At 37.4% G+C, this 238069-nt stretch overlaps 7 protein-coding genes and 1 long non-coding RNA gene across 18 annotated transcripts; 4 read left to right on the forward strand and 4 right to left on the reverse strand.

Moving 5' to 3' along the window:
• Nucleotides 1-2183: 2183 nt before the first annotated feature.
• Nucleotides 2184-19702, reverse strand: EIF2S3 (eukaryotic translation initiation factor 2 subunit gamma). The gene is made up of 12 exons (XM_007438700.3): nucleotides 19548-19702; nucleotides 16961-17024; nucleotides 15509-15636; nucleotides 15268-15389; nucleotides 14289-14383; nucleotides 12869-13027; nucleotides 10477-10611; nucleotides 9357-9451; nucleotides 7322-7466; nucleotides 6178-6347; nucleotides 5870-6042; nucleotides 2184-4415 (listed from the first exon to the last, which is right to left on the reverse strand). Exons 1-12 carry the CDS (start codon nucleotides 19614-19616, stop codon nucleotides 4352-4354), a joined length of 1419 nt encoding a protein of 472 aa, XP_007438762.1. The 5' UTR covers nucleotides 19617-19702; the 3' UTR covers nucleotides 2184-4351.
• A 97-nt stretch (nucleotides 19703-19799) lies between these two features.
• On the forward strand, nucleotides 19800-54397 carry KLHL15 (kelch like family member 15). 4 transcript variants are annotated; one of them, XM_088144821.1, is made up of 5 exons: nucleotides 19800-20041; nucleotides 23406-23530; nucleotides 23749-23806; nucleotides 40128-40839; nucleotides 47149-54397. In XM_088144821.1, exons 4-5 carry the CDS (start codon nucleotides 40135-40137, stop codon nucleotides 48256-48258), a joined length of 1815 nt encoding a protein of 604 aa, XP_088000947.1. In that variant the 5' UTR covers nucleotides 19800-20041; nucleotides 23406-23530; nucleotides 23749-23806; nucleotides 40128-40134; the 3' UTR covers nucleotides 48259-54397. The 4 variants fall into 4 exon arrangements, with proteins under 4 accessions (XP_088000947.1, XP_088000949.1, XP_088000948.1 ...); XM_088144823.1 differs by having other exon boundaries at nucleotides 19800-23465; XM_088144822.1 differs by lacking the exon at nucleotides 23749-23806 and having other exon boundaries at nucleotides 19800-23530.
• On the reverse strand, nucleotides 54397-79397 carry CUNHXorf58 (chromosome unknown CXorf58 homolog). Its single transcript, XM_088144829.1, has 8 exons — nucleotides 79272-79397; nucleotides 71299-71398; nucleotides 68391-68485; nucleotides 67537-67648; nucleotides 66026-66157; nucleotides 62239-62468; nucleotides 58766-58910; nucleotides 54397-55710 (listed from the first exon to the last, which is right to left on the reverse strand). Exons 1-8 carry the CDS (start codon nucleotides 79331-79333, stop codon nucleotides 55564-55566), a joined length of 1023 nt encoding a protein of 340 aa, XP_088000955.1. The 5' UTR covers nucleotides 79334-79397; the 3' UTR covers nucleotides 54397-55563.
• A 58-nt stretch (nucleotides 79398-79455) lies between these two features.
• Nucleotides 79456-113938, forward strand: APOO (apolipoprotein O). 3 transcript variants are annotated; one of them, XM_007436648.3, is made up of 9 exons: nucleotides 79456-79570; nucleotides 89299-89409; nucleotides 89649-89768; nucleotides 95156-95210; nucleotides 98689-98784; nucleotides 99863-99954; nucleotides 101565-101672; nucleotides 105377-105460; nucleotides 113585-113938. In XM_007436648.3, the coding sequence occupies exons 1-8, from the start codon at nucleotides 79562-79564 to the stop codon at nucleotides 105431-105433; spliced, it is 648 nt and encodes a 215-aa protein (XP_007436710.1). In that variant the 5' UTR covers nucleotides 79456-79561; the 3' UTR covers nucleotides 105434-105460; nucleotides 113585-113938. The 3 variants fall into 3 exon arrangements, with proteins under 3 accessions (XP_007436710.1, XP_007436709.1, XP_025027961.1); XM_007436647.3 differs by having other exon boundaries at nucleotides 113638-113938; XM_025172193.2 differs by lacking the exon at nucleotides 113585-113938 and adding an exon at nucleotides 109439-110315.
• Nucleotides 113939-119397: 5459 nt separating this feature from the next.
• Nucleotides 119398-130059, reverse strand: SAT1 (spermidine/spermine N1-acetyltransferase 1). Of its 2 annotated transcripts, none has more exons than XM_088144831.1 (6): nucleotides 129923-130059; nucleotides 123417-123468; nucleotides 123244-123327; nucleotides 121574-121675; nucleotides 121445-121485; nucleotides 119398-119923 (listed from the first exon to the last, which is right to left on the reverse strand). In XM_088144831.1, exons 1-6 carry the CDS (start codon nucleotides 129980-129982, stop codon nucleotides 119753-119755), a joined length of 510 nt encoding a protein of 169 aa, XP_088000957.1. In that variant the 5' UTR covers nucleotides 129983-130059; the 3' UTR covers nucleotides 119398-119752. The 2 variants fall into 2 exon arrangements, with proteins under 2 accessions (XP_088000957.1, XP_007436711.1); XM_007436649.4 differs by lacking the exon at nucleotides 129923-130059 and adding an exon at nucleotides 125175-125776.
• A 27-nt stretch (nucleotides 130060-130086) lies between these two features.
• Nucleotides 130087-164160, forward strand: ACOT9 (acyl-CoA thioesterase 9). 5 transcript variants are annotated; one of them, XM_088144825.1, is made up of 16 exons: nucleotides 130087-130226; nucleotides 133217-133308; nucleotides 133828-133854; nucleotides 135177-135222; nucleotides 136002-136172; nucleotides 136269-136306; nucleotides 138930-139013; nucleotides 139641-139744; nucleotides 140206-140279; nucleotides 142492-142559; nucleotides 142793-142904; nucleotides 143464-143554; nucleotides 145243-145328; nucleotides 148887-148974; nucleotides 149677-149827; nucleotides 163466-164158. In XM_088144825.1, exons 1-16 carry the CDS (start codon nucleotides 130213-130215, stop codon nucleotides 163540-163542), a joined length of 1323 nt encoding a protein of 440 aa, XP_088000951.1. In that variant the 5' UTR covers nucleotides 130087-130212; the 3' UTR covers nucleotides 163543-164158. The 5 variants fall into 5 exon arrangements, with proteins under 5 accessions (XP_088000951.1, XP_007436713.1, XP_088000953.1 ...); XM_007436651.4 differs by lacking the exon at nucleotides 163466-164158 and adding an exon at nucleotides 150301-151652; XM_088144827.1 differs by lacking the exon at nucleotides 136002-136172 and having other exon boundaries at nucleotides 163466-164160.
• Nucleotides 162094-168930, reverse strand: PRDX4 (peroxiredoxin 4). Its single transcript, XM_007436654.4, has 7 exons — nucleotides 168520-168930; nucleotides 166240-166357; nucleotides 165491-165607; nucleotides 164972-165094; nucleotides 164450-164580; nucleotides 163354-163388; nucleotides 162094-162211 (listed from the first exon to the last, which is right to left on the reverse strand). Exons 1-7 carry the CDS (start codon nucleotides 168809-168811, stop codon nucleotides 162161-162163), a joined length of 867 nt encoding a protein of 288 aa, XP_007436716.1. The 5' UTR covers nucleotides 168812-168930; the 3' UTR covers nucleotides 162094-162160.
• Nucleotides 168931-169050: 120 nt separating this feature from the next.
• On the forward strand, nucleotides 169051-231322 carry LOC148215149 (uncharacterized). Its single transcript, XR_015796821.1, has 4 exons — nucleotides 169051-169180; nucleotides 227814-228007; nucleotides 229292-229436; nucleotides 231221-231322. It is a non-coding gene; the product is annotated as an uncharacterized LOC148215149 (long non-coding RNA).
• Nucleotides 231323-238069: the final 6747 nt, after the last annotated feature.

Raw genomic sequence — 238069 nt, forward strand, 5'->3', positions numbered from 1 at the left:
GTTGCTGGTATTTTGGCCCATTCCTCCATGCAGATCTCCTCTAGAGCAGTGATGTTTTGGGGCTGTCGCTGGGCAACACAGACTTTCAACTCCCTCCAAAGGTTTTCCATGGGGTTGAGATCTGGAGACTGGCTAGGCCACTCCAGGACCTTGAAATGCTTCTTACGAAGCCACTCCTTCGTTGCCCGGGCGGTGTGTTTGGGATCATTGTCATGCTGAAAGACCCAGCCACGTTTCATCTTCAGTGCCCTTGCTGATGGAAGGAGGTGTTCACTCAAAATCTCACGATACATGGCCCCATTCATTCTTTCCTTTACACAGATCAGTCGTCCTGGTCCCTTTGCAGACAAACAGCCCCAAAGCATGATGTTTCCACCCCCATGCTTCACAGTAGGTATGGTGTTCTTTGGATGCAACTCAGCATTCTCTCTCCTCCAAACACGACGAGTTGAGTTTAGACCAAAACATTCTACTTTGGTTTCATCTGACCATATGACATTCTCCCAATCCTCTTCTGGATCATCCAAATGCTCTCTAGCAAACTTCAGACGGGCCCAGACATGTACTGGCTAAAGCAGGGGGACACATCTGGCACTGCAGGATTTGAGTCCCTGGCGGCGTAGTGTGTTACTGATGGTAGCCTTTGTTACTTTGGTCCCAGCTCTCTGCAGGTCATTCACTAGGTCCCCCCCATGTGGTTCTGGAATTTTTGCTCACCATTCTTGTGATCATTTTGACCCCACAGGGTGAGATCTTGCATGGAGCCCCAGATCGAGGGAGATTATCAGTGGTCTTGTATGTCTTCCATTTTCTAATTATTGCTCCCACAGTTGATTTCTTCACACCAAGCTGCTTGCCTATTGCAGATTCAGTCTTCCCAGCCTGGTGCAGGTCTACAATTTTGTTTCTGGTGTCCTTCAACAGCTCTTTGGTCTTGGCCATAGTGGAATTTGGAGTGTGACTGAGGTTGTGGACAGGTGTCTTTTATACTGATGACAAGGTCAAACAGGTGCCATTACTGCAGGTAACGAGTGGAGGACAGAGGAGCCTCTTAAAGAAGTAGTTACAGGTCTGTGAGAGCCAGACATCTTGCTTGTTTGTAGGTGACCAAATACTTATTTTCCACCATGATTTCCAAATAAATTCTTTAAAAATCAGACAATGTGATTTTCTGGATTTCCCCCCCCATTTTGTCTCTCATAGTTGAGGTATACCTATGATGAAAATTACAGGCCTCTCTCATCTTTTTAAGTGGGAGAACTTGCATAATTGGTGGCTGACTAAATACTTTTTTGCCCCACTGTAAGTCTACTGAAAAAAATTACTTAAAATTTTTGCCTTTTATAATTCAGTAACTCCCCCCCCCAAAGGGTGGCGTTGAAAAATTTTCCGCTCCTTAGGGGGGCGGCAGCTTAAAAAAGGTTGAGAATCAGTGATCTAGTGTATACCCTCCCATGTGTGTCAGGGCTGAGATTACCTGAAAAGGCCCATGGTTGCCCTGGAGGCCATGTATTCACAAGTTTCACCAGGCTTCCCTCCCAGAGCATTTTGGGAGTTCTAACACCAGCCCTGAGATGACCATCAGGAGTTTGAGAAGGGTCACTGTCATGCAGCTAAGAATTCAGTATGCCAGCAGTAACGCCAGCCTAACTGAACAGTCCAATTAGAAGCACTCCCAACTGGTTACCTCTAGGGCAGTGCTTACAACCACTGCTTTTCCCCAGCCAAGCTGGTGTGCCTGATACAGGACCCAAAAGCAGAGTGGGCAAATTACTGACAAGGATATATTTCTGCTGTTGTCGAACCTGATCCCAGTAATACATGCTAGGTCAGCATGCTCATTCACTACCATACCAAAGATGGATGTAATCTTTGGTGTACTAACTGCCTATATAGAGGGCTCTATATACAGATCTCCCATCTGTCCACTGTGATTATTTTGCACAGCATTTTGTCAGTAAAGTTGCTTAGATTTACTGTAGTCTTGACTCCAAATAGGCAGAGTCCTTGGTAGAAAAAGCTTTTGATAATTTGCAATGGCAATTCTTGCTGGCAGTTTTAAATAAAATGAAGCCTGGAAGAGTTTCAAGCTTGGGTTAAAAACATATATCAACAGCAAAAAGCAAAGACTATGACTAATAGAACACTCTCTATAGTTTTTCAAATCAGTAAAGGAACAAGAGAAGGATATCCACTCTCTCCTTTATTATTCATCATTGTGTTAGAAATACTGGCAAAAAAAAGTCCAAGGTGATAAATAGCAAGTCTCATAAATTTGCAGAGAGGAATATAAGCTTAAATGTTATGCAGATGATGTAGCATTAACACAGGACCACAAAAGGCAATAAAACAGTTAATGAAAACAATAGTTTTGGAGAATACTCTGAATATAAAATCAACATTAAAAAACTAAAAATAATTACAAGATTTTTAATGCAAGGAGAAATAAATCTGCAAGAAGAATATAGTGTAGCTGTCAGCTCATTCAGTGAAATACTTTGGTTTGCACCTGACAGGTAACCGAGAAATATACCAAAATATCTATGTGAAATTATGGCAAGAGAAGAGACCTTGAAAAGTGGAGGAACTTAATCTTGGTTAGGATCAATTGTGATCATCAACATGGATGTACTACTCAAGATAAACTGTTTCAAATGATGCCAATCAGAATTTCAGAGAAATCATTTTCCTCAATAAATAAATGAAGAAATATAATGTTTTTGATTCATTTGTTTAATTGGGTTCTCTTTATCTAGTTTTAGGACGTGTGGAGAACAGATCACATTTTAGGTCATATTTATGCAGAAATATTGAAAATTCAAAAGGATTCTACAGTAACTCAGGTTCTCATTGCCACCCAAGTGGACTTTTACAATGTGCTTTACACGGGGTTGTCCTTAAAGTTTACTTGGAAACTGCAAATAGTCCATAATGCAGCTCCCAGTTCACTGGCTCTTGGCGCTGGGGTTATGTAATACTGATTCTGTGAGACCTGCATTGATTGCTGATTGGTTTCCTGGTACAATTTAACATGCTTGTTTTGACCTATACAGTCCTTCATGGCTTAGTACCTGTATATGCAGGACTACCTGCTCCAACCAGAACTGACCTGACCCAGAAAATCCTTTAGGGAGAAATTATTTTTGTTCCACGCTTCCGAGAAGTTGGCAGGGGGGGCAAAGCTAGAAGACACTTTTCCTTGCTGGAACCAATATTTTGGAATAACTCCTGATGGAAATCAGGCTGGTTTCTCCTTATTGACCATCAGGAAGATGTTGAAAACCAGTTATTTCAGAGGGCATTCATCTAGTTTAAGAAATGTGCCATCTTTTATTGCTTTGTTTATTTGTTATTGTTTTATTTCTGGAGTTTTATGATGTTATCTTTTAGCCATATCATGGATGTTTTGAACTGTTATATACTACCAAAACTGCTAAGAGTAATTAGTGGGGTATATGTCTATTTAATTAACTGAAATACTCAAGATCTATTAGCAATATCACAGGATACTAAGTAGCTAAATGTCATGAATGACTGCTAGAAATAGTATTGCATCGTAATTACATTAAACTTTAGATCTACTGTATAACTAAACCTATGTTCATTCTTCATTTCTCAATTTACAATTCTATTATATGGCATTTCTATACAGTGATTTCAGCCCTTTCCAAATTGGATTAAAATAGTAATTAATTTCCTTTTTTGAATATTGACCATTAAGGTAGCAAATATTTTATTTTGGCTGCACAATTGGAATTGTATTTCAAAATTCTCTTTTTGGGGGGGCTTTTAGTTTTTAAAAAACATCTCTGACAGATAAGTAGGAACAGTGGCCATCTAACTGTAAACATAACAATGTTCAATGATATGTAGAATGGTATTTGCTGAAAGGTCAAAGTATGGCATACAATGAGAAAGGAAACTGATCTTCCAAGAAAAGTTTATTTTTTTAATTTGTTTCACTGACAAACATTTTGGCTTTTTGTTACTCAATGACCTATAAGAGTTAAATGAAAAAATAAGCAATTTTAAAAATTTCAAATCAGATTATGGGGTCTTGAGTTACATTGTTTAAAATCAAATAGCCAGCCCCACATAGTCTCTGAAAAACTGACATAAATTAAACACAAAACAAGTTTAGTTTTGGTAAAATACTGGATAATTAGATCCATCTTTGCCAATTTGTTTATATATTTATTGCAGATACTGACAAGACTTTTATGAGAGGTTTGATTTTCAGTACAATGTGGACATTATCTGTGCAACAGCTTCCACACTGAAAATGCATTCCAACTGTATGGAAACACAAATCATTCTTTCAAATTGAAGAACTGTTTTGTTTTTTTTGCTTTCAATCATCATCCACAGTAGGCTTGATTGTCACTCCTCTTCTAATCTGTCCCCATCCAATTAAACTGCAAAACAAGAAAAGCAGATTAGAATTACTTAGAGGCATTTAAAATAAATCAGAATAAAAGAAGATCCTCTAAGTACAATATATAAGATAATTTTATTTGAATTCCTAATTGTTTTCAAACTGATTACTTTGTTAATAAGTATCACTTCATGAACATCACATGTAGGAACAAGGGAAACTCCAGGTTTATGCAGGCCCCTCTCTGAGGCCCTTGGATAAAAAAATGTTTCCTCAGAGTGAGAGGCAGGAAGCCATCCTTCAGCGTTAGAGAGTTACCTGAGCAACGTAGTTTGGTTCAGGTGGCAAGGACTTTTTTTCCCAACTCTTGACATTAACCTGCCAAACTGGGAAATCCGACTCCAAGTTCCCCACCTCTCTATAACTGTAGGTAGTGGAGAAATTAATTCTGCTTTATAGTTTGTGATCTTTTTCTTCTCTAATTCTAAAGTTGACACCTAATTCAGTTACTTGATCTCAGTTTAGTACAGAATATAAACCAAACTATTTTCACTCCCAGACTTGTTGACTTTCTTTTCCAATTGCAGTCTTTTGGATTCTGTTGATTTTTGTTGGAGGAGTAGTGGGGGGGAGGGGGGGAGAGAAGAGTCTGCAATGGAAATGACCTGAAAGAATCCCAGTGTAGTCGAGAACATCCCACAAGTTTTCCCATTAAGTAAGGAATGTGGGTGATTACGAAGTAGAGGGTATTTTAATATCCTAACTCTGAAGGATAAAGTAAAAATATCAAACTTCTCTTTCTCTACCACTATACAGAAACAAAATTTGCAAGCGGTAAGAAACTTATATTGGAATCACGCTTGCAGTTTATTCCTTCTCCTTTATAGAACTTAACACAGCAGGTACTAGGTATACTTATGTGTTCTTGGACTTCCTAAAACACAAACTCCTGATAGTTATGATTCTATCTTAGAATTTTTAGAATTTTCACCATTATATATACAAATTGCAAACTCTAAATGGTGGTTCTTATGTTACTAAAATAATACCATTTATGTATAAGAGGAGGCATCAGGGAACACAAAAGTTTGCAAAAATACAAAAATTATTTGAAAAAAATATGGAGGAAATTCCTCTCAATGAAGTAATGAAGATGCAGCATCATTATCATCATCTACAGAATGACAATTGTCAGGATGGAGGCAGAAATGGAAAACTATTGGGTAGACTGGAAAGGAATATACTACTTATCAGCATGTCAAAACATTGTATTCCGTGTGCTCTGAAACATTTTGTTACAGGACCAACTTAATTACTTATTAATAATTAGTGTTATTAATTATCATGGATTGCATCCAGCAGATTACATACTAACTTTACATTATCTGCCATTTGTGCTTTATTACTTCAATAATTTGTGTTTAGTTTAAAGTATATTCATGATGATAATCCATTATATACTATTTCAGCATGTTTTATTTCAAATCATCTTACCGCCAGTGTTTCTCAACTCTTCGACTAAGGGCAATTTTTTCTCCTACTTCAGTGCATACAGGATTAGTTAGCACTATTTTCCCCAGATCAGCTTTCACTGCACTGACCCGTCCTCCAGTTGAAAGAGATCCTATGTTTACCATTAGGACTTCATTTTTGGATAATTTTTGCACCTACAGCAAGTAGTAAAGAATTTCAAATACATATGTAACTTGTATCATTTTAAATTTGTAAGCATCCCTTTTAAAATACAAGAAATTAACAGAATTTAAATGCCCCGTAATTTCATCAGAAATAGTTTAACTAACCTTAGCAGCTTTCTTGTCCCCTTCAGTACGGACACCCAGTAGTCGTCTCAACAAGAAGTAGGAAATTTCAAGTTCTGTGAATATTTCAGGTAGTGCTCCAACTGCACCTAGAACTTGCCCTACCATTCGATCAGCTCGGCACAAAGTCGGGTCAATCTTGGTACCAACACCTAATAACAAAATACTTATTTGAAAAAAACTACAAGTATCCAATTATTAAGTTACATTTAAGTCAGCAGACAGCATTCAGTGCTTTTAGAATATTATTTATTTATTTACTTAAATTTATTACTTGCCCAACTCCAATGGATTATTTTCTTTTTCTTGGATCTTATAAGAATAGCTTGGTAATCCTAATGAATCTGCCAAAAATATATGCTGAACCATCAGCCTCCTGGACTCTTCCTTTTTTAGTAATTGTTTTGTACAGGTTTTAGGTTTTATGTAATTATATTTTTATTTATTGTTTTAATGAGTTGGTATTAGGGGGAGATGGGTGGGGATAAATTTAATAAATAAAATAAATAAATGCTGCTGTTTAGGCCACATATATGATTAACTCTTCCAAAGTTTCTTTGATCAGCTTTATAACTTTATATTATTTGTACTACTCTATAAATATGTATTAATATAGAACAGTATAACACTTGTTGAATTCTAGATGATTTGAAAGACTAAGTTGTTCAAAACACATTCTCTCAGGGGAAAAAGTGAAAGCTGGTAAGGACACAGCTGACAGTAAAACAGCATCACTGCCAGGAACATAGCCTCCTTAAATCATCTACGTAGCAAAACAAACAAAAGTGTTGTAACAGTGGTAGTTTCCTTTCCCCTTCATCCAAGAGCCACTGGGGAATGAGCTAAAATTAAAAAAAGAGACTTACATTTTCCTCTCTTGTTGACAGTTCTTCATTCTATTTACCACCTCATGCTGCGCATGCATGCAAATATATACATACATACATACATACATATATATATTGCATATATACTATAAGCACCACTTTGAAAATTGTTTCAGAAAGTATAGACATGTTTATAGCTGTTCCATAAAAAAGATGTTGCTGGAACTGCATATTCATAGGCACAGTCTTATTTTGGTATCTTCCATGATCTCTTAAGCATAAATGCAAAACAAACATACCAATAAGGCCTCCTGGTACAGCATATTGCAGATCATTATGTTCTGCAAACAGAGATACAATTTTGGAGAAGATAGGCTTGCACATAAGTTTTCCTTCACTATCCTTTGAGACAATGCCAGGCCTCACCTCAAGTTCCTGGCCAACCTAGTAATAAAAGGTATAAGAAAGGAAGGTTATTACATATCAATTTCTATACAGTGCATTAGTAATAGCTTTTATTTACAGAACATAACTAAAATATATCTTATAATAGAAAGCAATGCATTTTCATGAATGTTAGCATTTAGCTCTGAAACACACAAAAAGGATGTGTGAGGCATTGTTCCTTAGTTGTATCAAGATAAATTTTACATCTATAATATCACAAAATGATACCTGATGTTTTAGCATTATTTAAGAGTAAAATTTCAATTATTCTATAACTGCTTGTTTGGTTATATATCAAGTTTGTCACCACCCATCTCATTAAAAAACTACTCTGGGTGGTTTACAGAGAAAATAAAATTAATTAAAAATACAATATAAAAGTCTTTGAATAAATAATAAATATATTCCAAGAATTGATGGTGATTGGCGTGTAGCTCAGGGAGCATCATCAGGGTGCCAGCCACCCCCAGGATTGATTAAAACTCTTATTGCCCCACCTAAGCTGGCAGAGATAGGTCTTTAATCCCTTCTGGAAAGCTGGGAGAGTAGGGGCCCACTGGGGGGAGAATATTCCAGAGACCGGGGGCAACGGCAGAGAAGGCTCTCCTCCTAGGCCCCGCCAGCTGACATTCTCTCGCTGACGGGGTCTGTAACATGCTCTTTCTGCCTGACCGGGTGGGATGGGTTGATGTGATGGGGTCCCTCAGGTAGCCTGGACCTATGCCATGTAGGCTATAAAGGCAATAACTTTATGCCTATGTCTGTATGCTTTAGCCATGGATTATACAGGTCCATGTAGAACACTGATCTTCTCATTGATGGTAGCCTTTTCTCCTGAAAAGGACTCCTTTGCTGCCCATGGTTCTGAATGGTCAATGGAAAGGGTCTATCTTGGCAGGTAGTCATTCTTCTATGAGGAGAAAGTGTACAGACAGGATGCCCATGACTATAACTTCTCTAATCCCTGGAGAAATCATCTGATAGGTCCAGGGACACTAGTGTACAGGGTGTACTGAAAAATAATTCACCGACAATAGTCATTGAAGAGTGCAACTTGAATGTAACTTGTGTTCTGGAACTAGACAGAACTGAACCTGGGAGGGATTTAACCCCTACTCTTACTTTTAGTCTCAATTCTTATCCTATCTTCCAGAGCAATTGGAACAAGTACCCAATCTAGAATACAAACCTGCACTATAGGAAAATTGCATTTAATTTGAATTTATTTATATTTAGCACAAGTATCAGTCTTTTTTTAAGAAGTAAAAGTTAAATCACCTATTTGTAATCTCTGAGGTATAACACAATTAAATACAAGCTTTTGTTGCCAACTGTAAAATCTTCTTTCTCTATTTGTTTTAAACAAAACAAAGATTAGAAATATTAAATTAGGAAAATTAAATAATCATCCAGAGACACGCATGACTAGTTTCAGAAGCAGTGGGAATGCTTGTATTTCCCCAATCATCAGCCTATATGACAAACATCATGGAAATGAAGGAGTTATTATCAGTAGTTTAGAGTATGGTGAGGGATCATCATTCCAAAGAAAAAGCCAAGCATTCCATAGATCACATCAAAGACCTTGGAAAAAATCTCACTTATTCCATTCTTGGGCTACTATCATAAACACAAAGTCATACTAAACACACAGTATTACATCTAAAACTACTTGAGCGGACTTTGATTCATCCAACAGGACTTCTTTTTACTCTCTTCCCCTTCATGTTCCCCAAATAGGTTCTGGAGAGTCCCCCAAATTCCAGAAGGAAGAATATAATCTGCTGACAGATCTATTCAATCAGCAAGTAAATCACTACAGCATACAACTCTATCCTTAATATAAATAATAACAGCTTGATAATCAGCACTGGAAAGAGACATTACCTTTAATACACCTTTTAGAATACTACCACCAGCTACACCTCCCTTCAAGTCATCAACTTCACATCCAGGCTTGTTAACATCAAAAGATCTAATAACTGAAAAGGATATACTCTATTAGGTTTAGCTTAATGTTGATGCAATAAAATCTTAAGCATGTTACTACCATAATATATTTATTAATTGATCAAACTCTGAATATAATGCTTTATCAAGCCATGGATTTGGTGTACAGTATTGCTCCATATCTTTTTTTTTTTTTGGAAGATAAGACTATTTGGATTAGAAAAAAATCTATACATAAAGAATGTCTAGAAATGTGTGTGACAGCTTCCCCAAAACAGTTTCTTGATAGATCTGTACTGCATGCAGTAGATATGGCATTATCACAAACCCTTGAAACAAACATTGTGTGTCTAGACAGCTTACCCACTTATAAAAATATGCCTGACAACGCTGAATTCAGAAACAGGTTACTATTTGTAGTAGCACAAAGTAATATCAGATTTATTTCTTTTGAACAGAAACTTTCAAAACACATTATTTTACGAACTGGAATTTCAAAACAGTTTGTGGGAGCCACCTATTCAGTTTTCTTGAATAACGACCTTATGAATATGAGCCAAACTGCTCTGTGATTTGAGAAATAACTCTATATGGATAACAGAGTTTCACTTGTAAACTGCTAAAAATGCTGCAGCCCTAAAATCAATAAATATTGCCCCTATGAAATCAGTGTGATTCAATTTAATTTCTCATAACTATGCTTACCATTAAATAAGAAAGCACAGAAAGTTACATCGCTATGAAGTTATAAAATCTGTTACATAAATACACACCATTTTAATGTGTTTTAACTTATTTAAATATATGTCCCACTGGGTTCTAATCACACAATATATCACTTTCACTTAGAATTAATGATACATAACACTAAGTTGAATTTAAGCTAAATTTTTATCATACCAAAATATTTCTTATAATGTCTATGTATCAAAGATGCTGTGTTAACAATAGTAACAATGAGTATGGTAAATGCATATTTATCACATCATTTAACCAAGTTCCTGCATCAGGATATGGTGTTCTATGTAGAAGCAAACAGTGATTTAAATAGACATACCAATAAGCCTTGGTTCTGATGTGAAGTCCCTTAAAGGCACTGGAATTTTCTTTACAATGTATTCACAAACAACTTCAATGTTGTATTTTAGCTGTGCTGAGATTGGAATAATTGGAGCTCCTTCTGCAACTGTACCTATTTCAGAAGACAGTTATATATTATAATACTTGTTAAGCTCTATTTATTACAATTAATATATTAGGAACTCCAGCATAAAAACTTTTTTTTTTGCTTTATAATCTACAGAACAATACATACTATTCTTGGACAAGAAAAAAAAAATACAGATTCACTTACAGAATGGTTTGCTAAAAAAAGTCGGCTCAGGAGAAATAATCATAATTTGCAATACAGGTAGTCTCTGGGTTAAGAATGCCCAGGTTACAGACGACCCATAGTTAAGAACAGAGCCTACTGTAGCAAAATTCAAGTTAAATACACAATGGTTCAAGTTCATTACACAATACCATTTATACAGTATTATACAATAATACTGTTCCAGTTTACGTAGAAATTCGACTCAAGGACAGACCTTGGGAACAGAACTCATTGTTAAACGGGACTACCTGTAGATCAATTCTACCTCTAGAAAATTGATACTTGAGAATGAATGCCCAAGATTCAGTGTCCAAAGAGATTTGATTTGTGTGCTTCAAAGAGCTCTTCATGCCATAATCAGGGATAAGAAAGAATTTGTAATGGAGAAATGCTTCCTTCAGTTGAAGCATCAATTTATTTTCAGTTCATCCTTTCTTCAATTTGAAGTAGTAGTTGAAATTAGCCAATACCCCCCAAATTCCTTCTCTGAGTAATTGGCAAGAGGGAGATTTTCTAATGATAAAAATGGCTTTTCTGGCTTCTCCTTGACTAAAAGTAACTGAGCATTTTCAGGATTATTTACTGCTGGGAAGCATTTGCATATTTCTCTACTTCCTGAATTGAAGAATTTTATGTAAGAAAAAAACAAAGACTGGCATGAAAAGGATTAAAAGGATAAAAACTCATCCTCATCTTATTTTTCTCACCAATGTTTGAAAATCCTTACCAAAAATAAATAAATAAATAAATAAAAGCCAGGAATCAAATGGGATGTCTGAGACAGGTTACGGTTCTTTACTCATTTTTTTGTTACAATTAGACTGCAAGAGTATTTAGTACAAAAATTGAGTCTATAATTTTGCTTGAGAACAGATAAGCAAAGGACAGTAACAACGTACAACATTTTCTTTGAGATAAGCACTCTACAATGACTTGAAATTAGTTGGGTAAATATTTACTTTCAGTATCATTGAGATTTCTGTTTTGGTAAAAGATACTATGAACAGATACAGGTTATTAAAAACAGAAAATCTAGTAAATCTTCAAAATTTCAGATAGGACTATGTTGTAGAATGTACCAACACCAGTTACAGATTCTATGTAGACAGCACTGTTGCAACCAAATTGAATTGCCTGTCTCTATCCCTCATGTATTTGTTGGCTTGATGTTTAAATGTCCCACTGCAGATTAAAAGTGACTGGATTAATCAGAGCTAATGCTCAACCAAACTATCAGAAGTACTACAGAGACTGCTTTGTATGTGCATTTGTGCGAAGCGAACCCTTGCTGAACCCATTACCTATTCTTCTAGATTTCTTGTATCTCATCAGCCTGTCAAAAAATTTTCAGTGTTAACTCTAAAAACTATTACAGCATGATGTAGAATTAAGAAATTGTAACTTTGATTAATACTTATGCTAAAGAAATAATTCTTAATAATCCATACTTAGCCTGGGATTCCTGACAGAGGAAGAGTGTCAAAGTTCTCTCTTTTAGTTTTAGGCACCAGCAACTGTGCCAAGCAACAAGACCTCATCATTTCTATCAGATGTGGAACTTCCTCCATAAATCCCTCAAGAAAGAGAGAGCTTCAGAAGATGGAATGGCGTAGGATAGTTGGCTATGAAGAACACAGCTGAATCATGCAAGGCTACTTGAAAGTAATCTGAGGTACCCCAGGCTGATAAAGACCAACTGTGCTTAATGTAAGATCTTTTACAGAGTGATTTTGGCAAGGATAAGTCACTGGTGCAATCTTGATATATGGCTTGACTCCCTCCTTGTTAGTCCTTGTCAAGGACTAAGTCCTTGTTATAAAGAAATTCCTGGCATTTGACTCCCCCCCCCCCCCAATTTCCCCATTTGTTTAACCCTTAGTCACTGTTTGTTTGCTTTTGGAGTTCTGATCTTGGGTTAAATTTACTAAAATTAGTTAATAAACTTACAAAATTAGCTTGACAGATTTGATAATATGGCAATAATTCTGAAAATGAGCTGTTGTTTGTGAGGCCAGGCAAAGAGTTGGCTTGCAGTAAACAAGAGAAACTTCTTGATTTTGATCTGGAAACTCACCTTGCACAAATGCTAGAATTTGTTCATACTGTTCTTTGGCTTGGCTCTCTTTTACCAAATCAATTTTATTCTGTAAAATTAGAATGTGTTTCAGTTTCATAATTTCAATAGCAGCTAAGTGTTCTGAGGTCTGCGGCTGAGGACATGATTCATTGCCAGCTGGAACAACAGAAAAACAAGTAATATTTACAGCAGAATATAGGAGACTGATCACCATCTTAATGAAAGGCTAAAATGCAGGATGCTAATCCTCCTGTAAACTAAAGTTAGTTGGGAATAATTGAAATACCTGAGTGAAACTTTACATGCGAATTTCATGTAATGAGTAAATATAAAGTTTACCTTATAATAAAGATTACAGTTAATCAAATTTTGTTTACAATCATGTGAAGTTTGTCACACTAATTGCTTACAGTATTTTATTATTAAACATGGTGCTATATTTTTGTGCTATCTTGTTATGACTAACCATTGATATTCTGCATAAATATTATGTAATCCAGGAAATGCATCCTTATAGCAATATGAATAGACACTAGCACAACTGTATTCTGTAAACCTCTGTATTTCACACTAATGTACATGTGTATATGTGTGACAAAAAAAGAGAGAATGTGTTGGATGTGAGGCTGACTAAATATGTTCACTGTAAACTAGTCAATGCAGTATCTAAAAAAAGAGCAGGTAAAGGATTTTTATCTCACACTGCTCTAAATTTCACTTTCCTCCTTTCCCAAGCAGAGATGAAAGGAAGTCTGCTTATGTCAGCCATCAATTTTATATCTATTATAGAACTCAGCAGAGCAGAAGCTATCAAACCTTATTCCAGAAAACTGAGAAGAGAACAAGTAATCAGCATGCACAGACTCCAGAAGCATGTACTTTTTAATGTTTTTATGGATTATGAGGGGTGAAGCTCTCCATGATCTTAATGCATACTTCTGGCACCATTCTCTTTGCCTTTTCTTGTTCAAGAATGACAGCTTAATTGGAAGATAGGTATGGATGGAAAAGGCGATGATCCTATTTTTCCAGCAGAGAAAGTAGCACATAAGGTTTTGAAGCAAGTTAATATATTACTAAATTCAGTCAGGCAATAAGGTTTGAGGATTATACAGCAGTGCTTAAATCTTTTTAATCATTGTTAGGAAAAATGATGAGGATGAAAAGAGAATTATTTGGCTTTCTCTACTGGTGGTCGCCCCTTTCTCTGCCCTCTTTGTCCCAATAGGTACTTGCCACTACCTTTTAGAAACGTATATAGTTACATCTACCAACAAAGTCCCTCCAGAGTGTTGCCTATTCCAGCATAATATACTATAATGTACCTTGCAAGGGCAATATTAACAGTAAAATTCCTTAGCCATAAATATGCCATGGGTCTATACCAATATCAAGCTCCTACACTACTAATAATTACCTATTAGCAGTAGAGCTGCATCCATGACAGCTGCTCCATTCAACATAGTAGCCATCAAAATGTCATGGCCAGGACAATCCACAAAAGAGACATGTCTGTCATATAAGGAAAGAAAAAAATAACCATAAATAGTATTCTTTACAAAAGAATATTAGTTAAAATAATTAGATGTAAAAATGTAAAAACACGAATTTTGACATATTACAGCAAATGTGAAAAAAGATCTCAGATTTAAAACTGATCCATTCTTCCAGTTGTGCAATCATATATTAAGTTTTAATTATTAATTTCATTCTGATTTTAAATATCATACTGCACTAAGATAATAGCGTATATTTTACATACACATACACACACACAGAGTCTGTCTCTCTCTCTCTCTCTTATTTTCCTATGCTATGTATTAACATATTTTATGGGTTTAAATAAAAACAGATTTGTATTCTCCCTAGGGAACATATAGATAATGCATTAAAAAAAATTAATAGAATGTGTTATGTTTGAAATATTAGCATTAATGAACTGAGATGTGTAACAGAATTACAAATAAACAAAGCACAGCAGAATTTATGGAAATGCTCAGTTAAGATTATCAGCATTCTGTTTCCATGTCTAATCACTGAAAACAACTAATACTGGACTGAAATTCAAAAAGGCTATCATCTTTTTTCAATGCATTGATTTCTTCAATACTTGCTTCCAGCACTCAAATTTCAACCGCTTGCTGTTTACCAAGGATACAGGAATGCCAAAGAGTAAACAAAAATGGCAGACCCTATTTTTCTTTACTGCCTTTCATAAAAGTTTCTATAGGCGGTCTTGAGCAAATTCCTAGCCAAGTTGCTGCCATATAGCAATCCAACATATAGCTGAGCCCTTAGTGGTGTCATGAAAATCAGTGTTTAACTGTACCTACTTACATATATTCTTCACACACAAAATACATAAAAAACAAATCACATTGAACTAGACTTGTCACCTGACTAGTTTAAAATTCCCTTTGGTTCCAGAAATATCTGTAGGGAATTCATCAGGTGTACTGCTCCCACAGGATCGGTAACATTCTGGTCGGGAACAATTTGGATCATCAAGCTTGTAAATCTGCAGAGAAAAGACAATATAAAGATTAAGTTCACTAGTGATTGGTAGAGTTTAAAGAAAGCAATATGTTGGCTCAAATAAAACCTGATAATTTGATTAGATGTACAGTAGTGACAAACCTTAGCATTGGCATAGCCGAGCTTGATAGTGATATTTCTTTCCAGTTCATTTTTGAATCTGACTGTGTGAACTCCAGAAATAGCTTTTACTACTGTTGATTTTCCATGAGCTACATGGCCAATTGTACCTAGATTTTAAAAACAAAAGTTGTCAATTTCATAAAAATTCTCTTACGGAATGAATGAATTTTATAATTATCAACATCCATCTTAAATGTTTAGTTCACTATGTTATCCCCAAGTATTTATGAAAAACTCAATTAATTTTTCTTGTAATGGACAACAGAATTAGAACCACACAGAACAGTATTTCAAAATCCAGATTATGTTCTCTATGCACCAAGCATTTCCTTTCTATGTTAACTGAGATGCTAGCCAAATTAACTAATTTAACCCCCCACCAAAAAATGTATTACTTCACTGTCCTCCAAGTCTAGCTGTAGCAGTATTAACATAAAATATTATACAGAGCAGATTTTATATTAGAACTGCAATTAGGAACAAGGCCAAAAGGATGATATATCATTTCATACACTAATCCAGTAATTCTGAAACTAGTCTTACTATATTACATGCATTCATGGAAAAATATTTCAGTGAGCAACCTAAACTGATGGCCTGGTTTAATACTGGTGGCAACATATTTATTTACAATTAACCCCCTTCTAAGTATACTTAAGGCAACATCAGTTCTATAATAAGACGATCTTTTGAATCCTAGCCTTACTGCCTTTACAACAACCATATTCCATATAACTGTATTGTTTTCAGTGTAGCAAGGTTAACTGGAACAGGGCATGGGATGAGATGAACTTCATAAGCAAGATGAACTTGGCTTCTTTCTCTCTCTCTCTTTCTCTCTCTCTCTCTCTCACACACACACACAAGCATGAACACATTAGGACTAAGACATTGAACAAAGAAGTTCAAAGAAAGAACCAGAGTGGTATAGAAAAGATAAGAACGAAATGAAGGCTGCCCACTGAAAATATAATTCAGGAATCAAATTCTCTATGCAATGATAACCCTTATGGGGGAAAAAAAAACTTATTTAAGACTCACAAATTAAAACGAATTCAGACTACTTAGGTGGTGAATTAAAGAAACTAAACAAAGTCGAGCCATAAAGCACATACATCCCAAGAAAAGGAAGTTCAAAAGTGTTATGTAAAACATCTACCAACAGATATATGTATCACATTTACTCTGTTTAACATTGATTAAAACAATGGCAGGATTATGATTTGTGATTCAATTAAACAATACATAGGACACACTCAGAGCCACATGTACTTATGTCTTATAGGCTCACACTTTGGGTTAAACTTTAAACTAAAATAAGAAAACATACTTTACAGTACTTTCTAAGAGCTCCTACTGAAGCATTGCATGGTGAGTAGCATGCAATTAATACTGATCAGTTCCTTCTAGTTATAATTTGCTGTATCTTACCTATATTAATTGTAGCTTGTCTACTGATGACTTCTGGTGACAGAGGTGTTAACTTAGTAACATCCTGCAGAGAACAGATTATTAGTCAATTCCAGAACATTAAAGATCCCAAAAAGCAGATAAGACCTTTTTGTTTTCATAATATAGAAAAGGGAAGAGAAATCTTAAGTCCAGGTTTTGCTGTGCAAGTAAAATTAGACTTTAGGTACCTGCTCAACTAAGAATTATATACATAGCTTAAGGTTATATTTTGCAACTAAATAAAACTGAATTTTAATACAGTAGTGTCCCCCCCCTTCAATGCTTTTAGAGTGATATTTTTAAACATGAAGTCTGAAATAATGTTTAAGAAGCATTTATATCAATTAACTATTTACTAGCTGCTCATATCATAAAACATCCACAAGTCGTCCTTGCATAACAACCACAATGGGGACCGGAAAATTCATTGTTAAGCGGGATGGTTGGTAAGCGAGTCATGCCTGATTTTACAACCTTTTTTGTAGTGGTCATTAAGCAAATCATGCAGTTCCCCATTGATTTTGCTTGCCGAAAGCCAACTGGGAAGGTGAAAAACGGCAATCACATGACCCTGGGACACTGCAACCATCATAAGTGCGAGCTGGTTGCCAAGCGCCCGGATCATGATCACATGACTGTGGGGGGTGCTGCAACAGTTGTAAGTGCGAGAACCAGTTGTAAGTCCCTTTGTTCAGCACCACTGTAACTTTGAACAGTCACTAAATGAATGGTTGTTAAGTGAGGACTACCTGTAATTAGCTATAAAGCTTGCCCACAATAAAAAGTGCTTAAGTTGGTGTCCTGTGATTTAAAGTTTAAATTAATTCATCAAAAGATTGTTTTTCGTATCTATTAGACACCATCCAGAATGTTTAATTAAGGATGGACTAATGATGGACTATTTTGGCATTGCAAGAAATTTATGCAATACATTGACAGAATTATTGAGGAAACTCTTTTTTAAATATACTGTACGTATATCGTATATCGGGAAAAAATACAAAGTGCTTAATGTATTTTTTAATATTTGTCCTGATAAGTTCCTTATGTAGAATTAATATAGTCCTATTTTTCAAGTAAGAGAAGTAATGTGAAAAATGTCCAAAGTTATTTGATAAAAATATTAAATTACTTATAATAAGATCACAACTACAGTTGCAAAGCAACAAATATACTACATTGCCAAACATGCAGTGTAATTGAGTAGTATATTCTTTCCTTGTAAGGACTCCAAACAATTTTAGATGCAACAAATATCTAAATATATCAACATCACACTATGCAATGAAAGCCACAATTTTGTTTTACTTTTATACAAAACCAATGCCAGCTTGCTTCTCTTAGTAAAACAACTGGAATCTGAATATTAGGCACATTTTTGCATCACAATGGCAACAGCTCTTGTAAGTAATTAAGAGAGAATTCTCTTCAGATTAGCTCAGAGACTGAAGTAAAACACATGCCTTACACCATGCCTTATGATAATGTATTTGATTTAGCATGTGAACCTTAAGACTTCACTTATGTGAATCCAATCAATTGTAACCTATTTGATGAACTACAAATAAACTGTGACTAGTTACAGTGTGAAAATCCTGTCACAATGAGGCTGGTTTGGCTTTAACTTAGCATATTGTTTGAATTGAATCACTATGATTTGTAAGTCACAGCTTATGGCAGGGGCAGGCAAACCTTCTTTGAGGGGAGGGGGACCATGGACAGAATGATGATACAAAGTATTTAGGGCAACAGAATATATCTGATCAGGGCTAGGGATTTTCAATTTCTCCTGGTCTCTGGATGATTTTTTTTTTAAAAAACTGTTCTATTATTTTAGTATTTTAAAATGCTAAACTATTCATATATTTCCCAATTCAAATGGCAACATACCATGTTGGTGATTTTTTTGTAATCATCATCAGTGGTGTTGGGGGCCACAACTACTCTACCTGAATGCCAGGTGTGGCTTGGGAATGAACACTAACCATTCTAAGTTTTATGGTATGACTTTTTATACAAACTTGACCAAACGTGCCTTGTTAAGTAAAACATAGCTTAGTATGCTATGGGAACTCAGCTTCTCTCTGTTCTACCCTGTATTGATTGCACTACAAAAAGGAGTGGAAAGAGAGGGAAATATCCCCTGTGAACACGACTATATAACATCGAAATTCAGTTATCGATAGAGATCAGGCTTCTTTCGCTGGAACAAGCTGATAAAGGCAGGATGTCACTGCCTCATTATGGCTTTGCACTTACGCACTAAATAAAATAAAGGTGTTTTATGTAGGGGAAAAAAAAGCGTGAGAACATTTGGGAGATTTCCTTTCCATCACCTTCCCACCGAACCGTTTCATAAAGCCTTTCCTTACTAATCTAACTACCCTTTAATAGGAACAAAAAAGCAGCAGCAGCAGCAGCAGCCAGGCAAAGCGAGGCAGATTTTCGGAACTCCCGACCACCACCCAGACCTTCGATTCCCGGGCAGAGAATAGCGCAAGGCAACCTCTTGGGACACTACACCGCTCAGCCGATGCAGCCTTCCCACTCCGAATTCCCTTCTCACCAAAGTAGTCAGGTCTTGCCGGGAAAGGTGCGGCTGCCCCAGTGTCACTCCGGCTTCATCCCCCGCCATCTTGCTTGAAAGGAAGTTAGGAGCCCGAGGAGCCTGCCTGATCTTCCACTACAAGAGCCAGCAATTTCACTGGCACGCAGTTTACTCCCAGGTGATGCTGCAAAATATCTAGGAACAGAATTACATCCCGTCGCCTTGTTTTGTCCAAGGAGGGACTTGGAAAGAAATCGCAGTTGGCTCAGGCAGGGAGAAGGGCAGCTCACGAAAGACCCCGGGCCTGGCTGATGCAACCGGCGCTTGTGAGGAAAGGCGCGACAGTGGCAAAGCGCGTTCTCTTCGGGCGGCTGCGAAGTGGGTGGTGCCAACGGCCGTGAGTTTATGACCGAACCGGAAGCATCGTTGCTTAGGGATGTCTCGTTAGAGCTATAATTTTTCCTAATGTCATTCTATTGCAGTGGTACTAAATATATACATAAAGAGACTCAGTAAGTTGGAGAAATTGTGCTACCATACCCTTGATAGGATTTTCCTCAGAATTCATTGGTATTGGGTGCCTGCTGCTAATTTGGACCGGCCGTTTTAACTTGGTGTGTGATCCTTAATCATTATTCTAAACCTGTATTAGCTTAACCATACTTTATAAAACGCAGCTTGGTTTGTGCAGCATACTAAGCTATAAACTATAGTTTCCCAACCACAATGGTTTCATAAAAATACGCATGTGTACATGCGCTATCCTCTGCTCCCTGATCCTATGCATTTCTTATTTTCATTTCACAGAAACAGGAAATAAAATAAATTGCTAATACCCCCAAGCCATATATTTTAATTAGATTTTCGTTTCCAACAGCTAACTAACCAACTCTGAACTTTTGTGACAAGATGAAGCTCCCTTATTTAAAAAAAATGACATTTTCCTATATTAAAAATTCCTTTGAGAGCTGTGTCAACCATTTTACAACCACACACTTCCATAAAGTTTCTATGGTTATAGGGTGCAACAGCAACTAAAGGGGAGGTGGGTCATGGGAACAGGAGGTGATAGTTTCTAAACAAAATGTAAACTTTTTAGGCTGCAGGATCTGGGATTTACTGTAAGGATACTTCCATATTGCCACCATTTCCACTGCACTGAAACAATAAAATTCCCCTCATCAATCTTTTCCATTTATATGGAAGCCTGAAAAATGATCTGATGGCTTTAAGAGGTGATGCACTTGGCTTCTGCATTTTTCAACAGTTCCAAATAATTTTTGGCATGCATAGTTCTATTATTAGAGGTTTGGTGCTACTTTTCAAATGGGAGAGAGTCCTTGGGTGGGACTGCCTTGGGTAAATTCAAAGTGTTTGACACTTCATCTGAGGAGCTCAGAACAACTTAATATACGTATTCTGGGCCCCTGTATAAAGCAAGGCCCAGAATATATTAAGCTGTTCTGAGCTCTTCAGATGAACTGTGGTACAAACCTAACACAGAAAGAAATGTTATCGCAAGCATGGTTTTACTGAGTCAAATAGTAACAAAGTATGTATAATACTGGGAATCAATTAAGATTTGAATCTTCTGTGCTATCATTTTCTATTGTTTTTACTTGTTTTAGATATTGTACACTACCCAGAGTAGTTTTTGAATTGGGTGACTTTACAAATCTAACAAAATAAATAAATGGGAAAAATTAAAAACTGAATATAGAGTTTAGGGTTCAGATACCAAACCTAATTCCATGCTTAAGTGTGTACTTTGAACTCCATTAATAGAATTCAGAAATTGATTTAAAGAGAGTCATGATGCACATGGGATGGGATTCTAATGCCATAAATGTTGAATGATTACATACATGGCAGTCTAGACTGAGATTTCATGTGCAAGACTAGAACAGAAGTACTTTAACACTGGTATGATTAACTCTGTAGGAGAAATTTGTCCTTTATGAGATTGCTTAATAATGGAAACCAGAATACCCATCAACAGAAACACAAATTGCATTAATTTCAGTAGAGGACTGCAGTAGCATACCTAAAAAGGGATGGGAATGCAACCTCCTTATATAGGCTTATGCAATTCAAAGTATACATGTAATCCATGAGGTCAGAGGTACTGAGGTAATGAAGATGGGACTACAAAGACAATGGTGTTATTAAAAATACAGATACTGTATGTTAGAATAGCCATTACTGTTAAATTTGTTATTTGTAAGTGTTATCTCCCTTGGCCTTGTTTCTGGGGTTTTTGTCAACTTCAAATATCACTCCTTGTTATCAACATTCCTTTGCCTTCTAAGCATTTTTATGGTTGTACTGGCATTTTTACTGCTTTTCTCAGAGGCCCAGGAAAAGTTATAGAGGAGATGGGGAGTGATTTGCTTAGCCTAACTCATACCATTTCCCCCTTCATATATTCCCAGCCATTATGCAAGGGGAAATGAATAAAACAACTGAATAGTATCATGTATGCAACTAAGTAGCACTGATATTAAACACCTTAGTATAAGTTCACATTGTGATGCGCTAAAATGAATAGTTAGGTTATGGTCCAGTGTTTTACAGATACAACCTATTTATTGTAAAACAGTTTGGTTAATTCAGTAAATCACGGTTTAATAAGCATGAGTTAAGGTACTGTAAACACACAATTGCAATGTCTCTGATTATGGTCACTGACCAATATTGCATATATAACATTCTCTTGTACTTTATATTAATTAACCTGAGAAAACAACCATTGCCTATTTTGTTCTTACCAGAAAAAAAGAATTGACATTATTATTTTACCTGCCCAGAAGTGGGCAATCTTCTGGATGTTGTTGGATTCTAATGCCCATAATTTTTGCCAGCTACACCCTACATTCTATTTAAGACTGTACCTGAAAGCCCAGTATCAGCCATTTGATTTTCCTCTCTGCCTCTTTGTTTTACTATCTAGCCTCATTAAACCTATTTTGTGTCCCTGTGTTGACTAATAAAGGTATTACCTCAGTTGTTTTTGGAATGAATCTGTATTAATAACCTTAAGGCCATAGCTACGCCATAGACTTAGCATTTTAGTATTTAGTATTTAATCTTTCTCTGCAGGAAGTAATTGCTGGCAAGGTGAGCTGTGAAGTTGTGATAGCATGTTAATATCTAGAAAGAGTAAATAAAAATTTAGGCAGACATCAGCTGTTATACAGTCAATCATCCTTTCAGTCTGTCTTGTTTCATATAATTGTTATGAGGAAAAATTATGTGGAAGATTGTGTTTTCCTGAGCATTTATTACAAATGTAGTAAATAAAATGTGTATCTCCTTCCAACATTAAACACTTTCATCAAACCAGAGTTTCCAGAAATATATTCCCTAAATATAAAGGACATGTGATGATTTAAGTATAAAGTTTATATAGTGATAACGTGTCCACCGAATCAGCGTAAGTCGAGGTAGACTTGACTACGTGGTGATATCCTTTACAGAACTGTTAAATTTACTTCTTGAAGTATATGTACATCCCATGAAAAAAGCAATGTCCGTTGAGGCAAATTTTGTAAACTCCCAAAGAGCTAAAGCCAGGGACGTCCCAGCAGCGAAGAAGAGGCCGAGTGAGGAACGCGGCGATTAATGTAAACCCCAAGGGGAGGAGATTCAGAGGCCAGGGGCGCCGGGCGAGGTGGGGCTAAGTGTTGCGTGCGCGGTTGGCGGCTTTTGTGAGGCAGCGGCGGCAGCGAATAGGGCGGCTCCGTAAGGGGTGGCTGATATGCGTGAAATGGGAAGGTGGCGACACTGGGAAATTGCGACGCCCTCAGCAGCAGTAGCGACTTCGTATTCATGGAGATTTTTCCTTCTTCTTCTCTGTATTTCTCTGCCTTTCCTAAGGTGGTGGTGGTGGTGGTGGCGGTGGCGGCGGCAACAGCAGCGGCAACAGCGGAAGTGACGGTCAGTGTGGGGTGCTTGTCGTTGGGGGAAGATGCCGACTGTGGCTGTGCTAGGCAGACCAGAAGGTAAACAACTGTGACAGGGAAGGGAGAGGCAGGGATTCTGGGAGGGGGACGAAGCAGGGCCCGGCGAAAGCCGGTGCCCGGACGTTGCCGCCGAAAGAGGCTTTTCTCACGAACGCGTTGACGAAGAGGAAGCCTAGGCGCGACACCTCAGTTGCCATGTCCATCTACTTCAGCCCCACTGTGAGACTCTCCTTCTCCTCTGTCTTTATGTTCCCCAGAGACCGCCCCTCTTCTTAGGGTCAGCGGGAAGAACTGTGTCTTCAGAGCTGCTGAGAGGTAGGTGAAGCTGGGAGCGGGGTGTTCTTCTCCCTCATTGCTCTCCCTTCTCCTGGCCTCCTCTTTGCTGCTCTTCTAGTCTTACTTGGGTTATACTTTTCCCTTGGATCCTTCTCAGCTAAAGCTTTCCTACTTCTTCTCACCCTTTTGCTACCATGTTTGGCCCAAAATGAGCGCATGAACTAGGCCTTTTTACTTCTCTCCTAATTCCTAATTTTGAAGGGGCAAACGTTTCATTTTAAGACGGCAGCACTATCTTCGCTGAGATTTCTGACAGAAAAAGGCTGGAATGATTTCCTGGTTATATGATGCTACTATCCCACATTGGGGGAGGGAGCTGTTTTTTTGGCTATCCTTCTTGCTAACAGAGAGCGTAGGTAATGACTTTAGGCATTTGTATAGTATCTTTTCCTTTCAGATATCTTTATTTTGTTGTTGTGGCATTTATTTTCTCTCTTTTAATTATTCAGCAAAATGATAAACAAGGTGGGAAAGAAGGTTGGAATATGGGCTGGCCTTGTGTATCTGTGTGAATGTATTAGTGATGGTTCCAGAGAACTCCAGTCTACTATATCTAAAATATCTTTTCTATTTTCTCTATCCATATTTTAATCCTGAGTGATATGAACTATTTGGCTTTAATTTCAGTTCAGTTTCAGTCTCGTCTCCCTCACCAGCAATATTTGGAAAATGTCTGAAAATTTCTGTTAGTGTGAATTATTTGACAGTACTTTAATCCAGTATTGACAGTACATTAATCCAGCATTCAAGCAATTGGCATTATGCTAATTAGCTTTGAACTCTTGACATATTTGAGCTGCAGTAATATGTAACTTTCTTTGAGCTTACTTAACCTGCAATCCATTTAAACAGGGAAAAAGGAAACATAACTTATTTTGAGGTGATGCATGCATATGCATAATACTGTTCTGTTTTGTTTGTGTGTGTGTGTGTGTGTGTGTGTGTGTGTGAGAGAGCAAAGAGCACTATATTTTTGGCAGTCCTGTTTATTTTTGTAACACTTTATATTAAAAATAGTTTAATGGAGTATTTTTAAAATAAGCAGGTTCCTGTTTTGTTGCTTATTAATCTGATTAATCAATTAAATGCTTGTTTGTAGGACAAGACAAGAATAAAAGCTGACATCAATGCATCAATTTTTAAGAGGATCAAAATATGCTATAGGGTTAGTCCAGAGTTGGCTTTTTCAATTAGTCTAAATGACTGCTTCAGCTAATTTTATAAGGAAAATTATAAAAGTAGAAGAACTAAGTGTTGGCCTTAAGTATATTAAGGTTATGGAGTAATATGAATGATTTTTCCCATGACATCACTTCATCCATAATCATTAGTGCTTCTGATATGGATTGCAGTGTGTATTTCCGTACAGGAATAATTTCTAGAACAGGCTGTTTTACATTCACAATTAATTGGTTCTAGGCAGGAATCCTGAACATATAGGAAAAATAATTCATTGCAGTTTCTATATTATATACATTTTTATTTCCTGGTGATAGAGGTAGAAAGTTTTGTTGTTGTTGTTGTTGTTCCTTATTGTTCCTAGACATAAACAGTCTGGTAAGTTGTATGTTGTTATGAGCCATCTGTGATTAATAGAACATATTCACATTTTACCCTGCAGTAAGTATAATTGGCTTAGAGAATATTGCAAGCTGACGTCCATACGTTTGGAGAAAGCCCAGGTTGGGGAAGGCTGTACTAGTTCCTGGATATCAGCATAGCCTTATTCTGTTTTTTTTTTTTAAACCACAGGGTGGATATAGATATATTATATCTACATGTTACTGATTTCAGAAAATCAGTATGTTGTAACACTAGAAATTAGGCAAAACTTGGGCTAAGTATGAAAACAACAGGGATTTGGAAGAGTGTCCTTGTGATTTTCAGTTCATATACTGTACTTGTAGACAAACTGGATAGCTAGCTTGTTGTGGGAATTGAAATGTGATAAAAATACTTGAAAAATGTGTCTAGTTGGGAGTATTTGATGGACCTGAGTGGACATATGACTATTTCACATGAATATTTTCTTTAACTAGAAAAATGTATTGTCTAGTCATATGCCCTAAAATGGATAGATATTTTAAGAAGTGGAGGAAACCTATTGCAACATTAGTAGTGTGTAGCTTGGAGTTATACAACAATATTATGGCTTTCTCTTTTTTGTATATATGGTCCATAGTTTATACTACTTACAACAGAGTTAAGGGACTTGGAGCCTTCTAGCTTTTGCTAGGTTGTATTCTGAGCTTGAAAGGGCCATTTTTAGTATTTTAGTTTTCTTTGTTTTGAATGTGGAATGATTAGTCCCAATCTCCCACATTTGGTGTTTTATACAGACAAAGGCTACAAAATGTGTTTGTATGTTTATTATGGATTTTTTAAACAATGCTTATTTTATAATAAGTTGGATGGTAAATAGTACTCATCGTAGACTTTTTGGCCTCAAGATAAAACATGAGTGAGCAAGGAGTTGTTTCAAATGACCATTGGTCTCTGTGGTGGAACATTCAAGGGATGTCAGGTTTTGTTTGGTGAGAAGCCAACCCAATCAAATATTCTGCTATAACATTTCAAATGGGGCTGGTTATACTAACCCCTATAAACTATAAATCCTAGCTTTCCTCACCACTAGCTGTGCTGCTGTGTCTCATGGGAGTTGCTGGTTTCTGCCTTTGATTTACAAAATGGATTATGTACCTGTATGAAGATTCTCAGTAGCAACTACTGCCAGAGTGTGCTCAAGTCAGTGTAAAGAATCTGTGAAGGACTGTACTGCAACTTGTTTTGATTTGCATTTTACTGTTTTCAAATGTAGTGGCTGACACTAGATAGAATCTTTTTGTGTCTCCCACTCCATTCTCTTATTTAAATGTTGGTAACTTAATTCTGTATCCTCTAAAATACTTTAAAGGAATGTCCTATATCCTGTCTGACTACTCAGGGTGGAATAATGTGAAATAAATGCTGGAACTGCATTTGGGATATTTGTTTCAACTCTTCTCACCTTGGTCTATACAGAGTTAAAATAAATCTAGAGAGATTTTTTTTTAAAAAAACTTTCTATGAGAAAATGGAAATTGTAAGAGTTAAGTAAACAGTATATGAAAGTATGAACCATAGTTCTTTTTAAAAAATTGCAATAAACCAAACTGAAATAAAATGACTTTAGTGTAATTTAGAAATTTGCTATGTTTGACAGAACAGTTTCTTGATTATCATGAAAAAATGCATGAAAACATTTACTAACAGTTTGTTGGTTACTTTACAGATCTTATAACACATTTTCATGCCAATTAATAGGACAATCTTTGTGGCTTATAAATATTTTTGTACTATTCAGCTCGACTGACTTCTGAGGGTTTACAATAAAAATTAAAAACATCATCAACAATCTATAAAAAATACAGAAGAAAGAATAGGCATCACTGTCCAATGTAAGAAACATTCCATCCCACAATGATCAACTTCTGAATGTCTTTTCAAATAGCATAGTTTTACTGTCTTGCAGAGGATCAAGAGGGAGAGTATCAGGCATACCTCTAGGGGCAAGGTGGTCCATAGTGTGGGCCCATGTTCCTTTAATTTCTCACAGGAATTAACCTTAAACATCCCTTCCCTATATGCATTCATGAGCTGGGCAGATTCTGTTCAGAGGAAAGAGCATATGAAGTATCCTGAAGCCAAACCTTATAGAGCTTTATAGATCAAAACCAGCATTTTGAATTGCACTTGGAAGGTTAGCGTTAGCTAGTTCAGTGATCAGAAAATAGATATTATCCTCACATAATGGCTCTTGCTGGCTAGAATCCTGGTTACCACATTTTTCTCGGTTTCAGCTTCTGAATTATTTTCAGAGGCAGCATCAAGTAAAGTACATTGCAGTAATTTAAACATGTGGTAATGAGGGCATGCTGCCAGGGCCTTCTGACCTGGGTAAGGGTGCAACTGGCATGCCAGCTTCAGCTGGGCAAAGGCCTCCCTGCTAGTGGCTTCCAGTCTGCTATTTGAACTGGAGACATGAGCCTAAGAGGATTCCAAGTTAGGAATCTGTTCATTCAGTGGGAGGATGATCCAATCCAAAGCTAATGGTGGGACCATATTTGAGGCAGGTGTTTTTTGGCAAACAGCAACTTCATCTTGCTGGGATTTAGTTTGAACTTGTGTCTATCATCCAGACCCTCATAGCCTTCAGACAACACGTTAGAATTTCCACAGCAACCCTGGCTCAACCTGGGGTGGTGATGTATATATATCATCAGCATACTGAAAATACCTTATCCCCAAACAGATGCATGATCTCTCCCAGCAGCTTCATATATGTGTTGAAGAGCAACGGGGGCCTTAAGTGTTGGAGGCCCTGTTTATTAATAGTGATATTACTGTGACATATCTCAACTGATGTTACTTGCACTTCAGTTCACTTTTTGAAACACTTTTTTCCTCAACTGTTAATTACAGTTGAATGACTGATAAAAAATATTGTATAAAACTTTCCTGAAAAATTAAACTTATTGGTATGTTGTGAAGTTCTTTTCTTTAAAAGTTTATGCATTTTAGTATTTTAGTTACATAGAAATGTTCGGTGTGTGAAGCAAAAGCAGATTTATTCTCTAATTATGTGGTCATACTGGCTTTTAGCTTGCTTTACTTAGCTGGAGTAAGATAGTAACAAGGTGAAACTTTGCTGTGAAGTTAGCCTGGGGAGCACACTGTTCAGTGAAATGTGTTTACAAAGGGAAGTAAAACAATTTTGATTTTGATTTTTGATCCTGACTTTTCAGGATTCTAGCCATCTAGGTTCTAGGATATTCAATTCACTCTGAGCTTTCTGTTTTGTTTTGTTTTTTATTGCATGCATTTTCTGTTTTTTTCTCTTGTCCAAGATATGGTGGCATTGAATATTGTGTTGTAAATAACATCCTCCCCATGGTCAAGTGAGGAGAAAGAGGCTTGGGCTTGAGAGACAAATAAATTATTTCAGTCACTGGCCAGCATATAGTTTGGGTCTGAAAAGGCATCTACCCCAAGAGTTGCAACCCACCTGTCCCATTCTTTTTTTTTTTCTTTTTTTCAAGGTTCACATTTATCTGTATGCATGAATTTTATCTTTTATATAAAAAATAAACTCCCTCACATTATAATTGCTGTAGATTATTCATTGGGTGTCAAATTGGTCTTGAAATCTCATCTTGAAATGTCATACATGTCGGGCAGAGTGATAATCACAAACACTCCTGTTTGTGCAGAGCACAGCAAAAACTCCAGGAAAATATTAGCCATAAAAGCAAACACAATGCAATGTCCATTTCTTGCTTCCCAAAGAAATCCAGTCAGAAAATATATACTAACTGATGTTTATTGATAAAAATGCAAAATTCCATAAAATGCAAATATCATACAAAATATAAAGAAAAACACATCTTCTCATTTAATGTAGTATCCAAGACTTATTAGCAACACAAGCTTAACAAAATCTCTAGCTACAAACTCTTAGAGAAGAGGTACACTACTTGGTAATTTGTTACAACTACGTAGCCCATAAACCCTACATAGTGGCTACACTAAAACAACTAACAACTACTCAGAGAGGCTGCACATTTTCCTCTCCTTGTATTATAGCTCTATGCCACCCCCACTGGGTAACTAGCATACACATGCCAAAAGGTGGCAGTAAATAGCACAATACACAACACACAATAACAGGTGTTTTTCACATGATCGCTGTAGTCAAAATAATATTTGTTATTGTTGTAAAGATAATGGGATGAATCCTTTCCCATGAGAATGAAAATCCTGACACCCCTCTCAGCCCATTTTCGACACAACAATACACGTTACAAAAATAATACAATTGATTATAACAATATAGAATCAGTTACATTTTTTCAAATCCAAGTCTGGTTAACATTGTTTCATGTTGTACAATAGACAATGATTTGGTAAATACATCTGCAAGATTTGCTTCAGATACACAATACACAAGATCAGTGACATTTTCTAACATAGCTTGTCTTACATTTTTGTACTTTACATCCACATACTTAGTACGAGCTTTTAAGTTTTCTGTTTTAGCTAACCCTATACAGGCCTGGGAATCTTCATGTACTGTATAAGGCAATGACACTTTAATGCCTAAATCAGTGAATAATTGATGAAACCATCTTAACTCACAAATTGTTTCTGACAAAGCTGCGAATACAGCTTCTGCAGTAGACAAGGCAATTGATGTTTGTTTCTTTGCTTTCCATGCAATTGTGGATTCACCAAATGTACAAACAAACCCAGTTATTGACTTTCTGTCACCTTCTTCTGCAAATGAACTATCAACAAAAATTACAGGCTTTTCAGGCCCTTTGGCTGACATTTTGGGACAAAAATCTACTGTACCTTTTAAATATCTCATTACCCTTTGTAATCCTTGCCAATCATGCTCAGTTGGTTTAGCCACTTTACGGCTCAAAACTCCAACAGCATAGGATAAATCAGGACGTGTCCATTGGGCTAGGTGAAGGATTGAACCTATCACAGAATGGTACACTTCAGGTTTTTCACACAACTTTTCACATGTCTCATTTTTTAAAAAATCACATGTCATTGGGGTCTTTACAGGTTTTGCATCTGACATCCCCATCTGTGCTAACAACTGTTCTATCTTTTTCTTCTGGCTCAGATTTCTCCATTTTCAGTTCTATGCACTTCAATACCAAGGTAGTATCTTAACATACCCAAATCCTTCATTTTAAAATATTTCTCCATTTGCTTTGCAAATTCTTTTACCAAGTTTAAAGAACCAGTGACAAGACAAAAATCATCAACATAAGTGATAAGGACTGTATAATTTTCTCCAGTTCCTCTGGTGTACACACATGAATCAGCTAATGATTTCTTGAAACCAATTTCTAACAAAGCTTTATCTAAACATTGATGCCAACATCTCCCAGCTTGTTTCAATCCATACAGTGCTTTACGCAACCTGTAAACTTTCTGGGAATCTCCACATGAATATCCTGGCGCTTGTTTCATGTAAACAACTTCAGGAAGATCAGCATTTAAATAAGCTGTATCCACATCAAAATGATGAACAACCATGTTTCTTTGTGCAGGTAAGGCCAACATTACATGCAATGATTCAGGCCTAACTGTGGGTGCATATGTCAGGTTATAATTCACAAACTGCTCTTGTGAATAACCCTGTGCCACCAACCTAGCTTTATACTGCACAGTATCATCAGGTAAAAGCTTCTTTCTAAATACCCATCTGGAACCTATGGCTTTCATAGCCATATGATTTACCTATGATACAGGTAAATCAACAATTTAGGGGTTCAGGTGGAACCGCTTTTGTTATACGGGTTGACCTACGTGGAATCTCAAAGACGCTTTGTTCCTGTTTTTCACTTTTCTCTGTTGCCTGTGCCTTTAACTGCTCAGCTTCAGCTACAGCCAGCAACTCCTCCGCTGCCGCTTCTTGTTTTATCTGCGGAGAGGGGGGTGCATTGGCTGCTTGCTCTCTAGCTAAGTCTGTGTATGAAGGCAAAATGACTTCTGAATTTGCATGCAGCCTTTGCCAATTCGACAGCTCTTCAAAATTACAACTTCTGGAAATAACTACTCTTCCATTTCCTACTGAAAATCTATATCCTTTAGATTCTCCTGCATATCCAACAAATCTAAGACGCCGTGTTTTTGGTTGGTTTTTCCTCCTTTGAGCCTGAGGAATCTGTACGTAGGCAAATGTTCCAAACGTACGCAAGTGCTTTAAGGAAGGATATCTCCCATACAGCAAAAAATAAGGAACTTCATTCACAGCTGAATTCCAGTGTCTATTTGTGAGAAACACTGCTGTTAACATTGCTTCACCCCAGAAATGGGATGGCACATTAGCATCCTGCAGTAGGCTATCTTTAAAAACCTTCAGAACGCCAACCTTGCACTCAGCTACGCCATTTTCTGCAGACACACCAACATTTGTTAATCTGTGGAAAATGCCTTTTCTACGTAGCCAGTTTTGAAACTCATTGCTTACAAACTCACCCCCTCTGTCCGTTTGCAAACTCCCTACTTTGTGCCCATGTTTTCTCTCAACAAAAGCCACAAACTCTTTGAAACAAGAGAAAGCTTCAGATTTCTGTTTAAGCAAATAACAAAACGTGAAACGTGTTTTATCATCCACTAACACAAACATAAATCTTGCTCCACCTTCACTTAAAGGAAACGGACCAGCCAGATCTGCATGCACAAGATCAAATGGTTTTTTTAGCAATTCTGCTACTTTTCCTAGCAATAGGTGCAGATTTTATCTTAGATTGCTTACACACAGTACAATCAAGATATTTTGCACACTTCTTGAATCTCAAATCTGGATATACTTTTGCCATTTTTGACAAACATTTCCATCCTGGATGTCCAAGCACTCTGTGATAATAATGTATGCAATCATCATGCAAAGACACATTGCCAGTGCCACTTCCAATTAACACATCTTGTTTAGGAAGCATTTCATACAATTGATTAACCAATTCCCCTCTAGCACATTCAATCCCCTCTTTACTTACATAGCACTCAGAACCTTGGAATACAACAGTATAGCCAAGTTTAGTTAATACAGGGACACTGAGAAGAGAATAATCAAGTGTAGGCACACAAAATACATCAGAAACCACTTCCCCCAAACAAGGAATGAACACGTTACCTTGCATGGTTACTTTAGCTACAGAACCATCAGCCAAGTTAACTTGTTGGATTTTAGGCTTGCATTTGGTCAGTAACAACTGCTCATTGTTTACAATGATTTCACTACAAGCAGAGTCCAACAACCACTTATCAGTACAATGTTTGTTTCTGTTAGACATCAAGGCAGACACCATTCTAGTGCTTGCTTGCTTTTTAACAAATTGTCCTTTTCCACGACGAGGAGCCTTTCTGGAACTCTCAGTAGGCTGATTTTTCATAGGACAGTCTTTTAGAAGATGTTTGGCAGACTGACAACGAAAGCATTTCCTCACCATGCACGCAGTCTCTGTGCCAGTAGAAGAGCGCTGCTTTACGTTATCAAGCCTCTTCTTTGATGGTAATTGTAAATCCCTTGAACTCTGAATCTCTTGCAATCTGTTTGTCAGGTAATCAACAGTAAGATCTGCAGATGATAAAACATTCACAGCTTCTACAAGCATATCAAACGAATCATCCAGACTCGAAAGTATTATACATGCTTTTTGATTCTCGGGAAGCTGCATATTCCGATCTGCCAACTCAGCAAACAAAGTTTTCATCTTGTTCAGATGCTCAATCACATTAGCACCTTGCTCCAATTTAAGGTTATACAACTGCTTTGACAAACTTACGATGGCAGCTGAAGTCTGTCTTGCATAGATTTCATGCAATGCCACCCAGCATCCATTAGCAGTCTCCAAATTACGAACATGCACTAGTTCTGAAGACTCAAGTCCCAATATAAGATTACCATATGCTTGGTCAAGCAAAACTCTCTCGGCATCTGTAGGAGCTGCTGGCGCAGGATTGTTTACAACTTGCCAGAGCCCTTCTTTCATGAAGAAAGATTTCATCTTTATACTCCATGTCTGGTAGTTCTTTGAATTCAATCTTTCAAACGGAAAACTCACCGTTGTCGTTGCCATGTTGCACACTTTATAACAGGCACTTGACACAGAAAGAATCCAAACTTCAAACAAAACGTTGACCAGATGCTCACAAGCAGGGTGATAAATCCATAAATCTCCCGTCACTTAGGAATTTCAGTCCTGGCTTCCAGCACCGGCATCCACGGCAAAACAAGCCTGGAATTTCACGCCTGGGCTAGCACACACCTGGGACCACAGTCCTGGGACTAGCACTCCTGGAACCATAATGCTGGAACAATACTCCACACCTGGGCCGGCACAGCACCACTGGCCATAACCTGGGCCCATAACCTGTCGGGCAGAGTGATAATCACAAACACTCCTGTTTGTGCAGAGCGCAGCAAAAACTCTAGGAAAATATTAACCATAAAAGCAAACACAATGCAATGTCCATTTCTTGCTTCCCAAAGAAATCCAGTCAGAAAATATATACTAACTGGTGTTTATTGATAAAAATGCAAAATTCCATAAAATGCAAATATCATACAAAATATAAAGAAAAACACATCTTCTCATTTAATGTAGCATCCAAGACTTATTAGCAACACAAGCTTAACAAAATCTCTAGCTACAAACTCTTAGAGAAGAGGTACACTACTTGGTAATTTGTTACAACTACGTAGCCCATAAACCCTACATAGTGGCTAACACTAAAACAACTAACAACTACTCAGGCTGCACATTTTCCTCTCCTTGTATTATAGCTCTATGCCACCCCCACTGGGTAACTAGGTACACATGCCAAAAGGTGGCAGTAAATAGCACAATACACAACACACAATAACAGGTATTTTTCACATGATCGCTGTAGTCAAAATATTATTTGTTATTGTTGTAAAGATAATGGGATGAATCCTTTCCCATGAGAATGAAAATCCTGACAATACAATACATTTTAACTATGGTATTAATAAGAGTTGTACACATAAACTAAAGAAAGCTGTTTGCTTTTTTGCCTAAAGGAGGAATTGGGTCTCCTTATGAATATTCCATGTTATGAACCTTCACCTTCAATCTGGGGTAGTTCTGTAAATATATATTTTAGCATCTTACTGACTTTGTATTTGAACAAGATCCTACAGTGCAAGCTTCTATTTGTCCTTTCAAAAGTAAGATTCAGAAATAATTCATGGGGTGCCCAGTACCAGAACGTAAGTTTGTGACTATTAACTCTCAGTATCGTCACAAGAATTTATTTACATGATTTATATCTCATACTTTCAAAATATGATTCTGTTATTGACTTAACAAGGAAAATAAACTATACTGAAAATACTAAGAAAAAATAAAGATAAGTTTAAAATAACAGCAATCTAATTAGACTAAAACCATGCAACTTAAAATTTCAAAAATAGTTCTTAAATATATATTTTTTAAAATTCAGTTTATTATGCCAGGTATTTAAGAAATGTCCTTATGGGGTCATAGAAGAGGGCATTTTGAAATCAGGTCCTTGGAGAGATGCCCCAAATTATTACTGTACTGATCTATTTGAAAGTACAGGAAGAGGAGAAGAATTAAAAGACAACTGATTTAAAAATCTTTAAACTTGTGTTGTGACTTTGCATGCTGCTTATCTATAAATGTTATATTAGGAAATCTATCATTTGGACTTTGCTGATCTCTGTACAAATTGTAAGCAAATTCTTCATATTTTAAAGGGAATAAAGGGAAAGCAACAATGACCTTAGCTGTAATTTGTCCCATTTCCAAACTATGTTTAAAAGATTGGGGATTAGCAACATACAGGTAGTCCTTGAGTTATGACCATTTATTCAGTGACTGTTCAAAGTCATGATAGTGCTGAACAAAGGGACTTATGACTGGTCTTTGAAGTTCTGGTTGTTGCAGCCCTCCTGCGGTCATGTGAACAAAATTCAGGTGCCTGGCAACCAGCTCGCACATGTAACTAGTTACAGCTGCAGCACCCCACAGTCCCATGGTCGCCATTTGCAACCTTCCCTGCTGGCTTCCCCCAAGCAAAATCAATGGGAAGCTAGCAAGGAAGATTGCAAATTGCTGGGGTAAATCTCCCTCCGGCCTTCCTTCACTCACACCACCACACCCTCCTTCCCCCCTTCGCTCACACCCCATGCCCTCTTTCCCTGGTCTCCCTGTGCTTGCAAACATGCATGCACCCCATGCCCTTTTCTACAACCAGCGATTGCATGCATGCATCCCGTACCCTCTATGCACAGCCTCCCTGCAATCAGACACATGCATGCACGTACCCTGTACCCTCTTTCTCCAGTCTCCCTGCGATCACATGCACCCCGTGCCCTCATTCCCTGGTCTTTCTGAGTTTCCTTTGCACCAAGCATCCTCTCCCTTGACTTGCACGTGGCCAGCGCTGGGCCTCCCAGGGCTTCTGCCACCCCCCTGTGGCACCCCCATGCTCCTTACCAGCATTCCCTCCGCTTCCCACTTAATGACCCACACATCTTGGGTTACATCCCAACAATTGGGACTGCCTGGATTGCCTTCACTAAGCAATATAGTCACGTGACATCATGCTTTATGACTGCATTGCTTAGTGATGGCAATCCTGGTCCCAATTGCAGTTGTAACTCGAGGACTACATGTAATTGCTTATTTCACATTGCTGAATCTTCCCTAGAATGAGCATTCTATTAATTGGAGTAGAGATGCAATTGTCTAATTCTTTATCCCTTTTAGCAGTTGAAAAACTGTGGATTTAATCTGATATCAGTATTTTATAAGACTAGATTTGGTTGTTGTTGGTTTTTGTGCTATATTAATAGTTTCTCATCCTCTCTGCTACCTTATGACTGATGTTGTTAAACTTTACACAAGTTTAGGATGATCTTAAATCAATATGAATGTATTTGTATGATACAATGTCTCTAAAAAAGCTCAAATGAAAGAAAGAAAAATGTAGGAGTGCAAGAGTATATGCAGTGCAAGCTGAAATATGACTACATTTATTCTGTTCTATGTATATGAAATTAACTAGTTGCTCAGAGGAATGGTTTTTGAGGACGTGCTAATAACTTCTAAAATACTTTCAAACTTGTCTGTCTTTAACATTCAGGCAGTCCTTGCTTAACAACCGTTCGCTTAACAACGGTTTGAAGTTACAATGGCCTTGGAAAGGATGCTTTACAGCCCATAAAGGACTTCTGGCTATCATAAAACGTCGCCCCCTTGCTGCAGTCACATGGCTGCATTTCAGGTGCTTGGCGACCAGCTCACTTTTATTCCTGAAGGTGTACTCCTGAAGATGTTCCTTCAGCCCAACCAGGGGTTTCCCCTCCATTTCTGTCCCAATTGTGGTTGTTAGGCAAGGACTACCTGTAGTCTTCTACCTTTATCACTAAAATATCTCCATGCAGTCATGAGCCACTTACTTTGAAATGGCTGACAGCCACTTTTAAGATAAAATTCATAATCCTTTTTTGGATTAACTCATTTGTTTAGTCATACCTATGTTCCTCATTTGTGCAAATATAGGTAGTCCTCACTTAACCACATTTGGGACCAGCAACTCTATCACTAAGTGACACAGTCATTAAATAAGATCATGTGACTGCAATGGGCTTACGACCTCACTTCTGCCATGGTCATTAAGTGAGACATCACATGACCATGATTTGCAAGGCATTTTGTTGTTACTTGTCCTAGCCAATGAAATGGGCTTAAATTTCATTAACCACAATTCAAATACAATTAGGTGTCTGACTTATCTGTTATTTTTATAACGTGGTGTCCCTGTGTAACATATTGTCCCTGATGCAGAATCAATGCACTTGCTGTTGCTTATAATTGGTATTTGGCAGAAGATTCAGTACTGATTGATTAATCATCCCAAATTAGTTTGTGGTGCTTTTTAAGGGACTGTTACACCAGACATTTTATCATCTTTGTAGCACATGTCTGAATTTCTTCCAGGATAACAACATCCTTTATAAGCTATGGTACCCAAACCCCAAACTGTTATTCCATGAAACATTGTACATCTGTGCAGTTTGAAAGTGGTATTCATGTTAATACCTTAAATATAAAAAAAGTATTGATAATTCATGTGTTGTCTGTTAGAAACTATGAGTGTGCCATGTACTGGATTTATTTCTATTCCAATTTCCAAGGCAAATCAGTAGCTTACTTCCTTGGATTGACTGGATGGATTTGAATCTGCTCCAATCTAAGTTTTTTATGGGCCCTCCATGAAGTTATAATTTTGATTTATTTCACTGGGTCTCAGGGATACTGCAACAGATGGAAACACAGCAACTACAGTGGAAAAGAGAAAATGATCTAACTCTCATTTTTTACATAAACAGTAAGGAACTTCTGTGTTCTTTTGCATAAAACACTGTGATGAGGAAGCAGTAATACTGGATTTAATTTTTGATTTGACAGTAGAGCTATCAAAGTGACTCTTATGATCATTATTGGCCTTAATCACCTGACTCCTGGAGGGTGGAGAGATACCTTTATTTATCATTCATTCTATCATAATACCTAACCCTCATCCAATCTCCCATCTTCATGTGTGATGGTCTTTTCTGAGTTGCTTCAGCTGGCACAGTAATAACTTTATTTTATAGAAAATATCAATGTTCTCATCTGTTATACAGTATATCTGATGCAACTCCCAAGAATCAACACCGGCTTGGGAAAAAAAGTTATAATTGTTTATCAAGTCTTATTTCTTTTATATGAATCCTTTCCATTTATCCATCTACAATTTGGAATGATTCAATTTCACTGAAGTTATTGTAGTTGAAATTTGCATCACTTTCTGTCCCCAAAAGACAATGTTACAGGGACTTCTAAAATGAGATTTTAAAGTAATGTTACTTGAAAAGCTTTGCATTAATTTCAGTGAAATTTGGCATGACTTGACAAAGCTCTAGCTTGCTTTCATAATCCATCCGAGTATTCTGTAAAAGCAAGCCAAAAACACACTTGTTTGTTATCCTAATTTATCATGGGAAAAATATAGATATGATTTTCTAAATATTGCTCCAGTTGTAGGAATTGAGTCAGATGACATTACATCCTGAGCAATCTATGTTAGACTGCATATTCCTTGAAGCACTTTGGATGTAGTATTGTGTATTTCACTTGGTTCTATCTTGTGCTTTTGATTTAACACTCTGCATGTAATGTGTGTCATGTTTACCACTGTTAATGCATCAGTTACTTAAGCTTTGTTCATTATTAATTTGAATAACAGCCCTTTCATGATGATGATGATGATGATGATTTGTAGTACTCTGTTATCTATAATTAATTTTTGACGGCTGCTGTTTATCCTGAAATATTAATTACCTGTGTAAAAAGGCTGTATAAACCTTTATTTTATGGTAGTTTCACTTAGCATTTTTCAAACATTTTTCAGAAATGTTTGGGATTTGTTCAAAAAGATAGATATATTGTTACATTTTTGTATATTGGACAAGTAATTCTATTTCGCTAAAGAATATAAATAATGCTGATATTTAGGCTTACTTACAAAAGCCACAAAACTTCTAATTACTTTACATTCTTTTTGGTGTTACTAAATCTACTTTGTGTTTTACTACATTCTTGTTATAGACCAAGCTATTTGCCTATAAATCAAAAGTATGTACTGAACCATTTTCTGATTTTCAAAATGTCAGCCTTGTCAAATATTTAGTTAGTTAAAATATGCTATTAAAAACAATAGATGTTTTTGAGAATAGATTCAGACTGTGTCAAGTATATTTTAAAATATTATTTATTTAAAATATAATACTTTATTTAAAATTAAAATTAAAAATATTTTAATTTCTTGATGTTCATATTAGACCAAATTGATATACTGATGAAAATATATTGGGAATAATGAAAAGGTGTATTTGTAGTGCTGTAAGTTCAGCATTTCTTGTTTTCATGTGAAATGATGCCTATTTCGCTACTGAGTGACAGGTTAAAGATAAGTAAACAGGAAAGGGTAACTAAGAAGCTGAATATCTTACAGCTTACTGTATGACTTGGTACAATATTGTAAGTGAGGCAGGAGTTGTCTCTTCTGGGCTTTTAGATAACTTTGCTTATGGAACAGAGAGCCAGTTTGGTGTAGTGGTTTAAGACACTAGGCTAAAAACCAAGCGACTGTGATTTCTGGTCCTTCCTTAGACACAAAGCCAGCTGGCTGACATTAGGTCACTCCCTCCCGCTGAGCCCTAGGAAGAAGGCAATGGCAAACTACTTCCAAAACTCTTGTCAAGAAAACTACTTGGACTTATCTAGGCAGTTACCAGAAGTCAAGAATGGCTCAAAAACATTAAAAAAAAATCCTATTAAATGTAGCGTCTTCTGTCCTAAGATCCCTTCATTTGCAAATAAGGCTGCTCTTTGTTCAAGTTTAATATTTCTTAGTTTAAACCTAGGTCATGTCCATGAAACGGGATTATAGTTAATGCACATAGTGTAAAAGTTGGGGATAAAGAGTTTAAAAGTTAATATTTAAACAAATCTTTCTCCAACTGATTGTTATGACAACTTCACTTTTGATAAAGCAAGATTTTCTATACTGACTGTTGCTGAATAAAATGACAATATTATTCAATATTAGAAAATGAAACAATAGATTAAATATTAAGGTGTTTCTAAGCTTCAGGAATTTTATGAAATTCTAAAGTTTTCTTTATTTACATTTTTTCCAGGTGATTCATGGCAGGGGACGTGGAAGGATTTAGTTCCTCCATCCATGACACCAGTGTCTCAGCTGGGTTCAGAACACTGTATGAGGAGGGATTATTGCTTGATGTCACTCTTGTTATTGAGGATCACCAATTTCAAGCTCATAAAGCACTTCTTGCCACCCAAAGTGATTACTTCAGGATTATGTTTACTGCTGATATGAGAGAACGAGATCAAGACAAAATCCACTTAAAAGGACTGACAGCAACAGGCTTCCACCATGTTCTCCAGTTCATGTATTATGGAACTATTGAACTGAGTATGAGCACTGTTCATGAGATCCTGCAGGCTGCCATGTATGTTCAACTTATTGAAGTGGTGAAGTTCTGCTGCTCCTTTCTTTTAGCAAAAATATGTTTGGAAAACTGTGCAGAAATTATGAGACTTTTAGATGACTTTGGTGTAAACATCGAAGGAGTAAGAGAAAAGCTGGATTCCTTTTTGTTAGAAAATTTTGTGCCTCTCATGGCCAGACCTGATTTTTTGTCCTATCTCAGTTTTGAAAAGCTTATGACTTATTTGGATAATGATCATCTGAGCAGATTCCCAGAGATAGAACTCTACGAGGCTGTTCAGGCTTGGCTGCGGCATGATAGAAGACGCTGGAGGCATACCGACACCATCATTCAGAACATCAGGTTTTGTTTGATGACACCATCCAGTGTTTTTGAAAAGGTTGGTGCATTTGAAAGCAGTAGATAGTATTCATGTGCTTAGGACAGCATGCTATTCATAGGTAAAATTCCCAAAATTAGTTGAAGGGGAAATATAAGACAGTGTTTTAGAAAGTGGAATCTTGAAATCATGTCTGAAATGAGTGCCATTTAATTTTAAAAGCAAAGTTCCCCAGTTGCAATCTATAAGGATTTACAATCAGAAAACAGGTAGGTCTACAACTTTTTTGATCAATGAAAGTGAAAACCATTCAGTAATGAAAAGTCTACAGGACTGTGTTTATGATAATCAGTGAAATCTATGGTTTGCATATACTGATGTGTATTAATATGGCACAATTGTGAAAATCTTATATGTTGAAAAATAAAATACAATGTAAGGGTTTTAGCTTCCTTCTAAAAAATTTAGCTTCCTTCTAAAAAGTTCAAAAATGTAAGAGTGTGCTAGAGAATGAAACTCAGCATTTATCTTTAGATGTTGAACCTGATTTATTGATTTGATATATATCCCATTTGTACAGGAGCTCAAGGTGACATACAGTACATAGTGCTCCCTTCTTGTCCTTATTTTTTTGGTTCCAACAGTATCAGTGCAGGATCTAAACTGTAATTTTAAAAAATTAGGGGTCTTCATTAAGAAATTTAAAAAGATGATATGCTCAATAACTGCAGGTGAACTCTGAGATCAGCTCTTCATGCTTGTATGTTTAGGGAATCTGGTACTCTTTATTCTGATTCTGTAGAAAGAGATATGAGGTCCTAAGTTTTAGTTCTATTTTCTGTTTCTTCATAGGAATATATGGGAGGCTCTGTTTGCTTGGGATATAACATAAATTGTTTGCTTGGGATATAAATTGTGGTTCCTCTTCCAAGATTGCTCTTCTCCAGTGGCAGAACAGTGGGGATTGTGGTAGATGTGCACTAGGTTGAGGCTGTGGTAGATGTGCACTAGGTTAGGGCTAGTACAGATCTTTGGAGGATATGGTTGTTGGAGTGTAAGAAATAGCTTGAATCAATTAGGAACTAGTTTATTGACCAGGTTTACTAGTTAAAGAGAGGAGGCTTTAAATTATGACTTTAGGAATTTAGCACAGTTTGACTCTAGAAAGGCTCTTTAAATTGGAAAGGTCAGGACTGACAATATTAAAGAAAAATAAACAGGGTATGAATAAGGGATGAAGCAACAGAGAAAGTAAGTGATACGTAATATTGCTTAAACAAATTAAATACAAAACAAAGTTAAATTAGGCCAACTATAAGTGTTTCCTTTTTATGTAGCTAAAGGATGGGTCTTCTCTGGTTACTTGTGTATCAGAAGTATGCATAGCCTGTAAGAGATGTATCATCCTGCTTGGATAGGATGCCTATCTTCCCCCTACCCCTAAATCTGATTATATAAATAACAGTCCTTCTATAATTTCCAAATAAAAATTATTGGTATGATAGTGTAAAATTGGAAAACAAATCTCAAGATATAGCTTATGTACCGCTGCATTATATAGAATTGGATTTTTTGACAGCCTCAACATCAATGGTTGGCTGGAAAATCTTGTCCAGGAATGGGTGAATATTTGGTGACTAGAATGTAATATGATTAATCTAATTTAAAAAAGTATAGATGTGGAGAAACTATGGCTTTTTAGATGTTGCTGACCTAATAGAACTCCAGAAGTATTAGCATGCCTGAACTGTTGAAAGAGATGCTGGGAGTTATAGGCTAGCATATTTGGAGAGTTGTAAGTTTCCATATTCTTGTAATAGATTTTAAGAAAGCAAACTCTTCTCAAGTATATCTTCTCTCTATGCATAATCTGTGTTATTTTATAGACAAAGCTTTAATTAATACATAGTACTTCTGAAATATGTTTATGTAATCCAGTATAAATTCTGCACTTGCTATTCAACTGCTACTAATACACAAATATAATTTGTAAAATTGAAGTTATCTGCAAACTATAATAGTGTCATGTCAGGTAAAGATGTTATGTCAACTGCACAGTTTTCTTTTAATATCTATAGAATTATTATGCCTGTTAAAAATATACAACATGCTAAAATCCATGTATATTTTGATAAAGTGTTAGGTGAAACTTAATTGATGTGGTTGACATTAAAGGCACATTTTAGAGCAAAGGGAGTCTTTATTACTGTATATTGTATTTTCATGTTAAGGTACTTTATATATATTTCTAAAATCAGATTTTATAACGATCTTTATTACCATATTTTGTATGTTCACGTTAAGGTACTATCTATCTATCTATCTATCTATCTATCTATATCTATTAGATATATAGATATATATAAATATAAAATGAGATTATCTGCTTTGAGCTAAAAGTGAAATGACTACATCCTAAGAGATCAAGCTAAGTAACCAATAGTATTGCAAGTATATTTTCCAACATTTAACCATAATGCTATATATTGAATTAAAAAAAAAATAAATATTTAAAAATAAATATTCTGATTGTTGTGTACTGTAATCATTGGTTACAAATATTTGAATTAATGAAACTTTAATTTGTTTTCCTTGTATGATTTTTATTGCTTCATTTACTTTTAGATATTTATATCTGTTTTTTCATCCTTTTGTCTCCAGGTTTAGTTTTTGTTTTTTTTTAGTGTATGCATTTGTAGTCTGTCTGTCTGTCTGTCTGTCTGTGTCTGTCTGTCTGTCTGTCTGTCTATCTATCTGTCTATCTTCATATAAGTTCATATATCTCATCTATTAATAAGGCTAACATATATATATATATATATATATATATATATATATATGTTATATATATATATAAAAATTTGTCACCGCCCATCTCATTAGCTTCCAAAAGAAGGAGGACATTTTTTACCCGAAAGCTCTGAGAACTTATCAATTTAAAGTACTGTACTTTTATTGCTGTCACTCATCTATCTGCAGTGTAGACTTAGTTTCATTTGTACAGGTAGTACTCGCTTAACAATTGCCCTGTTTAGCAACTATTCAAAGTTATAATAGTGCTGAAAAAGTAACTTTACAGCTGGTCCTCTCACTTATGACCATTGCAGCATCCCCGCGATCATGTGATCGAGATTCAGGCACTTTGCAACCAGTGGGTGTTTACAAATGTGGCAATGTACCATGGTCATGTGATTGCCACCTGCACACTTCACAGCAGGCTTCTGACAAGCAGAGTCAATGGAGAAGCCAGCAGTAAAATTGCAAGTTGCAGTCATGTGATGTCTCACTTAATGACCCCAGGTGGTTTGCTTAATGACTGTGGCAGAAGTGAGGTCGTAAGCCCATCGTGGTCATGTGATGTCTCGCTTAATGACCACGTTGCTTAGTGACCGAGTTGCGGCTCCCAATTACCATAGTTAAGTGTGGACTACCTGTAACTTTTGTCTGGAGACTCTGCCCATTTTTTCTCAAAATGCTTTGCTCTAGCATCATCTCTTTTGTCCTGTGAATTGTTAAGTAAATGTAAAAGGTATCTTGGTATGCATGTTTTGAGTGGGGTGGTGAAAGAGAGGAATAGGGTGATGCTCAAGCTAACAGCTGATAGCATTGAGATCCAGGATGGCAATAAAGGACTCTTAAACAAATAGTGACAAAGAAATTAAAAGTTCCAGAAGTATTTAGACCTGCATTGGCAGAATAGAGAAGAAAGTGTTTCCTTTTTATGAAATGGTTACTGTTAAAAAAGGAACTTGGTATGGATCAAACAACACTGTATTAAGGACATATTATATAAACTGATCTTTGGTTTGCGTCTCTGTTCAGATTTCATTTTTAAGAATATAATAGGTGGTCTAGTTGAAGCAAGAACCATGTTGTACACAAATCACTTTATTGTAGTGATTCAAAGTTTAATTGGTGTAAACGATTTATGAAATAAATTTAATTAATTAGTAAATAATCATTCTCATGGTGAAGACAAGTAATAGGGATGTAATTTAACAACACATTATTTTTGAGGCTATCTTGAAGGTGGAACTTTAGAAATAAAAGTGTTAAAACTAAACTTTCCTTGTAACAATAGCTTTTCAAGTTAAGTTTCATAAATATCAAATAGGTGTTTATTTCAAGATCACTTTTATTTAATGTAATTTACAAGAAGACACATTTAAAAATCTAAAAATCTAAAAATACATTTCTAGGTTGGTGGCCTTGGCATGTTGTTAGATAAGAAGAAACGAGACAAGGAAGAAATGCGTGTTATATTAAAACAATTCATGTAGAGTGAAAATGAGACATTACAATTCTCATTCATGTAATTGATAATAGAGACTTTCCCTATTATTAGCTAAAGAAATATTTAATTTTAAAAGTATAAGTAGTCCTCACTTAATGATGGGACCAGCAACTCCATCACTAAGCGACACAGTTGTAAAGCACAACATCATGTGACCATGTTGATTTACAGCAGTTGTGGTAGTTCCAGTTGCCATTGTTAGACAAATCCCATGTAGTCACAGTGTCCCATGGTCATGTGATTGCCATTTGCAACCTCCTGACAGCTTCCCTGTTGACTTTGTTTGTCGGAGGCTGGCAGTGAAGGTCTCAAATGGCTATTACATGACCATGTGACACTGCAATGTAATTGCAAACCAGTTGTCAAGTGCCTGCAATCACATGATCGCAAGGACGCTGTGACAACCGCAACTACAAGGAACAGTCATAAGTCCCCTTGTTCAGCACCATCATAACTTCAAATGGTTGCTCAATGAGTGGTCACTGAACAAGGACTACCTATGGATATGTTCTAAAAAAGTGTATAAACTCAGAGTGGGTTCCCTAAAATTGTTACTGTTTTCTTGTTAGCTTTAATTTGTGAAATAAAATCACGTAAGTCCTGCTACATATAACTGAATGATGATCAACCTTGCATTGTTACTGTGACTGGCATTCTTGTACAATTAAGGAAGATTTGAAAGGTGTTAAATGCATAAACAGAACATATAAATGCAGATGGATTATCATTAAAGCAACCATGGCTATTTACATCTTCTGATTCAAATTCTGAATTTTGCAGGGCCCTAATTAGCTGTGTTGTCAAGTCAGAAGTAATATAATGCAACTGGAGAACTTGCCTCAGTATTAGACTAGACAAGTTTAATATTTTTTAAAAAGCAGAGCTTTGGGGAATTCAGTATCATGTTAGGGAATTCACTATTGGTGATGCTGTGCATGTATGTTGACTACATGAATTAGTCAGCTAGTGGAATACAAGTTTGTATTTGGCTGATATGGTAATCTTTTGTACTTTAGGGTCTGATAACTTTATACTGTAATGAAGCTTATTTGTGAATTTGAAGTTTGAAAGGGATGTTTCAGGGGACCAGACAATTTAAATGGTTCCTTCTGTTGGATGTTTTTATGGCCTTGGAGAAATATACATCAAAATGTGGGGAAAGGGATTTAGTTATTTATTAAAAGTATATTTTTGTTGAAAAGGATCAGAACTGGTTTACAAATCTGGTAAAATAAATCATTAAAAGATAAATGTTAGATGGAGTTATATGGTAGAAGGAGTCAATGATGAAGAAGGCCAATCTAAAAATGTTAATTTTTTTTAAAGATACCTAAACAAATCAGTGTTGGGATCTGTCATACTGAAGAGGAGAAAAAATGTTGTTCAGTGTAGCCACAGCCATCAGAATTGTACAACTCTGAGTAATTCTGTTGAAGAGCAGCAGAGAGGAAGTGACACTGGTTGATCAGATTATTTAACAAGATCTGCTGGGTTTTTAGGATTTCAGATAATAAATCTTATTTGAAGTATTTGTTTCATGGTTTCCCTTAATTGGGGAAATTAGGCCAACTTATTTCTGAACAACTTTTCTATAATGTTCTCCTTGGTTAGTATGCTACATACAAAGTGATATATAGCTTGGGGCCTGCGTGTCCTAGGGACCACTTTTCCCCAACCATTTCTGCCCTTTGTCCCCAATGGGCCAGGAGTTATGGTGGGAAGGGTCCCAGCATGGGATATTCTTTGCACAGCTCCATTTCTTTGAAATAGCTTGCCTCCTGAGGCAAGGATAGCCCTCATCCTCATGGATTTCTGGAAGCAAGAGAAAACATGGCTGTTCCTGAAGTCCTCGGGGAATAATTATAACCAGCAGTGGTATATTCAGTAAGTTTAACTTACTATTTTTAGCACTAATTTGAGATTTAATTGGATTACTATTTAAATTATTATATTGACTTATATTGCATTTTATGAGTAAGTTCTTAAACCTAGTATCTAGGATACCTAGAGTCTGCCTAGTTTCAGGTGGTAGATACATCTTGAAAATAAATACACATATTTTGCTCTATCCTTAGGTGAAAACTTCAGAATTTTATCGTTATTCCCGACAGTTACGGCATGAAGTGGAGCAGGCTATGAATTACTTCCACAGTGTGCATCAACAGCCTTTGATGGAAATGAAATCAAATCGCATTCGTTCTGCCAAACCCCAGACTGCAGTATTTAGAGGAATGATAGGACACAGTATGGTAAATAGCAAAATCCTCCTCCTGCACAAGCCAAGGGTCTGGTGGGAGTTAGAAGGCCCACAAGTACCTTTAAGACCAGACTGCCTTGCTATTGTTAATAACTTTGTATTCTTATTGGGTGGGGAAGAGTTGGGGCCAGATGGTGAATTTCATGCTTCCTCCAAGGTGTTCCGATATGATCCAAGGCAAAACTCTTGGTTGCGAATGGCAGATATGTCTGTACCACGGTCAGAATTTGCTGTTGGTGTTATTGGAAGATATATCTATGCAGTAGCTGGAAGGACAAGAGATGAGACATTTTATTCAACTGAACGATATGATATTACAGAAGATAAGTGGGAGTTTGTAGATCCTTATCCAGTCAATAAATATGGACATGAAGGAACTGTTCTTGGTAGCAAGTTGTACATCACTGGTGGAATAACGTCGTCTTCTACATCCAAGCAGGTGTGTGTGTTTGATCCCAGTAAAGAAGGGACTGTGGAACAGCGAACAAGGAGGACTCAAGTAGTGACTAATTGTTGGGAAAACAAGTGCAAAATGAATTATGCAAGATGTTTTCACAAGATGCTTTCTTATAATGGCAAACTTTATGTTTTTGGAGGTGTCTGTGTAATCCTGAGAGCCTCATTTGAGTCTCAAGGCTGCCCTTCTACAGAGGTTTATGATCCAGATATTGATCAATGGACAATTTTGGCTTCTATGCCAATTGGTAGAAGTGGCCATGGTGTGGCTGTTCTGGACAAACAGATAATGGTTCTTGGAGGCCTTTGTTACAATGGTCACTACAGTGATTCAATTCTTACTTTTGATCCTGAAGATAATAAATGGAAAGAAGATGAATATCCAAGAATGCCCTGCAAACTTGATGGTTTACAAGTTTGTAGCCTACATTTTCCTGAGTATGTACTGGAACATGTTAGACGTTGTAGTTAAAACAAAAGACTCAAGAAGAAAGTATTTATAATTCATGAGAAAAGCGGAGTAGGGGAAAGAAAGCAGATTAAATTTCATTGTCCTGTGTAATATACATCTTAATAAAGAGAAAAAAGTGTACAGGAATGCATCTACAAAGTTTATTAGGAATGCCAATAACTGCAGTTTCATATTGATTAATTTTTTTACATATTATCGTATGATCTGAGAGAGGGGAAAATAAAAGTTGTTCTTCCATTTTATGTGTTGTAAACCCATATAATAGACACACACGGACACATTTCTCTATAAGCAAAAACTTTATGGTTCAGAACTTACTGGTACATACTGTTTTTGAAAGACGGTTTAAAAGCAAATGTATTGTGAATTTTAATTTTTTAAGCAGGTTAAAATTTCAGCACCCTTACTAGAACAGATGTTCTCTTCTAATACAGCAGTGAAATGGGCCTTTTGTTTTATGTACATTTGTTCTTTTGATACTTCTTTTTCACTTTTATGCCCCCTTGAACAAATTTGACACATCACATTTTGATATTGGTCACAATTTAAAATAGTTTTCTATTTTTTATATGATTTTCCTTAATTTTATGCAATAGTTCCAGTCAGTCTGCCGAAAAATAAGTTTCTAAAAATAACAATTTTTTACAAAAATTCTAGACTGCCTTTGTTTTAATTGTTTGTGAATAAAATTTATGTATACAAACGTGAATACGCTATGGTCAAGATAAAATGCATATTTTTATGTGCAGCTAAAAGTCTATTTTTACTAGTACACAGATATCAGCCATATCTGTAGAATTTTAGCTGTAATGGTATCCTTTCATATGTACATTCATTGGATAACTGTCAGCTTCATTCCCATTAATGTAATATGTGTTTGGTATATGCTGATTGATGCAGTAACATTTGAACTCCTTTTAATGCAAATAAGGAAGAAAGTGAACCTACTTGTATGTGTGTACTTTTTTAAGATACATCAGTTTATCTTCTTAGTGCTTTGCCCCTGAAATACCTAACAGAAATGTGTATAATAATCACAAAATCTGCTCTCTCTGAGCAGATAATTTTATCCAGGTATTATCAGCTGCTGGCAAAACAAGTTCCTTGCACTGATTAAGCTACTGTCTTTAAAAGCAGAGATTTGACTGACCCAGCATTATTTCAGCAAACTGGAAAATACTACTGGCTTCTCTATTCTTAAATAGGATGGCTGGCAGGGGCTGGGACCCTGTATCCCTTGAAATTTTGTTGAACCACAACACCCAACCTCAGTCAGCATGGCCAGTAGTTGTAGTTCAGCAATATTTGGAGTTCCCCACCTCTGGCTAATAGCATGTTGTTAAAAGCACTTTCTAAATGTGTAGATACAGTCTGAAAATGAGTGATATCACTGAATCTGAACAGAAATCTGAATTGATATTGAACTTTCACTATTTCTTTTAAAGTAATGTGGAAATGTGAAAAATAATACTTGACAATTTGAAACTTGCTGACTCTGGGCAGACTGCTGAGATGGTTTCATGAGACACAATTGCTCATGTAAAAGAGAGAGATATAAACTGCACAATTTTATTTCAGCATTTCTCATTGGAAATCTCTGTAGAACAAGTATATGCTATATTCTGGGAGTTTAAAATCATGCATGTGATAAGTTCCCAATTTGTATTGTGTTAAACAGTAACATATTTGACTGAAGTAAATGAGGCTCTAATGTTTATATAATTGTACCCTTTCCAGACTCTTCTCTCTGAAATATAAATTCATGGGGCAATATTACTTTGTGATTATCTCAAAGATCATGAGTATAATTACCCCAATAATAATATGCTATATTTACCGAGGTCATATTATATTAAAATGAAAGCTAGACCAAATTTTTCCATTAGTTTCTTGCGCACAGCCAATATTTGAATGTTCATAAATTGCATATGTTTTTGAAAAAACCATCATACTAGCACAAATTCAAATGCATGTTAAACCAAAAGTGATGCTATTGTTCTGTGTAACTTATGTTTACTTCTGCAGAAGTATATTTTTAATGTAAACATTGGATAGTTACTAACCTTCCTAAGATGCAAACAAAGCTAAATTCTGTAATTGGCAACTTCATAAGACAAAACACAATTTGTGTGCCAGGGAAAATGTAGTGGCAGAGACCAACAGAAGCATATTCTGTTCTGCTCTAAGACAAAACAACCCTGCCGAGAATAGGTCTGAAGCTACAGTACTGTGCAAAAGTTTTAGGCAGGTGTGAAAAAATGCTGTAAAGTAAGAATGCTTTCAAAAATATATATTGTAATTGTTTATGCTTATCAATTTACAAAATGCAAAGTGAGCGAACAGAAGAAAAATCTAAATCAAATTAATATTTGGTGTGACTACCCTTTGGCTTCAAACCAGCATCAATTCTTACACTTGTACACTTGCACAAAGTAAGGGATCTTGTAGGATTAGAGTCAAGTGTATGATTAACTAATTATACCAAGCAGGTGCTAACCATCAATTTCATATGCAGGTTGAAACACAGTCATTAACTGAAACAAACAGCTGTGTGGGAGGCTTAAACCTGCATGAGGAACAGCCAAACTCTGCTACTAAGGTGAGGTTGTGGAAGACAGTTTCATGTCACAGATCATACACCATGGCAAGCCTGAGCACAGCAACAAGACACAAGGTAGTTAGACTGCATCACCAAGGTCTCTCCCAGGCAAAAATTTCAAAGTAGACTGGGGTTTAAAGATGTGCTGTTCAAGCTCTTTTGAAGAAGCACAAAGAAACGGGCAACTTTGAGGACTGTAGGCGCAGTGGTCAGCCAAGGAAACTTAATGCAGCAGATGAAAGACACATCATGCTTACTTCCCTTTGACATCGGAAGATGCCCAGCAATGTCATCAGCACAGAACCGGCAGAAACCAGTGGGACCCAGGTACACCCATCTACTGTCCGGAGAAGTCTGGCCAAAAGTCTTCATGGAAGAATTGCGGCCAAAAAGCCATACCTCTAACATGGAAACAAGGCTATGCGACTCAACTATGTATGAAAACAGGAACTGGGTTGCAGAAAAATGTCAGCAGGTGCTCTGGACTGGAGTCAAAATTTGAAATATTTGGCTGTAGCAGGAGGCAGTTTGTTTGCCGAAGGGCTGGAGAGCAGTACAATAATGAGTGTCTGCAGGCAACAGTGAAGCCTGGTGGAGGTTCCTTGCAAGTTTGGGGCTGCATTTCTGCAAATGGAGTTGGAGATTTGGTCAGGATCAATGGTGTCCTCAATGCTGAGAAATACAGGCAGATACTTATCTGACAACAACCCCAAACACACAGCCAATGTCAGTAAGAACTATCTTCAGCGTCAAGAAGAACAAGGAGTCCTGGAAGTGATGGTTTGGCCCCCATAGAGCCCTGATCTCAACATCATTGAGTCTGTCTGGGATTACATGAAGAGACAGAAGGATTTGAGGCAGCCTACATCCACAGGAGATCTGTGGTTGGTTCTCCAAGACATTTGGAATAGCCTACTGCTTAATTCCTTCAAAAACTCTGTGCAAGTGTACCTAGAAGAATTGATGCTGTTTTGAAGGCAAAGGGTGGTCACACCAAATATTGATTTGATTTGGATTTCTCTTCTGTTCGCTCACTTTGCATTTTGTAAATTGATAAACATAAGCAATTACAATATATATTCTTGAAAGCATTCTTATTTTACAGCATTTTTTCACACCTGCCTAAAACTTTTGCACAGTACTGTATATCAGTTGGTATATACCATCAGTAGTTCCTGAATGAATAAAATAATTCTGCTCAGCAGCATATTAATCTTAAGTGTGTGTGTGTTCATTCTCCCATTTTGCTATAAACCCATTCATTTCTATACAGGTAGCCCCCAGGTTAAGAACACCAGGTTTAAGAATGACCCATAGTTAAGAACAGCCTATTGTAGCAAAATTTTAGTTAAATACACAATGATTCAAATTATTTACACAATGCTACTTATACAGTATTATACAATAATGCTGTTCCAGCTTACATACAAATTCGACTTAAGGACAGACCTTGGGAACAGAACTTGTTCTTAAACTGGGGGCTACCTGTATTGGTATATGGAGGGAGGAAAGTGTAAATGCAGTTTAATGCACAGCATATTTCAAGATATAAATGTTTTTATAAAATATGCCAAAATGTGTCTACATGTGCAAAGCTGATAAATTAAAGGCATATTTACTCTAGGAGCACTTTTAAAACAATCCTTCATTTCCATATCTGAAACAAAATAATTTACATACTATGTAGCCTGATCAATACCTAAATCATCTTGGGTATCATATAGAAGAGTTTAAAAAAGAATTTATCACTGAGGGAATAGTAAAGTTATGAAATACATTGATATATGTTTGAATTTATGAATTTTCTCATAATAAGTTATTTGAAAAGTTACATTAAATGTAAGGCAGTGAAACCAGTTATTTAAGATTCTGTGGTGCTTGTGATTTTAATCACTATTTCTTATTCCACTGTAATACAAGAGCCTGGTTCTATGCACATTTAATGGGAAGTTAGCTCAAATGAGTTTACAGTCCTTGGGCTGATACATAAGTTAGCCTACATAGGATGTCAGCCTTATGTTGTTCAATCCTGCTCTTATGTACACTGGATAAAAAAAACAATGTCCGTCTTAAAGTGAATTTTGCTGTTCTTGTTTCTTTGATTAAAAGGCAAACACTTTCTGCTTATAAATGTCAGATGTTTTCTAACCTATTATCTTCCTTTAGTTGATGATACTATTCTAAACTCTACATTCTTGAAATTCTTATTCATATGAACGTAACTTAAAGATACAAGAGAAAAGAATGTAAGAATGTAGCAGATACATCAAATTACTCACTCTTTTGGTATTAAGAATTACAGTCTTTGGCATTTCTCCATCCATGTCAGTCTTACAACTATAATTTATTGGTTCCTGTGCTCTCCTAAAAAGCTCACTATTTGGTTAAAGGCATTTTCATTTGCACTGGTAATTAAAATGCCAACTTTAGTGCCAAAATGGAAGTGGAAAAAAACATGAAAACGATTTTTAGAGGATTTAGGCATAATGCACTAGACTAAGGCCTGTGCCACTTGGGAGGCTACATACATTAGGTATAAGAAAATAACACTTGGGAGTGTTAGAAGGAAAAAAAAAAAGACTCTTAGGGACAAATGGCTCTCCAGAAACCCTAGTATCTTGCAGCAATTAACTAATGTTTACATGTGCTTTATAAATTATTTTTTAAAACATCTTACTCTAGAAAGCCTGTTCTCTTATGACATGTTCATGTTGATGCAAATTAATTGTGAATAATATTTCTCATACTATCCTAGTGGAGGAAAATAATACAACTAGAATGAGAAGGATACCACTTGAAAAAAAAAGGCACCAAATAAAAACTTAGAGCATGATTTGTATGTCCATTTCTTATGCCAGGTTAGTGAGTTCTAGAAGAAAAGTGATTTGGTCACACTTAAAACCATAAAAATCACTAGGCTAACCTCATAGAGCTCCATCACTGCTAGTTTTTTATTTATGTCATGGAGTAGTTGAATGTGAAAATTCTGTATTTTCTTATCACATAAGTTATTGATGTTCTGAAGACTTTTATTCTTTAATTCCATTTCTGAAGTGAGAATGTTTGTACATGATTCAACAATATCACTCCTACTGTGGGTATAAACAAGGAAAGGAAATAAGGGCCAATATTTGAAAACAAAATTTGCTTAAAGTTCTACAACCAGAAAACATTTTTCCTGTTTTGTGGCATCATAGTAATTGCAAGGTTTATACAGCTATTGTAAAAAGACAATACATTTGAATGATCAGGAGTAATTATTCTGAATTACATTAATATGTCTTAATTAGGATTAAATTTCAGATATAAGTTTTATAACTAGAATTTCAAATACTATGCCAAACAAATTTTGAGAATCTAGTAATAACAAGTTAGGAGCTGCTGTTGCAGGGTTATTATTTATGCATAATCCAATGTTGCTTTGGAACATATCTGAAAAATGTTTGCATGTTAATTTGAAGTTACCTTTGAATTGTGCTACAGTAAATTGGAATACTTTGCTCAAATAACTGTGCAGTTCTAATAATTTTCCTGAAGCAGTTGTGAAACTACAAACTTTTAAATTTTTTCAAAAGCATTTTTTTCCTTTCTACTTCTTTGCAAATGTTAATCTTACTCATCCTGTGAATGCATTATGTTCAGTCATGCATATATATTCTGTTTTTAAGCAAGGTGTAAAAATTGTATATAAATAAGAATGTAAATAAAATATTTTTAATTTTCATTATAGCTTTTCCATTCTTTTCGTTCTTTTGCCATTATTATGCCTAAAGCTTCACATTCTTAAAGTCATATATATTGGCTTACTTGTGAAAGTATTCAGTAGTTAAATGCTGAGCTGAAATGCAAATATAATAGTTTGGGCCAGTTATAAATTTTGACAATCTAATGAAATTTGAATACGTTAGAGCCCTAATAACTTTGATGGGAGAAAATAAGCGGGCTATACTTTCTCTTTGAAAGCAATATTTAAAAGAGCTTAGTTTTGGCTACCTATTGTCCACTGATATACTAAAACTAATTTACTATGGCTGTGCAAAGCATTTAAAAGAATTGTTTCATAATTTGTATTAGAGACATTTTATTTTGCAAAATTTTTATAGCACCCTTATTGACTGAAGGAATTACCTCTCTTCAAAGCATTATACTAGTGACAACCTTTGCAAGGCCCATGTGACTTTTTTGAAAGCTGCTCCCAGATATCTTACATAAGCACGCACAGCCTTTATGTTTTTCTGGTAGACTAAGCAGAAGGGTTGCTGTGCATGCATGCAGAAACAACTGGAAGCCACTTTTGAAGCAGCTGTGTAAGTCTTGTGAAAGACTTGGTAATTTCAGTACTTCAAAGGTGCTTCTTTTACTAATGCGTACTGTGAAGCACCTCTTCAGTTACCCTTAATATTTATTGGCCTCTTTCTATTATTTCCCATCTAAATGTCTCAAGTTACTACTTGTAAGGATGCACATGCTGGTTGGCTACACCATTTTATTCTCATATAATATCACATCTTTCTATCAACAATAACTTGCTTTGTTAGGAATTTCATGAAGCCAGAGAACTGTGCATATTCATCCTCTGCCTCGATTGTGTCTGCAACACACACACGAAGAGCAAAAAACTATATGGGGAAGAACAATTTCAACTCTTGCTGCAACCATATGATTTAAATGGAGAAAGCTTGAAGGAAAAATAAATTTATCACTGATTAATCTTCCCAAATATCTTCAGTTTGGAGCGATCTGGACCAGTCATAAAGCATTACTGCTTCTTGCTCCCAGTCTTCATTAGCAAATAGACTTCGGGGGCTTGGATCTCCAATGAAATGATCACTCAAAGAAGGACTACTTAGGTCCTGAACAGCAAAATATAAAAACAGCAAAAATATAATTTGAAAGTTAATCCAGTGTTATACATTTTAATCAAAATTCTTGTTTTGCACAGGTATTTAATACAAATGCAGCTATCTACCTTGAGGATTCAACAGAATCTAATGAAATTGCAGTTTTTCAAGCTTTTGATCAAAATTAAGCACATTTCTTCCCTCCAGAATTAAACATGCTTTGAACAATATATCCTTTAGAAAGGCAGTTGTCTTGGATATAGGATTCGCACGGCCACTACAGCTGTGGATTTAGATTCTTAATCTCCAAACAAAGTATTAGATTGAAGGGTGTTTTTCTTTTTAGTAAGTACAAAACAACTAGAAAGGGTAAGCATGCAAAGAATGTCTTTGGCCTTCTTTCCAACTCCTTTAACCAGCAGTGGTCACATACGCATCTTTTTCTATGTAACAAAACATGTTGCATGTGTGTTTGTGTGTGTACTTCTGCTTTCCCCTTGTGTTACAGCTGTTGTGCTTGTATGTATGCACTGGGAAGCACAGGGTGAGTTTCATATGTTTTGATCTGGCTCACATGATCAGAAGAAGACGGGCGAAGGCCGGCTTAAAATGGAACTGTGAGCAATATTCTGAACCACTGCCCAACTTTTACCACAAGCAGCTCCTCTTATCCCATGACTGCAAATTGTCTTCAGATGCCTTTGAAGAGATTTTGTCAAAGGCTTTTTGAAAATTCAAAGATAGAATGTCATCCAGATGCCTGCTGACACTTTCAAAAAATTAGATTGGTGAGACAGGATTTTCTTTTGCAAAACCATGCTGATTTTCTTTCAGCAAGACTTATTTGCCTATGTACTAGGTTTTTCTTAGATTACTAGTTGTATTAATTTGGATGGAGCAGATGTTCAGGTCACCAGCCTATAATTTCTTGGATCTTCCTTTAGACTGTTTTTAAAAATTGGTATCAGCTTGGCTATTTTTCAGTTCTTTGTAATGCAGATTCCTATTACCAAATATGTAATGTTCTCCACATATGTACTACTTCTTGGGGTGTATTTCCTTTGGAATCTGCAAAATCCTTTACTTTTTACATTTTTTATTTAAAACTCAATTTAAAAATAAGAAAGGCTGCAAGCAAATCGCTAGTTTCCTGCATTGTTATTATTTCCAATAATGCCTTTGGACCCAAAATGGGTCCCATAAACTTTCTTAGAAAATAAAAATAACAGGTGGCTGCAGCTCAAACAATTTTATTTGAAATTGTGACCACCATCCCGGGAAAATGACTTTTGGATTTGGGCGGTATCCTAGGTAGGGGCTAGAGGGGATAGAATATGGCATAAACATTTCCTTTGTAGCTGGTTATGTTCTCTAAAGATAGCCAGTGTGCTTTCAAAATTCCAGATATGCCCGCTAGTCCAAATTATTGAGGCCCCCTTGCCTGTCTATATCATTGTGAATATCTGCAAGTGTGATGGACTGGAATGGAGGAAGGGGGGTGAAAACGGTGCTCTCGTCTCCAGAGCAATGCTCTGGAGATAAGCAGAGAAAGCTGGCACATCCCTAAACATTCCAGAAGATAGTAGAGACTTGTCCCTGGGAACTACTGGTCAGTCTGAGAAGATTGATGTCAGGCCTAGCCCAAGGAACTCCCGGAGACCGTGCAGGTTCAATCAGCAAGGTTTATTAGCTAGCGCTTATTTACAGAATCTTCTCAGACTGACCAGTAGTTCCCAGGGCCAAGTCTCTACTATCTTCTGGAATGTTTAGGGATGCGCCAGCTTTCTCCACTTATCTCCAGAGCGTTGCTCTGGAGACGAGAGCACCGTTTTCACCCCCCTTCCTCCATTCCAGTCCATCACAGCAAGTCAGGTTCCGGGAGACTGGATCCTGAATGCTTTTCAGTATATCAATTCATTTATTTTATATCCCAGTCTCACAATCTTGTATATCTCTTTCATTTATATCCTGCATGACAGGACAAAAGAAACTATTGAACTTAGGAAAACTGCATATTTCAAAGTTATAATAAATGAAGCTGTGTTTGCCAAGAAAGGAGAAGAGAATGTGTGGACATGTTGATGTTACTGAAACAATAAAACATGGTCTATCAACTTAACATTTTATCTGAACCAGGCCTATATAAAACAGTCTAATTATCAAGTAATCAATCCCACTGAAGTCAGAGTGATTTCCTTTCAAGTAAAGACCATGATTATAGACTGAAAGGTTAGTTTTTAAACCTCTGAGACAAGATGAGCTATAAGAAATCTTTGGACAAGTTACATACTTCACTGGACTGATTCTGGAAGGTGGGAACTATTTTCTAATACAGGTAGTCTTCAACTTATGACCACAATTGGGACCAAAACTTCCATTGCTAGGCAATGTGGTTGTTAAGCGAGTCGCACACAATTTTACAACCTTTTTTGCTGCAATTGTTAATTGAATCATCATGATTGTTAAGCAAATCCAGCTTCCCCCATTGACTTTGCTTGTCAGAAGCTGCCTGGGAAGGTTGCAAATGGCGATTGTGTGACCCCAGGACGCTGCAATCGTCATAAATACACGCTGGTTGCCAAATGCCTGAATCTTGATCACATGACTGTGGGGACGCTGCAACAGTTGTAAGTGCAAGGACCAGTTGTAAGTCACTTTTTCCAGCTCCGGTGTAACTTCAAATGGTCATTAAATGAATGGTCATAAGTCGAGGACTACCTATAACTAGATCCATAATATGCTCCCAACCATGTTATCACAAAATTCATTGATCAACAAAGTACCACTTTTAAAAATAATTTTTATCAGGTTGGATAATTACAGGAAAAAAATTAGACATAGTAGCTGTTCTGTTCTTTTTTTTTATTTTGATGTGGATAGCATACTTGTATATACATATACAAGTAAGCTATATCCTACTGTTTGAAAGCTCTACTTAAAAAATACAGTTTTCGAAAACCCAGTACTTGACTAAGCCCCTTTAAAACATATTGGTAGACTTAAAGCAATAAGATCTAGCAGTGCTTCTTTGAATACCAAATATTGAGTGTTCCTTATCCTTGCTCACCTCTTCTTCTTTCACAGCTCTGTAAACTTCCTTCATTTTTGCAATCTTCTGCCTAGCTTGATAAGAGCGGCGTTTTGATGTTCTCTGGGCTACCTTTTGTTCTCGTCTTGATAGGGAGGTAGTTATGAGACCAGGTGACAGAGACCTAGAAAAAAACCTATGTTTTGAACACTATTTTCACAGATCCTACAGTGCCAATGGCACAGTGGATGTGAAATGTCATTATAGAAATATGAAAGTAAATGCTGTGAAAACGATTATTTTTGTGCTCTGAAGCTTGAGTGTATGTAGCAACAGTCATTGGCTTCAAAATGGTGGGCATGGCCAGGTGACTGAAACCCCACCCCTTTTTATGTACATGCAGTGCACATAAAAAGGGTGTGGCCTCGATCACAAAGTTGCACCAACCATTTTGAAGCAATGTCACTGCAGACACTCCTGGAAGGTCATGTTGCTGACCTAATTTTTTCTCCCTAGTGAGGAACTTGAGTGCAAATGTATATTGCTATTGCTGTCTCCTCTCTCACTTTGGTAAGCAGTCACTAAGTGAATTCTATACATCTTCTCAGAAGTAGACATGTTACAACTTACTAATAATATCAAAGACACTATTTTTTCCCAAATGATTACCCATGAATTGGAGAATCATACATTTGATGAAAATAAAGAAATGGGCAAGAAGTGCAAATATTTCTGGATACTTGAAAACTGTGGATGTCTTTAAAAATAAATAAGTTCTGAAGATAAGTTACTGTTTAGGAGGCCTTGGTTATTTATTTATTTAAGATTATACAGACATTCAATTTGCAAATATGCAACTTTGGGCAGTGTACAACCATAAAACATCACAATGTCAAAAAAAAAACCCACGAATCCAATAATGAAAACAAGTAACACAATTGGAACATACAGTATATTCAACCTCCCCGGATGAAGCCATCTAACATCCTGGTCCCAAAGCCTGAAAGAACATCTAGGTCTTCAAAGCCTTCTTAAAGGCTAACAGGATTGGGGCCAGTTTGAATCTTAAAGGGGAGATCATTCCATAGGGCAGGTGCCACAAATGAAAAGGAATGTATCCTAGGTCCTGTCAGAATGCATTGCTTTAGGGTTAGGGAGCTGTAGCCCACCCACTCTGTTGGAGTGCTTGGGATGCATGCCATTAAGAGCTTTATAGGTGATGACCGGTACCTTGAATTGCACTTAGAAGCCTACTGGGAGCCAAGACAGCTTGCAAAGCAAAGGTGTTACATGGGTGTAGTAAGGTGTATCCATAACCCCCTGCACTGTTAGTTTCTGGACCAGTTGGAGCTTCCAGATTGTCTTCAAGGGTAGCCCCATGCAATAATCCAATTGAGAAGTAACTACAGCATTAGTGACATTGAGCAGGGTATCCCAGTCCAGGAATGGTTGCACTAGATGCAGTTGTGCAAAGGATTTCCTGGCCACAGCTTCCACCTACTCATTGAATGTAAGCTATGAGCCCAAGAGAACCCCCAATACTATGGTTGATGGTATTGAAAACTGCTGAGAGGTCAAGGAGGGCCAGGATGGATGCATTACTCCATCCTCTGCTTTCCATAGGCAATCAACAAGTGTGACCAATGCTGTTTCATGCTATGTCCTTGTCTGAATCGAGACTGAAAGGGGGGTTCTTTGCCTGCTGAATGCATATCTTTTTTCATAATAAACAGTTTCTCTCTTTTTTCTTCCCTGTCTAGGATTGGTTTCAGCTGTAGTTGGCAACTCTCACTTGAAAAAGTGGGTAACCTGCATATTATACAAAATTTCTGTATTTACATTTTTTCCTAACTACTTTTCATTTGATAAAGGGGAGTATCTTAAATTTAGGATCATCTTCCTTTTGGATAAATACAATACTATGATTAAAACAATTTTCTGCTTTAACTTTATGTCTGTGCATGAGCTATGGTTGAAATCTGGAAGGTTTCTGGAAAAACATTCTAGAAAAAGTCTAGTCCCCAGACCTGGTATTTCCTGGTGATCTTCCATTCAAATACTAACCAAGCCTGAGTCTCTTTAGCTTGAAATCAACCAGTCCACCTTAATATTTATAGTATAATATTGTAATTAAAATAATGGGCAAATGTAGGACACTGACCATTCCTACAGCAACCTTTAAAATTGTATTGCCTTCCCTTTGTAGTACTAAGAAGACATCAAGATGGCATTAAGATTGTGCTACTAAACCAGCCTTTACCTCTTCTCACCTGTCATAAACAACCATGACCCCTAGCTGAACCAACACCAAATTCCATCTCAGAATCTCAAATAGCATATAGAAAGCTTGCATATAAAACTCATAAACCACAAGCTTCTCTGGAAAAAGATTCAAGTCCTATGAGGAAGTGCGTTAATTATTTTAGATGAGAACATTTGTATAACTGCACTCAATAACAATTAACATTTTACAAAACTGAGACGAGGAAGTCACTTGGATAAGGCAAAATGGACAACATATTCAAAATATAATGGGATGAGATGACTGGCAGCTCATATAGAAAGAACAATGCAATTGGAAACATGAATGATCTTTAACACTTGTTAGGCATTGCATCAATATTCACCAATAAAGTAACAGGGCCACGTTTAGGGCTTATTGCATTGAGTATTTGTAAACACCAAGAAGCCTCATTACTACCACCTGCATATTGTCCATTTCCGTATGAAAGACAATGCTGCAACCTTGGAATTATATATGATTATTTATTAGTAAACCTTTCCCAGTATTTTAAGTGTAATGACATTCTGTACCAAGACTTCCAGGTTCAATTCAAGGTGCTGGTAGTTACCTTTAAGGCTTAGGGCTGGGATACTTATAAGACTGTCTCTCCCTGGTTACATCTACCCATCCTGTTAAATCTGGCAAAAGAGGCATGCTCCAGGTCCTGTCCATCAGGGAGTATCAATGGGTGGGACCCAGGAAGAGAGTCTTTTCTGTTGTGGCCCTTGCCTTCTGGAACATTACCCCTCTGGAGACTTATCCTGCTGGCCTTTTGTAAGGCCTTGAAAACCTAGTTTTGTTGTCAAGCCTGAAGCCCTGGAGGTGAGGAAGCCTGCTGTATGGTTATATTAATTGTTGCTGCTGGTTGTTTTTTTTTCTCAGTTGCTATTTTTGTTATTTATAATTCTGTTATTTACAATTTCATTATATTGTTTTTATCCTGTTTTTAAGTATTATTAGCCACCCAAGTAATGTATTTGAGATGGACAGTCATATAAATTTAATAAATACATACATACATATATACATACATACATACACACATACCCTTGCACATTTTAGTGGGTTTAGGTTTAAGAAATTACAGTGTTTGGGATTATAGTTACAAATAAGAACTCTTCTTCTCTTGGCATTAATTCTTATCTGTCTTTAAACAAATAAAAATAAAAGGGAAGAAAGACATTCCAAAGAATGTTAACAATCAAATATGGCAACAATTAGCATTTACCTAATTTGACAAACAGCAAAGATTTGAGCACGACATGTTTCTTCATTCTGTGGTTTCAGCAACAGAAATGGAAGTTCCGCTCTAAGTCTAGCAGACAGCTTCCCAGACTCTGCATAATCCATGATGTCATACAATATCATTGCTCTAGGAAGATTTTCCAAAGTCAGCCTTCTCCAACAATTATGTCTGCCACCATAATATGCTGGAGTTTCATCCATATGACTGGCATACTAGAAAGTCATAAAGAAACAACATTTATTAGATGTTAATTATAATACAATTAAACTTGGGTAGCTTAATTATATTTATTTATTTATTAAATTTATATGGCCGCCCATCTTATTTGCATGTGACTCTGAGTTATTTGCATGTGACTCTCCATTAAAAACAATTAAAAATTAAAAACTACATTTAAATACAGTAATAAAAAGGCAGAGGAAAGTGGACTCTAAAAATATAACCATTTAATGGGCTCCATACTTCCTTGGAATCCCCAAGCCTTATGGCACATTTAAGTTTTAAGGGCCTTCCAGGAGGCCAGAAGGGTTGGGGCCAATCTCACTTTGGGGGGATGATATTCCAGAGGGTGGGTACAACAGCAGAAAAGGCTCTTTCTGAATCCTGCTAAATGAAGCTCCTTAGCTGATGGGACCAATAACATGCCCCTTCTGCTGGACCTGATGGGATGAATAGATGTAACTGGGGGGAGAGGTGGTCTCTCAAATAACCTGGCCCCATGCACCTTGAACTGGACCTGGAAGCAAACTGGCAGCCAATGCAGCTTGCAGAACAAAGGTGTGACATATGCAGTTCTTGGAGCACACATAACTGCCCATGCTGCTTCAACCAGATACTCTTCAAGGGCAGTCCCATGTAGAGAGTACATTACAGTAATCCATTTGGGAGGTGACTAGGGCATGAGTGACTGAGAGTAGGAACTTCCAATCCAGGAATGGGTACAACTGGGGCACAACATGAAGCTGTGCAAAGGACCTCCTGGCTACGACTGCCACCTGCTCTTTGAGCAGGAGTCATGAGTCCAGAAGGACCCTCAGATGTGCACTGGGTCTGTTTGGGATAGTGCAACCCCATCCAGCACCAAAGATGGTAAATCCCTGGATAAAGAAATTCCCAAAACCCAAAGCCACTCAGTCTTGTCAAGGTTCAGTTGAAGCCTGTTGTTCCCCATCCAGTTCCCCCCAGCCTCCAGGCACCGAGAGAGGACATCAACAGCATCACTTAGCTCATTTAGTGGAGATGTATAATTGGGTATCATCAGCATATTGATGGTACCTTGCCCCATGGTGACGGAGGATCTCATCCAGTGGCTTCATGTAGATGTTAAAAGTACCGAGCCCTGCAGCACCCCACATAGTAGAGGCCACGGGCTGGACCTCTTGCTCCCGATCAACACCGACTAGAACGAGCCTCAGAGGAAGAAAGTGAACCAGTGCAATACTGTGCCGCCCACTCCCAGCCCCTGAAGCCAGCCTAGAAATATACCATGCTTGATGGTATTGAAAGCCACTGAGAGGTCAAATAGAACAAGGATGAAAGCCACTGAGAGATCAAATAGCACAAGGATGAATGCACCACTCACATCCCACTCCTGCCAGAGGTCATCCAAATGCCAATGCCATTTCTGTCCCATATCCTGGCCTGAATCCTGATTGGAAGGGATCCAGATAATCCATTTCATCCAGGATCCTCTGAAGCTATTTTGCAACCACCTTCTCTACAACCTTCCCTGAGAAAGGAAGCATGATCCAATCCAAGGCCATAGCTGCCCTCTCATTCCAAGTGGTGACTAAGGCCTCAGTTGGACTGCGCAGCAGACCATCAGGCTCAGCCCCTAACTCCCTCTGGAACCCTTCTGGGTCCATTAATCACTGGAGGTAGACTGATCTAATAACCTGAATTTGTATATAAATTGGAACTCGTACTTATGAACGGGCTGCCTATTACTAAAAATGGTGGACAGTGTTCTCCTTCCTTAAGGAAACGAACCGCTAAAGCCATGCAATGTTTTCATGAACTGCTGAAAACCGCTGAAAACAGTCTGTATATTAAAAATGCACGGCTTCAATGGTTCATGAAAACATTGCACAGCTTCAGCAGGTCATCGGCTCAAGGAAGGAGAATTTCTCCTGGTTCTCAGCCAGCAACAAGATGTCTTTTATATACAGAAGTACATACACATTTATATCACCAACCATCACACCTCTAATCTCACCAGAGGTATTCTTTATATATTAATCTATGAATACATTAAGCAACAAAGGGATCACTATACATCCTCATTTTCTCTAATCCATGCTGAACAGGTGCTAAACATTCCCTTTATTCACATATAGGCTTAACTTTTATCATACATTGCTTATAATACATCCAGCAAACAAGTTTCTATCCCACTATGTAAAATGTTCCACAATTCTAGCCTAGTCATTTTATGATACACTTTCTCTAAATTAATGAATGTACAATAAAAACATTCATTGTCAAGAGATAAGTCCATAAATATTGACCTTCATTGCTTTCATCATGGTTTTAGTCAGCTGAGTATTTCACATAATGCTTTCTATTAAAATAAAGAAAGAGTAGGCTGTTACCCAAGCTGCATGCAAGATTTTCTGCTAATGGTAGAGACAAAACTGGTCATTTTTGGCTCCCTTTCTAACTAGCAAGATAGTCAATTACGGATTACACTGCAGATATGCTGTTTAAATTCATACCTGGCTTAACAACCATATTAAAAGAATGCTCATCAGAAGTTCAGTTGTAAGTTCCAGGCCTGCAGGCAGGTAAGTGGGGGAGGAAGTGAAGGAGGGTGCAGGGGCAGGGCAGGTACATGAGAGGCATGGAATGGGCCAGGGAGGGGGCACAAGGGTCCAAGGGTGTGTGTGTGAGAGGCGCCGAGGGTCAGGGAGAGTCAGGGAGGATGCGCAAGGATGTGAGGGGGTTGCAAAGCACTGCGCAGGTCGTAGATGGTAAGGGAGGGTGTGTGGGGGGGGCGAGAGGTGGCATGCAGGTTGAGGAGGGTGCAAGGGGGTGCATGAGAGGTGCTGTGAGCGTCAGGGATGGTGCACAGGAGTACATGAGTGGCTAGCACAGCAAGAGCTCAGAGGGACTGGAGGAGGGTGCACAGGTGCTTACTTGTGACCTTCCCTGCCAGCTTCCCCATTGACTTTCTGGAGAAGCTAGCAGGGAAGGTTACAAATGGTAATCATGTGATCACAGGGCACTTGGCAACCAGTTGTAAGTGTGAACAGGTTGCCCAGCACTGAGGTTGTGATCACGTGATTGCAGGGATGCTGGGACAGCCGGAACTCCAAGGACCAGTCGTAACCACCATTGGAATGGTCGCTGACTGGTCGCAAATCGAGGACTACATATAATGAGATGGGTGGGGAATATGTCAGCCATTTTCAAATCTCTGAAGTTGTCAAACAGAATATCAGCACCTGTTTTCTATGGTATTGTCCTAGAATGTAAGATATGAAATGATGATTGTAAGTCACAGAAAAGTAGACTTTGATTTAATATTAGGAAAAAGCTTTTTAACAATAAAAGCAGTTTAACAGTGGAACCATTTATCCCAAATGGTAGGGGGTCCCTTCAACAGAAGCATTCAAGCAGAACTGGTCAACCATGTATTGGAGATGCTTTAATTTGGATTCTGAACTGAGAGTTGGATTGGACTTGGTTGCCTGAATGGACCTTTACTACTCTATGATTTTTTTTTCAAATATATAATCCCATGAGATAGATAAATCTAAGCACTGCTTACTTGTATGTAATCTCTTATTGTAGCAATATCCATTTCATCTGTTATTCCGTGCCTTTTATACTGAAGTTCATCTTGAAGAATCTGATTATAATACGTCCGATATCCCATTAATTTGCAAGCATCAACAGCTGCCTAGCAAATATTATAAAATATAAATAAGTGATAATATATTCTCTAAGGATGAGGTCAGATGGTTAATGGGAAATTTCCTTATTCCTAAAATAAAAGTGCATCTCTTCTTCCCTCACAAATCTATTCCAACATCTTATTCAGCACATCATGGGGAGGCCAATATGTTGAAAGCTTGATAACCCAATATTCTCTCCCATACCATTTTGAAGGAGAGCACTGGGTGAAGTATTGTGATCCAGCCCTTATATGCCCATTTATCTGCTTGTAGAAACCTTTCTTTGTGTTGTTTTCATGCTATGGAATGAAATCCCTTGGAAGTTATATTCAACTTGTACTTCTCTGCCTTTAGAATAGCAACCAAGACGTGTCTCTTTCACCACATTTTAATTATTAATTAATTTTACAGTCAGGTTTACATTTTTAAAATTTTGTGTTCCATATTTTAATTACTATTATTGATGACTAAACAATATTTTACTGAACTACTGAGTAGAAAAGCAGGATATAAATCAAATAAATATATAGTTTGGGGAAGAAATGTATGATTTTTAACTGTGTTATCATCAAAGTTTATATTACTGAGGTAGTTATTTACTAAGTAATATCTTAGATATTTAATAGTACTACTACTATAGTCGGGCCACCATATTTGAGGGATCTGTATTCATGAACATGTTTTTGTGGTGGCAGTTGTGAAATTTATCATATTAACCTTGTTCTACATAGGGGCCAGAGGCCATGCCCCTGCTGCCATTTCCTCCTCCTCCACCTCATGGCTCGCTCTTGCCAGTGCAAGGTGGGGGACTTGCTGAACTGCCTGCACTGAGGTGGCTAGTGAAGCCATTGCCAAAATTGCTGCTGGAGGAAGTGGAGAGAGCTCTCTCCCTCTCTCTTGCAAACTGGATGAACATATTTCTTTCTGGGACCCCAGGCTGCATGATTTTGGGTAGCAGGCCACATCCAAAATGTTTAGGCATACATAAAAAACATCTGGGGCTATTTGGGCAAAAGTACAGATTTTTGCAGAATTTCACAGTGTTGACAGTGTTGACGTTTAACCCCTGAGAATTCAGAGACCCAGCTGTATTCATAAAATAATTGTTTCTTTAAAAAAAACTGAAAGTATCTTGCTAATTTTTCACACTCAAGAACCACACTCAAGAACCACCTATTAAAAAGAGTTTTAACAGATATATTAAAAGGTAAAGGTAAAGACATCCTCAAGTCATATTCAATTTAAATATTAAATAATAATGTTTCAATCTGCAATTTATGACAAGTTACATGTCTACCCCAGCTGAAATAATACATGATACAGTTATTAAACATTAAAAAATGTTTGGGTAAATAGAAAATTAGCAAAATGAACAGTAGATTACCTTACTTGCTGATGTTATTACTCTTTTCCCACTGATGTATTGGTTGCTTTTGGTTCCTGATTTATAAAATATTTTAAACACAATAAAAGGGGGAAAATCAGACCCAGCAAATCTGAAGGGAGAAAATAGAAAAATTGAGTATCTATTTTTATGAGAATGTATTTTTTATGTTCTGCCTTAGAAGTCATAACTCATTTAAGTATTTCTTATTCCAGTGATATGATTGACAACTGTTTTAAACATTCTTCTGTGGCTGCAATTTAAGGCAACCAGAAGAACAACATTTCTTGCTTCATCTTTCCTATCAGCGAGTGATCGGTTTAGTCAGGTCAATATTTGTTTGGCTGGACTATATGAATGTATTAAATGCTATAGACAGAGGTATAATTTTAGGAAATAGGATCTAATTTCCATGTTCAGCAGAAATCATTGGATAGAATCTATACCACTTCCGACTCTCCATTTTTAATTTGAATACTCTCCATTTGTAATTTGAATACTCTCCTGTGGCATAAATAAATACTTTCTGAAAACAGATTAAGGAGCAAAGTATTAATCTCTTTTCCCCCACATCTCTTATCTTGCTATTAGTCTGGATTCTACATTTCTCCTTAACTAAAATCTGTTCCATGGACTATTTGAACAATATGGTAAACAAAACCACAATTGGCTTAATAGCATAGAACATAGTGGCTGTCTCCCTAATGCTATGTTTGACTCTGCTGCCTGTAAAATATGAACAGTGCTTAAAGTGCAGTGATTCCAGTGGAAATTCTGTGTATACAATAACATTGTCAAATTAACCAAAAGTAATCATATACATGGAACCAAGGGAAATAAATGCACTAATTTACCTGAATCGGACTTTATATTGAATAGTAGGTTCTTTAAGAAGTTCAGCCTCCAAAGGACTCACTCTTTTTAAAATGTCATAGCTGATACAATACTCCTGAAAGAAATACAATATTTGCCCAATCGATTTGCAACATAACTATCATTAGCATTCTATTTACAAAGAACAAACAGAAATGTTATGATCATGGTGTATCCAAATTGAGACTACTAAGAAAAAACAGAGAAATACCAATGTTTAAAATATCTCAAGATTAAGAAATAGCAATTTTTAGGGAAAAATTTGAACAAACAAATAGCCCAATGAGGACTCAGTATACTCAGTATTTATGCAATTTTGAGTGTCACTGGGATGAGGAAGTGGGAAAGAGAGGGGTATGGAAAACCCTGAAAGAAAGCATAGTTATATTGCTAATTGGAGGAAATACTGAATAGCATGATCCATACTACTATATTACAGCCCTAGTTTTCCTATTTTTCATTCAGAAAAAGAACATCAGCTTTTCAGTAAATTTTAATTAGAAAGTTGAAATATTAGATCACTAGATCTAAGACTACCAAATCATCCCATCTTTAGGCAAAATAACAGTAATTGTAGTATTATGAGATAAAGCCATTCAACTCTAAAATAAACTTTGCAATATATAATTTGTAATTATTACAAATGTAGGGCAGAGATAGGCAACTTTTGGAGGCCAGGGCTGCACTGTTTTCAGTGGAACAAGAGTCATGGTGAGATAATGATGCAAAAAAGGCAGAAATATATTACATATATAAGAAAGACTGAGGCTTTAAAAAAAATCTGGGTTTTGGGGTGTTTTATTTTTTATACTATGTAAAAATTAATTTAGAATATATACTATAATTTAAATGCTTCCTGCTGAAAATGTTGGGAAACATGATAATTGGTTTCTTACTGCCAATAAATGAACAGCTGACTGGTGGGCACAAATAATTATTTTCCCATTACTAATGGCAGCAACCCTCCCAAAATTTGTAGTGGTTGCTGAGAGTAGAGAGGGATGAAACTGTGGTATATGCAGAGGAATGCAGCTGGTGTCACTATCAGAGCCAAAAAACCCAGCCAATATACTGAATATGTACATATACAGGTCACAAGTCTATATCCCCGTAGAGCTTATGATCTTGCAAAGCTGCAATACTGTACTCTATTGCATTTTGAATGGTCGCAGTTAAGGCTCAGATATGGATGTGCTTTAATTACTGAAATAAACTTATCCTTTTGTTTGTTGCCTCTGGTTCTGCAAGGTAGATTTCATTCTACATTTTTGAAATCCTTTGAGGTCTGTTGGAAGCCTTTAACTTAGCTTGAGTATCTCTTTTCTATCAGCTGTTTAGGAGGGGAGGTTTTGAAAAATTCCCATCCCAGAATGGCATGGCCTTTATGGATCTGAAGCAATTGAGAGTTGATCATGTGCTCTTACATGTCTTCTAAATGGAGAAATCTGGAAAAATCATTTATCTTCAGTTTAAACCAAAGGCTCAGGGACTGTAGAAAAGCACCAGGTTCTCTTTTTGGGTTTCAGATCAGGACAATAAAATTATTAGAAGGATCACTAGAGTTTTGCTACTAAGATTATCTTTCATTCTCATTATGTTTGAATTACCCAATGGGAATAACTTCTAATTTTCTTCCTGATGTGATGCTATTTTTTTCTCATGCTCCTATTTGTATCTTAATCTTTCAATTTGTCTTTGACTGTAACTGTGAATGAATAACTGCAATTACAACAAAACGTTTTTCCTTATTTTAACTGACACAGTCAATGCAGAACAGAAAAAAATGAAACCCTGTATTTTATTATGTTAAAGCAGCACTGTTTAATTCATTAAATACATATCGTTTTGTAACCCACTGAAAAAGATAAATTGCCAAGTGTTCTTATCTATTCTAAAACTTATACTCACTGATCAGAACAGTGGGAAAGAAAAACAAATTTCATTTTTACTAATTGTGCTGTTAACTGTTTCTGTGTTTTTTTCTTATCTCTTTACAGTAAAAGTGCTAAATATTTTTAAAAACAAAATGACAGTTGAATATTCAATAAGAAAACCAAATATAAGTTTTCTTTCTTTCCACAATAACATAGATGGATATTAATTTTACCTCAATATAGCATTGCACTAAATACTAGGTTCCATCACACTTCCCCTAAACAATGAACCTTCAAAATTTTAATTTTCCAGACAGACAACACTGCAGTCTGGAACCTAACGGGAAGATTCAGACTTTCATGTGACTGGGATCCTTCAGTAGGACCAGGGAAAGTGGTAGTATACTTGGCTGGCACAAAAAATTGAGGATCCACTTTGAAAAAAAAAACCATGGCATTTAACTGAGAAATAAGAGTGCTGAGTAAAAGCTTATTTAGATATCAGGCACTATTTGCCAAAATGAATTTTTTTCTGACCTGATGGCTAATTGTGCTAGAGTCTGGATATGTTTTCAAGAACTCTGGTTTTTAGAATACCAGCTTTGAACACCAGTGCTGGAACAATGCCGTGTCCTTCATTCCTTCAATATGTGTGGACCTCTGCCTCTTGACCCCTGAATTTGTCCTTGAATGCTGTTTCTGATTGATGTTTTATGATTGTTTAGAAACTTTTGTCTGATGTCTGACCTGGCTTTCAGTTTGGTTGTTCAGCAGCCTCTTGATATAGCTTGCCACTGATGGTAGTTCTGCTGCTTCTACAACTTTGATATTCTGAAGCAAGACAGAATCTTTTATGACTGGTTATACAACAGAAATCTTTATGTTGGGTGAACACAGCTAATATGTCTGCACATAGGGGATCTACCTTAAAACAGGGGGAGTGGAAAGAAAAAGAAGTTAAGATGGAAACAATAAGGCTACATTTAGTCAGGCATCACTGTGTACAAGACCATACCGCTGCACGAACTGTATGTTTCAGAAGTTTAAATAGTCTTTTTGTCATGTGCATCCACCATATCTTCTGAATTTTTTTAACTGCTTGCTCTCTTTGAGCCCTGGTGGGAAAAAGTAAATGTTACCAGATTTCAGTACACTGTAAGATGTCTAAACATTAAAATACTGGGAAATTATTTGAACGGACAACTTAAAAAAACCAGATATTTCTAGACTGCAGTTATTAGTAACAAGCCAAACATTGCTATATTGTTCAATTATTCAGACACCTTAGATGAGAAATCAGAGGTGTATATCCCAACTTCAGTAATATTCAGAACAAATCCAGATTGAGATCAAAGTGGTTTGAGATGAAGTGGGATGCCCCAAGACATTGGACCAGCCTCAGATAGGATCTCTTGTCTCCATATATTATTTTTATCCTTCCTTTAACTGGAACATCGGGAAAGTGGAAAGGTATAGCTTTGTGACTGACACATCTAGACTGTCCAGTCATGACACTTTTCAGAAAAACACTGAAATATAACTCTTTTAGGAATTTTATATTCTCTTGAGAGGTTTAGTAACTGTAATGCTTAGTTTGTGGCATTGATCTTTGTGTGACTTCCTTTATTCCATTTATATTCCACATCAGTCCTTTCCCAATATTTATCGAATTCTTTGTATCATATTTTCCCATTTGTTCTTTTTGATGTTTTTGTCTTGACATAGTTTGTATTGATTAGTCAGATGGTCAGTCAGGTACTTTATCTCACCCTATTACAATCCTAATTGCATATGATTTGTAATGATAATCTTCTACATTTTCAATAAAGGGGAAAATAGTGTCCATATAGAAAGATAAGTAGGAATAGTGGGGATAATTTATCAATTAAAAGGTATATTTATGATTTCTTGGAATTGATGTATAGGATGTGAGATTTCACTGAAAGAAGAGACACATGGAGACATCCAATTGCCAGATCATGCTATTAAATTCTCTCAGTATTACAAAAACAGGCCTCCTGTTTCTCCCTTATAATCCTTTTCTTTCATATTATAATCTATCCACAACTGCTGTCAAATTATTCAGCTTTCCTGATCACCTGGGTGTTAATGCATGTCTCCACTTACCTCTTCTCGCCATTATTTCCTACTATACATTCCTTGATATATGGACTAGTTATGCCAGTTCTTTGTAAAGCAAGTGTACAACTTTGTATTCCTCCATGCAATGTCACATCCCTTGCATCAGTTCCAAGAAACCATAAAACCCCTTTAATTAATAAATTATCCCCAATGTTCCTATTTACCTTTCTCCATGAACATTATTTTTCATCTTTATTTAAAATGTAGAAAAATGTAATAAATACATTTATTACAAATGTATTTATTTATTACTCAATTCAAATGAATATAGTGTTAAAAATGTAAACAGAAGACTCTCTACATATTTTAGCTGCCTTGGGATAACGCTCTACTATGCAGATTTCTGATTTTTTACCACATTAAGCATGGTATTCCAAAACATTTTTGTATCATCATCATCATCATCATCATCATCCAAATAGCAAGTCAATTTCCATGCTGGAAAGACAGTATTGATTTTTATTTGTAGGCAGGTGAAGGGGAGGAAGGGGGGGGGATTTTCTTAGCCTGGCTCTCGCTATCTCGCCTCTGTATTTTCCTTGCGCTAAGAAGAACTGCCTGAAGGACATGTACACAGAAGACCTTGAGGGGGGAGAGCGCAGGGAAAAGGTCTTGAGGGTAAAGGGGTGTGAGAAATGCTAAAAAGTAATAGTTATTAGTGACAAAAAGGTAGCTTTTACTTGACCAACATTAACAAGGAAACTTCAATTGTTTCATAAAGAGGTCAGATAGAAAAAAATTTTAAAGGAGAAAAGGGGGGGGCTTTCTGGGAAGGAGCATAATGTAACCTAAACAGACAAAGAAATAATTTTTTTTCTGCTGTGTGAGCACATTTAAGACAGGTTGCAACAAAAGCAGGAGGTAGCTGGAACAGAAAGGTCTTCCTTCTAAAATAAAGAAGCCTCTTCTTCTTCTATGTGAGTTAATGTAGGTTGACGCTAGCTAGAGATAAGGGATGAATAGAACGCTGTATTAGAACTCACTAAAAATATCTAAATGAAGTTTTTATCAACTAACCAAAGCCTTCAGCTGAAGAGTAGAACTGAGCATGAGCACTAAACTAATGAATATTAAATTACATGTCTTGCATATGTAATACTGGACAAGAATGTAAGCCTGACCAATAACAAAACAATATAGTGATTGAGCGACGGGATAGAAATGTATAAATTATGCTGAGATCTGTAGGTGGGTGTGGCTTCCTACTTTGATGCTGAGGAGTCCACCAGCCTTTGCAAATGCTTGAAATAAAATTTCACTGCTGATCAACCCAGAAAAAGTTTGTTATGCCTTGTTTTGTACAATTGGGGGCTCGTCCGGGATAACCAATTGGCATCTGGTGCCCTGGGGACGCACTCTAGTGGAGGAAGGCGCGCCCTGCTAAACTTTAGCAGTCCTTTAGTGGAGTTTGGCCTCAGACCCAGTGCCCATGAGGACCTGAGGCTGCAAAATAGAGGTTGGTGAAGCAGTAAAAATAAAGAGGGGGACCTGCGTGAGGCGTCAGTTCGTCCTTTGGGTCAAGCATGGGCCGGTGAGGTGTCAGTCTGTGGCCCAGGAAAAAGTAGACCAAGCAATTTCGTGCATGAACCCAGGTAAGAAACGAGCCAAAGGGGGTTCAAAGTACTGCCTGGGCGGTCTGGTGGTTGGGTAGGCCTTGTGTGAGTCTAGGGACCTATGTGAAGCGCACGAGACGTACTTAGGAACTGATAGAGTTCCAAAGATAGTGCGAACTGAATGTGTGTTCAAACTTGCATTTCCGGATTCCCGCAAGGGGACCGGCCAGGTGCGAACGAAGCGAAGTGATGGATTGCTGATGGTCTCTGTAGTCTAGATACGAGGGTTTACGTCTTTAAATTTTTTTGTGAGAAAAAGGCTAACGTGGGTTAGGAGACGTAATTTGCAGAAGCTCTCTTGCCAGGTCAGTCTAAAAGGCCAGCGTGTGCTGGGAGACTGGCAGGGAAAGACAGTTTTGTCCTTGTGTCTAGATATTATACAGAGAGGGAAGACAGGGCTCGAAAACACTGCCTCATGGACGCAGTGCGACTAAAAAGGCTGTTAAACCAATCACTATGGGAGGAGGAAGCTCAAGTAAAGAGAAATGCATTAAAAAGATTCAGAAAAATCCTAGGTTAAAAATCAATCCTAACAGTCCACTAGGCAGAACAGCAGCCATTAGAGCATGGGACAGAGAACATCCGAATAATGCAATAGGGGACCAGAAATTTCCCCTGAATAAACCAGATTGGGACAACAATAATCCCCTCCACCGAAATTTTATGGAAGATTTGAGAAGTATGATAGTAAAAGGAATTAAGGAGGCAGTGCCAAAATCCGTATACATTATTGGGGAAAATCCCACCTGACCATACCTGGTTTAGTGTGGTAGATCTAAAAGATGCATTTTGGGCTTGCCCCTTGCATGAGGATTCCCGTCCCCTTTTTGCCTTTGAGTGGGAAAATCCTCATACAGGGAGGAAACAACAATATCAATGGACTGTTTTACCACAAGGATTTACAGAATCACCGAATTTATTTGGGCAAGTGCTTGAACAAGTACTAGAGGAATTAATTCTACCTAAACAAGTTACTTTAATCCAGTATGTGGATGACTTATTAGTACCAGGAAAAAAAGCAAGATGAAGTGAGGCAGGCTACAAACCAATTGTTAGATTTTCTTGGTGAAAAAGGACTAAGAGTATCTAAAGGAAAATTGCAGTATGTGGAAAGGGAAGTTAAATACTTGGGACACTTGATCAGTGAGGGAAAAAGGAAAATCTCGCCCAGCAGAATTGAAGGAATCGCAACTCAGCCCATACCTAAGGCAAAGAAAGAGTGAGGAGGTTTCTGGGCTTGGTAGGATATTGTAGATTATGGATTGACAATTATGCTGTTCTGACCAAGGAATTGTATTCTAAGCTGTTAGAGGAGGAACCTTGGATTTTAGAGTGGCAGAAAAACAAATTGGAAAACTTTGAAACTTTGAAAAGAACTCTCAGTCAAGCTCCAGTGTTGAACTTACCTAATCTGGAAAAGCCATTTCACTTGTATGTAAACACTGAGAATGGCATTGCTCAAGGGGTATTGACTCAGAAGTGGGCAGGGCAAAGAAAACCTGTAGCCTTTTTATCCAAAATAATGGACCCTGTAATCAGAGGTTGGCCTGTCTGTGTGCAAGCTGTAGCAGCAACTGCAATATTGGTGCAGGAAAGCAGGAAACTAACTTTTGGGGGAGCATTGATAGTCAGCACCCCACACCAAGTGAGGGCTATCTTGTACCAAAAAGCAGGACGATGGCTCATGGATTCCAGGGTTCTTAAGTATGAGACCATTTTAATGGAAAAGCCTGATTTAATTTTAACAACAGATCCCAATTTAAACCCTGCACAGTTCTTAGCCAATGAAAGGGGAGAACAAGGAGATCTTGAGCATTACTGTATGGATGTAATAGACTTGCAAACTAAAATACGTCCTGATTTACTAGAAACAGCCTTAGAAGGAGAACATATTTTTATAGACGGGTCCTCCAGGGTCTTAGAAGGAAGGAAACAGAATGGATATGCAGTGATCGATGGTACGAAGAAAGTGGTGCTGGAGGCAGGGAGTTTACCAAAACATTGGTCAGCCCAGACTTGTGAACTGTATGCACTAAAACAGGCGTTTTGCTTGCTGGAAGGGAAAATAGGGACAGTGTACACCGACTCCAAGTACGCATTCGGAGTTGTGCATATGTTTGGAAAGATCTGGGTGGAGAGGGGGTTAATGACCAGCAAAGGAAAAGGATTGGTGCATGAGAACTTGGTAAAAGAAGTTTTGCAAGCTCTTATGTTACCAGCGGAGATAGCAGTGGTTCATGTCGCTGGTCACCAGAAAGAAGGGAGCTTTAAAGCAGTGGGAAATAACTTGGCAGTTGTAGAGGCAAAAGAAGCAGGAGCTGAAGGGGGAAAAGAAATTATGTATCTTGCCCCAACCCTACCAGAAATTGGGGAACAGATGCCGGTGTTTGGGGAAAGAGAAAAAGAGGAATTGAAGGTAGGAGCGGAGGAGGATGAGTTGGGGAAGTGGATGTTGCCAGACGGGAGACAGATGTTGAATAAAACCTTAACCAGGGAAATACTGAACACTTTACACGACAGCAGTCATTGGGGACTTCAAGCTTTAGTAGATCTTTTTCTGAAAAAGTATAGGTGTTTAGGGATTTATACAATAGCCAAGCAAGTAACTGAAAAATGCATGATTTGTAAGAAGGTAAATCGACAAGCCTTACGACAAAAAGCACAAGGGGGGCGATCCCCCGCCTTGAGACCATTTCAATGTATTCAAGTAGATTATACCGAGTTGCCACCTAGTGGCCGAATGAAGTATTTATTAGTTTTTGTAGATCATTTAACTGGATGGATTGAAGCATTTCCTACAACAACAGCTACTGCAGGGATGGTGATAAAAATTATTCTAGAACAGATAATACCTAGATATGGAATAGTCTCAAAGGTAGATAGTGATTCCGGGAGCCATTTTACTGTAAAGGTGTTACAGGGAGTAATGCAAGCCTTGAACACCACATGGGAACACCACACACCCTGGCACCCGCCTTCTTCTGGGAGGGTAGAGAGGGCTAATGGCATGCTAAAAGAGGCTCTGAGCAAACTGATGTTAGAATTGCAGTTACCATGGACAAAGTGCTTGCCTCTAGCCCTACTGAGACTTAGAACAAAACCCCGAAGGGACATTGGATTATCACCATACGAAATGATGTTTGGTATTCCATATATGGGGACAAACTGGGAAGAAAATGCTATGGAACTAAAAGATAAAGTCATAAGAAAGTATGTGCTTGATCTGTCCAGATCACTTTCTTTTCTTAGAAAAAAGGTCTGTTGGCGCAAAATCCACCACTCGAATTTGCAGTTCACCGGTTCCAGCCTGGAGATTGGGTCCTGATAAAAAGTTGGAAAGAGGAAAAACTCCAACCGCAGTGGGAAGGACCTTATCAGGTTCTCCTAACCAGAGAGACTGCAGTCCGAACAAAAGAAAAAGGGTGGACCCCTTATACAAGAGTCAAGGGACCAGTGGATGGAGCAAAAGAGTGGATTTGTGAAGTTACCAACGAACCCCTCAAACTCAAGTTGCGGAAACAATCAAATTTGAAAATACACCCAGTGGACTCATAACTGGATTATATTTGAACTATTATATTTGGATATTTGGACTATTATATTTGGACTACCACTACTCATAATTGGATTATATTTGGACTATTATATTTGGACTACCACTACTCATAACTGGATTATATTTGGACTACTACTACTCATAACTGGATTACTAAACAGTGGATATAGTGGATTGGATTACATCTGGATTATTACAGAAAGGAGTGGATATTAATACTATTCCCTGAAAGAAGAACTTCAACTGTGGAACTTACTAACTCAAGACTTCACACCCTTCCTGATGTGCTGGTTTTGTGAGTGCAAATGTTGGTGTAGGGGGAGGTTGGAGTAAATGGGGAACTGTACTCATAATGGGAATACTGGGAATAATATTAATACCCTGTTTTATACCACTACTTATGAAAATAATTACATACACTGTTGAAAGAATGCAATTAGCCATAGTCCCAAGAGAAACACCAGAAGGAAATAGACTCATGATGGTAAGAATAGTAAAAAGGGAAACAGAAAACCTTAACCTAAAAGAAATCCAATACGCTCTGAAAGAATTTAAGGGGTATCAAAGTGTCACTAATAATTATAAATAAAAGAAAAAGTGTGGATTGTGAGAAATGCTAAAAAGTAATAGTTATTAGTGACAAAAAGGTAGCTTTTACTTGACCAACATTAACAAGGAACTTCGATTGTTTCATAAAGAGGTCAGATAGAAAAAAATTTTAAAGGAGAAAAGGGGGGGGGCTTTCTGGGAAGGAGCATAATGTAACCTAAACAGACAAAGAAATAATTTTTTTTCTGCTGTGTGAGCACATTTAAGATTGGTTGCAATAAAAGCAGGAGGTAGCTGGAACAGAAAGGTCTTCCTTCTAAAATAAAGAAGCCTCTTCTTCTTCTATGTGAGTTAACGTAGGTTGACGCTAGCTAGAGATAAGGGATGAATAGAACGCTGTATTAGAACTCACTAAAAGTATCTAAATGAAGTTTTTATCAACTAACCAAAGCCTTCAGCTGAAGAGTAGAACTGAGCATGAGCACTAAACTAATGAATATTAAATTACATGTCTTGCATATGTAATACTGGACAAGAATGTAAGCCTGACCAATAACAAAACAATATAGTGATTGAGCGACGGGATAGAAATGTATAAATTATGCTGAGTTCTGTAGGTGGGTGTGGCTTCCTACTTGGATGCTGAGGAGTCCACAAGCCTTTGCAAACGCTTGAAATAAAGTTTTACTGCTGATCAACCCAGAAAAAGTTTGTTACGCCTTGTTTCGTACAGGGGGGAACACTGGTTCAAACTGCCTTAAACTGCCTTATTAGTTGCAATCTATTGTCTTTGCAAAGCTATAAAAACAAAGCTGAGAAATCTTGTTGGTGTGGAGCTGCCCAGAACTTTCGCTGCCTGTGTTTTGGGTTGCTGCCCACCCAGCTGTTCACTCGGCCGATTAAAGAGCTGTTTTCTTTTTAAGAGCCTCCGCCTTAATTCTTAGTATTGAATTCCTTAAGATTCAGGTCTACAAACCTTACACAGGTGTACTAGATCTAACATATGGGTTATATTATTTTGTAAAGTACAAACAGAACAAGTTGTCGTTCACAACAAAATTCAAAACCAGGATACGCTATCCCGGTCCCACACCACAGCCGGGCTCCTGGAATAACAGGGAGGTTTACCTCTGCCTTTCCTTTTCATTTTCGCTTAGGCCGTGAGGCGATGCGCGAGTACCGCTCCACATCCTACGGCACTTTGGCTTGAAGACGCGTTTTCTCGGAGCCTCCAGTCGAACAGCTTTCAGTGGTTGCTTAGATACCAGGACGCTCTACTGAACGCCTCTGCGTTCAGTTGTTTTTTAAATGGCGCGTAACGTCTGCCGGCTTATGCCGTTCAAGTACCCGTATATCCAGCTCATACTTTTTACGTCATCAGCACTGGCCACACTTTAGGAGAACGAATTTTCTCCGATATGTTCAAGGTGAGAAAGCTTTCTTAGTACTTTCAGGAACAGAATTGGCGACATAAGCCTCCTTAACTTTATTGCTGTCCACGCAACGTGCGTGTTTTGAGCTGTTTGAGAACTCTTGTACTGATCTGTAGAGCAGTACTTCGGGGTTTTGCTTGTTAGTTAGAGATATGCTAGTCGAAGAGGAGGCGGTATTGCACTCGTGCCAGTTTATTCAGCCTCGCCCGCCAACATTTGTTATCGAATAGGGTATAAAGAAAGGTAGGATAGGAGAAAGAAGAGCGCGTAATGGGATATGGACAGATCAGTGACTAATAAAGCGATGATCGACGCTTTGGCCCATTACAAAATAAAGCAACATTTCAGAATGTATAGCTGAGTATTATCTTTATTAGGATTAGATAAAATGTCGCAAAACAGTAACAACTCTTCCTCATGTTAAATGATGCAAAAACGAAATGGGGGAAAAAGAATAAAGAACCCACTTTTTTAAAAAGTTAGTCCAGCTGCTGTGTTCATTTTAGAGTTGATCACAAGATTGAGCTATGCCATTGAGTTCAAATGCCTATTTTCAGAGGAAATGTATAAGATTGCTGCTTTAAAATTTATTGCAGGGAGTTAGCTTGTTAATTTATAGCAAATTGTCTGTAATAAGGTGTTACCACATGGTAGTGTATGTCATAATAAAGCATGTGATAGTGTATATGATAATAAATATGCAGCTCAGCAACATTCTTATACATTTATCATATTTGTTTGAAAAAATGACAGACCTGGATTTAAAATAACTCCCTCTTTAAAAAGGAAAATTAGGCATAAACAAATAAATAACAGTCTGTCTCTATTGCCATATCTGCAAATCTAAGATGACCTTTCATTTTAAAGGTAAATTATTTGGGTAGAAATCTAGTCTTTTTTTCAGATGTGTTGTGGTATGAGCTGTCATGAAGTCATCTAAAGCTAAGTCCATAATTAAGCTTCATAACATGTGTTTGCTAGTATGCAAAGGACAAACAAAATAGTTGCTGCATAAAATACATTTGGAAAAATTTGTTCTCAGTCGTGAGAATAAAGGTTTCATCTTTGGGGACAAAATTTCTACTGTAAAAGTTTTATCTAAGTAACTTGCCCTGGAATTCATGAAATCTGTAATTTTAATAAGATTCATTTTTTGGTATCAGGTCATATATGATACGAGGTTGTTGTAGATCATTTTTGGTAGTAGCTTCTCTATGCCTTACCAGTGAACTGTTGAGTACTGACATGGTTTATTTAAATATGCCTTTATACTTCCCATATGCTGATTCTGTGGTATTGTATTTTTTGCCTTTCTTAAGGGGAGCTATGGGATTTGGTTTTGTAAATAGAGAGGTGTTTGTGTAGAAATAACATAAACAAGTGTTTAGTATTCAAATTCAGATTGTCAACCAACTTGTAAAAGAGAATGCGTATGCTCTTCACTATGGAATGGGAAACCTGGTTTCAAACTCCAGCCTCAATGTTCATTTATAATATAATTTGGACATATTCCTGGCATATTCCTTACTTATGACATATTAAATTATTGTGCTGTCAGTTAAGAGCTTTTTTAGCCCAGTTACAATAGAATCATAAAATAGGAAGAGGCCTTTGAGTTCAACTCCACTTCTCAATGCAGATTAAGTATACCCAACAGGTGGCAGTCTAGCTCCTACTTGAACATATCCTCTGAAGGAGACTTCACTTCCCCAAGTAATTGATTTTACGGTTGAATTGTTAGATAGCTTTTCATAACATTCAACCAGAACCTCTCTTCTCTAAGACATTCTGTATCCTGCACTTTGAGCTAATAGAAAACAGGTTATGTCCTTTTATGTTTGTGTTTATCCTATTTATTTATTTTGCCATATAGAACACTCTCAAAACTGATTGTTGGAAGAACAGTTAATAAAAAAGGCATGTACAAAACTATCTAAACAGCTTAGTATAAGAAATAACAAAAGCATGTTGTTATTCTAATGAATTCATCATTAAATCATATTTAATTTTCAGTTATACCTAACAGTATGATGCCCTCTTTACTTTTTGTATAATATGAAAACTTAGACATTAATATTTTGTATCAAATAGTATTTTCCAATTTTCTCAAAGAAGATAATTCCTGCCCTTGTTGCCCTAAATTTTTTAGAAAAGAACACTGAAATTAATAATATTGATAATCATCTTTCTGTCTTAAATACCATTATTCCATCTATCTTGTTCAATAGGTATTGGCTTTCATAGATGTCCATGGGGGCAAGAGAGGCAAATAATGAATTGTGCACTGAGATGCCAGTGCATAAGGCTTAAATACACATTTCATCATTTTTCATCATGTTTTATCCTGGATGCCAGTGGCTTTATGATGCCCAGAAAATTTCTTGATAGATTTGGATTACAGAAATCTAAATATTGAAATATTTTCCAATCTTCAATATATGTGCCTGAAGTCTGAACACTATGTTAGTATTCTATGTGTCTAAAGTCTGTATACAATATGTTAGGGTTGTACACTTTATGCAAGATGTTAAATTGGTATTGAAAATTTGCAACGTTTTCCCTTTACAGCATTTTGAAAACTGGGATGTATAATTATTATTATTTATTAAATTAATATACTGCCCAACTCCCAGAGACTCTGAACAGTTTACAAATGATTGAAAATATGAAAACATAACAAGAAAAATAACAAGAAACAAAAAACGATAGAGATGGCAGTACAGGCCTTATGCTCAACTTACAACCACAACTGGGACTGGAATTTCTGTTGCTAAGTGATGTGGTCGTAAAGTGCGACATCATGTGACCACATCACTTAGCAGTGGCAATCCTGGCACTGCCTGTTGCCATAGTTAAGTGAATTTGACCAGTCATTAGCCAAGGATCCACCCCAAGCCAAGCCATTCCAGGCTTGGTCCCTCCCAGCCCTGAGCTTCAGTAAGAAGGGACTTTCTCCTCTTCAACTCCCTCCACCTGCCTATGTCCCCCCCATCTCTGTCCTTTTGGCCACCCTGTACCCTGCCTTGTGGGGTGGCAGGCAGCCTCAGAACTGTGAGGCTCTGGGGCTGCTTGCCACCCTGATTCAGGGGCTTCTTGGCACACTGTGGCTCTGGGGCTGCAAGAAACCCCTGAGCTACAGCACAGCACAAAGCACTTCACAGTGCAAAGCCCAGCCTGGCCCAGCAGCGCAGCACAAAGCCCCAGCTGCCCCAGCTCAGTCCCAGCCACAGTTGCACTCTCCACCCTACTCTCAGACCCCGGATACCCTGCGCTTCACCGCCCCAGCTGACCTTCACTCTCTTTTTGCTCCTGCTGCTGACAAGGTGTGCCCATCCTGGCCCTTTGTGCCAAGAAGCCCCTTTTTGCAGCGCTGCAGGGCCATGCTAGGGCTGGGCTTTGCACTGTGCTTCTTGCAGCTCCAGAGCCACAGGGCACCAAGGAGCCCCTTTGTGTTGTGCTGCTGGGCTGGGACTGAGCTTCATGCTATACTGCACTATGCTGCCCTGGCTGACCTTTGCCGTCTTCTTGCTCCAACTGCTGATGAGGGGTGCCTGCCCTGGCCCTTCGCAAAGCAGCTGCTGGCCATGCGAGGCTATCTTCTCCAGGCCTCACGAAGAAACTGCCATGCATGACCCAGGGAAGAAAGCCTCGTGCGGCCAGCAGCTGCTTCACAAAGGGCCAGGGCGCGCATGCTTGGTCAGCGGAAGGAGCAAGAAAACAGCGGTCAGCTGGGGTGGCAGAGCAAAGGGCAGCAGGGGGCCAGAAGGGCATAGAAGGGGGGAAATAGGCAGGTGGGGGGAGTTGAAGTGCCCCTGCAGTTGTAAGTGTGGGTAGGCTGCCAAACACCCAAATTTTGATCACATGACTGTGTGGGTGCTGCATTGGCTGTAACTTTGGGGATCAGTTGTAAGTCCCTTCATTCAGGGCAGCCATAACTTTGAACCATCGCTGAACAAATGGCTGTAAGATGAGGACTACCTACAGGTGAAACTCGAAAAATTAGAATATCGTGCAAATGTTCATTTATGTCAGTATGGCAACTCAAAAGGTGAAACCAATATATGAGATAGACGCATTACATGCAAAGCGAGATATGTGAAGCCTTACTTTGGTATAATTGTGATGATTATGGCGTACAGCTTATGAAAACCCCAAATTCACAATCTCAGAAAATTAGAATAGTGTGAAAAGGTTCAATATTCTAGGCTCAAAGTGTCCCACTCTAATCAGCTAATGAATCCATAACACCTGCAAAGGGTTCCTGAGCCTTTAAATGGTCTCTCAGGCTGGTTCAGTAGGAATCACAAGCATGGGAAAGACTGCTGACCTGACAGTTGTGCAGAAAACCAGCATTGACACCCTCCATAAGGAGGGAAAGCCCCAAAAGGTAATTGCAAAAGAAGTTGGATGTTCCCAAAGTGCTGTATCAAAGCACATCAATAGAAGGTTATGTGGAAGGGAAAAGTGTGGTAGAAAAAGGTGCACAAGCAGCAGGGATGACTGCAGCCTGCAGAGGATTGTCAGGAAAAGGCCATTCAAAAGTGTTGGGGACTTTCACAAGGAGTGGACTGAGGCTGGAGTTATTGCATCAAGAGCCACCACACTCAGACGGATCCTGGACATGGGCTTCAAATGTCGTATTCCTCTTGTCAAGCCGCTCCTGAACAACAAACAACGTCAGAAGCGTCTTACCTGGGCTACAGAAAAAAAGAACTGGTCTGTTGCCCAGTGGTCCAAAGTCCTCTTTTCTGATGAGAGCAACTTTTGCATCTCATTTGGGAACCAAGGACCCAGAGTCTGGAGGAAGAATGGAGAGGCACACAATGCACGATGCTTGAAGTCCAGTGTGAAGTTTCCACAGTCTGTGTTGATTTGGGGAGCCATGTCATCTGCTGGTGTTGGTCCACTGTTCAGGGTCAATGCAACCGTCTACCAGGAGATTTTGGAGCACTTCATGCTTTGTTCCGCAGACGAGCTTTATAGGGATGCTGACTTCATTTTCCAGCAGGACTTGGCACCTGCCCACACTGCCAAAAGTACCAAAACCTGGTTCAATGACCATGGGATTACTGTGTTTGATTGGCCAACAAACTTGCCTGACCTGAATCCCATAGAGAATCTATGGGGCATTGCCAAGAGAAAGATGAGGGACATGAGACCGTACAATGCAGCGGAGCTGAAGACCGCTATTGAAGCATCCTGGTCTTCCATAACACCTCAGCAGTGCCACAGGCTGATAGCATCCATGCCATGCCGCATTGCGGCAGTCATTGCTGCAAAAGGGGCCCAAACCAAGTACTGAGTACATATGCATGCTTATACTTTACAGAAGTCTGATATTATTCTATTTCCAATCCTTGTGTTGTTGATGTCATGTAATATTCTAATTTTCTGAGATTGTGAATTTGGGGTTTTCATAAGCTGAACGCCATAATCATCACAATTATACCAAAGTAAGGCTTCACATATCTCGCTTTGCATGTAATGTGTCTATCTCATATATTGGTTTCACCTTTTGAGTTGCCTTACTGACATAAATGAACATTTGCACGATATTCTAATTTTTCGAGTTTCACCTGTATATAATGCAACAGATGGAAACAAAAGAAAACAACCTAAGTTAAAAGGAGGCTTCAGTCATCCCCATTAAAGGCCTGGGTAAAGAGCCAAGTCTTCAAGTCCCTTCAAAACACCAGCAGGGTGGGGACAGGTTCGATCTCGGGGAAATCACATTCCATAGGATAGGCACTGTGACAGAGAAGGCACATTTCTGGGGTCCTGATAGATGGCATTGCTTAATTGAAGGAACTCAGAGCGCGCCAATCCTGCAGATCAAATTGGCTGGGCAGATACTATGGGAGACAAGTGGCCCCTCAAGTAACCAGGCCCTATGCCATGTAGGGCTTTATAGGTAATGACCAGCACCTTGAATAGCACCTAGAAACAAACTGGCAGCAGTGCAGTTTGCGAAGTAAAGGTGTTACATGGACATACTGAGGCATGCACATCGCTGCTCACGCCACTGCATTCTGGACCAGTTGAAGCCTTAGGGTGGTCTTCAAGGGCAGTCCCATGTAGAGCACATTGCAGTAGTCAGGCCATCATAATATTAAATATTATATATAATCTATTTAGCTTCTTTTACCTGAATCTATTTTTAATGTAGTTGGTACTCATGCTACTCAACTAAATTAAAATGTGCATGCTGGGCAGTGCGGGGCAGAAAAAAATCTGTATTGTATGTATTTTACTGTAGAACTCAAGAAGAGATGAGATGAACACTGGTAACAGAATTCTTTTCATGCTAACTCATGAATGTAATTAGTGAAGAAGCTATTTAAAGGCAAAAAAACATAAGTGAATGTCTCATAGTCCTTCCTGAATGCCGAGGACTTGATTACCAGCTTTTAAAACATTAGATACCAATAGAGCAGGAATACCTGTGTGTTATATTCTTGCAGGAGGAATTCCCACAGAAGCAATGCCTTTCCATGCAGAATAAGTAGATAAAGAAAATAAGTTAATTATAGACATAATATAAGATGTAAGCATGCTATAATTATAGACATAATATAAAAACGAATAGATGCCAGTTTACAGCCTTGAACTAAAATATGAGTCTTGAAAAAAGTCTTGGGCATTCAAGGTAATATTCTATATGACTGTATATAAGACTGTAATATGATCCTGGTGGCAGCCTGGAAGCTATCCAGGTCTTCCACCAGCTTCTAGGCAGCCTGGAGGCTTCCATGCTTTCACCAAGGCCATCCTCTTGTCATGTCAGCCCTTCAAGGTAGTCCAGACCAGGAAACCAAAACCAAGAATACTAATACTACCTTTATTGTAAGGTTACAGTTACAGAATCTTGCAAGTCTGAAAGTGCTTGCAAGTCTGAAAGAAAGCCCCCCTCCCCTGCCTTTACGTTCCAGAGAACTAAGGGAGAGTAATTTCTGAGACGCTTTCTCCATCCCCATTCCTGCTTTGGACTCAGATTTCTCTTATCAGACTGTTGCCTAGGCTCTTCCTCCTGTCTCTCAAGGTTATTCTCACAGCCCATTACATGTTGCTACTCCTCCTCCAAACCAGCTTTCAATCCTGGTTGCCATGCTACATGCCCTTCTCCTGTGGATGTGGATGTGGTAACAGAGGAGCCTTCATTTGCAGCCACTGCTCCTCTCTTGCTGCCTCTGTTGCTCCCCTGCCATAGGGTGTTGCTGCTCCACACTGCCAGATCAGCCTGCCAGTGAACATTTCCTTCTTCAGTATCTTCTCAGTCTCCTCAGTCCCCTTTGTCTTCCTTCTCTCCACCTTTTCACATCATATTCCAGATCCACACATCTGCCTTCTGTTGCCTCCTAACTGCCTTTCCTTCCTCAGTGTTCACTACGGCACATACACTCTTTCCACGTGTTAATTATGAATCCTACCAGTGATGAATGCTGTCCTAACTTTAAAAAAATACTGAACCATTCTACAAAGCAGAATAGAATTTCTGTTGAGCAGTTTTCCTTTAGTATAGTGTTTTCTAGACTGTATAGTCATATATAATTGTTATGTTTAATCCCAAAATTGTTCTTATTGATACTTTTTTCCTAACTCCACTTTAAATAACTAAAGTTCTAATTAAATAGTGCCCAACCCTTCTATTTGAAAACAAAAAGTTAAGTCTCTAATTTTGTGTTCCTCTGAAGTAATAGACATTCTTTCTACTTAGGCCAAGAGAAAGAGAATAGTAATTCAAAGAGAAAAGAACATTTCTAATAATAAATTAATAATAATGGAAGTGTCTCAGCAGATGGCATTGTCTGATTTTCTCTGGCCACAGAAGCTAAACAAGATCATGTTTGATTAATATTTGGTTGGGAGATGACCAGGGAATTCCGTGGCTAAAGGTTAGATTATGTAGTCAAACAAAACATTCTACAAGTAGACAGTAGCAAATCACTTCCATGTTGTTGACAAGAAAACTACAGGAACTTGCCACTAGCAACTGAGCTCAACTAGAAGGAGATTTTACTTTAAGTGAAGACAAATCTCTTTGAAGATGCTTGTTATGCTATTCAGTATTCTTTTGTGGGGGGGGCTGCTTTTGAGTTTTTTACTTTACTGTATCGGGTCTTTTAAAATATAATTTTATTGCGATATTGGGTGAAACAAGTGATGTAATTTTAAAACAGTTGTAGATACATATTTCCAGGCATTTACAGGTATTGTGCTGTGCTGCTTTTATTTTTTTGACTTGTTGGGATATTTTGTGGAAATGAAATTATATGGAGATATAGTTCAGTGTTCTATGTCTTTTATATACTATCCTGATATTGGAGAAAGAATAACATTTGCAAGTTGAGACCGCACTGAGAAGAGGAAGTCTTGATAATTCAGAAGTTTGGCTGTTTACTCACAGATCCAAACAACTTTGTTTTGGCCAGCTTCGATGAAAAGCACGTATTAGCTTTACAAAATTTAAGCCATGTGCTGAAAATCATTTGTATAACAAAATGCAGTCTGAGAAAATGGTAATAGCCATAAGGTCATATTGTTGTTTCTGTTCTTTCTTCTGCATGGGTTGAATTTTGAGCAAGGTATCTGTATAGCAGTTCAAATTACAAAAAGAAAAGAGCCTATATTGTGACTACATTTCCCAGAAAATTTTGTTGAGCTAATCAGTGAGTAAAAAACTTAGCTCTCTGGTTTATACCTGAGTTTTTCCAGAGTTCATACTTCTTGCACAATTAAGTACTATAAGCCACTGGCATCTCACATTATTAATATATAACGAGTATAGTGGTAAAGAGATCTATACATAAGCAATTTTATTTTTTAAAATAGACATACCTTCCTTTATCTTAGAGGGGCAGACACCTTCCCCTCCAAATTGTGTGGTTTTTAGCTCTGGCAGATCACTGCTGCTCTAGCTGAGTCCTTAACACCCAAATAACTAGTCTTGTAAAGTAACTGCAGTTCCTTGAAAGCTCAGTATGGCTGCTTTGAAGCCATCCTGAGTATTTTGTGTAAGGTGCCTCTCAAAGGATCTGCACAGCTGTATTGGTGATATGATTGTTTTAGTATGTTTTGAATAGTGACTGATACATTGCTAATGGCAAGAAGTATTAGGCCTTAGTTTTGGCTTTGTTTTAAACTTGTATTATTTTTGAGAGGGTTGTAGAAGCGTTAAACTTCCAAAGGGAGAGTTATTCCTGTTGAACTATTTGAATAAAAGTCAGCTCTTGCTGTACAAGAAAATCTGCTACTCCCTTGTTTCTAGGATTGGTTCATTGTGTCCATTAGAGAGCAAATACTAATTGATCATAAAAAGTGCACCGTGTAATTTGATCAAGAGGATGAATACTTTAAAAAACACATTTACATCTCTCCTTGAAAAACGTCATTGGCTTTTCCCCATGATCAGCACAGTGCTTTGTTTTAGGTTTCTGGCTCCTGTACAGTGTTTTTTCTTTCCAATAATACAGGTTTCAACTCTACCTTAAATAGAAGCTTACATATTTGAAATAATGTTCATCAAGTACAGGAGATACAAAGAACAGCTTTATTGAGGCTCAGAGATGTGCTTTTGTGGATCATGTGCATCTTTCAATTTCTACATTACTGAAACTCTGCAGGCTTTTGACAATATCTTTGCTTAATTCATGTTTGAAATGTGATTGTGTATCTGTGTAATTCCAGTTGTACAGATAAAATATCCCCATTTTCATTATATTTAGATAAGGCAGTTGATCGCTGCACCTGGTATCTTAAACTTGCTTGCTGTACAGGTATATGCTGATTCTCTTGAGAACGAATCTTCCAAAAAGAACCTACTAAAGGTTGATGAGGTACGATTCTGTCTTTTCTCTAAACAATTTTCTTATTTACCCATTATCTAATTTCAGTGTGTTGATTCATAATTCAGATTTTTTTTCTTCTGATGCAGTTATTCTTTTTATGGAGGTGTGTTGAATGTGGCAAGACTGCTTCATTCTTGTTTATGCAAAAGAATTTCCCATGTGGAGAGACCCCTGATACATACTTTTATTGGAACATAAATAATAACTGTGTTTACTGCTATTTACAGCTTTCACTCTATACCAGTCCAACGCCAAAATCAAAGTATGTGGAAGATCCACAGTCACAACTGGAAGAAGGAATCTGTCATCTGCGGCACTCTTTGGAGCCATATGCTGCCTGGGTTCAGGTACAGCAGTTCATTATTTTACTATCCCAAGAGCATATAGCTTTTTTGCAGAAATTGCATGAGTAGAACCTATTCCTCTTGCAATCTAAATTGCAAACACAATAATATCAGTGTTATTACTTTGTCAACCCAGTTAGTTTGGTGATGCCTAGCCAACTTGTCTGATCTCACAAATTTAATCAGGTTGGACTTGGCTAATACTTGGATGGGAGAACACCAGAAAATGCCAAGGCCTATGGCTTACACTGGGAAGTCCAACAAACATCCCAGAAAGTAATGACAAACCTCTTCCATATTGTGTCCATGAAGTCGCCAAGGCTCAAGCTGAACTTGAAAAATACTATAATTTTTATCACCTAACCAACCAACCTAACCAACTAACACTATCATTTTCTAAAAACTTTATCTGAGTGATTCAATAAACTTCCTAACACAGCTTTTATTTTGTTTTGAAACAAAAATTGAATATCTAATATTCAAATAGATACAAGTGTTTTTAATTAAAACTGCTTAATTGGTTCTTTTTATGGATTTTGTTAATGGAATTTCCTGATTGTAAACTGAAGCGTGCAAACAAATGGAATTTTCCAGATAGATATTGCTTTTGGCAGTGAAACAGTAGGTGCAAGAAATCCAGTATTGATCTCCTATCCTCTTGTTCAGAACTACATCCATTTTGACAGGCTACAAGAGAGATTGGTTACCTGGCTTGTATGGAATAGGCCTTTCTGCTGGGAATTATTATTTTGCTATAGAACTATCAGTTTCCCAGGAGATTGATGGTCATACTGATCTATAATCAAATGTCCACAATTGTAAAAAACAGCTGACCACTTGGAGTATATAAGGGAAGTTGGGTGAAGTGGGTCAGAGCTTTGTTTATGTGCACATGCAGACATCTTCCTTTCTGACAGATTGTGGTGTGTTTGTTTGTTTGTTTGTTTGTTTTACACAAGACTGTCAGTCTCTCAGGAGACTGATAACCCTGTAGTCCTATGGCAAAGGAATAAATCCAGTTGGTTGGCTGGCAGAAGGAAACATTCAGAGTCCCTTGACTCCACCCTTCAAGACACTTTAGAGGTTAATTTGTTGTTTTTTCCACTGGTAGGTGATGCTGAGAAGGAGGGGAAAGGAAGCTGGGGAATCCAACAATCATTGCCCTGAAACTATCCCATATTAAACCTGTAAGGACAGCACCACTCATTCACTGAGACACAAAAATGCTTGCCTATGGGGGCAATACCTTTTTCTGCTGATTGAAAGACAGAAGGAATGCACATTAACATAGTTGTGAAGAAGTGCCCTGAGTCACAATCCAGATGAATTAGTGATAGCACTTTTATGATTTGGTTTCTGGTCTTGTGTCACAGATATGGATTAGAGGAATGGTTTTATTCTGCTGATATACTCCTAAGGATTCCATAGTAAAACCGAAATTAATATATCCAGACATATCCTAGTATGTATAGCTGGAAAATTCTTAGCTCTTCTGTCGGTAATCTCTCTTCAGCCCAACTATAAGAAAATAAAAAGGAATGTGCTTTAGATCTGTATCCAATGCCCAGATATACAGAATTAAAACAACTTGTTCAAATCATGAAATACCTTGGGGACTGTCTTCTCCAGATAGAATCTGCTCTACTTATATGCATATGGAAGGAGGGGATTCTAAGTGATGCATCCATCCAAGAATTTAGGGGAATGTGGGCCTGAAGGCAGCCCTCTGTGATAATCACCATGCTTTGGAACACCTTTTCCTGGAACTTCATCTGATCCCCTTATTAGCCTTCTTCAAGTGGCTAAAATTGTAAATTTAGGCATTTGGGTTTAGACGCAATGGCTGTGTGTGTGGGGGGTGAACCATTTGTATGAACAGTTTTTTAATGCTTTCTTTATTTTATGCAACTGTCAGGAGTCAGGTTGATCTGGGCAGAATAAAAATACTGTGTATGTGGCCATGTGATCTTCATATGAGTTTATTTAGGAAAAGAAGAAAATATTAGAAATCTTGTGATTATATTATATTCCTATATGAGGATAATTTGCTGTTTTTCCAAACAGCTCTAAGAAGTAGGACAAATGAAAGTAGAACTTACCAAAGTATTCACACAGCCAGCTGCTCTCAAAGAAAAAGAAGGCGTAGGAATCTATAATATGCTATAACATGCCATCTTATTCCACACTTAAGTCACCAGTTGAATACTAAAACAGACTTTACCCTATGTTTATGCCATGATGCATTTCTTCCTCCATGTAAGGAATTACTACCCTACATTTTCATGCCACTATCACAACTAACCATATTGTGGATTCAGCTTATATTCTAATCATATGATAGAATAGGTTTTATTCTAATTGTCTGTGGTGCCAAGGTAGGATGAGAACCATGTCTTTCTATGCCAAATGCACTTATCTACCATTATCATGCCAATCATATTTCCTCACTCTTTTTATGCTGGTTTTTAACCATAATAAAGATTTGATCTGATCACTCTCAGTGATGGGAACCTGAATATGTATCAGTATAAGATGGGAAAAGAACAACAAATATCTGTTGACTCTAAGGGGTACACTTAGTCACCATTCTCATTTGTTTGCTCCTCCCCTTATCCTCCTTTAATTCATCTGAAACTTTGAATTTGAACCCATGCACCTGAAACTAAAAGAGTTCCACGTCTGGCTGAGAAAAGTTGTGCCTATGTGTGCCTATGCGTGCAAAGCTCACTTTACTGTGGAGAAACTAGCCAGCTTATATGAATGCCTTGCTAAGAGCCGCATTCCAAAGCATCAACTAAGTGAGGTACTTATGGAGAAAAGGCATTTTATAAGCAGATGCCATAAATGCTCCAGATCTTGACCTGTCAGGAGATGAGTTTGTTCTAGGCTCCCAGGCTCAGAGGCTAGATCACCCAAAAATTAAGTGGAGCCCAGTTGTATAGAGTTAGTTGTAGACATTTAGACATCCCTGTTACTCTACAGACCCAGATTAGCTCAGAAATATAACTTAATGCCCTAATAGATTCTGGTGCCATGAGCAATTTCACTGAATCCAAATATGCTCTGCCTGTCAGAGTTCCTGAGGGCTGGCTCAGAACTCATCAAAAGTGCACAGAACCTCTCCTGTTCATCACCATCAATTATCAGGAGTCTCAGTAACTTTATTTAGCCTTTCCATTACATCTGAAGCCTCCCCATTATAGTCAAGGGAATGGAGGGCTTCAAGTTCACCTTCCATATCGTCATAAGGACCAGGGTGACTTGATTCCCTGATGTGCAAAATTCACATCCTGAAGAGCTTCAAGACCCCTCTGCCTACCCTACAAGAAGAACTCCCTCCTCCCATGATTTGCATGAAAGATGGCACAGATATTTATAGTGGCAAGAGAATGCTTGTGAACCCTTTAGAACTATTCCATAATGATGAAGTATTTTTATCTACACAATACCTGCAATGGGATCTGAGTGTCATCTTTCTGATTAATGAGATTCTGATTGAACAAATAACATAGAAAATGAAGTTCTGTCTCACAGCTTTATTAAATACATTGTGCCAATGTTCACTGTCTTTGTTTAAAAAGTTATGTGATACCATAGGATAATCAGCTGTCTTAAGTGGGTATGTTGAGTCTCATATCACAATCTATGAATTGACAATCAGGTGTGAATTTGAAGGGTTCTCTGTTAAAAAGAGATACAGATATTATTGCTACAGTTGGATGCAGCTCTTGAGAATAGAGGTTTGTGGAACTGAATCATGCCTTGATCAAAAGGGATCTCTGCAGATGTCATAAAATCATTGATGCTCATGAGTATGGAAAGAATTACAAAACAATTTTCAAAGACTTAGGCCTCCATCAATCCAGGTAATGGTTAGGCAGGTAATGTACAACCAGAGAAACTACAAAACTATTGTTAATCCTCTAGAGGGTAGTCATGCGACAAAAATCATCTCAAGAACAAGACATACAATACTCAATGAACACAGCATTGTTCTCCAGTCCTTTATTCTTGGATCTGCAGGCCATTCTTGTATTTTCTAACATCAGTGTTCATGAGTCTACCATAAGGAAAACACCAGTCAAGAAGGGTGTGCATGGAATGATACTGTGGAGGAAACCACTGTTCTCCAAAAAGCACATCACTGACCATTTTAAATTTGCCAAAGACTACCTGGATAATCCAGCAGGCTATAAGAACAATATTCTGTGGTTAGATAGAAGTCAAACTTTTTGGCATTGATGATAAAGATTGTGTTTGAGAAAATGAACCAGTGCATTCTACTAAAAGCATCTCATTTCAGCTATGAAACACTGTGGTGGGAGTTTCAAAGCAGTGGGGGCTGCTTTGCAACCTCAGGACCCAGATGCTTCTCAATCATTGGGGAAAAAATAGATTCTAATAAATTTTACAGGAAGATGTCAGAGTATCCACCTCTGAGTTGAAGGCTGAAGTGAAGACATGAGTTTTCAGTAGGTGCCTAAAAGATACTATAAGATGCCTCCAAAATTTCAGTGGGGAAAGTATTCTAGGGCATGGTGCCACACAGAGAAGAGATGCCAGTGAGCAGGGCATTCAGCAGCTTTCAGTACACATAATAGGGCTCTCCCAAAGACCAAGTATCCTGGTACCAAGTTGTTTAGGGCCTTGCATGTCACAACAAAAACACTGAATTTAGTTTATTAGGTAACTGGCAGCCAGTGCAGTTACTTCCATAGAGTTGTAACATGTGAATGACTTGGCACATTCTGCACCAGCTGCAGCTTCCTGACCATGTGCAATGATACAATGCTCCAGTAACCTAAACATGCTGTGTGTGTGAGATGTATAAAGACCACAAAAAGATTGGTTGTTTGCCTATAACTCTGTTATTCAGTGTGGTCACCTGTGCATTTACACAATTTGTCATTGTTTTCATCTGGTATCTGCAGTTAGATGTTTGGTGTACTCTTCTGTATTTCTTTAGCACTGTAGAGGAAACTGATGGAATATATAAAAATCACATACAGGAATATGGGCACTGAGAAGTGACTTTCTTCCACTTGTGATATTAGCTGTTTTTCACAGATTCACTACCCATACATATGTGGACATGCATAGGTGACAATTTAAAGAAGGACTTTTGCAAGTAAGCAACTTGTGTTTACTGAAACTCACCATTCTTATGAATATTTTCAAAGACAAAACTAATGAGCAGCAGTATGCTAGCAGTTACCATTCCAACAGATAAAAGTATTTGGGTAATGTACAACTCTGGATCTGCTTAAGGACTTATGCTGTTTTCATTGTTCATTCACTGTATGGGACCTGAAGTTTTTAAATTGCTTTGAAATAAATGCCATAATCTTTTAATATGCTAATAGTTGTTTCAACATTGCCCCCCTCTCTAGGACTATACTGGTAAAGTTACGCCCAGGGTAGAAAAAGCATGTGAATACGTTAAAGGTGAGAAAAATTCATGTTTCCTGAAATTAAACTATAAGCATTTCTGGAAGTATTATAATACACTGTTATGTGCTCTGTGTTACTGTACCTGTTTTGAAAGTACTGTAACTGCACTGTACATTCTGCTTACTTTCCCACTGCCCGTGCTTGTTTTATGAATGAGGTCACCCTTTAGATAACAGTGGAATGATATTTAAAAGGATTATTTGGAGGATATTTTATATAATTAGAGTTCTGTTTAGAGGTAGACATTCATACTGGAAGTAAGTAAATGTTTATATAGCTGAAAAGACCATTTGGGACCTAGAATGCAGCCCTGTACCCTGTGTAGGAATCCAAACTAAAGCATCCTTGATGGATACTGTTTAACCTCTACTTGAACAATTCCAGTAAAGCAGTACATCTCTTTCTCTCCCTCTCTCTCTCTCTCTCCCCCTCTCCATTTTGTTAACATTCCCTTGGCATATGTTTTCCTGTAACTTAATGAATTATTCCATTGGAATAACGGGCCATGACATCCTTTCAGATAATTTCATTAGGTTACATTTTGAGCAGAAATATGTTTAACTACCTTAATAACATGAGGATTGGAGGTGAGAGATAAGGAACAATTTTGATGAGTTCCACAATAGAGGTAGTCCTCACTGAATGTCCATTTGTTCAGTGACTGTTTGAAGTTACAAAGGTGCTGAATGAAGGGACTTATGACCAGTCCTTGAAGTTCCGGCCATTGCAGTGCCGCTGCAGTCACATGAACAAAATTCAGGCCCACCCGCATTTACAACCACCTTTTGGCCACCCACCTACCCACTGCCGCCAGCTGCCCCCACTACTCAGACCTGCCTGCCGCTGCCATGCCCACTGCACTGCACTCCACTACTGTGTCGGCTGGGGCCTTCTTTTGCATTGCCTTCTTTCACAGACAAGATGGGGGGAGATAGGTGAATGGAGGGAGTTGAAATGGAGGCAGTCCCTTGACTGAATGGCTTAGATCCAAGTGGGTCCTCACCTAACGAATGTGTGGGATTCACTTAATGACAGCAACTGGGATTGCTGGAACTGTTGTCGCTAAGTGATGTTTTGCTTAACAACCACATGGCTTAGCGAAGGAGTTGCTGTCCCAATTAGGGTCATTAAGTGAGGACTACCTGTACATAATGAGGAGATAATTCCACTTAGAAAAATCCTAGAGGTGGGAGAAAAGGACTTGATCCAACTTATCAAAAAAATTAAGAAATTCATGTTTGAGCAAAATCTGTTTCAGAAATTTTCATTGCATCAATAACAAAAGATTTTTCCACATCCAATGAAATTATTGCCACTAGTTTTAGTTTTTCTAAATGTATATCCAGAAAATTAATAATATAATATTGGATACTTGGTGACCTTTTAATAACAGATAGGGCATGGTGGATGATTAAAGGTAATAAAGCCTGTCATCTATGTGTCAGGATCACTGTTAATATTTTTGCATCAATGTTTAACAAAGAAATGTGATGATGACGTGCATAAATGACAGTCTTTATCACCTTCAAAGCCCCAGTTGTATAGGCCTCAGTAATGGAAGCTGGAAAATCAGGAAAGGGTTAGGCAAAGGAAAGATTGCCTACAGAAATTGCTTGCTTCCCTCCCCCACCCCCTGCTGCAGAGACTGGAGAGGAAGGGCTTTCAAAAGAGTAAGCTGTTTGTGTGGTGCACCTGCAGCTACCAGGCTGAAAGCGCGATCGCATTGCTTTTGATGTGTACAAGACAGTAAGCAGGCACTCCATCACTCCAAGGAGTGGGGGAGTGGTTAGAAGGCAAGCAAAAGCTGAAGGTGTGAAACTGAGTAGTCTTGTCTCTTTCCAGCTGGAAAGCACAGTCACGGTCATGTGATTTCCCATTTAGCGACCACTTCAGTTAGTGGCGGAGTTGCTGGTCCCAGTTAGGGTCATTAAATAAGGACTACCTGTATTTTCTTTTGTATGTATAGGGAATTATGTTCCTGTTCAACACTTATAAAAGCAATAAGTTATTCTTGTATGAGTTAACTTGCTCAAAATTTTTCTCCAGAATTTGTTCTTCTTTTTTGTTTTTCCTGAAAGAATAAGCAATATATTACCATATATGTATTTCTTAAAGGCATCCCAAACTATCAATAAATTTGCCGTCTTATTTATAGGAACAAATTTTCAGACTTGTTACAGACTTGTTTTTATTGAAAAATGGATAACTTAATAAAGATATAAATATCATCTAGAAATGGGACAATTATTTTTTGAGTAATTAATAATGTAACTGGGGCTTGAAATGTAAAGGCTCTGCTTCCATCCAACTAATCCATTCAACTAAGAATTGAGATACTAAAAGATAACTTAACCAAAAATACAATGGTGCTTAAAAGTTTGTGAACCAAAATTTTGGATTTTCAGTATTTCTGCATAAATATTCTTCAATAAATATATGAACAAGTATAATGTTTTTGACTCATTTATTTAATTGGATTCTCTTTATCTAGTTTTAGCACATGTGGAGAACAGATCACATTTTAGGTCATATTTATGCAGAAATATTGAACATTCAAAAGGGTTCAGAAACTTTTAAGCACCACTGTCCTCTGATGTGGAACTGAAAATAAGGTATATTTTTGTTGCAAAGGATTTAAAAGTTGCCTTATGTCCACTAAATTAAATTCTGATGTATAATGTACTGTATTTCCTTGTATGAGAAAGTATGTCAACCTAATAAAGAGTCTAAAACTTGATCAAAATTCTAAATCTATCTAAATCTACCTGTATGGATACAGGAGTTTTAAATTACATTCAAATTACTTTTTTAAAAAACTTCCAGTCTAGATATCAGGAAATTCCATGAGAAGAAAAAGCTTTTTAACTAACACAATGTTAGAAATATATCATATGGTTACATTTCAAATGTAACGCTAACATGGGAGATGGATTATGATATACTAATTACCAATGAACAATGACAACAGATCTGGTATAGAAATTTAGAAAACAAATAAAATTGAATTCGTCTAATTAGTGTCAATTTTTATTGCAACTTTTAAAAGTAATTCTTTTTCTTTTTTATGCTCCTATTTTGTGGTCATTTAGATATTTGCAGCCCAGATAAGAACAGATGAAAACAGAAAAGAACAGGGAAAACAAAAGAGCCCAATTGTTAATATTAGACTATGGCAGGTGTACCCTGATTCAAATCCCGATTACACATGAAACCTGATTGATACTTCTTTGTCAGTCATTGTTTCTTAGTCTAAACGTCCCAACAAGATTGTCACAAGAACACAATGAAAATATATTTCTTCGAACTCGTTTAGTGGAAGTTAGATGACAGGAAATTGGTTGTGGTTCTAACTAGCTATTTATAATGGAAACATACAAATAATATTTTAATATTCTGGAATAATATTTTAAAATTCTGGAAAATAGGTAGTAGATATAAATAGGTAATAATTCTGTGCTTTTTTTTTTTAAAGAAAGCTATGAAATGATCAAAACTCCACCTCCAGGATTTTATCCCAGGCTTGGTGTTATAGGTTTTGCTGGTGTTGTTGGATTGTTCTTGGCAAGAGGTATGTGTTTGTTTTCAATGTCTGTTCAAATTTTGGTGTACATTTACTCTTTCAGCAACAGAGAACTTAAACTGCAATGTACAGTTGATTGATACTGTAGTGCCTGTCCAGAATTTTAACAACATTAGGCTACAAATAAGAACTTCTGTACATCAGCATTAGAATTTATTTGGGATAAGCTGTACATGTTTTGACAAGAGGCTCCTTTTTAGAGGCCCATGTACAATACAGCTGTAAAAATACTTGTTAAACCAACAACTGTACAAACTAATTCAAAAGTAACTTCCATTAAGGAACAGAAACAAAGATTTTGCACGAAATAAGTCACATTTTATATGATGAGAATTTGCATAGTCTAGTAGAGAATGACATTATATAAATCACAATCCTCCTTTTTTTAAAACTGTATGTATAATAGATACACATTGTAAGTAAGGATTGTTTTTCATATTGTTGCTGAATTTATCTGTTAAAGACCATAGCTTAGTTATAAGATACATGTTTTACATGATAAAGCTCTCAGTTCAATCTCTAGTAGATGAAGTAGAGGTAGAGAAAGATCCTGACTAAACCTTGTCTCTGCTGATAAGTAGAGATCCTGCTGGACTAGATAGATAAATGAATCATCTGACATAGTATAAGCACTGTTTATTCATAAACAGTATTTAACTACCAGAGCAAGTTCTTTATACATTGTTGAATCAATCTACATGGCTAGGCAATATGTGGTTTCCCAGATGTTTTGAAATTTGGACACCTTAATTACAAATTAAGAACATGTGGGTAAGGTCTTTCAAAACTCCAAAGCCAGGCTTGCATGATCTTGCTATTTAGTATTCTTTTGCTCTTCACTATCCTGCTTCTCTATATCATTATACCTAATTGTCATCATTTAACATACTTTCCCCAGATGACTTACTGTCAAAGTAGTAGTAGTAGTAGTAGTAGTAGTAGTAGTAGTAATAATAATAATAATAATAATAATGTTATGTAACTTAGTCTGGCTGAGAATCTGCCCTTTAACTTCATCTCATTCAATATATCAGATGTTAGAAGTAATATTTCTTCTATGAAATAGGTTCCAAAATTAAAAGGTTGGTGTATCCAATAAGCTTCATGGGGATTGGTACCGCTCTCTACTATCCACAGCAAACAGTTGCTGTTGCCAAGGTAATTGTTGAAAATCATCCTTCTTATTCATATAGCTTTATATTTCTTGTAATCTTATGTTATTTCTTGTAAATAATTTACATAAGTAATATATTCAATCCAAAGTATTTGATAAATATAGTGTAGACTTGAGTCTACTTAGTCCCAGTCCAACATCATTTGTTGTTTATCTCAGTATATCAGCTGGGCAGATTTGAGAGATCTGCAAATCTAATTCTGTTTCCTGAATGAATAATCCAGGAGAACAAATGCTCTGGCTCCTAGCACATACTCGTATAGCCATTTTTTTGCAGACCCTCTGAAAAAGCTTTGTGGGTTCCTATAGTTTCTTTTCTCATCAGTTATGTTTTCTTCCTCTTAGTAATGTTGAAGACACATATATATATATTTTTTACACAGCTGTACTGTATAGAAATGTGTTTCTTCATTTCATGAATCCTAAAATTAAGGCTGCACAAATAGCTTGATAGTGACGCCTATGAAACAGTACAAATATTGGAATACCAAGTTGGAGCAGGATATGAGCTTTGTGTATTAATTTTATGGGGTGTCTATACAATTGTAAAAGAAAAAAAAGTATATTAGTACTGTATCCTTCGCTGAATACAATTTGAGACAATACAATATTTTCCAGCACTAAACATTGAACCATAGAACAAAGCCATGTATTTGTATGAGTCCTGAAAGTAGAATTTTCTTTTAAACATGAAGTGATCACAGCTCATGTTGTTTACAAGGTGGGAGCTTTCAGTTCTGTTAATGATTACACAGAGCTGCTGCATATCAGCTTTTGCAGCTGAAATTCAGAACTCCAGTTTTTAAACTGTAAATGTTCTCAGGGAGAACTAGTTCTCATTTGTTTATATCGAGTGTCATACTGTTCTAAATCATAATTTTAGCTATATTCGTTCAAGTTTTGTAACTCTGTAATTTATTGTTTTCTCCTGAATCATAGCATGGAAATTTAAGGATGTTTACACAAGGAGAAGTTTTTGTCCTCTCCTCTATAGGGATTTGAGGCCCCTGAAAACCTTTCTGGAAAATCTGGAAATATTGCTTGTCAATATGGGGTAAAGTGTAGGATATTGCTATGTAAAATAGGCACATGAATCTCTCTTTGATTGTATAAGCAATAATTTACAACAAGGCTCCTCCTTACAGCTTATTTCAAAACCTGGTAAGAAAGTCATGTGCTTTTTTGGTTCTGTGCTTTTTCTAAAAAAAGAAATCTGACTGTTCTTATTTCTTTATATTATAATGAAGTCATACTGAGCAATACTTGTGGATGATCTATAAATTAACTCTTATGGTGGCACTGGAGAAGTTGAAAATGTTGTATAATGTGTGTGTTACAGTGTAGTGTAGTGTAGTGTAGTGAGCTAAGTATGTGATCAAGGAATCTTATGGTATAAGTTGAATGAAGTAGGAGCTATTTCTTGTGTCTTGTTTACTTAGTAATTATAGCTTTCTCTATCAATATTAAGCAGGAATCATGATTTATAATATTTATCTAAACGCTTAGAGAAAATAGAAATGAACTACAGTACTTACTGATAAAGCCGAAATATAACGCTTAAGGTGACTATCATTGTATCCCTGGTTTTTTAAAGGTAACTGGCTTTCGCATATATGACTGGAGTCTACAAGCATATATAAGCCTAGAATCCCTTTGGAAAGATAGTTCAAAAAAGAAAAAGTCTGCAAAAGCAAGCAGCAAGGTATGGTATGTGACAGGTTTCTCTCCTCATGAGCTTATTTTGGTGGTTCTTGGCATTTTTGTTTTGATTTGGGATGCACTTCCTTGTTTCTGCTGATTTGTCCTTATATTTTAGTTAGAAAAGCTATGCAGGGATAAACACAAGCCATCATATGCTGCTCCCACCTGCAAACTACAGTAATAATTAGGAAAGGCAACAAAATGCTACAAATAGCAAATTGGTATAGCTTGGTGATTCAGTTATTGTTGCATATTATTGTTGCTCTTAAATTAATCTTACTGAAAGGAGATGGTCTAGTATGTGATATGAAACGTCATGTATTGAGTCACAACTCAGCATTCAAAATGTGTGAATTAATGTGTATTCATGATTTTTCCCCCCTGTGGAAATAGCTTGTAAAGATTTATATTTAAATCATTGTCTTAATTAAAATAGAACCTAGGTTTCATTCTACACAATCAAGTGGAGGAGTCAGTGGTAATTACCATCTTTTGGTTTCCTCTGCTCTTAAGATGGTATCTTAATTTAGTTAAGTTCTAAATCTTCTCATGTTTCTTTCAGCTTGTGTGTGTGTATGTCGTGTGTATGTATTTTAAAAAAATTTCTAACCTATCGAGTCATAGCTTCACATTTGTGTCTTAATTTGCCAGCCAGTATAGAACACTTTGGGTTTATAGGGAACTTTTTACATTTATATGTGGTAGTTTCAGTATGCAGTTGCAGTGTGAAGAGAAAAAGACAATTTTGCAAATACACATAGAAAAAATCCATCCACATAGCAACTGATGTCTGTGTACATGAATTCTCAGATGTCCCAGCAGAGATAACAAGGACAACCTTTAGCTTTTCACTGTTGAGATGATAACATATGCCAGTCAAATCTTCATTGCAAACATAGATTGCCAGTTAATGTCTTGTCTATCAGAATGTGCACATTTAAAAATCAACAAACTTTCCTATATTTATAGGTTCTTACCTAATAATGTAACTTGATGTAGATACTGGGTATACTCCCATTTTTAGAATGTTCTGAAAAGAGCTAGCTCCTTTAGTTGACCCTTCTGGGTAGCTAAATGGATCTCAGAGTAGAACTTCAGATGATCAACTACATCATAATTTAGTGAACAAAGTAGGCACAGTGAACATGGGTTTGTAAATTCCATTACACCCCCTTTTGATCCCCTATTGCATATGAATTCATGCAACAAAAAGTGAAAATCACATTTTTTTCTTTAGAATATTTCATTAGAATGTTCTAATGAAAGTTATCTTAAACTATGATTTTGGATTTTAAAACATTACTTAGATCAAATGACCATTCGCTGATTTCAAGAGGTTGATAGGAAAGCATGCAAGTCTGGGGTTTACAATGCCTCACTTCCATTTATCTAAATATACACTGCGTGCACAATTATTAGGCAAGTTGTATTTTTGAGGATGAATTTCAATATTGAACAACTACAGTGCTCTCGGTCAATACAAAATGTTAATAAACCTCAAACCTGAATATTTAAGAAAGTAAAAGTGAGGTATTGGCTTTCTTAGAAGCATATCTATGTGTGCACAATTATTGGGCAACTATTAGTGTGCACAATTATTATGCAACTAAATGAAAAACAAAAATTCCCCCATCTCACTCATTTATTTTCATCTGTTAAAGTGAGAATAATGAACAAACAACTCAAAATTTACAAATAAACATTTCTGACATTTCAAACAAAAAATCAGTGACCAATATAGCCACCCTTCTTTGCAATAACAGCCATAAGCGTTCCATTCATGGAGTCTGTCAGTTTCTTGATCTGTTGACAATCAACTTTTTCTGCGGCAGCAACCACAGCCTCCCAGACACTGTTCAGAGAGGTGTACTGTTTTCCTTCATCATAAATCTCCCATTTGAGAAGGGCCCACACATTCTCAGTAGGGTTTAGGTCAGGTGAGGAAGGGGACCATATCATTATTCTTTCATCTTTGAGGCCTTTACTGGCTAGCCACGCAGTGGAGTACTTCGATGCATGCGATGGAGCATTGTACTGGATAAACATCATGGTCTTCTTGAAAGATGCAGACTTTTTCCTGTACCACTGCTTGAAGAAAGTGTCTTCTAAAAACTGGCAGTAGGTTTGGGAGTTGATTTTGAGTCCATCTTCAACCCAAAAAGGTCCAACTAGCTCATCTGTAATAATACCAGCCCATACCAGTACCCCACCTCCACCTTGCTGGCGTCTGAGTCGAAGTGGAGCTCTGTGCCCATTACTGATCCAGCCACGGACCCATCCATCTGGTCCGCCAAGAGTCACTCTCATTTCATCAGTCCATAAAACCTTTGAAAAATCTGTCTTCAGATATTTCTTGGCCCAGTCTTGCCATTTCAACTTATGTGTATTGTTCAGTGGTAGTCGAGTTTCAGCCTTCCTTACCTTGGCCATGTCTCTGAGCACTGAACACCTTGTACTTCTGGGCACTCCAGGTAGATTGCAGTTCTGGAATATGACAGCACTGGAGGATAATGGGTTCCTGGTGGCTTCACATTTGATTCTTCTCAAATCTTTGGCAGTTAATTTGCGTTTTTTCTTCTCAACACATTTCTTGCGACCCTGTTGACTATTTGCAACAAAATGTTTGATGGTTCTGTGGTCATGCTCCAATATCTTAGCAATTTCAAGAGTGCTGCGTCCCTCTGAAAGACTTTTTACAATTTTTGACCCATTTTGCCTGAGGAAAAGAAGCTGCCTAATAATTATGCACACCTTGATATAGGGTGTTGATCTCCTTAGGCCATACCCTCCCTCATTACACAAATATACATCACCTGATATGCTTATATCCAATAAGCATTCGGGTTTATACAGCTTGGAGGTAGAAAATATGCATAAAAATGATGATATGATCAAAATACTCACTTGCCTAATAATTGTGCACATGGTGTATTTTAGGTTAGAGATAAACATCTTGATACCTTCAGTATAGTTTGGATTACAGCTCCCTTGCCATTGCCTATGCTGGATAGAGCTAATGGCAGTTGTACGTCATAGCATAGCATATAGAGCATGAGATTTATTCTCTCCATCTTAGATGATTGTTTGAATTAGAGTTAAATCTTAGTGGAAATCTTAAATCTTGGTTAAATCTTTGGCTTGCTAATCTCTCCAAGCTAGAAGAGGAAAACAGAAAGCTTATGGATGCCAGTGTATTAGCCTCTAAAGCAATGCCCCCATCCCCCGACATTAAAATTAAAGAAATAATTGTGACCAACATTTCATAATCTGGAAAGGTTGCTAACCCATGTTTTATTATTAAAATAGATATAGACACTTTCCTTTTAATCTGCAACACTATTTTGCTTTCTAGCTTAGGTATCTGATTTACTCAAATATATGACTATTTCACTCCGAAGAGTGCTTTTTTGCCCATAGGCAGAATTATATAATCAAAGGAGTCACTTTGTGAATTTTTTTTCCTGAAAATCCAAGGCTCTATACTAGTTTTTCTCAAATATTCCAAAATATACACATAGAATAAATTAAAATTAGATGCCATCTTAACATGAAGATATAGAATCTGAGGTTAGATATTTCTAAATGTTTTAGTAAGCAGTTTTGTAAGAATTCCTATCTTGGTTATCTCCCAGTTATCTTTGTTTCTAAATAACTTCAATCTGTGTGTTTTTTGTTTTTAATTTCCTTGTTTATTTGTTCATTAAGTCTGACGCAGAAAGTGATAAAGCATTGAAAGTGCAAGAAGAAAGACCAATAAAATAAAATACTCCATTGCTTCTTGTTGAACAGGTAAGAAACAGCAATCACGTACTGTTCTTAGGACAAAATTATAGTATTAAAATTACTCTTTATAAGGAATACAAATGACAGAGAACAAAGGTCCATTCAGTACTGCCAAGATTTCTGGCTAGTTGCTGGAATAAAAATAAATATTCCTGAATTCTGTTCTAAATTGTTCTAATAATGTAGACAAATGGAATAATTTAATGCATATATCAAACTAATCCACTGCATTCTCGAGATGAGCAATTTTAGTTTACCAGAAGCTGCCCTGTTTGCGTACAGAAAGAATATACTGAATCATAACACTGTCTAGTTAAAAGAAATTGGTGCTTTAAAATATTAGTACAGCAACAATGAAGACCTGTGAACCATTAGAATAGACAAAACTAGTCTAAATAGAGTACATTTAAACATACTGCTGAATTCCCCATGTACAATTCCCTATGCATTTAGGCCAGGCAGTTAGGTGACCTTTGTTGGTGATCTGGCTTTTGTTTTGGGGGTAATTATTTAACCGAGACACCATGGGTTTATATTGTTGTGATGGTTTTAATCTTTGTACACTGCCTCGAATAGCTGCTGTGAAAGGGTGGCTCTATAAATCATTTAAATAAATAACCTCCCCCTCTATTTTTTCACTATACCTGTTAGCAGTTTAGAATTTTCCATTTAATGGCAGTTGTTTAAATATTGTCCTCCTAACAAATTTATAAATTATGGTTTAGTAGTTGAGAGTAAGTTGTCCAGATTTGGCCATTGTATTTACTTTATTAAATTTATATCCTGTCTTTCTACCAGGAGCTCAAAGTGGTGTCCCCACCACTTCCTCCTCCAGTTTCCCCCCATAAAAACAGCTGTATGAGATAGGTTGGACTGAATGAGAGAAGTGACTCACCCAAGTCACCCAATGAGTTTCCATGGCTGACAGCAAACTAGAACCTCATTCTCTGTAGTCCTAGTTCAACTAGATATAGTCCTAAGCCACCATATCACACTGCTTTATAACTTACAACATAGTATGCCATGATTCATTTAAAGCAGAAGCAAAAGCTTCTAAATCCTCCTTAAAGCCTTATTAGGGAGAAAGCGAAGAAATATGCAAACTCAGGGAGAGGTAAGAGAAGTTAGACTTGTTTTCATATTGCTGATCCATTGCACTCAATACCTGTTGTTTGACTTGTTTGTTGGTTAGGTTTTAGCTAATTTTTTTTTTTATGTTCAGTAACATTAGATTCCTTCTTATTTTCTTTTAAATATGCTGAGAGAGCAGTCGTGCCAATAGGGGTACTTTAAAAACCATTAGCTGTGTTTATTACTGATGTTATCTCTTCTGATAATTCCAAAGGTACGGTAATGTGCGCAATGTTTTTAATTACAGCAATAACATTTTTTTAAAACCTGTAACTCTGTAAAAGCTTAGTTTTTAAAATAGGAACCAAGATTTAAATTCTGCTGCGTTGTTCAATGGGAGAAATAATACTTTGGCATCTCCAGTGAAAATATCTTTTGGACAGAAGGTAGAGAATGTGCTGGTGCCAGTTGGAAAAGATATATTGAGCAAGTTGGGAAAGAAATTGATCCAACATATGTTTCATATGTTCCTGAACACTCAATTCATAATTCTTGTTATTGCAAACAAACACAAAAACCACTACCATCCATGGGATAATGAACATTTCCAGATTATTCAACATACCAGCATGTGTCTCTTGAACATCAGATAGGGAATCTGGTTCCGCCTTTCTGAGCTAGTACACTCAGAAAGTCTCAAGTGTGCTATCTCTGAAGGCCAAACCATTGAGGCTAGTAGGCAAATAACTGCTCCAGAGTCTGAATACAAGGCAAACAAGGGGTAAGAACCCCAAAGTATAACACCATTTATTTGACTCTCCACTTACTTAATATAGGAATATACAGTGGGGCAAAAAAGTATTTAGTCAGCCACCAATTGTGCAAGTTCTCCCACTTAAAAAGATGAGAGAGGCCTGTAATTTTCATCATAGGTATACCTCAACTATGAGAGACAAAATGGGGAAAAAAATCCAGAAAATCACATTGTCTGATTTTTAAAGAATTTATTTGCAAATCATGGTGGAAAATAAGTATTTGGTCACCTACAAACAAGCAAGATGTCTGGCTCTCACAGACCTGTAACTACTTCTTTAAGAGGCTTCTCTGTCCTCCACTCGTTACCTGTAGTAATGGCACCTGTTTGACCTTGTTATCAGTATAAAAGACCCCTGTCCACAACCTCAAACATTCACACTCCAAACTCCACTATGGCCAATACCAAAGAGCTGTCGAAGGACACCAGAAACAAAATTGTAGACCTGCACCAGGCTGGGAAGACTGAATCTGCAATAGGCAATCAGCTTGGTGTGAAGACATCAACTGTGGGAGCAATAATTAGACAATGGAAGACATACAAGACCACTGATAATCTCCCTCGATCTGGGGCTCCATGCAAGATCTCACCCTGTGGGGTCAAAATGATCACAAGAATGGTGAGCAAAAATCCCAGAACCACACGGGGGGACCTAGTGAATGACCTGCAGAGAGCTGGGACCAAAGTAACAAAGGCTACCATCAGTAACACACTACGCCGCCAGGGACTCAAATCCTGCAGTGCCAGGCGTGTCCCCCTGCTTAAGCCTTTACATGTCTGGGCCCGTCTGAAGTTTGCTAGAGAGCATTTGGATGATCCAGAAGAGGATTGGGAGAATGTCATACGGTCAGATGAAACCAAAGTAGAACGTTTTGGTCTAAACTCAACTCGTCGTGTTTGGAGGAGAGAGAATGCTGAGTTGCATCCAAAGAACACCATACCTACTGTGAAGCATGGGGTGGAAACATCATGCTTTGGGGCTGTTTGTCTGCAAAGGGACCAGGACGACTGATCCGTGTAAAGGAAAGAATGTATGGGGCCATGTATTGTGAGATTTTGAGTGAACACCTCCTTCCATCAGCAAGGGCATTGAAGATGAAACATGGCTGGGTCTTTCAGCATGACAATGATCCCAAACACACCGCCCAGGCAACGAAGGAGTGGTTTCGTAAGAAGCATTTCAAGGTCCTGGAGTGGCCTAGCCAGTCTCCAGATCTCAACCCCATGGAAAACCTTTGGAGGGAGTTGAAAGTCCGTGTTGCCCAGCGACAGCCCCAAAACATCACTGCTCTAGAGGAGATCTGCATGGAGGAATGGGCCAAAATACCAGCAACAGTGTGTGAAAACCTTGTGAAGACTTACAGAAAACGTTTGACCTCTGTCATTGCCAACAAAGGATATATAACAAAGTATTGCAATGAACTTTTGATATTGACCAAATACTTATTTTCCACCATGATTTGCAAATAAATTCTTTAAAAATCAGACCATGTGATTTTCTGGATTTTTTCCCCCATTTTGTCTCTCATAGTTGAGGTATACCTATGATGAAAATTACAGGCCTCTCTCATCTTTTTAAGTGGGAGAACTTGCACAATTGGTGGCTGACTAAATACTTTTTTGCCCCACTGTATTTTCATTTGGGGGGTGGAGCTAAGATGGCGACAGAGCAGCAGCTTCCTTGCTGAGTTCCCTATGATATTTTATTTGTTTTATTCATTTTTATAAGTAGCTTAGCTACATATCTAGTTTTTTAAATAAACATGGGGGGCGTCCTTCTGATTAGGTGAAGTTGTTGGAAAATCAATTTGCATTGTCAAGAAAAATGGGGAAGAACAAGAAATGCAAAAGGACTAGCCCAGGTGCTCAGATTCTATTCAATCCTACAAAGCAGCCAAAAATTGAGGACTATGTGAGGAACAAGAAAACTGAGTAAAAACCGATTAAGGCAAGCAAATGCCAAATTAGTGTATGGTTGTTGTTGTTTTTTGGATACCAGAGAAATTTTGGATAATATCACTTCTGCAGAATGACTGAAAAATTCCTGTGCCCTAACCCAAAATTAAAATACCCTTCCAACTATTTCTACCAACTCCCAGCATGAAGATTCTATCCAGTTTCTAACTTGGAATATTGCTGGCTGGAAGTCTAGAGCAACGGATGGGGACCTGGTGGAGTTCCTCTCAAATTTTGATCTCATGGCACTCCAGGAGACCTGGTTGACCTTAGATGAAGAGGAGATACAACTACCAGGTTTTAGTTTCCTGGATTATTCCTGCAAAAAAGTATAAGACTAAAGGGCGGGCATAAGGAGGACTGATTATTCTTGCCAAAGCAGAGCTGGGTTGGCAAGGACAGAAATTGATTCTTGGAGATGATTCCCCCATTATTTAGCAGTTAAATTTTCTTATAAATCCTTTCAGTTGGTACTATTGAATATTTATCTTCCACCACGTACTTCTTATTTTTCTCCTAATATTTGGGTAAATCTAGAAGAGACAGTGTTAAAGATAAATATAAATCATCCTAAAGCCACTGTAATTCTGGCAGGAGACTTCAGTGCCAGGGTGGGGGCCTCTCTACAAAATTTTGTTCACTTGGGTGTTATACCTGAGGATTATTTAATAAATGATCCACTCTGGCTTTCTAATGACCTTAAAAGAAATATCACAGGTTCACAACTGGTCTCCTTGATCTATAAATGTAACCTTCATATTTTAGGGGTAAGGAACCTGATTTTATATATCCTTTTACATATTCAGGAAACTCCAGTAGTGTTTTAGATTACATATGTGTTTCTCATGACAAGTTGAGCTGTTTTCAGATATCCAAGTCCTTGTGAGGGAGGATAGTGATCATCAACGAATCACAGTCTTTTTTCACGGTAGATCAGACACAAGGTTATATAGGCCCTATGATAAGAGGATATTAGCTAATCTTGAAGTGAGGCAGGACAGGAAACTTAATTGGGCTAAGGTTGATACCAAGGCGTTATCGATCTTCTTGAATTCTGACCAGGCCCAGATTTGGAGAAACTCAATTTCTTCCTTTACTTTAGGTTCAGATAAAATCCTGACCCAATATGTTGACCTGTGTCATGCTCTGAGAAAAAATTTAACTGATAAACTTCCTATTAGAAACTGTCAGCAAATTAGTTCAAATTGGTTTGATTCTGACTGCTTACACAGTAGAAAAATTTTGAGGGCAGCTATGCGTCAGGTTCTCGGACATCCTACTACAAAAAATCATGCAAACATGCTAAAAATTAGGTGTGACTATAAGAAATTGATAGCCTTTAAGAAAGCTTCTTATAGAGCTAAATTATGGTCAGATCTGGAAGTTTGGGCACAAGGGACAAATTCAGTTTTCTTCTGGAATACTGTATCTGGTTTGTTGAAGGAACGTAAATTCCAATTCGATATTCCCATTCCAGCTTCAACCTGGGAGGTTTATTATGCTAATTTATTTTCTAACCAGGGCTTTTTGCATAAACAAAGTACTGATTTTTTACCCTTTGAAAATCTTCCCCCTGGTGTCCTCTATCTGTATCAGAAATCAAAATTATTATTTGATTCTTAAAATCTAATAAGGTGCCTGGAGAAGATTTCTTACCTCCGGAACTTTTTAAGACTCATATTGATTGGTGAGCCCCACTATTAGCAGGGCTGTTTACCTATATAAATAATACAGGTTGCATTCCAGTTGGATGGGAAGTTGCCATTATAGTTCCCTTACATAAAAAAGGAGATAAAGGTGATCCAAAAAAAATTATAGACCAATAAGCCTTATTGGAATTGTGGCCAAAATGTATGCAAAGCATCTGTTGAGCAAAAAAGATTGGGTTATGGAAATCTTAGTGAAGGAACAAGTTGGATTTAGACCAGAGCACTCCACAATAGACAATTATTTTACTTTATACCATCTTTTATCAAAGCAATTAACAAATGGCAAGAAACTGTTTACTGCATTTATAGATCTTAGCACAGCTTTTGCTCGATAAATAGAAATATTCTGTGGAAGAAATTGGCCAGTTTAAATATGGAACCCAGACTCTTACTCTTGGTTAAGGCCCTCTATTCAAACATCCATCTGAAAGTTTGTACAGGTGTAAATGGCTCTTTAACTAAGAGTATACCCACATTTAATGGTGTCAGACAGGGTTGTATTCTAGCCCCAATGCTTTTTAATCTGTACGTCAATGATTTACCTGGATTCCTGTATGATGTAGGCACTCATATGCCAAAGATCCTTGATAAATTTATTAATATTTTATTATACGCTGATGATATGGTTCTAATGACACATTCCCAAATAGGCTTGAGAAGACTGCCGTAAAAACTGAATACCTATTGTGCTCATAATTTTTTAAACATTAATAAAAGCAGATCTAAAGTGATGGTATTGAGCAGGAAATGAGAGAAATATAACTGGCAGATAAATGGGGAGTCTACTGAACAAGTGAATCTTTTTAACTATCTAGGAGCGGTTTTTACTAGTACAGGGTTGTGGGTAAATCACTTCAAAAGAAGCTCAGCAAGGACTGCAGCAAGCACTAAAAATTATATAAATTATTTAACTACAATTACCCAGGCACCCTGACCCCTATATTGAAAATGTTTAGGGCAAAACATTTTGCCCTAAATGTTGACCTATGGTGCAGAATTGTGGGGTTTAAATAAAGCTACCCCACTTGAACAAATTCAGACCCTCTTTTTAAGATGTATATTGGGAACTGATAAGAATACATCTGCCCCTGCAGTCAGAGCAGAATTAGGTATCCATTCCTTACATAGTCATCTAATAATTAAAGCTTTCACATACTGGCTGAGGATCCAATCAATGGACTCTGATAGACTTCCCAAAATATGGTTAACTGAACAGATAAATATGGCACAGCCCAATTCCTGGTTCAGCCAACTCTCTGAAGTTATTTCACAATATGGGTTTTCCATTTAGCATCTGTCTTTGATGGCCTCTCAGGCAAGGGAAATTTTTAAACAGAGAGTCCTACATATTAGTGTGCAAACTGATATGGAATTATTGACTAAAAATGGATCTTTAAGATGGTTGGCTAAAAATAAAATTACTTTTGAACCTGAAAAATATCTATCATCGAGTCTACCACAATTTTTAAGAAGGGCCTATTCCAGAGCTAGATTTGAGTTGATGGATTCCATGGTCAAATATGGGCACTTCCACTACTTGCCATATCTTAAGAGAACCTGCATATGCGGTTCACCAGCCATTGAAAATATTTTCCCTATTTTGTTCAGTTGCCAATTATATGCACCTATTAGGCTTAAATATCTATCATCCGTATTGGAAAGAACAGCATACTGGGGTCCAAACCATAGATTGCCTTATTTCCTCCTGGGTTCTAATGTGCATATTGCACGAAGAACTGCTAAGTTTATAACTAAGGCAGCAGTCTTAAGAACCCAATACATTGAACAAATTGGGGTATCCTGTAAAGGAGATTCGTTTATCTGATTACTGACTCCTTGTATTATCACATATGTATTTTATCACTGTATTTTCTCCTGTTTTCCTTTTTGGATTTGGACTATGTATTGTATATTACATGATTTTAATTTTGTTTTGTTTTATTGATAAGGTTGTAGGACTAATCAAGTAATAATAAACTAAACTAAACTAAACATTTTCATTTGTATTCCTTGTACATGATATGGCCTTATTTCTTTAATTCATTTCTATTCTGTGTCTTATGTATGCACAATATACTCTGTCAGCCACCTCTCAGCTGATTCATTTCCTCTTACTAGATTTACCCACCCTAGTTGCTCTGCTGCCCTTATCCAGTCTTCCTCGTAACTAAGAAGCAGTGATAGGGGTTTTTTTTCCCACATTGAAACGGTATCTTTACTTCCCATGGGCCCAGAAGCATTCTGAGTTATTAAAATAGCAGGGGCCTAGAGGAACCAATGGAATACCTTCAATCTGTCAGTCTGAAATTAGGGCTTTGTTTCAGTTAGTTGGAAAGGAATTTTAGTTGGAAAGTGGTACAGAAAAGCAAAGAGATTTCTTCACACTGCTCCTAGATAATTCTCACATTTTTCTACTATGTCAGAATTCAACCAAATTTTGCCAGTCTCACTTCTGTGAACATACTTTACAAATTTTGAATATACAAAATTATAAAAGATTTGTTGCATTCCAGCTCATTATAACCCATATTTCAAGATGTACTTCAGGATAATCTAACATCATTATTCTTTTGAATATAGATGGAGAGAGAACATATAGAAGATCAACACTTTATTTTTTTTTTAAATTACAGAATCTATGAAGATTGACCATGGTTTGCTATTGTTTTTGCTTTGGAAAGCCTGGCTTGAAAACATCATGTTTGAATAAGAAATGATATGGTTGTATTCTGCCAGCTTTGGACTTCCAATCAGTTCTGCATGATTATCTTGGGCTCCTTCAGAACCTGAGTCTCTGTCTGAATTCCTGAGCAATACTTGCAAAGAAATATGTTCAACTGAATTTAATGGGATTGGGCTGCAAATTAAATCTCAAAACTTCTCAGTCCTTTGTTAGTGTTTATGGGCTTGATTAAAATGAATATTGAAAAAACATTTGTTTTTCTTCTTGTGTTAATTACATTGTGTTATCTCACTAGAATCTGTAAAGAAAGTTAAGAAAAAATGAATAACATTTTTGGTAAGTAACAACGCTAACTTGTCTTGTTGATGGGGGCAGGGGTAAAAAGATCACAAATACAATAGGTTGTTTGAATTTTCCCTTTCCTCTGCAAATTAAATTCTTCTGGATAACAGAGGTCAGTGGGAAGTATATAATGGAGCATCTGTGAGCTTGCCTCTATAGACTGATGGGAACAAAACTCTTTTTTTACTTTAGGCATTTTTTCTTGCTTGAATGCACAGTTGAGTATAGGTCAGAATGTTCAACTGGTGGGAACTAATTATAGCATAGCTAATGATTTATTCTTGGCCAGCCACAAAGAAAAGCTATAGAGTATGGAAACCCAAACATCCAACCCAAGATTGGGCATGACAGATAAAATTTGAATTGCTTACAGCTATTTACATGAAATGTCTCTGATGTGAAAAAAGGCTAGCACACTTATAAAATATGTTTTCAGTTTCAGTCTCAAATATAAACATTTAAAAAATGAATTCAAATATACAGGCAAAATAACACAAGCAGCAATGAGTATTACATATTCTAAGGACATTAAACACTCAAACCAGAGACATTTTCCTCTGAACATTTTAAAAGATTTCATTTTCAAATCTTGTACAGTATCTTCTTTGGCAATTATGTGGAATTTCTTTTAGAATTCAACAAGTGGTTATAAAGGAAGTGAAATCTTGTATGAATGTAATTCTGCATGATACTAATAGGGGTGACTACTACTATTTGATTTTCTGTATGTCTTCATAACTTCTCAGCGTGTATGTGTATACACAAAGGGAAAGAGGTATTGCAATAGATCTAGAATGTAGTAATGCTTATAATGAAGCCTTTTTAAACAAGTTTTTTGTGCTGTCATTTCCCCCTTAAAGTATTAGGGCACTGGCTTTCCTGTTTCCATGTATACCACTTGACTGCTACCCATTTATTTCATTCATTCAACTTGTTTGCATCACAAACATGAAGAATTACATGTAGTTTTCCTAGCTTTATTTTAGAAGTTCCATGGGTTTTTTTTAAGGTACCTCCATAGCTCATATTTGCCTGTAGGAAATATGCCTGAAATATGGGACATATTCAGATAAGAAGATGAGAGTTGGTGTGATGTAGTGGCTAAGGTGCTGAACTAGAATTGGGGAGACGTGGACATTCACAGGCTGACTTTGGGCTTGTCACAGACTTTCTCAGCCCAACCTAACCCACAGGGTTGTTGCTGGGGAATGGAATGAAGGGAGATTGTCATATAAGCTGTCAAGATCCTGAAGAAAAGGCAGTATATAAATATACTAAATAATAATAACAATAATAATATCCTATTGTTTCCAATAATTCTTCAGAACCAAGTCAAGGATAAATCTAGTCAAGTATCCTATTTCCAATAATTGCCAATAAGATACATCCTGGATGATGAGCAAAGCAAGAAGATGATACTTGATTTGTCCTCCAAAGCCATAGATGTATAATATATTGTTTTCCTCCTTTTAAGCATATATGTTTGGTTAACATGACTGCAATATTTCATAAAACCCACAAGTTACAATCTTAACTGTTCATATAGCTGAAAGTGATCTATGTGGAAGATTTTAAGGAGCTTCAATCTATTGCAGCAGCATTTTCTCATCACCAGCTTGGCTTCTGTCTTCAAGTACTGGCAACAGCTATAAAACAACTGAAGCACTAGCACATAAGTAATTCTAATCTCTGTTTGCATATCATTAATTCTGATCTCTATTAAAAACAGATGAAACCCCATCTTATGACTAACTTTGACCACATAAAAGCAGGCAGTTCAAAAATGGTCAACAATTCTACAACAGATTCTGGTACTGACATGTGCATATGTTTAATGAAAGAGAATTCCAAAATTCTATGATGGTGAGTCAAAGTCTCCTCGTACATAATCAAGGTCACATTTCCTAACAGAAAGATTGTTTGGTGAATAAAAGTAAATAGGGGAAATGGAAAGGTTATCCTGAAATGAGTCATTTTATATTGCATGCCCAATGGCTTTTCCATGTGAGTGGAATTAATTTGCCATAAGTAGCAAACCAGGGCGAAGGACTTAACCTTGCCTATTGGGCTGTTTTTCTCTAAAGATGGGGTAGATACGAGTGAATTCAGTTGCACAACTTTCTATTTAATACAGTGCACTCTTTTAAGAAAAACTTTGCTATTTGATTCTGCTGAATGCATAATTTTGTTCTTTAAAAATAATCCTCTAAGAAAAGAATAGTCTTGATTTTGAGGTATTTTCCATTTTAAAAAATTGTATATGTTAAGTTAGTCTCATTTCCTCTTACAGTAAAACCACAGAAGCTGAATTTCCTGTTTTGTTAAGATGCTGTGCATATAACCTGTATGTTCCAACTTATGCAGTAATGAAGAAATAGTAGACTCATTCCAAAATGTATTGTTGCATCTCTTCAGTTAAGCTCAATAGATTTTTTTTCAATGTTATTTCATGCTCATCAAACTGTTGCAGCAGACATGATTATTGATGCTAAGTCAGCTAACATGAATATGAACTTGTATCCTACTGAGAGAAATCTGAACAATGCCATGGATTTGATACCAGAAGTTTTTATGTCATCTATTTAGCTAACAAATGTATATGCAGCCTAATTTCAATAGTTCTGGGTAGCTTACTAAAATATAATCAGAAGATACAGTAATAAAATTCATGGAAACCATAAAGTCTATAAATTCTAAAAGGACTGAATGAAAAAATTATGTTTTGAACTTGACTACTAAACTGTAATAAGGAGACAGCCTGTTCTGTATTATTGTCATAATATAGCAGTTTGGCTGAATTATCAAACTGTGTATTACATTTACCTGTTGAGCGCTGTTAAAATACAGTGACAACTGAGTTTCCAGAATTTTAGTATTAGCAGATAATCTAACTGATTGATCATTCTGGATCATAGAATGAGCTATATTCTCAGCCAGCTGAGTAACTTTGGACCAGTCATTTTCTCTCAGCCTAGGAAGAAGGCAACAGCAAGCCATGTCTGAAATGTTGCTAACAAAACTCTATGGACTTGTCCTTGTAGTTGCCAGGAGTCAAGTCTGACTCAAAGGCACAAAACAAAAACAACCTTTACAGAATAGCAAGGTAAAACAACCTGATGAAATTGCATTGAGGTGTGCATGGATGGGTGAGGAGAATGCAAAAAACTTGAGTATGTTTTGTATCTTCTGTAAATTGCTGCAACATTGCTCCTGGCCCAGTGCTTTGATTGGCCATTTTGATATTTTCAAGCCACTTTATAAAATAACTACAGTGCATAGACTGGATAAATCTGCCCAAATTAATCTTCGGCTACCCTAACTCACATAATCATATTTCTGAAAGAATAATCATCTCTGTGAGGTGTCAGGATTTTTGTCTGGATCATAAGAATACAAGACACTTTCAGGCATGATACCCCATGCTAAAAAATACTTCAGAGAATGATTTCACTCCCTTAAAAGACCAAATATCTAACTTTTCAGTACCTGTATTAAAAAGTTTTATGTTTACAGTTGGGGATATCGGAGCAGGAAACTACAAGCATATTCTGTTTTCTGGACAGCGCAAACAATTTTTTATTCTTTTTTTTTTTGCATGGAGTTCCTCTAAAAAGCAACTTGGTGTAGGTATGAATATTTAGTGAAGTTTTGCCTCTGGCCTGATTGCTGCTTCTCTGCTTACGCTACTGAGATGTTTGAATTAAACTGATGCTATAAAAACTAGTTTGTGGGTAAGGATTGAGGAAGTGGAGGATTCGTTTCGATTTAGAAACTGGAATACCAAGAGCACTGAGGGAATTGTTAACAACTTGCAAAAGATTTTTGGTGTTTTTTTTTTTTTTTGCCCAAGGACACCTGACGATACACTTGCAGGGTTCCTGCATCCTCTGTACACCTAGGTTGTGAAAGATATTCAGCTGTATGGCAAGAGGCTTTCTTAAAATAAAAGGGAACGTTTTTAAAGACAAAAAAACCCCAAAAAACAATCAGGAGGGGCATGGAAGAATCAAGAGGCATTCCATACCACTGAATCACCTACTGTCACATGATCTTCTTGTGGAAACCTTTTACTTTATTATCCTTTTTTTTCTGCTACCACAACTATAACCTTTTCAGGGTTTAGAAATTCTTTTAAGTCTCTAAGGTAAAATAACTGGCTGGAACACAGGGAAGATACAGGTTATCAGACATAAGAACAAATGGACTTTTATTAAAAGTGAGTTTTAAAGCAGGTTCACTTCTTTCTGCAAATTATCTTTATCCAATCAATACCATCCCATCCTGGCCTAAAAATGATTTCCATCTCCTGACGTGGAGCCTTGCTCAGACCTGTCCGCCTGTTCCTTCCAAATCCCTTTCTTTAGCTCCTGCCTCCTGCTGGAATTCATCCCGGGAGGAGGTGTCCAAAGTTGTCATTCTTTGATTGGCCGATCCACCCAGTCATCACACCTACAGTTTAGAACCAATCTAGGAGCAACCAATATTAACATGAGAAACAATGGATCCTTGTCATAAATTCTCCTTGAAGAGGGATTGTAACAACTCTGTTCACTGGTGCTGTTATTTCAAAAGATGTTATTTTTCCAGAATGTGATGGCGAGGTTATTAAAAATGATCGAACAGATTAACAGAGGCTCTGTATAAAAAGTGAAGGAATTCAAACTTTTATGTGATATTTTGCTCACTCTTTCCTATCAAAAGTATTAGGGAAAGTTGAGTAATAGAAGTGGTTGTATAGGAATGTCTGATTCCATGGACCGATGTAAAAATACTTCAATTTTCTCTCTCTCAAAACAGGAGAAAACACTTTCCAAAGGGCTAGCTATGATGGTCTGTTGTAGTAACAGTATTAAAGATGGCAGAATATAAATAAAACAAATGAATCTTGTGGCACCTTAAAGACTGAACAGCTACAATAGGGGAAAACGTTATAGTGAATTACCTACAGTAGTTGTACCAATGAATCATATGGTCATCTGTAATGTGGTTAAAGGAATCTTTGAAGAGGAAGAAATCAGTGTAGAATGCCCTAACTTATTTCACCTGCCACTACTTTTTCCCCTCCATGTCCCCCCATACTATTATCTCTTTACTATCAAGCTTGAAGGTCCCTAAAATGGCAGTGACAGCAGCCTACTGGAAGTAGTTTAATTTTCCTAGGGAAGCCTTATTTTGATCTGTGTAAAACTTCCCAAGGGATTAAATATCTAGTAACATCATGAGGGCTCTTCAAACTGGTGATAGATTGAAAGGGATACATGGTAGTGATAATATGTGGAATGAGATTGTAAAAAGGCAACAAAAAATGTAATGGATGTACCAGGGTATTATAAACAATTGGAGAAGTAAATAAAAGTTAACACAACCATTTGTGATCACTAATATGAAAAACATTTATTTGCTCATAAATGTAAATAATTAAAAACAAAAAACATACCAGTGTGTACATTGTACACATTTGAATGATACTTACGACAATGAAGTTACACATAATAGACATTTTAGGATCACAGATGTACTGACACGGGGACAGGCAAATAAACTGTTGCTACCTGTTGGAGTCCTAGAAGTCCACAACGCAATAACATCTACACCACTGGTATTAGAGCTTTAGGATTAGGATACACATTAACTATTTCAATTTAAAAATGAAAGAAAAGTAAGACAGGAATAGCAAAATGACAAATGGCAAATTTAATTTGTTATTGGGTTGACAAAACTCCTCATTCTTCAGTTGCCATCTTCATCAAATACTCCTTGTCTATTTTGAAGAGTCTCCATCCTTCCTCAGATGACAGATCAGAAGCTCCCCGTCTTTTGTAAAATCGAATGGAAGGTTCATTCCATTCTGCTACTAAGAAGTGCATACTGCTGCAACGGCATTTGACAGCAATCTGAAGAAAGCAAAACAGGACACATAAAAGAGGTGGCATGTTTGTGGTCTTAAGACATGGTACTGTGGAAATATATATTAAAAAATATATTAAAATTACTGCCTGTTTTAAATATTCCTTGTGTGCTCATGTGAATTGCACTAGGAATCCCTCAAAAATTACAGGTTCCAAGCAGCTACACAAAAAAATTCTCAATGTGTTTTTAACTGCTTTGCAACCCAAGATATGAGTATTTTACAGGTTAATCTCAATAATGATTAACAAAAACAAACTCATAACAGGGTACAAAGTAACTGAAAAACTGGATGGACAGTGCAATACTTGCATAGTCACACATTTAACTAAAACATACAGGTGCTCCTCATTTAACCACTCGTTCAGTGACCATTCAAACTTATGACAGTGCTGAATGAACGGTAGTTATAACTGGTCCTCACAGTCATGTGATTGTGATTTGGGGCTTGGCACCTAGCTCGCAATTACAACATCACAACTTCCTGTGGTCAACGTGATTGCCATCTAGAACCTCCTTTGCCAGCTTCCTACAAGCAAAGTCAATGGGGAAGCTAACAGAAGTTTGCAAATGGCGACCATGTGACTTCCTTGCTTAATAACCCACAGTAATTCACTTAACGGCAACTAAGAGTACTAGAATTTCCACTGCTAAGCAGCATGTCACATGGTGTCATGCTTTATGACTGCACAGCTTACCAATGGAAATTCCAGTCCCGATTGCCATCGTTAAGTAAGGACTCCCTGCACTATTTCAATAGCATTTCAATAATATCAGCTTTATGGGATTGAGAATCAACTTTTGGCCTTACTGTTTATATTGTATTTAAAAATAATTTTGCCAACAGTTATTAGAGCTATGATTCAGTGTGCCACCATGACGAATTCTAATGAAGGTTGAATTATGATCATACAATACTTTTCTTCCTGAGGAAAGGACATCAAACTTCCAATGCACAAATATATTTTGAATACAGCATAGTAACAGCTATCTTGGCATGAGCAGTGAAAGTGTTGACACACAATTGAAATGATTCTTTAAAATGTCAACATTTTTGTCATTTATTATTAAGTTATTATTCAATAATTGAAAGAACAAAAAGTAATGTATGAAATGATGTGTGGAAGCAAGCACGGTTTACAAGGATAGAAGATACAGAGGGGTACAGTGAATGATTTTGGTGTAAATTAATTTTAACTATGTTTTTCTTATCTCATGCCTTTAATTTTGTTGGCTTACTATTTCTAATTTCTATGTTGTATATAACTCTGCTTAGCTCAAAAGGAAATAACATGAACATTATGTATATACATCTTAAATTATTTCTTAGAACTAAAACAATCTTTGAAAATTGTTTTAAGAGACCCATTAGATAACTAGTCATCAATGAATAAAGCAAAGCATGATTAGAATAATTTATCAGATGCAATTTCCACTTGTACTGAAAATTACTTTAATTGACCAGTCTGATTTTTCTGTATGATGGAAAATCATAACCATCTACTTACCTGACTCAGATTCCTCAGAATTTCTGAACCAATGCCCGAGCCTAAAGATAGGAAAATTATAATTTTATAAACCATACTTGTATAAGACTTGCTTGTAACATGGTTCTAAGATATTAATATCTAAGATACCTCTGAATTCATTCATCACAAAGAAATCTTCGAGATACAGCAATTTTCCAATCCATGGATCATAAGTGAAATAATACATGGCAAAGCCCACAATACCATAGCCTGCAATGAAAGTTATTTTTATTTTACATAAGTAGAATATCATTAAAACAGAACAAGTTAGTATATTTCAAGGTTTACATGCATCTGTCAAAATAGATATTGTAATCATGCAAAATTAATCTGTTATGCTGCAAAAGTAAACATTTATAACTCAGTAGATGCAATAAGCAGCAGCAGTTCAAGTAGAGTACAGATCCTATCAAATAAAAACTGATCAAAGGCAATGTCTTATTAATAAGATGCCTAGTAACTGTACAATTGAAGTACATGGCGAGTTGTGTCAGTTTGTCATTAAAGTTAGAACTTTTTGTTAAAGATACTGTTTCCATATCCTACTGATACCATGTTGGAGCAATACAAACTTCAACAACTTCACAACGGCAGATCAGAATGCTGTGGTAATTGATTGTTCTTACATTTATACATAACGACTTTTCCCAAATCAAGGTCCTTGATGTTTATCTTCTAAATAAATTTCTGACAGTTTGTTCACAATGCAAAGATGCTTTAAAGGAGGCAACAGCATTGTTTCACCAATAACATCTAAGGTTATTAAGAGTAGCTGCATTCTTCAGTTGAATTGCAATAGCCTTATTAATTGCTAGCAGTGTTTTTCACTAGCAGTTGTAAAATGGAGAAAGTATTCACTTTTTTCACCATTTATTGCTTTTTCCAGTTACATCTGCATAAGACACTACTGACTCCAATTCGATTTTATATTCTACTATGCTTTATAGGTTTCTTAAAACAGAAATTACATATATGATTTCTGATCTACCGAGTGTTTTTATGCTTTCTTCTTACTTGAGGTAAATGTTTGGGAATAGTATTTGTCCCTGGAGATCTTACCTCATGTATCATGATCATCTACTTTATTGTGTAACGGATCTTTTAGTTACCTCCCCGCCCATCCATGTACATGGAAGGGCCATGTACATGGCGAAGCTAGAGACTGTAACCTGAAGATTGGGACAAATTAAAGAAAACGTGATTTAACAGGATTGCATAGCGATAAGTTAGGGTCAAACAAGAACAACCATGTAACGAAGTGGAATTACCCTTTTTTTCTTCTATTATACCTGGTTCTCCATGGTCTTCAGGATAACTAAACAATTTTTTAAAAAGCAAAAGAAAAAAGACACCAGGTTGGATTCAGAATTTGCTCTTGCCAATAGGAGCATTCTCTGAATGAAATGCTTGGTAGAGTCCAGCCAGCAGGCAAGTGGGGAGATGATTCTCCAACCCTCCCCTGTAGCCCTCTTCCCACTGTTAGCAATCATGCTATTCTGGGTGGTTCTCAAATTCTCCAGAGTAGATATTTAAGGGAATGGGAAGGAAGGAATCACCAAAAAAATTTTTTTCTCCCTCTCTCTGCCAGCAGAACTGATCAGTTGGATTAAAGAACTCTTTCATTTGTGGAAGACAAGGTCTGAATCCAAGACATATTTTCATGTTTTAAAATGCTTATGTATTTATCCTTGGAATGTTTATGTATAATTCTAACTATTATTAAGAGTGTTTAAATCCTATTATTTTCTAATAAAGACATTACAGCAGTCAAGTTTCACCTTCAGGTGTCCAGTGTTCTTTTGGCACTTCTGCAACGAGGCAGTGGTAGAAAGGATGTTCTCCAAAACCATCCTCAAGTAGATCTACAGAATGAGAACATATGATTGATCTAATTACCATTTCCCAATCTCCCATTTAAATGGACCAGATTTATTCTAATGTATAATATTACCTTTTTCAGTCAGTACTACTTGATCCTCCATATCTTCGTATTTAGCAAGCTCCTGTCCAAAAACAAAACATATTATGGCTAACTTCCTGTTCCATTAGACATAAAGAACAATAAGTCCATTTATTTTCATTTGGAAAGTTGTGTTCCTTACTCCATTATGTAATACATTATCTACTCATATGAGGAAAAATGTTTATGAAAGTAAGCATCTTGAGGAAATCCTCTGATAATTGCTAAAGTACAATATAATGGTGGCTGTTTCTGAGCAAATGGACACAGAATTGCACTATGAAACAGCAGTCCCATGTAAACCTATCTGGAAGCAAGACATACTGAATACCATGGGACATACTTCCAAAAAAATATTCCTGGATTTGAACTCTCTGGATGTCTGTGGCTACTCTAAGTACTTAAATTGTCGAAAGAAATTTATAATATATAATCCCATACATTTATTTTTTAATGTAGAATTCTACTAAACATTAGGATTTAGTCTTGGGAATGGTTCTTTCCATTATTCTACAAGTGTTTGGGAATGGATCCCAGAATCCAATTTTGGATTGGATCCAGATTTAACATCATATGTATGTCTGGCTCTCAGCATCCTGTCTTAGGACAAAAGAATTGGACTAGATATTGTAGAATCAATTACAACTTAAGCCTTGTTTTTAACAGTATCACAGAGGTTGGTGACCATAAAGACTGTTGCATAAGAGAAAGGAATTCTTTGCCAACTCACAAGGGCAAAGATATCTGTGTCCAGAAGGAAGTAAGGCTGTTTTTCAGGATTGAGCAAACTATCTCCACTCCCAGGAGTTTTACCTTTGCCCTTAAGTGAAATACTGCAATTTATCTTGTTTAATGTACTTGTTTTTAAAAAATAAGTGCTGTAGCATATCACTTTAAGGGCAAAGGTTACTGCAGGTGGAAATTGTTTGCTCAATCTCTGTGGCAGTAAAATATTGTTTGCTCTATTACTTTATTGCCAGAAAAAAAACAACAAACAGTTTGGTATTTCCTTGAACAGAAATACACTTATTTTTGTCTAAGCTTTTGTGTGCTATAATCCACATAAGCAAAAATGGAGTATTATGATAAAATATATTTAGGTCCATAGCTGGAATAGGACAAAACAGAACAGTCAAAGTTGGAGGGAAATAAACATAAATACAGTGTACAGTATCTATAATTAATGGTCATTTCCACAGGGATAGGTACTTAATTTTGTAACATATCAAAGGCCAATTATTTCTTTCACAGCTGAAGCTTTGTAGAGTTCAGCATAGGAAAACATATGGCATAATTGATGTGCTGATTCTTAAAATGCCAGGAGACCTCTTGTTTTTCTTAATACAAGAGAAATTGTATGTAAAGAAAAGCAAGTAAAATGGTAGCCAGGCCTCTGTGTATTAATGCTACTTTACTGGATTTTTGTTGTTGTCCTCGCTGCTGTCTCCTGAAAGTCAGATGGCCTTTGGAAGGCTGTTGATAAAGTAGCCGGACTCCGCGGGAATCATGCCGCCTTTCTGGTTGCTGTGATAACCCTTCGCTTTCTCCACCCTTTTACCCCGATGTCTGCGATCAGCTGGCAAAAGCTCTGTACTTTATATTACGCAAAACTTTTCTGGCTGCTCAAGAGAACCAAAGGAGGCGAACCGAACAGCCTTGGCTTTAACTTTATTAAGACTTCTCCCCAGCAGCCGGGGCTGCGCGCGGCGGCCGGGCGAGGCTCCCGGGCTGGCACAAAGCGAGGTATACCTTTATGAGGCGCAGAATATCGGCGCAGTCCTCGGGCCGCGCGGCTCGGATATGGAAGCAGGCCATTTTCGGCGGCGTTTTCCCTTGCGTCCCCCCCCTCTCGCGAGTCCCCGATAGTTGAAGAGCAAGAGAAGAAGTTTCTTCATTCGCGTCCTGGGCGCGGCGTTGGCGGCACAGGCACAGTCAGGCAGCCAGCATTCCCCGAGGGCACCGAGAGCGAAACAAAACCCGAACGAAGCGCACCTCCAACAGTTTCTGCCCCGAGCGCTTCGGAAAGCATCTATTTATAGTCCTGCACAATCCTCTCGGCCAATCAGAAGCGTCACTTGACGCATCGTTCCTCCCTTTCATCCTCCTACTTCTTACCTCATCTTTCTAGGAAATGATGCTCGGAAGCTGCCGAGACAGTGACTCATCATCGGCCGAGGCAACAGGCAGGCTTTGGGCTGCGCTGAGAGCACCATCTCATGGAGCAAATCTGTCCCCGCACGGAAATCTTTAAGCGTGGGAACGGGAGCCTATGAGGTCTGGATGCTTTGGAGTTCAGTGCTGATCAGTTCCAAGCAGTTTAGAAATGTGGGCCAGTCCAAAACATCTGGAAGGAACCCAAACCACTTATCTCTACCTTAATCACTCTCCTCTAATCCTCCTTCAAACAACCACTTTCAATTCCATTGCAGATGTCCTTAGAAAAATTTGCATACTAAGGATATCTGCAAGCATCTTTGTCTTTACTTCACAGCACCAGAATGGATCTGGGTCTGGGAAGTAATCAAAACTGGTGCTCAGTGCTGAGGCTGTCACAGCAGCTTGAAAACTATTGTAGGAGCAGGGTTGCTAATTAATCCCCTCCCCCCAACATGCCTGTTCCTCAGTCAGAAACTCATAATGTGGATAGCAGAGATATCATATTGTATTGTGTGGGGGGAGGGGCAGGTGGTGAGAATTTCAGAGAAAACTGCCTTCTACCAAGGGCTTCCTGCAAGGCCACATTGATGGGCTTTCCTCCCATCTTTGGATCAGGAGGAAAGTATATTAACGTAACTCGTGCTGCCCCACTACTTACCTTTACCTTGCCTCAGTGTTGTTGCCCTTTCACAATTTAATGCAGGGTAGTTTCAGGGCACTGATTGGTACATTTCCTTCCATCGTTTCTGCCCCAACCCAACATCATCTACCAATGGGAAACCATTGGTCATTCTCCAGAATAGAGTGGAGTTGGGGGTTATAGCCTTAATTTTAATCATTAATTTATTTAACCTTAATTTTTATTATTGACTGTGCTGCTTCTAACAGGACTGTAGTTGGCCCAGGAAGTTGATACCCTTATGCAACAATATTACAGAAGCTACCATGTAGCTGCTTTTCAGATAACCTATAGATGGTAGCACTTACAAAATACTTTAATAGAACTATTGATTCCCTTGGACAGCAAAAGTCCTGTCAGAAACAGAAGATCACTATATCTATATGCACCCCATTTGTTGCTGTCAGCTGGTTTCTTTCCAAGTGTCTGGGTACTAAGGGTCAGTTGAGGCCATTGTTGCCATTAGCTTCTCTCAGCTTCTTTTTGGACTTTCTCGTTGCTCTTGCTAAGATAGCTGTCACCTATGGTCCCTGTTGATGCAGAACCAATTTTTCCTTTTAACCCAGCACTGTAGATTCTTCTTGGCTTGTTCACTGCTGGACACATGGTGAGCGCAGGACTCTCCTGTTGGTGCCCTTTTTGTCAGTGTTGTGGATTACCCTCAGATGTGTCTCAATTCATTCTTGAGACCTTCTGAGACTTTCTTTCTCTGACCTTCCAGCACTCCCACAATTGGCTCTGCATGCAGGAGTTTGGGAAGGAAATAAAAAACCTGCCTCCTGCTCCTCCGATCCCTTTCTTTTCTACTCCTTTTTGCTAGATTGTTTACACTGCTTTTAAGCCTCAGTCCTACCCATAGAACAGTTTCTTTTCTAGCTGCACTTTCCCTAATTTGTGGTCTCTCTAACACGTGCACATACACACACACATAATGCATACACACCAAATAGCAGGATTCCTGGCTGACAGATCTATTGGGATTTTGATGAAGATAAAAAGATTGCTCTCTGCTCTCTCACAGCCAAAACCAAAATGGCCACAGAGGTGCAGCACCCAGCAACTGGATGGGAATGGGACATTTCTGCCACAGATGTGCCAGGCCATTTGGAGCTCAGCAGATGCCCCCCCCCCCAACATTCTCAGGTTCATCCCCAAGTTGCCTGAGATTGTCCATGTGAAACATATTGTATTAGGAGAAAAAGACAACCAATTAGACTAATTAAAAATAATTCTAGGCTGCCTAAGTAGAGGGCTGGGGGTGAGCTGGAGGTGACATCATGAGGATATATCTCTCAAAAATAGTAAAGCTTCTTCATGCTTCAGCAAGCAGGACATAAGGATGAACCCCAAATCAGATAATCAGTTGTCACAGTTCAATAGTGTGTCCCTGGTCTATTAATAACTCTCCAGGATTTCAGTAAGGAATCTTTCCCAATTCTTCTATACCTAAAATGTCAAAGGTTAAATACTGTATAGAATGTTTTATCTGCACAGTTTGCTTCTGAGATGTAACCAGTTATAGAAATTAAATTGACTTTTCTTAAGATTAAATTAGGTCAACTTTGAAGATTAAGATTGCTTCAGAGGTAATAGCTTCAAAGGCAATAGCAAATAGCACCTTAATTTGCAAGATTAGCTACGTTCTAGTCTGTAAGATATAGTCTCTAAAGTCAGCCCAATTACTTTGGAACTTGGAGCACAAAAATGACACATAACTACTTTCTCATGGAATGTGCTGCAATGACAAAATGTGGTTCAGGTCTGCTACAGATATATAGGAGGAATGAGCCTTCCAACTCTTTCTTCTAACAAAGAAGAAAACCAACCAACCACATGAATATTGGTTCCTACCAGTCAGGTTGTACTATCTGAAGCACCCCTGTACCCGGGGGGGATGCTCTATGTCAGTGTTGTCCAAACTTGGCCACTTTAAGATGAGTGGACTTCAACTCCCAGAATTCCCCAGCCAGCATTTGTATATTGGAATATTTTTCCACAGCCAATATTTGTATATTGGAAGTGTAAAGTGTTTGTACAAGTCTGCCTCATATATTTTGGGCCTGCTGTACATTAACTCTTGGAGAAAATCTATCTATGTCAGTGTTGTCCAAACTTGGCTGGCTAGCATGGCTGGCTGGGGAATTCTGGGAGTTGAAGTCCACTCATCTTAAAGTGGCCAAGTTTGGACAACATTGCTCTATGTGCTTAAGAACCCTGCAGATTAGGCCTGTGGCCTATCTAGTCTAGCACTATGTCACTGGAAGCACTGGGAAACTCACACACCTGGATTGGAAAAGGACACTCCCATCACAGTAATACTTAAGGCATACTGTCTATGACAGGGTTCTTCAAACAGTGCTCCATGGAACCTATGGTTCCATGAGAACTTGAAGGGGTTCTGTGAGAGACTAATGGCAAAAAAAATAAAAAAAAATCACTTGAACACAGCCAGCACTAGAACTTTGCCTCTTGATTAGCAGTTCTGAGATTTTTTTGTTTTTGTTTTTTTAAACGAATGGATTCTGGAGCCTGAAAAAGTTGGAAAGCCCCTAGTCTATGATTCAGGAAATAGCAAACAGCCATCAGAAAGCTAAGAGGGCAAAGCCAGGACATACTTAACCAATTTAATAATTAGGTAGCAATACAGTGCTGTACATGAGTAATAAGATCTTTTGTTTTTAAAAATAATATAGCCAATCTCTAAGTATAAAAAAGTTTATTTGGGAAAAGGGGAACAGTCTTACCCTTTTAAAAGAATATAACAAAGAGAAAACCAATCTCTTCAGTTGCATTGTTGCTTCTCCCAATCAATTATATCTCTGATGTTAGAGATCCAGCCTGCAAAGCAAACTAACTATGCAGTGGCTAAACCTATTTTCACATTGATCCTATCTCTAAATGAAAATGAAGATAAATAAATAATTGTGAAAAACGAGTTTATCTAAGATGTCTTCTGGAAACAGAATATCAGTTTTGCCCAATTTAGTTTTCCCAACATAGGACAAATTTACAATATGCAGATGTGGGCATCTCCCCCCAAATCTCCCCCAAGTAAGCAAGACCAGTTTTTCTTTTTTTCTTTTTGAGGTGTTGAGAATTAAAATAGATGCTTTAAACCTCATAAAAGTTCTGAGATTTGTTGAAGAGGCTTTAATGGAAAAAAAAATGATCTGATCCTCTGCAAGGTTTAAGGCATTCATTTCATCTCCTCAAAATATTTGCCCCACCATCCCATGACATCATGTAAGTACAAGCCTCCGCCCCCTCCCCGTCTTCGGTTGTTCTTCCTTTTTTGCCCATCCAAAAGCTTTTGCCCATCAGTGAGTTTCACACACCAATCGATTACATCCACTTAATTTGGCTCTCTCACATATTTTTCCCCACCAAATGGGCTAGGGTTAGGGTTATTGATTGATGGTTGGCAGTTACCTCTGAGAATTTATAAACCCACACCATAATTACATCAAGGATATCACCCCTACTGATTATGTCTGCAGAAAGCAAGTGTTTTTTGGACGTGAGATTTTAAGACTAGTGGTGGGCAAAAAGGGAACAGAGCCCAGTACTCAGAGGACAACCCCCCCCCCGCCCCGCCCCGCCCAAGAAAGGCCTTTGAACAGTCTTGTGTGGCCCAAACACGACTGATGGAAAGAATACTAGCCTGGCTGATCGTGAAAACAAGAGCTGGAGTTCCACACTCAAGTAAGGGCCGAGCGTGCATCCTCTTTGGGAAAGGAACGCGTCAGTGTATCTGGTAGGAGGGAAGACCATGAAGCCTTCCCGAAGCGCAGGACAATCGGAGCCGGTCTAGCCGCGCAGCCAAGTTCCTGTTCCAGGCGTGGTCGCTGGCAGGCGGCACCCGCGGCTTACGGTGCGGCTGTAGCGAAAAGCGCCAAGCAGCGGATTTTTGGTCTCGGAGGAAGGCGCTGAGCGGTCGCTACGAGGAGCAAAATGCTGTCGCGCAGGTAAGCGATTTCCAGCAACTTCAGGGCTGCCCCTGATTCTTCCTTTGCAACAAGCCAGGTGGGTCCAGAGCGAAGAAAAGATCTAAGACGGCGGCTCTCTTTCTATAATCGGATCGCAAAGCGAATCGTTTCCAAAAGACAAAGCCCGCCCTCGCTTTTCTTCGTGGGCCTAGAGCCCTTCGACTTGCGCAGTCTGAGGAAAACGCTGGGTGGAGAAAAGCCGCCGCTTGGCTCCTGAACGTTGTTGTGGATTTGCGCCTCATTTTGGCCTTCTTTTCGCTGACCGACCAGCACAGCACAACAGGATTTGCTGTATTCCGGAGCGTTAGATTTATTACAGCCCCCTCCGCAGACGTCGATGGCACTCTGCAGTGTTTCCTTCCCCAATCTTGCTTCCTTCAGTTGTAGGAGGCTTCACTGACTTTGTGAAATAAATAATAATGAAATAATTCCGTAAACTATGGCTTACAACCCACCATGGCTAAGGCAAAACCAAACATATTGTCTGAAACAGGGTTTATGTTAAGCTGTAGTGTAGTTGGTTTATTTTGAATTAGCATGGTATGTGAAAATGGGAATTGTGGTTTGTTACTTAGTGTGTTCTGAGATATTTAGAAATATTATTCCATATTTAGAAATGGAAGAGTTGCAAATTTTCCTTTGCTTACCATACATTTGGTACGGCAAATGCATCGTACATTTGCACTCCTAATGCAAAATTGGGAGATGGTCACAGAAGTAGAGCTGCAAGCCATGGGGGTAGAAAAATATAGGGACAATATACTTCAGACAAGACACAGGTCCTTTGCAGTTTAATTTGACATCCTATATCCCAGTGCTCCACTTGGATCATATAGAGGTAGCCTTATTCAGGTCCCAACCCAATATGGAACCAGTCTTCTATCATCCCTTTGTGTTTTGATTTTATTTATTTATGCATGCATGCAACTAGGTGTATAAATATTTGCTACTTTTCAGCCTCTTTTGAGGGCATCAAGTGACCAGCCTCTGGAGGTTGGCATAAATGTGGTATGAATCTAGAAGTATGACCGTGCCCATTCTCTTTGGTCACTGCCCAACATCCATCACTGCTATTTTTCTTGTGATTATTGGCCTTCTCAGGATTCTGCTCTCATTCTGTTTATTCTTTTATCAATCTATTCAGATATTTAGCTATATATAAACCCTGTTGACCCACCAGGGGTCATAAAAGCCCAACAGCCCAATGCAATACATTCCAGAAAAGTGGTAATTATAAAAGTGATTAATGTAGGGACAGGGATAGAGAAATATTTACACATGCCCAAGACTCCTTGCAAATTTCAATGGTTTTCATTATTACAATCTAGTAAGTTTCAACTTTCAACTAAAAACTCTTTTAAAAAATATCTCATACTATGATCCCGTAAAATAACATTAGGAAGAGAAGAAAGGAACAGAAGGCAGAAATGGATTTGTTTAAAGGCTAACATGGGATCAGGGTAAAAAACAGCCCTAGTTTTCCTTGTTACGGAATTCTGATTTTTGTATGTTTTTCTCAATATGTGAATCTGACAAAAAAGATGTGCGACAACACCAGAGAGAAAGAGAGGCAAATGAAGGAGTGTATAAGCACACTGACTAGTGAGGACAACGAAGTTTGGCACAAAGCCACCATAGATGTTACAGGGCCAGGATGGAGGAGATAATTTGGGCAAATTTGGAGTGGCAATATTTTTGGCCAGCTCAAGGAAGATGGGTGATTATTTAATCCAATAGTGGGAAATAGCTACAAAATTGCATATAGCAAAGTAGTGGAAGTAAATTTTATTTATTTATGTATGTATGTGTGTATGTATGTATGTATGTATGTATTTATTGAATTTTTCAACCGCCTATCTCCCCCCAATGGGGGAACTCTGGGCGATTCACAACAAACATTAAAAACATAAAATATATAAATACATAAAACCTTAATTAAAAACATTACTAAAAAGAAGGAGAGACCAAGAGGATGAAAAACCTGAGGTTGAAGGCAGAGGCATCTATGGGGTTAGCCATCCCCAATCTTGTACTCTCACCCCACCCCAGGCCAGATGGCAGAACCAGGTCTTAGCCTTACGGAAGGCCAGGAGTGTGGGGGCTAATTGCACCTCCGGGGGCAGAATGTTCCAAAGAGCAGGGGCTACCGCAGAGAAGGCCCGCCTTCCGGACCCCGCCAGTCGAAGTTCTTTCACTGAGAGGGTCCGAAGCATGCCCTCTCTGTGTGATCGGGTGGGATGGGTTGAAGAATAGTCAAAGCCTTCTCCCTGTTTAACTAGGTGGATTGCTTTGGGCCAACAATCTGAATTACAGGAATGGAGTTTGGTGTCAGATGAAGTCTCAGAGAGGCTTATTTATAATGATTCTGGAAAGAGTAGTGCACAAGTGCACAAGTTCCTAGGAGTATTCGGGAAATAGCCTCTTTGTGCAAAGATTCTTGTGAACTCTAAGCATGTGTCATATGAAGCCAGAGGGATACAGTTGTGTGCCGTATGCCATCTCATCTCATTTCTTTCTCCATGTGCAAATGAAAAACTGATTTGGATCATTATATTTGCCTGGATAGCATTTGAAATATTTTCCCCCTCTCAGTAATTGGAAAGCAAATTCTTTATGCATGTGTTATGCAACTGACTATATGTGGACATGGATTAAATAGGTTATGGGGTTCTGTATGGGTGTTCCTATGCACAGCCTATGATGATCGCCCTTTTGAAACGGTTCTGCCGTTGTAGCTGATGTTTTTCATCAGCGTACCTGTTTAAGCAACTTATTTTGCATATTACCTGCATAAGGGGTTCCAGGGGTGACCCTGGATGAGAATTTTGGGGTTGTAATCCTAATATATATGGAGGATACTAAAATAGAGGAAGATTGTTCTATTCAGTGTATTGATCTTGAATCTAGGATTAAGGAGTCCAGTGCTACTCTAGTGTTATTGACAATGCTTTATTTTCCTTTTGATGCAGATGGTTTTCATTAAGCAAGGCCCATACTTTCCTGATTAGGATGCTGACTTCATCCAGCAGTGGATCCCAGGTTTTTCAGAACATGGAAGAAGGTAATGTAAATAGTATAGTTAGCATATTCAGAAAGCCGTAATTGTCTGTGTTGTAGTTCCCTTTCCACAGGAATAAAGCTACACAATATATTGGGCATTTCTTAGGATTTGTGGAATTATTTAGAAGAATAAAATAATCAGGGTTCTTTTTTAGTGTTCTGTTAGTGACAAGCTTTATATTAAATAAGTTTTGGCCAGGTCTTCCTGGGTAATTCCAGACTTCTCTTTCCAGCAGAGATTTAGATGACACAATCAAATAAATATGGGAATATGAGGAGAGTGAAGAAAATAGTAAGCTCAGCTAGTCAGCATTCTGCCTTGCTGAATTTGCCTGGAAAATACATTGATTTTAATTTTGGAGTAGAAATAGGTTATCAGTACAGCAGAGTATGTTAATGTGTACTTGAGCATACTATCTTGTGCGAATGACCTGAAAAATAATAGTTACTTCCCCCTCCCCCCCATTTTTTTACAATTGCCCCGGTAGTCTAATTTTTTTTTATTATTATTATTTCACAGGACATTTCCCCATTCATGTGCATAATGGTGTGTTGTGGTAACCTGCATGCATTTTAATATGACTATTTGTCTGCTCTGTTCTGCTCTTTCTGTCTTTATTGGAGGTTTAATGAAACACTTCTGGCAGTTTTTGATATATTCAAGACAACACCTGTCTCAATAATAGTGTAAAATATAGTTGATCACTCTGCATGTCATAGAGTGTTTCCAAAAAAGGGTTTTATTCTGCATTTGTCCTTATTCATCAGTGTTAACGTGGGGATCCGATAACTTCATTTTCCATTTGGAATCTTCTTGTATTTCTCCATGGTAAAGTAAAGTTGGCAGGAAAAAATATTAAGCCTGTGCAGTGCTTCAAATTACAAGGAAAACAGTTGCTTCTGGTACATGTACATGTAGCTTCTGTCAGAAACTCCTTAAACGGAATGCTTCTTTTCCTTGCACCATCCTGGAAAGATGCAGCTACTTTAAGCAGCTGCCAACAAGTGCTGCATGAGTGCTTACAATCCTTAGTATTGCTCCCTCCTACAGTCTGGGCAGGAGGGGATCTGGTTGCTGCCCCCACTACAGGGAAAATTCTTTCTGTGTCTTTACTTGGAGAAAATTGATAGAACCTACTTTCAGCTTTCTGTAATGAGCAGACTGGCTGGGGTGTGTGATAGCCTACAGTCCTTTTCAGAAAGAGATTACAGATTTCAGAAGAACATACAAGTTGTTTATTATGCAGTTAATGTTAAGTAGTTAATTGAGACTTGAAGACAGTAGTCTTCTAGCTGCATCAGAAAACTCCTCTGATTTGTTTAATAGAATCTAGATGTGCATTTTCAGATGTGTGGTGGTATCCTATTAGCTATGGAAATGGAAACATGCTCCATGTTTAAATTTCCCTTGCAGTTTCAGAAAAAAATGTGTATGGATATATATGTACAGTGACCTGATTTGAATATTTGTTTTGGAATGTGAAAATTTTCTTGCTGGGTAACCCTCAGAGTAGGCCACAATATCCAAATATTGTTTTATGGTCCTCCATGATTTTAACTGTATTGTTTTGTTCTGTTTTAATCCTTGTATGCCACTCGGGGTTGTGAACAAGTGGACAGCCTGAAATTTGAATTCTAAACTGGATTTTTTAAAAAATTAAAATGTTACAGAAACAGAAAGCATACCATTCATTATTAAATATGCTTACACTCATGGGAATAGCAATTAACCTGGCCACCTTTTGCTTGTCAGCCATTCTTTGCATGACTTCTGCTTATACTTCTGCTTTTCAAAAGTGCAGCACTGTAGTAGTCCTTGGTCAGATTTATTCCCTTAAATATTTCTGACTGGGTTTTATTTTGTTTCAGTGCGAAGTAGATTGAGAGAGATAGTGGGAGCATCTACCAATTGGAGGTATGGTATATATAAACCAGTTTTGGTATAACTGTATTTCTTAAAGGTAAAAGAGGGCATTACAATATATCCTTCCAAAACATTAATGACCTTTCCCACCATAAGAATGGTGCTGATCATACTGTAGCTGCCTAATGCAGGTAGTCCCTGGGTTAAGAACACCTGAGTTCCAGACCTATAGTTAAGAACGAAGGCTATTGTAACAAAATTTGAGTTAAATGCACAATGATTTGAGTTAAAAACACAATGGTTTGAGTTCATTACATGATGAATACAGTGCTACTTATACAATATTATACAATAATATTATTCTGGCTTACATACAGATTTGACTTAAGGACAGACCTTGGGAACAGAGCTCATTCTTAAACTGGGGACTACCTGTAAAGTAAACTCATGATTTAACTAATGGGGGGAAAGGGAGTGTTTTAGATGCAAATACCAATTAAGTGCAAATGGGATTTTACACATGCCTAAAATGCCAAACAGATTTTGTCCATTGCATCTGAAGTCTGATAAACTGAGGTTTGGTATATCAAAGGGTGCTGTACTTGCATTGTACAGGCATTATTTTCTAAATAAATCACATGCCTTTTGGAAAACTCAGCATTGTTACTATTATCCTCAAAAAGTGAAACTTTCCTGAAACTGCTAGTGGCAAAGATTAACTATTATTTCTCAGCAGCTTATTCTGGTCAAGTTTTACCATTCTGTTAACTTCTATCCTGATAGTTTTTACCCACTTGCGATAATCTGATTTTGCTTTTCCCTTCCTCCAGAGACCATGTGCAAGCAATGAATGAAAGAAAAGCATTACATACACTCCTTGCTAAAACCCAAGCTGACCTGCCCCCTAGGAAAATGAAAGACAGTTATATAGAAGTCATCTTGCCTTTAGGAAGTCAGCCTGAAATAAGAGAAAAATATCTCAATTTGCAAAACACTGTTAGGTAAAAATAGCCTACTTTTATTTTTAAATAAAATGAAATACTTTGTTGTGTGGTGCTGTATCATGCATGCAAATTAATTGCTGTGTAATATTTTAGGTTTGGTCGAATTCTTGAAGACCTTGACAGCTTAGGAGGTATGTGGTGCCTATATAATTTTATTTTTTTTCTAGTGATCTGTTAAGTTGGATAATTTGAACACATTTGTAATATATAACATCTGTATCATCGTTAAGTAAATATTTCGCAAAGGAGTGGCTTTGAAACTTGGCAGTTCTCTTATGGAACCACTCAACTGATACTACAAGTTGCAATGTTCTTAATGACTACATCTCCTTGGGCAAGATGAAAATTGGTAATGAACTGCCTCTACACTGCGGGATCAGTGAAGGAAGATAGAAAAATACCATCTAATAGGTTCATCCCTTGCATTTTCTTCTCCCCTTCTATTCTCAAAGCAGTTATTGTAACGAGCTGCCACCTGTTGATCCCAAATCCAGTAACTTTCCTTGCAACCAATATTGATTCAAAAGAAAGTTCATTTATTGAGAATAAGTGTACAGATCCAAAGCATTGCTAAGACTGATCAAAAGTGCGCCAAAAGCTGCTTTTCTTACTTTCCCCCCGCTACATCGCCCTTAGTTCTTAGTCCTCTGATTCTCTTGCTGTTATGACCTTGAGCATGCCAGAGCTTGTGATAAGGAGCCATCTGCTTTAAACGGTTTCTTATTCCTACTCCCCCCCCCGCTTTTACAATGGCAGAACCGCAGCATGTAAAAAACCATCTTTTAAACTAGCCATCTAATAATCTATTATAAAATCTTGCGAGGATTCTGACAGTTATTATGCTTAATTAATTAAATCGAGTTAATTATTTAGAATTCCTTTAAAAGTGTAGACAGCATTATTGTGACTTCCTGCTTTATGTATTTTTTTTGGTAGCAATGAGAAATGCACCCAGAGTTTGCTACATGCGTTCTACTGCCCCTCTTTGCTTTATTAATTTATTATTTATACACCACCTTTCTATTTCTATCAACACTATAGCAATGTAAACATACAAATTGAAAACAACACTAAGATCAATGTAATCCAAATTAAAAGCAGTATAGTCAATTAACCGTAAAAGCTTGGCAACAGTTTTTGCTATTTTCCTAAATACTGGGAGAATGTTGTCTTAAGCCTATCCAAATAGTAGTTTACTCCTGAACTATAGCAGGATGAAATTGGCAGGATCATAAGCATTATTTTCCAAACTTAGGATTGCAAAGGTGCTTGGGGCATGCTGATATGAAAGGAGCCCTACTTAGCTGTTACAAACTAGTTATGCCCTCCATACAAGCAATGCCCGCAAGTGAACTTCTCCATGACTGCAGACATGTGATGTACATGTTTCCATGGGTACAGCATAGGTATTTGTACTGAAGAGGCTTTCCCATACAGTTGTATGATAACATAGGATCCAGGTTCATATGAAAGACAATATACAGTTATATGCATGAAGGTTTCCAAAGTACAGGCATTCAGGCTATACACAAGCTAACCATAACCTTAGCCTGTCAGAGGTATAACTTCATTGCAGGGGTTTACCACCATCTTTCACACAAAAATGGTGACCAGAAAATGGATCTCTGATTTTATACCATGTCTAAGTACAAACTAGACAAATTGTGATATTCAACATGCCTATTTAGAAGTAACCATTGCTAAAATTGAGCATACTGGCTTCCAAACTAGTATTGGTATTTCAGTGCTACATGTACTTGAGCTTTTCAAGGCTAGGAGTCCAAACTGATGATAGTCTGTCTTTAAAAGTTTTCATTGAAAAAACAAGTTAAAATCTGCTATTTCCATTAATGAATGAATGTTTACAGAATCTGTCAGTTCCTTAATACCCAAGACAGTCAAGTTCTTGATTTGTGCCTTGGTTATATCACACTTGGATTATTGTAGTAGTCTGTTGGCTGGGTTGCGCAAGTCTCCACCCTTTGATATGTGTCCAGAATGCTGCTGTTCATACTATTCTGAACTTCCTTATTTTGCCTCTACTTCTTTTTATTGCCAGTCATTATATTGGTGCAGTTTGAAAACCAGTACAGACTAATGGATTTGACACATTGCACCCTTTATATATAGGCACAGTTATTTGAAAGACCCACCGGTGACTTGTGTCCCTGTGCATTTAACCCAAGTACCATGCCAAGGTCATTATGCTCTACTGCAAACTAGAAGAGCCATGTCAAGGTTGAGCTTTTTCTCACCTCGCTCTGGTTCTTTAGCATCCCATCAGGATTAGACTTTGAATTAGAAGTTCTTAAAGTTTTAAAAGCATTAAAAGTGCTTCTTTGGCATCGTCTCCTGTTTTAAAAGAAATACATTTGCTATAAAATAAATAAAATTTTACCTGTCACTTTGAATGTCCAGAGGTTATGTCAAGGACCTTTAAATTTAAGACTCCTCATTTTATATTATGACATTATATTTAATTGTAATATAGTATTGTTTCAATTATAGTTTTATTCTCTCTATTGATGTTAGTTATTAGTATATAATAAGTAAACTACCACTACTAATCTTCATTTGACAGATTGAACTCTCTTTAATCATGTTATAAATGAGGTAGTCTATGAACTTTGTACATTTCAAAATGTCTTTGGGTGATACAAAGGTCATGCTGAGAGGTTTTCTGCACTTCTTAGGGGAAAATATAAATGCTAAGAGTAATTAATACAGCATCTCTGTTTATTTATTTGTCTACAGTCCTTATTTGTTATACTCACACAAAACATGAAGCTACTCTGAGATCTCCTTTGTCAATTGTTACAGCACTTGTGGATAAAATTGGTAGGTGTTTGAGTCATTAATGGCTTGATATTTGTCTGGGAAGTTCACACTGTGTATTTCAGTGATAAAAGAACTGAGATTAATTTTAACCTAGATGTTGGGAGGAGGCGCAGAAGAGAAGACAAACCTTTGTCCTGACACCTTTAGATGAACTTACTCGGGGTTAAATATATGTTCTGGTGAATATGCATTTGCTGCCAAAATGTCATTTTTGAATCTACCCTCTCTTTTTTGCTCAAATATCTGATTGAAGAAATATGTCACATCATAGGCAACATGTTATATCATGTTATATGTATCCAAATGTTGTATTATACAAACAGGAAAGGCAGCCAGATGTGTTATTGCTTTTTTCAAAACAATTAACCTGAAAATTAAATAATGGCTTTTAAAATTTTAAAAGGCCAAATTCTTGCAAGATTACCAAGAGTGGCAATGTTCTTGCTTGAGTTGCAGGAGTGTGATTGAAAATAATTGGTACTACAACATTGCAGGAAGCTCCCCACTGCCTGAAAAGGTTGCTGACCCCAAACTAGTCTCTTAGAAGTAGCACTGTCCTCCCTTAGATGATTGTGGATTATCAGTCCTTAGAGTCTGTGCTCTGACTCCCTCCTTGTATGCTTTTAGGTTTATGGAAGCAGCACATTCATCCGGATTGTGATATCAAGTTCACTGGGAATGTTTCATGGGTAGGGAATACTTCAATGGAAGTGAAGATACACATGCTTCAGGTTAGTGACAGTGGATGACCTTCATTTGCTCATTAGCATTCCTGAATTTAGATTTTTAGATTTGGCCAGGTACAATGCATCCTGTAATGAAAGCCTGACTTGCTGCAGGTTAACCATATAGTAAGACATTATTCAGAAGAAATAGGTACCAACTGGAATATGACATCCAGGTTTATTAAAATACATTTTGGTCTGTTTGAAGCGAATGTGATTTTTGACTGGCATGATTAAATTTGCAAGGAGAATCTTGCTTATAAACTCTTTCTATTAAATATTCACATACAAGTATATAGTATATTCTACTTATTCTACTTAGATTTCCTTGGTGTCTTCTTTTTCCTTTTTGGCATCAATATTAAAAATAGTTCAGTTCTGGAACAGTGTATCAAGTTTTAATTAAATTGTTACTGGATGCTGATGCCAGCCATGTTTTTTTCCCCTCTCCTATTCTTTTATTTTAGTTGCTTGATGGAATCTATTGCCCTACGTTAGATGCAACTTTTGTCATGGTGGCCCGTGATCCAGAAAATAAAAGGTAATGTTCCTAGCAGTTTATTTTTAAAAATCAGTGAGAAATGCGAGTGGTGGTCAGAGCTGATGAACCTGCTGACTTTTGAGTGTTGCTAAACTTCAACTTCCATCAGCCCCAGGCACCATGGTCAGTGGGATGCTGGGATTCTAGTTCAGCAATATAACAGGTTCTCCATTGTGTCCAGTCAGGTACAGATGCTTCCATTTTTTTCTGATACTATATAGCTATAGTCAGACACTTGCACCTATACACATCTTATATATGCTACACAAATTATATATTCAACAATCTAGTTTACTTCTTACTATTCCCCGGTGATATGCAAAGATTTATGAGAGAATTATGCATATTTGTTTTGTTCCCTCAAATTTTAACTTTTTATCAGCCTAAAATGCAATTCCAATGGTGAAAAGAAAGAAAACCAATCCAGGACTGTAAACATAATTAATGTATCACACATGGAATGGAGTGGAAACCAGATCAGAAATATGTTGTAATAATTAACTTTAAATGATTTATAACAGACAGAAAAGTCTAATTTCAAGGGTGTACTTTTTCAAAATGCAAGTAATACAGTTCAGTGGCAAAGCAATTTGTAGGGGGTATAGAAGGAATGAATCCTTTTAGATATAACAAACAGGAATATAAAAGTGAAATATTTACATCATTTATTATAGACATACCTTAATCCATATGAGACGAAAGAAATAAGATAAACATATTTTGTACCATGCTTAGTGAGGCATGCAATATATCTTTGATGAGCCCAAGTTTGAAATGAGTCAAACATTTATAACTAAGACTATCTACAGGGAATAGGAAGGTTCTATGACTAACTTAAATCTGAGCTTGGAAACTAAGCAAAATTGGTCCTGGTTAATACCTGGCTGAGAAAGGGGATCCCAGAGCTGTAGGCTAGACTATGAAGTTGAACATCTTGGAAGAAGGCAATGGCAAACCACTTTTCTCTCCTGATCAGAAATCAGATAAAAATAACTGCATGGTGGTTCTGTTTGCTCACCAGGAATCAAGTTTGATTTGGAGGAATCTTTACCTTTACTCCAATACCTAACCTATTTTGAGTAAAGAAGTTTCTCAGAGATGTACGGGCATAAAAATAAAGCGGGTAATTCTGTTTCCATAAAGAAAATTTTTAAAACAAATCTTTATCTCTTTTGAATTACTCAGAGTTGTTTCCCACAAGGTTTTGTTCTGTGAAGGTCACTTAACTAGGAAGTGCCCAAAAAATGGTTGCGGTTATATGTTGTTATATGGATAATAGTTCTGAACTTGAGATCTAGCCAGTATCTGAGGGTACTCCTCACGCACTATGCATCTCAGATTCACATCTAACCATTTCATGCTTCATTCATGTTTTCTTAACTCTTGGAAATAGTTTTTAGAACATGGTGGGGGAAGTAGTAAATACAGCAACCTTAAATTTTACAGGAAATTCAATTTCATGTAATGCCTTGTATGAACTCTTAGGCCATAGCCAACCAAGTCCCATAACTTTCCAATTACAGGTAGTCTTCACTTAATGACCCTAATTGGGACCAGCCACTCCATCGCTAAGCAAAGCGGTCATTAAGCAAGACATGTGACTGTGACTTGCAACCTTTTGCCGGCTTCCCCATTGACTTTGCTTGTCGGAAGCCAACTGGGAAGGTTGCAAATGGCAATCATGTGATCGCAGTACATTGCAACAGTTGTAAACAGCTTTAAAAATATATGAGGCTATGGGGCTGTACAGTACTTTAGATTCAAGGCAAAAAGGAGTTTCAGAGCGTACAGGTTATGAATGTAACTCTTATCTACAATTCCTTATAGCAGGAATTGTAGGGCCTTATTGTGGGATTTTTCAGCTATTGTAGGATCCATAGACATATTTAGCTTAAGGAGTTCCAGACAGGTGCTATGTTTTTGTTACCCTGCATGCTGTGGAGCACAGTTTTGCCTTCAGACCTGAAGTGCCATGCAGCCCAATGCATCTCCATTGACCGTTCTCTTCAGAGCACTGTCTTTTCAAGTTAAATCATTTGTGTTGTTGAATAACAATAAGAAAAAATAGTTGCTTTAAAACACTAAAGTAGAAATGCAGAATCTTCATGGCAGATGAACTTGTACATAGGTAACTATGCTGGGTTGCAGCCAAAAACATTTCATTTTTCCCTCTGTAATGCATATTGTTTTGATCTTTTTAATATATCCTCAGACCAGCTTTTGTGAATCCATTAGTTGCTGAAACCCCAGAGGAGGAAGAAATCTTCAAGGAAGGAGAAAGTAAGTAAGCTTTTATTTTTGGCAGTGGAGAAATTTTGTTTTGTGGTCATTCCTAAATATTGGGGGGGGGGGGAATTATGTTCTTTTGGGGTGAAATAGTTTGGAACCTAAAATAGTCCAGAACGTGCTTACAGATTTCAAAAAGGTATTATTCATCAGTTTTGAAAAGGGGTTGAAATACAGCTGTTGAAGGCTATTGTCATTCATGTTATATGTTTCATTCAATTGATCAGAGAACAAGATCAGGCGGCTTGAATCTAGTAAGGCTTCTTTATTGAAAGTTGCGCCCACTGCAGATGAAAGAAATATTATCCACAACATATTCTTGAATACTCTGGATTCAAGGTAGGCAGTTTAGTTATAAACACTTGTAATAGTTTTTCCAAATCTGATGCACTCCATGTATATTAGGATTACAATTTGGAGGACTTCCAGGCAATTGTGATGCAGCAGTTGAGCTGCTGGACTGTGACTAGGTAGAGCCAGATTTAAATTTATTTTCAGTCGTGGATGCTCAGTGGGTAATTTCGAGCCAGTCTCTCAGCCTAACCTACTTCACAGAGAGGAATTGAAGGAGGGATTGCTTGAAAATAGAATGTGTTTATAGCATAGTGATGGGAAAGAATAACAGCAACAGAATGTTCTTGGATTCCCCATCTTCTATATCAAATATGCATTTCCAGATGTTGTATTGCAGCTGCCATCAATCCTTATTATTGACCATCCTGCTTAGGCCTCATAGGAAATGAGGTAAGAAGGTATGTAGGTGAACCTAAGGTCCTGTTCCCATTCTCAGCATGTAGATGAAGTGGTACCCATATAGTCTTAGATAAAGGTTGAAATTCACAATACTGGGATAAGACAATGTCCTTGACAATCTTACATGTCGTTCTCCCTTTTCTAGGACAATGAGTTTTCGTAGTCGTGTATTGCCACCCAATTCAGTGTGGATGGAAGACACAGCATTAAAGAGTTTGGAGATCTGCCATCCGCAAGTATTTGCTGAACTATAGTGCATGTAGTCTAATCCTTATGTTTGGCTCTTGCTTCAAGTTGGCACATGGCATGGTACTTTCTATAATAGCTATTTGGCAGTTTGGTTTCTTGATAAATATTCATAGCCATAAAGTCATGAATCATCTTCAGAGATTGAATTGCTCTGTAACCTTAATGTTTAAAGAGACTTTATAGCTCTATTAGCCAAGAAAGGCACACCGTATATAATGCGAGCATTGCCAGTTGGTGCTTGTAGCTCTGACTGGTAGTAGTTTGGGGGGAATTTTCCTTAATTTCAATTAACTGCAATAAAACCAACAGCTGAAAAGTGCTTTGAAGTTTTATTAATCTAATACTCTGAGGCATTCTCTTTCAGAGGATGACAAAAGTTTGCAAGCAAGCAGACAAGCACTTTTTATAAAGCTTAATTACATACAATATCTGCATCCCTTCCTGTATATCTTATTTGGAGCAAGCTTATTGGTTATTGTTAAGCAATAACTTGTGTGTGTGTGCGTGCGCGCCTTCGAGTCAGTGTTGACTCCTGGGGACTGCCTGACAAATCCCTGCAGTTTTCTTGGCAAGGTTTTTTGGAAGTGGGTTGCCATTGCCTCCTTCCTAGGACTGAGACAGAGTGACTGGCCCAAGGTCACCCACCTGGCTTTGTGACTAAGGCAAGACTAGTACTCACCGTCTCCCAGTTTCTAGCCTGGTGCCTTAACCACTACACCAAGCTGGTTCTTAAGCAGTAACTTGCTTATTAGCCAATCAATCAATCAATCAATCAATCAGCAAGCAAGCACTTGAATCAACAAGTTACTGGGAGTCATACAAAGATAGCTCTGTGCATCTTATCAGTGATTCTTCTCTCTCCCAGTACATAATTATGTACTTTATCTGCTTCCACAATGGGTTCTAGCAGAACTTTCTCTCTGGAAGGCTGTTTAAATAGCTTGTTCTATCTATACTCTCTGTGTGTGCTGATTTTGGGGTCCTGCACAGTGTAATGACAAATATGTGAATTCTTTTATAGCAAAAATAGCATCTCAGTTGATAGATTGGGTAAATCCTTGTTTTTCTCATTTTGTTTTATAATACACTACTGACTAGGTTTAGTGGTCCTATGTTCTCAGAGGGTTACAGTCGTTTCCCTGGTTTTGCACTTTGAGCTTTTTCTTATGAAATATTCTAATAATACAAATTGCCCTTAAGTGAAAGAAGAGCTGTATATATGTATGTATGTATACGTTAAGTCAGGATTTTTCAAACTCTCTTGGGATTCTGAGGGGTGATCACAATAGCTGTAGGGGGGGATGTCACAGTTTTTGTTTTTGTTTTTTAAAACGTGATCCGCTTTACACAGAGAATGAGAATTTTGTCACCACTTCCCTGGGCTTTGCTCCTTACTTTGTCTGCAAAAGTCCCAGTGGGCAGTTGCAGTTCTATAAAGTTTGAAAATCCCTTTGATACATAGATTAAAATTTAATTATTAAAAGTAAGTGGTATATTTATTTCTTGCCCAGCCCTAACCTCAATGAAATCATTATTATTCATACAAGGTCATACAAATTCACGTATCATTTTAGGGGGTAATGGTATTACAGTAGAGGTTTGATAACCCCTGTCTTTAGTAATTTCTGTGTAAATGCTCAAAATCCACTGCTCCTATTGGTATTTGTAAATACAGGAACGTAACATTTTCAACAGAATCTTTGGAGGCTTTCTCATGAGAAAAGCATATGAACTTGGATGGGCTACTGCCTACAGCTATGGGTAAGTATTAGGCTGTCTCTTTCTTCCTCTCATTGTCAGGACGGTGGGGAAGGGGGAAGTACAGTGGTACCTTGGTTCACGAACAATTCGGTTCACGAACAATTCGGTTCACGAACAGCACCGTTCGCAAAATTTTGCTTCTGTTCGCGAACTCCGCATCGGGTGACGAACAGGATCTGCGGCCATTTTCCCTGCTGTGACACGTGGTTGTGGCTTCCTGTAGGGAGGGGGACTCTCCCTCCAAGCAATACCCGCCTCCCCACCCGCCTTCCTGTTCTCCACGCTAGAAGTCGCCTCAAGCAAGGTTAGTGTTCTCTCTCTTCGTACTGTACTGTACTGTACTTTGTTTCATATTTTTGTGGTTTAAAAAAAAATACATATGGTTCAGAACGGATTAACCGTATTTACATTGAACTTTATGGGAAAATTTGATTCAGGTCGCGACCAAAATCGGTTGGTGACCAAATCGGTTGGCGACCAAATCGGTTGGCGACCAAATCGGTTGGCGACCAAATCGATTGGCGACCAAAATCGGTTGGCGACCAAATTCGTAGGGGTCAGAACTGATTAACAGTATTTACATTGAACCTTATGGGAAAATTTGATTCGGGTCGCGACCAATTCGGGTCGCGACCAGAGTCGCGGAATGAATTAAGTTCGTGAACCGAGGTACCACTGTAAACCTCCTTTCTCACCTAGGGTCTCTTTTCTGGGTTTTGCGATAAGGAGGTCTCTTCTTCCCTTGCTTGGTTACTTTGCACAATCTGAGCAAGAAGCACAGTGCACCTTAAATCAGTGTAAACTGGTGGTTAAATATTTTTCTAAGTCTCATCTCGTCTTGTCTCATTTTCCATTAAATTGAATAAAATGTTCATTATTTATAATGTTATAAGTGTATAATAGAAGATGAGGGAGCAGGCTGGCAGAAGATTGGAAGCAATAGCAGGAAGATGCTGGGGAGATTGGAGGGAGAGTCCTTGGAATATCAATGGCAGGTATGGGAAGATGCTGAAAATATTGGGGCAGGCCAGTTGGTGGGAAGATGCTGAAAAGAGAGGTAGAAGCTGACAGAAACAGCAGCCATGGAAAAATTTTTGGAAGATTGGGACTGGGGGGGTGAATTAGAACCACTTGCTGCCTCATTTAAACAACAGCCCTGCTGTACATGATTTGTTCTACAGCATTCCTGCACTGATGAATGTAGATATATTTGACCTAATTTTATAGGTACTGTACTAGTATACAAGGCACAAGCCTTGGTGGTGAGTGAAAATTTAAGGTGCGTAGGAAAATAAATGAATAGCACTATATTAAATATAGAATCTTTAACTGCTGTGCCTTTTTCATTTTCATAAAAACCACTTAATTTTTAGACATTATTTGATTATACAGTTGGAACTGTATTGCCTGATATAACATTTTCACATGTTCTAGTGGAGTTAAGGCTAATTTATTAATGCTGATTTAATCCTGTGACAAATGACAATGGATATGGATGTAACTTAAGAATGCAGGAACTGAGATTCATCTGTTAGTCCTGTGTGGCACAAAGCAGTTTGTTGAGATGACAACGTCAATTCTTTCCATCTTATTCTGAGGAGGATACTGGGTTTTGCAGTGCAGCCGGCATTGCTAATTCAAGATTGTGGCAGCTATGAGTTATAAAAAGCAACATTTATTTAATAATAAATAAATAAGCATCATTGCAATAAATTCTAGTCAGTAACTATTGATGATGTCACTAGACAGCATGTGAGGGATAAATAACTCCAGTGCAGAGAAAGCAAAGAGGGAAATGGTAAGAAGTTTAAATGTTTACAGCTATGGGAGCTGCAGCAGAGAAAAGATGCGAGAAAAGGAGATTTGCAGATAATCTACACATTTTCTATGTTGATGGAAATTTTAGTTTGTTAACTATGTTATTTTACAAAGCTTGAAAGATCTAGTGCTACCTGGAGGTATTCTTTAGTTGTGGCCTTTAGCACTTGTTCAAGTTTCTTTCCCACTTACATAGGAAATTATTAGGATAATATCTGATGTTATCAGTTATGTAGTTTTATATTCAAGTGTAGGGACCTTTGCTCTTGGCACTGGTGGGAAGGAAAAGAAGTACTGTAGAAATCAAATAATATAATTTGTATGTGAAGATATTTCATGTTACATTTGAATGGCTGTGGAATTCCACATACAGGTAATCCTTGATTTACGACCATTCGTTCAGCGACTGTTTGAAGTTACAGTGGCACTGAACGAAGGGACTTACGACCGGTCCTCAAAGTTCTGACTGTTGCAGCGCTCCTGTGGTCATGTAAATAAAATTCCGGTGCTTGGCAACCAACCTGCACTTATGACCAGCTGCAGCATCCCACGGCCATGTGATTGCTGTTGCCAGCCCTCTCTGCTGGCTTCCCACAAGCAAAGTCAATGGGGAAGTCGGCAGGGAAGGTCACAAGTCACTTGTGTAAGTCTCTCCTGCTCCCTGGCCTTTCTTCGCTTGTGTGCACCGCACCCTCTTTCCCCCCTTTGCTTGCTTGCACCCACCAGTACCCTCCTTCCCTGGGCCTCCTTGCACTCACACTCCTTTCCCCACCCCGCATGCATGCACCCCGCACCCTCTTTCCCTGGCTGCCCTGTGCTTGCACACACACACACACTATGCCCTTTCCCTGGCCTCCCTGTGCTTACAGACACACATGCATCCCACAGCCTTTCTCCAGCCTTCCTGCTCTCACACACGTGCACCCCACACCCTCCTTGCCCAGCCTCTCTGTCTCACACATGCACCCTATGCCCTCTTTCCCTGGCTTACCTGCACTCGTGTGCACTGTATCACCCCTTCAACTTGTGTGTAGCCTGTGCTGGGCCTCCCCCACCCCCTGCAGCACCCCTGCTCTCCTTACCTGGGACTTCCTCCACTTCCCACTTAACAACTGGCACATCATGGGGACCACGTGGATTGCCATCACTAAGTGATATGGTCATGTGACATCACACTTTATGACCACATTGCTTAGTGATAGCAATCCCAGTCCAAATTGCTGTTGTAACTCGAGGACCACCTGTAATAGTTCACACTATTTGGTAATGACGTATATGAGGCCTACTTGTCATTTGTATATGTAGTTAGTTATCTTCTAGTAATAGCTAACGAACTGTGAAATCAGCCACTTGCATGCTTAAGTTGATTTTAGTTTAGTGAAATAATAAAGTCTAAATAGTTGCTACTGTGCGTATAGTAGAATACCATAGGCAGTTATGAATCTGAGTTTGTTAGAATTTAAGCAGCAATCAAGAGGATCACTTAAGATTTTGTTATTGGGTTGTCATCTATACCTGAGAATCTTTAGTCTAGTATGAGTTTGCAAAATATGCCTAATTAAATTTCTGTTTTATATATTCCTAGTTTATATAATTTATTAAGAAACTCCAGGTTCATAATAAGTTTCTAACATGGAATATAAAATAAATATAAATAAATAAAATATAAAACAATCCATATCCATTTTTTAAAAGTCTGTGTATGTGTGAATATGTATAATTATTTTTTTCTTACTCTAGAAACTCCAGACCTTATGTGGTAGCTGTAGATGATATTATGTTTCAAAAACCAGTTGACATTGGATCCTTACTATTACTTTCTTCCAAGGTAATACAATAAACATATTAATAGATCAAACTAATTTAAAGTGTTTGGATTACTCCCCCAGTGGGCAGTAAGAAGCTGGATAAATACTTTTTCAACTACAGGTACTCCTTGACTTACAATGGCAGTTGGGACTGGAATTTCTGTTGCTAAGCACAACCGCATCACTTAGCAACAGCAATCCCTGCAGTCCCTGGTTGCTGTTGTTAATTGAATCCCATTGCAAGGCAACTTCCTGCCGGCTTCCCACAACCAAAGTCAGTGGGGAAGCCAGCAGAAAGTTGAAAGTCCCAGACCAGTAGGCAAGTAAGTGACTTCTTACTTGCTGGGGGGTGCGGTGTGGGTGGGAGAGACTTACTCTAGTGACTTACGACCTTCCCTGCCAACTTCCCCATTGACTTTCTGGGGAAACGAGCAGGGAAGATTGCAATTGGCAATCATATGATCGCGGGATACTTGGTAACTGGTCATACGTGCGAACCGGTTGCCAAGCGCCCAGATTGTGATCACGTGACTTCTAGGGTGCTGGGATGGCCGAAAGTCCGAGGACTGGTAGTAACTATCATTCGTTCAGCACCCTCGTAATTTTGAATTGTCGCTGAATGAATGGTTGTAGGTCAAGGGCTATCTGTAATAAAATGTCATGATATTTTATTCATGTTTGAATTTGCATACCTAATAACCAATTGATCCTAATTTTTAAAGGTATGTTATACTGAAAAAAATAACATCCAGGTTCGGGTGCACAGTGAAGTTTATGATCCAAATACCAGGGTACACCACACAACCAATGTCTTCCATTTCACATTTATGTTAGAGAAGGAAATACCAGATGTTTTTCCCAAGACATATGGTGGTGAGTAACTATTTGAATATCTCACTGTCTATGTGAATGAAGAATGTATTTGTGATGAATTCTAACATAGTTTATAAGTAGTGACCTATTAGAAATATAGGTCTACTTGTTTTTTTTCTTTCCATAGTTTCATTTATCTGGCATATAATATGGCACTACAGAATACTAATCCGTGCCTTCTCTTTTCAGATTATTTTCAGTATCTCAACTGTACCTAAGTCAGTATTTTATGTCTTCTATTAGTATTGATCTTCAGTTTCTTCAGTCTGTATTATATGAATTATTTTAAATGAATGAAGGAACTAATTAAGCATTCTTGTGATGATGAAGATACGAACATTTGTTTTATCTGTCTGGAAAAAGCAGGCTTAAAAAAATTAACGTGCAAAGAAAATTTGTAAAAATTAAAAAACCCTGAACATCCAGCTGATCATCTGATCGTAAGAAACTTGACATTCTTGCTTTCCTTTTAGAATCTATGTTGTATTTGGATGGAAAACGGCATTTTGATTCATCTATGAAAGAATACATAATATAGTATCAGCACAGAATTATAGCAAAATGCTACCTTTGGATGGCCTTGGAAACTTCAAACACAGTGGTTATCAGAAGGAACTGAGAAGTACTTTTACTCCAAACACTTCATAAACAGTGCAGATATATTGCAAAGAATTTATATTTCTATCCAGTCTAACAAAATAGTATTTTGTTACTATTTATACAAATATTTTAAAGTTCTCATTGCATATATTCTTTATATATTTAAGCATACAACCAGCCAACCAACCAACCGATAAATAAATACAGTATACCCTGCTGAGGGTCCATTAGGATTGGGGTGAGCTCTAAATATTGTGTAAATAAATAAATAACAACCAGTAGTAAGTGAAAAAAGCTACTTCTGAGTAGAGGTATTGAAAATAATGTGGAATAATGTTTTCATACCTTTTAAAGACTTATACATTACTTAAACTCATATGTAACATATAGGGGAGAGGCTGTATTGGGCCCACTAAAACATTTTCCCCTTTTTTCTTTGAATCCATAAAGAATCTCAGTGTGCTGGTTGGTGGTTATTCTTTAAAGTTTTTCTTTTTAATGAGAAAGTTTTGGCAAACCTGGTTCCTTGTATTTGTACAAATTCCCTGTCCTGTCCTTGTACTGATACAGGTAGTCCTCTACTTACAACTATTCGTTTAACGAGCGAAATTACAATGGCACTGAAAAAGTGACTTACAACTAGTTCTTGCACTTACAACCATTGCAGCATCCCTGCAGTCATGTGATCAAAATTTGGGCACTTGGCAACTGGCATGTATTTATGATGGTTACAGTATCCTGGGTCATGTGATCCTCATCTGCAACCTTCCCAGGGGGGCTTCTGACAAGCAAAATCAGTGGGGAAGCCAGATTCGTTTAATGACCATGTGATTCACTTAGCAGCTGTAGTGATTTAACAACTGTGTCAGAAAAGGCTGTAAAATCGGGCATGACTCAATTAACAACCACATCACTTAGTGACAGAAGTTCTGGTCCCAATTGTGGTCGTAAGTCAGGGACTACCTGTGGTAAGATTTGATCCTTATGTAAAGTGCCAATTCCTCACTGGGACAAATCAGAAACTATAGGACAGAAAATAGTGCTGTTTTCACAATAAACTATGACCAGCTCCTGTTGCCACAGGAACATCTTTATATTAATAAATAAATGTCTCATGAAACTTGTTTTTATTACACTCCTAGGAGATACTGAAAGATTATGAACTAATGTGTATGCTTAATTAAAATATACACACACACTTGATTGAAATAATACTACAGCAAGTTGACTCATTTCTACCTTTTTACTTCTGTGTTAATTATTTGATTGAGATGGTGATCTTCTAATTATGTCCAAGGAAGCCTTCAATACTTTGGAAGCTCCAGAGTTTTCACACAGAAAATTAGTAATAGCACATAAGTGTCTCTGAAAATCAGATTGACTTGTAATCATTTTTTAATCTACCTGTAGTATGAAGTTGTAAGGTTTGTAGACCTGAATCTCAGAAAATCCAAAACCAGGAATTCAGGCAGAGGCTCTTAAAAAGAAAACAGCTCTTTAATTGGCCGAGTGAACAGCTGGGTGGGCAGCAACCCAAAACACAGGCAGCGAAAGTTCTGGGCAGCTCCACACCAAGAAGATTTCAAACCCAGTTTTTATATCATTGCAAAGACAATAGATTGCAACTAATAAGGCAGTTTAAGGCAGTTTGAACCAGTGTCCCCCCTTTACCCTCAAGACCTTTTCCTGCGCTCTCCCCCCTCAAGGTCTTCTGTGTACATCTCCTTCAGGCAGTTTCTTCCTAGCGCAAGCAAAAAAATACAGAGATGAGATAGCGAGAGGCAGGCTAAGAAAATCCCACCCCCTTCCTCCCCTTCATTCCTCCCTTTAGTTTTGTGACAGAATGCTTTCTGTTACCCTGTTACCAGAGGGCTGTACTCCTTTGGGATGGTTCGGAGGACCATAACCCTAGCTGGTTTGTCTGATGGTATGGCGGGGGAGGCAATTACAGTCATACCTGAGATAGTAGAGATGACTAATCTTTGAATCAGAGGAATAAGGGAGGAACAAGAGGCCTCCTAGGGCTAGGAGGAGAAGAAATGCAATTCTTTTCCAATTTCCAAAGATACCTGAAAACCAACCAGTGTCCATGACTCCAGTCCAAGTTTGTACAGGGACATGGGCAATCTTTCTCATGCGGTTGGTAATCTCCTCAGTTGCCTTCCCCTGGTCATCAATTTGGAGGCAGCAGTTAGAAAGGTTGAATTTACCACAAACACCTCCTTCCTGGGCTAACAGATAGTCAAGGGCAAGGTGACTCTGATAGATGGCTGTCCGTAACTGAGTATTCTGTTTAGCAAGTAAATTAAGTGCAATGGCTGTTTCATTGGTAATTATTTCTAGGACAGCCTGCAGTCTAATAATTCTATTAAGCATATAAATGGGTGTTCTCTATCCCCATGGCCCATCCTCTGCCCAAGTGGCAGGTCCATAGTAGGAAATGATACGCTCGGATGATTCATCATCCTTCCAGTCACCAATTTTAATATTTTTTTTTGTTCTATGCCCTATTTCATCATAAACCGGAACCCTTAGTTGTTCTCCCTATTGGACTGGTATCAGAAAAAAGCTCGGTTTAATAGTTCCTGTCAGGGAAAAAAAGCCACATTAAACACAGGAGGCAGACACACCATAAAACAAGTCACCTCAAAGTTCTAAGTTCTTCTTAAGAGCTTTATTAAAAGTTAGTTCAGCAAGGAAGTAAAGTGCAATCAATAACAAGGTGCTTACTGAGATACACATTGCAATGCGGACCGACAGGAGCAGGCCGTCACTTGGACAGCCTAACCCGTGTGGGTGCAGACCCCCAAATTGCAATCCTTTTTATCCTTTAAAACTGCAAACCACAATCATGACTCTTAGGATTGTCATAATGTCCTCAGAGCTAATTTCACCACACTTTCCCGTTCCCTTTGTCCCTGTCACGTGTATTCCCATCAACAAGTCTGCTTATTTAACAGTTTGCTCTGGTTTTGCAAGGATTATTTTCTGTCAGTGCCCCACAGGTCATCTCCAAGCTAGCCCTTGCTTTTATTATTAAATGTGGTTAAGCAACATATATCTATAACAAAATTTTAGGCTACTCGCATTTTTCCTCTCACATTCCTAATACACAAGCACCATTCCAAGTGGCTGGGAGCTTTGCATAAGCGTACTTCCCACAAATCCAGAAGAAACCATCAGGAGCATCCCAAGACACAGTAGTGTCATTTATTTTGTCCCATAGGTCCTGTCTATACCCAGCCCATAGTCCTCAGTCTTTGCTATGGGGTCCTTAAAGATGAAACATATTGGGTTACACTTCCCTTCGGAGCAATCAGTTTGACTCACCCCATTAGTCAGGTTGAACCAGTTTTCTTTACTGGTGGTGTCTTGGAACGGCCCTGGTTAACTATGGGTTAGGGAGGGAGAAGTGTACCAGTAGGTTTGAGACGTTTTAAAAGCACTCCCTCTCTCTCTGTTGTTCCAATGTATGTATGTATGTATGTATGTATGTATGTATGTATCTACCTACCTACCTACCTACCTACCTACCTACCTACCTACCTACCTACCTATCTATTTCTGTCATATAACTCCTCTGCCAATTCAGTCCCCAACAGGTTATCCATGGGCTGTAACTAGTGGCATTGCATACATCGAAACAGATTTGACCCTCTTTTTGCTCTGAGGTTGTTAGGTTGTAGCCCATTAAGGCTCCATCTGGCCTATTATCCTTATAAGCCCAAATCCTAATAGTTTTTATATATCTTACTCCAGTAGGATTAAAACAAACAGTCTTACACCCCTATCTTGCAGGTTGAATATCTGGTAACATTATGCATACATTCAGCTCTTTCCCCTGTGCATTCATAGGAGGTATGATAAATTAGAGTCTTTGTTACCTGCAATCCCTGTCGGGTGGTGGTGATGCATTTTTCACACCCCTGTTGTGTATACACTTCCATCATGAGGACCAAAAGCATAAAAACGTGCAATTTTTCCAAAATACAAATCAGACCCATCTTCCCTTTCCCAAAGAATGTCCTTGGGAACCCACAACAACAGTCAGGAAATTCCAATTAAAACAAATACACCAAATCCCACTGCTTCCAGAAGGGTCCAGTCCATTTAAAAAAATTTAGGATCCTTCCTAGGCAGATGGGAAAAGTCCAAAAAAAATCAGCTGGCGAGGCAGCTTTCTGGAGTTTCAGCTTCAGCTGTTCAGCTGCTGCACTTGCCACTGAGTCAGAGGAGGGTCAACCTTCTTGATCCTGGAACCGTGGACCCACACCTTGATCCCCTCAACTTTTACTGCCGTTGGGGTGCTGAGCAAGACTTGTTGGGGTTCAGACTACTAAGGATCAACACAGGAAGGTGAAAGTTCTTTAACTCGGACCCAGTCTCCTGGAGTGGCAAGCAGAGGGGCGTCTGAGACAGGTGGTAAAGCAGCCTGAGCCTCTTTGGAAATAGATGACAAAACCTGCGCCAGATTATGCAAATACTGAGTTACATTCTTCTCTCCCTCATCAACATTCTTTAACCTTAAAGGGGCGCCCATACATCATTTCAAATGGGGACAAGGCAAGTTTCCCTGCAGATAAGGCTCAAATACAAGTAAGAGCTAAGGGGAGCGTTTTTCCTCACAAAAGAATTGAGATGAGGAGGAAACTCTTCTTCATCTTCTTCTATTAATTTCAATTTTGGGCTTTTAATCGATGGACAGACCTTGTGGGAAGGTGGTATTAGTCCACACAATTCTTTTTTTTTTTTTAATAGTATTTTATTGAGATTTTAAAATTACAAAGTTAAAAGTTAGAAATGAAAAAGAAAATTGAAAATACAAATTATAATTCAAATCCCCATGTAAGCTTCGCCCCACCTGCATTTTGCAAATAGTCCATCAATGGTTTCCATTCCTTAAGGTAATAATTATTTGATTTTTCTTTTAATAAACAAGTCAGTTTATCATTTTCTGCCATTTCCATCAGTTTTAACAACCATTCTTGTATTGTTGGTAGTGTCTGGGTTTTCCAAAATTGTGCATACAAAAGTCTTGCTGTGGTAATCATGTATTGAGTAATTCTGATAAGATGCTTTCCGATTTGAAAGTCCATTATCCCCAACAGGAATAATTCTGGTTTAAATGGAATCTGTATTTGTACTATGCTCTGCATCAAGGATTGTATTTGAGTCCAAAGTTTCTTTGCAATTTTACATGTCCACCACATATGGTAGAACGACCCTTCTTGTTGGTTACATTTCCAACAAATGTTGGAAATTGTCCCATATATCTTTGATAATCTTTGGGGTGTCATATACCATCGATACAACATTTTATAAAAGTTTTCTTTCCAATTATAACATAAAGTAAATTTTAATCCTTTAGACCACATATTTTCCCATTGCTGCATATGTATATTATATCCAATATTTTTTGCCCATTTAATCATGCATTCTTTAACTTGTTCTTCAACCATTTCTTCTCTCAACAATAATTTATACATTTTTGCTATTAAGTGCTCATCTGTTTCACATACTTGAATTTCAAATTCCAATTTATTCTGTTCGAATCCAAATTTTTTTTTATCAATTTTGAATTTTTCTTTATATTGTATATAAGAAAGCCATTGAAAAGTATGTCCTTCTAAAACCAATTGCTCTTTTGATTTGATTTTATATTCTCCTTGTTCTTTTTCTAATAAGTCTTTATATCTCATCCATTTATTTTTATCTCTTGTTTCAGTTCTATAACAAGCTTCTTGTATAGAAGTCCACATCGGCATCTTAGGGCATAAAAGTGGTCTGCATTTAGTCCAAACTTTTAATAAAGATCTTCTAATATAGTGGTTTTTAAAGTCCACATTAAGTTTAACTTTATCATACCACAAATATCTGTGCCATCCAAATCTTAAATTATAACCTTCCAAATTTAATAATTTTTCATTTCTCAAGGTGTCCACCCACCTTGAATATCTGTACGCACAGCCAAATTGGAAAAGAATGCTAGATAAAGTTCTGTTAACAAACATGCGGCCACTGTGCTGGCATCTGGTTTTCTAGTAGCAAATGCTTCTACATCATTACTGAAGGTGCATATTACAATCAATAGGTGCTTCTTCTGCTTACATAGGGGCATATCAGCAAAGTCAATTTGTATCATCTGGAAAGAGCCCCCTAGGCAGTCGGGAAGGACTTGGCCTCAGTCCTCTCCCCTTAGAATGGACCAGACAAACTGCACAGTTGCCAACTATTTCCTGTGCTTCTACATTAATCCCTTCACTTGCCCAATGTTGCTTAAACCTCTGAGCTAATGCTTCTGCTCCTTCATCATCTTTACTGCTTGGTTCTTTTTCCATTTCTCTTTTTCTTGGGTAGTGGCACATTCCTGCACCCAAACTGTATCTATAGGTATGGTGCAGGGTAACAATTGTAAAAACTTCTGTTCTGGGTGTAGTTTGAGAGCGGCTTGCTTTGCTGCACTATCAGCCAACTCATTGCCTTTAACTCCTGAATGTGCTTTGACCTTGACTGTTGCCAAAGCTTTTCGATTCTGGATGAAATCAAAAATAGCACAAATTAACGGGCCATGGGCTATATTCCCCAGGCCTATCTTGAATCAGTATAGATGTTAGCTGAGTCTGTCCCTACATAAGACAGGGCTTGATGTAAGGCTTCTTGGGCTGAAACGGGGGGGGGGGGTGTCAATGCTGTCAGCTTCTATAACAGAATGTTCTGTGGTGACTGCAAGGCCTGCCTTGTGCTCTCTCCCCCTCTGTGATGAAACTAGTACCGTCACTGTAAATTTCAAATTTCAAGTCTGCATTAAGAGTAGGTTAATGGTGCCCTCAGGAGGCAGCCATGGGAGCTGTTGGTAGCCCAGAAAATAAGTGGGCCATACAGTAGTGCAGAGGACCCTCAACTTTTCCTTTTTAAAAGTAATTTTTTCCTTTTTTTTTTTTACTGCCACCTGAGATTTCAACGTGCTCCAATGGGCTAAAACACAGTCCAGTGTGGTGCATGGCCCTGACTTCCCATTCTGCTTTTCATTTGCCAGAGGCAAACGACTTTTTCCCTATTTCCCATGGTTCCCAGGAGATTTCTCGGACCTTTCCTTCGGTTTGGGGTATGGCCAAGCATCCTCTCCTTTCTCGGGAACCTTCCTCTGAGTGCTTCCTTATTTCAACCAAACACTCAATGCCTTGCACTCTGGTAATCTCCGGCCATTCCCCTTGCGGGGTGACGGAACCACGGGTCAGACCTCCTCACTCACTTCGCAAATTCCTAGTGAAAATTTTCTGCGTCTCACACACACACACTTGCACACAGCACTCCCCAAAACACCTTTCCCAGGATTCCAATTTTCCACTTACGTTTTTCCTTGACTTGATTAGTCCCCAGTAGCAGAAAAGAGCCTCCTAAATAGATGTTCGGGTTCAGGCTAACAAGAGGGTCTGCCAACCACAGATCAGTGCCAGGTCACTGGAACAAAGGAAGCCAGGAGCGCTCTTGACATCGTCACTGATCCATGCCAGTTTCTCCTGGAAGCCGTGCCAAAGGCCATCGAGCTGCAAGGGAGCTCACTCGTGGGGAGCCCAATGGTGAGCCACCCCGAAGGAACAATGTCTTCGAGCCCCATGTTGGGCACCAGAAAATGTAAGGTCTGTAGACCTGAATCTCAGAAAATCCAAAACCAGGCAGAGGCTCTTAAAAAGAAAACAGCTCTTTAATCGGCCGAGTGAATAGCTGGGTGGGCAGCAACCCAAAAGGCAGCGAAAGTTCTGGGCAGCTCCACACCAACAAGATTCCAAACCCAGTTTTTATAGCATTGCAAAGACAATAGATTGCAACTAATAAGGCAGTTTAAGGCAGTTTGAACCGGTGTCCCCCCTTTACCCTCAAGACCTTTTCCCTGCGCTTTCCCCCCTCATGGTCTTCTGTGTACAGTATGTAGATGTGTTGTGCAATTAAGGAATTTTCATCATGTCTTCTGACTGCCAGTGGTGCTCATGGATGCATTCTGCTAGTCTTCTGCCTGTTTGTCCTATGTAGTGTTTGTTACAGTCCTTACACTGTATGTTGTAGATGACTCCTGTTTTTTCTTCTTGGGCAACTGAGTCTTTAGGAGTCATCTACAACACATGGACAGACTCAACCACAGTTTTAACTGGGAAACTGCCAGCATTTTAAACCAAGCCAAATCCAAATATGCAAGAGAATTCTTGGAAGCCTGGTATTCAGACAAGGCAGCAGTTAACAGACACATAGAGATAAACAGCATCTACATACTATTCAAAAGAGACAAAAGACCAGAAGATCGTCTCACCAGCATTCAATCACTAGCAATCATCTGCAGCAATCATCACCCAGATAAGCAAAGGTCACCACCAGGCACACAATCAAGCAGTCAACAGATGCTAATCAATGAACTACCAGAAGAGCAAAACAGAACCCCCACCCCCACCAGCCCTGGCAAAGCAGGCCACAGCAGATAGAGAGTAAACCTGATCCCATTTTAGCACTGAAGATGTTACCTAGCCAGGTAATGAAATGTTTGTAAGAAAAGAACCAAGCTCAGAGAACCCCAAGGACTCCACAGTTCAACCCTGAGCTACACATATTCACCTCCATTGATATATAGTAGTGTTTGTAGTATATGAGGAGATATGGACTTTGAACTTCTGAGTTATTGATACTTTCCATGTTCTTAAATTATCTCTTTATATCTCCTACTATCATTGACTAAAATGAAACTCTATTATCCAATAAAACTTTAAGCAGGTATTTGAATTGCAGTTACTTAAACAGGATTAAATAGGGGCAGACCCCATTTACTTCAGCTTTTCACTTGAACAATATTGCAGCAGACTTGAGTGCTATTTTGCATTTCATTTTGAAACCTTTTGTGTTTCCATGTTCCCATACAAACAGCCCTCTATGTTCACAATTTTTACTCTCTTCTGCACCAAGGTAGTTCTCTTGCCATTAGTAGAATGCTTAGTATAAATGAACTGCTTAAAGCTAACTCCAAGTGAGACAAAGATGTTTGTTAATTCTGCTTTTTAGCTTTGCACGTTTCCTTGAATAATTTTAGAAAGGATTCTGATTTTTATCTAAAAACTAAACATGTTTAGTAGGACTGTAATAGTCTGTCTGAATCAAACATACTGATCGATCTATGCCATATCCTCAGGATTAGTTTACTACAGTATAATATTGTGTCTCCTTCATGAGTTGAAAGCTCCAATTAATGCAGAATGTAATGATCCATTTCTTGACTAAATGAGATCGTAATACATAGATCAATGGTAGACTCACAACTGTCTGTTATGAGAAGGTCCAAGATGTTAGCTTTATAGTTAACATACAACTATAAATAGTTATATTTAAAGATATAGATAGCTAGGAATTCATATAATTTAGAAACCATATTCTGTGTTTTTATTTTGGCTGGCTTTTACGATCACTGAAAAATGCTCCCTGATTGCACAGTCATACAAAGTATTTACGCTAAGTTCAAAATAAGGTTGGCCACAACTATGGAACTACTTTTCAAGTGTCAGTTCTCTTTTGTAAGCCACTCTGAAGATTTTGATAAGCATGTGGCATATCAAGTGGAAGCATCTACTATATGGGATCCACTGCATTTTTTCCAAAATCTCTTCAAGACTGCTTTAGTTGGGATAGCTTTTTTGTAGCTGGGATCATAACATTACACCTAAGTAAAAATGACAGAGACAGAACTGATCATAAGTAAAGAGCCTCCAATTCTACTGCAAACAGGTACATTTGGGTAAGCTATATTGTGATTTATTATTCACAGGAAATTACTGCTCCTTCAGGTTCACTGACCTACTTGGTCATAGGAATAATTTCTTTAGAAGCATTTCCTTGCAATACCCCACTCTTGGTATTTCTTAGATTTTTGCTTTTATTACAAGTTATTTAATCAGGACTTTCTCTCTACTTAAAGCTTGCTTTTGGAAGTTGCAGTTGGGAAAATAAAAGTGATTTTGCACATTGGAATACTACTAGTGAATATTCTGTCTCTTTATAATAATGGATCAATCAGAATCACCTTTGCTGAGAAGAGGATTTTCCACCCACCTCAATTTTTATCCTGTAATTGAATTAATTTCATTTTATTAATGCTAATTGCATTTGAAAATTTATTGTTTGGGATATTTAGCTCAGCTGTTACATTCTCTGAACCAAGAGAGCAACTCCCCCTGCTGGAAACCTGAAGCATAATCATGATCCTTATTAACTGATTGAAATTAAATTTGACATTGCCCAGTTTGGAACAAAACCATTTGGAAACAGCTCTGTTCTACAGTCTCTGCAAGACCTCAAGCTAGCAAGAGGCACCTAAATAATCTATCAGATGTATGTGGTTTCTGACTGAACACTTACTTTCTGCTCACAGCTGCCTTAAAAGTTTTCAAATTTCTCAAAACAATGAGAGCCTTAAATGACTTCAAATTACTTTAAGTCATATTTCAAGGTCATAATCGCTGTCTTCAAATTTTATTTATTTACTTTAAAAGATTATATAGGAGCCCATATTGTAAATAGCAACCCTGCGTGGTATACAAAACAGTAAAACCAACAAAACCCCCCAAACCAAGAATAAAAATTCGTTTTCAATTAAAAGCACCAATTATAGAATAGTGAAAGTTCAAATAATTAAATATGCCATAGTCCGTCTGCAGCTTTAAAAAATGTACTAACATTCTATTAAATTTGGGAATAGCTCTTCAAGTAAAATTGAAAAGCTTTATTGGACTGGCAAGCCTGGAAATATTGTTGGAGTGGTAAGACTAAATTATTTCATAAATGTATTTTCCCTGTACATTAAACTGAATATACAAGTACACTCAAGACTTCTGAAAAAGTATCTGAATCTACAGTAGCATTCTGGATTGCCCAATACATGAGTGCTCCTGATAAGCCTTTCCTACCACTAATGTTGCTCTAATTACATGGGATGTTGTAGACACGAGTGTGGATTGCAGATGTTTGCAACAACAAAATTGCATTGGCTTTTCCATTAGCCAGGATAGCTATGCTTGTGAAGACTTTACTGCTGTAGATACTTGCACTCAGTATATGACACTTTGTAGCAGCCAATGTCATTATACTACAGGTAGTTCCCAGTTTAAGAATATGGTCTGTTCCCAAGGTCTGTCCTTAAGTCGAATTTATATGTAAGCTGGAACAGTATTATTGTACAATATTGTATATAACAGTATTATTGTATAAGTAGCATTGTGTAATGAACTCAAACCATTGTGTGTTTAACTCAAATAATTGTTATTTAACTCGGATTTTGCTACAATAGACTCCATTCTTAACTATGGCTGTAACCCAGGCGTACTTCATCTGGGGACTACATGTATATTGTCAAGGGGAATTATTCAGAGTCTGCATAAGTTGAGAGGAATTAACGGAAGCACCATGATTGAATTCCTGAATAGGGCTGCTGGGATTTATTTTGTAGTTTATTTCAATTGGATAATCTCTTGGATTCAACTTTGGGTTATCAAGGTGTGGATACCTGCACATGGCTTTTAATTAAGTAGAAATAATTTAGTATAGCAGTTCATAATACTTCACTATTTCAATATTATCCCTCCAGCTTAAAATACACACATGCATCTTTATCAGAACAACAAATCCAGAGGCAATTAACAAAATTAATGGAACTTTATTTGTAACTTTTTAGTTGTAAGTTGTATGCTTAAAAGAAAGCAGTCAGTTCACTTTACCAAAATACTTCAACTTTCCTGCGGGATCTGGAATTATCTATAAAAGAAAAAATAAGTATTACTATCAAAAGGTCTTTATGTATATGCACCCATGCAAGGCTTGTGGTTATGAAAAGCTGTATTATTAATTTATAGCTTAAAATGATTGTCTTACAGTAAATATTTAGGGAATGTATTTGCAGCTGTTTTCCTCATCACCACGTTTTAGAGAATCTTCATATTTGATTTAAATAATTGATTTAAAAACAAAAGTTATGGCTATAGATATCAACATAGTAATACTCTATATTCTGTTGATCTTACATAAATTCTTCTTTACTTTAAAAAAATACAAGCCCCCTAGTTAGAAATTGTTTAATAGCTTTTTCAGTTCTTTGTCTTTATTTAGTCCCATCTAGCCTAACTACAAGTATCTGCAAGTATACTTACAATGTGTTTAAAACTCTCTGCAGTATTGTAGCCATGCCAATTAAGGAGTTGTTTCATAAAAATAAGAAATTACAGTGTGATTTTTTAGGTTGGAAGTAGCCAGGCTATACTGGCAGAAAAAATGGCTGAAACATACGGGCTCAGATGTTTTCACAATCTACATCTAACTTGAACCATCATTTTCTATTGGTGCTGTAGAATTCTAGAGAAAAGTTTGAATACTAATTTATCAACCTATAATGCCAGCTCTTAAGAAAATATTTATCTAAGATGCACACTTGCTTTTGAAATAGATTTTCCCAAAGTATGCAAAAACAGAATGGTTTGCTCAGTGTGAATTTCTGTCTTGATTGACTGAACTGTAAACTGCAATAATTTATTGATATTATAACATTTGCATGTGGTGAAGGAATTAATGATACATGCTTCAGGAATACTTGAAAGAAAATTTAGCATTTGAATAGATGTAAATAATTAGCAGCTCAGGTCTGACATAGGCCTAAATGCCACTATTCCAAACAAGGTGGCAGGGTAATGAGTTGTACTTAAAAGTATATGAAATGTCACAGTGATATTGCAAGAAACTTTCATTTTCATGCAGGGCAGAAAACTAGTTAGTTAAGTGGCACTAAAATTGCTAGCACACTACTTTTGGCATGTGGGTGACATTTCTCCATGTGACATTTTCTCTCAGACTGAGTGTGTAATAGGTATTTTTCAAATGATAGTGCTTAAAGAACACCAACTTACTGTTTCACTGCCTGGTTTCCAGCCAGCAGGACAAACTGGGAAAGTAATGAAGAGAGATGTTAATATGTTGGTTAAAAATTAACAAACCTGCCTTTCTGTTCTTGTTCTGTAGACTACTGCAGCCAAATACCTACTGTGAAGATAAAAAAAAAGTTTTCTGGAAGTAAAAATTTGACTGGGATGTCCTAATCCTAAATACCTAGACACAGCCTGAGAATTTTTCAGCTACCTTTTGTACCTGGAACATATTTGCTAAGATATAGGCATTAGTTCAGCACCAAATAATTTATTTCTTGATAAAATTGTTTAAGAGTGACGTAAGTAACATAAGACATATGAAACAGTCTAATTTTTGCTCGGTGTGTGTGTGTATAAAAATATAAATATAAATAAATAAATAATCCTGTTTTCTAACCAGGTAAATGTTTAACCAAATTCAAGGTTGGCTTCTGCACATCTCATTATGTAATTCTTAAACCAATATAATTGTTTCTAGTACATTTTTAACTTTAACACACAAAGAAACATGTTGTTTGAATATTAGTAACATTTTTTGCAAGCAGAAAGTGCACTTCTGACAATGAAAGAAGTATATTCACAGCACTTTGCAACCTATTAATCTTAATCAATTGATTGATTGATTGATTAATCAATCAGTAAAAGCAAAGTACCCCAGATTCTCAGGTAACATAGATCAGAAAGATCAAATTAAAGTTACTTAGCCATTTTGCTGATCAAATGATATGAATAATCATGAGGAAGAAGTGAGAAGGTGAGCACATTACAGATTTGATATCAGTTGAACACCATCCATGGCAATGTCCATCTGGTTAGGACAGCAGAGTTTAATGGCTTAGTTCTGGCTATTACAGACCTATAAATCTGAGCTTGACTTTTTATCTGAACAAATGATGTGAAGAAAGGGAGCTTCCACTGCTTCTCTTATTTGTATAGTGACTAATATATAGGAGAAATATACTACAATTTCAGGATTATTCTAGCTTGGGAATTTTGAGTGAATAATGAACCATATTCCAAGGGTTATAACTCTGTATTTAATTATTATCACTACCAAAACAACTAAGAGTAGCAATACCTTCTCCATGTTTGTCGGTATATTGGAATGCTTGTACTAGACGAAGGGTTTCATCCACAGATCTGCCAACAGGAAGATCATTCATTGTTATTTGTCGAAGAATTTTCTTGTCATCAATAATGAACAGACCTCTGTGAAAAGATGAGAAAAAATGAACAAGAAAAATATGAATGCCTTCATTTTTTGCAAATATTGAAAGATGTATCTGCTGCACCCTTACTGATACTATATACCTAAAACAAAATAATGAAAGATCCTCTAAATGCTTAATACTATGTTTAATTTCACCATTATTTGAATTCATAGATCAAAACATAGATAAAACAATTTTAGTAATTATTAACCTCATATTTAAGGGTTGCACCATTGTATTAGACAACTTGCCTAATTTTTTGTTTCAAACAACATATTTCTATTGGATATAATAACAAATGTTTGATTTAAAAAGTTAAGAATCATTCCATATTTCTCTTGTCACTGCTGCAACATGAAAAAAAAAACCCAGAATAGTTAATGTTGTACCGAAGAGCATGTCCTTGGTCTTCTAGATAAACTCCATAATCCTTTGAAATCTGGTGTGTCAAATCAGAAAGAAGAGGTATCTTCACTGGTCCAAGTCCTCCTTGTTTTCGAGGTGTATTTATCCTATTACAATAAAAAGTCACCAAATACTTTACACTAATCTTGCACAGTTAATTGGTATCAACAAACATGTTCCCAAAGCATATTTAATTACAAAAATGAGGATTCAGCTCCACTGCATAAAGTTAAAGGAAAAAATTCTTAATGGAAGAGTAAGGCAGCCTTGTGTTCTCAACATTGTTGAGATGGCTCGTAAAGAATGTTATTGTAGTGACTCATACATGCAATTCATTCAGACAAATTTGAAATTTATGGCATAAAGATTATAAATTAAAGCACTTCATTTTTTTCTAAAATTTTCAGGGATCACATTTATTTGAATTTCACAGGGCCATAAAACTGAATGGTTCACTAGCACTAATTTGTGTAAGTAAAAAGAAAGGGAAAAGAAGAACATACCATGCTAGATGAGTGAACTGTGAGTCTACTGAGCAAGCCACCACTTCAGCATCAATTGCTCTGAATTCTTCAATTCTGTCACTAAATGCTATTATTTCCGTTGGACACACAAATGTGCTAAAGAGAGATTAAAATTAGATATTTTAAAATCTAAAAGAATAGTTTAAATACTATATTATTTTAAACACTATATTATTAACACAAGGATGAATAGCTTTCCTCCACAATATTTAAGAAAGTTTTCTTCAACTGTAACCTCCTTATATTGGGTACCTAATATCCTATTCTGAACGTTTCAGAAGTGCTATATATGTGCAATATCCTTACAGTGCCAGAATAACTATGTATTTTATGACATTAACATAGTTATTAATAAACACTAATTCAGTAGCACAAATAAATTTCAACTTTTTCAGTTTAATTTAGTAAACATATATTCTCTCTGCACTTTTGCAGTTGCAAGAATAACTAAAATATGTGTGCATATTTAAAATTTGTATCACAAATGTATACCTTACATTTATTATCAACTGTGCTTAAGATAGCCAACTATAATAAAATAAAGTCTTCAAAGCTGGAAATTTTTTGTATACCCCTTCTCCCATTTTAAAGTTTTCAGCATGGGGAAAAAAATCTCCATTCCTTTCAGCTATGATTTTTTTGTCTACACATGGAAATATCTATTAAAACCTTTTTGCTCTACAAACATGATAATGTGAAAACACCTATGTACTAACAGATTTGCTTACAAATCAAGAGGATAAAAGAAGAAAACAACATATTTTCCTTCATAATCTGTTAACTTCAGCTCTTTAAACTCTCCATTGATGACAGCTGTTCCTTCCCAGTCAGGTGCTGTTTTAGAAACTAAAACAAACAACAAAACAAGAAAAAGACTTAAACATTTAAAAAAATCAACATTTTGACACTAAGTAGTGGTTGTCACACAAAGTGAATGAATGGATAATATTTTCATTTTAGTAGATGAAGAAAAATATAATTTTGTTTCAAAAACTGAATATTTAGAAGTAGTCAAATTATTAAACATTTATTTTAACGTTTGCTTTTATTATTTACCACAGCAACATACAAAGTTTTAGTAATTGTTAAACTAGTAAAAATAAATCAGTGAATTATCATATTTTTTAAAGAGATATGTGTAGAAATGCCAACCCAAATATTGAAGTATTGAATTAGTACTTTTATTGCTAGGAAACTGTGGCTAAACTTTGCTCTATGAGGCATTCTTTAAAATGTATAAAATAAAGTTAAACAAATTATTTTTAAATCAATTATATTTAAATTTTTAAAAATAACACAGTAAAGGTTAGGCTATGCAAAAGTAGCTGCCTATTAAAAATATTACAGACATTTATTATAAAGCACTGAGAGTCAATAGCTGGCAACATGTAAAGTCTAAAATAAAATAACAAAATATTAGCTCTGTAGTATGGCAATGAGAAGAAATGGATTATGTTGACAGCACATTGTATACTACAAAAAAAGCTAAATACTTATGTTAACAGTAATGAAATATGCTAACGCAAATTTCTGCAAAATATGTTTCACATCAGTGTACTGTATATTTAGTTATTTGTACGTATATATAAATTAGATTTATATTTTATATATAATCTGTATGCACACAAAAGTATGCAAAATTCCATAGATCAGAGTATATAATGCCACTGAAACTAAATTCAGATTGAGGTCGTACAAATATGGATTGAAACAACAGGTTAGAAAAGAAAAATTAAATTCTTAACTGAGCAATTCTATAGATATCTACTCAGAATTCTTTTATACTGACCTGTATACTCTCAGATCAGTATACAAGACTACAACTTAAAAAGACAACTGAACATGTTATTGGAACATGCCTGTAACAGAATATGCAGCATGTATGTTAAAATGTCTGATATTTTAAAAATTAGTTTTGAAGAACTCTGTAATGGATTAATTATAAAAATTAATCTGTAAAAATAGCAGTCTAAACCATTTGCCTATAATCTAATGATAGATGCACCCAAGAAATGAGGATATAGGGTAGCAGAATTGTGCATATAATTTTTGTATCAAACATAAAAAAAAAGTAAAATGGGCATATTTGGGAATGGAAGAATAGCGGTTTTTGTGTGTCCTGCTATTTGTAAGTTACTTAATTTTTATAAACTGCCAGTATAACTCATTCTTGGAATTTCCCAAGAGACAGAAGGAATTTCTAGAAACATATAAAGCATAGTAATATTTTTCTACCATTTCAGAACTGTGCCCCAAACAAGAGTCTTTAAAAGAGTGACTGTGATTCTCCTGCTTCTTTGTATGGTACATTACACCAATAGGTTTGTGTGACGTGTCCTCTGCCTGAAGTTATGTTTAGCAGATATTTGGAACAACATATTTGTGATTTCTGTTCAATTTAAGCCATTTCTACTATGCTCATAGTGGTTGGGGGGAAAGTTTCACATTTAAATCCTAACTGGAGTTTTTGAAGGAAGCCTTTTTATTAGCTCCACACTGTCGTTTATAAGATGTGATATATGACAAGTGAGTAAGAAAAGAGATTTGCTGTGGCAACTTTTCCTGAAGGAACGCTAGCATCACAATATATATCTTTTAAAAGATCCACCAAGGGCCTCCCTTTGTGCTACCATGCAATACATCAGCCTTCACCACCTGGGGCCCTCCAGATGTGTCGGACTTCCATTCCCAGGGCCTCCCACCCGAAGCGCAATCCACTTTTGGGCCCAGGCTGAGGAAGACGAAATGCTCCTACAGGCGAATAGCCTGGGCGCTGTGTGAGAAGGATGGCCCTGCAATTAGGACGGCTTCGGACCCGACGGTAACAGCGACAAGAAGCCTAGTCAGCAACGAGGAAGGGTAAAGCTAAGGCGATGGGGATAAGACGGCTTCGGTTCTTTCCCTCACTCCAGGGCTGAAAAGACAGGCGAAGGCTGGCTCCGGCAGCTCCGCCTCTCCCCGTTCCCCTCTCCCAGCCGTAGGGCGCGGCGGCCCTTTCGGGCACCTACTCTTGGCCTTGCTGAGGTGCAGCGAGTGGTCTTTGACGGGCACCCGCGATGCCTCGCCGGGGTACACCTCGCCTCCGGCATAGTAGTGGCACTTCTCGTCGCCGTAGCCGTAGCTCTGGGCAGCCTCGGCGGTCCCCGCCTCCTCGGACATCGTGGCCGCCAACATCAGCAGAACCATCGAGTAGACGGCTAACGGTTCTGACACGGGCTTCAACCGCCCGCACCTCCCGCTCATCCTCGCCGCAGCCTGGCTTTCGCTCGGCGGCCCGCGTGCCTGCCTTCCGACTTCCATGGCCCGCGGAGGAGGCGCACGTCTCAAAGACCCCGCTGGGAGAACGCAAAAGGGGAAGGCAAGGCAGGGCAGGCCCGAGAAGGAAGAGCCAACCACCCGAGCTGCTTTCTGGGGCGGGGCCGAGGGCCGTCCCACTCTGGGAGATGGGCGACGACGGCCGCTGCCCTGGTCCCGCCCTTCACTTCCCGGCGCGGCGCGGCGCGGCGCGGCTGGCTGCTGGCTGCTGGCTGCTGGCTGCTGGCTGCTGGCTGCTTTCAGTATGCTGAGTCGCGGCTGTGCGGTCGGGATGGTTGTGCTCCTTCCCACAGTATTTGTGAGGAGACCACGGGGAAGACGGTGGTGGAGCAGCCTTCCCCCTTCTCCTAAAGCGTAAGAGAAGAAGTCATTCTTCAGGGCCTTAAAGCCTGTTCTGCTGTAGAATTGCACAGTGCAAATCCCATGTCTTTAAATAGATTTAAAAGCTCATATCTCAGCGCTATTGATTAGGTGCCATCAAGTCAGTGTTGACTCTTAGCAACCACATACGTGGATTTTCTCCATGATGATCTATTGCTAACCTGGTCCTTTAGGTCTTGCAACGGTGCACTCGTCGTCACTGTAACTGAGTCCAGCCACCTTGCTGCTGGTCTTCTCCTTCCTTCCAATATCAGCTCTATTTCTGAAGAATTATTACATTTGTGATGTTTCTGAACATTAAAACCTTCAAAACGACTTCTATGGGGGAAGACATTTGTCATGCCTGATATGATCTCATGACTACATTTATTTTAAGGGAAGGTGAAGGTTTTTTCTCCCTAATTTTCCTTTAAAATGGTGTGTGTGTGTGTGCGCACGCCTTTGATTTGCTGTGACTGATAATGGTGGCAGATGAATTTTTTTTTCAACCTTACCTTGTGGGATTAATATAATGCTACAGTATGTTGTACAATTATCTCACCTACCATAGTGCCTTCGGGGCAGGACGCTGGGGCAGAAGTCAAATGCCCCAATAAATCAAATGATCAAGTGGCCATTGGACTAACCTTTGTAGAGGGATGGTCTGATTCAGATGGCCAGCCCCAGTGGCTTAATGGATCCAGAAGGTTTCCAGATACCCACTTGGGGACTTTCCCAGTGACCTGGAGGGCAATTTTGTTGAACTTCTTGTTAGCCTATAAAATACAGAACTGAATAGAGTACTAGATAGAATTGCTCCTGAGTGACCCCTTGGAACCTGCTGATCTTGGGTTACTCCTTGATTCTCCAAGGAGCTCCAGGAAATGAAGTGGGTGAAGAGATGCTTACAGCCACCCTGGCAGAGGGTAAGCAAGTACATCTGGACATAAGTAGAAACTCAAATTCAAGCTTATTCTGTGGTGATCAGGGTGGCAAAGTGAGATGACAAAAGCAGCATCTTGTGATATTACCTGGCAGATTTTTGACCTTGTGATCCCAAGGATGTGGACAGGGTTCTTTATGATCTTAGCTCCACCACTGGTATATTTGACATGCCCCTTCTGACAGGTTAACTTTGGGGGGGGGGAGGAGGTAGATCCACTGTTTAGTCAGTGTCTTTTTGTGAGGGGGGAAATCCTGGTGGTCTTGAGAGAAGCATTAATTCACTCCTCCTTAAGAGATCCACATTGAATCCACTGTTCCTAGACATCTACCAATCTACCTATATCTAACCACTCCTTTGTGGGGAAGATTGAAGAGAAAATGGTGGGGTCAAAATACAAATAACTCTGGAAGAAGTGGAGAGATGCTGCCCTGGAGAGCAGGCTTGCAATAGGAAGTCCTCCTGTACTCATGGCTCATGCCAGAAGAGCAGGTGGAGGCCGTGGCCTGGAGGGCTTCACAGCTTTAGCTGATGTGCCATTTGTGATCTTATCTAGCACAGAAGGCATTGAAGTTGGTCACTTGTGCCCTTTTCATTTCCTGTATTCCCTTTACATGAAGATGCCCTTGAAAACCACTGGAAACTTCAGCTGGTGCAAAATGCAGTAGCCTGTGTCCTTACTGGGTAGTCTTGTTCTTGGATATCCTCTGCTGTGGGAGCTGCACTGGTTGTTGGTATGTTTTTGATGCACTACTGGGTGCCAGTTATCACCTATAAAGCCCTACATGGCTCACAGCTTGATTATCTACAAGACTTCTTATCCCAGACAATGTCTCCCCACCCTGACTCAGTGAATAGAAAATGCCTACTGAGGGGAAGGAAGGAAGGAAGGAAGGAAGGAAGGAAGGAAGGAAGGAAGGAAGGAAGGAAGGAAGGAAGGAAAGGGTATTCTCTGTGAGGGCTCCCTTTTTCTGGAATTGTTTGCCCTCAAAGCAAGGGTGACGCCCACTTTCATGACATTCTGGACATTTGTAAAAAATCATATCCAGCAGATATGATTGTTATTATCTGTATCATTATAAGGTGATTCATAAATTTTTATTACATTTTACTGTATTATTCTGCACTAACTGCATTGCTGTTGCTCCACTTGAGTCCCCTAAGATTGAAGTTGTCAGAATCCTCGCAAGATTTTATAATAGATTATTAGACGGCTAGTTTAAAAAAGAAAAAAAAATGGTTTTTTACATGCTGCGGTTCTGCCATTGTAAAAGGGGGGCGTAGGATGAGAAACCGTTAAAAAGCAGATGGCTCCTTATCACAAGCTCTGGCATGCTCAAGGTCATACCAGCAAGAGAATCAGAGGATCAAGAACTAAGGGCAATGTGGGGGGGGGGAGTAAGAAAAGCAGCTTTTGGCGCACTTTTGATCAGTCTTAGTAATGCTTTGGATCTGTACACTTATTCTCAATAAATGAACTTTCTTTTGAATCAATATTGGTTACAAGGAAAGTTGCTGGGTTTGGGATCAACAGGTGGCAGTTCGTTACAGAAGTGAGATTATATATTAAAAACGTTAAATCCAAATTTTTGAATGAATTAACTGTATGACTCTTTCTTCATTCACAAAAAGTTGTGTTGGACCTAGATATTAATAATTTTTTTACTGGATTGTTTTGGTATTAATTTGAGAAGACAGAAATGTAGTTTTAATTATACAGGTGTCACATTTTAAGCAGATTGGTGAGTATTTATGAAGTTAGATTTACAGTTACATTTCAAGCTTCTTGCATTTTTGTGTTTCTTCCAAATATATACTTTTTATCTGAAGCTCATTTTAATCCTTATTTGTCCATCCAGCTATCTGTTTTGGGGGAAATCTCTCTTTATTTTTAAATCTCTTTTCCACATATAGAAATGGAGAAATCCTTGTCAATATCACTGAGACATACGTCCCTGCTTTTCTTGTTAGTGAAATTGTCCATATTTTCTTCAAGCCTGGTCAGTTTCACCAGTGTAGTGAACATTCCCCCCCTCCCCATTTCCATGTTCTTCCTCTTCCTCCACCTTCAACAGCCAAGTTAGATTTATTGAGTAACCCATTAATAACCTAAAAGCAAACAAGATGCTGAGGAACTTGAAATGACTGGACTTTATCTGTTTCACTGAAAAATGGAGAGAAAAGGGAAGATTATGAAAGAAGTGGCAATAGACCTGGCCTGAAGGATACCCATAGGATTGTATCTGAGTCTCTTTCATAATTATGTATTTTCAAGTAAACTTTCTCTTTTTATTGTTGTATTTATGCATTATATGTGTTTGTAATCCTTTTATTAAACTGTATGCTTTCATTGTATTTGAAACGTAATGAAATTGGTTTTTTATTAATATATTTTCTCTTCACTTCTTAATCTGTCTTCTCTGAAATTATTTTCTCCCTCATTTTGTCCCATCAGTTTAAGCAGTGAACATGTTATTGCTGATGCAGCCTGTTTTGTTAGCTTTTTGGCTTGAGCCACTCTTAGCATACTGGACATATTTTGGTTTTACAGATGTTTTGTTTATCTTTGCTGCTGCTTTATGATTTCCCCCCACTTTTCCTCAGTCAATATATGATCCCCTCATCTGTGAAAAAACATCTTCCACGCCCATGAATCCAGTCAATTGGAGACTTCTGCAATTAAAGAAACTAGGCCAATGGCTTAACTTGCTTTCTGATAAGGAACTGTACATAAAACCCTAGAGATTTCAGCTGGCTGGTAATGGATGCTTTTTTCTATACTAGTCTTTGCCTTTTTTTTAATTAAGAAGAAAAAAATTAGCCTAGAAGCAGACAGGAAAATTTGGCCAAATCCAAACAATTAAAGTTTTTCCCCCCACATTCTGAGTAAAAATAATTGACAATGACAGGGCTTTTCATCAAACAAAATTTTCCTAAGAAAAATATATTCCAATATTCACTAGTGTAGTTTGCCAAAGTACAGGATGTGCATCAGAACAGAAGAGTGTTGCCCCAATACATGAGAAGCGTATGATAAGTGAATAGTGAGTTTGCTGTTGTAAGTATTGAAAAGAAATCACCAAAAGTGCCTTCATATGAAGAAAATTACAGAGAGATTTGCTTCTTCTCACAATAAAGGACATTCAGCTCATTAATAAAGTAAATAACACTAATTAACTTCTGTAAGAATTTTATAGAAATGTCCTCACTTTTCCACTCTCCAAACTAATTCTAGAATAGCCCTTTGCTGGAAGTACTGTTGAGCTGATATGATTAGAGAGTTTTCTAACATTTAAAATGTAATCTCTTTGTTTTGTAAAACAAAGATCATATTTTAAATATCTGGTGCACACAATGTATACAATACCATAGTGGAAAATATTTAAGCTGTAATGCTATTTCACTAGCCATTTCTTGGAAGCTCTCATATATATCTAGCAGTATCATGCTGAAATTGGTAGCTATATTCTTTTATACATTGAAAAAAAATGTATAATATATGGCACTATTACTCCTCTATCAGAGGAAATGTATAATGTTAAAAAAATCTGCCAGAGAATAAAATCATTTGGAAATAAAGTGTTGTTATGTTCAGTAAAATGAGCATGATTAAAATTACCAATAGGGAGAGTAAATGTTTTAGCTCTTGATAAAACAGACTCGAGGAATATGGCCATGTCAGGGACTACAAAGTGCTTTTAAAAAGGAATTCCACAAACCTATAGGGCTGGCTAGCTGAATACCTTTTGCTTTTACAATAAATGTATACTTGCACACATTTTCTGGCAATATCATTAGTTTAACCAATTTCAACATGAACTGACTGAACAAAAAGGAAAATATACTAAAATTGTCATGTGATGGATTTTAAAGTGGTTTATACTTATCATTTAGAATGATCCTATTCTGGTGACTGAATTTGAATTTGTGGATGCTAAAAGTAAATGCATTTTCATGCTTCAGATATTTGGCCATGGTTCAGATAAACCCAAAGGCATTTAGAGAGGCTGAATTTTATGATGTAGGGGTTTAATACTGATTGAGGAGAAATAAACATTGACTTTTAGATAATTTTTTCAACTATTGTTCCTTCTTTATTAGATATTTTAATAATGTTGAAACATTTTTATTACAATCATGTGGATGTGGAATTAAAATAGTGTTTTTCCTCTGTATTTATTATAAAGCTCTATTACTTAGCAGTGCTGTTCTTCATGATTCTTCTGTAATGTTTATTTACTTTAGCAAATGTTTGATGTACTTCAGCAATTTTTTTCAATGCTACTTTAAAGCTTCCTTCTCCCTTTGTTGCATTATATTACTTTTGCTTTTAGTGATGGATAGTCCATTAACTGGCACTGGACTAGTTTCTTTTGATTGTGGCCATATCTGGGAAGATTCAGAGCACATATTGGCCATCTTTTTGGGTTCAGTTTCAGTTTCCAAGGCCTGATAATGTGTATGTACTTACTGGGACCTGTGATAGTGCTGCTGGTGTAAATGTGGGGGCGAAGTAGGCATCTGGGCTTGTTGCAGGGTCTGGTACTCACACAAGATTAGAGGCACTTTCACATACTCTTCCTCTAATGTGATAGATGCCATCATCTGCCAGCAATGCCACACTAGATTCTATGTAGGACAAAAGGGACAACTTTGCACAAAAGAATTAATGGACACAAGTTTGACATCAGGACTCAAAACAAGAACAAAATTAGATCAGAGCAGACACTTCATGGCAGATCTCAGAATGACTGTTGTAGAAAAATGGGATTTTAATATACTATTGAGTGAGCAATTGCTGAACTGACATACATTAAAAGGTTTCAGGCAATCTCAGAAAGTCTCAAAAACACGGGTTTTTAACATACTACAAGCGTTAATTGATAAGGATCTGGTAGTCTGTCTCACACGTTTACATCTGCATCTGCATAACCAACATGTCTTTCTCTTCCTTCTCCCTGTCCTGCCTCACCCCAATTTAAATCCTACTTCATTCTAGCCACTCTGCATCTGATGAAGTGAGCTGTAGCTCACAAAAGCTTATGCCTTTTAATAAAATTTGTTAGAAAAGATGCCACTGGATTCCTGAGCTTTACAGTGTAGTAGGTGGGTCTGCTTTTGAGCTTACTCGGAAATTTCAGGCATTGTAAAATGTGGCAGTCAGCTGTTATCTGGAACAGAATTCCAGTATGTGAGGGAGTACTTCTCCCAGTACATACATGCCCAAATGTTAAATTCTGGGGGAAGTGGTGTTTTTCAATATCCCGTGGCTGAGAGAGGGGTGCATTATGTGAAAACTCAAAAGAGAACCTTCACTGATGTGGCAACCCAGCTTTGGAATGTCCTTCTCTTGGAAAAAAAGGTGGTATCAACATTATTTTCCTTCTCATGCCAGACTTTTTACTCTAATACACAATGCTTACTATCACAGCCTAATTTCCTTTTTTGTCTCCTAACTCCCCCTTTGTCAGGGTTATTTTATTATTGTGAATTTTAAATGGTTTTAAATTGTACAATTTAGATTATAATTTATCTTATTTGGTTATCTTGTTTTACACATTGTTATATATCATAAGCTCCTCTGAATAGTGGATGAACTATAAATGTTTTGAAGAAAAATCTGTTTTTTAAAAAATGAGACAGAAGTGGGAAACATTCAGCTATAAATGAAGTGATCTTTTTTTCTGCAGTTTCTAACCCACAACATTTTCTTAACACAGAATCATACAGTTGAAAGGGCAGTTTTGGCCATCGAATCCAGCCCTTTGGTTAGTACAGAAATGTAGGTAACAGGTGAGAACATGGGAGGCAGCATTGCAAATGAGCATGATTATTCATACATTTTCCAATTAGGTATTCAGATAGTATATTTTTAGCTATGTAACTATCTATTAGCAGACTTCAAAATATAAATTATGTATATTGAACCATAACAATTGAACAAAATCTTGTCATCAAACTGCAGAGTTATGACTGTGTTATGTATTTCACATAAAATTGTGCAGTACACAATCTTCTGTTACTTTTTCCTAGAGTTTAGCCAATTGTATTTAACAGGTAAGCCCTCACAGTTTCAAACTAATTTAATTTGCCTGAAAAAGCACAAAGTTCTGTTTGTATTTCTAGAGGCAAAATAAAATGTAGGTTTTATCAAAATCTTAGAAGCAGAAAGAACTATTCATTCCTTACCCTTATCTTGTTTTAGCAGGCAGTCATTTATACTCAGTCTTTGCCTTGCTATGAAATTATCCTGGACTTTTAGAATGGATTTTTCAAAGGCCTCAAGGAAAACAAATTCTCTCACACATCTGCTAAGGAATTCTGTTCTTCAGCAATATTTTCCTTTTCTGATAATGCCAATAAAAATGAATGATGTGGTCTTCAGTTTATTTATTTATGTTGCTTTTCTATGTAAGTCTTGTTGCAAGTACTGTACTTAATAAGATTTGCATAAAATGAAATGCAACATTTCAACATCATTCTTTAAAAATTACAAGATAAAAAATGAAAATACATACACTTTAATACATTAAGCTTAAACACTATTCTAATAACATTATGACCTATTGATAACAACTACAAAAATATTCCTAATAGCAGCAAAAATTTTCATAGTAATGACCTGTTAATCCTGGTGATTGTTATACCATCTTCAGCATGGGAACTATCTTTATACAGTGGGGCAAAAAAGTATTTAGTCAGCCACCAATTGTGCAAGCACTCCCACTTAAAAAGATGAGAGAGGCCTGTAATTTTCATCATAGGTATACCTCAACTATGAGAGACAAAATGAGAAAAAAAATCCAGAAAATCACATTGTCTGATTTTTAAAGAATTTATTTGCAAATCATGGTGGAAAATAAGTATTTGGTCACCTACAAACAAGCAAGATGTCTGGCTCTCACAGACCTGTAACTACTTCTTTAAGAGGCTCCTCTGTCCTCCACTCATTACCTGTAGTAATGGCACCTGTTTGACCTTGTTATCAGTATAAAAGACACCTGTCCACAACCTCAAACAGTCACACTCCAAACTCCACTATGGCCAAGATCAAAGAGCTGTCGAAGGACACCAGAAACAAAATTGTAGACCTGCACCAGGCTGGGAAGACTGAATCTGCAATAGGCAAGCAGCTTGGTGTGAAGAAATCAACTGTGGGAGCAATAATTAGAAAATGGAAGACATACAAGACCACTGATAATCTCCCTTGATCTGGGGCTCCATGCAAGATCTCACCCCGTGGGGTCAAAATGATCACAAGAATGGTGAGCAAAAATCCCAGAACCACACGGGGGGACCTAGTGAATGACCTGCAGAGAGCTGGGACCAAAGTAACAAAGGCTACCATCAGTAACACACTATGCCGCCAGGGTCTCAAATCCTGCAGTGCCAGATGTGTCCCCCTGCTTAAGCCAGTACATGTCTGGGCCCATCTGAAGTTTGCTAGAGAGCATTTGGATGATCCAGAAGAGGATTGGGAGAATGTCATATGGTCAGATGAAACCAAAGTAGAACGTTTTGGTCTAAACTCGTTGTGTTTGGAGGAGAGAGAATGCTGAGTTGCATCCAAAGAACACCATACCTACTGTGAAGCATGGGGGTGGAAACATCATGCTTTGGGGCTGTTTGTCTGCAAAAGGGCCAGGGCGACTGATCCATGTAAAGGAAAGAATGAATGGGGCCATGTATCGTGAGATTTTGAGTGAACGCCTCCTTCCATCAGCAAGGGCATTGAAGATGAAATGTGGCTGGGTCTTTCAGCATGACAATGATCCCAAACGCACCGCCCGGGCAACGGAGGAGTGGCTTCGTAAGAAGCATTTCAAGGTCCTGGAGTGGCCTAGCCAGTCTCCAGATCTCAACCCCATGGAAAACCTTTGGAGGGAGATGAAAGTCCGTGTTGCCCAGCGACAGCCCCAAAACATCACTGCTTTAGAGGAGATCTGCATGGAGGAATGGGCCAAAATACCAGCAACAGTGTGTGAAAACCTTGTGAAGACTTACAGAAAACGTTTGACCTCTGTCATTGCCAACAAAGCATATATAACAAAGTATTGAGATGAACTTTTGATATTGACCAAATACTTATTTTCCATCATGATTTGCAAATAAATTCTTTAAAAATCAGACAATGTGATTTTCTGGATTTTTTCCCCCATTTTGTCTCTCATAGTTGAGGTATACTATGATGAAAATTACAGGCCTCTCTCATCTTTTTAAGTGGGAGAACTTGCACAATTGGTGGCTGACTAAATACTTTTTTGCCCCACTGTAGCTGGTTTAATTCTGGGAAAAAATATTGGCAGACTAGGTGCAAATGAGATGGACAGGTGAAGAAATGTCTGCATATAACTTGACAATATTGATCCAAAGTGAGGCTGTTGTGAGAAATGCAAATTCCACTGTCAGGATCATTAAGAAAGAAACTGAAAATTGCATAAAAATAATGCCTCTTTACAAATCTATGGTGTGGCTATACTCCGAATACTGTGTACAGTTATGATTGCCAGATACCCAAAAGATAGAAGCCCCATTTAAGGGATCAAAAACCCAGAGTGATAGCTACTCTGCATGAGAACCGTTACTGCTGAGTTTTCTCAAACAACATCATCTGCCAACATTTGTTCACTGAAACTAAATGTCTGCAGTAAACAAACTGTGTTGGCTTCCATGTGAGCTAGAATCTTGATAATTCAGGGTGGAAGCCAACATACATAAAGTACTGTATTTTTCCGTCAATAAGACGCCCCCATGCACAAGACGACCCCCACTTTTCCAACCCAAAATTAAGAAATCAATATTTTAAAGATAGTGCAGAACACATTTTTATTTAGTAATTAGTTACCATTTACCTGATACACTTGGTGGGAGGAGGTCCAAACCGTCTCTCTGCAGCTCTGTTCCACGCTCTTTTGCATAACTGATTACATTCAATCACGAGTGAAACTGCCAATAGCTTGTCTCTGCGAACAGACTTCCTCCAATTGGTTTGGTCAGCATCAGCTGACATCAGTTACATAAGGGTCGTGATTGGAGGAAGTCTGTTTGCAGACTCAAGCTATTTCACTCGTGATTGGAGGCTAGCAATAGGAGGAAGCCTCTTTGCAGAGACAAAGTATGGGCAGTTTTGCAACCGCGCGGTTCTCTCCTCAGCTGACTTCCTTGAATAAGATGCCCTTCAATTTTTAGCGCAAGGATTTTAGAAAAAAGCATCGTCTTATAGTTGGAAAAATACGGTAAAATGTCTGATGCCTTTTCTGTAGCCATACAGCGAAGGCTCCAAATTTATGAATGCCCAAATAAGATAATTGTAGTACTAGATATGGTCTTTGTCAGTATGGCATCTGAGAAATTTTATGTCAGCAGGTCTGTGCTGGTTTGGCTGTTATCTGTCAGTGGAGCTATGTTTCGGAAGGAGAAGGAAATGAGGAAAAGCTGAAACTGATGGGTTGACTTAAAGCTGGAAAGGAATCCATCCAAATAATTAACATATCAGGAAAAATATTCAGGAGAGCTAGAATACTTACACAGTGAGGCTCAGTTAGATGGCTGTTACAGAGCATTTCATCAAGAGAGTCAGAAATGGGTGTTGAAACCTAGAGGGCCACATCTGCAGCATGGGTGGGGCTGGAAGTTGCTGGTACTGGTATTGGTACAATGGGCAAAGATAAATAAAAGAGACACAGGGACTGTCTTTGGAAACTCACTGGACCAGTATAGGGAAGCATGTGCTGAGAAGCAATGGGGATGATGAAAGAACTAGAAACCTGTTATAGTTGGACCAGGAGGTTGGAGAAGGAAGAAGATAAGAGAAGCAGAAGGAGGAAGAGAAGGAAATAAACAAAAATAAGTCAGAATAAAGGGAGGCTGAGGAGAGAGAAATAGCTTGAGACAGAAACAAAACTTATATCACCTTTTCCTTCAGATCAAGCACGCTCTTGTAATTGGATTCTTGTTTTCCATTTCTCCTACATACTAATTAGTAGGAATTGTATGTTTTATATTCTCCCATTCCTGCTCTGAGAATTTCTAGCTGGTAACGGTACTCTGACAGCTATTAATCGTGATATCTACTGTAAATATTACCTCCAGTATCAGACATAATATGCCTCTAATATATGTTGCAAAGATTAACAACAGCATCGTGTTATTATGTTCATGTCTTAGCTTTTCATAAGCATCCATTTACCCATGATAGTAACAAAAGGTTTGACTAGACAGAACTAGATAGTAGTTAAATTGAAACATGTGATAGAAGGTCATTCATGCAGTCAAGGCCTTAATGTGTTTGAGGCTAAGATTATCAATCTAATGATTATCTACATTACCTGATATTTTAGGGAGAGTGCAAACTTCTCTGGAATTGGTAAAACACCACCTCCTTGAGCAATCCAACTACCAGTCAACTACTCTATCATGATTAAATTTCAATGCATTGAATCTATTCTAGCGCATTTCTACCCCTAAACATAGAAATGTATTCCATCTCATCTGATTCAACAATAAAAGACAGATATGTTAAACTGAAAAAATTCCATGTCCATATTCAGACCTCTCATTCATTATCTTCATGTATATCTTGAACAACACAGGAACAGAAATCCCTAGATTTCTAGGGATCCACTGTGTAAATGCCCTAATGCTGCAGTACAGTTTCAATACCAGTTCCAATTGCCTGTGCCATTTCAAAACACAAATATGGAAGTTAAAGCAAAGTTAAACACTTCAAAACTGAAAACAGTTATTGAAGTAACTGTAATTTATTCCAAATAATATCTCTCTCTCTCTCTCTCTCTGTCTCTCTCTCATGAGGCACCTCCTCATGATTGATTGTAATTAGCTTTGAACTATACTTTATTAAACTTTAGCTGCTTTTAAAAAGAAAAATTCATTCTACTTATTACCATTTCAGATAATAAAAGAAATAGTCGTTAAAAACCACTTTAAGAAGTACTTGTCATAGAATAGGTTGCCTTTCCCCCTGAATCAACTGCATTATCAAGAATAAAAACAATGTGCTCTCACATAAATGGATTTGGGTTTTTTTCAGTTAAGTGCCAGGAACCAGATAAAATATTATTTAAAACTAGCAGAAGGGGAAAATAGTGATACAATTGATGAGCTGCAAAAAATGTCCGATTTTTTTTTTTAACAAAGCATGTTAAAAATGTACCTCTCTGTATGGATAATATTACCAACTATAGTTCTGTATTGCATTTTAAAATAATGCAAGCTTTTTGTTTGCTGTTTAGGTTTTAAAAGGAGTTACAGTTCATTTGCTGCATTATGTAGTATCTACTCAAAAAGTAAAAAAGATATTCATGGTCCTTGGGTAACAGAGAAGACTCATAATTATTTATTTAAAAAAAAGGAAAATGTATTTAATGTAGTAGCACATGGGGAAAGTCAGCAGAGTATGGATTTATTGAACTACACAACATCAGATTGAATTACATATAATTATCACAGGTTCATTTTTTTCTGTTTTCAGCAAAAAGTCCATAAAGGGTTTCCAGTCACTAACAAATGTAGTTGTCTTTTCCCTAATCAAACAAGCTGGTTTTGCCATCTCTGCAAATTGTGTCATCTTCACCAACCATTCCCCCATTGTGGGTACTTCAGAGTCTTTCCATCTCTGTGCATGTAATAATCTCGCTGCAGTTACCATGTACAAAAACAATCTTCCATGAGTCTTTTCTAGTTGTCTATCCATTAATCCAGGAAGAAAAGTTCAGGTTTCAGCTGAATATTAATCTTTAAAATTCTTTGTATCGCTGTATGTATTTGAACCCAAAATTTTCTGGCCTTTTTACAAGTCCAGCAAGTATGATAAAATGACCCTTCATGTTTTCCACATTTCCAGCACAGATTTGAAGTACCTTTATATATTCTAGATAGTTTTTCTGGTACATCATTGTATAAAAATTTTCTTTTAAGTTGTAACATAATGTGAATTTTAGTCCTTTCAGCCACATATTTTCCCATTGCAGCAGATGCAACGTTAACGTCATCACTTCTGCTTTTGTCTGTTTCAAGCAGATGTTTTTTTAGGATAGGGCATGGGAGTGACAGAGTTTAAATAGCATGCTTCCACACTGATAACATTGATAAAATGTACTGAAATATTATTCTGGTATTTATTATTTGATTTTTCCATATTGTATATAAAATACTTTTTTTACCACTTCTGGTGAAATTTCTGTTGTATTTATTTATTTTATTTATAACCTTTATATAACTGCCCATCTTGAACTCTGAGTGGCTCATAACCCAAACATAAAACAATATATATCAATAATAATAATAATAATAATAATAATAATAATAATAATAATAATAATAATTTTAAACTAAAGGATCTGGCACCACAGCTACACTTTCCTGCATACGATTTCAAGTGTTAGACACTGTAAATTACAAATTACTGGCTTCTGTTTGATATTGATACCTGAAATTCTATGCAGTTACATGACAGCTAACATAAAATATGGTGGATTTTATTGGCTGTTTTATAAATGTAATCTCACATGTGATTTGTATACCTCTATTTATTGTGGGTGTACAGGTAGTCCTTGTTTAGCAACCATAGTTGGGACTGGCAACTCAGTTGCTAAGTGAAGTGGTCACTAAGTGAAACTGTGACTGTGTTTATGATCTTACTTCAGCTTCCCTTTGCTTTATAGACCTGCAAAGGTCATAAATGCAAGGTCTGGTGGTAACGTCACTGTCGTAACTCTAAATGGTTGCTGTACGAGGTGGTTGCTAAACGAGGGCTACCTCTATGTTTATCTATGAATATCCTATGTTTTAAGATATTCCTTTAAAGCATGAATAATTTCTTCTCCTCCCACTAGATGGTGCTCTGGGTTCACTTTAAAAATAATTTTCTTTTCTCCCCCCTTCCCTTCTAAATCTTATTGGCTGTCTTTATGAGAGTAATCTGTGAAATAAAATAGAATAAGATATTTTAAAAATATAATAAGCAGAAAAAGTCTGTGAGCTTCTTTGAAAGAAATCAATGAAGCAACCTGTTTTCTTGGCTGAAGTGTTTGCCTAAATTATTGTTTGATTATGCAACTGACTTGGCTGCTGGTTTAATTTACACAACAGTAATGGGGCAACAAGAGTTTTTGCTTGCAATGCCATAGCGATGGAACTATTTTCAGCCTTGTTTCCTCCCTCCACAACAATCCACCCAAACTGAACAGGGTGCAATCACGTTGCTATTATTAGTACTTCACTAGTACTTTACCCACACCTGATGCTATACAAAGCATATAGCAAGCATCTATTATTTAACATTATTGAAATGGATTAATGATTACCAAAACCCAAATGTTTATTATTCTGAAGCACTGATGCAGAAGGGGCTGGGGGAGCTCTTTGCGTAAGCAAGGACTGAGTGTGGGTGGATGCTCTGTGGTATATTGAGACTCCTTCCTCTCCTTTCCTTCAACTGTTTCTTTTTTTTTTAATTTTTGTGGTGTGATTTTTCATTGACATTTAAATCCTTAATTGCTGACTTTTATCTTATTTTAATATGTTTCTTGTGGAGGGGGCTGGGGGTGAACAATGGTACCATGAGGATTGTGGTAATGTAAGAAAACATTTTTTGTAAAAAATAAAAATAATTTGCTACCTGGATCAAATGGCACTATGTTAAGCCAATTTTTCAGAATTCTTGCTGACAAGAAAAGGACCCACTGCTGGTAAATGTGCTTAAAAATTAAACTGAATGTTCTTGGTGTCTACAGTTGGCAGCCTAATTGCTCACACCCACTAACAATAATGCATCTTCCTTGTGGGCAAGGAAACTAATAGGATAAAGTTGAACATAGTATTTTTCAGGTAATTTTGTTGATGACTGTAGCCTAGCAATCTGATGTTACAGTGCTTATGCAGACAAAAATGTCTTTGAGCTACTGAAGGAAATACTTTCTTTGAAATTATAAACAATATAGCAGTTTCGAAGAACAATAACAGCCTTTCCTAGTACTTACTGAAATATTACTGGGATTTCTGGGGTATTATATCACAGAAGTAATTTCCAAATAAAGCCCAACTCCTAATTTCAGGAGAACATATCCAGATTCCAAGTGGATTGGACTAAAGGCCTAGGCCTACTGAATCCAACATAGCTATGGAGGGCAGTTCCCAAAGACTGGAGGGGTAGGGGCATGCCCACAATTGCTTGTAGTGGCTGATATGAGCCGAGCAAATCCTACTTATGACCACATCAACAAACATATTGTCAGTAAGGTGTGTTAAATTGTATCCATAGCAGAAATTGTGCCAGGAGAAGACAGACAACATGACTTCAAAAGTAGAAAAGCTGAGGAGGACTTTAAGCTGTCTCAGCTGTGACTTGAAGATGAGACAAGGGCAGTATCATGAAGGCATGGCAGAAAAAACCCCCCAGCTATTGGGTTCTGTTGGTGCCATGGTTAGGGGGACCCGAGAATGAGCCCTTAGAAGCTTGTAGAGCAAGGCTCTATAGAAACATTTGATTAGTCTTTTACCACTTTAAAAAGGCAAGAATGATAAGAGAATTTCAGAACTTTCAGCTGGTTGTACATTGACACTTTGAATAGTGAATGCAATTTCACTTTAAGGTATTGTGGAAAAATAAAATGGTAAGGAACTATTTTGGCATTGCTTGGAGCTGCTGCTTGTTATTACTGCCAAATAAACCTGCAGGAGCCCTACAACAGATGGGGAAGCCACAAAAAAGTCTCAATCCTGCAGCCAACATTTATGGATGGGTCTTTTTGCAGCAGGGAACTGCCTGTGTTGGCTTCTTTCCTGAGAAGGAGCACCCTTCAGATACTATTCCCCCCCTAAGTCTTTTTACCCTTCTCCTGACATTTTGATTTTCCCTGACATTCATTCATATGAGGTTGCAGCATTTTCAGTTCTGAAAAGAAAAAGTCAGGCAATGTGCTTGCCAATGTCCTGTATCAGCCTAATTGGTCGCACGTTCTCATTTTATATAGGTGGTTTATCTTCATGAGCTTAACAGAAAAAAAAAAGACTCTCAAGGTCAAAGAAACCAGAAAAGACATAATTTGTTTTCTTTTTATGGTGCATCCTAGTAACAGAAGTTGATACTACAGTAAACAGGGTGGGAGAGAAAAACATCATTGTGCTTTACTGCATTTGCACTCTGGTACTTGCCTTTAAATATATTTCCAGTGAAGCTTCTATAGCAACAGATAGTCCTGTTAATGTTTATCACCATTCATTCTTTGACCCTTTTCTTCATGCAATAACCTTTTCTATCTATGACATGAAATATTTAATGTGTTATGTGACCACATTTTTCATAAATGGAGTTGCATGTAATTTTATCCTCAGTGCTTTTGTCTTTTTCCCACAAATGTGATCCTTACATTGCAGTTGTATGTTTCTTCCTTCAGCATCCAAGTAACAATTACCTTCCCTTTGAAACAAAGCCTGCTGGAAAAACAGCACTGGAATGGCATCATCTTTGAGAGCTGGGGATACATTGAAATTCTGTTAGCATAGGAACTTCTACGGAGGTTGCTATAGAGCTGCCATTTGTTGTGCTGTAGTCAAAACTGTAAAAGAGAAAAATCTATATCAGCACTCACTCTTATAATTCCCAAGCAGTATGGGGAATGTTTGGTTAAGAATGACTGGTATCAGAGTTGTAGTCCAACACATCTGAGGGTACTGGGTTTGGGAAAAGCTGTTCTTCGTTCAGGAAGCATTTTGGCTTTGCTGGAAACACTTTAGTACTACCTTGAGTGACATTTTATGATATATATTGTTCTGTGTGCTAGATAAAATTCTGAGTTTATTTATATAGTCAGAGTAAAGCCAACAATATGGTATAGTTGAATATTTTGAATGCACATTAGGGATTACGAATTGGGTGTTTTTTGCTGTCATCTAGAAGAATTCAAACCCTTTAGGGATCCTTCTGTTGTTTAATAGCCCCATTAATGTGTTAATTGCTGTTAATTTATTAAAATCAATATTGTTAATTTGAATCAGAAAATTGATCTGATTTTGCTTGAATGTTTAAACTGAATTGATTCATGCCAGATTTCCAAACTGATTTGGAAAAATCTGTTTATAAAATGCTGTTTATACATATGTAAAGAAGTTTCTACATTTATTTGTGAAGACCTTTTTTTGCCCATGATCAGAATCATCAGAATCATCTGATTCAATCTGAAGTCATTGAGTTCAATTTTATGATCTAATTAGACTTTCCAAATCCAATTAGATGTCCCATTAACTTGCCAAATTAGATTTTTGCACAATCTTAGTGCTTAGTAAGGGAGTATTGTAGAAGACACTTGGGCATCCATGGATCAAAAAAACAGAACCATTCTAAAAAATTGAGGCATATCATGGTGGTGGGCGATTCCATGCTAAGAGAAATTGAGGTAGCTGTGTGCAAAACTGATACGATGTCTTGAAAAACATATTGCCTTCCAGGACTTGATGGAGAAGTCACCAAGATCTTTAAATCCACTAACAACTATCCTTTCCCCTTGATACAAGGGGGGAGAAATGCAGAAGAAACCTGAAGAAATCTCTGGAAACTATGAGGTGTTAGACAGGAAGGTGAAGGAACTGGAAGCACAGGTAATTTTTTCATCAGTCTTTCCAACTGGGGGTCATGATGCAAGAAGGCAAAACAGGAACCCAGAAATCAACAAGTGGCTATGGAGATGGTGTCACTTAGAAGTTTGGGTTTTATGATAATAGCCAGTGCTACTTCATGAAGGATTTCTGGGAAGACACAGGATACATTTTACAAAAACTGGAAAAAGAAGTGTTTGGCAGATAGCTCACCAGTCTTATCAGGAGAATATTAAACTAGAAGAAAAGATGGGTGGCAAAATACCAGAACTGAATATGTAGTCAAGGACTAAGGCCAAGAAAGAAGAACTCAAAGGGATAAGTAGGCCAGGTGAGGACTCAAAGTTTTGCAAGACACTACAACAGAGACACCATTAGGTGGTACTCAAAATCTAGATATTTCTACATCAGTGCACAGAGTATAGAAAATGAACCATGAGAACAGTGATAATTAGTGATCCTTGCTCAGGAAGATAACTATGATGTGACAGGCATCACTGAAACTTGGTGCGATAATACTCATGATTAGGACACAGCATTGGAAGGCTATAATTTATTCAAAAGAAAAAAACAGAAAAGAAAGGGTTAGGATGTTTCATCATATATAAAAAAAACAGTGCACACAAATTTAAGAATTAGAATAAGGAAATCCTGTTGAAAAGATTTGGGTAAGAGAGAGAGAGAGAAAGTGATACAATTTGGCAGTTTATAGTTCACCTGGGCAGGCAGAAGATATAGATGACCAGTCTTTTATGTCAGATTACCAGTCTTTCAAAGAGGCACACAATAGCTATAATGGGGAATTTCAATTAACCTGACATCTTCTGGGAATCTATGCCAAAAGTCAGAGGTCCAAAAAATTCTAGCCCTATTTGCAAGAAAGTGGAAGAAAAAACAAGGGGGTCTATCCTGACCTGTTGGTGAGGAAGGGCTTGGATGAAGAAGTGAAGGTGACTGGCATCTTGGGGAAAAGTGATTGTGCTATCCCTGAATTTGTGATATCCAGAGGAGAAGCAACTGAGAAGAGTTAGACCTGCACACTGAACTTCAGAAAAGCAGATTCTGATGAGCTCTATAGAAGGAGGAATGCAAAAGTGATTAAGTAAACATCAGCTTAGCTCTGAAATATAGGAGGGGGTCAGAAGGAAACTCAAGATTGCTCTACCTTGATTCTCTTTGTTATAATAGGGAGGGGGGAGGGAGACAAACTCTTTCAGATAATAATAATCACCACTTGAACACCATTGGAACTGACAAAATCATCATCAGTCAGTTGCAAAAGGCAGCTTTACTTGGAACAGCTTATATCTTGCGACGATACCTTTAACACTATCAAACAACATCTGCTTATCCCAGATCCTTGGGAAGGATTCGATAGGTGGATAAAAATGCCAAATCCAGTCTAAACATCTGGCTGACTGCATGACCAACCATAATAATTTTGTCTATTTATTGTTATAGTATTGAAATACAAAGAAAATAGAAATAGAAAAAAGCAAATATTGTATTATTATTCCCTGCAACAATAAAGAAGAATCCCAATAGTACTTGTGCAGTCTTCCCTCAGTGGTGACCACACTATGACCAAAGTGGCCATAGGATAAATCCTTAAGGACAAAAGTATCCAGGAAGATTGGAAATGATATGAAGGATCTGGAAACCAAGAAATATGAAAAGGGTTAAAGGTCTGGGTGTGTTTAGCCTACATAAGAGACAACTGTGGAGTGATATGATAGCAATCTTCAAATATATGAATGGTTGTCACATAAAAGAGGGAATGGATTTATTCTCCATTACCCCAGAGGGCATGAGTAGAACCAATGGGTTAAAACTACAAGAAAGAAGATTCAGGCTAGATAGAAGGAGGAACTTTCTCATTGATGAGCTGTCACCCAGTGGAACAGGCTGCCACACGAAGGGGTGAATTCTCCTTCACTAGAGATCTTCAAACAAAGGCTGAATGATCACATGTCTCTCTCTCTCTCTCTCTCTCTCTCTCTCTCTCTCTCTCTCTCCGTCCATATTTCTTACCTGTGTGTTGGGTACTATGATAAAGTATGGTCCTGGTTCTTATTTCACATATTTAAACATAGTACCATTTGCAATTGCTTTCTACGTTTAATTTTATTTTCACTAAAGTTCATGGTAAAACACAGTAATGCTTTTACTCTTAATAAACGGGACCAATTTGATTTCCCCCCAGTTGACTAGAGTTTCTTTGAGATGTTGTTTTGCATGGTGAAGTGCTTGGAATATATTCTTGTTTAAATTCTGGCTATTACTGAAATTTAAAGGATGTTATTACAAAAGCAAGGATTAATTAACTCAGAGTGCACTCATGCCTATGAAAGACAAACAGCATTTCTGAAGGGATTTATAAACAAAATGTTGGCTTTCCCCCATCATATCAGATAGGAGCTCTATAAAGATTTTGTTTCATTGGATTTTAAGGAAGAATTTAATGGGAGCTCCTTCTTATACAATCATATGTTTAACAGAAATAGCCAGCAGCATTTTCAGCTATAGCTTGAAGAAGTGTGTTGTTGCTGGCCTTATCAATACACTTCAAGCACTGTGGTCTTTGTTTCTTGTTGCCCATTTTTCATTGTTGGCATTAGTGACTTGTGATGGCTGGGAGCAGACCAAGTTGGTCATAGGATAAACAGCATCTTGGCAAGGATTAGGTTGCCCTCCCCAATTATTTTTGCAATATTAAGTAACTGTATAGCTTCTGCACATCTAGCAAAATAAAGAATGCATTTTGCTGATGTCTACCTAGAACAAATACCTTTATATTGAAAATGAAAAAGAAGCATACTTTAGAGCTAAGTGATGGATTTTATTTTTCAACAACCTATGGAATATGTACAAGCATTTAGTACATTTTTTCACCTAGCTCACTTGCAATCAAACACCATATACTAAGTTCAGCTCAGCTCTTAGGGTAAGCACCCAGTTTGCTTTTCCCCAAAAGAGGCTCTAATGGAGAGAACAGCCAAATCAATCAATCAATGAATCAAGCAGTCAAGCAATCAAAACCAAAGGAGAAGGTGGGAACCAAATCATGTGTGGTGGGGCTGAGTTCTTTTCCACAGGCCTTTTGTTAGATGGCATGTCCTTAGCTGTTATCCTATGTCCACATATCTGGAAATAAGCCCCACTGAAAGAAGTAGGAATTCTGAGTAAAAATGCATGGAACTCAGCCTTTTCTTTACATATAGCATATTTTTCCTAGTGACTCTGATAGTACTAACGGAGCCATCAGTCTGAAGCAAGAGGAATAGTCTGCTAGGAAAAATGCTACAAACTCCATTGCTCACTACAATTTTGTTGCCATTCCTCTTATCCACATCCCCCAACCCATACCCTTAGATTTTTCTTTCTAAAATTCAAAAAATTGGTAAGGCTTTATCTCTGATTGACCTGAAGAGCATGCTTGACAGACATGTTTTTACAGTTGTGATATTTATGTCCTATTCATTCATCAGAGAACTAATTTGTGCAATTATTTTATTTTTATTTTCACAAGGCTGGATTGATTAAGTAAGAGGCTAGGGGTATTCAGCCATTCTGAAATAAAATAGTGAAATTGTTTGTATTCTATAGTGTTCTATTTTATTCATAAAAGTCAATGAAGTTAGAGTGTGGCTTTTGAGCCTAGGACACAGGTATCTACTTAGTTTGGAGCTTTCTGGGTAACTTAGGACAAATGCTGCAGTTATTCAGCTGTATTGATGATCTGCTACTCTTTGCTCATGGAAAGAATAAATGAAGAATCATAATGCTTAGATTGTTGCTTCTATTTCCAGAAAGCTTGAAATAATAATTTCCGGAAAGTTTGAAGTAATAATTCAAGAAATCATCTAGTGCATGAGTCTCATGAGGTACAGGCTGCAAAACTGCCTTGAGGTTAATATTAGCTGTTGTACAAATTATGTTTCTCTGTACCTTAAAAAGCAGACAGGGGACAGCTTTATATAATTCCTAAAGTTTCCATTGGTTATCAGCACTTTTGACTATATGGGCAGGAGTAATGATTGAAATGTAGCGAAAGCTGTTTTTTTAGGAAGGAGTGGAGGCGATCTACTGTATATTAAATAGATCATAAGAGGCCCAGTACCAAAGCAGGTATGTAGGCAGGCTTCCCACTGCAAGTGAAAGCTGTTGCATCAGATTGTGGCCATTTCTTCACTTGTCATTTACATACTGTAGTAAAACAAACTAATTGGGTTACATTTTACTAGAAACAGAATTCTGGGCTTGGGTCTCCTGCCAAGATAAAAGTGAAACCTGGGACTCATACAGGGGAAAATGACCCAGTCAGGAAAGATTCATATCAAAAATGTCTTAAATAAAGGACAAAGGAAACCCTTGAAGACCTAAATAGTAGAGAGGAAAAGATTAAACTTGCTTGGGTGAACATGGCTGAAAGAACTCAGATGAGATTCACATATGCTGGTCCTATCTTGTCTCCCACAGGAAGATTTAAATAGTCATGTCTATTCCTGTCAGCTCTTCAAGGTAGACCAAGCTAGGAAACCAAAGTCATGCATGCTAATACTACTTTTATTGTGGAATCCTTGGGGTTCTCTGAGCTTGGTTGTTTTCTTGCAAATGTTTCGTTGCCTGGCTAGGTAACATCTTCAGTGCTACAAGGGAGTGGGGTTTGCTCTCTGTTTATATACAGTAGTTTGCCTTGTCAGTGTTGGTGGGGGTATATTCTCTTCTATTGGTACTACTTTTATTATAAGGTTATAGTAACAGTATCTTGCAAGTCTGAATGCGCTTCTTTGTGAAAACTAGGGGAAGTCTTTCTGAGATACTCAGGTTACAGTTCTGGCCCGGACTCAGATTTCTTTTATCTGTCCATTGTCTTAATTGCTGCTCTTTCTCCTGTTCCTCAAGGTTATTCCTTCTTCCCATTACAATTCCTTTCCCCAGAACTGGGCTGCCAAGAAATGCTCTATATCTGGTTTAAGCACAATGAAGAGGATATAAAGAAATAATTATTTAGATGTCTTGTTTGGTTGGACCTATATGTTTTTTTAGGGCTTGAAAGACAGGATATTTCTAGGGAGTGGATAGGACCAAAGTACAGTGGTACCTCTACTTACGAACTTAATCTGTTCCGTGACTCTGATCGCAAGTCGAGTTGGTCGCAAGTCGAAGTAAATTTTCCCATAAGGTTCAATGTAATTACCGTTAATCCGTTCCGGTGTCCGCGGACCACGTGGCAGGGGCGGAAAAACGGCCGCTGACCATGCGGCAGGGTGGAAAAATGGCCACGGACCATGTGTCAGGGGCGGAAAAATGGCCGTGGACCACGTGGCACGGGCGGAAAATGGCCGCGGACCACGTGGCACAGGCGGAAAATGGCCGTGGACCACGTGGCACGGGCAGAAAATGACCGCGGACCACGTGTCAGGGGCGGAAAAATGGCCGCGGATCACGTGGAACGGGCGGAAAATGGCCGCGGACCACGTGGAATGGGCAGGAAAATGGCCACGGACCACGTGGCACGGGTGGAAAAATGGCCGTGGACCACGTAGAACGGGCAGAAAATGGCCGCGGACCACGTGTCAGGGGCGGAAAAATGGCCGTGGATCACGTGGAACGGGCGGAAAATGGCCGCGGACCACGTAGAATGGGTGGAAAATGGCCGCGGACCATGTGGAATGGGGAGAAAATGGCCGCAGATCCGGTTCGTAAGTCGAGGCGAGTTTGTAAGTAGAGGTAAATTTTTGGGGCCGGAGCTGATCGTATCTCGAAATTTTCGTAAGTAGGGGTGTTGGTAAGTAGAGGTACCACTGTATATTGTGTTATACTATGCAAGCCGTGCTTAAATAGTTGTGCCTCTATTTCTAATATTGGAATATTGGCACTTACCCAGTCAGAACAGCAACAAATATTGGGACAACTTACTGCTATCCTGGCAAGATACAGTATGTAAGGACTGAACTATAGCATGGATCCTTAGTGAGGAAAAATTTCATCTGCTTGCACACAGTCCAAGGGAAACAGAGGACTACCGAGTCCTTTGCAGAGTTGTCTTCTCATGCCCATAAAAAGTGCTGTGCCTGGCTTGGGTTGTTTTTCTTGAGGTTCTTTTTTTAGTACATTGCTTTGGATATAATAAGATACAGAAACTGTCATATGGAGCTTTGTGGTTTCATAATTGTTAGCACTACATCATCTGCATAACATTTCACCTTGTATCCCTCTCCTTGAATTTTGATCTCGATTATCTGTTTGTCTTTTTGGATGTTGTTGGCTGAGACTTCCAGAGCAATTTCAAATGATGGATATTGTTATTTTTTTTAATTGAATACTTCAAATAATAATTATATGAATACATACAGGAAGTTTCCATGAATGAATTGCACAAAAGTCTTTGCTCCAGATGTTAATTATATTGTAAATATAGGAAGCGTGGCTTCATTGATAAAATTTGAAAGTATTTTTTATGCTGACATGCACAAAGCCTTCATACTACCCACTGAAAACTTAGCTGCCTCATTTTTTTTTTTTTTCATACAGGAGGCAATTCTTGTCATTCTGATCTCTTGCTTGCTTGCTTCTCCCTTGTGTTCAGGAAATTGATTATCTCATTCTGAAAATAATTGACAGTGATTATTCTTAATCTAACATCCACCACAGTCCAATTTCAGCCTCCTTTAATACCAGCTCTGGCTTTCTTTGTCACGGTTGCTTTCTAGAAAAGTAATCCACATCCCATTCAAGAGATCAGTTAGTGTAAAGAAAAGTCAATAGATAGCATTTATTGCTGAAAAGTCGAACAGCTGTTCCTTCACTTCTTGGTTGGGAAAGGAGAAAACAGTTCATTTCAGTGAAGCTGATATGCTGGCTAAACACTGAGGGGGCAGTGACACAAAAAAGTCATAAGTGTTGGCCTTGTTGCTGTCTTTTTTCTGCCCCTCTTTCATCTGTGAGACCTATTCCCATTCAGCCCATCCAGGGATCCCACCTGAACCCATTGTTATTTCTCTGCCATTCTGAGGGTCCTTTTTATGCAACGATCAGCTATGAAGTACCTGACATGTTTGCTATGGTATGTTGATTCTGAAGCTGTGGCTACGCAGTTAAGGTCTGATGTTTTTATGGCCAGATTCTGTATGTATCCTGAATGAAAGAGATCTTTTAAGAAACCAGAAAAAATAATTTATTATTTGAGGTTCTTTAAATGGAGATAGCAATGACTGAATCTGGGTCTTTCTATATGCAAAGCAGGTGCTTATCTCAGGTTTACACTGTTTCTTTTTGTCCCTGTCTTTTAGATACTTATCTCACTTCATCTGCCATAAGGGAAGGTTAAGACAAGAAATAACGACCGGCACAAGATCATCCAGTGAAATTCTTATTAAAGAGGGGAGGACTAAATTTGGGGGTCTAAGCCCAACAAGCATTTCTCATCCTGACATTGTCCTGATATGCTGAGATTTCAACTCCCAAAATTCTCAGCTAGCATGGTAAAGATTGCTAACTGGAAATTCTGGAATTGGAAGTCCTAATACATTGGAGGGCACCAAGTTACAGAAAGCTGTTCTAAGCAGTATTTTCACCTTGGCTCTATGATCTATTTTGATATGCCAACTATTTATAAATTAAAATTGGCCTCCATTATTGCCATGAGAATGTACTAGGTTAATAATATTCCAGGAAGCAACAAATGCGCTCTGTGAAGTTGCCTTATATCCACTGTCTCATCACATGTACTGGTTATCCTATCAATTGTGTGCACACATATCTGAAGACTGGTAAGAGACAACTCTGGCTGGGTAGATAGTATGTTCCTACTCCTGCTTTACTAACTTATGAAACACCCTGATATTCCAGCTTCAAAGGTAATTGAAAGATTCAGCTTCAAAATTTTAAACCTGCAAACATTAAGGATCATCTTCTTTAAATATTCATACGGGTCATTATCTGAATCTTTACTTCAGATTTCAGGGCTGCTTGAGGCTTGACAGACAGTCACAAAATACAATATATTTTTGTGATGATACCCCCCTATGGAAAGGTTTGTTAATTTTGACTTTAAGATTTTAGACATTTTACCAGAAGCTGTTCTGTGAAACGTTTCTGTTCTTGTCATGAATATTGCCTTTTTCTTTTAGTTGTGACTTTACTGTCAGGTGATGTTTTTTGACAAGGTTATGGATTATTTTAGTATTATTGAAATGTCTATATATGTTTAAATTCCAAAATCATCAAATTATCTAAGTTACTTAATTTTTAATTTTAAAAAATTAAACAAATTTAATAAAATTATAAATTTCTCAGCCAGCTTGGACTAAATATCTAAGCTTTGCTTCTCAGGCCTGATTATTTAAAGCTATAAAACAACATTTTTCCTCCAGAAGCATCCTAGAGTTTGCAATGTCAGTCTGTACACGTGAAAGAATCTCTCATCCGTATTAAGATGTATGTATACTGGACCTTCACCTAGATTTTTTTTTCCTGGAGCCAGTTCAGCATGTGTTAAGAATATAGCTAGAATAGATTAATTAAGATTATTTAATGTTTTTTTAGAAATTGCATCTATTGATTTTATACCTGTACTAATGAGCATAAACACTGTGTTTCAATGCTCTAAACTAGTGTAGTTCCATATGTAGATGCTTGGATTAATGTTACTTTGGAAGACAAGGAGATATTGAGTGATTTTGATGGAAAGATTCCTTTACAAACGAAGTGGGGAGGGAGGAGGTCATGAATTTTATGATCCATCTTATTACTATGCAAAGGTAGTCTTGCTCCGGAGCACAACTAGTCCAAAGAGGAATAATGGCAATAAGCTTAACATTGTTGAAAATCTCAGAAGAACTTTTAATCAAGATGTCCATGTGAAACTTTCTTCTGACTGGAAGTATCATTTCCTGGCAATATTGGATTAATCATTTGCCAGTTCTTGCAGGCTGAAAAGGAAGTTTGGTGGTATCACCTAATAAGCATAATTCATATGTTCATTTGTGGCACTCAGAATAGAAGGAAGGAGAGACTCACAAGAAGGTTCTCTAGCTTGCATTATTTGTGTTTGACTATCTTAGCAGTTTCAAACAGTTTAGAGCAGTTTTTCCCATCCTATTGCCCTCCAGATGTGTTGATGCAACAACTCCCAGGATTCCCAGATAGCTGGGGATTTAAAAGGCAAAATAATCTGGAAATCTCCTCTTTTGTTAGCAGTTTAAGTGACATACAGTATGCACAAGTGTATATAGTGACCAAGTCTTGGGCTTGCTAGTAAAGCTAAGAACATGAATAATATTTGCTGCCTGAAGCAGTTCTACCCTGCTCTCAGGTTTATTATGCCTTATTTCTAAATCTTAAATCTATTGCGCTGCTTTTTTTTTTTTTTTAAACAAAAGGGATTTTTCATTTTGTTCAGAATTGGCATGATAATGATGATCTTTATTTAAATGAGAATATGATTTAAAAATAACACGGTCAGTTTGGCCAGTTTGGCTTTAATTGAGTATGAGCCATAGAATGCCACTTCCTTGCTAGCTGCTGAATAAAATTGTCTTTATAAATTACAATTGCAGCTTTCATCTGGAGAGGGATTTTCCATTACAGTACATTCATTTTTAAGATGCAGGAAGGAAAGAAACAAACAATTATGTCTTGGGACTTACTCACCCCCCTCCCCCTTTGCAATAAATGGAAAATGGCATATGCATAACAGATTACAAAGAACAGAGCAGGGAATGAAACAAGCTTAGGTCCAATAAAGAAGAAAATTACATTAACCAGAGGGACTAATTTGACTGAAAGGTAAAAGGCAAACATACATGCTAGTCTAATTCATTAAAATGATCTTGTTTTCTATAAGCCAAAGCATATCTAACCTAGCCAGAAATGTAATAAGGAAACAAAAGTCAAGGTGATGAAGTCTGCCTATTGCGCAGAGTCATTTTTACATTTGATTTTCTAAGGATCCTCTGCTTCTGCCCAAAGATCAGCTTGAAGAGGGGGGAAAATGCAGTAGCACATTGTACAATTGTTTTTCTATCTGCCTGTTTATATGCGTATTTCAAATTAAGGGTGTAGTGTCATGGAAACAGCTTCTTTCTTTGGAGAGTTACTGCAGCACTATGAGAAGCAAACAGTCTCTGCAGAAAGAGAGTATCGGATGGAGTGAGCACATCTCTCATCTGTACTGTACTGCTTTCCAGTACTCTGTTAAAAGGCCAATAATGAGGGATTCCAAAATGCTGCTTACTTTGCAGCATACTATATACTGACCATCAACTCTCTATAATCTATACAAACCAGGACTTCTAGTAGTCTGTAACTGAATAGAACATTTCTATATTTTAATTATAAGGTGTTTACCTATTGGTGAGTAACTTGACAAATGGTTGTCCTATCTATCTATCTATCTATCTATCTATCTATCTATCTATCTATCTATCTATCTATCTATCTATAGATATATATATATTTAAATGATAGATGAGTTCCAATTCACATATGAAACATTTATTTAACTTGTGCAGGATTGGCATGTATAGAAAATATTATTTTAATGATATTTCATTTAAAAAAAAAAAAAAAGATTTCAGACCATATTCCTGGAAAAAAGGATTTTTTATAGTTCTGTCTGATAGCATTGTAATATCATATACGGTAAGCTTATGACATGATTGATCATCATTTTCACATACTACTTCCCATGCCTAGGACATCCCAAAATATTGACACATTAGATTAACCTGATTGTTAATGCCAGTGGAATGTATTTCAGTTTCTGCTATCGTTTCCCACCACCACCACCACCAGTATGTAGAACTGAAACAAGGCCTAGTACCTAGAGACTGTCGCCTTAAGAGATTGTTGATATGGCACTCTATCTAACATTTACATTCCTGAATGTATTAGTACACTGTATGTGCCTCCAGTTGGGATGTGACAATGGACAGTATGTTGGCTTGCAAGGTAGTCTCTAGATCAGATATTCTAACTTGCCTAGAATATCATGACCAATAAAACTGTTTTACCATTTTGACAGTAAAACTGTACCAAAATGGACTGTTAGGAAAGAATGTTGCATATGGCATTGAAATTACTAAGGCTGGGAACCTAGTCTGCAATTTAAACAATATGTGAAAACCTTGGTTGGTGGTGGAAGTCAATGTTTATAGGCCCATCTGTTGATGAACATAGTGTATAGGAAATTGTGACTTGGAATGTAAGAAGAATGTAGCAGAAAAGCAGTTAAAAAGCACTAATTAACACCTGAAATGAAAAAAATATAAATATGTTACGTATTTGTGAAACTAAGGAAAATGAAAACAATTTAATAGATCTGAATGAAGGTAATCTGTTGTAATGGAATAGAGGTGAATACATACATGGAATAAAAAGGCTAACATGTATGTCAGAAAGTGTTAATTGGAGACATCTAGAGTGTTGTAGGTACCGTATTTTTCCGATGATAAGACGATACTTTTTTCTAAAATCCTTACCCTAAAAATTGAAGGGCGCCTTATTCAAGGAAGTCAGCCGAGAATCGCGCGGTTGCAAAACTGCCCATACTTTGTTTCTGCAGAGAGGCTTCCTCCTATTGCTAGCCTCCAATCACGAGTGAAATAGCTTGTCTCCCAAACAGACTCTCTCCAATCACGAGCCTGATGTAACTGACGTCAGCTGATGCTGAACAAACCAGTGAGAGGAAGGCTGTTTGCAGAGACAAGCTATCGGCAGTTTCACTCGTGCTTGAATGTAACCAGTTATGCAAAAGAGCATGGAAATAGAGCTGCAGAGAGACGGTTTGGACCTCCTCCCACCGAGTGTATCAGGTAAATGTTAACTAATTACTAAATAAAAATGTGTTCTGCACTATCTTTAAAATATTGATTTCTTAATTTTGGGTTGGAAAAGTGGGGGTCATCTTGTACATGGGGGCATCTTATTGTCGGAAAAATACGGTATATACAAAAGGAGGAACCCTTAGATTTATGGTATTTTGGTGGGTGGGTGCTTTTGAGTCAGTCTTGACTCCTAGTGACTGTGTAGAAAAGTCCATGCAGTTTTCTTGGCAACATTTTCATTAGTGGTTTACTACTGCTTTCTTTCTGGGAGTGAGGAAGATAGTGACTGGCCCAAAGTCACCCAACTGGCTTTGTGCCTAAGGCAGGACTATAACTAACAGTCTTCTGGTTTCTGGCCTGATGCCTTTAACCTCTGTTAAATGTATTTATGGATAGAAATATAAACATGTTTGCAGTAATGTTAGAATGTGATGTTGGTGATGTGAATGTGTATGTATTTTTGTATGCAGATAATACCTGACAATCTGAATTACTTGCACTGAATGTTATCTAGATGATATGATGAAACAAGGAGTATGAATCTGAAGATTCTGTTGAAAAATCCTATCTGAAAATCCTATTTAAGGTCAAAGTAATTGTGTTTCATTGAGATTGCGTTATACATAAAGGTCAATAATTCAGAACAAATAATCAGTTTGTATATATTAGTAGAATATTTACTAAAATGGATGAAGAAATTGTAAGGCATGCATATGCTGGTAGAAAAGCAGTGGGTAGTATGTACTTTGTTGATAGGAATGAATATTTGTTGAAAGAAGCAAAACTGGCTGTGTATAAACAGGCACTTCTGTTTATCCTGTTTTTTATATGGAAGTAAGAGTTGGAAGTAAGAGTTGGGCATATCAGGAGAAGGATAAAAGTAAGTTGAATGTAGCAAGAATGAGTTATTTATGTGTTTGTGATAAAACGAGAAATAGGGTTGAGAATGAATGTGTATTACAGCGGTGCCCACGGGCTCTTGCTACTTTCACCAGAATGACAAAAGCAGGATGGCAGTATCATGTTTCAAGATTGCCCCTTTTGTGTATGCATGAGATGTCATGAAACACATAGAAAGGGGCAGGGCTTGCATTATGATGCCACACGACTGCTTGAATCACTTTGACCCCCTTGCCCTCCCCCCTGCCCCCAATGGATGGTGCTGGTGTATTGAACACCAAAGAAAATAACCAATATGAATGATTGACATTGAGTTGCTTCGGTCAAAACACAGTATGAGGGTAGAATCACAAAACCTGTATGAATGAAAAGTGAATGGGTTGAGAAAAAGGGGGAAACCATGAGGGTCATGTTGATATGGAGTTCATGAGATCCTTAGAAAGAGAGATTAAGAGCAAAATGTATTATATTAAATGAAATATATTAAACTCTGGTAAAAGCAAGGATAGAAAAGTATGGAGAGGTTTAGTGAATTCCATTGGTGTCAGTTAGATTTGGTTAGGTTTGTTTTTCTTTTTTCTCTCAGATTGAGTTTAGTTTGCTTACTACCTTTTAATCTTCTACTATGTGTTGCTTAATATTGTTTATCCTGAAAGAGGATAATCTGATGAAGGTGATGTATGCATGTATGCACATGTCTATTATATTATATTAATAAATATAATTTATTATATATTATATTATAAAGTATGCTGCAGAATCCTTTCAATCTCTCTCCCTAAGATGTAGTTAACCGCAAACAAAAGTACACTTCCAATACAGTTTAGTGTGAACATTAACCTCATCTCAACTTTGCAATAAAGCAACCAGGTTTGCTTGTACTAGGCAGAGTTATTTGGTGCCATCTCTTGTTTGCTTTCCATATGTTGTGTTTCTTCTGTTACTCTGACTCACAGATATTCTTTTGCTCCAAGCAGTTACTCCCAAATTAAAGCATAATAATCCTTTCTGTTATGCAGGAGTCTCCACGGTATTAGCCCTTTGAGATAGGCCAAGTCAGAAACAGACACCATAACTGCACCATCCAGGTGCAATTCAAGGTGCTGGTTATTACCTTTGAAATACATAGAATGGGATTAAATTATCTGAGGGATGGCCTCTCCCTGAGGGCCTCTGCCCATCCCACCAGAGCGGATAGGGTAGGCACACTCCAGGTCCCTTCCCTTAAACACTGTCACCTTGTGGGTCCTCGGAAGTGTGCCTTTTCCATCACAGCTCCTGCCCTATAGAATGTCCTTCCCGTGGAGGTCTGACAGGCCCCACCCTTTCAACCTTCCAGAAATCGCTCAAGACATGGCTCTTCCCGCAGGCACTGAGTTCAGAGCAGGACGAGACTGCGAGGGATTGCATCAGGAATGTGCGGCTGCAGCAACAAGTGTTTCTGTTTTCCTGTTTTATTGTTTTTTGGTTTAGGTGTACATGTTGCTTTTATGATTGGGTTGTAAGCTGCCCAGAATTTGGTTTGAAGACGGTGGCTATACAAATGTTATAAATAAATAAATTAATTAATAAATGAATATTTTTTACAGGAAAGTTACTTTATTGTTGTAAGGTAAAATAACAGAACCTTGAAAGCCTATCAGAGTTTTCCTTTGCCCTCTCTTATATCAAATAGAATCAAGGCAAGGTTATTTTGAGTTTCTTTCTCACACTTTCTCCTTTCCCAGGACTAATTTGTCATGTTACCTCCCTCAGTGGGTCCTGGTTTCTTTCCTCAAGGTGATCTCCACATACCTATACACACAGTCCTTTCAATCTGCTGAGAGAAGTTGATTGGGCATTTTTTAGTTCTCTCTTTTGCTTGCCCTATCACATGTCCTGTTACCTTCCAAAAGGCCTACCCAAAGCAGGACTCTTTCAGTTTGATTACCCAATCATGTTTGAGTGTACTCTCTCTTTCCCCACCTTCAGAAAACATAACTGGGAATCCTGTTACTCATCGATTGACACGTCATGAATAAGATGAAACATCTCTCTCTCTTTAATCCTTTTCCGAGTTTGAAGTTGATTTTTCTCTCTTAACTTGATTGATTTATATCCTGCTTTTCACATTGGCAAGAACTTGAGATGGCTAATAAAAAAAACTAAAAGCAAAAAAGAATATAGAAATTTATAAACATAAGATTAACACTCAAATTAATACTAACTATTAATACTAAAACTGATTAACAATTAAAAGCCTTCTGAAAGAGATGCATATTTACAGATTTCTTGAATACTGAGAATCTGGGATGGGATACAATTTTCAGACAGGTGTGTTTCATACTCTGCAAATACCCTTCTTGAATGCCAGAAAAGCAGGCTTCTGACAGTGGAGACATCTTGAGAAAGGGTCTTTCCTGGAGATTTAACGGCGAAACAGGTTTGTAATGGGAGAGGTAGTGGTACTTAGACCATCAGACTCAAGAAGATTAACCATAAATTGTGCCCAGGAAGTAACTGGAAACTAGTTCATTTCAGTAGATGTATCATATGATTTCTATATGTTGCAACTAACTGGCTCATTATACCAATAGCAATGTTCATACAGTTTTAAGGATATTTCCACATGTTGTAATTGTCAAAATCAGATGTAACCAAGGCATGGGTAACAGTCATTAAATCCAGCCATCTCAGGAAAGGTCACATCTGGTGTATTAAGCATAATTGTGCAACAGTGCTCCTTGTTACAGCCATTACTGTGAATCTAGTGATATCCGAGGACCAAGGAGTACTGTTATACTGTGAACCTGCTGTTTAAGGAAAAAGAAAGTTCATGAAAAATAAGCTGAATTTCAGTTCACACTTTTCTATTTAACAACAGCTTACCTGGACTGAATTTCAGCTTTTTCTTCTTCATCCAGCCCAGTATCTGTGTTCAAGGATACTGATTGCTTCCTTGGACATGAATGGTAAAGAATAATACAACTCCAACAGAACTAACCTACTCCAGAACTCCAGATGACCTCCCCCAGTGGTTTCATTTAGAAGTTGGACAACATGAAGAAGCAGGGCTTCAATGTCAGCCGGAAAAAAGGGTGTCTGCTTTAAAGAGGTACCGTGCTCATATTATTGAATGTTACCATTACCCACTTATGAATAATTTCTGAAGCATGCACAACCCTACACCATAAGTAGTTCATCAGTCCCATCTTCTGGACATGGCTGGACAGGAAGTATCAGAAGCAAGGGCCTATCCTATCACTACTAAGTAGCCTAACAAATGAATTCCCTCATCTGCCAGCCAGGTCTCTATGATATTCCCCATCAGCATTTTCATTCAGGATTAAATTCTAGATAATAGATGTTTTACCAGTAACTGATCCGGCCATGAACAGCAGGATTTTTAAGTTGGTGAAGCCACCATCACGGTGGTGATGGTTAAGCTGCAACCAGAAAAGAAGAGAGGCCAGCCATTGGCCTGCTTTCCTTATCTTATTTCGTATCCTATGTCAGTGATACTTCAATAGAACACTCCTCAGGCATTGCCCATTTCCTACTCTGTCCCATTTTCCTGACACTAACCTTAACAACAGGCCAGAATCATAAATCCCAGATTTGATCTTGTGAGGAATCTGTTTTCCATGGGGATTAAGTGGACAAACTGGCAGCCAGATGGTACAGGAAACTTTCCCTCTCTCTCACTGTCTGCGTGGGCCAAGAGATGGTTTTCTCAGCCTCTGCTCACATTCACCATTAAAAAAAACAACAACAACATTTATACACCCACAGACCATATTTTGGTAACTATGTAAATGTGTTCAACTTTAATGCATATTTAAGCATGTTTTGATACCTGTTTAAACCCAAGAACTACATTGCAAAAATCTTGGAATATAACAAATCCAAAGGAGGATTGTATTTTGGTTTCCAGATTTAGTCTGCTGACTATAGATGAAGTCAATTTGCATCAGATTTTCTAGTCATCCTGGTGGTTTAATGCATACCAGAAAATGACTATATTAATGGGTTTCTCTAACTCAGGAAGTGTGATGAAAGTTGTATTCCAGGTGCTTATAGGGACAAAGAGGATTATGCAAACCTCTCACTGGATTCTTGAAAAACATGAATAGCTTAAAGAGGAATGGTTGGATAGGGATGGGGGACTGTGTACAGATGGCTTCCATTCACCCTAATGTTTTGTGTGTGCTTCTTCCACTTCTGCCTGCCCAGATGTAAGGGGTGGGAAAAAAAATTATTGAGCCATATGTAAATCCTTTCATGCATATCCCCTGTATCTTTTACAGGAAATAATTATTCCTGGCTATGTTGTATGTAATGTTTTAATACCTACACATCTAAAGAAGCCCCACTACTCCCAATTCTCTACTTTCTTGTATAATTTTAATTTGGAGTTCTTTGACATAATGTTTCTGTTATTAGCTTTTCTACTACAATGTGATTTTGGTTATATGAGTTTTTGAATAGTATGTTCTATCCATTTTTGTATGCAGTGTTTGGGAAGCCTGCCTTTATTGATCTCACCTAGTAACTCCTTCCCCCCACCCCCCACCCTGGGTTAAGAAATGCTTCAAACGTTTGGAAGTATTTTGTTCTGAAATTGAGTCACTGTGATGGAAAGCTTTCATTTGCCTCCTGTGAAAGCTCAATAAATAGGATAGTTGTGACTTTCTTGCCCAGAAAAGAGAAAAACGGTTTTATTACAATTCCCAGTTCAAGAACTAGAGAGATATGAATTAAAGCTAGAAGCAACTGTATTCTGCAATAAGTCTGGTCCAGAAGGGAGCCTCAAAAGTTGCCTCAACTGGATCAAGATAGTTGTTATGAATGTCTCTGAAAGGTTAAATAGGTTGCTGCCTATTTCATTTCTCATTTTGACATGTGGACAGAAAGACAAGATGCATGACTCAGGGAAAGAAAAAGGGTTGCAGCCATATATCTAGCCAAAACAAAGTCTTGTTGAAAACCGCAACATATACTTACAAGATAGTTTGGGCTTTTAAAATGTGTATATTGTACTCAAGCATATTTGTTATTGAATCAGAAAGATAACTTTGGATGGAAACAGGGATATAGCAAAAGGCCAAGATGGTGCTGAGATGGTATCTGCTATTATAAAATGACACATTATTCTTCCTCTAAATTCCTGTTGGAGATTTATTTTTCTAAAAAAAAGTGAGGGAGATTTCCTTCCCCAGGTCTTCTGGCCCATTGTGTCCTATGGTAATAGCAGGAAGAGTTTTGTTATATTAATGGTATGTATTCTCTTATTTAAAATATTTCAGGACTGCTCTTCCTGCTGTCAGACTAATCTGCTAACCATCATTCAAAATGTCAGCATTTAAAGCATATTCCATAAAGAAAGCTAAAAGTTCAAAACAGTCAATCAAAGCAGAGCCAAGCTCTTTTCACACACTGTCTTCCACTGAATGTAGGAAAGGAGAGTGAAGTCACACTGCTAGGCTCATGCTCAGAATTGTATACCTGCTTCCCAGCCACCATTTAACATGTACACCCCAAGTGTGAAAACCACAATTCTCTTTGTACAAACATTCCTAATCATTAGGAGGTTGAATATGAAGCAGATGGGCATGTGAAGCTGGGGTGGGACAGCAGGTATAATTACCAGCAGATTTCTTTGATCAGTGACATGGGCTCCCTCCCAGGAAAGATCTTTGTTTTTCTTCATTCCCACAGTTTAAGGCATTGGAATTACTTTGGTGTGATTTTTTGGATACAGAGTAAGGGATGTTCATATGATATTGATTTGAAAAAAGATACTGTCCTACTTCTTGCTTTCACTGTATTTCTGATATTTTCCCAAGATTCAAAAGCAAAAATGGATAGTTACATTTGTAAATTTTTACCAATTTTTTTACCAAATATGTGACTTGTTGACCATTTAAGATGTAATTGCTCCACTCCTCTAAAAGGACTATAGCAGTGTGTATTATAAATGAAATTATTCCCAAGTATTAGACTAATTACAAGTGCTTGTGTCCTTTATTTCACTCTGAAAAGAGCACACAAATCTTGATATTCAAGGGCATCCTTTCCATTTGTGAGTCTGAGACATTTGTGTTCATGCGGAGATGAGTACATGTTACTTATTTATATTCACGCTTTTACCCTTATATTATTTTTATGCTTGACACTGTTGTCTCTTTAATCATTTAGATTTCCAGAGGAATAGTGGATAGAAATAACAGGTACAATAGTGGTAGTCATACAAGTATGCAGTATAAGTCTAATTATTCAGTAGCTGTTTACTGAAATAACATGGCTGCTTTGTTTATCAGATTTAAACAGCAGAAGGAAACCACAAACCACCAGGTATTAATTGCCAACCCAGACAGATAGATTTGTCCTGGAGTCAGTAGGTTGATTCCTAATGGAATATAGGAGTAATTTAAATCTCTTTTTTGGGTCGCTGATTATATAATAAAATAAACAAATTGCCTTAAATCCCATTGATGGCTAGAGGTTTAGACTCAGAATGTCTAAATCTGCCTCCCTTCCTTCCTGTTAATTAATATAACAGTTTATATTAATCTGAGAAATGGTAACAGGCTTACTTTTAGGTTATATGCTAAATTTCATGTCTGAACAGAGTGGGATTTCAGCTGGGCTCTCCTGAATTTTGCCTGCTTGCTTCTCTGCAGTGCAATAATAATCATCCAGAAGAAATTGAATGGAGTAAATATGTATTCTTATGCGTTCCTCCGTCCCTCTCTCCCTCATATGCACACATACACGTATACATGCCCAGACGCGTACCCATACACAAACATAATAGCATGTAGTTCATACTGAAAATAGGAACACTTATTCCTATTTATTTATTTGGGGAGATACACACACACGTATTCCTTTACACACTGATGAATGATCTTTGTCTTCTGTATAATGGATTGATATTCTTTTCAGTAGCAGGTCCTGTACTGGAATCTGAAATAAAGAAATATTAACAGGGTGTAAGTTTGCTGTTGTATAAATACAACCATGCTTGTATTTCTTATGGCAGGTTTGGCGGATATTATGGCCTGCTCCCACCATTCTTACTGGCTGGAATTGATTTGAACTGGAGTTCAACAACATCTGGAGCTAACTGAGGTCATTGCTTTCTTACATTAATAACTGCATCTCAATATAGTGAGAAACATTTTAATCTTTTGATTGACTGACCCTTCTGAGGTACCTGAGGTCGCTAGTGCAAGTGAAATTAAAAATAATGCTTATTCCCTTTAAAATCTTTAAATGGTTGGAGACATGGCTATTTGAAGGACTGCCTCTTCCAAGATAAACCTGTTCTTTGAAGAAACGATTTTGCCTTTGCCTTCAGAAGTACTTTGTCAGAGACACTGAAAGTAATACACAACAGGTTTTTTTTTAGCAGTGGCTTATGAACAACTTTAGTAATTAATAATGAATATGTGGGGATGCACAAAATCATCTGCAAAATTCTCAAGACACAAAGAGGAACAAAACAGGGCAGTTTTTACTATGGAGTGGTACCAGCAAACAAGTATCTCCTTCTGGAAAAGACTGACTGACCCATATAGAGAGGAAAACCCAACTAAAGGATGCAAACTGCACAGAGGTTGCACAAATTCACACACTTAAACAAGCTGTATGTAGTCAAGAAACAGCGTGAAATGAAGGTGTAGAGAGAAGAGGAAATGCAGGCATGTATGAAGTCCATGCTGGAAACAGGAAAGCAGCTTCAGGGAATGGGGGGGAAATGAGATAAGCACACTGTAGTACTGTTGCTGTGCAGTGTTCTTGAATTGGTAAATGCCCTCGAGATTAGAGGAGAACTAGATTTGACATAGAAGCTGTTGGGTATGTACAATTGAAGGAAGGAAAACAGGGAAAGGGAATGGGAAATCAAAGCCAGCTCTCAAAATAGGTGAAAACACAATACACTTCCCCAGAAAAAGCTGCATCATTTGAAGGGGAAAGATGTTCCAGCTTTAGCCAGGAGCAAGACAGCAAGAGCATCCGCCTTTGGCACTCATACTTAGACATAGGAACTTTGAGGGAATTAAAAAAGGAAGTGCAGGAATTTGAAGGAGGACTTGGAGACACAGGGAACCACAACAAATTGTGATTATGTCAAAATGACACCATCCCTGCAGTAACATCATGGCACAAATCCTGGCCTTATGAACTTGTGTCTCAGTGCCTGATTCAAGTATGTACAGGGACATCGTGATGGAAGTTTCTTCTCTTGACCTCCCCCTTCTCCCCAGTGTGGAAATATGTGCCTGGTGATATCCTAATTGTATGAGCTGTATCAAGGTCAAGGCAACCTTAACTCTTCCACCCACGACTGCCCCCCAAAAGCCAAGCATCTATTGGAATGACTGTACAGTGACCTACAAAACCAGTAAAGATGCCAGTTCTTACAGAGAGTATTTCCTAATTTTCATCAGTAACTGTTACTGGTATATCAACATGTATCTCATGAACTTGCAGGCCAAGTATATCAAGAAGAAATTGGGATATGTATCATATAAAAATATGAACTCCCACACAATTCAGCCTTTTTTTTCCAATCTGGGGAGATTTTAAGAAAAATTGGATGTCTTAAGCCTTTAAATCCCTCAAAACCTGTACTGTCTATGGAGAGGGCAAATGAGGGAAGCTCTACCCCTTTTGTACATGCATCATGATGTCACATGCGTGTACAGAAGGGGCAAAGTTTATGGCATGTCACTGCAACTTTGTATTCATCATTTAATGAAAGCAGTGGATCCTGCAAATGCCGCTGCTAAAAACACAAGGAAGTACAAAAGGTAGGGCAGGAAGCTGTAGTAGAGCTTCCAAGCAAAGAAAGGAAAAGATTGCCCATTTCTCTCTTAAAATGTACCCACTGTTGGAGCAGAAAAATATCTAAATATGCTATCACAATCCAATTAAAATTAAACTGTTTTAATTTAATAATTATAAATATTTATCTTCCACTAGCTAAAACAAGATTCCAAATTAAACATATTTGAATAGAACTGGAATAATATATGTATTCAATCTCCTTCTTAAATTCCCCCATACACATGTGATTCTGGGTTATTTAAATGCCAGAATTGGCCATAACAATGAAGTATTGGCAACCAGGTTCCCTTATTTATCTCACAAAACTTGGGCAAATGGATTGAATGATAGACAGTCAAAAGATCAGACCATCACCTATGCTGGCTCTTGTTTAGCCACTTTGTAATAAGTTAAATTTAATAACCTTAAATGGTCCAACAGCCCATGATAATCCTGGTAAATTCATGTTTACCTGTGGGAGGGAAGCAAGCAACCCAACATTATTATCCAGATGTTCTTCATGAAGGCAGTTTATATTGCAGGATTCTTTGGGCAGAACACTTAAGTAATTATTAGAGTTTTAAACCCTACTCAAGCTTTAGATTGTAGATCATGTATAACAAAAGATGGAAGTTTTACAGAAAAAATAACTTCTTTTAATATTCTAACAAATTTAACCAATAAAACTTTAGTATCCAGAGAATCCACTACATCAAAGAAATACCTGGCTGAGTATTACTTCCAGCTGGTTTGATGCAGAATGTGCCACTGTTCAGGAAAAAAATAAATAAGAGCTTTATATTTAGCATACAGAAGTCGACTTTACAACAGCTCTTTTTAAGATATTATGAACTGAAGAAAAATTATAAGCTACTAATTCACCAGAAGAAACAGAAAGCAGGCAACCTGTTTCTTTATCTTCTACAGAGGTTTCAGTGCATCTTAGAATGCAGGCTTGCTGTCATATTTTTCATCATCTTATGACTAGAATTCTGCAAAATGTTCTGCATGGAGCTATACTTTAAATCAAATGGTGAGAGAAATGGCTGGCTGTCTACACTAGACAGTGACTCACCAGGTGCCCACAAAATGCCCGTGAAACTGGTCTGAAAGCAATGAAAGATTAATAACACGGCTACTAATTTCCAATATTTACCTTGCTTGTGTAAATACCCTCAGTGAGAAAAGGACATTGGCAAGTGTAAAAAAACCCACAACTAATGACGTGATGTGAACCCCTAGTTATCTCTTAGAATACGGCACATAAAATGCCATCTATCCATCCATCCCCAGGAGTCTGACATTAAGATATAGCAAATGGCATGAATGAGACGGGAGACTGACTTTTATTATTCCATCAAGATGTAGAAACTGATATGCAGTAGTGAATCAAAATACTAAAAATCTCCCTGATATGTTTTATTCAGATTGTATAAATGGGACCATAATTTAACTCTGCTTGCAATAAATGAAACATAATTTGAGCTCTGATTATTCATGTAAATGAATATTAAAGAACTCAGTAACCTTGTTTTTATAACTGCATGAAAAAAATACAAGTTATCCAATATCATATGCAAAGGCATCGTTTTCTTGAAAATGGAAAATCTAATTTGACCAACACGATTGTTTCCAGCAAAGGAATATTTTTCTTCTTAAACACATTATACTATATTATGTTTCCCAGAGTAATTTCTGACCTTTCAGAAGCCAATCTTTCCACATGCATAAATGCTTTTTTCACTGTCACTGGGTGAATTTATTATGCAAATAATTTTTTTAAAATAATAATTTACATATACAGAATTCAGTGTTTCATGCTTCTGAAAGAAGGAATGATAAGATTTCTCATTTCCATAAGTAAAATTCAGCTCTGTTAAATAGTAAATATCACAATAATTTACTAATCTAGAATTCATGATCCTTCATTGGATCATAACATTTCTCTAATTAAATTTAATTCCTGTACATGGAAAGTGATGCCAGTTTATTTAGTGAAATTTAATTTATAGAATGTGGCAACTTTTGTATCCATCACAAGAATATATATTTTAAAAAAATTCCACATCAGACTTGTTAGCTAACTGGTCCTTTTTTTTTAAGTTAATGGGACCATTAACTATATTTGTTTACTGAAATATATTTAAAGTTATCTTGTAATATATTTATTGTTATATTTACTGTAATATTTTCACAGTTAACTGTAATACATTTGTTAGATTTTTTCCCCCCTGGGGCTTATAAGCAGCTCCAATCCAAGAGGAGACTGATGGCTTATGTATAAATCTTACTGCTCTGTCTGACTATGCCCCATTAATATTATCAATTACTGTCAGTGTGATTTTGAAATACACGTGTTTTTTTAATTACAATTTTTCTTTCCTTGAGTAGCTAGTTTTCCTTTTGGGATTTTTTTTAAATTTAAATTTTTTAAAATCAATCCAGAGGTTTACAGTTTTGCCATTTTTCCAGTTATCTGAGGTAGTATGGTCAGCTCTCAAATCAACTGCCAGGTTTACTGACAAGTTTTGAACTGGCTACTTTCTCTGTGCTAAGCAAAGACCTTAACTTCTCTGTGATTTCACCAGTGCTTGTAAAGGATGGTATAGAAACTATTAGACTGCATGATAAGCACTGGCTTGCTTGAAGAGTTAGGGAAAATAGCCTGTAAAATAGCCAATTAACTGCTGAGGTTAGTCTGCAACAAACTGAAGTCTTCTGGTTCAAGCAGATGTGAACATTCAAGGCAACATGATAAGGAAAAGTGTGCTACAGAAGTGGAGCAGAGAAACACATCCTGAGGTTGCTTTGAAGGTGAATGTGGGGTTAATACAGGCCCATGTCATCTATTTCAGACCTCCAATAGCAGTTGCCTGCACATTATGGTGATGGGACAGTCAGGAAGTACAGAAAAGCCCTTACTCTTGATCCAATTCAATATCTACAGCTACTCTGAAAATGAAATATGGTGTGAATGTTATATTTGAACAGTTAGACAATGTAGGTAGAGAAATTTTAGTTCCAGAGGAACAGAAATAACAAGATCAAAATAGTTTATAAGACTTTCATATTTTTGGTGTGCTTCATAGCATTATCTAGTTGTAATCCGCACAGTGTTAATATTGTTAACTCCACATTGTAGATGAAGGAACTGAGCCCACTAAAAATTATGACAGTAGTAGCAATCAAACCCAGGAATCTTTTGATTCATAGCTGACTTTCTCAATGACTATGCCATACTAGTTCTCACTACTTCTCAAAAGAACAACATCTTTCCTTGGTTTCAAATTTGAATTGAACTGTTCATTTTTATGTTTTGTGTATTTTTAATAAAACAACAGGATCTTATGGGATACTTAACATATTTAAAACATGTAATCGTAAGTGAATAACTGAATTGATTATTTTCTTATGAACTTTCTAATGGATTTTCTATGCTTTGCTATATTTGGGGGAATGTCTCTACCTTTAAAAAACTATGATGTCAGAAGATAGAGAGGAACACTTAATTGGGTCTAGGCCAAAGACATTAGGGAGCAAATGAATGACAAAATGAGTAAGCAAATTCAAAACCATGTAATATCTCTGTAGGTAAAAAAAAAGATTTTAAATTAGTCAGGAGATTTACTCAAGGAAATGTGTGTATGTGTATTTTATCACATACAAACTGGCATTATTCTTTTTATTAGAAACTGGCCTTCTTACATAGGTGAAACGATATGAGGGCTCTGAATATTCAGTAAATTCTGAATCACCTAAGAATTCTAAAATATTAAAACACATAACTATTTTTTAAAGTGGGTTTAATTACTTATTTGTTTATGTCCCTTTAATATAAACAATGCAGTTGTTTATAAATATAACTATGGTTTTTAAAAAAGCAGAGGGTACAGCACAACCAAAATAACTGCCTTGGTAGCTGGAGAAACAGCTGGATAGCAGCACATTCGCTGATGAACTGGGATGTGCAAAGGGGTAATAGGAGCTGCAATTAACCCCGTGCAAGCACATCAGTGCTGACTGAACGATGATCCCTTTCAAATGTCAGCTGACTGCACTACACCAAGGGCGATTCTCTTAATGGTAAATATGCACTTCCGTGAGGAGTCTTCTCCCTCCCCATTGCTTTCACTGGCATGCAGTGATGATGGACTTCTTTCTTCTTCTTTTGACTTCTAAAATGCTTTTCTGGAGTTCCTGAATCCAATGCACAGTTGGGAACTCTTTGCTCCATGTTTTTTTAAGAGTCCACTATAATCTGTAGCATTACTCTTGGATCTATGACTGTCAATTCTTGAATAAATGAATATATAGCAGGAGCCTTAAGAATCCGAGCTCAAGTATGGGCAGGTATCCTACAGCCAGAGTAGCACTTACCACTTGTTTTAGCCAGAGCTTTGTGCCACTGCATTCCACTGAGGAGGGACTAAGTGGCAATGGACTGGCAGCTCTGGATGGGACACTGCAAGGCTGACTATACATCCCTGCGGAAGATCCATTTGGCAGCTTCTAATAGTGGGATTTAGACAGCATTCAGGGCCAGCCTTTTCCTGGCCCAGCCTCATTTCTTTAACCCTGTCCTATGGAACCTCCTGCCCTCCTAATAAAAGTCTATAGATGAAGGAAAAAGACAATGTCACCACTGTAAAATGTTGGCTTTAGCACAGGCGGTTGTAGTGATATTTGTTGAGGAACTTCGATCAAGCAAATTTCTCAGACTGCTAATAGGAAACCCTTCCTGGAGGAGGCTCAAGACTGCCTGAATACATTGCATTGGGGTGAGCAGCAGCGGGCCAAGGCCTTAGCATTCACAAGATACCTGCTATTCCTCTGGGGAATTACAGTAATAATTCAATTCTATACTGCCTTTAGGTCAGAGTTCTTCTCCGCAAGCATCATAAACTAGGACAAACAAACACTTTTGGCTGGCTTGCCTTTTCAGTATGGCGTTCACAAGGGCACGCTGCAATAGATGGCTCTTCCTGTATTACGTTGCTGTCAGTCTTCCATGGTGCTGCCTTGGATGGCATCCAGATCTGTCAGCTCTGTAGGCTCCTTCAGCCTGCCTTATGCTGGAAATGCCTCTGGCTGTGGCTCCTTTTTTTCTAGCAAATTGGTTTGGGTAGGCTGACAATGACACCTGGCTGCTTGCCACCATGCCTTGGTTAGGTACTTCAACTGCAGCAGCGGGGAAACAAATTCTTCTGTGTGTAGCTCAAACAGGCCCATAGGATCTGATGGCCCTTTTTCTTTCATTTATTTTCCTCCCACAGCTTTTAGCACAGGAGGATCAACTGTTCTGTGTAAATAGCGATTTCCAAATGAACCTAAATCAAAGTAGTTTTTATGCTCCTCTTGGGAAATATATGCTGTGCATTTTAAAGAGCTCACACAAATGCTTTTATTTGATTCTGGCTTAGCACTTTTCATCTAAAGATTAAGAAGCTCTTCTCAAACTGTAATTATAATTTTTATTTACAATTTCCTATGAAGTTGGGTTTTTTTCACGATTTTTGCAGAGAGTGACACATTTGCTGTTCTGTCTCAGACAACAAAATGCATTGGGGCCAGGCCTGATATCCATTCTTTGGATTTTTCTACTAAAGAAGGTTTCCACATTTTAGTGAAGGAATCTAATTCTTCTGTGTCAGGGGACCTTGAGCATATGAATCAAGTTGGAAATATATCAATAAACAGCCTACAGTGATATGCCAAATGCTGTTTTGTTTAAATTATGGTTATGCAGCAAGATAGTTTATCTTGAAGAAGAGTATTCTTCAACTAGGCATTTTGAACTGTTTTGAGCTTCTTTTAAACTTGTATTTTATTTACATTGTTTTAATTTTAATTGCGCTACTTTAATTTTCTTTTGTATTTTTACTGTGTGATTACCACCTTGATTATTCTGCTTAGTATAAAAACACAGAAACATCAAACATATAGCTAGATTTGATGAATTAACTGTCCTTTCTCACTAGCACTGAATTAAGGCTGTTATCCGTTTTCCTCCCTTTGAATTAAGGAACAGCTTGGGCATTTATAGACAAATTCATAAAATTATCATAAAGTTTGGCTTTAGTATGTTTTGTTGCAATTTCTCATATATCAAACGAACATAAGAACCTTATAATTAATTTGTAATATATTTTCTAGAAGTATAAAACAGGCTAATTTAGAATATTAAATGCTACTTGGGAAAACTGATGTGCTTGTAGATATTTTATAAAGAAAAAGATAAATTCATCAGATGAATTATTCAGAACGATTTATTTGTTTGGCTCTGTGGAATTGATTATATATATACAAATTTGCTAGAAGGAAAGATGTAGAAAATAAAAGCTACTTTTCTGTACAGTCAACACAATTCCTTCTCATCTGTAGGGTTTTTTATTTTATTTTATTTTATTTTTTTCAGTAATGCATTAAGATATCCTAGACTCACATTACCAATCCAGGAAGAATGATTTATATTAAAATCTGTTGGTTTAACTTGGACTAGATGTGCATTTTTCTTGAATTATCTAAAATGTAAACCTTCAGGAAATAAATCTCAAAATGGAGATAAAAATAAATTGTGGTTCTAAGAGTTATAGCTATAACCCAACCATTAGAAAAAAAAATTGCATATTATAAGTTTGCATAATCAGATACCTTCTAGTATAGTAGCATACTGTATAAGATTTATAGGAGTCGAAATCCATTTTAAGGGCATTGATGTATGTTCAATACAAATCATCCTTATTGAAAAACAATATTGGGAATATCATTATGCAAAGATCATAATATGAATGAACTAAATGTGAAGTTTTTTGCAGAAATTTCTTGTGATAGATTGATTTGGTTGCTTTTGGTTGCTGTAAACCCAGAGCACTATGGGAAATATTTAAGGATTTGAAGTTGAAGATTATAGGGTTTATAATCTCTAGTCCTACTAGAGAGATATTTGTGAAAGAAGCTATTGAAGTGATATTATTGGAACTTGTCTTGAACAAAATTTATGAACTAAAATTACTTTGCCGATATTGGCCCTTTTAACATCACTCAAGAACACACTGAGCAATGCTGACTCAGTATACAGTAGCTTCATTTGTTCATATTTATTCTTATGTATTTTCTTCCTTAGGGAATCTCAGAAATCATAAATATGATAATACATTAAAAAATAAGAAATACTTACATGTTATTTTTTAAGCAGCCCTGAAGGAAGGCCACAATGTACTTGAAAGAAAATAAATAATGGGTCCCTATGGAACACCCAATACATGGCTACAGCAGCTTGTCAAAAGCTATACATTGGTTCTACCACTGGATGCTGTAGGCCCGTAAACACCAATTTATAGGAAACACAAATGAAAATATTGTAATTCTGCTGCTTTCCTGCTTGTGGTCTTTCTGTAGGCATCAGGTTGTCCACTGCAGAAAAATGGTAGGACTTTAGTCCAATCCAGCAAGGGTTTGTTAATGTATTACATGAAGCAGTGGGTTGACAACCTGTAGCAGAAAATATGGTTGCTGGTTACTGAAATACAAGGAAAAACTTTACAATTATAGAGCTCACAAAAATTGCAGTTTAGCTCTGCAGTTTGCTGAATAGGCACTATGAGGGAATCTTGTTACGTTACGACCAATAAGAAGCATTTTACTGGTAGTGAAACCAACTGTAATAGGAGTCTTTATATCTTTGATTTTGGCATTTTCCTTGTACAGTAAAGAAAATGTTACACTCTAAGGCTTTAGTCCTCTGAGCTATACGACTCGATGTCAGAAGTCTAAGTTTAAATCCACAAACTTCAGAAATGGCTAATTTACCTGTTCCAGAAGCTTCCAGCTTCCACAATTCTGTAGTATGGCCTGAATGGAAAGAAAGATTTGTCTGCTCCAGACAGATGACAAAGTTCCAAAAAGAAGAAAAAACTGTACAGGTAAGCTCTTTTCTCTTATGCTGCAGGGTATGAAGCAAATAACATTTATAAATCCTTTACTTTTGAAGAAGAGAGCCAAAATAATAAATATGAGACCGCTTTGACTAAATTGGATGCTCATTTTATTCCAAAAAGGAATGTGTACTATGAGAAGGCCAGAGAATACAACTTCATTAAAGGCCTTTAGAAGCTCGCAGAACATTGTGATTTTGAGGAGAAAAAGGAGGACCATTTTAGAAACAGACTTATGCTGCTGAGGATTGTAGACAAAGGTCTGTCTGAAAGCATGCAACTCATAGAAAACTGAACTTTTCATAAAGCCTTTGAAACAGCAAGACAGCCAGAGCAAATAAAACATAGGCCAGAAAGCAGAATAAACTTGAATTCATCTTGGAGGAATTCCCACAATCCCCTTTTCTAATAGTGGAAACAGGAGCAGCCATTTTACAAAGGTAAATGTCATTTCTACATCTTGGAAAGCTGAACAAAAGAAACCCCAGGCAATGCAGCCTAATCATTTTAAGACCACATAGCAGAAAAAATGCACCCACTCCAGTCAGTCTGTACAAGATGTGGGAAGATCCTCAACATTTGAAGGGTTAGTCCAATGCAAGAAACTTTAAAAGTATTGCATGTTGTACATAAATGGTACAATTAGTTATCACACAGATGAAAGACCAGTTTCTCTGGGACTTCTGGAGTGGAAACATGGAGGATTAGCATGTCTCCATGTATTGAGGATGACGCAGAGGCAAAGACCAGCAGCCAGGTGGTGTGCTTGAGTTAACAGAGCTTCTCCAGACAAGGAGAAAGCCATGAGATTACCCACTTAAGCTTCCAAGGACAGCTCCTTGTGAGGAAACCCACAGGATCCAGGAGCCGTAGGAGAAAACAGCATGCGCGCAGCAGCAAGTGAAGGCTGTTTAAAGGACACTGGATTCATCCAATCCATTTTCTAAAGCACTTTTCGATGGTGAAAATTTAAAGTGTAAGGAGACTCTTCAAAGCAGCAGAGCACCCAAAGTTAGCTGGGTGAGCGTACCTTCGATCTGTGGTCCCTTAAAACCTGGATGTGTCAACCAGCCTGGGGGTCGCAAGGGAACAGTAATCAGGTGAGGTGGCTCCATTGTTCATAATCTGATGCTCTCTCTTAGCCTTTTCATAATATCAATTTTTGTACTTTTTGAATATTTTTAAAATTATTTTTTAAGGTCTGTCTGTACACTGCCCAGAGTCACGTCATGTAAGATGGGCTGCCATATAAATATGATAAACAAACAAATAAATAAAACATTAAAGTAAAAAGTAAGGATATAACTATAAAGGCTTAAAAAGAATTAAAAGCAAAAGGCTTGCTGGGAGTTTGAAATACAAACTTTTTAACTTTTTAAAAAGTTAAAAACAGATTCAGGGGACAGTTATATTAGGAGTATTATTTTATTTTAACTTTTGAATTAATTACATAAAAAATACATATCTCAGTGGGAAAGAGAATTGTTTAAATTTGATAAGGAGGATGATTGGCTGACTTTGTTAAAGAGATAAGTGAAGAAAGAAGGGAAACAGGAAATTGTGGAAGATCATGTAATTACAGAAGTACAGAGTGCCGAAAGGGATAAAAGAGTTATGGGCATAGGAAAAAAAAGAGTCTCTTCTATTCTTTATCTCTCTTTTCTGGGTTACAAATTAGAAAAAAAAAATGGCTACTACTAGAAATCCAGCCCCTTCATGGATCACTGCCTTGTCGTGGCGAAGGAGCTTGCGTAACTCAGTGAAGCCATGAGCTATACCGTGCAGGGCCACCCAAGACGGACAGGTCATGACAGAGAGTTCTGACAAAATGTGGTCCACTGGAGAAGGAAATGGCAACCCACTCCAGTATCCTTGCCAAGAAAACCCCATGGACAATGTTAAAAGGCTAAAAGATATGACGCCAGAAGATGAGCCCCTCAGGTCGGAAGGTGTCCAATATGCTACTGGGGAAGAGCGGAGGGCAATTCCAAGTAGCTCCAGAAAGAGTGAAGCAGCTGGGCCAAAGCCGAAAGGATGTTCAGCTGTGGATGTATCTGGAAGCGAAAAGAAGGTCCGATGCTGTAAAGAACAATATTGTATGGGTACCTGGAATGTAAGATCTATGAACCAAGGCAAGCTGGATGTGGTCAAACATGAGATGACAAGATTGAACGTCGACATCTTGGGAATCAGTGAACTGAAATGGACGGGAATGGGCAAATTTAATTCGGGTGACCATTATATCTACTACTGTGGGCAAGAAACTCTTAGAAGAAATGGAGTTGCACTCATAGTCAATAAGAGAGTGGGAAAGGCAGTAATGGGGTACAACCTCAAAAATGACAGAATGATCTCAGTGCGTATCCAAGGCAAACCATTCAATATCACAGTCACCCAAGTCTATGCCCCAACCACTGATGCCGAAGAAGCTGAAGTTGACCGCTTCTATGAAGACCTACAACACCTTCTAGAACTAGCACCAAAAAAAGATGTCCTTTTCATCATAGGGGATTAGAATGCTAAAGTAGGAAGTCAAGGAGTAATCGGAATAACAGGCAAGTTTGGCCTTGGAGTACAAAATGAAGCAGGGCAAAGTTCTGTCAAGAGAACAGGCTAGTCATAGCAAACGCTCTTTTCCAACAACACAAGAGACGACTCTACACATGGACATCACCAGATGGTTAATACCAAAACCAGATTGATTATATACTTTGCAGCCAAAGATGGAGAAGCTCTATACAGACAGCAAAAACAAGACCAGGAGCTGACTGTGGCTCAGATCATGAGCTTCTTACTGCAAAATTTAGGCTTAAATTGAAGAATGTAGGGAAAACCACTAGACCACTCAGGTATGACTTAGATCATATTCCTTGTGAGTACACAGTGAAGGTGATGAATAGATTTAGAGGATTAGATTTGGTAGACAGAGTGCCTGAAGAACTATGGATGGAGGTCCGTAACATTGTACAGGAGGCAGCAACTAAAACCATCCCAAAGAAAAAGAAATGCAAGAAAGCAAAATGGCTGTCTGATGAGGCTTTACAAATAGCTGTGGAAAGAAGGAATGCGAAAAGCAAGGGTGAAAGGGAAAGATACAAGCAACTGAATGCAGATTTCCAGAGAATAGCAAGGAGAGATAAGAAGGCCTTCTTAAATGAACAATGCAAAGAAATTGAGGAAAACAATAGAATGGGGAAGACTAGAGATCTCTACAAGAAAATTGGAGATATGAAAGGAACGTTTAGTGCAAAGATGGGCATGATAAAGGACAAAAAAGGCAGGGACCTAACAGAAGCAGAAGAGATTAAGAAGAGGTGGCAAGAATACACAGAAGAACTATACAAGAAAGATCTTAATGTCCCTGATGTCCACGCTGGTGTGATCACTGACCTTGAGCCAGACATCCTAGAGAGTGAAGTCAAGTGGGCCTTAGGAAGCATTGCTAACAACAAAGCTAGTGGAGATGACAGTATTCCAGCTGAGTTATTTAAAATACTAAAAGATGATGCTGTTAAAGTGCTGCGCTCAATATGCCAGCAAGTTTGGAAAACGCAACAGTGGCCACGGGATTGGAAAAGGTCAGTTTATGTTCCAATTCCAAAGAAGGGCAATGCCAAAGAATGCTCAAACTATCGCACAATTGCACTCATTTCACATGCTAGCAAGGTTATGCTCAAAATCCTACAAGCTAGGCTTCAGCAATACATGAACTGAGAACTACCGGATGTACAAGTTGGGTTTCGAAGAGGCAGAGGAACTAGAGATCAAATCGCCAACATTCGCTGGATCATGGAGAAAGCACGAGAGTTCCAGAAAAATATCTACTTCTGCTTCATTGACTATGCAAAAGCCTTTGATTGTGTGGATCACAACAAACTGTGGCAAATTCTTAAAGAGATGGGAGTACCAGACCACCTTACCTGTCTCCTGAGAAATCTGTATGCGGGCCAAGAAGCAACAGTTAGAACCGGTCATGGAACAACCGATTGGTTCAAAATAGGGAAAGGTGTACGACAAGGCTGTATACTGTCACCCTGCTTATTTAACCTATATGCAGAGTACATCATGAGAAATGCCAGGCTGGAAGAATCACAAGCCGGAATTAAGATTGCAGGGAGAATCATCAACAACCTCAGATATGCAGACGATACCACCCTAATGGCAGAAAGTGAAGAAGAACTAAAGAGCCTCTTGATGAGGGTGAAAGAGGAGAGTGCGAAAGCTGGCTTGAAACTCAACATTAAAAAAACTAAGATCATGGCATCTGGACCCATCAATTCCTGGCAAATAGAAGGGGTAGAAATGGAAGCAGTAACAGACTTCATTTATTTGGGCTCCAAGATCACCGCAGACGGAGACTGCAGCCATGAAATTAAAAGACGTTTGCTCCTTGGGAGGAAAGCTATGGCAAACCTAGATAGCATATTAAAAAGCAGAGGCGTCACCTTGCCGACAAAGATCCGCATAGTCAAAGCTATGGTTTTTCCAGTAGTAATGTATGGCTATGAGAGCTGGACCATAAAGAAGGCTGAGCGCCGAAGAATTGATGCCTTTGAACTGTGGTGCTGGAGAAGACTCTTGAGAGTCCCCTGGACTGCTAGGAGGTCAAACCAGTCAGTCTTAAAGGAAATCAACCCTGATTGCCCATTGGAAGGATCGATAATGAAGCTCAAGCTCAGATACTTTGGTCACCTAATGCGAAGAGAGATCTCTTTGGAGAAGACCCTGATGCTGGGAAAGATTGAAGGCAAAAGGAGAAGAGGACGGCAGAGGATGAGATGGTTAGATAGCATCACTGAAGCAATGAGCATGAAACTGAGCAAACTCAGGGAGGCAGTGAAAGACAGGAAGGCCTGGCACAATATGGTTCATGGGGTCACGAAGAGTCGGACATGACTTAACGACTAATCAACAACAACAGAAATCCAAAGAAAGTTACAGAAGAGAGGAGAGGATCATTTACAGAGGGATAACAAATAGAAAAAAGGATTACACCAGAGTCTTTACAAAGCATGTTTGAAGAATTAGGGAAGAATATTACAGTATCAGTACCTGCATCAGTGTCTGCATCAGTCAAACAAGACCTGGCTACTCTTGCAGAGAGAATGGAGGAAAGATTTACAAATATGGAAGAAAAAATGGGGGAAAAAATCTGGAAGAATCTGTAATACAGATGAGTGGATAGGTTAAAAAAATCAAAGAAAAAATAGAAATTTTGGAAAATAAGGCAGAAATAATAAATTGATAGAAAAGGATTTAGACAATGTGGTATTATTAGAATTAAGAGAGAAATAATTTTGTTTAAGACCGAGAGTGGAGAGAAATAATTTTATTTAAGATGAAGAGAAGTTCCAGGGGAACTGAAAGCAGTTCCAAAGGTGAAGATATGAGAGAGTTGTGGAATCCCTAACAGATTTTTTTGGAATGGAATAAAGAATATAGTATATGGATGCAGAAGTGGACAAAATGTACAGAATTAATATGAGATATGCAAAATTAAGAGACATATACTTGCATCAGGAAGAAGACAAGATGCCAGGTTCTACAACACTTTAATACTAAATAAAGGATAAATAACTCAGAAATAATTGTGTTCAAAGATATTCATTAGAATACTGTGCAAGAGAAAAGAATATACTTTTTTGACAAACTTAAACAGAAGAGGATATCATTGCCTTAGGACAAACTGGAAGGAATAATTGCAACTTTTAATCAACAGAGATACCAACTTAACTCAGTCCAAAAGGTGAGAGATTTTTATGAAAGGTTCAAAGAGGAGATGGAGAAAGTGGATCAAAAGCAGGGAACTATACAACAAATACAGCAAGAAGATGAGGAAGAGGTTGGGCACTACCAGCATAGACTTTTCTAAGCTTATAAAATACATATTGATTTTAAATGCCTAATGTGGAATATAAATGGGGCAAATGCACCTGAAAAAAGAAAGACGGTATTCCATTATTAAAAAAAAATTAAAACAAGATGTAATTTGCCTACAGGAAATGTATATAAGAAAAAAATATAAAAAATATTTTATTGCTAAAGTTTGGGACAAGAATTTACATCAGCAGGGACAGCCAAGAAAAATGAAGTTGTTTTATATATAAGCCCAGTCATAACCAAAATTGATAATGAACAATGACCATGGCAGATATGTAGGGTTTGAAATCAATTGGAATAAAACTAAAATTATGATATGCGCCAAATGACAACAAAGCCATGTTTTTTTAAGAGACTTACGGTAAAACTGATAGAATTGTCCTATGAAAATTGGTATTTTTTGAAAGTTTGGAATGGAGTGGTTTGCCCACAGAAAGATAGAACTTATGTGAAAGGAATTAAATTATCACAAGGTAAATTGCTAAAATTATTTTTTTGCAATGATGGACAACTTTAAGTTTATAGATGTACAGAGACATAAAAATGGCGATTCCAAAGAATATACATACTTTTCTGAAAGGCACAGATCTTTCTCAAGAGTAGATACGTTTTGGATTTCTAAGAAACTTACTACATGTACTAATAAAGTGGAGATATTATCAAAACCTTTTTCAGATCTAACCCAGTGACTTTAATATATAAGAGCAAAGGTAGAACTTACAGATGGCTGCTAAATGAAACTTTGCTACAAAAAGAATAAATAATTAAAAACTGTAAAAAGAAGCTGAAAGAATTATTTCAGATGAATTTATAATAAAGGCATGAATATAAGCATTGTATGGGATACAAGTAAAGCCTTTATGAGAGGACAGTTTACACAGCAAAATAGTAAAGTGAAAAGACAAAGAGAAGAGAAGATGCAAAATTTTTTAATGGAGATAGAAATGAAAGAAGAGGAATTAAAGAGGTCTCCAGGAAGGGAAAATATCTCACAGCAAATTAAACTTCTACAATCCCAGCTTTCTGTGTTAATTATTAAAGAAATGGAAATTATTTTTTATTTTGCAAAACAGAATAATTTTGAGTTAGCTTATAAGCCAGGGAAATGGCTAGCATATAAATTGAGAAAATAAAGTGAGAAGAAAATGACATTAAAATTACAAAATGAGAATGCTATGGTAACAGATAATACAAATATGCATAGAATATTCCATCAGTATTATACAAAACTTTATAAAGGAGAAGAAATTTCCCTGGCAAAAGTAGATGAATATTTAAAGAAACAAAAATTACCAAAGATACTGGATAAACAAAAGCAGATAATGAATGGACCTATAACAATAAGGGAAGTCTGTGAGGCTATAAAAAAGATTAAATTAGGGATAGCTTCTGGCTCAGATGGATTGTTAACCTCCTTATAAATATTTTGAAGATAAATTGTTACAACCTCTTCAAAAATGATGAATTCCATTTTGAATAGTGGAAGGATACCAGAAAGTTGGACAGGTGCAAATATAGCATTAATTCCTAAAGAAGGCCAAGACCAACTTTATCAAAAAATTATCCACCAATATCTTTATTGAACAACGATTATAAAATATTTGCTATGGTTTTAGCTGAAAGGATGAAAAGTGTCTTGTAAAATTTTATACATGAAGATCAGTGTGGCTTTTTGTCTAAAAGACAGTTAAGACACAATATTAGAAATATTCTTAACATATTAGAATATTTGGAACATCATAATGAATAACAATGCATTGATATTTCTTGACATGGAGAAAGCATTTGATAACTTGAACTGGACTTTTCTGTTTAAAATTTTATAAAATATGGAATTTGGAGAAAATTTTATTAAATGGGTGAAATCAACATATACCTTACAAACAGCACAAATTATAGTTGATGGTGAATTGACAAAACTCTGTGAAATACAGAAAGGGACAAGACAAGGATGCCCACATTTGCCATTGCTATTCATTCTGGCTCTTGAAGTTTTGAATAGAGATATAAGACAAGATGAGAGAATAGCTGGGGTGAAGGGCAAAAAAGAAGTATATATTAAATTAAGGGCATTTGTGGACAATTTGGTTTTAATTTTGGAAAATCCTATGGAAGGAATAGATATATTAATGGAAAAATTAAAGGAACTTGGTGTGTTAGCTGGATTTAAAATTAATAAGAAGATGTTAACAAAAAACATGAATATGGAAGATCAAAAAGAATTGATTGCAAAAACTTGTTTTCAAATTGAGAAAAAAGTATAATACTTGGGCATTATTATGACTGATATGAATTGTATGTTATTTCAGAATAATTATGTCAAGGTATGGAGTGAAATTAAGGAAGATTTATTAAAATGGGGAAAGTTACGATTATCATTGTTTGGAAGAAATTCTATGATAAAAATCAATGTGCTACCTAGAATGATGCTTTTATTTCAAACAATAGCTGTTTTGAAAAATGAGGCACCTTTTAAGCAATGGCAAAAAGACATATCTAGATTTATATAGCAGGGTAAGAAACCAAGGATTAAATATAAAATTCTTCAAGAAGCGACTTTTTTTATTGGGACTTATGGTCATTTAGAAAAGACGTATGGAAGGCTGATTTTATATATGGCAACTGCAGCAAGATTATTATGTGCACAAAGATGGAGAAATATTGAGATACCTACAATGGAGGAATGGATTGTGAAAATGGCAGAATTAGCAGAGATGGCAAAACTGTCCTGTTTGGTCAGGGACAAAACAATAAGTACTTTTATAAAAGACTGGAAACCTTTTATGGACTTTTTGCTGAATGGTGATTTCTGGATTTCATAATTGAAAAAGGATTGAATAAGGGGCTGAAGGGATTATGGTAATGTTGAGGGAGGAGGGATAATGAGTTTGTAACTGCTGTAAAGAAGGGCGGAAGTTGCTTCTTTAATTCTTTTTCTTTCTTTAACTGTATTTTTTTCTGCACTTTTTCTTCTTTTTTTCTTTATATATTTCTGTATTTGTCTTTTATTTATGTAAAAACTCTCAATAATTTTTTTTTTAGATGGAAGACCTGCTTTTCTTAGGCTCTACTATTTGCAAAGTCACTGAACCTGCATGGAAAATCAACTTTACAATAGTGACATTATTATTCATTTCAAAGTAGATTCCAGGACAGATGTCACTGTTATTTTTGAGGAAGTACACATGAACTTTCAGAATCCTGAGTTATCAAAAGCAGAGAGTGTAATTCCTTAGACTGTATTGGGTAATTTCTAATACAAATGAATTATGAAGGAAATCAATTTGCTGTGTGTAGAGTAGAGATTAGAAACTGGATAATCTTGTCAGTTGGGGAAGTATTGCCAGAATGGGACTAGTGAAAGCTGTAGAAGAAGTAGGAGATAGATATTGTGGAGTCCTTGGGGTTCTCTGAGCTTAGTTGTTTTCTTCCAGACGTTTCATTACCTGTCTAGGTAACATCTTCAGTGCTAGAAGGGAGTGAGGTTTTCTCTCTGTTTATATACAGTAATGTGCCCTGTCAGTGTTGGTGGCTGAGTTGTTTTTTCTCGGTAGTTCCTAATTAGGCTGTTGTTTTGATTGTTTGTCTGAGTAGGTAGAGATAGATATTATTTTAAGGCAGGATGCTAAGCCATATAGTTAACATGTACCCTGCAAGGTTCTTAACCTTTTACTCCACATAAGGTAATGGAGCTGAACAGAATGAAGGAATATGGTATTATTATGGGAATCAGAGAACATAGAACATGATCACCTCCAGTGGTTCCAATCAAAGAGAAAAATGGACAAAAAAATATATAAAAGGATCAAAAAATGGGGGGGGGGGGAGAATCCTTTTTGAAGTTTTTCCAAAAATAATTGGAGATAAACTATATTCCCAATTGGATACTTCTAGTGGTTTCTGGCAAACTAACAACATTTGTAACACCTTTTAGGAATTTCTGTTTTCAGAATTTCTCCTTTGGGATCAAACAGTGGCTGTAAGATATTTCACAGGAAGGTGGCATAATTCTTCATGGGTATAAAAGGGGCACTGTTTTGATGGATGACATTTTAGCCTATGCAGATCAGTAGAAGAGCATGATTAAACTATTTTCCTTCTCATAAAGCTGATCCAGGAATCTGAACTTAAACTAAGGTTTAAGAAATTATTTTCTGCCAAAATGAGACAGAGTTCTTAGGACAAATGATAAAATACAGTCTTTCTATAGCCTGAGAAAGTAAAAGCTATTAGAAACATAAAAGCAGCCACAAATATTGTTGAACTGATATGCTTTCTGGGAATGGTGAATTCTTTCAGTTGATACCTAAACATCTGTCTACTGGTCTGCATCTAGTAAACCTTTTACTGACATCCAATACATCCTGGATCTGGGGAACAGACCAAGAAGCAGCCTTTACAAAGTTAATGGATAGGGTATCAAGTGACCCATTAGTATAATCGTAGGTTTCTAACAAGCCTACAATGGTTAGTATTAATGTATGTAGCTGTGAGCTATGTTTTATATTACTTCAGCTGCATAGGTCAGAATGGATGCCCATTGCATTTTGCTTTTTAATTTTTACAGAAACAGAAAAACATTATTTACAAATAAAAAATAACTTATGCTTGGGCTTGCAAAACCTTTTACAAATACTTGTGTTAATTTCAGTTCTTCAAATTGCTAACTGACCACAAATTCTTGGTGACTCAAAAAAATAATATATATATTTGAATCAGGCACAAATGTTGATAAGATTGCTATGATTTAAAACAGGAAATTCTTGCTTATGTTTATACAATAGTCAGTACATGTCTTTTACAGATCAGAATTGCTGCAAAAATAATCCAACCTTCAAGAAATCTTACAGTACGTCAGGAACAGGTGGCTAGAATCTTTCAGTGCCTATTTAGAGTCTCAACAGTTTTGGCCTTTTGGGCATTCCAGAAAAGCTTGTGACAGACAATGAACTCTAGTTTACAGTACTAGAGTTCAAGTTCTTTTGCACATTATTAAATTTCAACCACATCACCAACAATTATCACTACTCATGGAAATGTGTACATAGAGAAGGCAATACAGACCGTTACAAAAGTTTTGTGTGAGGATGATTCATGCCTTCCTGTCTTAAGCTACAGATCCATTTCATAATAGCTATAGGATATACTCCTGCAAAGCTATTAGTGGGAAGACAAGTCAGGACTCCAGATACTAAAAAATTATAGAGAAAAATCTTACTCCAAACTGACCCCAAAAAGTTGCTTCTTCAGATTGCAAAGCAGAAAAACTATTAGTACTTCTATTATCAGCAAAATTCAGTACAGTAATTACCATGCTTGGATTCTGGTAATAGTCTATACAAAACTTTGATCAAGAAAGGACATGACAGACTTGTGCTACATGGAAAGAAATAAAGAGACACCTAGATCATATTCTTTCAAAACAGATTGTGTAAGGCTTAAAAGATACCTTCTCATCAGACTTGAGGAAGAACAGTCTCCAGATATGGAGGGAATAGCTGAAAGTTGAAGTGGACCAGCAATTGCCAAATACATTTTGTTGTAAACATTCTAAATAATTGTTGTCCTAGAAAGTGTTGTGGGTGTGAGGATGAGGTAATGTTATGTTAGAGCCAGTAGCATTTTTACCAGTGAATCTAACAGGAGGCAGATAGAGTCCTTTCTACATAGCATGCATATATCTCTTGTTAATTTTGGCCTTTTCCTTTCAGGTATAAAGAAGTCTTTCCTGTGTAATGGTTGATGTTCTCTGAGCAATTATAACATTCATCATCAGTCACATAAACCTGACATCTCTGGTCTCTTCCCAGCCCTATAACATCCATAAGAATAGAGAGATGCTGATTGAAGAAACCACCATTGTTGCTTCATTCTACTAATACAGCAGAAACATAGAAAATGAAGAGTGAGTGATTTTATAATTCAGAATAACATCTGGTGGAACACTCTGTATTTATATCTACTAAATCCCTCTTGAAATCCAAAGTAATTACTTATTAGAGAATAATTAATGATACTGTCTTCTTTTGTGCCTTATGTTATGCTGTTGCTTCTTCCAAAATCCTTCTGTCAGATTTGAAAACTGAGATTGTCCTAAGATATGTAATGCGTGCTTTGGTTTGTCAGAAATACAGCGGAGGTTGACATATACTGGTAATTCTTAAGATTTATAGCTATGCTATTATGAAATGCAAGACACACTTTATAAAATGAACTCATTAGTATCCTAGGGTGGCTTGAAAGAAACAGTATTTTTGCACCTTAAGATGACCGTTGACTGTGGCACAGTCTGTTCTGCTACTCAATTTGCTGTGCAGTTCTCAAATACCCTTTTTCCAGAAAGCATTTTAATAAAACAGAGCATGTTTATCATTTCATTTTTTTGACAGTGCAGAAATCATAGGTAGGAGGTTAAGCAGCTGAGAAATGCATTAACCTCATGCAGATTTCATCCTACAAATCAAGAAAGGATGGGAGAGACCACTGTGCTCCAGCAAGGTTCCTAAGCAAATCTTAGTGTTCTCCCTCAAACCGTTTTGTGCCTGCAGAGTGGTTCTTTTTATAAGCCCATAAGAAAAGCGTGACTAATTTTCTTGAAATAAACAAGTTGCCTTAAGTTTTCTATTTGAGAAGCTAGGTCCTACATTTATTAAAAAAAAAATAGACTTAACATCAACAGTTACATCTAACAGTTGGATTGAAAGAAAATGAAAAGATGGAAAGAAAAATGCAGTCCACAACCCATATGGTTAAATAATACCTTTGTTCTAGGCCCCTTTGCTCAAATGAATTTTTCAATTCTGTGTCTGAATTCTGTGGCAAGGCTTTCTCAGAGTTGTCAAATGTTGTTATTAGCAAAAATAATATCCTCCCAAATTTTATAAGCAAAGTGCTGGGAAAGAGAGGCCTTGTGGGTCAAAATGTTGTTCTTAATTTATCTGCTGGATTTGAGCTCCCCCCCCCCAACTTATACTCTTCTTCTGACTTTATAGCAAAGGCTATTTAGGATGGCTGAACAGAAGGATTATGGTTTTTGCCTGATATATTTCTCTTCTTCCCAATCTGATAATTCCAATCATGGTCTGTTATAAAGCAGATAACTTGGCTGATCAAGATTAACTAGTAGTTACTTTCTGAAATACTTCTGTGTAGACCCAGGCCAGTTAACAACCATTCTATTTATTTCTAGGAACAATTGGAACTGATTGAGCAGAATGCTGATTGGTTGGCTCATGGAAAAATTAAACCTCCAGTCTCCTGCCTGGCTGTGGATAGAAGTGACTGGCTGGCTCTTCTGCAATGTCTTGGCCTCTCCTCTTAATTCTTTCTTCAAGGTTGGAATCAAAATAAGCATACCCCCCCCCCAACACACACACAAACACCCTAACATGACTAAATACCCTGGGAGAATAACCCAAGTCTACATGGAAAAAGTTGAATTAAAAAAAATCAGTCTGGAGTCAGACAAGTACATGTACTTAAATAAGAGAAGAGGAAGGAAAGTCCTACTTTTAAATGAAGGTGTATCCATCTGGGATTTAAACTTATTTCTAGCATAAGAATAGTTCTACTGGATCAGGTCTAGGCCCACCAGATGCATCCAAGAAGTCCACAATTAGGGATCAAGTTAGTCCTTCTCTTCCATTGTTGCTCCTGCGCACCTAGTGTGTGGTGGCAGACTGCCCCCATGGCTGGAGAGAGTGCGTAGTCTTCAAGGCTAATAACCATTAATAGGTTTGCCCTTTAGGAATTCGTCTAGTCCCCTTTTGAAGCCATCTCAACTAGCACCCAACACCACATCTTCTGGAAGCATATATCATGGGCTGATTACATACTGAATGAAAAAAAAAATCCTATCAATTTTAAATGTATTAGTTTCATGGGGGGAGGACTTCTAGTATTAACACAGTGAGTGTTTCACTAGTTGCAACTCTTGCAACTGTACATTTCTACTCTAAAACTGAAACTTCTTTCAAGTTTAAATACAACATAGTAATCATGCATGTTTTAAAAGTGATGTCAACCTTGAAATTGAGTACTGGATAAAAAGGTTTAACAGTAGAAATATATCAATATATGTATATATAAATATATTTTAAATGTGTGCTTTATTTTTTAAACCTGTATAAATAAATACAAAATGACAAAGAGGTTTATGTTTACTAAACATTGCATTTGATTGTATGACATTACACAGTGTCTGTCACAATAGGTTGACTGAAAATTGTGTCCTTTCTGCTGTTGGTGCATAATTACAGAAGTTTGTCGGATACAATTAGTCCTGAAGCTGCATCCAGCCACCCTTTTCAGTGAAACCCCTGAGTGCTTACAATTGCAAAAGAGTGTTAGGGGAGCCATTAAACCATAGTGGCTGAATTCTTGAAATTTTGCAAGGAATAAAATAAAATAAGAGAATTTCTCTTTCAATATATAAAACAAATGGCAGACTTGCAAACATTCTGGTTTCTTACAATACTGTTTCCTCCCCAGTGGCTGAAAAACCCACAAAATGTTCTTAAGAAATAATAATAATAATAATAATAATAATAATAATAATAATAATATGGATTCATTTCATTTTTATTACATTACTTAATCACCTGAGATTCCTTTACTCCCCTTCATGTTCACTGAAAGCTTGATAATGCTAATAGCCATTGAGTTTGTGATGCACATACATTACACATGATTCTTTTCATTCCTTAAATCTTCATCCCTGGATCTGCCTAACATGATAGAGTCTGAGCCAGTTTTATTATGCATCTGAGTTCAGCAGTTGAGTAGCATGGTAGTGGTTAGATTTCATTCTGGACTTTGTAGAACAAAGGTAACTTTGCCAGTAACAACCATCCTGACCAAACCTGGCTAATGTACTCCATGTTAGGGAAATCCAGATCTGAAGATGAATTGCATATGGTCATCCAGTAGGATTATGCTTTTCACAGAGCATGAGGAGGAGGTTGATGATCAGCCGCTAAAAGGAGCCTTTGGATCTCCAAACACTTCAACATTCTTACCCATGGAAGGTCAACTGCCAAAGTTTGAAAAGTGTACTTTTGTTAACAGTTATAATTTAAACAAATCACCTAATCTAGTCATTTTATAAATTGTTTTTCAGGGAAAAGTTATTTGCTTGCCAGTAGATCATTTGCTGGATTTCATTTGAGAAGAAAAGCCCACCTTTCCAGTTCTCTTTCCGAACCACCTGAAGCAGTGACTAAGCAGAGTAAGCAGCTGAGAACCACAGTAGATAAAGCAAACCTAGATGTAGCTGAGCATCTAAAATAGCCAATAGTTGATCTTTCTGTGTATGTTGCAATTAGGTGTTAATTCAATCTTGCATGATTTAAGTTTTGTAAATGAAAGATTTCTTCAACTGTGTTAAAGTGAGAACCATTATTCTATTTCTCCTCTTCTTTCCACATATTCTTCTACTGCAATTGACTATATTGAACTTGAGAAATTGGGGGGAGACTCACGGAAAGGATATTACATTAAAAATCAGCTCCTTTTGCATTCCAGTATATTTACATTATATACCACGATCAATTAGTATACAGTATTCATGGAGGGAAAGGAAAGAAGAAGCATTGTTCGATAAATGAGTTAAGCATTGCTAGAATGTTTGCACACTCCAGGTCTTTAAAATATTAGTTAGTAAAAAATAGATTCATCATGGATTCTATTCACAATTGCTGTCTATACTACAGCTAGTTCATGAGAGGACTACAGAGAGGCATCTCACATAAAATGTCCTAAGTGCACAGCTTAAGGGAGAAAGACCTGAAATGAAAACCACTGCAACTTCCCACAGTTTGAATGCACATGGAAGTTTACTGTTTAGGAATCAAGTGCCTGAAGTCATTCTAAAGCAAAGTTCCCCAACCTGATGCCCTTCAGATGTGTTGGTACTAGAATTTTCATCCAGCATGGTATTGGCATACAAAACAATCCCCAGACTGGAGAAAGCAGTCCAAGAATAAAAGTCAGGACTTAGTTGGTGCCAAGGTCTTAAAGGTCTTGATCTTTAAAAAGTGGGCAATCCAAGTGAACAAGTCACTGGCTGTTTGTATGGTGATTAGAGTATGTCTGAGACACACTTAGGCATTTATAAATGCAAATGCAAATTCTGTGGCTTCCTGACCAAGTGACTATCACTAATAGTGGTTTTCAGTACCAATAGAATTCTAGTGTATTTGGGAGTAAAAATAGAGGAAAATACAGAATATGTATGCTAATAATGACATCCATTCACAGCTGAACAACAAAGGCATTGTGAGCAAGCAGCATTCCTGCTCAGTTGGTTTTTACCAATCTAGTTCTTAGATACTGGAAAGTTGATAAATACAAAACACATTAGGCTGATAGAAAAAATTGACAAGATGATTCTATTTAGCCACCCAGACAATAATTTTGGCAAAATGTGGAGCAGCCAAAGTTTAAAAATAAAAAGCAGCTTCCTTTTGTTCTGGAGAAAGCTATACATTTGATTTATTGGCTCAACAAACATTATATTCAATCTTCTTTGTCAAGTTTGCACTATATTACTGTTATTCTTATAGGTCTACTTCTCCCCCCTTAAATGTTCCTGGTTGTGTCTTTCCACTCCCAATATTTTTGGCTGGGAAATGATCCTCCTTTGTCTCAAGGGATGCCTTTAAATCAAACTGATGAGTAGCTCTCTATAAGCAGAAGATCAAGGGCCAATGACTCAGGTAATAGAATGCTTTGTACAAGAGGATGTAAAGGAGGTCCCTTTATGTTTCTTGGTTTGTTTGTTTACCAATTATGCATACTGCAGTAATTATATAATAGACATAATTGGCTGCTATAGAAATATTTTTCATCTGAACGTTGAAAGAAAATGCAGAAATGTAGGCCTTTAGAAAAATACAATATAAATCTTATTTAGATCATGTACTGTATACCATCTCTCGCCTGAAAAAATCCCAATGACCCTTATACAGCCGCAAAGAGTGTCCTGCATCTCTTTGATGACATCACATAATTGTCCAGAGTTCTGCAGTTCAGATACTAATTTGCTAATTTACTGACACAGGAAAAGCAAGAGTAGCTGCCACTCATACTGACTGACCAGACCAACAAAGCAAGTGCCCCAAGCTAATAAAACTTGGTGTTATCTGCTAAGAGCAGCGGTAGGGAGCTGTGGAGAGATGGTGCAAGCAGTGAGTGGCTTCTCATATTACATTTCCTAATGGATGTTACTGCTTGCTCACTTGGACAGGTAAATTAGTTGCAAACTTATTTTCTCTGGACAGCAATAGCTGCTGCTATTATCCATGGGATCCACTGTTGCTAGGCCATTATATAAGCAATTACCACCTGTTTTAAATGAGGTGGAGAAGTAGGCAGTCTTAATTGTATGGATAATGAAGTGGGGGTTGGGAAGCTGAAGGCATTTTTCCCAGTATCCCTAGACCAAAGAAGTGAAGCTAAGGAACAAACAGCCAGACCAAAAAATGGGGCTAATTACTGATAATCTGATACAAGTAACTGTTTTTTGATTGCTGACTTTGTTCTCTGAGTATGGTGATAGGAGATTAGATCAATTTTTATCCAAATTCATTATATCAAAATAAACCTATAAGGTAAACATTTTATGTAGATTACTTAGACCAGGACTGGACAATGTGCAACCTACCAGATGTTTTGAGCTCTAACTCCAAACTTCCCTTGTCAATGGCAAATGATGAGAATTATAGCTCAGTAACATCTGGAGGACCACGTATTGTCCTCTCCCTAGATTAAAAAAATCTATATATATAATAAAGGTGATAATGGACAAGTCCTAGGAGCAAGCATACTTACAATTATTCTTTAATGTCTGTCCTTAAAAAAAATACTGTCCTTAAAAAAATATTACTTTGTTTATCTGGCAGATGCTTTTGTATTCTATACAAACCTTTCCCAATTTAGTGCTCTCTTCTTGGGTTGGGCTACTACATCCAATTGCCCCGTCAGGAGAGCTTCAGAAAATGGAAGTTTTAGTTCTTTATATCTGAAGAAGCAAGGCTCTATAGATTGAAAATACATCCTTTTTTTTCACAATTTTGCTCTTCCTCCTTGCTTGATTTAAGGACTTGGGTTGTTTTTGTTCTTATAGCTTGTTGACTTCACTGGTTCAGATTAACAACAGTTGCATGAAATGTTATTTATACAGCTGATGTTGTTCAGTCAATAATGTAATTTACAAGTTTAACCTTTAGTTTTAGCTATATATATCAAAATCTTCCCATTATATACCTTCCTTGTTTTGGGGATCTTTTTCCTTATCTTTTTGTTCTGATGCCACCATTAACCCACTTTTCTGCTTTAGAAATTGTTTAAGTCTCTAAGGTTATGGAATTGAGTAGAACACAGGGAAGGCAGATGATAACGCAGACACTTGGTTAATGTAAAAACAAAATAATTAGCTTTTATTAAATAACTAAAAAATGGTTTTCAAACAGATTCACTTATTTCTATAAGGTATCTATATCACCAATACTAACTTACCCTGGCATCAAAAACAGGAATAACTCTGTCTCCTTGAGGCAGAGCCATCCACAGTGGTGGTCAAAAAAGTCAAGATGGCAGCCAATCAAACAAATGATGTATTTCCAGGCTAGGACACTGATCGTCCACCAGAGCTGTCCTTCCGTCTACACCTCCCAATCCCTTTTTCCCCAGTTCCTTCCTCCCGCTGGAATAAAAGATCCTTTGCCATTTTGATTGGCAGTTCTGCCCCACGCCCAGATCAGCACCCTTTCCAACTGTGTTCATCATGCAGTACTGCCAGTGGCTAAGCTCATGGGGACTTGCTTCATGCAAGAAACAGTTAACTGCAGTTAACTGCATTTCTGCAGTTGTGACTGGAAGTGTTAAAACTTACAGCTTCCTCCATAACATTCCTAGCCACAGCTTGAAAGTTCTTGGGGACTCTCAATTATCTGGGCTGGAGCTCTGGGAGATTCCATAGCTGAGACCATATATTGCTCTAAGCCATATTTTACCTAGGGTTCATTGAATAAACCACATATTGCTGGGTTTGCACAATACATTAAGCCTTACACTTGATTTAATAAATCATAACAGTTGGATCTTTGTAAAATGCTAAGTGAAAATCAAATAAACTGCATTACAGTTTAGTGCAATGTCCGAACCCTGTTTGAGTCTGCACTCTTGATACTTAAGTCTGGAGTAGTGATGGGGGAGATAATTTTGAAAAAAATCAAGCTCTTTGCTTCAGCTCTTTTGTTCCTAAACAGCTAGATGGATGGGAGGAGGAGTGAGTCTGCAGGAGTTACACTCCTAGTAGTTGAGAGGATTACATATCATGCAGTCTTGGAAGTGACCCCCTTGCTCTGGAGTTCAGAGCTAATTTCAGACAGCTCAACTTCAGCATTTCTACTTACAGCAGTAGACTGGACTGTCAGTTGCAGATATCTTACTTTGCCACTTGGAACAGGAGCACATCTTCCACTTCACCTGTGGACAGAGCTAGCTAGAAGGGCCAGGGCAGGCTGTAAAGCATGTTCCATTCTCACTCCCATTTCCATTTTTCTAGGATTTGTTGCATGAAGTTGCTGCCTTACTTTGACAATGGCAGGGCTGGCTTTGACATAGACTTTTTACTTAGAAAGACCCTTAATTAAAAAAAAAAAAAGGGGGTTAGGGGATGTGTTGTTGATGTCTGTGTCAGAGGCCCAAAAGTTACCCTGACATCTACGGTTATTATATTTGTGTTTTTATTTATTTGATTTGTGCAGAGAAATCAGGAAGTTTATTATTGGATGAAAAATCAGTTTAGCCAGGATGTAAGCTGCATCAGATTGATGCCACTGAAACCCAAATAATGCAGCTATACCCTAATGTTCTCATGTGGTATTTTTGGCAGTCACTTTTCCATATCACAGCAACAATCTCATGATCTTCAAACACTCATTAATAGATACATGGAGCATTTCAGTTGTAGCAGATGCTTACAGTAAACCCTATATGGGCTACAGAAAGCATTTTTTAAAAAATGAAAATGAGTATATTATGACTTTCAGGATACAGCCTATAAAATGGTTAGCTCTTGGTTTTCTCTTTTGTTATATGGAGATGGGTTTTCACAGCAAATGGTGACATTTCCAAAATTTCCAGATAAAGCAAACATGGTTTTGTGACTTTTCTAACGGTACCATTACTTGATTGACCGGGGCAGGGAGACACCCTTAGCAAAAGAATAAATGTAGGCTGTGCAGAAGAATAATCCAGTGGCACCAGAAATAGTCCTGCCTTATAGAGCCTCCCAGGGTACAAATAGAATTTGGCACACTTCACTGTAACGTTAGCCTCTTCGAAATACCTTTAAGCTTTTACAGGTCTTGTCTCATTTAGTAAAGCAGTTGGGATTTGGAAAAAGACATCCATTTGTCTTTGCCAGAGAGCTTTTCTTCTAGTTTCACAGCTTTCATGTTCTTCTGATTTGTACTGCTTTCAATAAAATGCTGGGCATGTATTTTAGATATGGATCATTTATAGTGAAATTGTTCCAGTGACTTCAGTTGTTCTTTCATTTCACTCTAGACTCAGCTTGCTTGGGAACTAGCCACTAGAAGAAACAATATCTCCAGGCAGACTTGTGTGAATTAACTTGCTGGACAGAGAAAAGTAGGTTTATTTTTTCCTTCCAGAGTAAAAAAAAAATAATAAAAAAAATTGCTCTGACCAGTGAGTTATTTAGCTAAATGAATTATATTTCAGTAAACATAAAAACACTGTAAGTGCCTTGTAATACTTGGGCTTCAGTGGGTGTATTGGAAAAATGTAATCAATTACCATATATAACCTAAACTTTGTGGCCACAATCCAGCAGTGCTGTAAAAGTCCCATTAAATAAGGAGAGTTAAATTGCGCACATCTTTACAGTCTAAATATGGCAGCCAAATTTAAAGTACTTTTATCATTCAGTTTAGGAATGATTTATAAACAAGAACACATCTGAAAAATATAACTGAACATTTTTTTAAAAACATAATTCATATAAGTTTACAAATTTGTGGACATAAGATTTTACCAAAGCCTAATGTGTAGTAAGGAAAGGAAAAAGAATCACATTATACATGAAGCCAATATGCATTAATTTAAATTTGCTCTAAAAGAAGATGAAGTCCTAGATATCATTGGACTTGAATTTACCATTTGGGGAACAAAGGATTAAATTCCTTCAACTAGTTTATACTCTCAAAAATACATCTAGTTTTGGTAATTGCGAATTTCAAGAGATTTCTCAAAACAATTTACATGGCATTAGCTACTGCCTATTTTACAGATGTTTTGTGTATGTAGCGGCTTGCCAGCCTGGGCGCTGGGAGTGGGGAGAATGGTGTGGCGGTTCTCATATTGGGAAGAAATAAGGTTTGGCAAGAAGCTCTTTTATTAGAGCAATGGAATAAGAAAGGCTAAGATGCATATCTGAAAATGAACAAAACAGATTTACTACCCACTATTTTGTTCTGGCAAATGATTCAGTGTGCTTATCTGTCCAAACCCTAACCTGCTAGAAATACCTGTGATTTAGAAAAATTCAAATGTGTTTGAATTACAAGCTTTTCAAGTTCTATACCTTTTATACCTTTTATAAGGTGTCTGAATGGAGCACTGCTAATATAGTATCAGAACACAAAAGCTCATTCCAGTTTTTTTTTTTTCCTTCTAGTGAAAATACTATTGGGAAATAATTTATAGAGGCTAACCAGTTTAGTTCCTCAGCTGTTCTATTAACATGCCAACCTTATTTTCTGAAATGGTATGGAGGATTTGGCATAAATGTATAGTGCCAATGTAAAGATAAAAACAAGTACTGTAATTTGGTTTTGGCACAAATCCATGGTTTTGTGCTGAATCAGCAGCAGCATTCATTGATTGCCACTGCACGATTCTGCTTCAACTTTGCAAGCTTTTTCCGGGCAAATAGTGA

This window comes from Python bivittatus, unplaced genomic scaffold, assembly GCF_059951505.1.
Source record: "Python bivittatus isolate LINGU-HERP-01145 unplaced genomic scaffold, Pbiv_v1 ctg000350_np1212, whole genome shotgun sequence".
In the NCBI taxonomy this organism is placed as follows: Eukaryota; Metazoa; Chordata; class Lepidosauria; order Squamata; family Pythonidae; genus Python; species Python bivittatus.

Bases quoted from the DNA above. Each gene is read 5' to 3' on its own strand.
- PRDX4 (XM_007436654.4), bottom strand. From the start codon at position 168,811: ATGGAAGTCGGAAGGCAGGCACGCGGGCCGCCGAGCGAAAGCCAGGCT. The intron at 165,608-166,239 runs GTAAGCAAATCT...ATCTCTCTTTAG, and splicing joins TTCTTTTATCCTCTTGATTT to CACATTTGTGTGTCCAACGG. The intron at 164,581-164,971 runs GTACAACATTAA...ATCTTTTCACAG, and splicing joins GACCAAGGACATGCTCTTCG to AGGTCTGTTCATTATTGATG.
- SAT1 (XM_007436649.4), bottom strand. From the start codon at position 125,240: ATGGCCTGCTTCCATATCCGAGCCGCGCGGCCCGAGGACTGCGCCGAT. The intron at 123,328-123,416 runs GTAATATTATAC...CTCATTCTGTAG, and splicing joins AGTAGTACTGACTGAAAAAG to ATCTACTTGAGGATGGTTTT. The intron at 121,676-123,243 runs GTGAAACTTGAC...CTTTCATTGCAG, and splicing joins AGAACACTGGACACCTGAAG to GCTATGGTATTGTGGGCTTT.
- CUNHXorf58 (XM_088144829.1), bottom strand. From the start codon at position 79,333: ATGTGGAGCGGTACTCGCGCATCGCCTCACGGCCTAAGCGAAAATGAA. The intron at 66,158-67,536 runs GTAATCTACTGT...AATATTTGCTAG, and splicing joins TAATAACATCAGCAAGTAAG to GCAGCTGTTGATGCTTGCAA. The intron at 58,911-62,238 runs GTAAATGCTAAT...GTTTTTTTCTAG, and splicing joins TTTGCTGTTTGTCAAATTAG to GTCTCTGTCACCTGGTCTCA.
- APOO (XM_007436648.3), top strand. The intron at 89,410-89,648 runs GTACGATTCTGT...TGCTATTTACAG, and splicing joins ACCTACTAAAGGTTGATGAG to CTTTCACTCTATACCAGTCC. The intron at 98,785-99,862 runs GTATGTGTTTGT...TCTATGAAATAG, and splicing joins TGGATTGTTCTTGGCAAGAG to GTTCCAAAATTAAAAGGTTG.
- KLHL15 (XM_088144822.1), top strand. From the start codon at position 40,135: ATGGCAGGGGACGTGGAAGGATTTAGTTCCTCCATCCATGACACCAGT. The intron at 40,840-47,148 runs GTTGGTGCATTT...CTCTATCCTTAG, and splicing joins CATCCAGTGTTTTTGAAAAG to GTGAAAACTTCAGAATTTTA.
- EIF2S3 (XM_007438700.3), bottom strand. From the start codon at position 19,616: ATGGCGGGGGATGAAGCCGGAGTGACACTGGGGCAGCCGCACCTTTCC. The intron at 17,025-19,547 runs GTGAGAAGGGAA...TGTTCTCTGCAG, and splicing joins GGCAAGACCTGACTACTTTG to GATGTTACTAAGTTAACACC. The intron at 6,043-6,177 runs GTTAGTTAAACT...TACTTGCTGTAG, and splicing joins GGGACAAGAAAGCTGCTAAG to GTGCAAAAATTATCCAAAAA.
- ACOT9 (XM_088144825.1), top strand. The intron at 142,905-143,463 runs GTAGGCAGTTTA...TCCCTTTTCTAG, and splicing joins TTGAATACTCTGGATTCAAG to GACAATGAGTTTTCGTAGTC. The intron at 149,828-163,465 runs GTGAGTAACTAT...CTTGTTCTGTAG, and splicing joins TTTTCCCAAGACATATGGTG to ACTACTGCAGCCAAATACCT.